At 48.4% G+C, this 272,730-nt stretch overlaps 3 protein-coding genes, 2 long non-coding RNA genes and 1 other non-coding gene across 9 annotated transcripts; all 6 read right to left on the bottom strand.

Moving 5' to 3' along the window:
* Positions 1-3,508: 3,508 nt before the first annotated feature.
* On the bottom strand, positions 3,509-118,434 carry ADCY9 (adenylate cyclase 9). The gene is made up of 11 exons (XM_028117545.2): positions 118,265-118,434; positions 116,253-117,988; positions 36,732-36,922; positions 25,594-25,698; positions 24,498-24,715; positions 20,226-20,328; positions 19,084-19,292; positions 15,094-15,253; positions 14,001-14,149; positions 11,066-11,107; positions 3,509-5,522 (listed from the first exon to the last, which is right to left on the bottom strand). Exons 2-11 carry the CDS (start codon positions 117,943-117,945, stop codon positions 4,334-4,336), a joined length of 4,059 nt encoding a protein of 1,352 aa, XP_027973346.2. The 5' UTR covers positions 117,946-117,988; positions 118,265-118,434; the 3' UTR covers positions 3,509-4,333.
* On the bottom strand, positions 113,879-114,042 carry LOC114219965 (U1 spliceosomal RNA). Its single transcript, XR_003611496.1, has one exon. It is a non-coding gene; the product is annotated as a U1 spliceosomal RNA (small nuclear RNA).
* A 20,208-nt stretch (positions 118,435-138,642) lies between the features above and the next one.
* On the bottom strand, positions 138,643-160,020 carry LOC114219928 (uncharacterized). Of its 2 annotated transcripts, none has more exons than XR_003611484.2 (3): positions 159,658-160,020; positions 158,046-158,275; positions 138,643-139,200 (listed from the first exon to the last, which is right to left on the bottom strand). It is a non-coding gene; the product is annotated as an uncharacterized LOC114219928 (long non-coding RNA). The 2 variants fall into 2 exon arrangements; XR_015766543.1 differs by having other exon boundaries at positions 159,581-160,020.
* Positions 160,021-175,140: 15,120 nt separating this feature from the next.
* On the bottom strand, positions 175,141-182,535 carry SRL (sarcalumenin). The gene is made up of 5 exons (XM_028117476.2): positions 182,484-182,535; positions 181,600-181,695; positions 178,287-178,403; positions 177,122-177,355; positions 175,141-175,952 (listed from the first exon to the last, which is right to left on the bottom strand). Exons 1-5 carry the CDS (start codon positions 182,518-182,520, stop codon positions 175,141-175,143), a joined length of 1,296 nt encoding a protein of 431 aa, XP_027973277.2. The 5' UTR covers positions 182,521-182,535.
* A 39,896-nt stretch (positions 182,536-222,431) lies between these two features.
* Positions 222,432-234,254, bottom strand: TFAP4 (transcription factor AP-4). 3 transcript variants are annotated; one of them, XM_028117580.2, is made up of 7 exons: positions 234,000-234,254; positions 227,212-227,377; positions 226,996-227,094; positions 226,415-226,585; positions 225,437-225,577; positions 224,270-224,422; positions 222,432-223,500 (listed from the first exon to the last, which is right to left on the bottom strand). In XM_028117580.2, the coding sequence occupies exons 1-7, from the start codon at positions 234,086-234,088 to the stop codon at positions 223,306-223,308; spliced, it is 1,014 nt and encodes a 337-aa protein (XP_027973381.1). In that variant the 5' UTR covers positions 234,089-234,254; the 3' UTR covers positions 222,432-223,305. The 3 variants fall into 3 exon arrangements, with proteins under 3 accessions (XP_027973381.1, XP_027973383.1, XP_027973382.1); XM_028117582.2 differs by lacking the exon at positions 234,000-234,254 and adding an exon at positions 229,947-232,636; XM_028117581.2 differs by lacking the exon at positions 234,000-234,254 and adding an exon at positions 227,513-227,681.
* An 11,694-nt stretch (positions 234,255-245,948) lies between these two features.
* On the bottom strand, positions 245,949-255,130 carry LOC114219929 (uncharacterized). The gene is made up of 3 exons (XR_003611486.2): positions 255,084-255,130; positions 249,184-249,541; positions 245,949-246,365 (listed from the first exon to the last, which is right to left on the bottom strand). It is a non-coding gene; the product is annotated as an uncharacterized LOC114219929 (long non-coding RNA).
* Between the last annotated feature and the right edge of the window lie 17,600 nt (positions 255,131-272,730).

The raw sequence follows: 272,730 nt of genomic DNA on the forward strand, positions 1-272,730 counted from the left end.
GTACTTTTCTTAATCACTTCCTTTTACTTATCTCTTCCCCAGTTAGTTTCCTTTTCCTGGCACCTGGGATCTATTCCAGGTGGCCACAAGGAGATTCCCCACAGCAGAGAAAAGCAACCACATGCAAGAGAGAAACCACAAAGGCTAAGTTCTGAGGCTTACTGCAAAAAATTAGGGGCCGTCTTTCGTGACTGCCAAGTCCTCAAAAGTCCCCGGGGCACCCCTTCGAGTAGAGAGACCCACGCTCTCACATGACCTCTGGTGTAGCACAGACCACGACTCCCTGACCTCCAGAAAGTTTCTAGGGCTCAGGAGGGAAGGATGCCCACATCAACCCGTAATGCCCTCATAAGCACCAGGTTCCAGCAGAGAACCATCTAGAAGCTTGATCCCTGTGAGGTGATGAACAAGGACTGGGGGACCACATCTTCACCTTCCTCTGCTGAGTCTACAAGAGGATCCTGTGCTCTGAAGTTGCTGATAAATACTGTAGTCACCAGGAAAGACTTCGTAGGGGAAAAGGCTCTACACCCCAACAGATCTATGGTTTTGCTTCGGACCTGGAGGTGTTGTGAACCTCTGAGATACTTACAAATGGCATGTATGTGTTTTTGGGAAGAGTGACTGTGACTTTAAATGGATTCTGAGATGGGTCTGTGACTTCCCCTGATAGACACCCTCAGGAACAGGCTGTGTAGGTGTGTCTTTTCAGAAAACCTACTTCATTTTCTCAGTCAATTCCTTCTCCTAAGATCTTGCAGGAAAAACGATTTAGAAGGCCTAATAAAATAGGGATATCGTTGCAAGCCAAACTTGTCCTATAACCTGCTTTATTTTTTTTTAATTTCCACATAAAAATATTTTTCAGTCGAAGTTAACTGTAGCAAATATGTCCATTAAACAAAAAGAAAGAAACCACATACATAAATAGGGTTGTTTTGTTGTTTTTTTTAGCTGTCTTGTTTTCAAAGTCATGATGTGAAAGAAAAGCAAATCTTATTTTAGCCACAAATCACAGGGAATAAGGAGTGCCTTGATTTCTGAAGTGTTAACTGATCTTTTCAACGAGGAAATACCAGGCATCAAATATTTAGATTTTAGAATATTTTAATATCCATTTCTTGAGTGGATGCATTCTGAAATAATTAGAGTTAACAATTTAAAAAGAGCAGAGTGAAGGAAAGATGGAAAATGCAAACAGTTGGTTCTTGTTAATTTAATTTCAGGTTCTAGGCATGATGTGATTTTCTGAAACAACCAGCGAAAAAACGCTTACCTCAAAAATCTAGAAATGCAAACGCAGACAGATCTTTGGAAACTACACATTATTACAGTCCACGTAGCGGGAAGCACGCGGCCCTCTGGCTCTCAGTGTCATGTGCAAATGTGCAGGTGCTGCCTCCAAGAGTGGAGTCAGGGTTAATGGAGTCGCGTGCAGGTGTTGCATAATCGGTGTGACTCTTCAAGCTACTTAAGGGCTTCATAACTGATGCTCTACATTTGTTTGCACTGGATAAAATTAGGTGTGCTTGTTTATATATATATATATATGCATATATATATATACACACACACACACACTTATACATATTGTGTGTATGTGTGTGTGTGTGTATAATTTGATCTGACTTGGGGCCAAGAAGAAAACGGCAATTGCAACTCAAAGCGACTATTTACACACATTCAATTCTGAAATATTGCTTCCTGACCTAAGTTCGTAAGAGGTATTGCCTCTGTGAAGAGCACATCCGTCATATTGGTAGCACTTGAACCGCTGCTCAGGGGCCTGTCCTCAGTGATTCTCTGTTCAACGCCAATGGAGCTGGATACACGGCGTTTCTGTTGCAGAGATTCTGTGCTCCTGCGTTGAGGTATGCTTCAGGGCAGGGAACTGGGAAGGACCCAAGTCGCCTGGTGGCCCAGAAAGAACATCTGTACTGGTGATTTAGGAAGGCTCGGGGTGTTTTTTTAAAAGACAATTTGAAACTCTGGGTGAGCCAACCATCAAAGGCTTCAATGCACACGCTGCTGGACCAGATCGCCAGATGTTAAGACCCTCTCCCTGCGGTCTGCGGCTTCCCATGATCAGGAATCACAAACACCTTTGCAGGAGGGGAAGGGAAAAGAGAATGTGCTGGGGAGGAAGCATGTGCAGAGACGAACCTTGTAGGACATGTTCTGAGTGGAACAGCAGAGATGCAGGCGACCCGTCGGCAAACACCCAGCCCCTTAGCTGCTGCCAGAGCTACAGAGCCTGAGGACAGAAGGCAAAAGGAGAGGACCACACTCAAATACATGCCTCAACACTGATGGGAGGAGTCCCTAACATGCCCACAGTCCCTATGGACAAGGACAGTGTCGGGTAGTGTTTTAAAATAAAAATAAAAATAAAAATTCTGCAGTATCTTATAAGAATACATTCTTTAGAAGCAAGAGGTATTGTCACACCATCCTTCCTCCAGCATTGGAAGACCAAAAAACTGACAGTAAAACCTGAAGGAAGATCTTAGTTACCGAGAATGCTCTCGACTCCCTGGGACGTCAAGATCCTGGCTATGGCTGCATTGCTGGGAGGCCACCCCACGCGTGTCCCCCCTGGGGAGCTGACCCATCAGAATCAGTATTTCCTGATGCCAGAAATGGCAGATTCTCGATGAATTTTGGGAGGGGGGGACTGATAATGGGACTTGATGTAGATGTGATAGTCTATACAGAGATTTAGCAGCGAAAAGAAAATGCACAGCAAATGCCAATGAAGACCTTAAACAGAGAAGGAGCTAGTCCTCAAACTATCCTGTGAACCGTACGCTAGAGTCACCTTGAAAGTAACTATGCTGATGACAGGGCAACACGAGCCTCAGTTCAACTCTACATATGCTCCAGACTCAACATGGCAAAACGTCATCACAGACAGGATCAGCAACAAAGGGCCCAGAAGTGATTTTCCTTAGGTTTCCTCTCCTTGCCCTAGCTCAACACCTCGTGTGCATGCGGATGATTCTGTCCCTACACACAGCATGAGAACTCCATCAAAAGAGGGCTGGGATTCACCGGGTTCAAACCTGCCACACACAGGCCCTGCACAAGCCAAGAACAGGAAAGGATGAGAAATTTCTCAGCTTTGTGCAAGCCAAGCCCACTGGCACTGCCTGCCCACCGCTGTGCTCGGCTCAGGCCTCCTGCCTCACGCGGGGCAGGGCTCTGCAGCAGGAGGGCCCCAAGGGCATGTATCTGCAGCCCTCTGGACAGAAGTGGCAGTGCCCGTTAGTGGCTGAGAGCATCTCCATCCCAGGGAGCGCTGGCCAGGCCCGGTCAGGTCTTGCTCAGCCCGTGTGGGGAGCCCCTGAGTGGCCCAGAGTGGCCAAAGCACTAATGGACATCTTCTCATCCTTCTGTGTCCCCCCTACAGACCCCCTCCCCCCAACCCAGCCTATGTCCCTTCACCAGAATGACCTGGCCGCCCCTCCACCAAAACACACATTTCCTGATAAATAAATAAATAAATAAATGCAACCCTCAGACGTTTATTTTGAGTTTCCCTCTCAGAGGATTCAGCTTCAAAGACAAACCCCTTCGCTCCCAGCTGGAAGACCCCTTGGTGTCTGGGGCAGAATGAAACACGGCTTTTAAATACCTGAGGCCTGGGTTCACAAGCTCTGCTACTGGTTAGCATCTGCAATCTTGGCCTGCACAGGGAGGAAGCCCTAATGCCCCACAGCCCCTGAGGGCCTGGGTGCTCTGGAAGGTGCAGGTCGGGAGGGCGTGGGCCACCCTGTCTGGGGGCTGCTTGCAGCCCACGCCCCCCCACCTCCCCTCACAGTGAGTTACTGGCACTTGATCTCAGATTCATAAATGAAAGTGTGTGTGCGTGTATGTGTTTACATAGAAAGGTCAGGTCACTGGAAAACACTAGTATGTATACAGAAAAGAAAAAACCCGCAAAAACATTGTACGAGCAAAAACAAAACAAAAACCCAAAGTGTCTTGTGAGAAAAAGCAATAAAAATGATATCTTAACCACAGCTTCGTTTAAAAAGTCCAGCAATACCCAATGCCGCGATCTCCACAGGCGGCCTATGTTCCCAAATGCGAGGCCGGGCCACCCCTGAAGGCACTTGTTCTCCATGCTGCTGACGCTCACACCCAGGGGACAGGGCTCCGGAGGACAAAAAGCAAAGAGACGGATGTGTGTGGCGCACAAAGACGTCAGGGCAATGACCACGCAGCGCCACATCCAGCGATGGAGGCTGTGGTGCTCGGGACGCACAACAGGCAAGTACAAACATGATTGTGTTTCGAGGAGCAGAGCACCGTGGCAGCGACGGGTGCTGCGTCACACGCTCTTGGAAACGTTGAGCCTGGTGAGCTCGCTGGCTTCTTCCACGTCCACTTCTTCACAGTCACTTTTCTCTATGGCTTTGCCAAATCGACACCTTTCTTCAGCCTTGAGGGGCTCTTTCCATGGCCTCTTCAAGGACAGGTGAGTGTCCTTGGCCTGCACGCTGTTTTCGGAACCCAGAGACGCCTTGTCCGCGTTCTGTACAGAAGGCACCAGGTTGGCGATCTCGTCCGTGGGAGACCGCCCGATGCTGCCGTCCACCTGGACTCGGATGTCCGGGGAGATGGACAGCTGGTGCTGTGGTACGGCCCCACTGTCCATGCACTTTGGGTACAGGTAGGTCTTCATCTGGCCCTTGCCCTTCACGTTCACTGTCCCCCGGTAGTCAAAGTCGTAGCCCATCTTGCTCAGGACGCGGTAGCTCTCCTCGCTCACCTGGATGCGGCACTCCACCCCCGTGCTGTCCATCCTGCTGGCGATGTTGACAGTGTCGCCCCAGATGTCATACAGCAGCTTGGTGGTGCCGATGACCCCCGCCGTGAGCGGCCCGTGGTTAAAGCCGACCCTGAGTTTAAAGTTGAACCACAGCATGTTGCTGTTGAAGTCGTCCACTACACGCATCATCTCCTTGGCGAACTCAAACAGGACCTGCAGGTGCTCCTGCGGGTGGCTGCCGTCCTGGCACTGGACGCCGTTCAGCCCCGATGCAGCCATGTACGTGGCCCCGATGGTCTTGATTTTCTCGATGCTACTGTAGCCTGGCCTGCTCAGGAGCTCGTCGAAGTCCCCGATGAGCTCATTGAGGACCCGGTAGCATTCCTTGCCCCCCTCGTAGTTCTCCTCGTAGAACTCACTGAAGTTGACGATGCTGGCGAAAATGACGCCTCCACTGTCGTGGTTCTTGGAGTAGGTCTGGGAGACCTTCAGCTGCTCAGCCACGTGGTAGGGGATGATGTTTCTCAGCAGCCAGTCGGCTTGGTCCCTCATGCTCTGGATCTTGGTGCGGTGAAGGTCCGCCTCCACATCCCCGTGGTAGTGCAGGCGGTAGCTGACCTCAAATTCTCGATTCAGGAACCAGACCAACAAGAGCAGGAGGAAGAAGACAAGAATCACTTCCTGGCCAATCAGGCTGGCTGTTCTGCCATCACGCGGCAAGGAACTATTGCACGGATTCCCCTCGGAACTGGAGAGTAAAGAGAAGAGAAAGGATGTACCTTCTTAAGTGCATCTTTTAAGGGAGAGGTTGCTGCTCACGACTTGCGGGTTCTGAAACAGCCCAGCTAACTAGCACTCTGCACCAACGTCTGTGGAGTTCAACGTGTCAATGACCTGCAGCCGAAAAGCTACCTGACCCTGTTTAGCTGGCTGGCTGAACAGGTGCCAAGATAAAGACTGATTTTTGTAACTGATTTCTGAGTAACTACTTGGCGACTGCTTTGTTCTTCAGGAGTCTTTAGCTCCTTGATTTAAAAATCTTTTCATTTCCGCAAACTTTCTATTTAGAAAATTCTAAACACTATAGGAAAGTTAAGAGACTAATAATACATCTGTACACCCTTCTTCTGGATTCAACAATTGCTGACGTTCTGAGGCTTTGCTCTTTCCCTCTGTCAACACACATGCGCGGTGCACACAGCTTTCCCGCTGAACATTATGAAGGTAAGCTGCAGACATCATGACCCTTCGATCCTGAACATTTTAGTCCCCATCTCCTAAGAATTAGGACATTTCCCTATGTAACCACACTACCATCAACATACCCAAGAAATTTAGCATTCTCTGACATACTCACTTTTTAGATTCCTAATCCAACTTTAGTTCTGATAGATGTGTAATTTTACAATGAGTGTAAGTTCTTTATTGCCTACTTGTATAAAAGTCCGCCAATGTACCATTACCCCCTACTGAGTTAGTTCTGTTTTGTCAAAGTCATTTAAGACCGTTAATATTTTTACAAATAATAGGTATACTTTTTTTTTTTTTAAGTAGACTCCATGCCCAGCGTGAAGCCCCACACAGGGCTTGAACTCATGACCCTGAGCTCAAGACCTGAGCTGAGATCAAGAGTCAGATGCTTAACCAACTGAGCCAGGTGCCCCAATATGTATACTTTTAAGAGTAGCACCTTGTGAAAAACTCAAACAGCATAAACAGTGGTATAAAATAAGTGTCTTTCCTATGAGAAAGTTGTGGTTTTCTTGTGGTTGCAAGAAATTCGAATACATGCATGTACTGTAACAATCAGGGTCCAATCCTGGGCATTTGGCCTGTGCCCATCCCTTTCCCCCAGGGAACGCTGCCACCATGCCATCCCCGTGCACAGAAGGGAGTCTATAGAAGGGATAAACTACTGGAGTTGGAAATGCTGAGTCACTTCAACTACTGCACGTTTATAATTCCATTAAAAATTTCCACATTCTTGGGGGGCGGGGGGCTGTTCTGTAGTTGGACGGTGCTGACGAGCAACAGCTGTGACTGAAGATTAACACAAACACATCTCTTTGAAAGCTTCTTTTTTAGAGGTACTTTTTCCACTTAAAAATACTACATTCTCATCAGAAGAAATTTAGGGGAAAACGCAGAAAGAAGATTCATCCATTATTGATAATCCAGAGGCCATCAACTGTTAATGAGGGTTGCATTTCCTTCTTGTCTTTCTTCTGTTTGTTTACAAAACTGTGACTGCTCTGTTCATAAAAATTCTGGACCCTGATGTGCTTCTAAAGCACACAGAGTGGGCTTCTAGATTTTATGTGTCAATGGGTCGAGTCACCATATAAATATAATTATATATAAAATGGATGGGTCCTCAGTTTCAATAGCTCCATGGCACCGAAAACTCAATTCTGTAATCAGAGCATTTAATAAGTTTTACTGTTACCTGTGACTTCAGAACATTATAAAATATAACGAACTTGATCAATCTGGCCATAATGGTCCCCTACGAAACACAGTGACAAAAGTCCTGGCCTTGGAATAAGAATCCCGGAACTCTGTCCCAGCTGGACCACTGCAGAGTTCTGGAACCCTGGGCAAGATTTCTAGGTCTCGATTTCCTCCCACGTAAACTGAAGATGGGCCAGAGTATCGCTAAGCCCCTACTGGCCTCAGATTCTGTGCAGAAAGCAGTTAACATAGCAGGCCTGAGGCTGCCATCCATAGAAAGGCCTACTGGCAAGAGTGCCCAAGGCTAGCATCAGGATCTTGGATTTGGGGAGGTTCCCACCCCTCCTTTATAAGGGGGGACTCACCGTGCCTAGACTGTGCCTTCCTTCTGAGTGTCTGAAATTTTGGTCCCGGCAGCAGAGATGCCTATGTGGCCAGCCTCTAATACAAACCCAGGGTACGGAGTCTCTGTTGGGCTCCCGTGGTGGACAACATTTCATCTGCACTGTCCAAGCTCACCACTGGAGGAATTCAGAGTGTCCTGGACTATGCCACAGGGACAGGACTCTTGAAAGCTGGCAACTGGTTTCCTCTGGACTCTACCTCATGTACCTTTTCTCGCTGCTAATTTTGCTTTATGTCCTTTCACTGTAATAAATCACAGCCACGAGTACAACTATGTATGGAGTCTTGAATCCTCCTAGCGAATTCCTGTTCTGGGGGTGGTCTTGGGGATCCCTGCCATAAGTTCCATGACTTGGCCCCTGTGAGCTAGGAACCAAAAAATGCCTCTATCATAAGACACAGCACACTTATTCTTCTGTCATTTGATCAAATAGCAATACATATCGTGAATCTCAAGTACTAAACAGTGAATTATTTTAGATGACTGAAACAGATTTGTGTCCAGCCATGCAAGCCTTCTAACTCGCTTAGAGTAGGGAGAGAATCTGCAACAGGAGGCATTAAATCTTCTCTTGGGTGAGTCCATCTTGTTGGGTTAGGAAGTGACCTTTCTTTTTTTTTTTAAGATTTTATTTATTTGCGAGAGAGAGAATGAGAGACAGAGAGCATGAGAAGGAGGAGGGTCAGAAGGAGAAGCAGACTCCCCGCTGAGCAGGGAGCCTGACGTGGGACTCGATCCCGGGACTCCAGGATCATGACCCAAGCCAAAGGCAGTCGCCCAACCAACTGAGCCACCCAGGCGCCCAGGAGGTGACCTTTCTGTTTCTCCAAAGTGGTAACATTGAGGAACAGCCCCCTTTATGAGTAGACATCACCAAAGCTTAACATCATCTTAATGGTCCAATCAGATTTTGTAGCCCTGTGGCAGAAATGGGTGATGTGTCTGGCTTTCCTCAAGCAGGCTGCTACTCTTGCTTTCCTTACTGTAGCACGGCCTGACTCTGGGGAGGGGCCCAGGCCAGACCCTCTGGACAGAGGAGGGGAATTGTGGAACAGAGAGAGAAAGGGAAACAGACTGTGATGTTTGCTTCCATCTGTTTAAAAGGGGCGTCCTAATACACAGATTTACACTTAGTGCCCAAGGGGCTGCCATGCCACAGAGATCTGGAACAAGTAGGAAAGAATCACTTCCTATCAATAACCTGTATTTCTCATTCCACTACACAAGGAACAAAGATTCCCAAATTCAAATAGCAAAGGTCAGTTCCAGAAAGAGGAATTTTATGGGACTAAATGCAAGAGTCAATTTATGACCTAATAGTTGGACATTAAGTCATAATTGGAAGTTAGAGTAAAATGTAGTATAATTCATTATCATGGAGAAGAGGGATTAAAACAGAGAGAAAAACAGAAAACAAAGATCACTCATGGACCTAACCAGCTTAACATGGAATTTGTTAACATTTTGGTGTATTTCAGTGCCATTTAAAATCTATGCCTACAGATGCGAGGCTGGGGGTCACCAAGCTGGGACACAGAGGGTGCTTCTGGGGTACTGGTAATGTCCTATTTCTTGGTCCAAGTGGCAGTGAATGGGGTGTGCTCACTTGTGAAAATTCACTGAGCTGTGTTCTTATGATCTGGATACTTTTCTGTGCAATGTTATATATTCGTCAATAAAAAGTTTGCTTTAAAAAAGCTAAGTGTTTTATTTTAAATGCTATAGTTGTGATCATCATAGAAACACATCTGCATCCTACCTTTGTTCCATACTTTAAATTTCCTTCCCACTACCTATGTGTCCACAGAGATTTTTTTAATTGTAGAAACAAAAAAAATCACTCATTACCAGATCATAACTATGACATATTTTACATTTTTTTCATTTATACAATGAAATACCTGGCTGTAGCTACATGACATATGCAGTTTCACGTAAGTGTTTTTCTTATTGCTACATCTTAACAGCAGCAATATTTGAGCACATGGTCATAATTTAATTCATTTCTTTTTATTGGCAACTGAAGTTGCTGACGGATTTTCAGTGTTATCAGCCATTGTGATCGATATTTTTGGGCAGGTGGCGTTTATCATATGCTGAATTATCCCCTTGGTAGATAAGCAAAAACAGAATTATTAGGTCAAAGGCTATGAACACTTTCGTAGATCATCAAAGTACTTTCTAAAACTATGTACCATTGTGAGGAGTAATGAGGCCTGGCAGAAAGAGCATGGCCTGGTAGTGAGGGAGGCCAGGGTTTAAACATTGCCGACGACTAGCTGTATGACCACAGACAGGTTCCTTAACTTCTCTGAACTTCAGCTTCCTCATCTGGAAAATGGGGACAAAGTCACCTACTGTGTCAAGTTATTGTGAGAAATAAACCATATGTTATAAGTGCCTGGCAGCTTAACAAAATAAACACCCACCCGGGTATGAATGTACCAGCCCTTGGGCTGGGTATGCACAATTTAACATCTTGAAGGTACAATGTAAAAGACCAAAAGGATTTCGTAGTTATTTAAATATGCAATGACTTCAGCAGTAACATAGTTAGCTTCTCCCTACATTTCCTCTTGTAAATTTTTTTGGTTTTTGTCTTTTAAGCAGGTCTTAGCTCTTCATATAATGGCCCAGAGATGCTTTTCTCCGCCTGCTCTGATTCCCCCGATCCCATCAATGTGCCAATCAGTCTTTTATTTTTGTGCCTGTGTGGTTCTATCTATTATTTGTAAGACTGGAAAATTACCTCTTAGAGGCTTGCAAACTAATTCTATTTTTTCTAGATTTTTATATAGTTTTATATAATTTAATGTTCTTTTTAAAGATTTTATTTATTCATGAGAGACAGAGGAGAGAGAGAAAGGGGGAGAGAGAGAGAGAGAGAGAGAGAAGCAGAGGGAGAAGTAGGCTCCCAAGGAGCAGGGAGCCCAATGCAGGACTCGATCCCAGGACCCTGGGATCATGACCTGAGCCGAAGGTAGATGCTTAACCATCTGAGCCACCCAGGCGCCTTATATAATTTAATGTTTATTTCTGACTCTAAGTTGATACAGATTTTAGTTTGATGTTTATAGTAAAGCAAGGGTCTAGCATTTATTATTTCAAATTTCTAGTTAGTAACTTCAAAATATTTTAGGGAATTAAAATAAGTACTTTCTTAGACTTGAGAGATTTCCTGTGTAACATGCTGACATCTTATGTAAAATTAAGCCAAATCTAGTATGTTCTTAACAATCATTCGTTTTCTCAATAAGATATTACAACTATGATCTGATATTTCAACAAGCAGGTATTTTCCACTTATTCCTTTAAGAATTACATATAATTCTTTTTCTTCAAGATACGACTGCTTTTTAGGAAGCTGAGAAAGACACAGTACTCATAGAGTTACCCTCGTTTGTTCTGACACAAGAACGATGTTAAAAGCTCACCTGAAATTCCGTCCTGCATCAAGGTGTGAAATTACTATGGAACTGAAATTAAAATGCAGAAAAATATTATTATAAAAAGCAAAGAAGGCGTTATAAAAGTGAAACAGAGAAGAGTTTTAAAAACAATTTCCCTTTTTTTAATGTGAAGATGAAGTCAGACAATAAGGATAGTTGATTCTTTATTATAATTTGATATCATGTGTGAACTAAAAATCACAGCAGGCAGAGACAGTGACGCAGCTGACAGGCCTTCACATCAGGTAGGGAGGTACCATCACCAAAGAGCAAAACCAAACAAGAAGTCTCTAAGGCACTCGTGTGACGTAAGGACTTTTCCACGCGGTCCCACAGGCTAGAAACCAGTCATGATCAAAAGCAATGCCCAGTGACAAAGGACTGATTTAGAAAGGAACTGCTGGAGACGCTGGCTGACCTGAGAGGCCAGACTTTGCTCCCGGTGTGCCCAAAGCAATCAAATCCCCATCCTGGGGCTTGGAAACCACATACAATAAAGAACTCTCTCTTGGTGTCAGGGCAGGACCTGCAACATGTGATACCCTTTCCACACCCCTCACAGCTTCTTCTGCAGTCCTGTTGCACCAAGCATCCCCCCAGGCCAGTAAATCAGTCTCGTACCCCCACACTTCCTGGTCCGCTAGATCTGCCTGCCCACTCACTGCAAAGGGGGACCTTACAAAGCTTCTGCAAGCAGCTCCCCAAGGGCAGCAGAGGCCAGGGGATGGCTTAGAGTGGCTTTTATCATCACAGGGGGTGTTAGATGACTTCACGGGGAAGGAAAGAAAGCAAGAGTTACAGCACAGACACGTTCTGAGGCCGTATGTCATCTTCTCTCCCTGCCTAGGCACGACTATGACACTGTCCCTCTTCACGTGTGCACAGTCCTTTTTACGTCCATGCCCCCTGCGATGCTGGCATGGTTCTCAGAAATCCCCTCCCCTACACAGGGGGCCTGTCTGTATTTGTGTTCACCACTCCCCATGCTTCCTACCCTGTGAGGCTCAGTGCTGATGGCCGGGTGGATGGGCTCAAAGGATTCTGCAAGTAGGGAGAAGTACTAGGTGAAGGGGAGATTCAGCTGCAGCCCAAGATCTGCTCTTTGAATTCTGGACAAAGGTGATGGAGTTGGTCCATCACTCTGGTCCCTCCAGATCCAAGTGGAAAAGCCCCACACCAGTGAATGAATGACAATGCAAGTGGCTGGCGGGTATTTATCATGGTTCTTTTAAAAGGTTAAAAGGCAGACTAATGAATCCCATGCTCTTGGGAAAGAGCTTCATAATGACCCTAATTCCAGATGGCCATACCTTCAGAAAGGGAAATGTACTCTTTGTTCTGCTTAAAGTAATTTAACTATTCATTAAAGTTTCCTTTCAAATGCTGAAAGACAGTTCTGCTTAAAATTCCCTTTTGATCTTAATTTGCAGAATACTTGAGTGCCTTTCATGTCGTCGTATTTTATTAAATCTAACTGAGGAGAAGGATGCTTACTTTGTCCATTACCCACCACTGCTTTGGTAATACGCAAAGATACACTACGGTGGTTTCATGTGTGATATTGCAACAAATTGGATCATCTTCTACTTCTGAACTTATTAAAGCAATGGTTCTCAGCAACAGTAATGCCATTCCTAGAGGGCATTTTGGAAATGTTGGGGCTCCTTCCGGTTGTCATAATAATTTGAGGAGCCAGGAATGTTAGATGTCCTGCAAGGCACAATGAAGGAATGCCCTGTGTAACTCTGAAATATCTTGCTAGCCTAAACCCACTGTAATTATAAAAAAGCAGGTTTTAAATATATGTTAATAGTACAATGTTTTTATAAGCAGTTAGTCCAATATTTAGGAGAAGTTTGTTACAGAAACAGAAGCTTAATGATTTTAAGACATTATCCTAAACTTTCGGAACCACTCACTGTGAGCATTCTGCTCTCTTATGTATCACTGTATTTCCAACTACATATTTAGTTGAAAAAGGCTGATTGCTGCAAAACCAGTTGCAAATGTGCAACAATCAATTTGAGACCTGTTTTTAACAACTAAGAATCAAACATTATGCAATTAGTAGGGCACATGAAAGACAGGGCTCTTACTGGATTTCATGAATACAGGATGTTTTATATATAGCCCATATCATCGCCATCCTATATATTTTCATTTTTTGTGGCACGACGGTAAGAACCGCTCCTGTCCCTCCAGGTCTCTCCCACAGATCCTTTCTTTTCCCACGCCATCCTATCTATTCCTTGGCATCTACCAGTGATAAGGTTGTGAAGGCCATTTGAATACCAGAGACTAAAAGTGTTCTTCATTATGTGGAAAGATTTCAAGATAAAAGATATATTTCCAGTGACTGGGCATTATTCCGTTTCACGTCATGACACACATGTCACAACAGTGAGTCAGTATTTATAAATAAGGCCCAGGCCATTTGCAAGAGCACCTTACCTCTTCACTTCCTTTCCTTCAGCAACCTGCAAACTGGGTATATTACCCTTACTCAAGTGAGGTTAGAACCAACCTCCTCTTTGCATTCTTGTGTCTCCCTATACCTCTACTCCTTCACTTTCTTGATCATCTCGTATGAAATGGCTTCTGGTCCTACTTCTCCATCATAAGTAAGTTCAAGCACGTGTCTACTGCACTACGTCTTCCAGGCGGGGATCACTCGAGGATGTCTATATGCAAATACAGAGTATGTCATGAAGAATTATTTTCTTTTTCTTTCTTTTGCGTATTAGTGTTTGGACATTTCATTAGGATGTTGACATTGTGTATGTTGGAAGCTGCGTCACGTTTTGACAATATCTGGTAGAACAGAGGGAGAGGGCATCAGCGTGGATGTGAGAGAAGCGAGGTCAGGAAAAGTGCCCCAGCTGGCGAGGGCACCAGACGCAGAGCACAGAGACAGGCCTACCTGTCAGGGCACAGGGAGACATAGAGCAGCAGCAGGGGCCCAGCCCCAGCGATGGTGGCTAAGGAGGACCTCATCCAGGAGCTGAGCTGGCAGAAGTTACAGTAGTGCACGACGGTGATCAGGACGGCTGAGCCCATGAACACGGTGAACTGCAACGAGGGGCCGGCACAGTTAGTGACCCATCCTGCCCTCGCTGTGTGGGCCCCTTGCCTCACTTCCAGCTGAGCACACTGACATCAAAGGATTCACTCACTTATCTTTCGATATAAAAACAACACAAATATCGCAAAGTATCTGGCAGGTTCAGGGACAGATCATAAAATAGTTGGGTTAATCACCCCGAGCTTTAGGCTGCAAGCTCGCACTGGCACTAAAACTCTCCTCCAGATGTGTGGAAACTGCACACATCATTCTGGAGGAAAGGGAAGGTAGGCCACCCGTCTCGACACCGCCACCGTGTAGGTGGTTACCTCTACAAAGCCTTCCTTCAGGCATGCTGCTACATGCCAACGGAAATGTAATTTGGTGTTAAAGTATCAAATGCAGTCAGCCCGCCTGGCAGCTCATGTTACACTTTCACCAAAAATAGAACTTTCCACAAGGACATTAATTCAGTCTTCATGGGGTTTAACTCGGAAGCTCCTTCCCTGATTGACAGCAGCCGGCCCAGAGGCCAGTCACCTAACTGTGCCAGTTTGACAGGTGAGCACTGTATTGTATCTGGGAACGTGGGACAGATGCTGCTTTGTAAAATGCATAGGAAAATAACGGATTTGGAGCTCAGTGAGCAGCAGGTGAGGTTGGAGAGGTCACGTGTGAGCTGGGCAGGGCAGGGCAGCATTGTACCCACCTCTCCCTGTCCGTGGCCAGTGACAGGCTCGAGCATCTAGACAGGCCGCGTGCTGCCTTCCCTGCCTGTTCTGTCCCAGGCAAGTCTTTTAAGACAAGCTCAAGGTGGTGACAAAAGACTTTGTACCTCTTTAGAGGCTTGTATTTAAACTGCTGTCCCAAGTCATCAGGCTTATTAAAACAAACAAAAAAGATAAGGGAGTCCCCAAGAGTCCAGAAACAAAGCCACTGGGCCTTTACTTACGTGTATGTTTGTCTCAAATTCAGAGGTGATGTGTGAATAGACTGCAAGAGCAGGGAGTGACACCAGGATGGCCCCAATGAAATGGCGCGGGAGCCAGCCGGCTATCCACTCCAGCAGGCGCTTCGTACAAGCCATCACATCCTCCAGGAAAAACACCATCCTGGGATGAGGAGGGGAGAAAGGAGAAATGGTGTGTCTGTGGGCGGGTCAGCCTGCTGGGGAAGATGAAGATGAGAGACCCACTGACTCTTACCTATACGGCTGCCGTGCACATGGGAGCAGGCGGAGCCCCCGCCCCCCCTCACTTGTGGTCGGCAGCAAGTAAATTGGACTTGCTCAGCTCATCATACCTTATTTTGAGATCATCTGTTGCATACTGATAACACGTGCTTGTACAAAGCCAAGCATGAGCTTCTGTGGGTCTCAAAGTAGATGTAAGAATAGGGCACACAAATGTTAACTGGCCCCCTCAGAGGTCACCACTTGCTGTCACAGGCTGCTAGGGCACTTTGGAGGTGTCTGGGAATTTGGCAGGGCCCAAATTCTCACTGAGGGATGTGGCCGGCATCTGGTGGGCAGGAGCCAAGGATGGGGGGGCGCACTGAGACACACAGTGTGGCTCTGCCCTGCATCCCACACAACTGCCTCATGCCCCCCAGACACCCACTGAGAGAGCCCTGCTGACAATGACCTCAGCCCAGAGCCTCATTGTGTCTCTGTGCTGCTAACACATGCGGATCTTCCAGGAATGAACCACTGTGCGAAGTGCCCTTTGCTTTGGGGCCTCAGCAAGGCTCACTCAGCATTTCAGAAATCATGTCACAGGCGGCAACTCAGTGTTTGTGCCACCAAGCCCGCACGCTGCTAGTGGTCCGCATCTGGAGCCATCACATCTGTGTGACCGTGCGCATGAGGACACAGCTGAGGACTCTGTTATGACTTCTCAGGTGGTGGTGTCCTGGCAAGAACGAGGTGAAGCACTACATATTTTCTTTTAAATGGCTCCCTTGCTCTTTCTTTCATATTGGAGTGACAGCATTTCATCGACTCCTTCTGAAACTGGGTGTATAGGTAGGCTGTGTTTCAGATAAGTGATGTGGACATCACAAAATAATTTTTATAAAGAAGGGGGAGCAAGTGCATGGGGCTGAGAACTGCTGTTCAGACGGAAGAACAGTCTGGCTAAGTAAGGGGCCCTGGGGCCAGCAGGGGCCAGCACCTGCATGCCAGCAGCAGGAGATGAAAGAAGGGGCACTGGGATTCAGCTTGGCAGGGAGACCCACGCACACAGACGTGCTCTGAAGCCAGGCTGCCAGGGAGGGGAGAAGGGACAGGCACGCTCTCCTCACCTCTGGAAGTGCCAGGAAACCCCACTGAGCTTTAACGGCACAAGATCCCCTCAAGGGTCTTTGCCACACACCCAGGTGCCTGCACCTTCTGTCCTGGACACCCACCATGCAGCAACCACTGGCTACAAACGCATTATCTCCACAAGAAAACCACGAATCTCGGCCATTTTCCACATGGAGCCAGGCCGTCTGACCCTTTTAGGGCCTGGATGGTTCTGGCCTCCTGACACTTATCAGATAATGGAGTCCTGGGAATATTTCCAAGAATAACCACAAATATGCTCAAAGGCAGAATACATAAGCCCCATGAGGAGACAGAGGAAGCCAAGTTCCAACAGGGAGAAGGCAGGACTGGGAGGCCCCACGAAGGTCCCCAGGACAGCAGAGCTCTGAGGATGAGACCCACTGTTCTCACGCCTGCCTGGGTTCAGCACAAAATGAGGGGAGTGAAGGGACGGGCTGCAAGTCAAGATGCATAAAGGCCTCTGGAGGAGGTGCCAGGCCTGGGGCTGTACCCCGAAGCAGCTGCAGAACCAGCCTCCCTGGGGCTCCCACATACTCTGAGGCACAGATTCCTGTAGACCTGGGATCCTAAATACGCCCTCTGTGTGGTGAGAGGGAACTCCATCACATTCCCAGCCCTGCCTCCCAGGCTTTGATGATTTGGGTAAAGTGAACTTTTAAAGTCACACCAGCGGTCATTCAGGAGCATCGGCCACCTCATTTGGAAGGCGCTGGCCAAGCATGTGGGTGTGACAGGCCCAGCACACACCTGGGTGCAGCCAGCCTGGCATCTCTGTGGCCTACAGCCCTCTGCAGTCTCCACACCAGGGACAGCCCAAATTCTGTAGAAGTGGGTCCAAAGGAACAGGAAAAAGTGGTGTAAAGGGCTTTTGAAAAAGGAATGGAGACAATGCTAGCCTCTAAGAGAGCTGGAGCCTTATCTGGCTGGAGGCCCTGTGTCAGACAGTAACCTGGACCCAGGGCAGGGAGTGTGGGTGTGAGGGGACTCACTGCACATGGGTGCCAGGTTTTCTTTGAAATGTTCTAAAATTATATGGTGATGTTTGCACAACTCTGTAGGTTTACTAAGAATCGCCGAATTGTACGCTTACATGAGTGAATTTCTTATATTTGGATTATATCACAATAAAGCTGTTTTTAAAAAGGAAAAGACAAACTAGGGGTCCGAGGATACCTTGGTTTGGATTCCCCAGAAGCAGAGCTGATTTGAGAGTGGATCCCAGGCAGCTCAGCAAGGGGTGCAAAGCCAAGACTCAAGGGGCAGGCCCATAGGGAGGGCTGTGTTACAAGGAGTCCCTTGCTATGCACCACGCAGCTCAATCCTGGTGGGGAATTTGGGTAGACAGTGAGGACGCACTCTGCAGTTATCTCAACCTGGAGGAGGCACAGGGGTCAAGTCTGAAGCCCCTAGCAGCCAGAAAAGACCCTCTGCCCAGAGCCACAGGGGTAGAGGCAGGGGTGGGGGGATGAGGAGAGGGAGAGTATGGGGGGGAGGGCAATCCAGCCCATATACTTCAAAGTGGGGTAGGGAGAGGGGGGGACTAGCGTTCAGAAGCCACAGGGCAGACCCAGGGCTATTGCTTCCTGTCCCGGGGTGTTGGGGAAGGGGGCAGAAACTCAAGGTCAGGGCCCTTCTTCCCGTTTCTGTTTCACCTCTAGCTTCTGGAGGCAATCACCAGCAGGACTCCTGTTGAGACGGACAGGGCTGGACAGAGGAGGTGGGCACGGTGCCCACGAGGCAGATGGGGGGGTGTGCATGTGAATGGAGTACCCTATGCATTCACACTTTATCAGAAGTACTCAGAGCGGCTGTGAGTTTCCCCAGGTGATGGGCTGAACGCTGACATTAGGCTGAGTGGATCTTGAGGGCCTACCTTCCCTCAGGGGTCCCTGCTGTCTATTCAGACCTTCTGTCCATTTCTAAATGGGTTGCTTGTCTTTTCATTCGTGAGCTTACATTCTAGGTATCAGATCTCACCACAGATGCAGTCTGCAGACTCCCCTGTCCTGCAGGCTCCCTCTCACTCTGGCATGAGAAGGGATGGGTGCTCTTCAGAAGAGAGAAGCTTTACATTTTGATGAGGTCCAACTGATCTCTTCTTTCTCTGGCTGCTCGTGCTTTTCATGTCATATCTAAGAAACCACTGCCTGACCCAAGCTCGTGGAAACAGATACCCACAATCCTTCTAAGGGTTTCGAGTCTCGCTTGCACATCTACAAGAGTCACCTGCTGACCCGCAGGCGGCCGCCCATCGTATGCTTCTGTATGCTTCTGTTCTGTTTCTCTTCCCTTTCCCATTCCCTCTCTCCCCACTTGTTCTTTTTAAGTCTCTGAGTGGGGAGCTGGCAGCTGAGGGGCTGCAGAGGACACTGACCTCTGGTAAAGAAAGTGCCCACCTGTGCCAAGGACTGGGGTCTATGAGGGAGGATGCTGAGCAGCAGAGCTGGGGGAGGGAAGGAAAGAGGACTGGTCACCTGAAATGAGCTTGCAGAGGCCTCTGGGGTCAGGAGGCGAACCAGCGGGGCTGCCGCCAGACTGTGCAGCCATTAACTGGTGAGCCAGCAGAGGGAGCTAAAGGCTAAAAGCTAGAGCAGGGTCAGGCAGGTGGGCCTTTACCTGATGGAGACCACAAGGGACAGCACCTCCAGCAGCAGGGCGGCGCTGAAGACCGCCAGGGCGGCAGGCGGGGGAGGCGTGGTGGCAGCCCCGTACTTCAGGAAGCAGGTGATGGAGAGAATCAGAAACACTGTTGTTGACAGAAACACATCCAGGAGGGAGCTGAAGGTGGCACTGGCGAAAGTCTTCACAGGAGAATTCTTTATAACCTGTTTGGGGTAGGAGAGGAGGTGGGAGGCATGAGTGGAAGCTGCAACAGGCGGCCATGGAGTAGGATTTCCATGGAAAACATGCCACCATTTGTTGAGCACTTGCCCACCCTGGACCAAGTACAGATGGTAAGTGCTTCAGGTGGGCCATCTCTCCCATCCCATTTAACAGTGAGGAAACTAAGGCACAGAGCAGTTAGGAAACTTGCACAAGGTCACACAGCAAGCTATTACAAACCAGTGAGTTCTCACAAACACATTACATACTGAGCCTGAAATCTGGGTTATGGGCTCTGCGTCTGTAAAGGCCGTTGCACAAAAGCCATTCTGTGGAAGCTTCCGCTGAATGGCTGGGTCCCAGGTTCAGGCTGTGTGACAGCTGGCTTCATGACAGAAGTATCAGGCAGGGATTGAAGCAACAGCAGATGAAAGCATGAGCGGGTCAACAATAATAAGAGATGCTCATGCCTTCACTCAAGAGCATGCTCTGAGCCTGGCTCTGTGCGGGGTGCTGGGGGCAGACATGAAACATCGCCCTCTGGGAGCTCACAGCCTAATGGGGGGGACGGACAGGATCTGAAATGTCAGGGTGGTGTGGTAAACGTAACAAAGAGCCATGCACGTAGTGTTAGGGAGTCACCAGGAAGGAGGGAGAAAATGAGGACAAGGCCAGCATGGAGCAAAGGGGTCTGGAAATGACATACCAGTGACACTAGACAAAGGAGCACAGAAAGATTGGGGGTTTTCTCCCAGTGTGGGTAAATTCACATGCAGATACAGTTTGGGGCTTACAGATTGTGGGGAATCAGTACTAGCCTTCATTTTCCTATCACTCAAGGGGGGAAAGAAAAAGCTGCCAAAGCACAAAGCTGGTAGTGAACTATCTGGTGCAAACAACAAATTTCTTCAGTAGAAGTAGAAGGGGAAACACACCTCTTCTTGATAGCTGGTCCTGTAGGATCGCTCTAGCTCCTGATCCAGGAAGTTCAAGCTGAACTGATTGATAGGTGGCTTGAAAAAATAATCTTTCATCAGGCTAGGAGAAATGAAATGCAGTTGATCAACACGGTGCAGAGGCATTGCACTTACTCTATAGGCAGACTGATTATCTATCTATCTATCTATCTATCTATCTATCTATCTATCTATCTATCATCTATCTATCTATCTATCTATCTATCTATCTATCTATCTATATCAGCAGCTACCCAAACACCATTCCCAAAGCGTGTCACAAAAACCATATCCGAGAGTCACTACATGACAGATAATGCTTGACCCCTCCTTTAGAACATACGTCTAGAAAGTGCTTTGTGTTTTCAAAATACATGTTATGCTTCCGCTCCACTAAACCATGACCATTTGCCATCATTATAGCACACATCATGAGCACCCTGCTTCTGGAAACATCTTCCAGTGTCCGGGGAAGAAGGCAGCTCTGCCATGCTAGGAAACCACCACTTCTGGAGGACCAGACATGCCTGTACCGAGAGGACTTAGGCTGATTCCAAGGCTTCCAATGAAAACCTAACTCAGAGCTGGCTGTCCTGTCGTTCAGAGCACTAACAGTAATTACCACCGTCAGAGCTGACAGGTTGTTATCAGAAAACTGTTTAGAGTTAGCATAATTGGAGTGCTATTGTCACATATGCAGACTGCGTGTGAAACCTGAAAAATAACACTCAACAATTTTAATAGCAGAGACATGAAACCTGCTTTCTGTGATTCTTTCATTTTTTTATGGTTGCTAGCAAATAGTAATATCCTTTGTATACTGCAGGAAATTTAAGAGAGTGTTAACATGATTTCAGAAGGCAAATACAGCCATGGAGCGTAGTCTCTCTCCCTCACATGGTAACATCCGTAATTACATCAGATAAATAAACTTGTTCCCATGTGCCTGAAATACAGGGTCCCTGCACCCCAGTGGACTCTCTCTCTGTATCAAGTGTGCCATACCTCACTATGCTCTCAGACTCAGAAGAGAGAAAACTCCATCCCCGGATGCAGACCCCCATCTTCCCTTCCACCCAGCAAGTGTGGACAGAGGGAAAACTGGCACAGCAGCCGTACAGAGGATGTACAGTTGGCCACATGTAGCTAGATGCCATGCTGCTCCTCTGAAATTAATATTAGCAAGTTCCTTTTCTGGGAACAGAGATTAGCTCCTTTTGGGCCAATCCTCTCTCAGATGACAATAAACTCTGGACAAGATACAAAAATGACTCCTGGAAGGTAGTGGAGACTGACCAAAGCAGGTGGGAAATGGAGGAGAGTCACACCTGGAGGAATGGAATAGCACCAGCTTAATTTCCCATGTTTTACTGTTTTTCTTTTTTGCCTGAAGACAGCCATTCATCAGCGCCATGTGTGGGACAGTTAAAACTCAGATGGAAAAGCCATAATCTTGCTGGCTTGGAAATTCAGAAAATAATGTTTGGGGTGCCCACAGTTGGAAAATGAGGTTGAAAATCCCAGAGAAAGAAAAAAAAAAACAGAGAAGGGGCATCCCCAAATTCGTCATACAAGCTCTGCTCAGATCTCTGGCTGACCTTTAAAATCTGCATGTGCACAGCAGACTTGAAACAGCCTAATTATGGCTTAAAAAAGAGCAGCAGCCTCCTACCCCAGGGGAGACAAAGTTTGCTGAGTGTAGGTAAGTTAACAGCATGCTAAAACAAAGAAACAAAGAAACAAAATATTGACACTCTTCAGAGCAATATAACAGAATCCAGTTTCTAAGCACAATTTACACAACATACAAAGGAACAGGAAAATATGATTCAACTCAACAGAAGAGCAATCAATGGAGACCAATCTGAAATTACCAAGAGGGTGGTATTAGAGGTCAAGGTCACAATGTATGCAGACGTAACACATATGAAAACTATAGCATAAGGGGTGGGAAGAAAGTAATGGATCTACACAGCTACAAGATGTCTATATTTCAAGTGAAATAATACAGGTTCGCTTGGTCGGTTCAGTCAGAAGAGCGTGTGAATCTTGACCTCGGGGTCATGAGTTCAGGCCCCACGCTGGGTGTAGAGATTACTTACATAAATAAATAAGTTAACTTAAAAAAAATAAAGTGAAATGATACAATGTTAACCATAAGAAGACTATAAAAAAATTCAAGGATGCCTATCTGTAAGTCCTGGAGCAAGTACCAATAAATAAATAAATAAATAAAATAATAATAATGCAAAGAGGTATGGCTAAAAAGCCAGTAAATATATTAAAATGGAATTAAATGGCAGGGACTTTTAGAATGATTAAAAAAGCAAGACTCATAAGAGACACACTTCAAATATAAAGATACAGGTTGAAATTTTTTTTAATGGAAATTGATATACCAGGCAAAGAGTAAGAATAAGAAGACTAGAGTTACTATATTAGTATCAGATAAAGTGGCTTTCATGACAGAGTATTACCAGGAATAAAGAGGGATACTTCAAAATGACAAAAGGACCAATTCACCAGGAATTTATAACACTCATAAACGTGTATGTACCTCAAAAAAAGAGCATGAAAATACTTGAAACAAAAACCGTCAGGACTAAAAAGAGACGCAGACAAACCCACAATTACAGTGAAAGATTTTTAAATCCCTCTCTTAACACTGATAGAGCAACAGACAAAAAGTAAAGAGACAGATGATCTAAAACTGCCAACTGCCTGGACCTATTGTGTTTATGGATCACAACATCCTACAAATGTACAATATATTCTTTCCAAGTGCATGTGGTATGTTCACGAAAACAGACACATGTGAGACCATAAAACAAGTATCAATAAATGTAAAAGGACTGAAATCATTTAGAATATGTCTTTGGCTACATAACATTAAGTCAGACATTAACAACGAACATTTCTAAATACCATTCTTCACTAAAAGGAGCCAAGGCTCTTTGGACAAATGGCTGATGCCTTACTAGCGTTAGGGAGGATATAAGACAAGCCTGGAATATCCTGTTGTGCTAGAACAGGGTGCCAGAAACTATGAAAAACAACTGATGGAGGCGCTGCTGGGTGGCTCAGTCAGTTAAGCGCCCTACTCCTGGTTTTGGCTCATGTTGTGATCTCACGGTCGTGAGATCAAGTCCCGCGTCGGCTCCCTGCCCAGCAGGGAGTCTGCTTGAGATTCTCTCTCTCCCTCAGCCCCTCCCCTGCCCTCTCTCTCTAAAATAAATAAATTAGGGCGCCTGGGTGGCTCAGTTGGTTAAGCGACTGCCTTCAGCTCAGGTCATGATCCTGGAGTCCCTGGATCGAGTCCCACATCGGGCTCCCTGCTCAGCAGGGAGTCTGCTTCTCCCTCTGACCCTCCCCCCTCTCATGTGCTCTCTCTTTCATTCTCTCTCAAATGAATAAATTAAAAAAATCTTTAAAAATAAAAAATAAAAAATAAAAATAAATTAAATAAATTAAATTTTTTAAAAATGTTGGAGCCATGTCAATGTGCTCCAACTGCCAATGTGCAGATGGTGCTCAAGTAGGAGAACTGACATTCTGAACCATCATAGTAAAGGCTGTTTTAAGCAAGAACCACGATGGAGAGGAAATCTAGGGAAGTTTGCTGAGGAATGGAATACATGCATCTTAATACATATTAAAAGTATTGCTTACTAGTCACAAGGAGAAAATAACCACAGATTGGAGAGGTCAACAACACTCGCCTGGTTGCTCAAAATTACTATCACTGATGGAAGACAAATGGGCACCATGTGCCTCTGGATGGGATACCTGATGTCATTTCTGTGGCCAAAATTTCTAGCCAAACTGGAATATGAACCATAGATTAGATCAAATATGCATCCATGTTAGATTTCCTGAATTTGGTAAGCATGATTATGTAAAAGAACATCTTTGTAATTTAGGAAATAAAGTGTTTTAGGGGCAAAGGGCATGATATATCCAACTTACTATTAAGTGGTCCAGAAAAAAAAAAAAACACATAAATTTCATAAAGAAAGAGAGAGAGAGAATAAAACAAAATAGTAAAGTGTTAAAAGTTGGTAAATCAGGCAAAGGGTAAAATGAGAGTTCTTTGTATTATTCATGCAAATTTTCTGTAAGTTTCAAATTACTTCAAAATAAAGTAAAATATTGACAACGGAGGAGCAAACACATGGGGATAAGGTGACTCAGAAAAAGGGAGAGACTCCTACCTACAAATCTTTACTTTCATTGGGAATGGTTGACTCTTACCTGTCTTCTTTGATAACATCAACAAAATGGGCATCTGTTTTCTCCCGGATGTTCTTGAATCTCAGCGGAAGGAGAGCTGACTGGTCCAAGCTCACTCCTGCCCACCTTCCCTTTTCCTGTAAGATCTCACACAGGGAGGTCTGACTGTTGGTGAGCTTCTCCTCTTGGGGAGGGCTCAGAAGTCCATTCTGAGTTTTGGAATTCGGTGCTCCAGGAGCCTGCCTCAAGACAAGGGTAGTGGGAGGCAGACACAGAGGCTGCAGAGCGAGCATGCAACAATGCTATTCCAGCCCGACCTCTGCCATGTTGGGGCCCCACTGCACGCTTGACCAGCACCTTCACATCTCTGTTCTAACCTGACACTCAACCTCTCCACCCATTTGCTTCTCCCTATCCCCCTATTTCATCAGACTGTACCTCCAGGGGCTGAGGAAGCCTGGAAGGTGACATCGTGGGAAGAGCCAGTAAGCAGGTAGAGAGAAGGTCACAGAAGATTGAGGCTCTTGGAGCTTGCTAACCACAGAATCAGCATCGCAGAGGGCCATGGAGGAAGATATGGGGGGCTAGGGCGATGGATGTGGTACCAGAATCCATCCAGGGGAAGGTGGCAGGCGACACAAGGATGGAGGATAACAGACATAGGCCTCCCTGGAGAGTCAGTCTTTATAAGCATTCTTGGAAGGGCTCTCAGATTTGGTCTTTGTTCTGCTTTCCACGTTGCTCTTCACAACGCACCTTTGCTCCGGCAGAGCCCCCTCTTCTCTCTGCACGTCCACACTGTACCATGTGTTCTGGCCCCAGAGATCTCCCCTAGCTACTGCAGTCCACGTGGCTTTAAGCTCTTACTGCCCATGAAAGGAGTCCCATCCAGCTGGGCATGTGATTATTCTACTACACAAGGGTTAGACCTGACTCTCCATCCTGATCTTCACTGGTCTATTATTGATCTATTCAAAACCCTCAGGATGAGAAGGTGTGGCATGGTGTCACCTAAGAGGATATTCTTGGAACTGAGAAGCCCACAAGACAGGAATGTCACCTCAGGTGGAGGCACCAGGGGAGGAACCAACAGGAACAACAGCCAAGAGCTTGTTACCTTAGTGCTGTTTTTATGTTCCTCTTGACAGCCATTTTGGACCGCTCCTCCTTCTATACCAGCTTCCGATTTGGGGGCCAACATGATGCCGCATGAAGGACAGGTCTACAAGAAAAACATACACCATCGGAACACACCCAGAAAGCATGCCACAACCCATAATTCAAGTCTATCATTGCAACCGGCTGTCATGCTGAATGGTGGAAACCAAGTGGAAGGGTTCCTGAGCCCCTCGAACAGGAGTTAAAAACAAACTGGTGAAGTGAAAACAGAAACATGTTGACACGAAGACTGGCACATGGATACTCAGAGCAGCGCTGTCCGTAACAGCCAGAAAGTAGAAACAACTTGAATGTCCATCAATGGATGAATGGATCAACAAAATGTGGTCTGTCTGCAGAATGGAATATGATTCAGCCGTCAAAAGGAACGAAACACTGACACCTGCTCCAACATGGATGAACCCTGAAAACATTGTCAGGTGACAGAAGCCAGACACAAAGGACCACATGTTATATGACTCTGACTGTAGAAAATGTCCAGAAAAGGCAAACTCATAGAGATGGTAAGGCGATTAGTGGGTGCCAGGGTTGAGGGGATGAAGGAATGGGGAGGGATCTAATGGGTGTCTAGAGGGGTGATGAAAATGTTCCAAAACTGACTGTGGTGATGGATGTGCAATCTTGCAAATATACTAAAAATCACCAAAATGTATACTTTAAAAGGGTAAATTTTATGGTAACATGAACTGTATCTCAATAAAGCTGTTATTAAGACAACCAACATCCACTAGCCTACACGAGGTTCTCGAGCTCTGTGTGACGGTGAGCTGTTCAGGTAAAACAGGCTAGAAAGTCAAAGGGACGTGCTTACAGACCTAGGAGTTCTCAGAAGCCTAAGCAATTAGCTGACCTAGAAAAGAGAAGTCTAGGCTAATGCCATCAGGTAGAGCAGAAAGGGCCAGGCTGTGCTTCTCACAACCAGGGTGTGGAGATGCCCCGTTCAAATTACTCACCTCCGTTCTTTCACCTATAAAACGAGAGTGGTGCCACAGCTCTTGCAGATGTGTGGTAAGAGCTAAGTGAAGATGTGTGTAGACAGTCTAGCCTCGCTTCTGGCACTCAGTGCATCCTTAATCAATTCACTCTTACTATCAATGGGATCCAGTAAACTGGCAGCCGCCACCAAGACAGCAACTAAGAACTTCCAGTGGAGAAGATGAACGGCAGCAGGAAAGATTTAGAGGGACTCTGACAATTTCTAGCATAATAAGCACTGTTACACACTGGAACACACATTATAGGAGGCTAGGCTCTATTTTAGAAATTTAACTTAAGTATCACTTAGTACCCACGGGCAAGGATCTGAGCTATATTACATTCTAAGTTAGATTTCAGGTCTCTGCTGTATTAAATAAAAGGAAGATTCTAAAGAGTTGTGTTATCTGGGAATCTAATGCAATGCGCAAGTTTGAGCATTCATATTCATTCGAAAAATGAAAATACACACGCCAAAGCAGCAGGCCAAATCATTAACTAACATGCCTGAGTAAACAGCAATACCAAGGTAAAACATGCCTATAGCTCTTTAAACACTGACTTCATTGACAGGGGCAGAATGTTCTAATTGCCAGTAATATAACATATAAATTTATTTTAATGCACCTTGGTAATGACTGAGCTAAACTTCAAAACATGTTGCTAATGGGGCCACTGATTTTCTCAAAAGAAGAAACAAAATCCAACACCCTCGCAGGGAGCGCCCTCAGGAGTCTTGCTGGGCTTGTCACTGGAGCGCGGTGACTTCACCCCTCCTGCGAGGGCTTCGAGAATGACTCTGGCGGTGGCGGTGGTGGCAGGTTGCTCCTCTGGGGCAACACTGGCCTCTGCAAGGGCCAGCTGGTGGCCCAGGGAGAGTGGTGGGCATGGGGACGGTCTGAGAGACTCTAACCTGAGTCCTAACCTTAGGGTCTGGGGCTTTCCCCAGTCTCAGGCAGACATGCCAAAGTAGTAAGAGTTATTTCTCTGGCCACTCTTGACACCTGAAGACTAGAGCAGTGTGACAACACTATTCTAATTAGCTCCCGGAAGCTACCCCTTACTGGTAGTGTAGCACAGGAATCAGAGGTGCTGGTTTCAAAATCAAACTGTCATGGACCAAATCTTGATTTGAACACTGACTAGGGCAGGGGGATCTCCAAGCCTCAGTTTCCCCTTTCCACAACAGGACTGTGTCCCCCATAATGATGTTGTAGAAGAGCGGGCAAGGACAAGGACGCCGCATCCTGGCCCCGCGGAGGACCGTGGCTGACTGGGGTGTCCGGCAGGGGGAAGGCTGCACGAGCAGATGCACACATGCATTTACCACCCTGGGCTCTGCCTGAGGTGCTCACGGGTACTCGACACATGTGGTCCTTAACAGTGAAACTTCTGGTTATGAAGACCACGCAGCTATAATATGATGTCCTTATCACAGACAGGACAGCCGTCCTTGGTATCTCTTGGTCTCAGTTTGTTCCTAAGTACTTTTCTCTCAAGTACACCATGTGTACTTTAAAAACAGACCATTTGCTTCTTAGGAACTCCCCATGGCATGCTGGCTTTACACATACAAGATGTTTTATGCACTTAGAGCCATAAATACGCAACAGAGACTAACAAACCTACTGGACACCAGAGGGCACACACTGTCTACGAAGGATTCCCTGCACACGCACTGAAGACACACAACTTCGGCATGGTGCCCTCTCTCCAGAGGTTGACTGTGAAGGTGCTGGGAAGCCTGTGGAGACTGGGAGTGTCCATGGGGACTGGGCTGATCTCCAGGAGCCTATGACTATGGTCTTCACAACTGGGCAACCCAAGTCCACATCCCTTTGACACAGAGAGGCTATGTGGCCTAAACCTGCAGTGATAAAATGTTCTAATACAGAGGTAAGGTCTGGCAGACTGTCCACAAAAGAATCTCCGGAAGCAAAGGCACAGACATATTGTTCATAAATGGCCTCAGAGACTCTCCTCAGGGAGGTTCAGGTGCTTGTAAGAGTCACATTGGAAGCAGCAGAGAGCAGGCACTGTGGCTGGGACTCCCCACGGTTTGAACAGTGCTCACTACTCTCTCTGCACCCCTACAGCAGCTTCATCCAGGGAGTGGGGACACCAGGGGTGGGGGTGGGGAGTGGGGGAGAACCAGCTGTGGATTCCAGCCCTGCCTGTAGCAAAGCAGCCCCAGGAACTTACAGCACATGGATCCAGAAGATCATTTCACTGTGCTTTGAAAATGTGGCTTTTTTCCTTCTATTTCTTCCTCATCTACTTTGCTTTTCAGGGGAAATTTCACTGATTAAATCTTTAAAACAAATGAAACAAAAAATCTTAGAGAAGTCCATCTGCCCTGATGGAGACATCCTCACATCTCGATATTCCCTTCCGACATGTGGCGAGTGTCCCTTCTGCACCAGGAAGGTCCCACAGACAACAGAGGGTGGGTCTGTTTCCCCTCTCCACTACCCACAAAAACTTTAACTATTTTCCAGCTTCATTTTAATCAGGGTTAAAACACCTCACAAACTGGTTTTTGCCAAGCACCCAGATACCTCTGGGAGATGTTTCCCTACCCATTAAATAACTGTCTCTCCTCCTGCTGAGAAACCCTCACTAGGAAGAGCACTTTGGACTCGAGAACTATCTGGGGTAGCTTACCATCTTGGGAGACATGCCCGATACGCCAGATAAAATCACTCTTACAATGATGGCAGCTGCTGTGATGGAGAATCACCTGTGCGCTGAACACATTCCCCATGAACAGTAATCAGGTCCTCATGTGTGCAGGGTCTGTGGTCTCGTGCGCCTGGTCTCAGTTAATCCTTGTAACACACCACAAAGCCACTTGGAGGACACAAAGGTTTGTCAGCAGTGGGAGTCAGCCTGCAGGCTCCTGGTCCCTGACCACTGTGCAGCCTCTCTCTGTTCTTTTCCTAACATAGGAAGGACCCAGGAATAATCCTGGCACTATGACCTCCCGGGCCTCGTTCCCCTGAAGTAACCCAAGGAGTTATGACCACCTCCTGGTGCTTCTAAGTGGCACTACTGGCACACTGGCACCAAGGGAAGCTTTAAGACCAGCTAAGGTCCCCAAAACGGAGTACTCTACGGGTCAAGGCCTGTGCTGGCTGTTGCCTGGGAAACCCAAGATCCCTTGGAGAACACCCAAGAGCAAACTCCGCATTTTCCCAGATGATCTCTGCTCCTTCCCCAACGCAGACATGGGCTTTGGAGGGGAGATGGTAACTATTTCTCTAACACACTTGAACACATTTGCATTTGTTTTTAACACATTTCAATACACACATCCTACATTCTGTTCAGAATATATGGCATAGAGCTATAAAATAGGTTTTTCTTCAAGGCTATTTCTCTTCACAACATAAATCATTTCTAAGCCAACAGCTGTCCTTTTTCATAACTGTCAAGGAAGAGAGCAGGGAAACCTCTTTTCTGAGAAACAAGGGGAAACATCAGAAAAGCGCTGGCTTTGCCTGTTTAGTCTGCAGAACGTGACTATTTGGTAAGCTGTCCTAGGACCAAGAGAAGCAACACTTGCTCCCAAGCTCAAAACTCAGGCTGAAAGTGGCAGGCAGAAACGTGCAACAGTAACAACAAACAGACCTACTGAGGCCCATCCGAGGTTCTCAGCTCTCTGCCTGCAGTCCTCATAAGCACCCATGAAGCAGACACTATGATTCATTCCATTCCACACACAGGAAACTGAGGCAGAGAAGAGAAATGACTTGCCCAGAGTCTCACTGTCAGAGAGTGACAGAGGGGAGCTTAAGCCCAGGCAGCTGCAGCCTGGACCCCATCTGTGCATGTGACATCTCCCAGGAAGCAGGAATGACGGGGGGCGGGGGCAGTGCAACATTGTTTAAGCTAGTGGGTTAGCATGAGCATCAACACTTCCAAGTAGATGATTTCTACAACCAAAATACTAGAGAAAAAGAGAAGCAGGAATTGTTACAGAAAAAGAAAGGCATCCCAGAAGCTTTAAGAATAGAAAGTGCACAGTCTGAGAATATGGGAGGCAAAAAATAAATAAAATAAAATAAAACAAAAAACCTGTAAAAATCAGACCCAAAATCTCGGAGTCACGGAGTGTAGAGTCATAAAACCCTGCTCAGACTCCCCAGCCCTAGACAACTACCGAGTGTAATAACTAAGGCTGATGAGGTGAGAAGATCATTCCTGTGCTGTGGGAATATTCCATCAGCAAGTCAAATAAGAAAATATTGGGTATTTTGGGAAACTTCATTTACATGTAATACTTCCCTACCTGATGATACCAGTTAAATGATGCTGGACTTATCTTCTCATGTCAATTCATATGTAATATATAATAGAAATACAACCAATGTTACACACTTAACATTTATATTATATAGAATGATTAAAATAACATAGAGTAAAATAGTTAATACATATATATTAGACATTTAAACCATGCAACAGCTTAGACTCATGGGGAGCAGGAAAGACAGTTCAGGGAGCTGCCACGTGTCCTTCTCCGGCGTTCCTGAAGGTCAGCGTCTCATGGCAACCACAGCACAGCCATCGAGACTACAGCGTGAGCGCTGGCACAGTACTAACTACGCTCAGATTTCCCCGCTTTTCCCTGAACCGCCTTTTTCTGTACCGGGATCCCACGCTGCATTCAGCGTCTCCCCGTCTCCTCCAGCCTATGGCCAGGTCCTCGGTCTTTTCTCGACTTGTCACTGTTGCAGTGCCCTGGTCAGGCGTCAGGTGTTGTGTGATTTGGGAGAAGGACCCCACAGAGGTGACATGCCCTGGTTAGTACATCACATGGCGGGGGCACATAACACGACACTGCAAGTCTTATTCATTGTGATACCGGCCTTCATCGTTCAGTGAGGCAGGGCCTGCCAGGTTTTCAACTGTGGAGTTATTATTCTTCTCTTTGTCATCAGCAAATATCCAGGGGGCGGGGGGCAGTGCTTGGAGGCTGTGGAAATATCCTGTTTCTCCTTAAACTTCTACCCACTAATTTTAGAACTCACTGAGGGACCCTGCCGGCAGCAGATACTACAGTAGTGTTCTAGTGTTGGTTCTCTCTCCCTCACTCCTTCTACCTCCAGCACCTGGAACTCTTCTGTAAGGTGCTGATTTCATGGGACAGGCTTTCTCCTAGCTGAAGGAAACACACGACTGGAAATATAGATAAAACCTGAATGTCTTTTTTAAAAAAAACTTACTTTATGCTCATCTTTCAGAGTGAGCAATAAGACTACTATTTATTTTATAACCGCTTTATCAAGACAGAATTCACATACCATGCAACTGACCCATCTAGAGAATATATAATTCTGTGGCTTTTAGTGTTGTATTCACAGAATTGTGCAACCATCACCACTACCAATTCAACCACCATTTATAAGAAATACTTTAGTATCTAAACTATAGATAGACAGATAGATATTTACTACCTTTTCCATTTCTGAAATGAACTAAAAGGCCCACTGCCTCCTCATACTGAGCCCATGGAGCCTAGTCATAATTATTTTACATACAAATAACAGGGAGATAAAAGAAGTAACCATTTATTTAGAGTCATTAAAAAAGTCAAAGGGACTGCCACAGAAGGATGGTCCCTGGGGCTACTGACCTCAAAGGGAAAGTATTACCCTTTTGAAAACAGAACAGATCCTCCCTAAATTGCCCCCATGTGGGTGAATCTACATCATTCGCCTCATTACTAACTGTAAACATGTAGAATTGCCCTATGAGCACACAGACCCAGGGTTCTGAATAATAGATTAAGGTTAAATTCACAAAGACTAGCTGAGCAAGTGTCTTTCCAATGAGGCCCGTTGGAGATGAACTAAGATGCTTTCACCACTCACAAAGTTCACCGGTTGGGACTGATGTAATTAAAAACAAACAAACAAACAAACAAACAACCACATGTTTGGTTTTCATTTCTTTGTTCTTCACGAAGATGCCTGACCGGTTATGTTCCTTGGCAGAGGTAGTCTCAATCTGTCCATCACCCACAGTGTTCATGGAGAAGGAGTAGCAGACATCCCCTGGAGAGCTGAGGTCACACTAAACGGGCCAAGGTGTTCATGCTCTGATGCCACATGTGTGACATGGTTACATCCCCTACAGCGAAAACTGAAGAACCTCCCTCATATCAGAACGGAGAAGCCAAGACCTTCCTGAGAGAGTCAGTGACTCCTTGTGGGCAAATCAAAGCATTACCTGTCTCCTCCTGCCCTTCTTCACTCCTACCATGGTCAGTGTCCATTTCCACGTGGAGTGAATACACGCGTGTACAGTGTTAACAGAGCTTCTACTCCAAACCTAATATTCATGGACACTACTTCAGCTGATCTTCACAGCAAACCTGGGAGATAGTCATTACCATCTCACTGTGGCCAAGAGAAACTAAATGATTTGCTCACAGTCCCAAGACCAAGGCTTTGAGAAGCCCTTTCCACAGTAGTACTCCTCCCCCGCCCCCACCATTATGCTATCCAGGGCCTTCCTGATGAGAAACTCTTACTACCAGTCACTCAAGAAGCCAAGATGTGGATGTGGGAAGGGGTCCCTCTGACCTATGACCTCAGGGTCAAACTCTTTGGCCTTTGACATCACTACTAGATCATCACAGTAGTTATACTATTTAATGAAATATTAGGTAAAAATCCTCCAGCTATGAACTGAGAGACAACTCACATGGGACATGAGCACAAGGAGTGGAAAACAAATGCTTCGTCGATGTTATCTGCTTCTATTCAGTTCTGCCTGGGCTTCTGAACTCGGGCCTTCGTGGCCCAGCTCTGCAGAGCTACAGTTCTCTGTGTATCATTCAAGAAAAAAAACTTAAACCAAAAGAAAGTTATAATTATCTACCCTATGCCAGGCTATACACTTGGGAAAAATGTAAGTTATTTCACACACGGGTTCTACCCGCATTCAAAGAGCTCACAGGAAGCTGCGTAAGAAACAAGTAAAGGTGTACGTTACAGCTGAATGGGCCGAGGATATGAAGATGGGGAGACAGCACTGTTAGCTGGAGGAGTCACTGGAAACTCCAATGACACTGAACAGGGCAAGGAAGAGCAGCTCAGAGGGAAAGGGACAGTGAGGTGCACTGCAGGTGACAGGAGCGACAGGTCAAGGCACACATGCATTCACCTGAGAAATAGTCACTCAACACCTTTCCCTAATTTCTTGGTTCCTGCATGAAACTCCTTCCACTAGACAATCATTCCCCCAAAAGGTGTGGCTTGAAGAAAGAAGTGTGTGGTCACAGAAGCCCGAGAATGCCGCTGCCACATCCCTCTCTGGAAGCCTAACGGTGGGCAGTAGCACGCTAAAGGCTCCAAGGGGTCCTGGAGCACAGAGACCCTTTCTGCAGTGTGTAGCCCAGAACTGTGCAGGTTTCCTTGACCACAGAATGCTTTTTCCATACTTGCCACCTATTTCCAACCTGAGAAACGACTGCTCAGAGAGTGTACATTCAAGGGAAACACTGCCTGACACAGGCCCCCTCCGCGAGCCAGGGCTCCCCGGGCTGGGCAAGGAGATGAGGGGTTGGTGACAGAAGTCCACACGGGAGCCACCTCTTGCTGGACGAGGGGGCAGCAGCCACAAAGGAAAGAAGCTCGTTCACAGGGAGAGTCAACAGACCCTAGCAAATGATTAGGAGGAGCCAATCAGCGCTTCTAGCTAAACAGAAAAACTAACCGTAGTGCAGACATAGGGCAACAAACCAATGACACGTGGGACAAGTGCACAGGATAAATCTACCCCAAGAACCGGTGAGCGAGCGGCCAGTATTTTTTCTGTTGTGTGAAAACTCTTACCCAAAAGAAAGACTTACACGTCAGATTAGAATGTATGTATTCCTTGAAGCGGACCTCAGTTTTCTTTCAGGCTTGACGATAGCTCCTAACAACTCACTCAGTTACCCAGCGCATACTATCTGCAAGGCACGCACAGAGGCCTGCTCTTACCTGACCCCACGAACTAGAAGCACAGGGGCCAGACTGCACATGACTTCCCCAGAGGGGCAAAGCCCGGAGACCAGGCCGTTTACCTCTGTGCTCCTTCCACTCCAACCACGGAGGCAGTCCTCATCTCAGATGTCCTCACATGAAAATATCCCAGAAATTATACTTCAAGATCCAGCTTGTCCTTCCCCCCTGGAAGGGACACAAAGATCTTTCCCCCCAACTAAAATTCTTTTTGGCAGACACAGTTAACTTAATAGATCACAAGATTTTCAGAAAACTTTCAATAACTATTTAAAAATTCATACACGACAACAGAATACGCTAGTTTTTATCTATCCAGATTTTTAAAATAAAGATAAATACATTTATATCTTTATATATACATATAACTAGAACAAGAAATGTTCTCTGGGATAAGAGAAAAACCTTTTTAGGTCAACTTAGCCTCAAATCACTGTCACTAAAATTGGAAGTTAGGTGCTATGGCTAGAAACACACATACACATAATCTAACATGGCAGGCAAACACAACACATCATTTATTTTTGGATTTGAGCTCTATTTCTCTACTTAAATACAGTTCAGTTTGAAGCCCGGAGGAAATAATTTCTCTCTAAATAATGAAGCTGTATTTGGAAAACCACGTTTTCAACTTCTCCCTCTACAACGGTTCCTGCCCACGCGCAGGGACAGCCCGTGAGCCCAAGAGCAGAGAGCTCCTCTTCCTGACTGCTGCAAAACATCGCCCTGAGCAGAGGCTGTCTTGAAAGGGCGCAGGCAGTAAGGAAATTTCAGAGACATTAGCAGTCACACGTATGCTGAGGACATGGGAAAGGACCGCGTCTAGTACCCTACCTCACAGGTTCTCAACCAGAGGGGATTTTACCCTCCCTCAACCCTCAGGGGTCACTGGGCAGTGTCTGGAAGCATTCTTGGTCACCATAATGGGAAGAGCAGGTGCTCCTGGCATCTGGTGGGTGGGGGCCAGGAATGTTGCTCGATATCCCACAGTGCACAGGCCAGCCCCCACCACAAACAGTTACCTGGCCCAAAACATTCCCAGTCCTGACGTTGAAAAACCCTGCACTAAATTAACAAAGCATATGATAAAAATGATACACGAGTGCTTTTAATAAACCTGAGCATGAGAATTACACAACGTAACTGGCCGACAGGGACTATGGATTCTGGTGGAGGGAAATGGCCTGGATGCCCACGTTATGATCCTGTTGAACTTAAATAGCAGCAGAGCTGGCTTTCAAAGCTGTGAATGAATGTGGATAAACAGGAACATACTGGATTAAAGCTGTAACAACAGGCCATCATTTGGACCAACATATCATTTGATTATTTGAGAGCACAACACAGTGAAGGGGAACTGTTATCTCTCTTTTTCTTTTTTTTTCAAATGGAAACAGCAAATATTTCAACAGTAAAAACAAACAAGAGATACAGTGGGGGAAATGAAATCACATGTGAAAACAGGAGCAGCTCATACACTGGTGTGGTTTCCTATGCCCATGGTCCACCATGTTAATCCTGTGGCAGTTGATGATGACAGAAATGGGTACGTGGAGACAGCCACCAGGAGGTCTCTGCCCCAACAATGAAATGCTGTAATGTTCCCGGCAAGCCCGCACTCTTTCAGTGAGCTACGCCACAAGATTCACCCACACCAACAAAATTTAAAATAATCGTGAGACATTGGATTTCAAGAGACATAGGAGCACTGGAGAAAATGGTCTCTGAAATAAGATACGAACGAGCTCACCAAGCAAGTTGCGAGAAGAATCACCTTTACTATCACTTATCATTAGCTTTCAGAGATCCCCAAAAGACAGCAAAGTTCTCAGGAAAAGAAAACAGCTCGAGTGAGAAGCAAATTGATGCAGTGTGGAAAGAAAATGGAGGTGCATAATATGTCAAAAAAGCAAAGATGTTAAAAAATGCAAAATGCTGGTGACTTCATACTAAATTTAAAAATCGCAAAAAACCAAAGTGAAGGGCATTCCAAGTCGTCTGCCACAGACCCAAAGGCTGCTTATTATTTCACATGTTCTACTGCAGAATTAATATAAAATTTTAGAAGTAGAAAAAAAAAACTAACCTTAAGGTTATCAAAGGTTTTGACAGTCTGCGCCAAGTCACTGACACTCCCTGGCGATGCTGTCCCCTGTCCCCTAGGACCCGAGGACACCTGTGAGCCGTCAATGACCTCAAAGCCAGAAAGCAAGGCCTCTGAACAGCTGCAATGAGACTCCTTCGCTCTCTGACCCGCTATCAGGTATGTCTTCAAACCTATGGATAAAAATTACAATCAGCACAGATGGAAACCACCGTTGGTTGAAATGCAGCTTGATCTTGCTTTCTATGCAGGACATGCTCCTGAAAAGTGGAGAGTAAAGTGAAAATATGAATGTCATATTTTACTACTGATTTCTATGATCTTTTCAGAGACGCGCATATTTCAGGGAGAATGTTTGCTTCCAAGACACACCATTTACTTATATCATGTTGTCTTTGAATTTTGGCTGCACATTTTACCTTGGGGGGCTGAAATGAGCATTAAAAAGCTCCTCTATGCAAGGGTCACATGACTGCTTTGTGCCGGTAGCTCAGCAGACAATGATGGTTGACCCTAGACATTCTTGGGTTTATTTTGTTCAGTCAGTCTATATACGAGGGTGATCTAGAATATGGACCATGTTACCTATGTCAGGATTGCAAAACTGCCATGAAAAGTGAGACCGTAATGTGCACCACAGGAGTAATTAAAACCTCCCTTGATACAGATGATCAAGTACCAGTTTTCTGTTGGATCTAAACATTCATAGCAAGAACATGCAGCTTTTGTCAAGCTGTAGTCTACGATAATTTTATTTTCTCACAAAATCCTCATTAAAAAAAGTGGAGGGGGGAGCACCTGGGTGGCCCAGTCGGTTAAGCATCTGATTCTTGGTTTCAGCTCAGGTCATGATCTCAGGGTCCTGAGATCGAGCCCCAAGTTGGGCTCTGCATTCAGATGGGAGTCTACTCCTCCCTCTTACTCTGCTCCTCCCCCCACTCTCTCTCTCATAAATAAAAACAAGATCTTTTGGGGGAACCTGGGTGGCTCGGTTGGTTAAGCGACCGCCTTCAGCTCAGGTCATGATCCTGGAGTCCCGGGATCAAGTCCTGCATCGGGCTCCCTGCTCAGCGGGAAGTCTGCTTCTTCCTCTGCCTGCCGCTCCCACCACTGCTCATACTCTCTCTCTCTCTCTCTCTGTCAATAAATGAAATCTTTTTTAAAAAAAAATAAATAAAAATAAGATCTTTTAAAAAAATAGTTAAATGGACAATTAACCAACATCTTTACAATTCTTATTAAAGGCTGAAATAACACACTAAAGTATGCTACACTGTTAGGCAGCTCTAAAATGCAGGTAGGTCCCTGCTCCAGGTCGTCAGAAGAACTATCTGCTGGGAAAATACTAAAGCATCAGCTTTTCCAGGCAGAACTCAAGCAATTTCTGAAAAGGAAGCAAATCTTATTTAAATGAATCCATTGTTAGTCCTTCCTGAAATTTCACCACGCTGCAAATCTGTTGAGGGGAGTGGCAATGTAATTTGTTCAATAAACATTTGTTTTAGGCCTGGGGTCGGCTATAGCTGGAGAATAGAGTCAAGAACAAAAGAAAGTCCCTCTCTTGGAGAGTTTAAGCTTCAGGAGAAAGTGGCAATGAAAAGGCATCACGGGGGGCGCCTGGGTGGCTCAGTCGTTAAGCGGCTGCCTTTGGCTCAGATCATGATCCCAGAATCCTGGGATCGAGCCCCGCATTGGGCTTTCTGCTCGGCGGGAAGCCTGCTTCTCCCCTCTGCCACTCCCCCTGCTTGTGTTCCCTCTCTCGCTATGTCTCTCTCTGTCAAATAAATAAATAAAATCTTAAAAAAAAAAAAAAGAAAAGAAAAGAAAAGGCATCACGGAAACATCTGAGGTGAGGGGTCTACACTCCTAAACCCACACAGGTGCTTATGTTCAGTACAGTTTAATAAATGCTTTAAAAGTAATTACTTGGGGCACCTGGGTGGCTCAGTCTTTAAGCGTCTGCCTTCGGCTCAGGTCACGATCCCGGGGTCCTGGGATCAAGCCCCACATCGGGCTCCCTGCTCTGCAGGAGGCCTGCTTCTCCTTCTCCCACTCCCCCTGCTTGTGTTCCCTCTCTCACTGTGTCTCTCTCTGTCAAATAAATAAATAAAATCTTTTAAAAAAAAACTAATTACTTAAAAAAGGGAGGGTGCCTGGCTGGCTTAGTCGGTGGAGCATGTGACTCCTAATCTCAGGATCATGAGCTCGAGCCCCACGCTGGGATTAGAGAGTCCTTAAAAAATTAATTAAACAACCTAGGGATTACTTAATTATCCTTCATCATGTTATGGTTACGCCACCATTTCTTCGTTCAATCTCTCCTCATCTCCCTTTCTCCTCATAAAAATACTATATGGTGTGTGTTTTTACGTCACCTAGAGAGATCCTAGAGGACAGCCAAATCATAGGTGGGAATCAAAAGACTTAGATAGGTAACTTTGGACATTAACTCACCCTAAAGGAGACCATGAAATACTCACTCTTAACTAAGGTCCAGAACTTCCATATGTCTTTTTTTCCTCCAACAAAAATACACAGTATACAGGGTCAATCACGGTCACAACTAAGTCCATGTATCAACTTGAAATGGAAGCATGAACTGGAATATGACAGAGGAGTAAAAGCACCTTTGTATGAATTCCTCAGACTCCGTCACAGAAGACACTAAACTCACTTGCCATTTTGCCTTGGGAGAGTCAAAGAATGCAACCTCTGTGGGCTAACCAGAGAAAAGTGCTATTTCTGACCTAACTTGGAGTCTCCATGCTGGTAGGCTTATTTTTGGCTTCGTGAAAGAAGTGCATGGAAAGGCCCATTCCCTGGAGCTGCTCGAAAGGGCTCTCCCGAGAGCACAACAGACAGCCTTATGAGTCTCCCTGCAGTGAGCGGGGAAGGCCCTGGCTGGCACTCCATGCTGATGCAGAGGGCCGCCCAGGGGAGTGGAAGGAGGAAGGAGGAAGGCAGTGCGGAGGAGCTGCTGCTGCAGGAAGAGGTTTTCATTATGTCTGCAGCTGGCCCTGACCCCAGAACAGTGTTCCCTGCAAGATGCTGGTGGCTCCCCTGCCTGAGCCTTCTGCTCCCTATGGGTGAGGACTCCCCAGGAAAGGCAAAGCCAGGGCAGCCAGAGAGGCTCTGCTCTTGGAAGTCCTTGCTCAGATAATTGCTTATCCCCCTCTCCCCCGACCATGCAGCTCCACACCTGCCAGAGCAAGTGAAGGCGGCCTTTCCTGGAGGTGTGACAACCAAGCAGAGAACAGGCTGAGCCAGCAGACCAGAAGAGCAGAGACTAAGCCCAACAGATACATGCATGGAGCTGAACTTCAAAGCAGAGGCATGCCCTCCACCAGGGGACGTGAGCGAGCGACAGCGGCCCAGCTCTGTAGTCACAAACTCTGATGCTGCCTCAGGGTGCACATCGCTGAGGCCTGTTCTTGCTACTCTCAACAGTGACGACCCAGTTGCTGCTCATTCATCACTCATCAAGTGCCTCCTGTTTATCACACACTGTGAGAGGTGTGGAGAGGACAGGTGTGAACATGTCAACCATGACCCCCACCTGTATGGGGCGGTCGCTGGAGGAGGGATCTAGACAGCAAGCAGGTATGAGTACAGAATCCTAGGACTAGGAAGTGAGGGTGCCCTGGGAAGCACAGGAGGGTGGCCCCTAACAGATCTGGGGGTTAGGGAAGCCTCCTGGATCAAGTGCCCTCCAAGCTGAGGATTGAAAGATGAAGAGAGGTCAGCCCAGTGAAAGCCAACAGGGCCAGGGGCTAGAGCAGCTGCTATCAAGCCATGGGTGTTGCTATAACAGTTCATGAACAGGCCCCACAAAAAAAGAGACTTTGGCAGGCATAGTCAAGGGACGGAAGTGAATTTAGTGCAGCTGGAACAGGGAATGCATGTGGGGCAATGGTCAGAGATGAGCAGGGGCCTGTGCAGGACACCACATACACCAGCTCTGGGAGTCTTCATGCTGGGAGCAACGGGGGTGCGGGGGGAGATGGTAAGGAGGAGGCATGAGACTTAGGAAAGGCCAGGGAGCTGTGGAAATGCTAGTCATAGTGGGTGATGAGTTAGGGGATCTGGGAGTCCAGACGTCACAGTGGGAACAGGAACCTGCTCTCCCCCAAACATGGTGGCAGAAGCAGTGTTTCTACAATGAGCCATGCAGAGATAGGTAAGGGCATGGGTTCTGCAGAGGAGCCCTCAGATTCAGGCCCCGCCACCTCTCCACCGGGTGACCTGGAGTAAGATATGTTATCGTAGGACGAGGCTAAGAACAGGACGTGCCCCATGGGGCTGACGCAAAGATGAAATGAGGAAGACGCGTGAAGCCTTTATGACAGTGCCCGGCACAGTGGAAACTTCGTAACGTGAGCTATTATTATCAATGTGGGTGTCTGACTTGCTTATCACTGGGAGTCTTCTTCACGTTCCACGTACAAAAACATTTGTGGAACTGTTAAATCAACATTGCTCCAAATGTGCTTCTAATGCAAACTGTTCTTTAGGGAGCCCCAGATGACCAACTGATGATGTACTGAGAACACAACGCTGCTAGTGTTCCAAAAGTCAGATGTATGTAGGTGTCCACAGCAAGCAAAATTGGCCAACAAATTAGGTATCCATGCTTATATGTGGAAAGCTAAACCTAAAGTGGCCCGGTAAAGTAAGGCAGCACAGTGTGAAATTCCCTAGAAATGTATCCTGGCTGGATGACTGAGTTCTGGCCTCGTCAAAGTCTCAAGTCAAAGGAGTTTATAAGAGGTAAGGATTTAATGAGTAACCACAACACACCAAGTTCGTCAGAATGACCCTCTTGGAGCAGAAGGTCATAATAAGGCAACTAAATTATTTATTTTGTTAAGTATAAACAGGAGATTAATAAGATTTCTTACATTCCTTCCTGGTAATTGATTTTAAACCTCACCAGCACTGATGCCTTTTTTCATCAGCTTCATTTTACAGAGGCTACAGGAGGAAGACACAATTCCTACCACGATCCTACCTGATGGGGGGGTGGGGAGGGCTGGTCTATGGCTGTGTGTACCAAGGAGACTGATGTGGTTAACATTCTTAAGCTTTGAGGACGAAAACTGTGGCTTGCACAAGACTGGTGCTTAGTTTTGGTGAACTAAGTGTAATCTGAGTGTATGCCAAAGTTCATTTTGGAAAAGACAGACTATTCCGGCCTTTTTCTTTACCATGGTCTTTTGCTGCATGGCGCTTGCTTTGGAGTGAGACAGCCTCCATTACCCAGCATCAAGGACCTGAATGTCAGCTCAGCAGAAAGAGGAGAATACTCAGGAAGGAAAGGATGTTTTGAGACGCGACCTTGAGAGTTAGCAGCATAACCTAACAAATGCCTAGAAGTCTGCATCGCTAATGATTTGAAACAATAAACATAAGAGAGGCAATCAGTTTGGCCTAGTTCATAAACATTCTAAAAAGTTACTCCACTTGGTATTGTATTTTTCTTCATAACTAGGTCTGTAACGGCCAAGAAACATGAGAATTATTTAAACTACAATGTAGTCAGTCGGGGCACCTGTGTGGTTCAGTCAGTTAAGCATCTAACTCTTGGTTTCAGCTCAGGTTGTGATCTCATGGATCAGGAGATCGAGCCCTGTGTTGAGCCTCGTGCTCAGCATGGAGTTTGCTTGAGAGTCTCTGTCTCTGCCCCTCCCCCTGCTCAAGCTTTCTCTCTCACTCCCTCTCAAATAAATAAATAAAATCTTTAAAAATAAATAAACAAAATAAAATGTAGTCAGTCAATAAGGAAAATAAATACTGAAAGATTCATCTATCAAATAAACAGGTTCTACAAAATTATAGATACGATATTTCATAATTATCTGTTGCTTCTGCTTAAGAAGACCAGAAGTTTTGGTGGGGAAAACAAAATAAAACATTTTGCAGCTTGTTAACATGAAAACACTCTGGATGGGTCTCTGTCCTTTCTGCTCCTACGTAAAACCACTAATCACAAGGACTGATTCATCCTGGTTGTCACTACACTTGACAATAAATCACAAGTTCCGGCGGCAAATGGGTGTTGGTGAAACCGAACCTCTTTTCAAAAAATGAAGTCCCAAATAATAAAATATGAAACAGCTACTCAAGCAGGTAAAAGAAACAAAGGGTGGGCACGGTGCCTGTTTAACTTGGTTCTGACTAACCCTTTAGCTAACAAAACAAACTTTAGAACACACATGTACATGCTCTACATCCTGCTCCTGGAACAGGTGCTTTTCTGCACCTCGTGTCCCTCTCTCTACCAGTAAGAAGTAAATATGCTGCTATCACAGCCAAAGGCCAGTGACCAGGCCCTTAGTGACTGCATTCCCACGTTCTGTCTTCTTCACTTTTGTATTTGGCCTTTACTAAATCCTACCCTGTTATGTGCTATGGTGCCAAGTATTAGCACAAGAAAGCCCGGTGGTGAAAACTTCAGAGACCCACTCCTCCCACCTCTAAAATACTCTTGAATTATGCTTTCATGCCACAGGCCTTCACAAAGGCCACAGAAACAAGTTCTTTGAAGGAAAACATTTGACACACCCATAAGGAGCCCGCCAGGTACTATTTTATTCATTCATCTGCTCATTCACTCATTTACTTACCCAACAAATTGACTATTTATCGAGTACTTACTGAGGGTGAGGAACTAACTGGGCAGAGTGTTGAAGGGAATGAATAGGGAAGAAAGCATACTCCAGTTTTAGAGACTGAGTGTAGTTGAAAAGTGTGACATAAACACTCCACTCCAGTTCCCTCATCAATAAAATGCAAACACTAGGAACTGAGCAATAACAGCATTTCACAGAGATGTTGTGGGGATTACATGAGTTAATGCACATAAAAAGGGAGAGATGATGCTCTTTCTTAGAGCGTCCTTAGGGGCACACTCAGGAGTAACTCAGTAAACCGAGGAAAGGCATGAAGTAATGTTCACAAAACATTAAATCATGGCATGGGGGGATGGCAGTGAGTATGAGGACAGGAGGTAAGTAAGTAATGACACACATCTACAGGAAGAGAGACTTACACAGATTCAGGTCTCTGTGCTGACGGGATGTTCACAAGGGACAAAGGCTTTCTACAGGGAGTTTTAGAAAACAAACCAAAAAAATGAAGGTCTATGGTAACTGCCTTGCAATACAGTAATATAACAGAGTTTAAATCATCGCAGGCTATGAAACGAGAGGGGGAAAAGGAGAGGTGTCAGGAGCCAAAACAGAGCAGCAGCTCATCGATGGTTATTCGCCAGAGGGTAACACAGACTGACATCAGACAGAGGGAGTTAGCAGACATCTGAAGCAGGTACAAGAGGAGTCACACACTGAATTCTTTCCCCCAGAGAACTGACAAATGACCGTTAATTTTAAGATTTTAATAGTTAATATTTAAACTAGTAGTTTAAAAGTTAATAATTTCAAAGTTGCAGATTTAAGTACAGAACAAAGACAATTGAAAAGAGACTCCAGGAAGAAGATAAATGACTCAATTTATCATCTGAGATTGGGGGCAACTAAATAGCTGACAAAGAAAACCAAACAAAGGGAAAACACTACAAACAGACATAAAGCTATGTGATGCTCAGTGAAAGAAGCCGGTCACCAAAGGCCACAGAGCCTATGACCCTGCATCTGTGAAAGGTCCCAACAGGCAAATCCGTAGAGACGGGAAGGAGATGAGTGGTCACCAGGGGTCTGAGGGTGGAGGAATAGGGAGCAGCTGCTGGCAGGCACAAGGCTTCTTTCTGGGGGGTTGAAAATCTTCTACAGTGAGTGGTGATGGTTGCACAACTCTGTGAATATACGATAAGCCGCTGAATTGTGTACGTCAGAGGGGTGCATCGTATAGGGTGTGAATCATACTTCAATGAAGCTGTTTTTAAAAAAAAAAGAAAGCAAGGTATATGTGAGCTTCAAGATGCAACCGTTCTGAGATTTAGAGGAGACACAGAGCCAGTCATGAATACACCATCCTTGGGAATTAAAGATAAAGGAGTGGGTGTTGGCAGGTAGAAGGAAAAAAAGAAAAAAGATAGGCTTGGAAGTAGCTAACTTGCTAGAGTTAGGACAGGAAAATATATAAATAAGAAACAAAGCTGAATAACCTTGAAGAACCAAAAAGTCGATGTGGCAAGAGCTCAGAGGTCTGGGAGAGATTAAACAAAACAAAACACCAGTGTGACCTTCACAAGCTACCTCCCAGGATCATCGGATTTGCACCCCTGACCACAGCAGTGTAATCCCAGAGAGCCGGGCCACACCCAGGCTGTCTTCTGCCAACCAATGACTCTACATGGTGCGACACAGCGTGGCTGCCCAGGCACCTCGTCTGCCGCTAGCTCACTTGCTTGGCAACAACAGAGCCGAAGGCTCGGGCTTCCATGGCCACCTTCAACACTGCTAGACTTCATCCAGGGTAGACTTATTTGCAGAGGCATTTCCTTCTGCCGCAGGGGCAGACTACCCGCAGGACACTTCCTGTGAGCATCTTCAGCTGGGAAGAAGGGCAACAGCCAGCCTCACCCTACCCACCCTGGAAACATCCCACCATCAAAGAAAAACATGCAATGCTTACAATTCCTGACTAGCCTTCCCTGGGAGGGGCCACACTGGTGCCTTCGGCACCTGTTCCTCCGTGGAAATGTTGATGCAGGCTTCTGGCATGATCCCAAGTCCCATTTCCAGTACCTCTGTGAGCTTGCTGTGCTTTTCCTCACTTTTCAAGCCAGTTTGCAGCTCACATCAAGGCTGAAGGTTTTCTCTCCTCTTAGGAGTGTTTTTTCCATGCTGGCTGGATCACTGACCAAAAGTTTCCCAAACTGCATTTCCTTGTTCCCACAGAGCACATGGCAGACTTGCTCAAGCCATAATAGCTGAGAAACCCAAAACCTCTATTTTCTGATCAAGAAGCTGTATCATCTTTGACATCTCCAATTTCTCATTTCATTCCAGTACTGGAGGCAGTCTTTCCTTTTTAGACCTTCTCCAGAAGACCCATAGTTGTGTTTGTGAGGTCTGTTTTTAATAACCTTAAAAGTGTGGCCAGGTGTAGGCTGCGAAGCCAGAGTGGGGCCACTCTGCCACTTGGGAGGCCAGGGGCTGGGTGTTCCGCTCTCCCACACCAGCCTCATGCTGCATGACGTGGGACTGCAATCTATGCCTCCAGAAAATCACAACAGTGTTGTGCACTCTTGAAAAAGCAAAACTGAAAGCGAAACCAAGGCAGTGAGCAATGAGTGCCCATATGAGAGAAGAGCATGTGAAATGGGGCACATGGACATGCACAGCTGGGGTGACAACCAACAGCCCCTCGTTCACAAAAGCAGGTGGAGGAGTCTTCAGAAGTCGCCTGTTTGGGGCTGGAAAGTGGAGGTCTGTACAGAACCTGAAGGAAAGACGGGAAGTGGATTCAGACTCCCCAGGAAGGAAAGTTCCAGACGGCTCAGCAAGCAGCTCGCTGCCCAGCAGAGGTGCTGGCCCCAAACCACACAACTGAGTGCTTGGAGAAGGAAGACAGGAAGAGCAGCAGCTAACATCACAAGGAAGAAAGAAAGAATTATTCTGAACAACACTAGACTAAAAACACAGAAACACAGCCTGAGGACCTAATGTAAAACGTGGCGACTAGAGTCACAACACTGTACAGTCTAACTGAAATGTGCTGAGAGAGTAGGATTTAAATGTTCTTACACCACATACACGACAGGGAGTCATAATACACACTTTAAATATCCTACATTTTTCCATTTGTCAATTATACCTCAACAAAGCTGAAAAAATTAATTAAAAGAAACATGGGGCACCTGGGTGGCTCAGTCGGTTAAGCGTCTGCCTTCAGCTCAGGTCATGATCTTGGGGTCCTGGGATCGAGCCCTGTGTTGGGCTCCCTGCTCAGCGGGGGAGTCTGCTTCTCCTCTGCCTTTGCCCCTCCCCCGCTCATACTCTCTCTCCCTCAAATAAATATTTTAAAAGAAAAGAAACACACCGAAATAGGCCAAAATATTAATAGGAAAACAGGATTATGGAAAACATTTTGTATATTAGATATTTTTGTTATTTATCTTTAAAATAAGCATGAATTTTTTTTAATAATTACACAATATTTTAGACACAGAAACACATAAGGATAAATATGCTGAGCTCTCAGGGTCTCACCAGTCAAAGAAATCAAAGGTCACTTGCCCTGTTCAGGTGCCCTGTGGACTTTCATCCATGGCAAGTCCTTCTCCCCCAACAAAGCACATAACTATTCTGAGTGCCAGGCTGCTAATATTGTGGAATGCTAAACAATATGCAGCATTAACAGGGTTTTTTTTTATTTAAATAAATGACATTTTACAAGTATTCTTCTCAAAGCTGCATTTTCTGGCTCAGCATTATGTTCGAGATTCATCCATATCAATGTGCATGAACTGCACTCATTTATTGTCAATACTATGAAGTTTCCCACTGAATATATATACCACAATTTATAAAAGGAAAACGGGAAAGTATTAAATTAACACCAATTACAAACTATGTTCTGTCAAAAATAAGAAAGAAATATGAAAAATAGGTCAAACTTATTTATAACACAAAAATACCACTGAACCAAGAATACATCATAAATACAAATTTAATGAAGAGATGGAACTTGTGGAGACTAGTTTAAAAAAAAATCAGGGGAGGAGCTCAAGGATGAAAGAAAAGTTGCTGGAAAAAAGTCAACCAAATCAAACTAAGGCAAAGTGGCAGGGCTAGGCTCCACAAAATCACACTGAAGTGGAAAAACACAAAAGAGAGAAATAAAATACAAGGAATACAGAGCTCTTCAAACTGTCGAGTTAACGAGGTTAAGAGGTAAAAACTCCATTATCCCTGGTCAGGAAAGTCCTCATGACTGCTGCAGATCCAGGCCAGTATACCTGCCACTTACACCAACTAAGAAGGGACCTAGGGCCCCAAGGAACAAACCAGGACCAGGGTGACTTGTGACCAGGTTAGGGGCAGAGAGCAGCCTAACCGGCAATACAATTTGGCCTGGTATTTCAGCCGCACACAGCTGGGCTTAGAGAAGTGTGAGAGGTGGAACTGGAGGAGAAAGTTCCAGATGGTTCCAGAAAACTGAAGAGGCTTTCAACAAACCCTTGAGGGCAACTGTAGGTGATGGGATAATACAGGATGTGGGCTAATGGAGTGTATATGGCGTCTAGACCCAGCTGTCCAAAAGAACCATCCACCATGATGGGAATGTGCGACAGCTCTCAGTGCAGTGGCCACCAGCCACATGTGGCTCCTGAGCACATGAAACGTGGCTAGTGTGAGTGAAGAGATGGATTTCTAATGGTTTTTTTTTCACTGTGACTTACATTTTTTTTTAAGATTTATTTATTGGGGCACCTGGGTGGCTCAGTCGGTTAAGCATCTGCCTTTGGCTCAGGTCATGATCCCAGGGTCCTGGGATTGAGCCCCGCATCAGGCTCCCTGCTCGGCAAGAGCCTGCTTCTCCCTCTCTCTCTGCTGCTCCCCCTGCTTGTGCTCTATCCCTCTCTCTCTCAAATAAATAATAAAATCTTAAAAAAAAAAAAGATTTATTTATTTATTTACTTGATAGAGAGAGAGAGAGAGAGAGAGAGCAGGCCCCCCGTGAAGCAGGGAGCCTGATGCGGGGCTCGATCCTAAGACCCTGGGACCATGATCCGAGCCTAAGGTAGCCGCTTAACCGACTGAACCACCCAGGCGCCCCGTGATTTACATTTTCAAGAGCTCCGTGCGGCCAGCTGCTACTGTACTTAACAGTGAAGATCTAGATCCTTCTTTACTGGAGAAAAGGAATGGACTAGCAACAGAAAGCTTTTTCTTAACTTTATTAAAATAGAAAAGAGGTATAAGAACTACGGAAAGAAGAGTAGGTGGGATAAAGAGGACAACTGCATGTGAAACCAGTAAGTATTAACTTTTATTTATTACAGATGACATTTAGTAGCAAATATAAGAGAGAAACTACCCTGTACACTAATAGCAGGGTAGCAATTGGAAATGGAATAGGAAGGGATACTCCATCAAACAAAATTGTAGGATAATTTCTAATATCTCGGCCATAAAAAGAATAAAATCTTGGCATTTGCAATGACATGGACGGAACTAGAGGGTATTATGCTAAGTGACAAATATCATGTGATTTCACTCATTTGTGGAATTTAAGAAACAAAACAGAGGATCATAGGGGAAGGGAAGGAAAAATAAAATAAGATGAAAACAGAGAGGGAGGCAAACTGTAAGAGATGCTGAACTCTAGGAAACAAACTGAGGGTTGCTGGAGGTGGGGGGAGGGATAACTAGGTGATCGGCACTTGATATAATGAGCACTGGGTGTTATAGGCAAATGATGAATCATTGAATTCTAACCCTGAAACTAGTAATACAGAATATGTTAATTAATACAATTTAAATAATGAAAAAAAAAACAGAGCTTGCAAACACTGAATATATTCCAAAGAAGATGAAAATGGGTTGAAAAATTAGTTCAAAAATCTAATTCAGACCCCATCTTTATATATAGCTCATTTGCTTGATATACATTATTCCTTAAAAATGTTTTTAATGTGAATATTTGTAGTTATGACACATTTTCTGTGTTTTACACACTTTACATTTTACTACATGATTCCTAAAAGCATTTTGTAAAACGAATGCGGGAGCTCTTTGATCTTTCATACCCATTAAGAGCAACACATGTAGTAAAACACACCACTGAACAAACTGCTATTTCGTGGGGGTTCTCTCTGACTCCATGGGGCCTGAATGTTTAACTAAGCATATGGCCGCAGTGCTAATAGGATTTGGCACACACCGTTGAGCCAGGCCAGGAGAATGTTGCAGGAGTTACTGACCCTTCTGCTGAGGCTTCAGCCCCAGGCAAATTTGAAAAGCAGATAAACAAACTCTTGTCACCTTGGCCAACCTCCCCTTTCTTTCTGCCTCTCCAGGATCCCACTGCCACCAGGGTCCTCTCCGTCCAGCCAACCAACAGTGTGAACACCTGCCAAGCAGCCAGAGGACCTCTGCTTCCATAAGCTACGGCATCACCTGACTGATCTGCACAGTATGCCCTCCTGAACTGAATGCAGATGACAACATCTAGTGCCTGGCTGTATCCCAGAAATTCTTGTATCACCAACATGCAAAGTTTTGGCAACGCACCGCACGATGGTGCTTCCCACCAAACTGGCAGTTCCCAGCATAAAGCTCTGCTTCACCTGGGATCATCATGAATCATGACATTCCTGTTGGGTTCTTTGAAATACTTTAAATTCCTTGAGGACCCATAATAGCACCTTCTGGAAACTGGACAATGAACCACAGGTTCTCAACCCGATCAGACCCAATGGTCCTTTTTATTATGTTTTTATTACACACTTAATTTGTAATGTCCTCTTTACCATCCTGAATAAAATTAAACTCATGGACAATCTATAACCCTTCATCACTGAGACCATTAAAAAAACACCTCTATCAATTTCCCAAACACCCCATTGTGGAGCCTTTCCTCAAGCTGCCTTAGGGTACAGCAGTAGTGCCTGGCAAAGGCGGGACACCAGCAGAGCCTCCCGTCCTGTGGTTCTCTTCCCAGGACTCTCCCTGCCAAGACAGAGCCAGCATGAAGGACATTTGAAGGCTAAAAATTCCACAATCCTGTATGTGTGCATCTATTACATGATTGGATATATAATGCATGAGTGTGTGTGTGTGTGTGTGTATCTGCCTTATTTAAAAAGGAAAATATTTAACTTATACTACTCATTCTTTTAACAAATAAAGTGCTCCAGAGATCTGCCAAGAATGAGGTTTAGTTCTATTACAAAGGCCAATAATACCTTGCACCTGACTGTGCCTCAGCCCCTCCAGCACCTAGCTGAAGGTCTCACACAGAGGGCATTCAGATATGTGAAGAATCGGGTCACCTCTCTAAAGCAGCAGTCCACTTGCAAACAGTGGGAAAATCAAGGAAGGGCAGAATAAAATGCTGCAAGTACTGTACTTCTCCGGAGGCTGAATTACAGAGTAACTTTCCTTACACAACGAGGAACAGGAAGCTACTTGTCTGCTGATTCTAGCCCCTCGCCCACTCTATGCCAGCCAAACACTCATGATACAACTGCAAGCATGGTATACATCGTGCCTGACGCCACAGAACCAGCAGCAGGGAGCATAAGCAAGGGCCCAAGTCACGAGCTGTGACTAAGGACCCTGAAGAAAGCGAAGGGTTCCTGCCACAGAGAACAGCAAGTGAACAGGAAGGCTGGCTGGGAGATAGGAGGCAGGGAAGGTATCTATGAAGAAATGGCACTGAAGTGGAGACACTGATGATGAGAAGGAGCTGGTCACACTGTGAGCCCGGGACAGATGGCGCTGGATGGGGGACTGGTGTGGAAAGATCATCACCTCTTTTCCTCGTTGAAAGAGGACCACAGTTGCTGAAGCCAAGTGAGGGAGAAAGTGCATCGTTCCATGAAGCTGGAAGGGCAGGCAGGTCCCTGGAGCCATCAAGAGCCTTCAGAGTCATGTGTTAGGCCTGTGGAAGGCTTCAGCAGAGTTTTAAGCTCGTGAATGCACAATGTGATTTTCTTTCCTTCTACTCTTGCATTTTAACTTTTTAAAACTTTTAAATTTGAACTAATTTATACATACAGAAAAGTTGCAAATATAGTACAAGGAGTTCCTTTATATTCCTTGCCCAACTTGTCCTAATGTTAACATCTTATTGTAATATGTCAAGAAAATTAATATCTGTACAATGTTATTAACTAGACTACAGATTTTATTCAAATTTCAACAATTTTTGGTCTGATTTCTATTCTGGGATCCTATCCAGGAGCCCACATGGCTGGCCTGCTTTTTTAAGAAAACCACTCAGCTAATAGGTGATGAATGGCTTGGGAGGTATCAAGAGCAGTAGCAAGAAAAATAAAAATTAAAAAGAGTAGTAGCAGGGACTCATTCCCAGGTTGTTGCTATGGCCCAGGTAAAGGGTAAGTGTGGCCCAGCTTAGGTGACAGCAGAGTAGAAGCAGACAGACTGACAATATGATATCCAAGCAGGATGGCTAAGACGTTCCAATAGACTGGATGTGCGGGGTGAGGAGAGGGAATGAGGAGGACTCCCTGGGTTCTGCCCATAGTAAGTGGATGATGATGAAGTATTTCCTGGGGTAAGACTGAGGCAGGTAAAGGTTTTAGGAACAAGATCAGAGGCTCAGTTTGGACCCCTTAAGTTTAAGATGCCTACAAGGGGTGCCTGGGTGGCTCAGTCATTGAGCATCTGCCTTCGGCTCAGGTCATGATCCCAGGGTCCTGGGATCGAGCCCCGCATTGGGCTCCCTGCTCCACGGGAAGCCTGCTTCTCCCTCTCCCACTCCCCCTGCTTGTGTTCCCTCTCTTGCTGTGTCTCTCTCGGTCAAATAAATAAAATCTTTAAAAAAAAAAGATGCCTATGAAATTGCCAAATGAAGATGTCAAGGGCGTAGCCACATCATCCCAATCAGAGGGAAGATCTAGGCTAGAGGGGGGTGTTTCTACTACCACCCTGGAATGATGACAAGAAAGGAAAGGGCCAGGAAGTAAGTCTGGGGAACTTCAACGTCGATAAATGGTGTGGGGCGGGGGATCCAGCAATAAAGTCTGAAGCGGGACAAGTGGGGTTGGAGGACAGTCAGACAAATAGGATTCTAAGAAAGCTAGGAGGGGACAGTGTCTCAAGGAGGAGGAATGGGCAACTGCATCGAGTACAATGTGACTAGAAAAATGATCCTGGCCTCGGTGGTACGAAGACTATTGATACCGTGACAGGTAGAGACATAGGTGAGTGGTGGAGGGCACAGGCCAGGCCTGAGGTGGGGGGTGACATGTGAGCGTAAGTGGAGAAGTGGAGAAAGCCCACGTGCTCAATCCTTGAGAGAAGTCTGGCCATGAAGTATGGCAGAGAAGTAGGTGACGTGGCATCCTGGGAGGATGTGTGCAGGGTGGAAGTACTAGAGACTGGTGTGGGATGACAGAATGTTCCAGTAGAGGGGACAGATTAAAGATGCAGGAAAAGGAAAGGCAGCTAAAGGAGGAAAGTTGCCAAAAAGGGGAAAGAAGATAGAAACCTTACCTCAAGTGAAGGGACTGGGCATTACCAGACGAAAGCAAACTTCTACTGTAAAGCAAAGAAAAAAAAAAGACACACCCATTGGTAGACATTTGGGGAAGGCGTTGGTGCATTTGGTTTGGTGGGAATGGGGATAGAAAAGTAAGACTCTTGAGGTATAGCTGAGGCTGACAGGATGTCACGTCAAGTGATGTGTGGTTCAGACTGGCACAGATGCTCTCACGGGTAATTATCTAGAATCTTCAAGATGATAGTGCTACCAGCCAGACAAACAATAGTGGCAGCTAGCTCTTTCAGAACAGCACTGAGAAGGCAAAGAAATAGCAAAGACACAACTAAGGCACTTAAATATCTGTTGAATAAACACAAAATGGATGGATAGATGAATGAGTTGATTCACCAAGAAATCAACTCACAAATTAAAGCCTGTTATGAAAGCAGAACAAGAAGAGACAGGAGAATAAAGTGGGGTGATGTGCTCCAGACACCCAGAGAAGGAGGGTATAAAGAACTCTTCCAACAACAAAATGACACCCCATTTTTTAAAAAGGCAAAGAATCTAAATAGACATTTCCCCAAAGAAGATATGCAAATGGCCAACAAGCACCTGAAAAGCTGCTCAGCATCATTAGCCATCAGGGAAACACAAATCAAAACCACAATGAGATGCCAGTTCATACCTACCATGATGGCCACAATGAAAAAGAAGAAAACAGGTGTTGATAGGGATGAACAGAAATTGCCATCTTCATACACTGCTGGTAGGAATGTAAAATGAAAACACTCTGGCAACTCTTCAAAATGCTAAACACAGAGCTTCCACATGTGTTACCAGCAATTCTCCTCCTAGGTATAAAATTAAAACATACATCCACACACAAACCTGTATGTGAGTGTTTACAGCGGCGTTATTCATAACTGCCAGAAAGTGAGAACCACCCAAAGTTCTATCAACTGAATGGTGTATCCATACAATGAAATAGCATTCAGTGATAAAAAGGAGTGAGGTTTTGATTCATGCTACAATGTGGATGAACCTGGAAAACATCACACCCTGCATGATTCCATCTTTATGAAAGGTCCTGAAGAAAACCCAGGAGGAGACCTGGTCTGCAGGACTCCAACAGCTCTTACAAAGCTCTAGTGGTTAAGGCAGCGGATATCGACATAAGGGCAGACAAACAGATGAAACAACAAAAAGTTGAGAAACAGACTCTCACACATATGGACATAATTTATGACAAAAGAGACACTACAGAGCATGGGAAAAGGACGGCCTTTTCAAAAATAGTGCTTGGTTCAGGGTGGACATCTTTTGCTTCCTTTGCAGCCACGCCCCCCCAAGACCCTGGGCTAGTAAATACACACATGAAAAAAAATACTAACATCACTAGCCATTTAGGAAATGCACATTTAAAATAGGAAATAAACATCACCATACGTCTGTTAGTATGACTAAAATGAAAGTCCTGAGAATATCAAGTACTGATGAGGACAACGAACAAGAATGCTCATATACTGCTGGCAGCAATACAAAAAAGTATAGCCACTTTGGAAAAATCTGCAGCAGTTACTTATAAAGCTAAACATACACTGATAATATGCCCCAGCAACTCCAAACCTAGATATTTTACCCTAGAGAAATTAAACATTATGTTCATACATAATGTTGTGCACAAATTCTTAGAGCAACTCTTTTCATAATTGCCAAAATCTGGAAACAGCGTAAACGTCCTTTGGCGGGGGCATCTACAGGATGGAATACCATTCAGCATTCAAGGAATGAACAGATACATGCAACAACCAGGATGAAGCTCAATATTTCAATTACACTAAGTGAAGGAAACGAGTCTTAAAAGTTTATACACTCTAGGGGCATCTGGTGGCTCAGTCGGTTAAGCATCAAGACTTGATTTCGGCTCAGATCATGATCTTAGGGTCATGGGATAGAGCCCTGCATCGGGCTCCGTGCTCAGCAGGGAGTCTGCTTGAGATTCTCTCTCTCTCTGCCTCTGCTCTCCCCCCACTTGCACGTGCACACACTCTCTTTCTCTCTCAAAATAAATAAATAAAATCTTAAAAAAATTTTATATACTCTACGGTTCTATTTTAATGACCTGCTCCTAAAGGCAAAACTATAGGGACAGATAACAGATTATTTGTTGCTGAGGGGAGAGAGAGGGTTGGAGGTGGGTCTCTAAAGGGTCCACACAAGAAAAAGACTGGGGGTGGAACTGTTCTGTATCCTGATTATACTGGATGCTACAAAATCTACACATGTGTTAAAATTCATAGAACTGTACACCAAAAGAAGTCAATGCACAATGATTTAAAAAATAAAATTATACAAAAAGGAATTACCATACAACCTTGCAATTCTAATCCAAGTCTCTACTCATGAGAAATTAAGACATCTATCCACACCAAGACTTGTACACAAATGTCTAGAGCAGCTTTACTTATGACAGGCAAGATGTAGAAATAACCCAAATGTGCATCAGCTGGTGAATGGACAATGGTACATCCATACAATGAAATCTGACTCATCAGTAAAAAGGACTAAATACTGATCCACACTACAATATGGATGAACCTCAAATAATATGCTAAGTGAAAGAAGCCAGATGCAAAAGACCACATAGTGCATAATTTCAATTATGTGAAATGTCTAGAAAAAGCAAGTCTATAAGGACAGAAAGTAGATTCCCAGTTGCTGGGTCTGGAAGCACAGTAGGCCTGTTGGTGATGGAAATGTTCTAAAACCAGATCACGGTGATGCTCATACAATTCTGTAAATTTTTTAAAAGTAAGTGAGCTATACACTTTCAAGAGGTTATTTTATGGCGTGTAAATTATACCTTAATAAAACTTTAAAAATAGTGCTCAATTAGATATGCATATTTTTAATGAAAACTTGACCTGACCTCATAGAATACACAAAAAATTTAATTCTATGTGGATCATACACATAAATCCAAAAAGAAAAACAATAACGGGGCGCCTGGGTGGCTCAGATGGTTAAGCGTCTGCCTTCGGCTCAGGTCATGATCCCAGGGTCCCGGGTTCGAGTTCCGCATCGGGCTCCCTGCTCCTTGGGAGCCTGCTTCTCCCTCTGCCTCTCTCTCTCTCTGTGTCTCTCATGAATAAATAAATAAAATCTTTAAAAAAAAGAAAAAGATAAACAATAACACATTTAGGCAACAATACAGAAGAGTAATTTCATGACCTCAGAGGTAGAGGAAAATTTCCTAAATAGGACACAAAAAGCATTAACCTAACAAAGGGAAAGACTAGTAAACGTCATACACGGTAGGTAGAACCACATGAAATTGCCAATATCTGATCATTCTGATCTACACAAATGGCAATTTCATACTCAAAAGGCAAGACCAGGGTGGGTGAAGTTATTTGCCTCACATCCAACTGGGAGAGGACTGGTAACCTGAAACTAAGGAACACCTGACACTCAACAAGAACACAAAACACAAAAGACCATCCAATGGAAAAAGAATAAACCCAAATGGCCAACGGAAGTAAGAAAAGGCACTGAATCAGGGCAAATGCAAATCAAATGAGGGAATCACAAATTAAAGCTACCAAAAGAAACCACACGCACCAGAGCGGCTGAAACCAGGCAGGCTGACAGGTCAGAATGCCGAGCAGCAAAAGCTGGTCAGAGGAGGAACTGCAAACACAGTCTGTAAAGCAGTTTGCTATTATCTATGAGAGTGGAAGACATTCATACTCCGGGACCCAACAATTCCATCCCTGGACGTTTATTTACCCAACAGAAACGCACACAAGTGTACAACAGGGTACAGGACATCCAGCTGTGTCTGAATTCTGTTGAAGCCAAGATGGACAAGCCACACATCCATCAATGGGAGGATGGATAGACAGACTGAGATACACTAACACAGCAATGAAAATGAACTGACTGCAACTATGGACAACAGGGATTAATCTCCCAAGTTTAACAGTGAGTAACAGGAGCAGCCCCCAAAGAATACATATTGCAGATTCCACTTATGTGAAATCCAAGCACTGGAAAAACTGATTAATGGGGCCACAATGTGGTTACGTGCAGGAGCTGGTGGTGCGTAGTCTTGAGAGGCACACAGAAGGGCTTCTGAGATCCTGTCTCAGAAGGATTTTTTCATCTAGGTGCTGGTTATGTGGCTGTGTTCATTTTGTGATAATTCTTCAAACGTACACTTATAATTAATACATTTTTATTTATGCATATTATACTTCAATGCAAAAATTTATTTTAAAAAGCTTCCAAACTCTTCAAAAATGTCAGTATCATTAAAGACAAAAAAGGCTGGGAGTAGTTCTAGATCAAAGGAGATGACACAGATGTGTGATAACTAAATGCAATAAGTGATCTCTGATTGGATCCTGGATGCAAAAAAAGAAAAGCTCTAAAGGATACTACTGGACAACTGGGGACGTGTGAATATGAACTGAATATTTGATAAGAGTATTTTGTTAACGTTAAATTTCTTGAGTGTGACCATTTGTTTTGTCTACATAGGAGAACATCTTTGTTCTGAAGAGATACATGTTGAAGAATTTAAGGATGCAGGGCTTGATGCTTGCAACTTACTAATAGCTCAGGAAAGAGAAAGGAAGCACACACGCACACACACAAAGGACATATATATATATGCATATAACTGTAAAAGATTTACATGTATATATATATATTTATACACACATACATTGAGAGAGAGAGAGAAAGCAAATTTGGCAAAATGCTAACAATTAGTGAATCTAGGTGAAGGGCATATTAGTGTTCATTATACCACGTAACTTTTCTGCAAGTCTGAAATTCTTCAAAACAAAAAGTCGGGAAAGCAGCAAAAGCAAAAGCAAACCCCAAATCTGGCAAAAGCAAACAACCGAAGTCAAGTGTTTAAGGATGCACACTTGGGTAAGAAAACCATAAAGAGAGGGAAGTGACCCCAAGTAAGGGCAAGACCATGGTTGCCTTTGGCAGGGAGGGGACAGGAAGGGACATCTGGGTGGCTGACAGTGTTTTCTTTTTCAGTCTGGCTAGTTAAGACACAAGGGTGTTCACTTTAGAATAATCAGGCTGTACATTAGCTTTATGCAGTCTCCTGTATCTTCTCACATTTTACTACTTTTATGAAACTGTGGTTTTACTAAGGACGACACTGAGCAAGGCAGAGCTGCGTGTGCCATGTGTGAGGGGCAGTCACAGTCAGATGCGGAGGACAAGGGCGGCTCAGCCGCTCAGCTCCGGGCTGCCATGGGTCTTGCCAGCCGCGCGGTGTAGCTTCCGGCACCGTTACACAATCATAACAGCTCAGCTGCCTCTTACCTGCCAAATGTTCTCACAATTTGGTTGCTAGGAAAACACACCTAACTTATACTGCAGATTGATTTATGAAAGGTGTGGCAAGATGGTCATTTTTTTGTGAAACAAAGTTGTTTTCCAGGAAGTTGTTTTCCCATAAATCACATATAAACACCAAACAAAAAATATTTAAAACTCCCATAGTTTTGGTCGTTAATTCTTTTCTCGTGCTATTGCTACAAAGATAACGGAAACAAAATATTTACTGTTTACAGCTGCTTGGAATTTGGTTCCAAATGCGTTGGTGTGTAGACTCACTTATTGCAGAACTAAATACGCAAGACTCCACATTGAGGACAAATTTTTCCGTTTACAGGATGGAGAAACCCTTGACAGTCTCTTGCTGAGGTCATTCTTGACAAGCTGACAGCAGCGTCTGTGCTGTATGTCAGCTCAAGAACTCCAGAACCACACTGCCTGCGCTCAGACCCCAGTTCTGCTACATGGAGCCCGTGTGACTCATGCAAATCCCTTCCCCTCTTCGTGGCTCTGGTTCTTAATCTGAAAGGACAGGAAAACGTCACCTACAGTACAGGGTTGTCACAAGGACTTCCTGCTGAGTGTTCAGCAGGTGCTTAGAACAGCGACTGGCACAAAGTGTGGTATCAATGCTTCTTCAAAGCCAGGATTGAAGTAAATGAAGGAAACATGCAGGCTCAACACCATGAGAACCCCCAGAGAATGTGGTTGAAGGGATCACAGGCAGCTTGCAAAGAAGGGACTTCAGAGAACAGCGCTGCCCTAGAATTTAAGAGCACGGACCCTGGTCTCAAGCGGTCTGGCTTTTGGCAGCAATTTTACTACCTCGAAACCAGCTACTGTTTAACCCTCTCTGTGCCCGTTTGCTCATTTGTAAAGCTGGAGCAGTGGAAGGTCCCAGTTCACAGGGTTGTTGGGAGAATTAAATAATGATATGAAAAACGCTTGGAACAGTCCCTGGCACACAGTAGGCACTCAATAAGTGTTTGCTGCTGCTATTACACCAGTGTGTTTGTGTTGTACTGCCCTATAAAATAAAAGTGCCATGTATCTGATTCTGGCCAAAAAACTGTACTGTCGACCGGTCAACAGCTTGGATGAAGACACAGGAAAGCTGTTCATCACACATGCAGATGGGAGGAACAAACAAAGGCTCGTGGGTGCTGGAGGAGCTGTAGGCCTCACAGCAGCCCCAAGCCCAGCAGGTAAGCCCGTGGGCTCCAGCTGCCTCTGTGCTGAGTTTCTGAGTGTGAACAGATATGGCTGTTGCCTCACTTCTGCTTTCTAGAGCCTGTGAACACTGCCTCCTGTGGCCCAAGCTACACGCAGATTTCCAGCCACGCTGACTCAGTATGAATCCACTGCAGTCCACCCCTTGCCAGCCTGGGATCCAGACACACACCTCTTTAACCATACTTCACTTCCAAATAAAGTCAGTGGTAAAATCAGACTTCCACCTAACATAATGCCCTTATCCCTCTCACAGCCAAAAACATGCTAGCTCTCTCTCCAAAAGAGGATCCCAAGTACCTTTATAGTTCATTTCTCTTCTAGAGGAGTTACTGCTGCTCTGATCAATATCCCCTGGGATGAAGAGTGCGATCGTGTTCTGACCCAGGCGAGAGTGCTGGTGGGACCCCGAGGGATAAGAGTGAAGGAACACAGCCAGCCCTGTCAGGCACAGAAGAAAGACGCTTTCACCAGCATACCACCCGCCAGCAAACAGTGGATCTGTTACAGCAAGAAACCACATCTGGCTCAGCAGCTGCAACCGGAGCCACCACCGGGCTGAGCTTACAGTAGCCCACCTCCATCCCCCAAGACCCACCTGCCTTCTGCACAGGCCAAGCAGGTGGGCTGGAGATGTGGCAGGAATCACCACCCTTACATCTTTCAAGTCCTGATGGTGGCACTAATCTCTGCCAACCCTGCCAGGAATGTGATACTGCTTCCGGTGCACTATTTTGATGAGTAGAGTAGTTCTAGTGGCTTCCACTTGGCCTTTCACACCATAATAGCTCTCACTCCAGGGAACTGATGTCAGAATTCTGCCAATGTACGTGTGTATATTTCAGTTAAACATTACAGAACTGGAGGGGGGAAAAAAACCACAGAATTATACCTTAATAATTACTTAACATACAATATGCAGTAATGTGTGGTGTTAAGGGTGCCCGGGTGGCTCAGTCGGTTAAGCGTCTGCTTTCAGCTCAGGTCATGATCCCAGGGTCCCAGGATGGAGCCCCATGTTGGGCTCCCTGTTCAGTCGGGAGCCTGCTTCTCCCTCTCCCTCTGCTGCTGTCAAATAAATAAAATCTTTTAAAAAATGTGTGGTATTAAATATTATGTATTAATTATTCTGAAATTGATGAGTACATTGATAGAGGTGTAATGGACATGTTGAGTGATTACACACACTCACTCAAAAGTTAGCCACACTCATGCATTACAGACAAACCCATGAAACACATGTACATACGTTTTCAGGTTACCCTGCAAGCCTGTGTACGTGCTAAGTCAGTCACATACACACAGGGAAAGAAAAGAATTCTGAGCAGCTTCCCTGTCACACGGAACCCTCATTTCCCCCTTCCTCCCCCAGAGGACATTCCCATCTCCTGGCTCTCTTTTGATTTCATTTCATGACTGTAATTGCCAGGTCTCCTAATTCCCCAGTTTGGGCCTTAAAAATTCCAAGGGACCCCAGGCCACCTTGTCCATATCAAACACAAAGTCTGGTCCTCTCCAGCTTCTTTAAGATCTCACAGACATGGGGGCGCCTGGGTGGCTCAGTCAGTTAAGCGTCTGCCTTCGGCTCAGGTCATGACCCCAGGGTCCTGGGTTCGAGCCCCACATCGGGCTCCCTGCTCAGTCTCCCTTTGCTTGCCGCTCTCTCTCTCTGTCAAATAAATAGATAAAATCTTTAAAAAAAAATATCTCGCAGACATGCCACACTCCCTCACAAGTCCTAGGCATTGTAACTGCACAACCCTGACAGCATGCAGGCTGTACGGCATCATTTGTGTAGGATGAACAGAACCACTGCGTCCTAGCCCCACAAACCCGCTTTTCCCCTCTTTCCCTAGGGGTCGCCATTCTCCAGTCATCCCAACCAGAGGGCTCCATGTAACTGTTCTCTTTCTAAGCCCTGTCCAGTCCTCCTGCTGAGCCCACCTTCTCTCCACTCCCTCTGTCTCAACCTCGGGCACCAGCCAACAGCTTCCTAACTAGTACACCATCTCCCAGTTTCTCCTCTTCCAGTTCATGGCCTACACTGTCACCCGACAGACCATGCTCTAAAACCTCTGAGAGCGGTCCTCTTATAAAAACAGTAAGAGCAACAACTACTATAACACTTAGAGAACAACTTACTGTGTGTCAAACACCGTGCTGAGTGCTTGACATGCATGATTATCACACTGAGCCCACACAGTCCTATAAAGTAGGTGCTGTTACAAATAATGGATAACAGAATAAAGTATAAACTCCAGTGTGTCGTGGAAAGCTGTTCACCACCTGGCCCCAGGCTACCATTCCACGCCCAGCTCCCATGCCCACAGTCGCCACCTCTTCCCTGTGCACTTACAGCACTACTTCCCAAGCGCCCCATGCTCTGTCACAGCGCCACAGCCCTAGTGTGGGCTCCCTGCTTGCCTTTTTTAGGGGTTCCACTAATGTTCCAATTATTATCTTTTTAAGTGTTCCAATTACACTTAAAAATTGCTTTGAGGGACGTCTGGCTGGCTCCGTCAGTGGGACAATGCAACTCTCGATCTCGGGGTTGTAAATTCAAGTTCCACATTGGGTATAGAGATTAAAAATAAAATCTCAAAAAATTGCTTTGACTGCAAGATTTCACACTTGAAAGTGGAAATTCTACTTTTACTAAAAGAATAAAACTGAGCTTACCATGTCTTTTCACACAAGTAACTCCAATGATGGCTTTAATCTAGTCTAACATTTTCTCTTCCATGGACATAACATTTTACTAATAATTACACAGTCACCCTGATGCTCCAGGATAGAAATCAGAGCCCCTGAGTCTGAAAGTGTCTGAAGAATCTAGACTTTAGGACACAAAGCTATACAAATCTCAAACTACTGTGGTTTTTGTGTCGCTGTTAAGGTTTTTTTCCCCCTTTCTTTTTGCATTTGTATTTAATCGAGAAAGCTTCTGTAGGAGCAGGGAAGCTGCAAAGTAATACTCTATGGAACTCTTCTTCACTTGGTATCACTACTTTCACAACAATTAGTGAAGGAGTTGAGGACTATCGTATCTCCTGGCTTCTTCTTACTTAAAAAGGGATTGCTCCTTAAAATGACACTCAATTAAACAAACATTTATGGAGTGTCTACTAAGTGTAAGATGCTGATTCCAGGTTACATAAAGTATTACAAGTCTTTTTACCTATTGACTGAATTGCCTTTGATTATTGTGCTTGTGAGGTACTTCGCATTTCCATTACATCATTCAATTTTCCAGTAAGACCAGTGAAATGAGTCTGCCTCCCATGACAATGGTCACACAAAGTGGCAGGAGACGGGCTTTACCACAAGGTTCTGGTTTTATGCTGGAGGTAAGTAACCATCCAAAACTTCAGGATGGAAACGATCCGACAAGGAATGCCTGGGTGGCTCAGTGGGTTAAGTGTCTGCCTTCAGCTCAGGTCATGATCCTGGGGTCCTGGGATGGAGACCCGCGTCAGGCTCCCCGCTCAGTGGGGAACTTGCTCCTCTCTTTCCCTCTGCCCCTCCCGCCTGCTTTCTCTCCTTCTGCCACTCCCCCACTCGCTCTCTTTCTCAAATGAATTAAAAAAAAAAAAAATCACTCAAGATAAAGGCAGAAAAACAAAGCCCAGAGAGGAAAGTCATATATGGAGCGTTAAAGACCAGCAGTGTTGAAAGACTTCCTACAGAACAGTAAGTTCTAGAACAAAGTTAAGTTTGGGTAGGAGCTTACTCTCAGAATGGGAACTGCTCCCCCCTCATAATTCTGTTTCTGCCCTTATTTTTTCCTTCTAAAAGGTTAGACTCTTCTAAGTTTTCAGATTTATTGTCAAACTCAAGGAACATTTGATCGCAACAGTGTGCAACTCTGAAATGACAAAGTAGTAGCAAATTCCATCTTTGCTTACTATCATTTTGCTGGTGGGCTACTACCAAAACAAGAAAATGATGTGTAAAGAAAAAGTGAGTGTTGTTCATGAATCTAAAAGTTTTTGTTTTTATTTATCTGAATTTTTTTTTTATTTTTTTAAGTAGTCTCCACATGCAGAGCAGAGCCCAAAGCCGGGCCTGAACTCACAACCCTGAGATCACAACCTGAGCTGAAACCAAGAGTTGGATGCTTAACCAACTAAGCCACCCAGGCGACCCTGAACTCATTTTTTTAAAAAGGAGAAAAAATATGACTCCCTCCCTCCCTTATTGTTTGATTAGAGTTTATGAACTGAATTCTTAGCATACTTCCCCTATTTCTTTCTTTCTTCAAAACCCATTTTTATACCAGCACCTTAATCTGGCTGATTCTGTTTTGATTTAATTTTAGATAAATTCCCAGAGGACCTGCATTGCATTCAACTGTTGTATGAACTGAATTTTCTAGTTACCAGGATCTGTAAATACTAATTACCTGAAAGAGAGGAGATAAACATACAGTGTTTTTAGAGTATAATAATACCTGACCTCTCCCCTCCCCCAAACTTGGAAAAATGGACCAGACCAGTGGCAAGACGAGAGCCATGTGATCCCATGCTGTAGTTAATGCCTGCTTCTTCTGGGCTTTCTGGACACAATATAATTTGGGCAAATTGTTTTAGACATATCTAGTTTGGGTCTGAGAACTTACAAAGTATCTGACTTCAGCAAGTTACTTAACTTCTCTGGGCTTCATTTCTCCTTTTGTAAAACAGGATGAAGAAACTGCATCCCACAGGGTTGCTTTGAGAATCACAGAATTTCTTACATATAAACATAAAGCATCATTATAAGAAGAGATGTATACCAATAGAACAAACTCAAAAGAAGATTCCTTTATTTTCTAATAATTTTGGAATCTTTTATTCTTTGCTTAGACTCAGTGCATTGCAAGAATGAGCACATTAAGTTCAAATAACAATGTCACTAAATACTTTGTGACCTCGGGCAGGGCACTTCAGTTCCACGGACCTCCGTTTCTCCCTTTTTAAAAAATGAGGTAGTTTAACTACAATCATCTAAACTACAAAAATGCATTTACTAATCCAAAATGTAGGATTTATAAAATAAAATTCTATGATTTGATGGAGTCATTTTTGTCCAAGACGTTAAGAAATGCCTGTCAAAGGGGATCCAAGAAAGAGTCCCTAAGGAGTTAGACTTACACCTTAAGAGACTTGTCTCATCATAAACCTATGGAATCACAGAGTGTAAAAAGTAGCCACTGGTAACAGCACAGGGCAACATCAGCAAACATAACTGCATTTAACCTGCAAACAAAGGGATACAGCTTTGTCTCTGGATATTCATAAATCCCAATTTAGAAGCCTGTTCTATTTTAAGAGAAACACAGCAGGAGAGTATCACTTTTGAACCTTCATACAATTAAATGATGTCTCCAGAGTGAAAGCCTGCATGTAAATCCTACCAATTTTCCAGGACCTAGCTCAGAGGCCACTCTAGCACTCTGGACAGGCGGATGAACTCTCTCCATCCCACTTTTGCTGCCGCCAGAATAATAAATCTTTCCCCAGACAAACATTCCACTTCCCAGCATTACAGTGATGGGCCCCTGGCTCCCCTAGCTGATTATAAATTCTGAGACTGTGCTGGCTCTGCATTTCATGGAGCAAGCATGCAATAAATATTTGTTAAAATAAACTCATATAAATTAATATAATCTTCTTAATTTATGAGTTTAAGTACAAATTACAAATGTGTTGTAAGTGACTCTTTGGATAAAGTCCTGAATTGAATCCCAGTTCTGTTTTTAGATCCTTTGATGATATTTGAGGGGATCTGAGGACGAAAATAAGACCAAAATAAAGTGGTTCCCGAGGGGAAAAAAGTGAAACCTAGGTACGAATAAGTAGTTTGAACTGTTTTATTAAGGAAGAGCCAACAATTTTGCTTCCCAATTTTCTTGGTTCATTCAAGAGCATAAAAAAATCTCAAGGAATAACAAGCTTTGAAAATCTTTATGAATTTACAGTTCATGTTAATGATGAAAGTGAGCCTAACCTTGAAGTCACTGTCCATGGTCACCTAAGTAGTAAGTGGGCGGGCTTAGTTTGAACAACACATGCATTTTCTCATCTTTGCCAAACTTACATTAATCAATGTACTTTGTGCAGATTCATCTGTGAGCACAGCTACAATTCTTACTAGCTTTGTAAATAAGGAAAAAATTGTATTGGCCAGCAAAGTTTGTTGCTTGTGCGTGTGTGCCCTACGTTGGTGTTTTGAGCACTAATGATACTAGTGAAGAAACCAATAATGTTTCCACTCATCCAGAAGGAATCATTAATTCTAAATGAGGCTAGTAGCTACTTCCAAGGCAAGGCAAATGTGCATACTTCATGGAAGGGCACAGAGGCTCTTCTACTGTCCTTTCATTGACATCTATTAGTGTGTCTGTCCAGTAGAGCTCTAAAGAAAATAAGATTCTCCAGAAATTCTAGGCTGGTCATCAATGTATGTCTTCTTAAACCAAGATTTCTGACAGGTCTCCCTTAACAAGGTAACATTTCTCTCCAGGTAAGCACCAGAGGATTTATGTATCCGTTATAAAGTCATTAGGTAAAAAAATTCTGTTCTTGGTTGGGGGGGGAATTGGATTGACAAAGAAGATTCCTTTGCAACCAATCCCTTTGTGTGTGGAGCCTGAGACATGTACTGGTGTTCATTCCAAATGGAAAGCAACATGACGTGGAGGCCTAAAATGAGTCTTTAAAACTTTGCCTGCAAGTAGTCATAAAGCTGCTTTTGGTTGAAGCGTTTCCCTACAACAGTTCTACCCCCTCCAACACACACTTTTAAAAAAAAATAGAATTTTGGACACCTTCCATTCCTTGCTTCCAATTCTGCACACACAGCAGGCTCGAGGCCTGGCACAGGTTTTCCTGAACAGTAAGGTGGGAGTTGGGTCCAAGGTTACCCCACAGATCTTGCTTACAGTGTCTGAAAACTACAGAGTATATTCTAAGAATACAAGAGAAAAAGATCTTTGTTTTGGGGATGGAACATCCCCTCAAATATTTGCTGCTATTGTTTAAAGTGCAGATATCCCCCTAACCTTTCTTACTCAGGAGCAATGAGGCTTCTTGGCGACACTGGCTCTCAAGCTGGTTTCTGTTCTCGCTGGGGCCCCACCCTGACCCACTTGGACTTGTAATGCCATCCTCCCCTCAGCCCCACGAAAGGACCCAGGTCTCCAGTGTGCTCATCCTGGATGGAAACAGGTCTGAGGCTGGGAAGGGCGCCAAACAGAGATCTTTCATGGTTTCTGTTCCCCGTTATTTTGCAGGGAAAAGGAAATACTCAACAATCAGAAATAGGCAGATGTGAAAGAGATCTAATTAATCATAAAGACCATTTTAAAGTTGTATTTGCCATTTAAAAAGGAGATAACACTAATAACATTGAAATGAAGTCTCTGTTAAAAGAAAACGACTACGTGTTGCCCAAATCTCGATTACTTCTTTGTCACTGATAAACCATCCTCAGCTTGTTATACACACAATTACTTCTTTATTTGTCACTGATAAACCATCCTCAGCTCGTTATACACACAGACCATGAAACAGAGCAGGCTAGTCCCTTGTCATGCTTCTCCCTTCTGTGGTTTATGTAACTTCTCTTTGTTCATCAAATGGCGGTACAAGGTCAAGATGGAGTTTAGTATGAAAATGGATCAATTAAAACCTACCCAAGAAGAACATGTTACAACTCTGCTGTTTTCCAAAGGTCATGGGTGAGGTGGAAAGAAACATGGGCACACCCTCAAGAACCACTTAGACTAGCACCTCATTCTCCCCGCAGAGGGAGACCCACACAGGAAACAGAGAACACGGCCACGTCCACCTCCTTACCTTCCTAAGGGTTACCCATTTCTGCCCTTTCTAGATGAAGTGGAAATTCCTCGAAGTTAGGAACATGTGTCATTATTCGCCACTCTGTTTTCCACAGAGCTTGACACAGCGTCTTGCACCAGGTGAGAGTTCAGTAACGTTGGGAAGTGTTTCATTCCCAGTGTTACTGAGTGTTTCCACTGACGACCCTCTAGCAGGGCTGCTCCAGTTCCCAGACCACTCATAACCCTGGGGTTCCCCAGGAGTCACCTGGGCAGGGCCTCACTGGAGAAAACCCAACAACAACCCCATCATATGAAATCGCTGGGCGTGCCTGGGCGGCTCAGTCGGTTAAGCGTCTGCCTTAGCTCAAGTTAGATCCCAGGATCCTGGGATCGAGCCCCACATCAGGCTCCTTGCTCAGCAGGAGGCCTGCTTCTCCCTCTCCCTCTGCTGCTCTCCCTGCTTGTACTCTCTCTCTCTATGTCAAATAAATAAAATCTTAAAAAAAAAAAAAAAAGAAAGAAAGAAAAAGAAATCTCTGGTCTCCAGATCATGACTTGAACTTCACACAAGTGTCCAGAAAGACCCTGGGACCATCAGGACTTAAGGTGACCAAGGGTCCTGTACTAGTCACGACTCGAATAAGGAAGGAGTAACCCCAGATCAGAAAGTTTTTCAATACAGGGAAGCAGGGGGCTTCAGAGACCCTCACATGTGCCACCTGCCATGTGTCTGCTTCAGAGGCCACAAACAACAGAGCAACATCTCCCCTGACTCCCAGCTGAGCAGAACCTAACCTGGGGTCACACAGGGAAGGGGCCAGGGAAATACAGCTCCAGGCTTTCTCTGAGATGAAGGAACACGTCGGGGGGAGGCAGTGGCACCCCAATGATGCTGGACACACTCCCCACAGTGTTCCTGACCCCATCAGACCCACAGATATGGGCTAACAAGACACTGGACACTTTCTGCCAAATTGCCCTCAAACTCAGTCACTGAAATGTCAACTTAAATCTCTGCAGTCAACTCTCTAGGCTGCTTCTAATCCAATCTGGGTGCACATAGATTTGTCTTCAGACCCTCTGGTGAGCTCACCTCACACTTCCAATCCAGCTCTTCCAAAAGCACTTTCGCCTTGATGGGCCCAACACGAACAGAGTTAGCTGATTCTTCCAAGTGTCAACACCTTCTGACTTGGCTTGGAAATCAATATTGAGAAGGAAGGCCTTTTTCTCCGCTTATGTTGGATATGTTGTTCCCCTGCGGATATTGCTATAAAGAACTACCCCTGGACTAACAGAATGCCTTTTTAAGGCAAACACGGAGATTTAAAAGTACATGTAGTGCTTGCTGACACAGGCTCAAGGGAGTCTGCCCACCCCTGGGGGCACAGCTAGGGGGAGGGGATGTTCCTGGGGCCAGAGGTAAGCACCAAGGCCTCGAGGGCCTGTGTAGGAGAAGGCTGGTTACACTCAAGGGGGCTCATCAAATAAAAGAAGATCTCACAGATGACGGAAGCCACCTGTTACTCTCATCGTTGGGAGAAGAGAGGTATGAGCAGGGAAAGGGGAAAAGCTAATGGGAACCAGGGGATCTGAACTGTAATTGGACACGCCACAGCTCTTACAGCTAGGTGGGAGGACAGGGAACGATACATGTATGTGTGCGCCCATGTGTATATGCACATACTTGTGTGTGGAGGGGAGCATGTACATATAGTTTCCTAACAATGCCCACTGAGAAGGCTTAGTAGCTGTAATGCCCCCGGGGCAGCAGACACATCTAGTGTTCCCATCTGGGTTTCTAAAAACCATTCCTCACTAAAACAAACTGGGACTTATTGGAGAAATGGCTGATTCCAGGACTGGGACAAGGAAGGTTCAAGATAAAACTGCACGTGTTGGGCCAAAAAAGTAAGCAAGTGCTCAAAGAATGATGCACATGTGTCAAAAGTGCACAAGAGCCAGACTGAAGGGCTCCCACAGGCCAAATATGGGATAATCTGAGCATCAAAGTGGTTAATGATAGTAATGGATTAAAACCCAATGAATAAGAGAGGAACCTGTGAGTCTGCAGCTAGGAAAGAAGGGAGGGCAGGACAGGAGGAAGGAGGAAAGAAAGCTCTGCCTTGCGGTGGGTTACCAACTAATAAGTGTAAAATAAATGATGCAATCAGTAAACCACCATTTGGCAGCCGTCATGCTAATTGATTCGGGTAGGACTCACCACAGGGTGCTAAAACTAGTGGGTTTAATGAGAGACAGGATGTTTACATAGTCTCAAAATACTTCCCCACAAAATACTTACTTAATAGTTGCAAAATGATTGTTCATTAATTTTGCCGTGAAGAAACCTGGCAGACACCTATTCAACCCATGATAAAAATTAGCATCTCTGGAAATGGGACAAATCAAAACTGTGAGCCTGCCTGTTAGCTGCACCTAGGACGCAGCCTCACGTTCTTGGCCCTCCTGCCAAAAACGTACAAGCAGAATCTAATCATGGGGGAGCACCAGCTCCAGACGAGCCCAGGTGCGGGACATTCTACAAAGTAACTAGCCTCTTCTCCTCAAAAATGTCAAGGTCATGAAACACAAAGGAACTGTTCCAGACTGGAGACAATTCATGCACTGTGCAACCCTGGCTGGGCTTGTGGGCCCATAAAGGACACTACTGGGACAAGTAGCAAAATGTAAAGGGGGCCTATGGATTAGGAGGTTTGGATGGCAGTGTTCATTTCCCGACAGTAGGCGGCAGCTCCCCAGGGAGGCATACACACAAAGTATTTAGGGACATTGTCTGCAATCTGTTCTCAAATGGTTCGAAGAAAAAACAAGTGTGAGCAAGTGTGTGAGGGTGGAGAGAGACAAGTGTGCCAGGACATTAACAATTGAGGGAACCTGGCTGAAGGGTCGGCACAGAGTTGGCAGCCAGATGCCCCAGCTACACAGCTGTGGTTATGCCCACCAGGCACAGCTCTTCAGACAATGTACTTGGGCTAGACCACTAGACAGAAAAGCGTGTTAGGGGTGCCTTCCTCACTTTCAGCACTAAATGGCGTTGGATCATCAATGCCAAGGTGAGGAATAGGGCGCCACAGACTCCTGAGGGAAAGGCTATGTCATCTGTCTCTGAATCCCACCGCCATGTCATATTTAGTGCCTTAAAAATGTTCAAATAATGAGCACGCGACAAATACATGTTGAATGCAAGCTACTTATTGTAGATTGAATAGTGTCTCCCCCAAAATTCCTGTTCACCCAGAACCTCAGAATGTGGCTTTATTAGGAAATAGGTCTTTACAGATGTAATTAGTTAAGGATCAACATGAAATTGTACTGGATTAGGGTGGGCCCTAAATCCTTTACAAGAGACAGAAGGGGACACACAGAGACACTAAGAAGAAGGTGAAGTAAAAAAGGTGGATGCAGAGATTATAGTGATGAGTCTGTAAGCCAAGAAACACCAAGGGTTGCCAGCAGCCACCAGAAGCCAGGGCAGAGGCAGGGGGCGGATCCCCCCTCAGAGCCTCCAGAAGGAACCATCCCTGCCAACACCTTGATTTTCAACTTCTGGCCTCCGGAACTATGAGAGAATTAATTCCTGTTTGTTTACAGCCACCCAGTTTGTGGGACTTTATTACAGCAGCCCTAGGAAATGAATATACTACTCAAAGAACACTTAAAGTGGCTTTCTCAACCTACACTAAAACCTCACTTAACATGTTAACTTCATTAAAGGTAAAATCATGTTAACATATTCATATTTCAGTTAAATGAATCTGACTTACAGCATCTTAAGCCACGCACTGCAGAAGTATAGTTTCTTTATAACATTAAGCTGTTCTTACTCGGCACTGGCCTGGTGGAGAAAGTCAGCAACCAGAAAGAGGGGCACGCTGTATTTTTTTCTTAAGAGACACACTGATCTTTAAATTACTGACAACCTGCTATATGAATGGCAGAGCTTCAGATGTTCTGACATGTTACAAATAAACTACAGTAAAAATTTCTTGGAATAGAAGCTAAAAATATGGGAATGAACATATTTAAGAGGTACGTGTTTCCAGCCATGAATCATACTGCATACACAACATGATTATACATAAGTCTATCATTTAAAATGGGGCCACAGGAAATTTTGAAATGCAGTGAAGTGGGCAAGATAAATCTCTGATTAACAGTAAGGAGAAAAAAAAATACATCTGGATCACAATATTGGCAACAGTTAAATTACACGGCACTCTTCTGCAGAAAACAGTTTTTTTTTTAATTTAGTCAGCAAAACAAAAAATATTGATGTCTGAGAAGGGAACAGCAGTTCACATTCATCAAGAGAGGACTTGCCCTTCGAAGGTTTCAGGTTCAAGCCTCGCATCTGTTTATAATGGTGAGGCACGCATCACCACAATAGTTGACTGCACTGTGCGGCTGTGAGTGTGCATCACGAAGGGCAGCCGTGGACAGCCTGCACTTTGATGTTTCCCTTTTTTTGAGATTTAAAATAACATTTAAAAAACTGCCAACCAGCAAGGTCACAAAATATTTTTGGATGGCACGGGGAATGATTGCAAAGTTGTGGTTCACTTCAGATGCGGCGGTCTGGGACTCCGCCAATAGGCTCGATTGCACAACATCCTGCCAATGCCAGCTTCAGAAAGCTCAGCAACGCCTCCTCCCCTGTAATAAAACCACATTCTAGAAGTTTGCAGAGGGTCTCCCTGATAGGGAATACCCAAGAAAACAAGGATTTCCCTGACTGCCTTATTTACAATTGTAACCACTACCACCATGCCTCTTTGCTGCCCTCACCCCATGCCACCCCAAAGCCCCTGCCCTTCCGTGAATTTTCTCGAAGCACTTACCACTGACACACTACATATTTTTCTAATATATGCGTTGATTGTCAACTCCCTCATTCTATTATATGTGGTCCAGAAAAGCAGGGCTTTGTGTCTGTTTTGTTCACTGATGGATCTACAGACCTGAGACTCGTGCCTGACACATAATATTTACAGAGTGCATACTTGTGGAATTACCTAATTTAAACAGCAGAGACAATGGCTACAGGAAACACATGGGAACACCGATGAGTAATACTAGACTCCAGAATTCGATGCTGCCCTCTCCCCCTATCATACACATTTGGGTTTTGTTCACACATTTAAGGCATGTAAAATCAGAAATGGACTTTTAAAATACTGGATTTTTTCAAACTGTGGTAGAAGGCAAAGACCAGGACCTTACGGGGCACAACTGTGAAATAACAATATTCACTCAAACTGTGTCCCTGGAGCTCTTAGATCACAGTGTGTCCATCTGATAAACCTTCTTACTAGAGATGTTGGACATGCAAAGCCCCTGAGTTAATGAAGTGTGGCCTTAATTAAATAAGTATTTAAAGATCATCAAGTCACACAAAAGAATACAGTATTGTGTACAACTCTTTGAGGTTTTCAGTTTTTTTCAGGGTTTTACATCAGTGTATCATGAAAACCTAACTATCTTAGGTAAATAAAATCCAATGGTACGCCCACCACTCAGAAATTCTGGAAGGTCGGAAAGAGGCACAGAGCAGAGCCCCGAGGGAAGGGGGGACACAGGGCAGCGGGGGACAGGAGACCAAGTGGGGACAGGATCAAGGGCTGCCCTGGGAACTATGCAAAGACTTTCTTCTGCTCCATAAACAGACGGCCACACTCAGAAAGCTGGTTCTATTCAGAATTCACAAGAAGCCTTTAGTAATGCTTTTTGAAGGGGAACAATTCACTAGCAGAATAAAGTTGTCGTTTAAGCGTGAGTCACTCCTTATCAAAGATGCCTAAGGAACGAGAAAGCCCCTACAGCTACAATGGCCAGGACGTTTACCGAGAACCTCTGGCAAATGGTTTTGAAGCCACCTTCCTGACATCAGCAAGAAGTGTTTGAAACGCACAGTCGGGGCTCCCAGTCAGGGCTGGGGAATGTGAGAGTCTGCGGCTAAGAGGGAGCAGGTCAAGTTCCACTAGAGACTTTTTTTTTTTTTCCTTTTGGCCCCTCAGAGGTTGTCTTCAGAAAGAATCTGTGGATTCTTGAAAAATTTCCTCAACAGATCTCAAAACATTTACAGAACAACTGCTTCCTGCACAGCTGTTTTCCTACCTGCACAAAGTTCTGTGGCTACAAAGCAAAATTAAAAGGGAATTATTAGTCCTGCCACGAGTCAAAGCCAGCTCTCCCTGTAAAAAAGCAGAATTCTGACTTCAAAACTGGTCTGGGAGCACTGAGGGGCAGCACGTGACCTGCAGAGGCAGCCGGACAGACCGCTCACCTCTGCGTCAACAGCACTCAGCACCATGCTCCGTCGTGTATTTGAGGGTGACGAAGACCAGACATGGGCAGATTTCTGTGTGTGTGTTTCCAGTAGCAGCTCCCGTGGGCAAGTCAGTCACACTCACCATACCCATTCCCTCCTGCTGCAATGTGTGAAGCTGCCTCACCACAGCACCCACTTCCTGCTTCAGGCCTTGGGACCTGACCAGTGCAAGCCACCGGACTCTCCTCTGAGGGTCCAGCCCGGGGCTGACGTGGCTATTCCTGCAGAGCTCTACCTAAGCACTCCGTTCTCTCAGGTAACCTGCACTGAGGAAACCCACCTTGATCTTATTCTGCTATTTTATGTCTGCAGTGAGTTTGGGCAGATAGAATAACAGTCTTTTTTTTTTAAGATTTTATTTATTTATTTGAGAGCATGCGTGAGAGAGAGAGAGAGAGCACAAGCGGGGGGGGGGGGCAGAGGGAGAAGCAAGCTCCCCGCTGAGCAGGAAGCCAGACAAGGGGCTCAATCCCAGGACCCCGAGATCATGACCTGAGCTGAAGGAAGACACTTAACTGACTGAGCCACCCAGGTGCCCCTATAACATTCTTTTTAAAAAACAAAACAAGACAAAAACTGATGCTTGCTTTCTCATTTCAAAGACAATACATATTTTTTGCTGGAAATATCTGAAAGAGCCAAAAGTGTAGTATAATGAAAAAATAAAGATGATCAGTACCCCAGCGAGAGAGATCAACTCCTCTTTATTTCCTTTCCACAATTTTTAATGCTAGCTCTATTGAGGTGGATTTCACATACCACACAGTGTACCCACTAAAAATGTACAATTCAGTGATTTTTGGTATATTTGAGGAGTTGTGCAACCACTGGCACAATCAATTTACAAAGTTTTTGACATCCTCAAACTACATTCTGCACCCTTTAGTGATTACTCCCAAATCTTGGCTTGTCTCCCAGCTAGCACCACCCCCATGCCCTGTTGGAAAGTCTTGACTCCGCTCAGTGGTTTATTAATACCAAAGTTTCTGTGAGCACAGAAGAGGACCCACTCAAAATTTTCTGTCCTATGTGAAATGTCACTGCTAAGGGTAATAATGTTGATGTCATCAAGACAATGAGGACAATGACAACAGAGGAAAGCATTCACTGTGTGCTCCAGAGTACCAAGCACTGTTCTGTACACATTACACAGGGTATCCCATTATATCCTTATTGCAACCCGATACAGCAAGGACGGCTACCAGCCCCACTGTAGAGATGAGAAAACTGAGGCCCACAGAAACCAAGGTCACAAAGGCTTAGAAGGAGAGCTGAAATTTGAACCCCAAGCAATGTGACACCAAGCTCAGCCCTCTTAACCCTATACTACACTGCCCCTCCCTTGAGAGAACTCTCTAAATGGAGTCGAGTCAGAGTGACATCGTGTGGGAAAATGACTGGTCAGGGACTTGTCTGGAGAGCCTGGGAAAGGATGAACTATTAGTAGGATAAAGGGCAGGGGAATGAGAACACTGTACATAGGACACTAGATGAGGATGGCCAGAACCAGGTCTACTTCAAGGGTAAGAGTCATACCAGCCTTAGTGTTCTATCCCCACCAGGAAAGGGGCCCTGGACTCCTTGCAGTCAAACTAATTATTGCTAATTAAGTTTATCTCCTTGCATCGGGGAGCTAAAAGAAACCTCGGAATTAGAAACTGTTGTGGTAAGGGGTAAGGAAATTGTGTGGGGAGAGGATACAACCAAAAATGAAATGATTAAAGTTAAGGCTTTAGTCTAGAAAGCAATTCACTAACCTATTAGCAGCAGCTATCTTTAAGGGATGGGAGTAGTAAGTACTTCTCATTTCCATTTTATACATTTCATACTGGTGAATTTCTACACAAGCTTATATTACTTAGAAAGTTGAAAAAATATCTATACAAAAGAAGGTCTGGAGGGGAGGGGCAGAACTTCTGGAACAGTGTGAAGCTTGGCAAAAACTTCCCCCAAAAAAGCGATGGTAAAACTGGACAAATTTGTCAAAAACAACCATTTCAGGACTAGAAGTGAACCAGAGTCATACAACAGACTGAGGAGTATTTATTTAAGAAGAACTAGAGAGCCTCAAGCTGGAACAGTGACAGTGTGTGGCATTTTAGCCTGGGATGCTCCCACCCCTCAGCCCAGCTTATTATGGTGATAGAGCCACCAGCGCATGACAAGCTGTGAAAACTGGTGGATCCTCTGTTGGAGGGGTTGACTTGACATAAAATAAACAAGCCCAAGGGCATTGTCATAAACAACAGTGGTCGTGGACAATTACAGACCAACATCTCAGCTACCTTCAGGTTGTCATACTGATTGAGGCAAGCAAAAAACCAGCAGACAAGTAAAAAAATTGACAGGCAGATGCAAAGAATAACAGAACCATAGTGATAAGCTGCCACATGTCCCCGGTGTTCTGGAAGGGTACACATATATGGGAGAGACTGAAGACGGCCCTGGTTATCAACTCACCCTAGGTAAAATGAGGCCTAGTGCATGCACAGAGGAAGCATAAGAAGGTCTGGCAGAAAGTAAGCCAAGACAGAACTGTAAATAACCTGAGCTTCTGAATGTGTCTCTCAACCTATACAGAGATCCACTGCAGAACAATGAAGCTTTACTGGCTTAAGGTGTTTAAGCAGACCTCTAAACAATCACTAGCTAATCACTAAGCTATACTGGTCCAGGGATGATCCTTAGGATGCTGGGCTTAAATATAAAACAAGGGGGGAAAATGAGCAGGATCATCAGCACCTGCCTACTGCTGGGAAGACAGACTCTCCAGAATTAATACAGACAAGTCATAAACAAAAAGCAACAACAAACCTGGATTTTGCCAAGGGTGGTCAGAATCCACAGTTGCTACAATATATGAACTAAAATATCCAGTTTAAAAAATAAAATGTGAAAAAAAAGTGAAACATGCAAAGAAAAAAAAGTATTGGGAACTATACTCAGGAAAAAGAGCCACCAATACAAACTCTAAGGAGGCCCAGATACTGGACTTAACAAAGATTCAAAGTAGCTATTATAAATACGGTCAAGAACTGAAAGAATCCATGTTTAAAGAGTAAAAGGAAAGTATGATGACAATGACACATCAAATAGAGAATATCGAAAAAGAGATAAAAATTATAAAAAGGAATGGAAATTCTGGAGTTCAAAAGTACAATAACTAAAGAAAAATTCACTATAGGGGCTCAACAGCAGATCTGAGATGGCAGAAGAATCAGCAAACTTGAAATTATCCAACCTGATAAAAAATAAAAAATAAAGAAAAATGCACAGATCTCAGAGACATGAGGGGTACCATCAAGAATATCAATATGACTGTAAAGGAAGTCAAAAGAAGAGAAAAAGCAGAAAAGTATTTGAAAAAAACAATGGCCAAAACTTTCCAAATGTGATTTTAAAAAGTTAATCTTCACATCCAACAAGCCAGAAGTAAGTTCAACAAACTCTAAGGAAGATGAACACAGAGATCAGCTGGACTCAGTGTAGTCAAACTGTTCAAAGCCAAACACAAAGAGACAATTTTAAAAGCATCAGGAGAAAAAGGACACAACTTATAAAGGGGAACCACAAAATTAACAGCTGACTTTACATTTGAAATGACAGGAACCAGAAGGCAGTGACATGACACGTTCAAAGTGCTAAAAGAAAAAAAAAACTGTTAACCAAGAAGTCTATATCCAACAAAACTACATTTCAAAAAGTAAGTAGAAATAAAGATATCCTTAGATAAACAGAGACTGAGATAATCTGTGGCTAGCTGAACTGCCTTACTAGGAATACAAAAGGAAGCCCGTCAGGCTAAAGGAGAGGACACTGGGTGGTAATCTGAATCCACCAAAGAAATAAAGAGCACTAGTAACAGTAATTACATAGGAAAATATTTAAAAAAGAGAATTATAAATATTTTTCTTCTCTTTTCTACAGGTAACTGATTTAAAAGCATATAAAACAGTAACTAAAGACCTTTATTTTGGGACTCATAACATATTAAGATGTAATTATATGATAATAACACCAAAAAGAAGGGAGGTCAAAAAAAGAGACCTTTTTTTTAATCTTTTGATGCAGTGTTCTTTTTTGGCTCTTCAAAATTCTCTGATCCTGGGAATGCCAGGATGGAGTTCACTTATCTATGGTATGTGTAGAGTGGGAAGATTTCTTACATTTGATTCTCTCTGTATAAGCTACTAATCTAAAAGAAAGAAAGAAATTTTCCAGGCAGGTAAGGAAGATATACAAAATAAATAATGTCTTTTTTTTTTTTTGAAGTCCTAAAGCTGCTAACCTTGACTTCAAAAGAGCATCAGTTATAACTCTTCAGAAGAGATCTGATAGTTGGGAGTTGCCAGAATCAAAACAGTGTATACCCAATTTTTGGAAAAGTACACTTTATCGGTTAAAATGTGGTTATAACACAAAATGTTCAAAATGGCATCTTTGTATTTAATATTACTGTGCACTGAATGAACTGAGAGATTTAGTGGAGAAAAATTTCTTTGTTTTTTAATGGAGAAAAATTTCTATATTTTATTGGAAATGGGTCAGTATTAATCTAAAATAGACCACGATGAGATATTATCATACTGCAATCTCTAACCACTAAAAATATAACTCAAGAAAAAATGTAACAACTCAACAAATGAATTAAATCCAGTAGAACACTAGAAATTATCTAGTTAAGACAAAAGAAGACAGTGAGGAGCAATGAACCAAAAAAGACATGAATCAGAGAAAACAAATAGCAAAATAGTTGATGTAGTACAACCATATCAATAATTAAATCTCAGTGGATTCAACACTCCAAAAAAAAGGCAAAGACTGTCAAAGTGGATAAAAAATAAAAACAATATCCAACGATATGCTGTCTATAAGAAACACAAATAAGAAAAAGATGTACCGGGGCGCCTCTGGTGGCTCAGTCAGTTAAGCACTAGCCTTCGGCTCAGGTCATGATCCCAGGGTCCTGGGATCAAGCCCTGCATTGGGCTCCTTGCTCAGTGGGGAGCCTGCTTCTCCCTCTCCCTTTGCCTGCCGCTCCCCCTGCTTGTGTACTCCCTCTCTATCAAATAAATAAATAAAATCTTAAAAAAAAAAGAAAAAGATGTACTATGTAAACATTAACCATAAGAAAACTATAGTTAGCTATACTGATATCAGACAAAATAAACTTTAAGATAAAAAAAGTTACCAGAGAAAAAGAGAAAAGTTTTATAATTATAAAAGTGTCAATTCATCAGGAAGATATGACAATTATATACACATAAGCAGTTAGCAACAGAACACCAAAATACATGAAGCAAAACCTGACAGAACTGAAGGGAGAAATAGGCAACTCAAAACAGTATTTGGAGACTTGAATATCCCCCTCTCAGTAATGATGTAATAACCGAGGGGAAAATCAGCAAGGATACACAGGCTTGAACAACACTGTCAACCAACTTGACCTGACTGACATCTTGAGAACACTTCCAGCAGCAACAGCAGGATACACATTCTTTTCAAGCACACATGTGACATTCTCCAGGACAGACCACAGGCTAGGCCAAAAAACAAGTGTCAATATATTTAAAATGATTAAACTAATATAAAGCATATTCTCTACCACAATGGAATTAAATTAGAAATCAAGAACACAAAGAAATTTGGGGATCCTCAAATATCTGGAAATTAGAAAACACGTCTAAATAATTTGAGAGTCAAAGAGGAAATCAAAGGGAACTTAGAAACTTCTTCAAACTTAATGGAAATAAAAAGAGATCAAAATTACAGAATACAGCTCTGGAAAGTGCTGAGAAGGAAATTTTTAACTTTAAAAGCCTGCTGAAGACAAAGAAAAGACTCAAGTCAATAATATGAACTTCCACCTTAAGAAACTAGAAAAAGAAGAGTAAATTAAACCCAAGAAAAGCAGACAGAAGGCAATAATAAATACTAGACTAGAAACTAATGAATTAGAAAAAAATAAAATCAATGAAACCAAAAGTTCATGCTCTGATCAGGAACAAGGCAAGGACTCTCTGACTCATGTCTTATCACTTCTAGTCAACACTGTAGTGAAGGTCCTAGCCAGTATAATATGGCAAGAAAAGAAAATTTTAAATGTACAGATTGGAAAGGAAGAAGCAAAACTTCCTTACTCACAGAAGACATGACCCTGTAGGGGTGCCTGGGTGGCTCAGTCATTAAGCATCTGCCTTCAGCTCAGGTCATGAACCCAGGGTCCTGGGATCAAGCCCTGCACTGGGCTCCCTGCTTGGCAGGAAGCCTGCTTCTCCCTCTCCCACTCCCTCTGCTTGTGTTCCCTCTCCCGCGCTCTCTCTCTGTCAATAATAAATAAATAAAATCTTAAAAAAAAGAAGACATGACCCTGTATATAGAAAACCCTAGGGCGCCTGGGTGGCTCAGTTGGTTAAGCGACTGCCTTCGGCTCAGGTCATGATCCTGGAGTCCTGGGATCGAGTCCCACATTGGGCTCCCTGCTCAGCAGGGAGTCTGCTTCTCCCTCTGACCCTCTTCCCTCTCGTGCTCTCTATCTCTCATTCTCTCTCTCTCAAATAAATAAATAAAATCTTAAAAAAAAAACCCTAAGGAGTCTACTCCCCCAAAAATCTAGCATAAGTGAGTTACTCAAGTTCACAAGACACAAGATCAATATCCAAAAATCAACTGTATTTCTATATACCAGCAATGAACAATCCAAAATAAAATTAAGAAACAATTCCATTTACAACAGCATCAAAATTAATAGTTAGGAATAAATACAACAGAAGAAGTATCAAATGATCATACATTGAAAAATATTGTTGAGATATTACATAATATCTACATAAGTGGAAGATAGATACTGTGTTCTTGGATTGGAGGACTCAGTATTGTTAAAATGGAATTTCTCCCCAAACAGAGCTACAGATTCAACACAATCCAGGAAGTTTTTTATAGAAATTAACAAGAATGGGCACCTGGGTGGCTCAGTTGGTTAAGCGACTGCCTTCGGCTCAGGTCATGATCCTGGAGTCCCGGGATCGAGTCCCACATCAGGCTTCCTGCTCAGCAGGGAGTCAGCTTCTCCCTCTGTCCCTCTGACCCTCTTCCCTCTTGTGCTTTCTATCTCTCATTCTCTCTCTCTCTCAAATAAATAAAATCTTTAAAAAAGATCTTAAAAAAAAAAAAAAGAAATTAACAAGAATGGCCATAGTAGATAACTGTTTGAAGCTGGGTTATGGGTACTTCACAGTTCATTACGATATTCTCTTCATTTTTGTATGTTTGAAATTATCCACAATAAAGTGGGGTTTTTTTGTTAAGAAAAAAGTACTGGAGGAAAGAAAAAATTAACAACTAATGAGGAACAATCAGAATTCCAAGCACTGCCTTAATATTCCTTGTTCTTCATCCTCTGCCTTCATCACTTAGCTACAGGTTCCTCCTTGCTCAGAGTCCACGCTCTGTGCACATGGCTAATGCATGGGTACATACAAAGGGAAAACTAAGAGAGCAAACACACAGGCTGACAAAGGGAGCCTAAGTGAAAGATCATACGCATTTGCTACAGCCATTCCTGTGGCTTAATCCATCGCCAGGCTTAAATTTTTGGCAGCTAACAGCAACTCCACAACTGCACATGTCAATCTCTAATGATCCACGTGCCAGACTGGAAGCTACCAGAGAACTGTTACAAAATGCTCCTCTATTGTTATGACAATTGCACAGTAATTTATTTGGATCTGAGCTAAGTACAAATTAGTGGTACCCTAAGATCAAAGCATCCAGATCTTCAAAGTTGCCATCTTCACTGCCCAACCCCATCCTGTCTGGAACACCTGCACATTCCTTTCACTTTCTATTCCCAAGTGCACAGTATAAAGCCCTGGCCAAGAGGGAAAGCAAAGCCGATTTTAGTTTCCGTCCAAATATTTGGTGCTTTCCAATTTTACACCTTCCTTCCCTAATGGAATAATACGTTACACTTATAAAGCATCATTCATCTCCTCTTAAGATCCTTACCAAACCACCATGACATACGTAGGGCAGGTGTTAAAGCTGAAATAATGGCAGAAGTCCAATGTCACATAGCAGTATCCAGCCTCCCTCCAGTCCATGACTTTAACAAATGGGATGTGCATTCCACTTCCTGTGCTGCCTCTCAAAGCATGGGGGTCACTTGCCAGCAACAGATGAAGAGGCCCTATTCTAGGAATGAGTTAGAATTTGCCTGAATGGTCTGTGATGGGCAAGTGGAGAGTTCCACCTACACCTCATCATGGAACCAAAAAAATAACTTACAAAAACATACAATCCTCAAGTTTTAAGAAGTATTAAATAGTTCTAACATAGAATACTCCATAGCACACTTGGTTTTCTCATTTTGACCTACAACTATAAACGTCCTTCTACTCGTTGACTATGTTTAATTTTCTCTCTCTTCTCCCTAGTCTAGAGCAATAATTTTACTTTTTAATGAGACAGATCATATGTCCAATAACACTTCCATGAGATCCATGAAAAAGGCAAATATCACTCTTTAGAATAATAAATAATTCATATCAAAACACTTAGCTATAAAAGATTCCCACTTGTAAGAGGAATCAGAATTTCAAAAATGCCCAGTGAAACATAATCTTGTCCATCCCAGCTTTCTCATTTACATATAATTAAAAGAAAGGACTTACTTTTCCATAAATTTCAATTTTCTTTAGATGCAGCAAAGATTCTTTATTACATCAAAGCAAATGCAACTTTACTATTCAATTTCCTTATCTTCTATACAATTAAACTGCAAATCATCATCTGAGACAGAATTAGACAACTTGCTGACGCTCAGCTCTTATGAAAAAGAGTTTTAAGAACTGAAATGATGGCTTTAAAACCATTAGAATAATGGATGTCGGGGGGGGCGCCTGGGTGGCTCAGTCGTTAAGCGTCTGCCTTCGGCTCAGGTCATGAGCCCAGGGTCCTGGGATCGAGCCCCGCATCAGGCTCCATGCTCCACAGGAAGCCTGCTTCTCCCTCTCTCACTCCCCCTGCTTGTGTTCCCTCTCTCACTGTGTCTCTCTCTGTCAAATAAATAAATAATATCTTTAAAAAAAAAGAATAATGGATGTCGGGGAGGGGATGAGAAAAAAACATTCATTCCAAGTTAGAAACATGAGCTCCTGCTCAAAGTGCAGGGTTGTTGTTGTTTTTAATGAATTTAAGAAACAGACTGAAATAATATTTATAACCAACATTATTTTACAAGTATAGTAAAATACTAATTTTTAAAATCCTTCTTCTTGTACTCTGGCTATTTTTGTGTTGGCCAAGCAAGTCACTTCCCCTCTCCAGGCTTCTAACAATGAACATATTCTGACAGCATTATACACACCACAACTCCACTACAGACCAAAATGGTTCTGGGTCAAATCCAAGACTTCTGGTTCAAATTAGGATAGTTATCAAATTAAGATAGTCTGGCTCAACTGAGTCATCCTACACAGGCAGCTGAGTCCATTTCAAGGTTAATTGCCTGCTGTGGGGTAACCCTGAACATCCCGGATGGCTGCATTTTATGGTCTGCCCTAAACAGAACTGGACCCCCAGAGGACTTCCAAAATCAACACAGCTTCCAGGTGGCCTTCAAGAGCAGGTTAAGTTATAGCCGGAACTGATCAAGAGGACAGGGTCTCTATCACCAGCAAGTGAGATGTCATCCCCCTAGACACACTCCCCCACTGTGAGCTAAGTATGCAAACATTTACTTTGTCAATTTGTATATCATCACTGAGTCAGCAGAATCAAATCTCTGAACCTGCTTTTTCTCGTGGCTGAACTAACTCTACAGTTGCACTTTTGGTGAAAAATCGATTCTTCAGTTAAATAGGCTAGAAGGGGGAAAGGTAACAGAAATATTTTTTTCTTCTTTCACTTTTGGGATTTGAGTGGCTTTAAGGGTTTTTCTATTTGTGGGGAAAACAAAGTCTTTCAATATTATGATTTATAATTTAAGCAGCTTAAGGAATTAAAAAAATGCAGGGGCGCCTGGGTGGCTCAATCAGTTAAGCATCCGACTCTTGATATCACCTCAGGTCTTGATCTTAAGGTTTTGAGTTTAAGTCCCACATTGGGCTCCATGCTGGGCGTGGAGCCTACTTTGAAAAAAAAAGAAAAAATGTATAGAATGTGATACTCTCACACCAAGACAAGTTCACAGCCAATCTGCACCCAGTACACTGTCAGAGTTAACTTACATTCACTTTTCCTCACTTTCGTGCTTTTAACACACATTCCCACCAATTAGGATAACTGAGATAATGCTTCTTTTTAATTAATAGTTTCTTTTTGTTAATAAAAGTAACACCTATATGTTAAAAAAAGTATAAAAGAAAAAACTAGAAGTTCCTCTAATCCCACCTTAATGACAACCACTATTTATAGATTTATGTACACCCTTTAATGCACATGCCATCAGCTCTATGTACACAGACTCTTAAAACATATCTTTTGATGGAAAGTGAAATCATGTTTCACCTATAGTACAGTCACTTGCTTTTTTCAATTAACAATTAGTGATGGCTACTTTGCACACATTGATACACAAAGATCTACCCCCTCCTTACAAATATTGAGAAGTATTCCACTATGTGGACAGACTAACTGTAATCTACACTTGATAGATATTCAAGTAATTTCCAGTTTCCTGATATTACAAGTAAGAAGGTAACCAAGATCCTCCTAAATACATCTTTGCACACATTTACAAGTATTTCCATAGGGTAAATTCCTAATAGTGGAATGGCTTGGTCAAATGGTGTGACATGTAAAATTCTGAAAGATATGGTCAAATGCCCTCCAAATAGGTTTTTTAATTTATACTCCCAAACACCAGTAGTATCTCAGACCACCTGGTTTCCCTGTCCCCCACCACCACCAATCTTTGTCACCTTTGCAAATGAAAGAGATTAAAAGTCATCATGCTCATTTCAATTTGTCCTTTTAATTATTAGGGACGTTGTGCATTTAGCTTTCCATGTTACCAGATCTGTGATCCTGGGAAGGTGTTTAATCTGTCCATGCCTCAGTTTCCTTGTTTTTCAAATGGGGATAAGAGTAATGTCTTCCTCCTGGGGGGACTGTGAAGATCGAATGAGATAAGGCAGCTAGGACACTTAGCACAGAGCCTGGCACACAGTAGGAATTGAACAACAAAGATTTGTTGAACAATGGGGCAAATATAATATTCTATCAGGCAGACTTCCCAGAGTGACCTCAGCGATTACCACTGCTGGTAATTCGAGCACTGTTCAATGTTTGCTATTATCAACTGCACTACATTCTTTGAGTAAATCGCTCTTTTGTCTCTTTAGGACTATTTTCTAAGGCTATTCTCCAAGGATTTGAAAAGTGTTACAGTTCTTCCTTCTATTCTTGAGAAAAAATTAACTAGCAACAATATGCCACCTATCAAGTTTTATGAACTGAAAAAAAAAAACAACTTCTTTTACAAGCAGTAACTAAAAAATTGAGTATTATATATTTATAAATAAACACACATATTTCTTATATGTGACTTTTCTTCTACCAGTAAAAAATAAGATATGAATAAAAGTTTAAAATAATATTATCTTATAAATCTCATACACTGTCTGAGCTTAACCAAATTTCTCAAAACTAACCAAGAAGTTATTTTAAGAAAGCTAGAAAGAGCATCATCCCATATTAATAAAAATTAAAGCCAAAAAAAGCTACAAAATCACAACTCTTCCTGAACCCAACAAAGAACTAAGGCCACAAAGGCAACCAAGTAGCCTGAAGTCCCAGATAACTCCCACATTAGGAGAGAAGAGACACATGCACTGTCCCAATAGTGGTATAGCCCACAAGAAAAACATGCCTACTAATCTAGTGGAACAGGTGGGCAACATGGATGAAAAGATTTAAAGTTAGAGCAGAGAGACAGAAAAGCTAAGACAGAATCTTAAATGGAAATGATAGACATATAAAACACAGTATCACAGATAGTAAGTACCAGAGACAGATTCACCAAGCTGATGTAAGAATCAACAAAGGTGCAAATAGTTAACAGAATCCCAGAAGAAAGGAAGAATGGGAAGGTAGAAATATCTGAATACATAACGGCCAAGGATTTTTCAAAGCATAACGAAAGACATCAAGCTACAGACCCAAGGGGTGGTAGAGGACCCCAAACAAGATAAATACCAAAATCACATCACATTCAAATTGCTGAAAACTAAAAATAAGGAGAAAACCTTAAAAACTGCTGGGGTAGAGGCAGGAATCGGGGAGACACATTACCTTCAGCGCAACAAAGAGGGGAATTATGGCAGACACTGCATCAGAAACAACGCACGTTAGAAGACAATGGTGCAACATCTTTAAAATACTGAAGGAAAAAGATTCAATGCAAAAGTCCATGCCCTGAAAAATGTCTTTTAAAAACAAGTATGAAATTAAGACTTTTTCAAACAAAAGCTGAGAAGATTCATTCCCAGAAGATCCACACCGTAAGAAATATTAAAGGAAGTTGTTCAGTCAAAAGATAATGTGAGAGGGGTGCCTCGGTGGCTCAGTCATTAAGTGTCTGCCTTCAGCTCAGGTCATGATCTCAAGGTCCTGGAATCGAGCCCCACATCGGGCTCCCTGCTCAGCAGGGAGTCTGCTTCTCCCTCTCCCTCTGCTTGTGTTCCCTCTCTCGCTGTCTCTCTCTCTCTGTCAAATAAACAAATAAAAATCTTAAAAAAAAAAAAAGATAATGTGGGAGAGCAGGGGAAGCACACTGGACAGTCGCAAGTGGGGTTGGGGTGGGGCAGCATATGCCAGGTGCTTCAGACCCCCTGGGGGTCAAGGTTCAGAGTTTGCAGGTTTGAGGCCTGGCCTCAGATGTGGAATTAGAAGCTCAGAGAGGTGAAGTGACCTCCCCAAGGCCACAAAGCTAAATGGCTGCAACTGAATTGGAAACCTGGAGTGTCCAGTTCCAGATCAGTGCCAGGTAAAGTTCTGAGAAACAACAGAAGAGGGAAAAGTTAACAGGCCACTGGAGCTACCAAGTGTTCAGAAGTAGAACACTACAGAAAGGGAAGAGGAAAGTAAGGGCCAGGCCCCATGGGGCCAACAGACAGCTGAATCCACACTGTTGCTGAGTTTGTTCTGTGTGCTGCTGATGGTGGAGACAGCATCTCCACGGCCAGGGTCCCATGTACAGGGGCCCACATAAGCCCCCAGTCTTCAGCCTCGGGTGTGACCCAGACCCCCATGGTAGATGTGAGCATCCAGTGTATAGCTCAGGGGCATTAGTCAGTGCAGCTGTCACCACCATGCACCTCAGAATTGTCTTCCTTTTGAAGGCTAAATAATATTTCACTGTATGGGGCGCCCGGGTGGCCCCCAAGTAGCACAGTCAGTTAAGCATCCGACTCTTAATTTCAACTCAGGTCATGAGCTCAGGGTCATGAGATCAAGCCTCACGTCAGGTTCCATACTGGGCATGGAGCCTGCTTAAGATTCTCTCCCTCTGCCCCTCCCCCCAGCTTGCGTGCACATGCAAGCTCTAAAAAAAATCCACTCTATGGATATGCCACAACTTGTTTATCCATTTATCCATCAGGGACACTTGGGTTGCTTCCAAACCTTTTGGCTATTGTGAACAGTGCTGCTAAGACTGTGGGTGTGCAAATATACCTGACACCTGGCTTTCCATTCTTTGTGGCATATACCTAGACGTGGATTTACTGGATCATATGGTAATTCTATTTTTTTCGAGTTTTACTGAAATAGAATTGACATCCAGCACTGGAAAAGTTTAAGGTGTAGAGCACAGTGACTAAACTTACATACCCTGTGAAATGACAACCAAAATAAGCTTAGTTAATACCCATCATCACATATAGATCAAAAAGAAAGAAAGAAAAGATAATGTGAGGAAGAAACCTAGATCTACACAAGAAACTAAGAGGTCCTGAAATGATTTAAAAAGAAGAAAGTACAAAACAAATTAAAATAAACTTTAAAACTCTGTTCATCAGTTACAACCAGCTACCTTTCAGGTACTCAGTAGTCCCATGAGGCTGGCGGCTACCATGTTGTACCTCACAGATACAAGTATTTCTGGAGCTGCATAAAGTTCAATTGGACAACACCCTCTAAAAGGTAATTTAGTGTCTAAAGCAAAAATAACAATGTATTATGGGATTTATAACATGTAAAATACAATATTATGACAACAATAGCATTAAGCATTCTTACAAGATTCTTCTACAATAGATTAAGTAGTAGAATATTTGGAAGCAGACTATGATAAACGAAAGATGTATATTGTAAGCTTTGGACAATCCCTGAAATGGGTTAGAAAAGTAGATACAACTAATAAATTACTAGAGGATACAAAAATGAAATCATAAAAAAAATATACTTGGGGTTCCTGGGTGGTACAGTTGGTTAAGCGTCTTAACTCTTGGTTCCGGCTCAGGTCATGATCTCATGGGTTGTGGATCAAGCCCTATATTGGGCTCCTCACTTAGCAGGGAGACTGCTTCTCTCTCTCCCTCTGTCCCTCCCCTTCATGTTCACTCTCTTTCTTTAAAATAAATAAATCTTTAAAAAAGAAAATTAAAAAAATAAAAAATAAAACATTCAATCCAGAAAGAAAAAGAAACAACACATAGGGCCAGGCATAACATCTGTTCCCAAGAGCCAGACTATATAGCTAAAAAAAGGCTGAATTTTAGCGTATGTATGTAAATTATGCCTCAGTAAACCAGTTTTGTTTTTAATCAGAGAAAAAAAATAACGAAGGAGTCTCTGTTCCGATAAAAGGACACCATTTGGCACGACAACAGAGGTATAAGACTTAATACTTACTTCACTATTACATATAGAATTATTTTGTATTTGAAAAGTATGGGCTGCCTCATGGACAGCAAAATTTCCATGAAGTGTGCAAATACAGGTAGCCCTTGCTGGTGATCACAGTTTATAAGCAGTAAACCTAGGATTCAATTTAAGCCCAGATTCATCTAACCCCAAAGTCCACCCTAAATCCACTCTACTAAATCCAAAGGATTCTGTATTTGATGTTTATGAACTGAGTCACAATTGCACTTCAAGAGTCGGCTCTTGATAAAACAGGGTAGGGGTCTTACATGATTATTTGCCCTGATACTAGCATTGGGAATGCCTATGTGATTAGCACTTTGCCAAACACAATGCATCTGGTGCACTGGTCATCCTAATGGGGCACCTAGCTGTCAGTTGAACAAACAAGACATGAGATTGGGAACAGACCAGTCCATGTAGGCACACGTGGGTGATTGTCGTCAGACCTTCCCTGGTTGCTGGACAACTGATGTCCCAGACACAGAGGGAGGCACCTTCCGCACCAGAAGTGGGCACTGATCCCCAGCCTCCTGCCCCCTCCCTCTTGTCCAACAACATGAGAAGAAAATGTACCATCAGACTGACTACAAAGAGGCAGGATTAAAAATGACAGAGGGGAGGCACCTGGGTGGTTCAGTCAGTTAAGCATCTGCCTTCGGCTCAGGTCATGATCCCGGAGTCCCAGGATTGAGCCCCACATCAGGCTCCCTGCTCAGTGAAGAGTCTGCTTCTCTCTCTGCCCTTCACCCCACTTGTGCTCTCTCTTGCTCTCGCTCTCTCTCAAATAAAATCTTTAAAAAAAATGACAGAGGAAACAGAAACTAAATATTTCTTTGTATGAAAAATCTAAAAGGTTATTTTGAAACTAACAAAAACTTAAGTAAAACCATTACTTTTAAAAGTCACTTTATGCAGAATATTGACAAACTGAATCAAAAGATCTCACCTCCAATACTGAGAAGCATGCAACACAGGCACATATTTTTATTATTATTTATGTAGTTTAAAAAAAAACAGAAGTTGATAATATTTTGAGTATTGTTAATGCTTGACTTTTACCCTGTTCTTTTAATCCCTAAATTAATATTTTAAGGCCCAGAAGATTATGAACTTATGATAGAAGTGACGAAGAAAAGGAAACTGGATGTATTTACAGAGCACTTTATTGAAAGCATGAACCCCATGAACCTAAGTACTGAATACCTACGAAGCACTATTCACTGGGGATACAGCCACGTTGTCAACTGTGTCTCAGGAGCTTACAGTCCAGTTAAGGGAAGAGACAACTTCAACAACCTGCCAAAGCAACAGGAACTAAATACAGGTTTAGACTTCGTCCTGAGTGAACACAGAGGTAGGGATAATGCACTCTGTCTGGGGCTTAGGAAACCTTCACCAAGGAAAAGATATTAGAGCTGGTTCTTAGAAGGTGAGCAGGGGCTCAATGCACATAAATACTTGGCTAATGAGAGAGCCTGCCCTATTGAGAAGGAATACAGATGGGTTTTTAGAGAAAGTGACCAATTCTAGAGTCTGGAAAAGTTGGCTCAGTCCCATCATCCTGAAATGCATCAGTGTTAATTCATTTCAGTGACAGATACCCAGTTAGTGAGGAGAAAAGTACGGCACAAAAGCACTAATTGACGACAAATCAAATGCAGAACAGAATTAGAGCCCAGTCCCTCGGGTTCACACATGGTTATTCGTCTATGACAGCTCTGCTAGAAAAGCTAATCAGAGCTAAGAAGAGAAATTCAAAAGTCAACCCACAATTTATGGTGGCAAATCTATAAACCTATCAACTTAAAAATTCAACAGGAGATGGAGACTTTGCACCTTTTCTGGTAAAGGACAAGAGTTCCATTGTTACCTCCCATTCTGTTGGCTGACATCGCCTGTCAGGTCACATAGAGGATGAGTGACATCCCCTGCAGATGAGCAATGCTCCAGCTTTCACCTCCGGGGTCTAATTGGACATGGTGCTAATCAGCAAGAGGTGAGGCACACTGGGGATTTAAGAAGAAAGTACCTCACATGGTTACAAAAAATGAGAAGTGCCCTTGATCAGCAGCTATGGCCGCCACAGGCCCTCAGTCCATTTGATGGCTATGCAACGCATTGACCAATCAAGGAGACATCTATTCATAACACCCCAAAGAGATCCAAATGACAGCAATAAATTCAGAATGAGTCTGCTTTCTATATATGCTTTCCATGGCCTGCAAGCAGACAACTGGATTTCAACTGGATTACTGGGTATAAAATGGGACCAAAATTTAGGACTTATGCAGGGGAGTCATAGTTTTGTTCAAACTTACTTACATGGGAAATAGCCCAAAATCATGAATGTACAGTGTAGCACAGACTCATTCTATTCTAGAAAAACAGCACCGAGGACAATTCCTGGTGCTACCTGAGTACAGGGGGGAAAACATTCTCAAGGGTAGTTTTTGTTTCTGGTCTGCATATGAAGTCTTTTGGCTATGGAGACATCAAATGCCCTTCCCCAAACTCCTTTAGGAATTAAATGGCTGGTTTAGCAGCAATGAGCACTTAAGAAATAAGACATCAGGGGTGCCTGAGTAGCTCAGTCGTTAAGCATCTGCCTTCGGCTCAGGTCATGATCCCAAGGTCCTGGGATTGAGCCCCACATCGGGCTCACTGCTCCAAGGGAAGCCTGCTTCTCCCTCTCCCTCTCCCACTCCCCCTGCTTGTGTTCCCTCTCTTGTTGTGTCTCTCTGTGTCAAATAAATAAATCTTAAAAAAAAAAAAGAAGACATCATTTCCTTCTTTATGATTATTTCCTGCACTTTACATCACCCTTTCTTTTCTTAGGGAGAGAAAATGCACACATACACACAAACACACACACACAGGCCACAGTCGTAGGTTACTGTAACTCTAAGCAGAGAAAAGGCCTATTTTTGCCCTTCACACTTCAGTTCAGTGAGAAGAAGTGAGATATAAAGACTGAAAAGGAAAGGATTTAAAATTTATATGATTTTCTACCAAAAAAATCTACGACTATCTGACTTTTAAAAATCAGAACCAAGGGGCGCCTGGGTGGCTCAGCTGTTAAGCGTCTGCCTTCGGCTCAGGTCATGATCCCAGGGTCCTGGGATTGAGCCCCACATCGGGCTCCCTGCTCAGTGGGAAGCCTGCTTCTCCCTCTCCTACTCCCCCTGCTTGTGTTCCCTCTCTTTCTGTGTCTTTCTCTGTCAAATAAATAAATAAAATCTTTAAAAAAAAAATCAGAACCAAAAAGCATTCAATAAAGTAGCCAGTCACACAGAAAAATATTTTCAGCTGTATAGTTTCATATAAAGTTAAACACATACTCACCATACAACCCAGTAATTCAACTCCTATGCATTTAACCAGCAGAAATGAAAATATATGTCCATAAAAGACCTTGTGAATGTTCATAGCAGCTTTATTCATCATAGCCAAGAACTGGAAACAACCCAAACATCCATTCCCTGATGAGAGGATTTTTTACCCACGGTGAGATATCCATATAAAGGAATACTATTGGGCACATGGGTGGCTCAGTTGGTTAGGCGACTGCCTTCAGCTCAGGTCATGATCCTGGAGTCCCTGGATCGAGTACCGAGTCAGGCTCCCTGCTCGGCAGGGTATCTGCTTCGCCCTCTGGCCCTCCCCCCTCTCATGTGCTCTCTCTCTCTCTTATTCTCTCTCTCAAATAAATAAAATCTTTAAGAAATAAATAAAAATAAAGGAATACTATTTAGCAATAAAAAGGAATAAGCTACTGATACATGCAACAACATGAATGAATCTCAAAAGCATTATTTTATTTGGAAGAAACAAATCACCAAAGGCCACAAGCTGTGTGAGTCTATTGCTATGGCATTCTGAAAAAGGCAGAACTACAGTGACAGAAAGTGAATCCATGGTCACCATGAGCTGGGAACGGGGGCAGGACTGCCTGCAATGGGGCACAAGGGAACTTCTGGGGTGAAAATAATGCGCTGTCTATCAAGTATAGTAGTGATTATGCAACTGTAAATATTTGTTAAATTCACTGAACTGTGCACTTAAAATGGGTGGGGTTTCACTGTTATACAAATTATAAAAAATGGGCAACTTTCCTATACACCAACAGTAACTGCCTACAGAATACAATGAAAAAAAGATCCCATTCATAATAGCAATGAAAAACAGTAAAATTTAAGAATATATTTAAGAGGGATGCCTGGGTGGCTCAATCAGTTAAGCATCTGCCTTTGGCTCAGGTCATGATCCCGGGGTCCTGGGATTGAGCCCTGTGTCAGGCTCCCAGCTCAGCAGGGGGCCTGCTTCTCCCTCTCCCTCTGCCTCTGCCAGCCGCTCCCCCTGCTTGTGCGCTCGTGCACTTGCTCTCTCTCTGATAAACAAATAAATAAAATCTTTAAAAAAATTTTAATAAATATGTAAGACCTCATGAAAAACTACAAAACTTTACTGAGCAACATACGAGGGCCTTGTATAAACGGAGATATATATACCAGCTTGCTGGACGACCCAAAATTGTATAGATGTCAAAATCATCTGTAACCTAAAAGAAACTGAATCAAAATACCAAAGGGAGTTTGTGAGAAAACAGCAAGTCAAGCTTTGATCTGGAAAAATAAACGTATAAAAACAAAGACAAAATTAGCCTAATTTTTCAAATTAATAAGGAAAAGACAACAGCCATCCATCGATACACAGCCAACTCATAAAAGAAGAAACAATGACAGCAACATACATGAAAAAAGGGTCTGGCCTGTCTAGTAATTCCTGTGAGCAAAGACAATTCCCAAGAAGAACGTCTGTCACATTGCCATAATCAAACTGTATGATGCCGCCCAATTTGAGGGATGTCTAGGAAATGTACATCCTAGTATCATGATATACAGTAGTACAAAACTGGAAACAGTCTAAATTTCCAACATACACCCCTATAACAAAACATTACAATCATTTAAAATGATGATGATATAGAGGTATATACAAATGAACAGTGGAAAGATGTTCATGATCTATTAGGTGAAGAAGGAGCTTATAAAATACTACGTTTAAAAGGACAACACTGTGATTAGAGATCATTATTGATATGTATGTCTGCATTGAAAAAGTCTAACAGCCTCGTATCAAAACATCCCAGGGGCTTATCTCTGGGTGGAAAGAGGGTTTTTTTGTTTTTGTTTTTGTTTTGTTTTGTATTCCTTTTGCTCATCTGTCTTTTCTGAAAGTGAGATCACGTATTTCACTTCTGTAATAAAAAATAAAAATAAAGTGCCCACTCACCTTGTCATCTGTTTAAATGTAAGTCTTCAAGGGCGCCTGGGTGGCTCAGTCGGTTAACCGACTGCCTTCGGCTCAGGTCATGATCCTGGAGTCCTGGGATCGAGTCCTGCATCGGGCTCCCGCTCAGTGGGGAGTCTGCTTCTCCCTCCAACCCTCCCCCCTCTCATGTGCTCTCTCTCTCTCTCATTCTCGCTCTCTCAAATAAATAAATAAAAATCTTTTTTTAAAAAAATAAATAAATGTAAGTCTTCAAAAGGCACACATTCCCAGGGCACCTGAGTGGCCTCAGTCTATTAAGTGTCCAACTCTTGATTTCAGCTCAATCATGATCTCAGGGTTGTGAGATCAAGCCCAGAGTCGGGCTCTGGGCCAGGCATGACGTCTGCTTGGGACTCTCTCTCTTCCTCTCCCTCTGTCCCTTCCCCCTGTCTCAAAGAAGTAAATAAATCTTTTTTTTTTTTTAAAGGCACACATTCCTTAAAGGGGCAATATTTACAAGGGGGAAAAAATCCTGGAACAATCTAAAAGGTCAGACAGGAAATGCTTAAACAAATGATGGTCATTCATTCCAAGGAATATTACATTCTCCTTATAAATAAAAATATGTGAAATATGGAAATGCACAGAAAATCAACAGAAAATGAAAACACAACTTGATTGACATCAATTTTAACCAAGAAAAAATAACTGTCTATCCCTAAGAATATGAAGTTATAATCCTAAAAAGAGAGGTCAATTAAGGCATCAGGTTTCATATAATTATTTGCTTTTACCTTTTCATTACTTATTCATATAAAATTACTTTAACAGAGGCAATAAAAAATACACACTTTCCAGAACCACTCAGCATTCTATAGATCTCTAACATTACTGCCCAAAAACATTCCACGTACAAATGGCCCATAGTTAGCAATCTGTTCCCCTCCTGTCTTCTCTAAACTCCTGCTTACAAGTTTGTTTTTTCAATAACCTGTTCTAAAAAGAAGAAAATTTCAGGTAAAAATGTCTATACTGCACGGAAATGAAGCAAAAAGTTTCCTTCATCTCTTCCTGTGTGTGCTTTTCTCTATTTTCTGGTTAAGGAAAACATTTTTCAAGTGCATAAAAACAAGGAACTAAAATTAGACATGAACTGAACCTTGACTCACGGTAGGGAAAACATTATTTTTAAGCTGAGAAATATTTATAGGCCTGTGCTTTATGGAAAAGGAAGACAGGCGTGCTAATGTATGTCGATGGAACAGCCTAGGGTAGGGATAGGAGACTTGAGAAGAGAAAATACTTTCACTGCATGTTTATATTCCAGGAACCGCGGGCACTTCACATATTTTCTCTCATGGAATATGAATTAGGACCAATAATTACAGAGTATTTGAGGACTCTATTCACTTAACATTAAAGAAAGTGTTGTAAACAGCTCACACCAGACCATGAAACTGTCCCTCCTCCTCCCACTGCCGTCCAGAGAACCGGGGATGCTCCCCAACCCCGCAAGAGTGGCTCTGCTCTAGACACTCCATCATCCCTGCAGGACAGCCAGCACTATTCAGAGCTCCACACGAAAGTTATAAGGTTTTTTAAAAAGACACAGAAGTGAAATCTAAGACACTTAACAGGTGATATTCAGAAATAAATCCTTAAAACTTGTTAAAACCACATTCATTTTGACATTCATAAAGCACCACTCAAAAACCTTCAAGAGTGCTTTACCACCCACCACATCAAGTCTAAATGTCTTCTTTTCATTCACTCACACCCACGAGGTCAACATGGGAGCACCTGCAGTGAGTCCCCAGTCCAGTGGGGGAGGAGGGTGGTTGTGTCTGCAGGGGTGGGTAGGTAAGAGCTAATGGGAAGGAGGAAGGGGTGCAACTCATTCCACTCAGGAAGCTGAGTAGCGCTGCTCTTTGAGCAAACTCAAGGGGTAGATATGTGGATTCTAGGGGGGAAGAACCACTATGCAAGGGTGAGGGACGGGGACCATCTCAGAGAACTGGGAAGAGAAATGCAAAGGTTGAATGGATTGCATGATCCAATTTCACAAGTTTCTCCTAAGAACAAGCACCTAATTCTTCATTTTAAAAACACTGCATGTTTTAACTAAAGTTACAGCTTTAATGCTTTGCCTCCCTAAGGACCATTGCCTTCTTCATGCCCATGCCCCCATCCTTCCTATATCAGAAGCCTGATTCTCTTCGGGGGATCTTCCTTCCACTTGTTCACGAAGGAGACCCCCCTGCCCTCCGCCTGGTCCCAGTGGATGGAGCTGGGTAAGTCCAGGCTGCTGGGGCCTCACTCCCCTTGCCAGTGACGGGTGAGGACATGGCCCATGATACATAAAATAAGACACGCATGAGAGGAAAAGGCACTCTTCTTCGCTAGATGTCATTGTGTCCCCTGGAATGGCTGCAGCACCTTGTGCCATGAGGGAAGGCATCTCCCACACAGCAAGAATGGCAGAGAGTAAGGGCAGAAAGCACCTGGATCCTTGAAAATGTCATCAAAACTCTGACGTAATCAACCCTGGAACTAACGCACTTCTTGCTATACGAGATAATAAATTTCTTTTTTTTTTTTTTTAGCTACTCTTAGTTAAATCTTCATTAACTCTCACACTTAATTTGAAGCCATCTTGGCTTTATTCTTAAGCATTTTTACATATGTTTGCATTCCTTATAAAACAGGGAGTTTTCTGTCTTATGGTGAGGTTTCGTTTGGTATCCTTGTTTGTTCTGTAACAACTCACCTTCTTTAAGGAAGGCACAAGGTAAGAGCTTTGACAGAGCTTCCACAGTTCAGGGAAGGTACTCAATCTGGCGGACATAAGTACTCTCATCCCTGGTAAGATATACTTGCTATGATTTCCCCATGGCTAAATACAATACCACATTCTTTAAGATCCTTTGCTCGGATACTACACTCCTTAGGCAATCTTGTTACTATGAATTAGGCCCTCCCAGATATCTTGGAGGAAGTGCCCCATGTAGTAGATATGAACATTCTAGCCCCTGGAAAAGCACAGTGTCTCCCCAAAAGTAAACTAACGCACGGACACCTAGTTTATAGTCAGTCCCACGATCAGCATGAATCAGTCCTCCGAAATGTGTACAACTCTGAACACTGAGCTGTAACTCACATACCATACAATCCATCCATGTATAGTATACAGTTCAGGGATTCCTTAGGACACTCAGAGTTGAACTGTACAACCATCACCCTGGTCCATTTCAGAGCATTTTTATCACCTCAAAAGAAACCCCAGACCCATTAGCATTCGCTCTCCAGGCCCCTCAATGCCCCCAGCCCTAGGCAACCACTAATTTACTTTCTGTTGCTATCAATTTATCTGCTCTGGACACTTGAAACAGAATCATTACATATGTGGCCTTTTGTGACTGGCTTCTTTCACTTCAGTTTGCAAGGTTCACCCGTGTTGTAGCATGAATCAGTACTTCCTTCCTTTTTAAGGCTGAACAATATTCCACTGTACAGACAGACCACATTTTGTTTATCTGTTCATCACTGGATGGACATTTGGGTTGTTCCACTATTTGGCTATTACAAGAGATGCTGCTGTGAACATTCATACACAAGTTTTTGTGCGAACCTATGTTTTCCATTCTTTTGGATGTACGCCTGGAAGTGAAACTGCTGGGTCACTCGAAAACTTTAATGTTTCAAGGAGCTGCCAGGCTTCTTCCCACAGCCTGCAGGCACTCCACTCTGTATTTCCACCAGCATTTTAGGGAGAGTCTCGGAGATTTCTGAGACAAGAACTACAGTTTGCTTGCCCTCATATCCTCCATCTCCAGTAGGTACTCAAAAACCTTGTTCAACAAATGTATGCTAGCAAACGTGGCTAAAAGAGAAAGCCAGGGGCACCTGGGTGGCTCAGTCGGTTAAGCGCCTGCCTTCAGCTCAAGGATGGTCCTGAAATAGAGTCTGCTTCTCCCTCTGCCTCTTCCCTCCCCATGCTCATATGCACACTTGCTCTCACTCGCTCTCTCAAATAAATAAAATCTTAAAAAAGAGAGAGAGAGGGAAAGCCAACAGCAGAGTCACAGGGCACTTTTCAAGGGCTGGTTTCCTCCCTAATGGGCTCCTGACATACACACTGTGCTCCTTCTGTCCCCTGGAGAAGCTACACTGACTTACCCAGAATAGTTTTACGTGCCTACCTACAGACTTAAATAAATAACATCCTAATGAAAGGCAAAGGGCACTTGGTGGGACTCCACTGGCCTGAGAGCTGCCTAATAGTTTTGGGGATCATCTACTTGTGGCAATCATAATACAGCTGTCCTATGGGACATCCCAAGCCGCCCCATGAGGGAAACTTTTCAGATGAACCAATAAACACGATTGGGGAGCATACCAGCCCCCAGAGGGGAGGGCTGAGGTTGGCTCTAAAACAGGCTCCTTGGCACCCATGAACATTTCTCACCCACTCCACCTCCTCAGCAAATGGCAGGATAGAGTCTGGCTGACCTCCAAACTCACCCATCTAGCCACAGAGGGACCCTGCCTTCCCTTTGCCCTAAAGGAGGAATACTGTTTTTCTGATTAGAAACTCAGTTTTCTCCTCTTCTACCCTAAAAAGCACTGACACTTGGTAACACTGACAAGTTTACATACTCTTCCTTCTTTTAACTACATAAAAACAAATAAAAATGAACTATGAACCGATGACCATGTTTGGGAGTTGAGCTCTTTCAGTAGCCAATGTTTTTTTAGAAAAATGTTCTATATTAAGGCCGAATTGTGGGAACACTACTGGCTGTGGATCCCACATCCCCATGTTCTAAGGATAGCTAACAAGCAGAGTGTGTCCCAGACAGGCACAAGAGACCAATGGGCTCACTCGACCCCACAGAAACCGGAGGAGAAGACTAATTTTACCACACTGTATTTAGTTTCAAATTCATTTGAACAAGAAAGTTCCTAGAGCTGTTTTGGGTGGGGTGGTTTTTTGTTTTTTTTTTGGTCAATATTTAAATAGTACTATTTTTTTTTAAAGCTTGCCCTAGATACCAACTATTTATCTAACACACAATTCCAAAGTTGCCAAATCCAATGCCAGCCTGAAGGGGAAAGCCAAAATCCATATGTTTATCAGTAAGAAAAGGTCTTTAAACATGTTGTACCTACATTATAATTTTACCTTAACCACAATACCATTGCAAGTTACAGTGAACAAAGTCATTATTTCAATCAAGATACATAATTCATAGTATTACCTATTATCAGCTTGACTCAACTTGGAAGATGGTTTTGGAAATATCTGACTGCTAGATGTGGCTTCTTACAGGGTTCTTCTTATAAGTTTTGAGTTTCTCGTTTTAAAAAGTGGTAGAGGTTTGTCAAAAACATACAGTTACCATAAGGCCCAGCAATTCTACTCCTAGGCATATACCCAAGAGAATTAAAAACACGTACTCAAAAAAAAAAAGTACATGAATATTCAGAGTAGCACTATTCACAACAGTTGAAAGGTGGTAACAGCCCAAATGTCTATCACCAGAAGAATGGATAAACAAAATGTGGTCTATCCATATAATTGAATATTTTTCAGCCATAAAAAGGAACGAAGTCCCAATATATGCTGCAATGTGAATGAACCATGAAAACATGATGCTAAGTGAAAGAAGCCAGACACACTGTATGATTCATTCATATGAAGTATCTAGCAGAGGCAAATGCATAGAGGCAGAGAGATTGGTGGTTGTCAGGTGCTGGGAGGAGCGAGGGATGGGGAGTAACTGCTAATGGACACAGGGTTTTCTTTTTGGGGTGATGAAAATGTTTTAGAATCAGAGGTGATGGTTGTGCAACACTGTGAATGTACTAAATGCCACTGGATTAATTTTGTTATATAAATTTTATGTCAATTAAAAAAAAGTGAACAGAGCATCAGGAAACTGTAGGATAACAGCAAGGGTGGGAGTGGGAGAGAAGTAGCAGAATATGAGGCTTTAGAAAGTTCTAGATATGGCACAAGAAGCCCATCTGTGGACCAGTGTCAGAGAAAGTTTATGAAAGCAATCAAGACAGCACCACCAGGCCTGCAGTTTATTTATTTATTTTTAAAGATTTTATTTATTTATTTGACAAAGACAGAGTGAGAGAGGGAGCACAAGCAGGGGGAGGGGGAGAGGGAGAGGGAGAAGCAGGCCCCCCGCCGAGCAGAGAGCCCGATGCGGGGCTCAATCCCAGGACCGTGGGATCATGACCTGAGCCGAAGGCAGACGCTTAACGACTGAGCCACCCAGGCACCCCTGGGCCTGCAGTTTAGACTGGGAGGCAAGGTAGGTTTCCATAAATCCTAAGTCCCCCATCCAAGGATTTTTCAGACAATCTTATAAAGACTGACATAAGAAATGTTGCCCCCCACCCCCCAGAGTCCAGGCACTGGACAAGCAGCTCATGCTTCCCCACGGAGAAGCCTGAACTAAAGATCTGATATGTGAATATACATTTTTCTTTATCCAGAGAAGGCGGGAAGAGGAAATTCAAGTGTTGTATTCATGGTCATTCTGAATCAGCCATAATATTAACTCACAACTATTCAGAGAGATGAACGCACCTTTCACCCACCAGATATAAAGTCACTTGCATCTGTGACGCTGTTCTCACCTGGCTTTATTTTCCTGTGAAGCCCCACCACTCACAGGACACGGTCTCCGGGTTCTGGTCTACCTATTTTTTTACTCTCCCGTACTGGGATCACACTGTACTTCATATTCACAGCCTGGAGGAGGTGAAGCTCAGGAATCCACGAGGCACACAGGAAGGGCAGGTGAGTACCAGAGATGAGTTCTCTCTGGCTATGAGGGAAGCCGGCGGCTGATATCCCCTGTGAATCACATTGGTGGGGGGGCAGAGCTTCCTGCCGCTAGCACCTGCTGGGCATGAGGTTTTGGCATTACAGGGCTCATGCTCCCACTGTGTCCCCTGAATCTTGTAGCTGCTTATGGGGTAACATCTATTACATGGGTTTCAATGCTGATGAAAACAAGTTTGGGGGAGGCGGGGAGTAGGGCAAAAACCAACAACTGCTAAACACCTACCATGTGCCAGGTGCTCTTATGTGCATTATCTCACTTAATCCCAATCAAAACCCTTCAGGTTAGGCAATTTGCTCCCCCAGAGAGAAAACCAATACGCAGACTGCCATTTATTAAGTAATTACATATTAATTACTTTAAAAATCAAGAGCTGACAATCCATACTCCTAAGAATTGAATCTACTTTAATTTTTTTTTTTTTTAAACATGGGGCTTGAACTCACAACCCTGAGACCAAGACCTGAGCTGAGATCAAGAGCCAGATGCTTAACCGACTAAGCCACCCAGGCAACCTGAATCTACTTTAATTTTTAATCTAAAAGAACAGCCTTACCAAATTGGTGGGCCAATGCTTCAGCAAACTTGGCAGGCACGTCTGAGTAACCTGTGGAGTGCGGGGCAGAGCTCAGACCTGGTTGGGCACCCGCTGGGCAGTCCAGCACCCAACCAGCCCCTTCAGGAAGAACAAACCTCCCCAAAACAAGCAACAACACTTAACTAGCATTGCTGAATGCCAGACTACTAAATTTCTGGGATAACAGTCCAATGCACACCTTCAGTTTAAGCCAAAGAAGAAGAAATATGGCCTATTCTTCCTTGGCAGGTGTATCAGAGAACACACAAAATCTCTATACAGTCATTCTTACCAGAGGCTTCTTGGGAAAGTCTGCAAAGTACTTTTCCAAAAGTCTGGTAAATTTCAACATCAATACTTCCCTACTTTAACATTCACACTTTAGCTTTGTGATGTAACTATAGAGTTAATTGTTAATTAATTCTAATTAATTCATCATCCAACCTGTTATTCCCATTTTCTATTTCCACATAGTCAAAAGAAATCTACTTTGGTCTTGTGGAAAACATGCTCTGTTTATGAAGATACAAATTTGATTCAAATTTCCCTTTCTCCTCCCCTTTAATATGCTAAAAATAACTGTCATAACATCTTACTCATCCTGAACTCAAGTACCTGGCAACTTATTCAGAATATTTGATTGTTTGAAACCAAAAAATTGCTGGAGACCTAATTTTTAGTCCTTTTAATCAAACTATATCTGCGGAGTTAATAAGCTTGGTTTATTTGGATTTCTTTATGGAATAAAGTAAAAACCAGAAGCAAAGCTATTACAGAAAAGCAATACCAATAGCTTTATAAACTGATAGCAAGAGAGCAAGTAGGAAAACTATTTTAAAATGTAAGAAATGGAAAAACAGAGCAACTCAGTTTATCTAAAGTAAAGCAAAAAATCCTATTCTCATGTGGAAATTGCTATATCAGTAAAAGCTGAGTAACAGGTAACAAAAATAACTGAGTCATTGAAAAAATTAATTCATTTGACATATTTCATTTTTATGAAGGTAAAAAAGTGTTATATACATTTCAGAAATATAAAACCAAATGTTTAATCAGGTTAAAAGAGGAAAATGTCTGCTTGACTAAAGGCGAAAATCCTCAGCTCTTGGGAAATCCAGAAAGGCTTACGTTAATTGATATTTATATTTAACAGCATACTAAATGAGGCTGATTTCATATTCAACCATATGCTTCCTCTCAAGCTGTCTTTTAGGGATCCGGATAGGAGAAAAGGATCAGAGAATTTAACACTTAATCAACCTGGATCAAGCTTAGAAAAGAGGATAGCTGTTTAAAAAAAACAAAACAAAACTGATTATGTGAAACATTTATATTAAAGTATAATTCGGTTTCAAATTTCATTAAATCAGGCTTTCTGGGAAAACTTATAAACAGTGAAAACAAAGTAAATTTTAATCAAGGTGTATTATTAAATAATAGATTTTTTTAATCCTTTCAACTTATTTTCAAACCATCAGCCTATCGATTTCAAACAAGAGCTTTTCCATCAACTGATGAATGGACAAGTAAAATATGGTCTATCCACACAATAGAATATTATAGGGCCATAAAAAGGAATGAAGCACTGACTCATACTACAATGTGGGCGAACCCAGAAAACAGTATGCTGAGTGAAAGAAGCCAGACCCAAAAGGCTGCATATTGTAGGACTCCAACCTTATGAAATGGACAGAACAGGCCAATCTATAGAGACAGAAAGTAGACTAGTGGTTGCCAGGGACTAGAGGTTTTAGGGGAAATGGAGAATAACTGCTAATGAGTACAGGGTTTCTGTTTAGGGTGATAAAAATGTTTTAAAATTGCTTGTATTAATGGTTGCACAGATCTGTGAATATACTAAGAATGAACAAATTACATGCTTTAAATGAATGAATTGTATGATATGTGAATTATATCTCCAAAAAAAAAACTGTTATAAAAAAAAAAGCAAAGAAAAACTGAAAATCATCCACTGTGAGAAACTTGGTCACATTCCTCATTCGGGAAAGTTCCACACACCATAGCAATGCTGCCGAAAGAAACAGAAACCTTAGTGCAAACTGGAATACCTCCAGGGGAGTATATGGAATTGGAAATTTAATAGCAACTAAATAAAGTAACATCATGACTGAAGCCATGAAACCAAACATTTCCCTGTGAACGGTCAGATGGCAGAGGGACAAAGTTGGTATCTGAGAATCATCAGCTCTGAAAGTGTTCAGAATCACGGTTTTCTTTCAGGAGCCAGAAAGAACACAGAGTTAGTGAAGTTATTCCAGCTGAGAAATTCACTGTGAAATGTGTGTCAAAGACAAAAGAAAAAAGAAAAATTTTTGTTTGCACGGTAGTTGTAAGAGTTTTGACCTTCTGCAGTTACTTACACACTGAGTCAGTCACTTCAGTACTGGAAACATGTGACTCCAACAGGCTGCGAATAACACTTTCTCTAAGGGAAGCTACAGTTTCACAAGGTGGGTCTTTGTTGGGGTGAAATTCTCTCTCAGGTCAGATGACACATGTAGCCAATGACAACACTGTCTTTGAGGACAAAGTAGAGTGTTTTTCCTTTCCCACTTTGTTTCACCAGTCATGGACATTACAGCAAATACTATATTACTTTCCCTGAGCTGCTTTGCTGTTCTTAAGACAGGATAAGAAGACCATTCAAAATCTTTTATAAATCCTTTATAATTAAATCCAAGGGTTTCTTTTTATCACTGGTGACTTCTAATTTCTAATTGCAAGGTCTAAGGTAGACATTTTCCAGGTACATTAATTTTTGAACTACAAGAGTCACACTAAATATACAGTAAATATATGGGACCCTGGTACACTAAGTATCCAGTCATCAGGTCCAGGAACTCACCATCCAGAGCAAGCAAGTCTTTTATTAATGGAATAATCAGTAAGAACATTATTAAATCCAGTATTTGCTCTGTTTTTCTAGTGGAAAAATTTGCCAAAACAGTGAAATTAATTGTATTGGCAACTAACCTTCCAATCTCTCTCCAAAATAATGTTCAAACAGGAATTAAAGCATATGTTTAAAAAAATTAATCACTTCACATTTTCTCCAAGCCATTTCAAGACTGTTCCTCAAACTTTCAAAATCAAGCAGGGTTCCTCTAATGATACTCTGCTTTATGTAACAAATGTGATCCAAAAAAATCACATGTAAATTATACTCCTGTAACTTAATCTTATTCATTTATACGTAAAGCAAGTAAAGAATCCTCTATAGAAAGTGAAGAATCCCACACCTGCCCTGCAATGTAACAGTTCTGTAAATCCGAGTTTCCATATGTTAGATCTGCCTAAATGAGGGCTCACGGTTTAAAGAGATGGATGAAGAAGAAACTACTTCGTATTAAGAACGTGTACTATTTCCAGTCACGTGTGAAGCTGGGCTGCTCTTAGAGAAGAGTGGGGGGGTCTAGTTCAAACTTTACGTTTTACGAATAGGAGGAAACTGAGAACCAGAAAGTATTTCACTAGTTAGTGGAGAAAACATCTTAAGATAAAAAGCTAATTCTCCCAAAATTTAGACAGCTCACTGACAAAACAAAAATTAACATTAATGACCATAAGAAGCATTTTCTCATGGGGAAAAGAACTCATGTATGAAGTTACAGAATACAATGCGATCCACACTTTGAATATTAACACTTAGCAGAGTAAAACTCACTGAACCAATGTGCAATAGACTCTTTTACTTAAAATGTCAAAGCCTTAATGGTTTATTGTATTTTAATATCCCATATACAAAAAAATAAATCACATACATATGGGTTTTCTTCCTCTCTACAAACTAAATGGCAAAAAGCTGAAGTTAATATTTCCCAAACAATTCAAACATGAATATAAATGATTCAAAAGCTGCTTTCAGTAGCACATTTTTCTGTGGAAGGAAAAAAAATGAATTTAATAGCATTACATAAAAATCCTGGAAATTATGCACAAAGACTATCCTGGAGCTTTGCCAAAAAAAGGATATGCTGGTTTCTCATGTGCATAAATGATAATCAAATAAGAATTATAAGGAGCTACAGTATTATTAAAGATAAATACACTTCTTGAAATCTCCATTTTAAAAAGCTTAAAAATGATTGCCTAAACTAAGCCATTCAAGCCCACATTTCCTGGGCCCTAAATAAACACTTGGGTTTCAGTGACCTGAGTTCCTGCCCTACAGCCCAGCCCCCCCACCTGGTAGCCTTCACTGGCAGTGCCCTGGAGCCCTCAGTCCTGAGGCTGCCCGCTCTCCCGCACCCATGCCCTAGGTCACATTCCCAGGCACTATGCATTGGCAGCTCTCTCTCTGCCTCCTTCCCCAGATCCTTGCAAGATCCTACCTACAGCCTCTATTTAACAAACCACTCAACCATTCCTTAAAAACCAGTCAATGCCTTCCGTGCGCCTCCTGGTTTGTTCTGTGTGGATGTCCGGGGTGTGGTTTCTCGAACAACAGAGTGCCCACATGCAGAGTGTAAGTAGTTAGAATATTCATTCATTCATTCATTCACTAAGACAAATATTATTGAGCATCTACTATATGCCAGACTATGTTCCCAGCGCTAGGAATACAGAAAATCCCTGCTCTCAAGACACATTCTAGTGGGATGAAGAAAGATCATAAACAAAAATAAGTAAGTCAAATACATGTTATGCAAGATGGAAAGGGGAGTGGTAGGACAGTCATTCCAGGAAGCACTATTCAGAACAAAGTTCCCATGAAGGGAATTCCTGGAGTTGGGCCTTCTGGAGCCTTCCACAGCTGTGCTGGGGGATGGAGCTTGCTGGGCTGGGGGCACTCTTCAATTTTCAAACAGTCTACATTTTGGTTTAGGATTCCTTTCATTTTATATCTTTGTCTCTACTTATCTACATTCACAGGCACCTGTCCCTGGACAGGCATTAGTGGGAAGACAGAGTTCAAAGAAATGCTGCATTGCTCTATAATTCTCAATTTTAAGAACGCAAATTAAAGCTTCCAAAGAACTTGAAGCAGCATGAACCGTTTCTTCTGCAGCGCTGTTTCTTCATATAAACAGGGATACACTATTAATTTTCTTTTCAAAAAAGGAGAGGGAGGGGCGCCTGGTGGCTCAGTCGTTAAACGTCTGTCTTCGGCTCAGGTCATGATCCCAGGGTCCTGGGATCAAGCCCCACATCAGGCTCCCTGCTCCGCGGGAAGCCTGCTTCTCCCTCTCCCACTCCCCCTGCTTGTGTTCTCACTCTCTCGCTGTGTCTCTCTCTGTCAAATAAATAATAAAATCTTAAAAAAAAAAAAAAAAGGAGAGGGAAAACTTTAGCTCAGTCTCTCGGAATAAACCTATGAGACAAAAAGAAGTAACAAGATTTTAATAACTATTATTTCTCTACTCCTTAAAAATGTTACTAAATGCATAAGAAAGCTATTAAAAACTTCGGGATTGTATGAAAAGGACTTGGGGGCAACCTGAGGGGGCGTCCATGGGCCCAAGATGGGACAATTTGAGCATCAAAAATTGTGATCTCTGTAATGGAGTAAAATACATCAAATAAGCTAAAATCTAAGACTTTATAAAGATACTTGAAAAAAAAAGTCATCGGTCACCTTTGGAAGATGTTAAGAAACCAACTCAGCCTGGAAACCCTATAATGGGGTGGGGGTGCACCTGAGTGGCTGAGTTGGTTAAGCAACCGACTCTTGAGGCCATGATCTCAGGGGTATAGTATCGAGCCCCGCATCTCCCCATCTCCTTCTGCCCCCCCCAAAAAGCAAAAAACTAAATAAAACAAAAAAATCCTATAATGGGAAATAAGCAAACAAATAAAACATAAACTCCTAAACATACACAGTTCCCGTGATCCTAAGACTTCACAATGGTTGAGATAACAATGTGCATGCAAACACTCTGAGAACTGGAAAGAGCCACACAAAGGTATGGTTGTTTTCCTACCGTTGGTGCTAAGAAAATTGTCCCCACTTTCACTAGCTAATGCATCTAATCTCTGTTGAGTGTCACTGGGTGCCAAGTACTTTTCTACGTACTTAACATCATTTTCTCCTTTAATCCTCACCGCAATTCTACCAAGTGGGCACTAGTATTTCCTAATACAGCCCCTTTGGGTCTAAACACTGGCTCTACCACCTAGCAGCTCTTTCTAGCTGTGTGGCCACCCCGAGTTACTTAATCTCTCTGTGCTTCAGTACCCTCACCTATAAAATGGAAATGATAAGTGTCCCTACCTCCCAGCCCCATTTGTAATATGATAAGCAAGTCTAGTGTGTATTTGTTCAGGTGATAATTTGGTTAATGTCTACTTCCCCTTCTAGGCTGTATGCTCCAAGAGAGCAGAGGGCTCTCTCTCCAGAACCTAGTCCCGGCCTCACAAATAGCAGGAAATCATTTGATATTTATTGAGTAAATAGAGGAGTTTATAGTAGAAAGCGGTAAAGCTGAATAACTGTTCTAGTTCAATCTTCAGCCAGGATCTCCAGAGTCATGAAGCTGAAGATTTCCCCATAATTCCTCAATTATCAAGGGCCACATCATCTTAAGTACCCTAAGCTCCAGGGACTAGACGCAGCCCAAGAACAATACTGCCTGAACTCCCGGGGGTTTTCAGTTAAGAAGTTGCCAAACTTGGCAGCTACAGTTTAACCAGGGTGAGCTATCAGTCTTTTGTATTTTGGACACTTGCCCTTTTTAATTGGAGAAACTGACACAATCACAGTCCCTGGTGTGTTTTGGGTTTCTGTACCAAATTATACACGACTGCGCCAAACAGAGTGTAGGGAAAAAGAAACACCCTTGAGTACAGGACAAACTGTGACTCACCCAGGCAGAAGAGTTGGTTGTTAGCAAGCAAATAAATTGATCATGGGAGAGTCACTACGCTAACAAGTGCTTTCCTTCAATCCTCTCACTCAATTCTCCCAATAACCCTCTGACAGAGCTACTGTCACTCCTGTAAATTGGAGAGTCCCTACATACTTGCCCAAGGCTCCCCAGTTCAGAAATTGCACAACTGAGAACTGAATGCAAATGTATCAGAAACCAAAATCCATGCCATCATCCACTAAACTATACTGACAAAGGGCAAGTACGCCCTGCAAAAAAAGTTAAAAAAACAAAGTTGATAGTCTTCACTGTGAACCCTAAACACCACCAACAAAAATTTGGCAGAGGCACAAAGGATTTCTTTGATTTAAAAAAAAAAAAAAAAAGGTATGAACTAAAGTCACTCGGTGCTTCCACAATAAATGCGCCACGTCCATCGCACTTCCAGACTGAACAGTTTCAGATACATGAGAATGTGTGTTTGGGTAGTATGTACAAAACCCTCAGGCTTCCTATCTTACAGCTTAGGGAAGCAATTCCCCACATATTACCGCAGACCCTCAGGGATCCCTGAGACCTCTGCAGAACATCCATCTGTGGGGTCAAAACTATTCTCATCATAACACTAGGAGATTATTTGCCTTTTTCGGTGTCAGCATCAGAACTGATGGTGCAAAAGTAATCATGGGTAAAACCACTAGTCAAGGTGGTGGCACCATTCTAATTGTCAGTGTGTTCTTGACTACCACACACTTGCAGAAGGAAAAAAAAATAGTTTCACCTAAGGAGATCCTTTGATGACGCAGTAAAAATGAATAATTGTGTTAAATCAAACCCTGAGTGACTGTGTTAAAATAGGAAGCGTGGCCACAGCATGGCCACCACACACACAAGGACAAGGGTGCTGAGAAAAGCACCCTCACAGTTGTCTGGGTCGCAAGCTGAACTAGCTGCTTTTCGGATGGAACATCATTTATGCTCAACCTACAAACTGTGGTCACTCAGACTAGCGTATTTGGCAGACTGTTCCTGAAATATGAACAAAATGAGTCTATCACTTAAAGGGAAACAATGGACAGTATTTGTCGCCAGTGATAAAATTCAAACTTTCAAGTGAAAACGAGAATGAGAAAACTTCTGCCCCTGTGAATTCGGCATCTTCCTGGTATTTAAGGACGGCTATGTCAACATTTGGAAGATCTACATTAACTCAAGAAGCCAATATTTTCCAAATGACCAATGCATTACGTTACAAAAGCATGCCTCGGTAAAGATTCATTCAAAAATAAATGGGGTTTGGGGCGCCTGGGTGGCTCAGTGGGTTAAGTGGCTGCCTTCAGCTCAGGTCATGATCCCAGGGCTCCCTGCTCAGGCTCCCTCTCCCTCTGCCTGCTGCTCTGTCTGCTTGTGCTCTCTCTCTCTCTCTCTGTCAAATAAATAAATAAAATCTTTTAAAAAAAAAAATAAAATAAATGGGGTTTTGGGGTACCTGGCTGGCTCAGTCAATAGAGCATGCAACTCTCCGTCTCAGAGTCGTGAGTTCAAACCCCACATTGGGTGTGGAGCCTACTTAAAAAAGGGGGTGTGATCTTAATAGCATACCAAAAAATTGACTAATAGGATTTCAGATTCCATTTAACTAATCTTAAGAAACTACTGGGTATTGATAGAGCATCAAAGAAAAATATCCACCATTACCTTAAAAAAGCTATTAAAATGTTCCTCCATTACCGAACTAGGTAACTCTGTAAAGCCAGACTTTCTACACATTCTTCAACATACTGCAACAGACTGAATGCTAAAGCAGTTAAGAAAATCCAGCTAACACACTTAAAAATGGTTAAATTAATAAATTTTCAATGTGTATTTAAAAAATTTTTTTAAAAATCCAGCAGTTTTTATTTATCTGGACATGAAGGAGAAAATGTAAAGGCAAAAATGTAAAATGGTACCACTCTTCTCACCAAATTTCTTTGACTTTGAAAATACAAATTGTTGAATCGCTATACTATACACCTGAAAGTATTATAACACGGTAGGTTAACTATACTGAAATTTAAAATAATTAAAAATTAGTTACATTTTTAACATATAATTATCTTTATAAAAATGTTCTTTATATTATTAACATGCAGTGGGTACAATGGATTTATTATTATTTTGAAATAAATTATAAGGAAACATTCTCCTAAACATCTCAGTTTGTTTCAATTTCTAATATGATAAATATCAATAGGTAAGGCACCTAAACAAGAGCTCTTTAGTTTCTCCAATAATTTTTAGGGCTGTAGAGGAGTCCTGAAACCAAAAAGTTTAAAAGAACGGAACCACGGGCTGATGGAAAGCCTCTTGGTTGGTCACAGCTGTTCTTGATCATCTCAGTCCCAGAGTCCCACCCCATCCCAAAGCTGTTCCGGTCCCTCACTCCCGTTCTGGTTCTGCCACCTGCCACTCCCTCCACCAGTCTCTGGGGGGGCTTGACCTTCCAGCCTATTCTAAGGAAATGAGCCTCTCTCCTAACCTCAGCAGAGCATTCATGCCGCATGCCAGGCATTTTCCTACAAGTGCAATGCAGCAAATGCTGGGGGAAAACAACAAAAACCTGATTTACAAGAGCAAGCAAGTTTTACAAAGTACAGTTTCACCAAACCTGACCCAAGGTTGGCAACGGGGTGGCTTGGCCAATACAGTCTACCAGGGCATGAGCAAGACCGATGAATGTCACGGCCTTATCCAGCCTTTCTAGAGGAAGACTACCCCAGCCCTTTGCCCATTGCTCGTGCCTGGTAGCCCCGGTCAGCCTGTGAGGCACTCAGTTCCCTCACTGCGATCCTGCATTAACGTCTTAGCGTGGACGGTCTAGACCTCACATGGCAGTGCCCTTCCTGTTTCAAAAACTCTCATCTCCTTATAAAATTCCCTCCAAGGATGCTAGTTCCTTCTGGGAAAAAGGTCTTCAGGTGTCTCATGTGCAAAGTACAAATGATGCCAAGAGTCACATGAATGAGGAGCCACTCAGCCACTCCTCTGGTGGTCAGCAGCCTCCTATCACCACCAGGAGAGGGGACATGCATTCTAATGATTAATTATCACTGTCTTATAAGAATCCTAACAGAAATACCAATACTGAAATCACCAACCAAAAAGAGGAAAATTTAGGCACATGTACACACGAGAGAAAATTCAATGTTTTCTTTCAAGATTATTACTCCACAGCAAAGTCCACAGGTGACATTGACCAGGAGGCAGAAACACAATCATTATTTGAACCAGGCTAGCTAGTCCCTGAAATTTCGTTACTTATGCTATTTACTTCTTTTTAATTTTTCCCTTTCTTAGTTAATTCTACCTAGAAGATTACCTTCCTTCCTTCTTTATTCCACCTGCCATTCTGCAAACTATATCCTTGATTCTTTGCCAAAGGCTAATTCTGCTCAAAAGTTGGTCCTCAGAATTAACACCTGTGTGTTTCTTGCTGGAAGGCATGTAATTTGGCCTGAAGAAGCCTGAATACATTGTCACCAAGGGCTGCCTGAGCATCAACTTCACAGTTGTTTGTTGTCTCCAATCTTGATTGTCAAGCTAAATTCTGCTTCATCTTGTCTCTGCCACTTGCCATCCAAGAGGCTATGTTTCAAAGTGCACGAGACAGCCCATTCTAGGGTGCAGGTGAGCACAGAATTTCTTGACTGGACTTTAGAGGAAGCACTGAGCTGTCAGCTGTAGGCTAGCACTCCAGTGGGTGGCAAAGGTACATGCTTAGGTAGGGCTGTTAGCTGCCAGCTGGCAAGGAACTAGGGGGCCCAGACTGCCAGTTTGGGACAGCCGTTAGTAAAGGCGAAAGCTCAGAGTGCCTCAGGCCACTGTCAATTTGAGGAATGGCCCCAGCAGGGGGCTAGATAGGAACTCTTCTAAGTGCCACCTATTAGCACTTGGGGAAGGTCTTGGTCGCTGTGGCCAGCAGGTGATGATCTGCTCCAATGCACATCAGCAGATCTTTCCCCCAGTTGCTCATGAGCCTAAAAGGTTGGTGATAGCTACCAGATATTCCCTTTGTAAAGACATGGTTGTTGCGGTCAGTTTGGAGTGACTGTGCACCCTGTTTCAGCTTCCTAATGTTTCAGAGGGGAATATAAGACACTTATAGATATCTTCTGACAGTTTAACCTTCTGTCTTTGTGACTCTACCTACTACAGGAAAAAAAACAACAGTTCCAGACAATCCTCCTCACCTTTTTGGCTTGTGGCCCAAGGCAGAAAAGAATAGCCAGTACTCTTTTGGGCCCAGTGGTCTGTCCCAAATGGTGTGAAAGGATGCTTCTTCCCATCAACTCATATCACACTATTTCTCCCTATTTTTAATAATAATTGCCTCTTACTTTTTTGATCATTTCCAAAATCCTAGTCCTGTGCTGAAAATTCCTTCAACCTTCTCTCTCAGTGACTGGCCACCCTATCTAAAATTTTACACACATACACACAGACTCCAAATCCTCCTTTTTGCTTTATGTTTTCTCCTTAAAGCTTAATGCAAAATAAATTTTATATTTATTTGTCTACTGTCTGACTGCCCTATTAGAACAGAATACCACTGCTGCTCTCCCTTGCAGAGGCAGCCCTGCATGGCTGCTCAGACTGGTGTCTGAGAACTTTCAGTGCATGACGACATACCATGAGGGCAGGAATTTTTGTCTCGTTTGTTCACTGCTGTATCCCCAGCACCTAGAACTGTGCCCAGCACAAAATAAATTACTTGTTGAATGAATGAATGAATGAATGAATGAACAAGCCAGGGGTTCCTGGACTGTTTCATATTCTGCAACTCAATCCTGCATTCTCTATTCATACCACAGAAACTTCAAAGGTCTCACTCGTTCCTGACAGCAAACTGTCCCCAACGTCAACTCCAGAAACCTTGAAAGGCCATCTCCCATTCAGACAATCTATCCTCTCACCCCCAAGTTGTCTTTTTAAATCTGGCTCTACTTATCAAGTCTGTCCTGCTACGGCTCATATCTGTCCCACCACTTCCATTGCCATGTCGTCACCCTGGTTAAGTCCGGCCATTTACCCTGCCTAATCTCCCATCTCATACCCTTCCAACCGACACTCCCTAGAACTGAAAAAGTAAGCCCTCTAAACTTGCAAATTAGATCACCTAAGCCTCGTGCCTAAAGCCTACCAGTGGCTCCCCATTACTACAGGATCGAATACAAACTCCTTCCCTTGTGACCCACAGCCTTCCTTGTCCTCATGAATTACTGTACTTAAGGCCCACCAAGAAAAACAACCCCAAGCCTTTGCTCGTGTTCCTCCCACTGCACTGAATGTTCTTTTATCTACCTGGAGAGCCACCGCCCGGTCTCAAGATCCACCTCAGTATGTGCACCTCCAAAGAGCGTTCCTGACTCTCTGCACACGCTATCACCTTTAGAACTGTAAGCTCACTGACGTCAGGAACTGTCGGGACTCCATCTGCTCATCCACAGCATGGGGCGCATCATAGGAGCACGATGATTTTTGAAGAGTGAGTGAATGTGCAGAAATAATGAAAGTCCACCCTTCCACAAACCTTTTCTGATAAATTACAGAGCAGTAGCTACTTTTCACACTGCCAGGCTAGTTCTGGAGTGACCAGTCTACTGATACTCATTTCTACAGAGTCCTCTACTGGGTATTTTTAACCCCGTTGTCAGAAAAGGGGAAGAGAGGTAAAGGCTAATGCCCAACATTGTAGAGAGAAAATATCTCCACAAACCCTAAGACAGGCTAAAAGAAATTTATTTTTTATTTACTTATCTTTTTAAAAAAGGAGAGAGCACAAACGCAGTCCCCCACTACCACAAATTATGCAGTTGAGTTTCCCACATTTGGGGAAATCACAGGGGTCAGCACACCTGGGGTGCAATGGATAAGCATCACCCTGGGAAAACCGCCTTCATGATCATGGTATCCCCAGTGCCAGATAAGTATGGAAATTTTAAATATATAACCTTAACCTCATGTATAAAAAGGGTTTTCTACAAACTGTGCTACCTTCCCAATTTAGCAGATTTGTACAATGACAGGAGAACAGAACTGGGCAGCTTCAAAAAGAGGCAGGAAGTTGTGCAGACATCCTATATTACTGGAGTCCTGTCCACAAAGGTTTTCAAAATCAGCTGAATAAAGCAAAAATCATGGTCTCAGGGAAACAGTTAAATGAGGGAATACCATATAAAAATATAACCGTTTTAGCTAACCCTTCCATCTTTCTCTACCTCCCATCCAGTAATAAAACTTTTCCCTTAAATATACAACTACACCAATTTAAAGAAAAAGCTAACTTACCAAATTTACACTACTTGAAGTTTAAAAACTCAATAAACCCATTCTAGCATACTTTGTCAGTGTCTCTGAGACCCTTGGCTTGAACTGAAATTGAAAATAAAATTACGCATAAATTTTAAAAAATGGGTATTGCCAAAGAGTCAAAGACTTGGCGACTTCCAGACCTACTTTATGATTACATCTGTTTTTATTTTTGATATTCAAGAAATACACTGTTCAAACTACCACTTACAAAACTGCTATTCTTGTCATAATGTCATACAGCACAGCTCCATTCTCTGGAATCTGTCCCACAACCCCTGAGGACAGAGCCTACAACACTCAGATCTTAAAGATGCCAAAGTGTCAAGCAGGGATTACATCCGCCCCACACTCCACCGGCATCTTTAGACTCTGAGGACTCTGAGAGCAAGAGTCACCCTCCTAAAGGGAAAGACAATCGCCACGGCAGAATCTCTCAAGTGAACTGCAAAGTGTAGTTTCTGACCTCCTCAATGTAACATTTACAGCTCTCTAGACAGAGGGAAGTATCAGGTGAAAATAGTTTTCTACTACACCTATAAATTCTTTAACTCCTAGCAAAATTAATAAAGAAAAGTCAGGAGAAGGATAAAGTGCTCTCACCGAATAACAAGCAAATGACATGGGGAACTCCAATCACAAGGAGAGAAATGAAGTATCAGCTGAGCATACAGGATGACGTCAAGCCTGACAACCTATTCAGGCCCCCACACTCAACCACTCACTGTCTCTGATTTACAGTATTCTCTCATCTCTGACTTAAGCTGTTCCTTCCCCCGACAAACTGTTTTTCCTGGAGCTTTTTACTGTGTAATCATGCAACGTGTGGGCACCACAAAACACAATAAGCTTTACAAATTTGGTTTTAAGAATCAATATTATTTTCTCTACATACTTCCAAAATAGATGTCCCCCCTCCAACCCAGAAGATTTTAGTAAAACATAAGGACTGTTTTTAAAAAGGGGGTAGGATGGGTGTTAGGTATTTAGAATCCTTACTTTGGGTCCCACTTGCTTATACATCACTTTCCAGGCCTCAAAAATTTTTGTCCTACGTGAAAATAAGAAAAACCAAAGAAGCCCAGTGAAAATATCAAGAACAGCAGTAAGAGCTTAAGACCAAGATAAGAGACAAGATACAAATCCAAGGGGTTGGGAATAGGGGGTCTAAACACTGCTCTGGGTGTATTTCAGGTGTATTTCTAAAACGCTGCGGTCTATATGATAAGACAAATATCACGATCAAAATGAAAGTTGAAAGCTGAAAATACATTTTAAAAAAAGAGACCTAGGCAAAGGCAGTGTGTACTTGGGAGTATACAATTCCATCTAATTCTCAAGAGTCCTGCAGGGCTAAGCCAACTCCCTTATTCCAGTAAAGTGAGGCCTCAAGGCGAGAAAGGTTTTATTCTCCACAGTTCTGGAAAAAGGCATAGAGAAATGTTTTGATGGGATTTAGGGGCAACCAAGAACAATCTGTTAAAGTACTTCAAAGTTCTGCCGCTAAGAGGCTCTGACCCCCCCATACATTCATCGGACCTGCCCCCAGAATTTCAGAAACAATAACAGCTGACTGGCAGGATACGCATTTCCAAGGTTCTCCTTCCTCCTAAAGGTCTCATCTAGGTCAGCATTGTCACAGTGTGAACAGATCTGTAATACCTGACTCACCAGAGGAAAAGTCTCACCAGCCCTGAGATGCCCCCATGGTGAGGTGTCCTGAGACAAATGATCTGCCTCCAGATACACTAGAAAAAGATTGTTTGGTTTTTATTTTCCTCAACACAAACAGGACTGGGGAGGGAGATGACAAGGCAAAGAAACGCACATACCTTTCAACTGATCAGCAACAACACTCTGGCCAAGGCGTTCAGTAACTTTCCCATCTTCCATTTCGTACCGATCATCTAAGTATTTTGCTGTGGCCTCAGAAATGTGAACCTTGCCCGCCACTCCCAGCTGCTCCATGAGATTGGCCAAGTTCACATCATTGGACCACACATCGAATTTGAACCTCCTCATGCCCAAGATGCCACAGAGGACGGTCCCCGTGTGAACCCCGACACGCATATTCACCATCTCTTTCTTCTCCTGGCAGAACTGCTCGATAGCTCTGATCATGCCCAAGCCCATCTCAATGCAGCAGTAAGCATGGTCAGCCCGGGGCTCTGGACACCCCGCCACACAATAGTAGCAGTCTCCCAGGGTACTGATTTTCTCACACTTGGTCTCTTCACACAGCCGGTCGAAGCGACCAAACAGATCATTGAGAAGACCCACCAACGCGTGAGCAGACTTATTGGCACTCATCTTGGTGAAGCCCACGATATCTGCAAATAAAATACTGACTTCTTCAATCTGCTGCATTTTGAAAGGGCGGAATGCTATAGGGGCTTTCTGTATGGAAGACTTTTTCTTCCTGTTCTTGGGGCTCGAGGTGGCATGTCTTTTGACCGAATTCTCACTCTCCTCATCCCCCTGTTTCATCAGGTCATCAGCTATGATTCTTGGCATCACAGAATGAATCATCCTCTCTTTCAGGGCTTTTTCCACTTCCAGATCCTTTCCGTGCATAATTGACTGTCCCACCTTGAGAAAGGTGCTCCTAGATCTCACCTGGGACATGATAAATAGGTGGATCCCAATGGCGTGGATGCAGATGTGGAGCAGGGCTCGGTTCAGCAGCTCCCAGTGTGGCGCCCCTGCTCCAGGTGGGGGAAAGCAGTCTTTGTCTCGGAAATGATAGCCAAAGGTCTCAAAGAGAACAGAATAGACCACTCCCAGAAACAAGCTCAAGTACAAAGGTAAGTGCATGACGGTGTAAAGCAAAAAGAGCACTTCGATGCACATGGAAAAGCTCCCCACTTGAGATAAGCAAGTGTCTGTGGGCTTGGCTGTGAGGGTATGATTGGAGCTGTCAAGACGTCCTGAGAGAGGCGTCAAAACCTGAAACTGGGCGGCCAGGGTCAGGGCGAACACCAGGAGGGTGAGAACCAAAGAGGTCCACACGTAATGACGGGCATACAGCTTAGTGAAGGTAAACAGAAAAAAGCCCACACACACTACGAGGATGCACAGAGCTGGGGCTACCATGACAATCAGTCTGGACCGCATGTGGACCCCAAAATAGATGCTCCACAGAAGGCAGGCGAAGCCGATGTAGAAGAGCGCATACCGGAAGCGGCGCTGGGTCTGCGGGAAGCAGCGCTCCATGCAAGCCTCCTCCAGGTTCACCGAGTCGAACTTGGGGTCCCACCACCGACTGGAGGCCCTCTCGAACAGCTGGGGCAGCTTCTTCTGCCTGCGCAGGCGGCCTCCAACGCCCACTCTCCGGGGGACGCCCCCTGAGTCCCCAGAGCTGCTGCAGCTGGAGGAGATGCTGTACTTGCAGTGCTTGGGGTGGCTGTTGGAGGACAGCTGCTTGGGGTTGATTTTGACCCTCACGCTGTTGCTGTCTCCGCTGGAGTCACAACTCACCTCGGTGCTGTGGTGCTGCAGCAGCTGCTGGTGGGGCGGGGAAGCCATGTTGCCAAGCGCTCAGAACCTTCCCGGCCGGGGTCACTGGTACCTATCGGCGAAGACAACCAGAGTTACACTGGCACTGATTCCTACACAGGTACACACACCCGAAGGCCACGAGCTCCACCGGTTTGCTCGGCGGTGGCCCTGGCGGTCTACTTGGAGAGGCACCATATGCTCCCGAAAGCTGCGGCTAACGTCTAACCGGGACTTCCACCGTCCCGCCCCGAGGCCACCCGCAGCAATCGGGACGGACCCGGCAGCCCCGGGCCGGCGAGGCGGCGGCGCCCCTCGGCCCCCCGCGCCGCCCGCCCCGCGCACTCGCCTGCTCCGGCCGCCACGGCCGTGGAGGCAAGTCCAGCCGAGCCCTCTCACGCCGCCAGCCGCTCTCGCCGGCACAGCTCTCCCGCCGGCGGCGGCTGGCCCCTCATACCGCGCCGAGCGGCGCCTCCCCTGCGTCAAAGGCCGGCGGCCCCGCGGGAGGCTGCGGACCGGCTGTGAGGGGCGGCAGCGAGGCCCCGGCGCCGGCGCGAGTCTGAGGAGCCCGCGGCGCTGCGGCCACCCCCGTCGGCGCGGCCCGTCTAGCGGGGCCTGCTCCCGGCCTCCGGGGCCGACCCAGCGGGGCGGGGATGTCCAGCGCCCCGGGAGTCGCCGGGCGCCGAGCTCAGGGCGCGGCGGGCGCGAGCCCCTCAGCCGGCCGCCCTGCGCGGCGCTGCCGCAGAGCCCGCTCCCGCGACGCCGACCCGGGACGCCCGCCCGCCCACGCCCGGGGCGGCCTCCCGAGCTAGCGACGCCGCCGCGGCCGCGGCCGCCGCCGTGCCTCCCGCTGCCGCTGCCTCATGTCGGAAGAGCAGCCGCCGCCGCCGCCACCATCTCCGGCCCCCTCCCCCTCCCGCTGTCACTGACAGACTCGCCCGCGCCGCCCCTCGCCCCACCGCAGCGCGCACGCGCGGCCCGCGCACGCCGCCGCCGGACCCCGGGCGCGCGCACGGTGCGCGCGCCGGGCTGGAGCGGCTGCAGGGTGGGGGCGGGGCGGGCTAGTTGTGGCTCCGCCTTCAGTCCTCAGCCCGCCGCCCCCGGCGGCGCGGTGCCCCGACCGCCACCGCAGGCACTGCGGGGCTGCGGGGACTGCGGAGGTGATGGGGTTCTGCGAGACCCGTTTTCCTCCCGCCTCGGGCCCCCAAACCCGCTCGAGGAAAACCAGTGGCTACTACTAGTTAAGGAGCAGCGCGGGTGCGACGTTTAGGAGACGAAAATGTTTGCCTGTCAGCACACCTTTTTTTTAATACATGCAAGTTTGCAACTATTGCATTTGCCGAAAGGGAGGCACCGATTCCTCTCTAAGCAATGAGCACGGGCCCCGGGGGCACAAGCCCTTCACTGAGCGTGCTCTTCGCAACCACCGCAGTCGGAGCCCCAGGCTCTGGTGCCTCGGCCCCCACAGGCCTGCTCTTCCAGCCCCAGAGACTTGCCTTTCCCGTGCCTGGGCCATCTGCTACAACTGCTTTTACCTTCCCACAAATGAAACTTTCACAGGAGTCTGCTATCCATAGGGCAGTGCCACGGGGGCCTCCCTGAGTGTTGTCTGCAATGTGTCATACAGTCCCCATATATACTCCCTCACTCCCCCGTGCACCAATCCTGGCCCTTCCCCGCATACTCAGTACCTCCTGCCAGTCACAAGGATCTCCTTCCTCCTCCCCTCACTTTCCAGGCCCAACCCTGGGGCCCACACCAGGTTTCACAGTTGATTTAGAAAATAAAAATGTTGCTTGTCCACATAATGGAATATTATTCAGCCATAAAAAGGAATGAAGTACTAATCCATGAAGGAACGGGGATGAAACTTGAAAACATGATACTAAGTGAAAAAGAGCCAGCCAGGAAAGATCACATATTGTATGATTTCATTTCCATGAAATGTCCAGAATAGGCAAATCCATAGACAGAAAGCAGACAGGTGATTGTCAGGGGCTGGGGGCACTGGGAATGGGGACTGCAGCTGTTGGGAAGGCGTTGCTTTTGGGGGTGATGGAACTAGATGGACATGGTGGGTGCACAACACTGTGAATGTACTAAATGCCACTGAATTGTACAGTTTAAAATAGTTTAAAGTGGTAAGTTGTACGTTATGTGTATTTTACCGTGATGAAGATAAAAGAAAAACAAAAGTAACACAACATCATGACTGGTATTCCTGCCAAAAGTACATAACCTTGATCTAATCACCAGAAAACATCAGGCGAACCCAAATTGAGAAATATCTCTTCCAAGTAATTGGCCAGTCCTCGTCAAAAGTGTCAAGGTCGTGAAAGACAAAAAGCTGTCAAAAATTGGACTAAAGGGAACATGGGATCCTGGTATGGAAACTGGGACAGGAAAGAGCATTTGGGGGAATTCAAAGAGGTCTGCACTTTAATGAATGGCATTGCCTCTTGCCGGTGTAAATTTCCTGGATTCATCAATGCACTATGATTACAATGTTAACATTAGGGGAAGCCTGCTGTAGAGTGAAGGAGAACGCTCTACTATTTTTGCAACTTTAAGTCTAAAATTGTTTCCAAACAAAAAGTCAGAAAAAGTTATAAATAAAACCTATACTGATCATCAACTATGTGCCCAACAACTGATGTATTCTGTTTTTCACAGACGAAGAAACAGAGATGTGATGGAGTACATTGCACAAGCCAGTAAGAGAGATAATAATAGTAAACTTACACTGACTGAACGTGTCGTAACTGCCAGAAACTACTGGACGCTTTCACTTGTGACCTATTTGGTCCTTACTGCAACCCTCTGAGGTACATGTGATTGTCCCTATTTTAGAGATGTGAAACTGGGGACTGACAAGCGACGTGTCCCAACTCACAGAAAGTCTAGGAACTGAGCTCAGATTCAAAACCAGGTCTGACCCCAGAGGCCATGGTGCCCTGATAAGCCTTGGCACCACCCTCTCTAAGACTCATGGTGCCCCTCACGTACCCCAGCGTCTCACATGCCAACCCACCGCCCGGGACCTGAAGCCCTTGGAGAAAGTGCCGACAATTTACATTCCCCCCAAAATTTAATGCAACCCTTCACTCCCCACTTGCTGGTTTCCTTCAGTAATCGGAAAGATCTGTCTGTGCTTTTCTTCTCCTCCTGTAATCATTTCAGTCCACTCACCACTTGTGGTGACTTTGGCGTTTGTAAATTAATTAGTTATGTCAGATTTTTAGACACGAGCATGATTTTAGATCATGCCGACCTCCCTCCTTGTCTCCCGTATGTCTCCTGGAAGCAATTGGACAACATTCCCTGTTGATGAAGCCTGTAACCTGCCAAAGCCTCCTCAATTTCCAGGTTAGGGTGTAAGTCATTCCATAAACCCTTGGGACTGGGGATAATGTGCCCGGTGCTGTGCATTAAGCCCTGGGTGTCCAATGATGCACCATCTGTGTCTTCAAGGGGCTTCTAGCTGGGAAATATACTGGGGAAGGCAATGGGTTAAGAAAATGGAATCATCGTACGTGAGGAAGAATGCTACAAAAAAAGGTTAACTGCATTCTCCTAATGCCAAGACCTGGAGGGGAGTCGCTGGTAAGCCCTGGGTCCCTTCTCCTTGATTCCCAGAAAGCATACTGCTGCCTAATACTCAGCAGATACGGGACAGATGCAACTGCCTTCTCCAACCATCCAACCACATTGCCTCCAGGTCTGTAAGGTTTTCTCTCCATCTGTGATGTGCACAGAACCTCCACCCCAACACAGCGTGCATCAGATAGTGTCCACACAGACTTTACCGAAGTTTTCTGCAGGTGTTGCCAGCTTCATCAAATCACCCTCACCCTCCCTCACATGCGCGTTCACCTGACCTGTGAGGGCCTTGGCTCCAAACTATTAGAAGTCGCACAGGGTAATAACATGACTGGCTTCAAGATAAAAAACACATGGATGGAGCTTTGGCCATTCTCATCATGTTGGTCCTTGAGGTCTCAGCAGTGCCCACGTTATTTCTGGTGGTCGGGTGGGCAATCATTTTGGAGAACCACCCACTGGAAGGGGGATTCCCCGCTCTCATCCAATCAAGCTGCAGTTAACAAGCTTTGAGTCCTTCTTCTCTTGCCTGGTAAGGGTGAGTTTGTAGGAATAGACCCACATGTTTTCCCCTCCATCAGTGGGTGGTCACAGGTCTCAGGCAGCTGCCTCCACACTGGCAGAGGATCAGGTACTGAGGCAAAGTAAAAGAAGGCTGATTAGGGAAGATCATCAAAATCCCTGGCAGGCTCCACAACAACCCAGGAGTCTTTGATCTAGCCAACTATATAAATTCCTGATCCTGCTGTGCCTGGTGCATAGCTCAATAATGCCTATTGAATGAATGCATATGGGAATTATAAGAGACAAGATGCGTGTTAAATAGTTAAGCTCTTGGTTGCTTTTAATAAGCAGAATAAGTAATATTCAATGTAATGCTTATGAGTTTATAGCTCTTTCCACCTACATATATAGTAGAGGTTCTGGCTTGAACCTAAAGCTAAAATATGTGATGGGCATATTTATGACCCCAGGGGGGCCAGGGAGGACCAGTCCAGGGGCATATCACATTTTGAAGTAAGGAGGAGCTGGTTGGTTGACCCAGCAAGTTTGACTGAGACAGAGGGTGAAGATTCTGAGTAAAGCATGGTGACTGTCCCTCAGATTTGCAACCTGGCCCAGCTCCTGTTGGACTGTTACTCCCGTCCCATTCCCTAATTGGGAATCCATAATAGGGTCTTAGCAGATGTAATTACTGAAGATGAGGTCATTCTGGATTCAGATGGGCCCTAAATCCAGTGACTGATGTCTTTCAAGACAACGGGGGACATGGAGACACACAGGGAGAAGGCGATGGGGGCAGAGATTGGAGTGATGTGTCCACAAGCCAGAGAACGCCAAGTGTTGCCAGGAGAAGCTGAAAGAGTCAGGGAAGACCCTCCCCCCAGTGCCTTCAGAGGGAGCACGGCCTCGCTGACACCTTCATTTCTGACTTCTGGCCTCTGGAAATGTGAGCAAATACATTTCTGTTGTTTGAAACCACCAAGTCTGGGGTCATTGTTATGGCAGCCCCAGGAAACGCCCACAAACTGTTTCATCACAAACCGCAAGCGAAGGTACAATTAGCACTCCACGTGACCCCTCCAACCGCGTAGACATGAAAGACGAAGGGCAGGAGGGGCTCTTTCTGCTTCACAGCAGACTAGACCAAACCTTCAGCATCTTGAGAGCTGCAGAGCTGCAGGAGACCCCAAGGACACACAGGGGGGTGGATGTCAGCCCTGACCAGTGCAGGTGAGAAAGAGGAGGAATCCAGTCAGTTCTGTTTAGAGACGCCTGCAGAAACTTGGCTTACACAACACCGTGCCCATTTTACAGACCAGGAGCGTGAGCCGAGAGAGCATGTTGCCCACGGCTGTGGCATCGTCAAGCATCATGTGGCTTCCAGTGTTGTGTTGAGAGCTCAGATACCTTCTGACTCTTTATCCTAAGTATGAAACCTGGTTTCTCTCTGGAAGTTTCCCCATAGCTCTGAAACTTCACCATGCTGGTGAAGCGTGGGTCTGTGTTCATCCATTGTGTTAGGCCTTGGCTGGCCCCTCGCAATCAGAAGACTCATGTTCGTCATTTCTGGGAACTTCTACGAAATTGTGTCTTTGATGATTTCTCTCTTCTGTTTTCCCTGTTCTCTTTCTGCAATGCCTATTGTTGGAATGCGGACCTCCTGTCTGTTCCTCTTATTTTCTTATCTTTTCCATCTCTGTGACTTTCCTTTTTCTCCCTTTGACTTTTTTGCTCAATGTTCTGGGAGATTTCCTTAACTTTACCTTTTAATCTTTTATAGAGATTTTTCTATCTTTTTTTCCTTTTCTCTTCAAAAACTTTGCACAATAATAATTCTACTGTCATGTTTTAATATCCAAGGGCTTTTCTGTCTTCTGATTTTTTTTTTAAGACTATTTATTTGAGAGAGAGAGAACAGGAGCGGGGGTCGAGGGGAGAGTGTGAAAGGGGCAGAGGGAGGAGCAGACTCCCTGCTGAGCAGTGAGCCTGCACTTGGTGCTCGATCCCAGGACCCTAGGATCATGACTTGGGCTGAAGGTGCAAACGCTTAACCAACTGAGCCACCCAGGCACCCTGTCTTCTGAATTTTTAAAATCTCATCCTTTTCTCATCTCACCAGTGGAATAACTTCTCATCTCTCTGAAGATACTGAAGATAGATTTTTAAAAAAAATTTTTTTTCCATAGTCTTCACCTTTTCTCATTGTTTTGGCCTTTTTCAAGTTAGAGGCTTTTCTTACATGTCTGGTCAGCTTTGGCTGTCCATTCGCAGTTCAGAGGAGTCACTAAAAAGCTGATTAGAAACTCAGAGCAGTTGGTGGGATGTGCCAACCATAGGCTTCCCTTTACACAGTGCTTCTCAGCCTGGCCACGTGCCACAACTATTTGGGATGCTTGTGGACACTAATGACCTGACCCCATCCTCAGAAATTCTGATAGGGAGGAGCCCAGGTGGCTCAAATGGTTAAGCATCCGACTCTTGATTTCAGCTCAGGTCATGATCTCAGGGTCCTGGGATTGAACCCCGCATCCACCAGGCTCCTCACTAAGGGGGCAGTCTGCTCAAGGAGCCTCCCTCTCCCTCTGCCCCTCTCCCTGCTTGTTTTATTTCTCTCTTTCTTTCTCTCTCAAATAAATAAATTAATCTTAAAAAAAAAAGAAATTCTGATGTGATCATTGGGTATAGGAAGGGGTACAGGAGGGCATTTCAAATCTCCCCAGGTGATTCTTATGATCATTTACTGCTTTAGAATATTCTGGTCAGGTCATTTTGCAGGAAACCCTCTCCCATGTCAGTACTTCCAAGTGTTTTTCCCTGCATTCATCAGGTTTTCCAAAGAAGGCTCTTCCAGGCTGGCTGCCACTCATCTGAGAAGTAAAAATGGCTGGAAAGCTGAGCATTCAGGATCTAAACCTTCGCTCAAGCAAAACACTATCCGGGACGGTTCTGATCCTGGTGGACTGCTGCTGGCTTTTACCCAGGAGCCCTCCTAGGACAGTCCCTTGCACAATGAACCTGCAAATTGTTAGCCGCATCCATCGGTATCCACCATGGTAGGACCCCATATACTTGTTAGGATGATGTGGGTATATTTAGGCACACAATCATATCAAATTACCACTAACGCTACTCAGAAAGAAAGTCGGTGAACTAGACAAGTATTATCACAATGCCAATAAATACATTTTTTTTCAAATATAGAAACATTCCAGGAGGAAGTATCCAGTATCATCTACAATACTCAATATCTGAGAAGCTCCACACTGTTGAGTCCAGGCTGTATGCAACCAGCACAGTTTTTTCTGGATTTCTCTGCTGTTCTCATTTATGCTTCATGTCTCAATGCTTCATGATGAGATCCTCACACAAGTCATGATAAAACCCACCATGCCATAGTGTGCTGGGACTGTTTGCAAGAGACAAGCCTTTCTCGTGTGCAGTGCCTATAGAACATTCTACAATAGGGGCGCCCAGGTGGCTCAGTCAGCTGAGTGTCCGACTCTTGATTTTGGCTCAGGTCATGATCTCGGGGCCATGAGATCAAGCCCTAAGTCATGCTCGGTGGTCAGCCTGGAGTCCGCTTCTCTCCCTCTTCATCGCCCTCTGCCCATCCCCCCCCACCACATGCCTGCTCTCTCTAAATAAGTATATAAATATGAAGACTCTATAATATTTCCAAAGAGTGCTCTTAACTGCAACTCTTGTTACCTACATAAGATGTCTTTGGTTCTAAGAGTCCCATTTGCCCACAGTTTCCAGGAATATCGTTATAATTTGGGGCAACATCCATATCCTCTCTTAGAACTGTGAGGTGGGGAGCTTGGAAGAAGGAGCCAGTGGGCCTGCAGGCCGGTTCCTCTCTGGCCCTCCTACTGTGTGGCGGTTAGGTGTGATAGGCAGTTTATAGTGAGTTACAGGCTAAATCATGCCAACCCCCTCCCCGCCAAATTTGTATGTTGAAGTCCAAACCCCCAGTACCTTAGAATGTGACTGCGTTGGAAATAAGTTCTTGGAAGAGGTGATTAAGTTAAAATGAGGTCATGAGGGTGGGCCCTAAACCAGGATGACTGGCATCCTCAAAAGAAGAGGAAATTAGGACACTTACATGTAGAGAAAGATGATGTGAAGAAGCACAAGAAGACAGCTATCCACAAGCCCAGGAGGGGGGCTTCAGAAGAAACCAATCCTGCCAACACCTTGATCTCAGGCTCCCAGCCTCCAGAACCGGGAGAAAACAAATTTCTGTTGTTCAAGCTGCCTGGTCTTCAGTACTGTGTTATGGCAGCTCTAGCCAACTAATACAGATGGTACATTTTTTAGAAGTATTCCACCACAATTAATAATAATAATAATAATAATAATAATAGTTCATAAGCCTATGAATATGCAAGTAGAATAAAAAAACAATGAATCCATTTTAAATTTTCTACTTCCTCTGCCCAGTCGTTTCTGTGACTTTATCCCCTCCACATATACCCTGTGCAATGACCCCTTTTGTACCTCTCCAGCCAAGGATATTTAGGGACAGGAATACTGAGTTCTTGAAATGGGACCTACCCCAGGAATGGCCCCAAGGAAAGTGTTGGCCTTTTGCCCCTTTCCCCAAAACTAAGAAGTTGATCCTCTCTGTGCTTCCCTAGCAATTTGGATCTGCTTGGGTTTTTTTTTTTGTTTTTGTTTTTGTTTTTAAGATTTTATTTATTTATTTGACAGAGAGAGACACAGCAAAAGAGGGAACACAAGCGGGGGTGGGGGGGAGAGGGAGAGGCAGGCTTCCCGCCGAGCAGAGAGCCTGACGCGGGGCTCGATCCCAGTACCCTGGGCTCATGACCTGAGCCGAAGGCAGACGCTTAACGACTGACCACCCAGGCGCCCCTGAACCTGCTTGTATTATCAACCATACCACAACTTAAAATCAGATGTGTGGATCGCTCTTCGAAGGCTCTCCACTCCTGGGAGGAGGAAATGGGGTGCAGGAAGGGCTGGTACCCAGGCTGCAGGGTCTGGAGTCCCCCTTGTCTAAACTGTCTCCCTCTCTCTGCACCTGCCTCCAGAAGCCAGTCGGTAATCACAGGAGGACAGACAGGAAGCCATGCAAAGCAACAACCCAGCTGCAAAATCGCAGGCCACTGAACAGGGAACGTGTGTTCACAGTTTAATTTCAGCCTGTGTGGGAGCCAAGTGTAAGCACGTTTCAAAGCCTGGCAACATTAACAGCTAGAAAACCATCTTTTCCCCCATCTTGAGTTACTCAAAGGCACATTCAAAGACACGAGGGTATACGCACACTGGGACACTGTGTACATCGTAATACAAACATCTTGGGTTTATGAAATACTTTACAGTTTGCAGGAGGCTTGCCTCTGTACTCCTTCCTTTGATCCTCAGAACAGTGCTGGGAGGTCAGGGGACAAGACAAACAGCCCCGGGACAGAGGCAGGCACTGAGGCTGGGGTTGGTCCTGGAGGTCACAGAGCCATTCCTTGACAAAGTGGGTCTAGCTCACTCTTCTCTCTGCCCCAGCCTGATAGCAATAATTACCACTATGCTTGCTTGCTCTGTGTCTGGCATGTCCACTTACTGTCTCATTCCATCCTCAACCACCCTTTGACGAAACCAAGGTTTAGCCAACAAATACCGGGGAGGGGGTAGGATTTGAACTCAGGAGTGTCCCCGAATGCCACCTTCTAACTCAGCTGCATTCAATGTCCTCCCATTCCATCCGGTTCCTTTGTACTGGGTTCCTGGTTCATACAAGGCTGGTTTAGGTCTGCAGTATCACCCCATTCTTCAGCGGGGATGGGGACATGGTGGTGGCTGCCCCTGCCACAACCCTAGGACAGGCAGACCTGAGACAAGCAGGCAGTGGGGCCCATCACCTGAGAACTGGGGGCAGGTTCAGTGTGCTGGTTCCCGGAGCAGCATAGAGCAAGCACAGCCCAGGGCCAGGCAGGGCGGAATCAGCGCTTCTGAGATTCAGGGAGATTGGGGCAAGAAAATCCTCAAGAGCCAGGGCAGTATTGCCAGGACAGCCTAAAACTGCCCTCCTGGGCTGATTCAGTACCCCCAAGAAGATGGAGGTTGTGTTAATCATCTCTGCTACAGCTAGGCCACAGTGCCCTACGAGGGTGGCAGGTAGCAGGCTAACTTCATATGACAACTCAGCCCAGGGCTGGGCTTCCTTCTGACTCCTTATCAGCTGAGGCTGTGGTCACAGTACCATCTGCAGGAGGTGTGGCCCCACCCATGCCCAGCCAGGGACAGTGGCGATGCAGGAGTGCCCAGCTGCGAAGACAGGGACATGCAGGCAGCCGGCACGTCTCCTTCCTCACTGGCTCAAAGTGGAAGTCCAAGATGCAACCGGTCACATGCAGTTCTGGACTTTAGTTATGTTCAACACACCCACTGTCTGCTCCCGGCAAGCAGGGAAAGGGAATCAGACATGGGTGGGGAGAGAAAATGCCTTGAAGACCTGCAGGTCCCAGGAGGGCTCAGGGAGGGCTGGAGTGTCTAGGGGATTCTGGAGGAGGGGGCTGTGCTGGGGGAGATGAGCAGGCCAGCTGGGCTGCAGGGCACAGGGGATATGAGCCACGTAAGCATAATGGGCAGAGTGGGACCATGTGGAGAAGAGGCTCAGTAGCCTTTGGGAGATCCGTGAGGCAGCATGTGGGTGCCTGGGCTGCCCTTGCAGGAGAGGCCCTGCACAGAGCTCATCAGCAGACCCTCCCAGTTGTATCTGCTTACGAAGGTGGAACCGGGACAGTTGTAGAAACGTGCTTGGGGTGAGGAAGAAACCTACCTCCCATCCAGGATCAATGATGTCACACACAAATGCAGACACATCCCTGCCTGGCGGCACCACAGCTCCAAATCCCGAGGCAGAAACACCTGAGGGGCTGGGGGAGGCGTGCGGTGGAAGGCGGGTCTGCTGAGGCTCTCTCGAAGAATCTGGGAGCGGCCGCCCTACACAGGGACTCAGAATGTGCCAGGCTGCAAGGTGAATTCCTGGTGCATTTGTGAGGCTCAGGTGATTCTGAAGGTAGAGGCTGTCCTGGAAAAACAGCATCCTGCAGACACGGGCTCTGAAAGACAGGCACTGGGAGCCGGTTTCACCCGGGAGCCCGGCCCACAGCCCAGTGCCAAACAGATGTCATCCCCACCAGCAGCTCTAAAAGTGGACCTTGGTTTGTAAGCCTGGAGCACGTGAGGTAGCTGAGCAGACTTCACCTGCCAGTTCACGTGAGGAAAAGGTCTGGGGACAAGGGTCAGCCATGCTGTTCCAGGGGCTCCTCTTCTTTATCAACAGGCTTCCTGCTGGGAGGAGAAGTTATGTCTGCTCCTTCTAATGACTGGTTCCTGGGGCGCCTGGCCGGCTCAGTCCGTAGTGCATGCAATGCTTGATTTCGGGGTTGTGAGTTCAAGCCCCATGTTGGGTGTAGAGATTACTTAAAAAATTTTTTTTAAAAATCTCTAATAGCGGGGTGCCTGGGTAGCTCAGTCGTTAAGCGTCTGCCTTCGACTCAGGTCATGATCCCAGGGTCCTGGGATCAAGCCCCGCATCAGGCTCCCTGCTCAGCAGGGAGCCTGCTTCTCCCTCTGCTACTCCCCCTGCTTGTGTTCCCTCTCTGGCTGTGTCTCTCTGCCAAATAAATAAGTAAAATCTTAAAAAAAAAATCTCTAATAGCTAGTTACTATAATATTATATATTTGCACCCATTCTTCCAGTTATGGAAATGCCAAGAAAGGAGAAGTACGAGCAGAAGTCATTAAGCTAGAAGCTTTAGGATGTCAGGGCCAATGTTGGATTTCTAGCAACGGGGAGGCCTGAGTGTACAGACACATCCTCCTGCTCCACAATACCCAAGAAGAAAAAAAAATTATTCTGACAAAATACATACGACATACACTTTACCATTTTAACCATTTTTAAGCGTATAGTTCAGTGGCAGTAAGTACATTTGGACTGCTGTGCAACCATCACCACCATCCATTACATCCAAAACATTACCTCTTCCCAAATTGAGCCTCTGTCCCCGTTAAACACTCACTCCTCGTTTCCTCTCTGCCGCCTGGCCCCCGTGACCTCTATTCTACTGTCTCTACGAATCTGACCATTCTAGTGTCTCGTAGGAGAGGAATCATGCAATATTTGTCCTTCTGTGTCTGGCTTATTTCACTCAGCATAACGTTCTCAAGGTCCATCAGTGTTGTAGTAGGTGTCAGAATTTCATTCCTTTTTCAGGCTGAAGAAGATTCCATTGTATGTCTATACCACATTCATTCATCAATGGACATCTGGATTGGTTCCACCTTTTTACTTTTGTGAATAATGCTGCTGTGAACATCAGAGAACAAGGGTCTGTTTCAAGTCTCTGCTTTTTCTTGATTTAGTTTTAGTGATTTTTTTTCTAGAAATGTATTCTTTTTTTTCCTGAACGTGAAAATTATTGGTACGTTTTTCATAATCTTTTATTATTCTTGTCTTCTCTGCTGCATTTATGGTTATGTCCCCTTCTAAAATCTTCATATTATTTATTTGTGTCTTCTTTGTTCTAGATCTCATCAGAGACTTACCAACTGCTATTCTTTCAAATAGCTAATCACATTAGACTTGGGTTCAGGGTTAGAGAAAACCTCCAAATAACAGCTTAACCCTTTCTCACTGTGATACCTCCTGAAGGCTGTCTGGGGCTGGTCTGGCAATCCACGGTGTTGGAGAACCAGACTCCTTAGATCCTGTTGCCCTTTCATTGTCCAGCAAAGGAAAAGTCACTGTCCTATATTTAAAGGTCCCCCTTCTGTGTAAGATAGTTTCTGGAGCTCCAGACAGGAAGGAGGAGGAGGGAGAAGAAAGGCATGCACACAGCACTTTTGTTCGTATCTCCCTGGCCAGAACAGTCATACAGCCAACCAACTAGCTAAAGAGTTTTTTGAAAAATAATTTCACTAGATACAAAATTCTAGATTGATTGCTTTTTCTTCCACTGCTTTGAAGATGTTTTGATGTCTTCTGGCTTACATCGTTTATGACAAGAAATCTGGAGTAATTCTAACCTTTGTTCTATATTTAATGTATCTTTGTCTCTGAAATTCAAGATTTTTTTCATTATCACTGCTTTTCAGCAATTTGGTTATCATGTGTCTTGGTTTGGTTTTATGTTTATTCTGTTTGGGATTCGAGTGTCTTAGATCTGTCTATAACTATCTTTACAGCTTTCATTAAATGTGGAAAAAACTTTGGCCATTAGCTCTTCAAATCTATTTCTTTTTTTTAAAGATTTTATTTATTTATTTATTTGAGAGAGAAAGCACTGAGAGGGGGGAGAGTCAGAGGGAGAAGCAGACTCCCTGCTGAGCAGGGAGCCCGATGCGGGACTCAATCCTGGGATTCTGGAATCATGACCTGAGCTGAAGGCAAATGCTTAACCGAATGAGTCACCAGGTGCCCTCTTCAAATCTATTTCTTTCTTGACCCTCTTCTTCCTGGGACTTCCATTACACACAATCACACATACACAGGCTGCTCAACATTGTCCCACAGGTCAGAAAGGCTCTGGTGGGGTTTTCTTTTTTTTCTCTGTGCATTAGTGTGAGTAGTATCCATTACTATGTTTATGAGTTCACTGATCTGTTCTTCTGCAGAGTCTAATCTTCTATTAATCCCATCTGGTGAAATTTTCATTTCATACATTGAAATTTTCAGTGCCACAAGGACCATTTGGGGTTTTTTAAATATCTTACACTTTTCTCCACATTACATGATTTCCTTTAAGTCTTTGAGGATACTTAAAATAGATGATTTAAAGTCCTTGTCTGTGAGTCATTTCGTCTCTGTCATTTCCGACTGTTTCTATTGACCGATTTTGCTCCAGATTATGAATCACATTTGATCACCTCTTCTCATGTCAAGTAATTTTTTGTTGGGTGCTGGACATTGTAAATTGTGCATTGTTGAGTGCTAGAGTTTGTTGCCTTCTTTTCAAGAGTATCAGACTTTGTTCTAACAGGAAGTTAGGTTATTTGCAGATTAGGTTAATTCTCTCAAAGCATGTTTTTAAGCTTTTTTTGGACAGATCTTTAATAGCCTTTCCTGTAGAAATACTTCAGCTCAACTAGTGACACTGACCCTTCTGGGGTGTCTATGAATGCCCATGTGTCCAGTGACGACTCTCCACGCTAGCTGTTTAGAACTCGAGTATCACCCAGGTATTGTTCAGTTTACAGTTCTCCAGTTGTCCTTTGACCAGCTTCATGGAGTTTCCCCCTGTGTATTTGTGGCTTAGTATTCAGTAACAATCTCCAGATTTTTAGAGCTCTTTCTTTGCCTAGGATCCTCCTCTCTGGGACTCTGCTCTGCAAATTCCAGCTGCTTCAGCCTCTCCAAATGCCTATATCTGTCTCCTCAACTCAGCAAGATTGCCATGCTCTGCTTGCATTCCCCCTATTGGGCCACTTGGGTATTCCAGAAATACAGGTCTCGTTTAATATTAGAAAATATATTAATGCAATTAACCACATTGCCACATTAAAGGAGGCATGATGATCTCAGTAGGCAGAGGAAAAAAATCAATGAAATCAATGAAATTCAGTAACTGCCCATTTTTTAAATTTTCAGCAAACTAGGAATAGAAACTTCCTTAACCTAATAAAAAAATACCTACCCCCCCAAAAAAAAACTACAGCAAACCTAATAGTTTTAAATACATAGCTGCAGTTTTAAACAGGGTGATGAGGTCTCACTGAGAAGGACACATTTGGGCAGAGATTTGGAGAATGTGAGAGAAGGGACCATGTGGATATCCGGGGAACAATGTCACAGGCAGAGGGATCAAGGTAGCAAGAACTGCGTGGAGACAGGAGCCCACCTGATGTGCTCCAGGAACAGGAAGGAGGCCCATGTGGCCTAAGCGCAGAAAGCAGGGAGAATGGCAGATCAATTCAGAGAAACCATGGGGGTGACAAGCCACTGGAAGGACTTGAGGTTTTACTCCAAGCAGGATGAGAATCCGGAGAATTCAGAGAAGAATGGAGAAGAGTTACATGATGGGTCTTAAGCCTGTAGAAAGGATCCCTCTGCCCACTGTGTTGAACATCACGCGTAAGAAGGCAGGGCAGAAGCAGGAAAACCAGCGAGGTGGCTGCTTCGGGAGCCCAGGTGTGAAATGACCATAGCTTGGTCTAGCACAGTGTCAGTGAAGGCAGTTGACAGTGGTGACACATCACATATGTTCTCAAAGCAGGGCCAGCGGGTTTGCTCACAGATCTGACGAGGAATGTGAGAGAAACAGGAGTCAGGACGACTCCAAGGTCATCAGCCCGAGCAGCTGGAAGGACAGGAGGATGGAGAAGACACACCCAAAGAAGGGCTCTATCCTGGCTGCTGCTTCTGTGCTCGTAAGAGAGAGCAGCTAGGAACCCTTAAAAACGCTCCATCTGCATCCAGCAGTGGACCACCAGCCACAGCACATCGTTGTCTGTGTGGTTAGCTCCTGGGCAGCCCCTTGATTTGCACTGATCCCAAGCCGACTGGGACCCAACAGGCAGCCTGCTTGCTGGTGTCACCCGCTAATGCTGCTCACATTTCAGACCACTAGCAAGAGCGGGGGAGAAATGATTACCCCGTGAGGTTTCCTCCGTGAAAGTGGATTTAAGTTTGGGCTTTTGTCCTCTAATTCACAACACCAATTTGATAATGGCTTATTTTAGAGATCATTTGGAGTCATGGAATAACCACAGAATACACAGACTACTTTAAAATTGTTTATCTGATTGTGGTGTCAAAAGTCCAGTGATCAATTCATTAAGTTGGCTTGACTCCCAGAGGTATTCAGTGAATATTTTATTGAGTACCTACTATGTGCCTCCATATCGAGAACCAAGTTAAGGCTTCATCATAATACCAATCTGCTCCCTGTGATTACCATTTTCTTACTTAACACAACATCAAAATATCATACTTCTATTTTAAAATGGGTATCTTTTTATCCAAATGCTGCAACCCATCATGTTCATCTATTCACTGCAGGTGGAGCCTTCGTGTCTGCTCTTTAAATCATTTACAGATTTTTCTCAAAGACCCATGACCCAAGCACTGAGGTCAGAGCTCAGAGCCAAATTCGTCATGTTACGCAGAGGCTTTTTAAAAAAAAATGGATTACTGGGGGTTTTATTTAATTAATTTATTTAATTCTATCGAGGCCAACAGAAAATTCACTTGGAATCGGTTTTCTTCTTTCCTTTTACCATGTAATCCGACTGGATTTTCAAGAAATATCCCCTCCTTTGTGACCTGTGCTCAAGAAGAGGAAAAGAATACTTAAGATAGAGTCTGACTTTTTGGTCTAGGAAACTCCCCTTCCAGCAGCAGGTACCTGTTTGCAGTAAAACTGGAAAGCACACACACTAAGAGAGTGGAACCCATGGGTGGAGAAAGGCAACGCAGACCCCTCTGTGCACAGGGTCTGTTCTGAAACAAAGTGGTGTGCATCACCGCGTAGTCCCAGACTCACCCTCCCATCCCTGCAAGCGGCAGGGCAGGGCCAAGAAACACATGAAGAGATGCTCCACATCACTCATCAGGGAAACGCCAATCAAAACCACAGTGATATGTCATCCCACACCAGTCAGAACGGCTATCATCAAAAAGATAAGAGAGAACAAGTGTTGCGAGCATGTGGGGGAAAGAGAACCCTTGCGCACGGTTGGTGGGAATGTGAATTGGCACAGCCGCTGTGGAAAATAGCATGGAAGTTCCTCAAAAAAATTAAAAATAGAGCTACCCTACAACCCAGTAATTCACTTCCGGGTATTTACCCAAAGAAGACGAAGCACTCATTCAAAAAGATGTATGTACCCCTATGTTTACTGCAGCATTATTTACAATAGTCAAGATATGGAAACAACCTAAGTATCCATCAGTAGATGAACAGATAAGAATATATGATATACATACACACACACACACACATACATACACACGATGAAATATAACTCAGCCATAAAAAAATGAGATCTTGCCATTCACAACAATGTGGATGGACCTCGAGGGTATTCTGCTAAGTGAAATAAGTCAGACAGAAAACGACAAATACCATATGATTTTGCTTATATGTGGAATCCAAAAACAAAACAAAACAAAGCAGATGAACAAACAAAACAGAAGTGGACTCCTACGTACTGAGAAGAAACTAGTGGTTGCCAGAGGGGATGGGGGCGGGGGGTTGGGTGACAGGCAAAGGGGATGAAGAGGTACAAACTTCCAGTTAGAAAATAAAATATGTCAGAGGGATGAAAACTATAGGGAAAAAAAGGAGGGGGAGAATCAGCAGAAAACCCCTAGAAGCTGAGCCTGTGCAAACTTAAATGTTTGCACCTTTTCCTTCTGTGTGTCCATGCCCCTCAGCGAATCGAGAGCTCCTCAACCACACACAGACCGCAGGGTCCAGAAGACAGGACACGAGACCGGAGATTAAACCCAGTTCAATGAAAGTTGCTGGCTGGGTGCCTTGGGCAAGTCATCATTCACTTCCTCTTCCGCGACATGAGGCTATCCTAATACCTGCCTTGCCCATCTCCACGAGGTTCAGGAGACCCAAATGAAAAAAAACGAACAGGGAATTGCTTTGTGTGCAATGATGAAACACAGGCTGGAAAAACGCAGTGTGTTATCATGGTTAGTCTTAGTTCTGCCGCTGATGGTGTGACCTTGGGAAAGTTACTAAGTTCTCTAAGCTTCCACATCTGTAAAGCAGGGGAAATATGACCTACCTCAGATGTTTAAAATAGGGATTAAATAAGATAGTTAATATAAACCACTTGGCTTTCCCAAGCCCAGGGGAGGCCTTCTCCTCCTAAATAAGAAGATAAGGACTTGCTAAGGGAAAGCTCTGCATCCTTTCACCCTCCCTCCTTCTTCCTGATTGGAACATAAGTGTGAGGCCTGGAGGTGCAGCAGCCATCTTCCAACCATGAGGCAAGAGGCTTGAGAATAAAGGCCTCTGCTAAGGATAGAGGAACAGAAAAGTAGAAAGAAGCTGAGTTCCTGGTGATCACTGATACTAGCCCCAGGACATTTCCCCTGAACTTTTTGCTACATAGGAAAAAAATAGTTTTTTATTGGTATCAGTCTGGAAAGTAGGGTTTTCTGTTGTTTATATCCATATGCATTCCAAATAGATACACTGTCTTAATTTTTTTTAAGATTTTACTATTTATTTCAGAGAGAGAGAGAGAGCACGCAAGCAGGGTGGGGGGGCAGGGAGAGATGGCGGGAGAGAGAGAGAAGTAGACTCCCCACTGAGCACAGAGCCCGACGCAGGGCACAACCCTGAGATCATGACTCAAGCTGAAATCAAGAGTCGGACGCTCAACCAGGGGAGCCATCCAGGCACCCCCACACTGTCTTAGTGTACATTAAGTCTGGTCCCTACAGAGCACAGCTATGGGATAGGGCTTTGGCATATGGTTTTTATTGTGTTAAAGTTAAAGAAAATAAAGTTTGAAATTAAAGTTTGGGGATTGGATGAAAAGTGTTAATCATGAGAACTCGGAGAAATTCAAGAATCTGCATACATTTCACAGGCAATGAAAACTGCAGTGTTATTGTTAAAACAAAGAAGCTCATCAGTCAAAAAGTTCCTCTGGCAAATACTTTTCTTTAAAAGTAAATGAATATAGGGGCACCTGGGTGGCTCAGTCATTAAGCGTCTGCCTTCAGCTCAGGTCATGATCCTGGCATCCTGGGATCGAGCCCCGCATCGAGCCCCGCATTGAGCCCAACACTGGGCTCCCTGCTCAGCGGGGAGTCTGCTTCTCCCTCTCCAGCCTGCTTCTCCCTCTCCAGCTCCCCTCTCTCACTCTCTGTCAAATAAATAAATAAAATCTTAAAAAAAAAAAGTAAATGAATATAACAAAAGAAGTACAAGACTCTCACCATGAAAATTACAAAACATTGTAAACTAGAAAGTAGATTGGTGGTTCCCAGGCTAGGGCTTGAGGTGGGTGAGGAGTTAATGCTAAGGGGTGGGCACTTCTTTTGGGGGTGATGAAAATGTTCTGGGAAGATGGTGGTGATGCCCATACAACTTTGTCAATATAACCACCACCACCACCGAACTGTGCACTTTAAAAGGGTGAGTTTTGTGGAATGTGAGTTATATCTCAGTTAACAAAGAGTGAATGAAGAAGAAAAACATAAAATGAACAAGAGTAAAGGAGACTAACTACTTACTAAGAGCCCCTTCAGACTTCCATCTCAGTCTAATCATTGACCCCTTAGCCCAAAGACACATCCATGGAAATTTCCACTGGGGATAAACTGAAATTTTTGCTCATACTGCCTCCTCTTTGGCAATGTTCCAGGCATCTTCCCTCTGGGGTTATGTTGACATGGCTCATAAAGCAATGGAAAAAAAAAAGAAAGAAGAAAAGAAACCCCTCCATTTGCACCCACCTAGCTTGCAATACCACCATAGAGAAAACAATCCAGGTCCTTTCACCGATTTGCAGTGTTGGTCCTCTTCGACTCAGCATCTGTGATTTTCAGGGTGGCAAATACTAAGATTGTGGTCTGATAATAGTATGTGGTCTGTTGCTTATACTTATAATTGAAGGAAGTACAAAATATCCATTAGGAGCTGATAAAGATAAAGATGTAATTTTTCCCACCCAATCTATAAAGATGGATACCTATAGGGGCACGTGGGTGGCTCGGTCAGTTAAGTGTCCAACTCTTGATCTCAGCTCAGGTCTTGATCTCAGGGTCATGAGTTTAAGCCCCATGTTGGACTCCACACTGGGTGTGGAGCTTACTTAAAAAAAGAAAAGAAAAAAAAAAGATGAATAGATATAAATACTTTGTGCAGTTCCTGGCATACAGCAAGTGCTAACTTTCTCCAGGAAGGAGGAATGTGTCCATGTAGAGACAGTGTGGTCTCCACGGCAACAAAGCAAACTGGCCCACCCAAGGGACTGGACTTCTGACCTGTACCCCAACACGGTAGCTAACGACAGAGCCAGCCTCGGGCTCCCACAGCCTCAACATCCCCCCCCGAAGACACCTGCAGTCCCTACCCGCACTCTCCACCCTGGGCCCCAGACTCTCAGCTATCCCTGTGACATAGAGGCTGGGCTTGGGGGACCTCGGGCGCCCGACACACCCAGAATGTCTGCACCACTCCCCAGAGCCAAAACACCCTGCTCAAAAAACAGAGAAGTGAAACCTGTAAATAATCAAAACTTGTTTCCAGACCTTCGGAGTTCTCCCACCCTGACCCATCTATCGTGTGTGCGTATGCTCTGCCTCCCCACGGATCCTGCCTCAAACACCAGGGGCATTAACCTGTTCTTCCTCAGTCCTCCCGGCTGGAGCAAATGCTTCACTCATGGAATCAGAAGCTTTCTGCCTTCACACTCAGAATCCAGCTCTGGAAGAGTAAAAGTGGGATCGAATCTTTGAATCTTCAGGCTTGGCTCAGGAGCTTGGATGGAGCCAGCAGGCGAGGGGCACTGGGTGAATAACTGAGCAAGTCAGGTGATATTTTTACATCTTGCAATGGTAATTCACAGAATTTTCCTTTGAGTAATCATTGATTATGCCACAGTTTTAAAAATTAGGATATTGGATTACAAGCATATATTTTTTTTATTGTGGTAAAATACACATAACATAAAATTTACCATTTTAGCCATTTTTAAGTATAAGTTCTATGACATGAAGCATATGCACAATGTCGTGCAACCATCACCGCCATTCACCTCCGGAACTCTGCCCCCATTAAACAGGAACTCCCCGTGTCCCCTCCCCAGCCCCTGGTAGACACCATTCTACAGTCTGTCTCCATGACGCTGACTGCTCCAGGGACCTCATATAAGTGAAATCACACAATATTTGTCTTTCTATGTGTGACTCACTTCACTTCGCATAACGTCTTCAAGGTTCATCCATGTTGCAGCATGTGTCAGAATCACACAGTTTTTAAAATTTTTTAAGCTTATTTTTTTAGTAATCTCTACACCCAGCATGGGGTCAAACTCACGATCCCGAGATCAGGAGTCGCGTGGTCTTCTGACTGAACCAGCTTGGTGCCCCAGAATCACACAATTTTTAGCAGACATTCACTGGGTCATCAGAAAATGTTGATGACCTTCTGTTGCAAGCAGGGCTGGTACTCAGTGTTCTAGCTAAAACAAAACAGAACAGAACAAAAAAGTAAACGATAGAGTCTCTGCTCCAAGGTGTCAGACAACTCATCTCATTTTTAAAGGGTCCAACGTGCTACTAAATGAGAGACAGCCAACACAGCTGGCCTTCCTCTCTGCCCTCGAGAACAGCTTTCTGCACTCCAGCCTACAGACTATAGCCTATTTCCCAGGTGAACCATATATTCCAGAAGACAATTTAAAAACGGAATTGGCTAATGGGAGGAATTTCAGGCCACACTGGGGTAGCAAGCAAACAAATAACTGATAGATTCGGTTATCCACTCCTCGGGTCATGCTCTGGAAGAACATCAAGTGGACAGTCTATGGCTCTTTCCAGAAATCCTAAGAGGTGCCAAGACTTTCCACACAATAAGACTGCTCCCTCGGCACCCACCACCCCTGGTGCACCTGCTGGGAGGCCGCCAAGAAGGCCTTGAATGGACTGAAGATCCACTGAGCTCCTACTCAAAGCCAAGTAGCACACTAGGTGCTTCCACACATAGTATCCCATTGAATAATCTGAACAACCAAATTCAAGAGACACCATCACCTCAAGTGTACAGATGCAGAAACGGAGGCTCAGGTGAGCTAACAGACAACCCAAGGTCACACAGCTAATTCGTGTCAGAACTGGGCAAACAAATTCAGGCTTGTCAACCTCAACACTCTTTTCTTTCACTCATGATGCCTCTCATTCCGTGACAGGGAGTAATACGTTCCTCATCTCCAGCCCCAACGCTGCTCCTCCATCAAAGACCCCAGACATACATCTCGGGAAAATGTCTCAGTGGTAGGACCAGCCGAAAGCACAAGGAAAGCTGTTATCCTCCACCCCGCAGGGATCATAAATGGGGCTGGGCGGGGGGGGGGTGTCCCTCCAAAGAAGTCTATCTGGAAAGGACAAGATTTCTAAGAGCCCTTAAGTAAGAAAGGAGAAAATTCCTACAGCACCAACAGTTTAAGCATGGGCAGGGCTTCTGACTGAAACGAAGAACACTCAGGCAGCTTTTCTAATAAACGATGGCTGAGTCATACAAAGAAGGAAAAGTTGGCTCCAAGCTGATTCTGAGAGAAGGGTGCCCTCTGTAAAGTGCCTGAGTAGGCGTCTCTTGCAGCCATATCCCCCACTCTCTCCTCCAATACTGATGCCACACCTTCTGGCACTTTCTCGTGGATAGAAGCTGCAAAAAACAGGAGGCCTAGCCCAACAGCTTTGGGAGAGCTCGCTCTGGCCAACCAAATAACTGCTGGGGATGTTGGTGGGGAAGACATCTCCACATGGCGAAATGGATCGTGGCTAGTCTTGTACACCAGCCACAGGATAATCTGAGGGTCAATGGCAAGTCCCAGCCAGAAATACTTCTCCACGTCACTGCCTCTGAGATTTCACCTTTAAAAATGTCTTTCTCAGAAGGCTATCAGCCTCGGGGCGCCTGGGTGGCTCAGTCGTTAAGCGTCTGCCTTCGGCTCAGGTCATGATCCCAGGGTCTTGGGATCGAGCCCCACATCGGGCTCCCTGCTCTGCGGGAAGCCTGCTTCGCTTCTCCCTCTCCCACTCCTCCTGCTTGTGTTCCCTCTCTCACTGTGTCTCTCTCTGTCAAATAAATAAATAAAATCTTAAAAAAAAAAAAAAAAAAAAAGGCGGCTATCAGCCTCATAACAATCACAAAGTCACTGTCCCAACATGGGATATGACATAATTCACCCTAGATTCATATGGAAGAGCACGGACTAAAGAATATCTAAGAAAATTTGAAGCAGAACCAAGTGGGGAGAATTTACACTCCTTTTTTTAAAAAGATTTTATTTATTTGAGAGAGACAGTGCAAGCCAGAGAGAGAGCACAAGCAGGGGTAGGGGCAGAGGGAGAGGGAGAAGCAGACTCCCCACCGAGCCAGGAGCCCAATGCGGGGCTAAATCGCAGGACCCCGGGATCATGACCTGAGCCAAAGGCAGATGCTTCACTGACTGAGCCACCCAGGTGCCCGGACTTCACATCCTGATATGAGAAATAATGATTAAGACGGCATGGTTCTAATAGCAGAGGGATAGACAACATACCAGAGAACAGACTAGGGAACTCAAAAACCCATTCAAATATAGAAACTTGATACTTACCTGGCAGGGGAGATACCATGATCACAAATATATAAACTTAATATCAGAAGTGGCTATGAATATTGGGAAAAATGTGGACTATTCAGTAAGTAGTGTTAGAGTTAAACAAAAAAGTCTTTCTTTAGCTTCCTTTCCCCAGAAGTCCTCTTGGGAGGCGAACATTAATCAACTCCTGATAAAGTGTTAGGCAGAGAATCAAATGGATCTTGGAGGTCACATGATCCTGCCCAGTGCAGGAATCTCTGACAGTATCTGCTTGTATATCCCAGGGATATGAAAATCATAATCAGGCAAGGAAGGCTATTCCACGGCTGTACAGCTCCTGTAAAGTTCTTCATATTAAGCCAAAATATTTTCCCACAGCTTCTTCCCCTCCCTATATGGCACGGGATAAATGTGCTTCCTCAAGGCTGCCTACCAAGGCCCCAAGCACCTCCTGAGGACTGCTGTTCTGTCATGCTTGTGGCAGGACATTCAATACACATCCCCCCTTCCAGGATGCCTCTGATGGACTCACTCCAAATTATCAGTAAGACCTCTCCCTGTGTATGATATTTGTATACACACACACACACACACATCCTAGTAACAGGGGGAAAAGCAAGAGGCTCCAAACTGAGGTAACACAATAGACCCAAACGGAGTCCCAGATGTGTTAGTGGGTGTTCCTGGCCATCTGGCAGACCCCCAGGCAGCAGGCATTCACAGCCCCTGATCCAGGAGCACTCTGCCATCAAAGTCATTCATTCAGTTCCCCTCTCATACTCTGCTTCTTCCCATCCATCTCTTCTTTTCTCCTCCTCTTCCAAGTGTGTGGTTGATTTTGCCACATTTCCCAGTCACTACAGCATGGCTCTCGAAGCCGGGCCCTCGTGGAGGTCGCTGGCCACTGTTGCTCAAGGAACAGCCTAAGGAGGCTCATCAGGAGCTGGAGGCACTGCAGTTTCTCTCAGGAGGCGACAGTGAGCAGGACCAGCCTGTGCCTGACCTTCACAGTACAGCTGGTGTCCAAAAGGGAGAACAAAAAGGTGTTCATCTCAGTTCAAGGAGGGAATAAGAGAACACAGACTTCTTGGCTGTCATGCTTGATTCTGAAATCCAGATGGAGGGGACTCAGTGAGAATCACTGTGTGACCAGCTGCTTCTTGTTGGTTATCATCTGGGGCTGTGAACAGGTCCTCAACCCCAAACATCAGCCCCAGTATCTGTCCACCTATCACCCTTTCATCACTCTGTGGTTTCCAGTTTCCTCTATTAAAATAAAAATGCCACTTAGGAATAAATTTAACCAAAGACATACAAGACTTCTATGCTAAAGGCTACTAAACGTTATCAAGGGAAATAAAAGAAGACCTAAATAAATGAGGAGATGTACCATGTTCATGGATTACAGGACTCAATATTGTTAAGATGTCAGTTCCCTCCAGATTGATCAACAGATTCAATGTAATCCCAATCAAAATTCCAGAAGGCTTTCTTTTCAGAAATTAACAACCAGTCAATTAAATAGAAATTTAAACAATTTAAGTAGAAATGAAAAGGACTAGAACAGCCAAAATAATCTTAATAAAGAACAAAGTTGAAGGGCTTACCGTAGCTGATTTTAAGATTTACTATAAATAATAATAAAGAGAGTTTGGCGTTAGCATTAGGGTACACAAATAGATCAATGGAACAGCAAACAGAGTCCAGAAATAGACCTACACATATGATCAACTGATTTTCAACAAAGGAACCAAGATATTCAATGGGGAAAGACAAATATCTTCAACATTTTTGGACAGACATAGAGATAATTTTCTATCTAAGAGGGAAAAAAAAGTGAACCACAACTCCATACATCACACCAAAACCTAAGCTGAAATGGATCCTAGACCTAAATGAAATATGGCATCTTAAAAAAAAAAATGAAAAAATATCTCCTTGACCTTGAAGTAGGCAAATATCACTTACGCAAAACACAAAAAGCACTAACCATTAAAAAAATTTACAACTAGGGGCACCTGGGTGGCTTGGTCAGTTAAGTATATGCCTTCAGCTTGGGTCATGATCTCGGAGTCCTGGGATCAAACCCCATGTCGGGTTCCCTGCTCAGTGGGAAGTCTGCTTCTTCCTCTCCCTCTGACCCTTCCCCCACTCATGCTCTCATGCACTCTGTCTCAAATAAAGAAATAAATAATCTTTTTAAAGAAAATTTACAACTGAAATTCATAAAAATTTAAAATTTTCAACACACCAACCTTAATGGCTATAATTAAACAAACAGACAACACCAAATGTTAGTGAGGATATGGAGAAACCAAAACTCTCATACACTGTTGATGGGAGTGTAAAATGGTAAAACCACTCTGGAAAAAAGTCTATCAGTTTCTTATAAAACTAAAAATAAAACCATAGACTGAGCAATTCCATTTCTAGGTATTTAAGAAAAAGGTAAATGAGGGCACCTGGGTGGCTCAGTAGGTTGGGCGTCTGCCTTCGGCTCAGGTCATGATCCCAGGGTCCTGGGATCGAGTCCCACATCAGCTCCCTGCTCAGCGGGGAGCCTGCTTCTCCCTCTCCCTCTGTCTGCCGCTCCCCCTGCTTGTGTGCTCTCTCTGTGTCAAATAAATAAAATCTTAAAAAAAAAAAAGTAAACATATGTCCAGGAGAAGACTTTTACAAGAATATCCATACCAGCTTTATGTATAATAGCTCTAACTTGGAAACAGCCCAGATGTCCATCTGAAAGAAACTGTGGTAAAGTCATTCATTCTACTCAGGGGGGAAAAAAAGACACAAACTACTGTCATAACAACATGAGCAAATCTCAAAAACATTACACCTGCTGGAAGAAGCCTTACACAAATGAGCACCTGATACATGATTCGAATTATAGGAAGTTCCTGAACAGACACAATTCATCTCTGCTGGGAAGATGCCACTGTGGCCTCTTCTGAGGGTACAGCAGGACTGACTGGGAAGAGGCAGCAAGGGCTTTCTGGTGTGACAGGAATGTTCCATATCTTTTTTTTTTTTAAATAACAGCTTTATTGAAATATATTTCATATGCCATAAAGTTCACCTTTTTAATCGGGGCAGCGCAGTGGGTTTTAGTATATATTCATAGTTATGCAACTATCACTACTGTCTAGTTGCAGAAGAAACCAGATACCCACTAGCTCAGCCCCAACCCCCAGCCCAGCCCTAGAGAGACCATTTCACACCATTCTGTCCACCACCCATCTGCTTTCTGCCTCCATAGATCAGCCAGTTCTGGACATTGTGCAGAAATGGATTCATCTATTCTGAAGCCTCTGTGTCTGGTTCCTTTCACTCAGCATCATGCTTTCAAAGTTCATCCAGGGGCGCCTGGGTGGTACAGTCGGTTAAGCATCCAACTCTTGGTTTTGGCTCAGGTTATCATCTCAGGGTCATGAGATCAAGCCCCACATCAAGCCCCTCATCAGGCTCCACACTCAGTGAGGAGTCTGCTTCTCTCCCTCTCCCCTTCCCCCTGCCCCAGCTCATGTGCTCTCTCTCTACCATAAATAGATACATCTTTAAAAAAAAAAGTTAATTGTGTTGTAGCAGGTGTCCATACTTCTTTCCTACTGCTGAGTAATATGCTGTTGTACAAATACACCACATTCTGTTTATCCATTATCATTGCAGCTGATGGACATTTGGGGAGATGCTTAACTGGAAAAGGCACAAGGAAATGAACTCTCATGGGTAATTAACATAGCAGCTACATGAGTGTATATATTGGTCAAAACTTACTGAACTGTGTACTTAATTGTGCATTTTATTTTAATGAATAAACTATAATTAAGGAGCACCCGGGTGGTGCAGTCACCACCAGTCAGTTAAGCATCTGACTCTTGGTTTTGGCTCAGGTCGTGATCTCAGGGTTCTGAGATCGAGCCCCGCGTGGAGTCTGCTTGGGACTGTCTCTCCCTCTGTCCCTGCCCCCTGAGCTCTCTAAGTAAATAAATAAATCTTTAAAAAAAAATAATTTAAAATAAAAGAGGCCCCAGGAAAAAAAGAATAAAGAAAGAGAGAATACAGGAAGAAAGGAAGAAATGAAGGAGGGAGGGAGGGATGAGCAATCACCCAAGCCAGCAGCACTGGTTTCCCTGTGGGCTATAGCAATTGCTCTCAGTGGGGATCAGGCTGTGCCAGGATTGCCTGTGACCCTGCGATAATCAGAGCATACACCTCGCAGGGCACATCCTGTCCTGCAGAGAAAACCCACTGTGTGAGGCCAGCGTGCCCAAGAGGGCACCCAGCTGGGCAGCAGGGCGTCTGCTTTGGGCTGGCCCATCCCCGCACAGGCCCCTGAGTCTGAGCACACTCTTTTTTGAGATCATCTGAGTTTGCTGCTTACAAAGCAACTCTGTAATGCCAAGATGCCTTTATGGGGAGATGTTTCTGCTGCAAAAGGGAGATGTAGCTGGTTAGTCTGGCAGTTCTGTCTCTTGATGTAAATCAATAAATTGATGTCAAGTTTGCCATTTAAAAATATATATATATATTTTAGGTCCAAAGGGCAGCCGTGTCAGAAGGGAGGGAGGAAGAGGCAGGGAAGGAGGCCTGAAGACTTGGCCACCACTTGCACCTGGACACTCTGGACAAAAATGGTCAAACAGTGGCATTTTCATTTGGCTCAACCTTGAGACCATCTGGTGGTTGCAAGACTCTGTGCAGGGTTGGAGACCTCTGTTCTAATTGTGTTTGGGGGTGGGGGTGGGAAGCAGGGCACATGCAGAAAAAAATAACTCATGATATAGGCGGCAGACGCCAAGCGCTGCCCCAGTGCAGGCCACAGATTGTGCTCGCCGTGAAGGATCAACGGCAGAGAGGCCGCTTCCCACCATTCTGTCCACACGTGCTCCGTGCCAGGGCTCCGGATGCCGGGATTCATCACGTGTGGCCCCATGCTCCAAGATGCTCCCTCATGGTCTAGGGGCACAGACTCACTTGCAAACAAAGAACTGGAAAGCACTGGGGTAGTCATTAAACGGAGGGGCATCTGCCAATCTAGGGCTTCTGCCTGGGAGTGGGGGGAGCATGGGGGAAGGGGGGAGACAGGCTGGGTCAAATTGGGGACATTCCAGAGAGAAGAAAGAAAAGGTTCTCGGAGTATCAGCACAGAAGTGGAAAGATGCACAGACCAAGGAAGGTCTCATTTTAACCAGAGAAGTGCTCGTAGTCACGCTCATCAACAGGAACCAAGGTTGAAGTGCATCTGGCTGGAGGGAGAGGGGGTTGGGGGAGACCACCTGAAAGAGCCAGCACAAGCTCCTGAATGATAGGGAAGAAGCAAGACGTGCAAACAGGAACACACAGGGCGCCTGGGTGGCTCAGTTGGTTAAGCAACTGCCTTCGGCTCAGGTCATGATCCTGGAGTCCCGGGATCAAGTCCCGCATCAGGCTCCCCTGCTCAGCAGGGAGTCTGCTTCTCCCCCTGACCCTCTTCCCCCTTATGCTCTCTCTCATACTCGCTCTCTCAGATAAATAAATAAAATCTTTAAAAAAAAAAAAAAGGATTACACAGCAGAAGCTGGGTCTCTGGGTGTCCTGCATGGGGCAGGCTGAACAATGTCCCCCAAAAGATGTCTACATTCTTATCCCCAGATCCAGTGGCTATGTCACCTTACATGGAAAAAGGGACTTTGCTAAGGTGATTAAGGATCTTGAGACGAGAGATTACCCTGCATGACTTGGTGGGCCCAATATAACCACAAGGGTCCTCATTAGAGGGATGCAAGAGATCAGAGTGCATAGTAGATGAAACCATGGGAGTGAGATGTTGGGGTAATATGAGGAAGGGTCTGCAAGCCAAGGAAGGCAGCTGACTCCAGACTCTGTACGACAAGGAGATGGAAGCCTCTGGAAGGAACACAGACCTACAGACCCTGTGGTTTTCATCCAGGGGGACTCATCTCAGACTTCTGACCCCAGAACTGCAGGCTAATATCTTTGTGTTGTTTAGGGCCACCGAGTGTGGTAATTTGTTACAGCAGCAACGGGAACCTCATACATTGCAGAATCAGTGGAAAAGCAACTTACACAGAGCCCCCTGCCTATCCCCTCTCCCTACCCTCAGCAGATACGTTTCCCTCCCAAAACATCATGCCACCAAAAAGAATCGGGATGCAGAAGTATGGTTAGCAAATGTGGTCCCACTAGCTGCTGCTTCCTTCATCCACTCACTTAGCAAGTGACAGGAACAGAGCAAGGTCCGTGATCCATACCCATATCCCTGCCCTCAGCGAGCTCAGAGTCTAGTCAGGGGTACAGACGTGTCAACAGCTGGTCACCACCCAAGAAGGTAGGCAGGGGGGAACACAGCAGCACAAAGGAGAGCCAACTGGCCTGGCTTCCCAAGGATGAATGGCCCACCCAGCACAGTGGGTCTCAGCTGGGCAGAGGGAGGATGAGGGGGAAGACAGGCAGATGGGACTGCCTTTAGCGGAATGGAGGCAGCAGGAGATACGGCTTGCCTGGAGGAACAGAGGCCAGAGGCCGGGATAGGTGGCTCCTGGTTACAAGGTGGAAACAACTGCTTCATGGCTGCTTTCTTGGCCCTGTGTTGGTCAGGCCCTGTGTTGGTCAGGCCCTGTGTCAGGGCCAGGAGCTGCAGGAAGATTCATGGCAGAGATGGGCAAGGGTTCTAGGGAAAGTCTTCCTGTGCAAACACAACCTGAACCTTCAAATTCCAAGCTCCAGTACCCAAAAGAGATGGTCCAGGTGGGGAAGACCCCAGGGCTAAGCCCTCTGACCCTGTTCCTCCCACGCAACACCTCATCCTGGGATTCATCCCCCTGCAGGGCCACGGCCACAACACGCAGACCTCAGGGGCCACAGGCTCCCTGCCGCCCCTTGCACCAAGAGGCAATGCAATCTTACCACTGCTTACCTTCAGGAACACAAGGAGGAGGAGATTCCTGCCCTGGGAGTAGCCTAGCTTCTCCAGCGGGTTTCTGACCTGAGCCATTCCCAGATGATTGACATCACTGACGACAATGAATGAGCCAACTGCGTTGTCATAGTTGGATGCAAAAAACAGCCCTGCTGTTGAAACAGCACTGCGCTTGGGGAGTGACCAGACGACGTTTGGTCCCAAGGGTGAGGAAATCTGGGGATGGAAAGAAGGAAGAGAAGGGCAGAAGGGGAGGAGAGGGGGGAAACCGGGACAGAGGTGGAGAGAAGCAGGAACCGCATCTCCCCTTGCACAAGGGACGCAGTTCAGACTTTCCAAGACAGAGAAAGCCTTTTAGGATCCCTGACCTCAGGGAACAAATCTGGGCCACGGCAGCATTGCAGGCTGAGGCCACAGGGACAGAGTTCAGGCATCTAACCCACTGAGGCCACAGACCTTGTCTATCATGCAGATCAGAGCAGGAGAGCATGAGAAACTGTATTAAATACCAAGGGGAAGATTTTGCAAATAATTTTTTTTTAATTGTCACTACTTAAGTGCAAAGACTCTGAAGTCTGAGAAGCAACATTTTATTCTAAGCAATCAGAGATAAATAAAAAGGAGAACTCTCTGTACTGAGTGAGTCTGCGTTGGTGTGGGCCCACACTCGGCAGAACATGGCGGAGGGAGTGGGCAAAGTTGCGGAGCTCCTCAGCACAATTTCCATTCCAGATGGTGCAGGCGTGGGAGCTGGGGCGGGGGGGGGGGGGGGGGCGCTACAGCTGAGAAGGGAGACAGCAAACCAGGAGAGAAGCCCGCTCCACAGAAAGCCACAGGAGTCACGTGGGGAAGGGCGAATGTTTGCAGCTCAGGTGCATAGAGGTGCCCTGAGGTCCATGCTCCCGGCTCCGCCTTTGCCATGAAGGCTCTGGAACCAGAAGCTGTTGGTGGGGCTACAGGAGCTGTGTGGAGCTTGAGAGGAACAGGCAGGAGAGCGAGGAGCTAGGATCTCTATTACTAATTGGCCATGCAGCCCTGTGCTGGCCACTTCCTCTCTTGGATCTGGTACCTCGTTTTGAAAAGGATGGTGGGTGGAGGGCTGACACTCTTTTTGGTAATGCCTAGGACCTCCGGAAGCATCATCGTTGGACGAGAGGGGCTTGACAACCCTCTCCCCCCAATTCTACCCAAATATGCTGCTGGCACTTCTCACCTTCAGATATTGGCCATCTTTTCTCTAGCTTTCTTAGCCCCTTATCTTTCTTCCTGGGCCAGTAAGCGTGCAAGGAGGCCTCCAGATCTACCCAGGGGAGATGTGCGAAGTTGGAGTCATGCAGAGTGAAGCCTCAGGAAAGCTCTCCGTACTCATGCAATTCTGTGATTGAAGCCCAAAGGCTCTCAGCCTGAGAAAGCACAAGGTCTTGGTGAGGCTTCCAGGCCGGCTTGGGTCTGGCCTCAGGCCACAGTGACATGTGCAAGGCTGCCTTCCATTTCAGTTTTCCTCTTCCCCAACTCATGACACCCGTGACTCTTATGCCCTCAAAACCCAGCTTCACTTAGACTGACAGGACAAAGAAGATGGACAAACAGTGTGACTTCATGCACCACAGACGATGAAGGGGTTATGACAGGTGTGGGTATGGGGGGGGCACTTTTAGGGCCCTTATGTAATACAGCTCAGGCAACTGCTCCCCCGCATTCCTGATGGGCTCCGCCAATCGTGACATTCTCCCTCCCGTGAGCCTCTGCAAGTCCGGCATGAGGGCATGAGGCCCAGAGATACCCCAGTCTGGCTGATTCTGCCCATCTCTGCCAAATAGATGACAAAAGACCTCTCCTGGATTAGAAGAACCTAAGACAGAATCAGACTTGAAGGAACAAAATTTGATTTGGGAAACCAGAGGGAGACAGGGTGACTGAAACTCTGGGGAGGAATGTGGATTCTGCTCAAGGGTGTCATATTCACTCCTGCTCAACAGAGCTGGTTAATGCAACAGCAACAATCGCTGTTACCACCTTTACTGTTTTACTTCTACTTCCAAAAGGCAGCATTTTAGAACACCTTTAATGGAGAGATACTTCACATAGCATAAATTTTACCCATTTAAATCACACAACTGAATGGTTTTTAGTATGTGTGCAGAGTTGTGAAACCATCACGACTAAGGTGAGCACATTTCATTACCCCGGAAAAGGAAGCCCATGCCCATTACACTCAGTGCCCATGCTGCTCCTCCCCACCTCCCAGCCCTGGGCAAACATTATTCCACATAGCATTCTGCCCCTTTACATACTTTTCCTACAACGAGGGTGGTAAGATCTTAGTAAGATCTCATGACCCATAAACAAATCACCAACAAGCACAAGATGCTCAACATCACTCATCATTAGAGAAATGCAAATAAAAACAATGAGATACCACCTCAAAACCCATTCAGGACGGTTGTTGTCCAAAAAACAGAAACTAGCAAGTGTTGGCGAGGATGTGGAGAAATCAGAACCCTCGTGCACTGTTGGTGGGGATGTAACCTGGTGCAGCCACCATGGAAAATAGTACGGTGGTCCTCCCCCAAAATTAAAAACAGAATTATCATATAATCCAGAAATGTCACTTCTGGGTATATACCCAAAATAATGGAAAGTAGGGTCTTGGAGAGAGATTTGCACACCCATGTTCATATCATTATTATATACGCAGAATTATTCTGCATAGCCACAAGATGAAAGCAGCTCAAGGACCCAACAACTGATGAGTAGAGAAATAAAATGGGGTCTATGTGTACAATGGATGCTATTCTGCCTGAAAAAGGAAAATCCTGGCTCATGTCACATCACGGAGAAAACTTGAAGACATTGTGCTAAGTGAAAGAAGACAGTGGGAGACAGAAAGACAAATATAGTGTATGATTCCACTTACGTGAGGTACTAGGGTACTAAAATTCATAAAGACAGAAAGTAAAATGGTGGTTGCCAGGGGCTGGGGTTGGGGGATGGGGAGTCAGTGTTTAATAGACACAGAGTTTCAGTGTTCCAAGAAGAGGAGAGTTCTAGAGATGGATGGTGGTGATGGTTGTACAGCTTCTCCCTCTGCCTCTCCCTCTGTGATCTCTCTCGCCCTCACTCTCACTCTCTCTCAAATAAATACATAAAGTAAAATAAAATAAAAAACCAAAGGGTTTTCCAGGGATCCTGGGTGGCTCAGTGAGTTAAGCATCCAACTCGTGATTTTGGCTCAGGTCATGATCTTAGGGTCGTAAGATCAAGTCCCACGTCAGGCTCTGTGCTCAGTGGGGAGTGGACTTGAGATTCTCTTTCTCCCTCTCCCTCCCCCTACTCGCATGCTCTCTGTTCTCTCTCTCTCAAATAAATAATCTTAAAAAAAAGGGGGGGGTGCCTGGGTGGCTCAGTCGTTAAATATCTGCCTTCGGCTCAGGTCATGATCCCAGGGTCCTGGGATCGAGCCCCACATCGGGCTCCCTGCTCTGCGGGTAGCCTGCTTCTCCCTCTCCCGCTCCCCCTGCTTGTGTTCTCTCTCTCGCTGTCTCTCTCTCTGTCAAATAAATAAATAAAATCTTAAAAAAAAAAAAAGCAAAGGGTTTTCTCCCACTGATAACAAAAGAGGAAGTCAGAGACTCAAAGCACGGGGGGATGTGAGGTCCCACGGCTGGACTGAAGATGGAGGGACACGTGGAAAAGACTGAGTGGCCTCCGGGAGCCAAGCCGAGAGCAACCCCCAGTCAGCAGCCAGCGTGGCCTGCCTGGACCCATGACCGGCAGCAGTGGGACATAACGAGCAGGTGCCATGTTGAGCTGCTACGCTGGGGCACTTGTTAGGCAGCAATAGAAGACGGATTCAGTCTCCTAATTAGGGCCAGAAAGGGAGCAGAGATGAGTCTCAGTGATTGACTCTGTCTTCTTCACATATCTTCACCACCTCCAGAAAGCTTACCCGCCCCTGAGAGCCGTTGAGGATCTTTGCCTCTGCCTTCCTCTGTCAGTAATTATCTACCACTCCCTTGGCCCTGCGCAAGTAGGCCTGCCAGCCTGAACCCCCTGCTCCTCCACACTCGCCTTGTCTCCTCAAATCTGGTCTAAGTGCATCCAACACAGAAGCCAAAACTTGACGTTTTTCATATTCCCCAAAGCTCCCAGTACAGGGCCAAGCACAAATAGATACTCACAAATATCTGGTGACTAAACCATTTCCTTTCAGCTCCAGTGACCAGCAGGGCCAACAAAGGGATTCAAAACCAAGGTGGACACAGACACTCGGGGGGAGAGCCTTTCCCATTAGACGGGCTTCACCACCCCCTGGGATTAATAAAGCACCGAGATGGTGACACCCCACCTCAGAAGCTTGACCTTCCATTAACACTAGCCACTCAGTTTCCTGGCATGCATCAGGCTACCATTTCTCTGAAGCTTTTTTTTTTTTTCTGTAATGTTTTTCTACAACTGGAATTTGCAAACAAAGGAAGTGAGAAGACAATGACTCCAGCTCCCACAAAACATACTACCTGTGTTTTGTTCAGCAACAGCCCTACCCTGAAGGCCTGCCATGTCCCAGGCACCAAGCTGAGACCCCAGAGACAGGGAACTAAATCACAATAGCCCCTACTCTTGAGCTGTGGTCCAAGTGTCCCCTAAGTACAGAGGTCATGGCAGAGCCTCTAACACTTTGGAAACCAGGAGATGGCATTTCTTTAGATGGGACCAGGGTATCAGGTTGACTACAGGCAGGCAGGGGGTGGGGCTCCTTTCTGCATTCTACCCTGCTCCTGAGACTCTGGGGCAGCCTTCTGTGCCCCATCCTGGGCGCCAATAACATGCATATGATGTCACTGTCTAGATGTGCAACAGTCTTGGCAAGTTCCATCCAGAGACCTCAAGCACGGATTAAAAAGTAAATCCAGGGGTGCCTGGGTGGCTCAGTTGTTAAGCGTCTGCCTTCAGCTCAGGTCACAATCCCAGGGTCCTGGGATCGAGTCCTGCATCCCTGCTCGGCCAGGAGCCTGCTTGTGTTCCCTCTCTAGCTGTCTCTCTCTGTCAAATAAATAAATAAAATCTTTTCAAATAAATAAATAAATAAATAAATAAATAAAAAGTAAATCTATAGCATTTGGATAGACCTTTACAGTTTACAAGGCGCTGTCACATTCACGGTCTCGGCTGATCCTCCCAGGAGCCCTAGGAGGTGGGAGGAGCACATTATTACCTCCCATTTACACATGAGGATACGGAGGCATAGAGAGCTGAAGTGACTTACCCAGAGTTACCTGGTCTGGAAGCCAAAAAACCACATCCTTCGGCATTGGAGCTAGTCTTTGGGCCTACATGAGAAGTCGGCAGAGACGGGCCAGGCCCCTCCCAGCTGGCCCGAGCCGCTGGTGACTTAAGAGTTTCTTCACAGAAAGAATGAAGGAGAGGTAGGGAATCACGAATAAGAGGAAAACACAATGATGCCTCCTATTCTAGTAACACTTGATACTTTCCAAAGAACTCACATATTTCTTATCTCATTTGGTTCACAGAACAATCCCAGACGGTCCATAAGGCAAGTATATCGTCGCCAAAACTGGAATCAGGACTAGTCCCCAACTCTCCTGATTCCAAGACCCTTTCCATAAGCTAAGGGAGGGCATTCTTGCCACTTACACCCTCCTATTGTCCCTTTGGTCCTGAAAGGTCAAGACCGAGAGACTACTGGATGCCCTTCTCTTGTGTGGCCACACAAGTCCAGCTTACAGTGACCCTGCATTTCACCGTGTGTCCCCTGCCAGTAACTGGCCCCAGAAAGCAGCCACTTCCCCCTTCCGGTTTTAGGATTGCTTTTAAAGAACTGATTTTATCAAACCCGTACACTGGGGAGAATGGAATCTGCTAAACTCTTGCTCACCACAAATATACAACAAGATGGAAGTTATCAGGAAAGGGCTGTGGAAGATCAGCACCATGCTGGCTGGTGGAAGGGAAGAGTCTTCATGAAAAAAGAGGCATTGAAGCTGGGCCTTGAAGGATGAATGGAGAATCTTGACAAATAGGAAGATGCAGACTGAGGAAACAGCGTGAACAGCTCCATGCGAGGGCAGCAGCAAGTCCACCTTGGCCCCCCACCTCAGACTGAGCCTGGCTGGGATCAGCTTAGACCGCCAGCTAGCTCTGGGCTGGTTCCTGCCCTGGCACCATCTGCTCTGTCCTTCCTCAGGCTGTGTGGACTTGCAGCACGTCACTCAAACCTTAACCACCCTCTTAACTACTCACCTTTTCTGCTCTCTGGCTGTTTCTCCCATGCATCTTGCCTTCCCAACTAGACTAAAATACCGGTCTCCTGATTCCTTGAGCACAGAGCAGGGGTTGTCTGTATCCTAGCCAAGCCAGCATGAGGTGGGAACAGAGTAGGTGCAACAACCTGTTTGCTGGCTGGCTGCCAAAATCTATCGGCCCAAGAATCATGGGATGACAGTTGAACGAACAAGTCGAGCGAGAAGGGGCAGTGCTTGTATCCCTAGCCTGGGACGGGATTAGGAGAAGACACACACTTCTGGTTTTAAGATCACAGAACTGATCTAAATTTAAATCAAGGGGCTCAGATGTGTTGGGTCACTCTGTGGGACTGCCCTGTAGTTCACCTTCGGTTCTCTCCGAGACCACCATCCCAGGGTCCCTTTAATCCATTTTTCTAGTCCCCGCTTGTCAACATCTTCCCATGAGACATAGTGTCTCATTCCTCCTCTTGGAAAGAGTGATGGAAATGGTGCAGTGGACATTTCCAATCTGGGGACTTGAGGACGATGCCAGAGGAGAGAGGGGAGTCGAGGCCTGGGTGGGAGTGGGGAGGACTCTGGGACACAGTACAGCTTCCTACCAGCTGGCCTCCAAGGTGCTGCAGTCTCCCCTAAAGTGCTGGGTGGACACAACTGACAACCAGGGAGACTGAATAGGGCCAAAACCCAAACGGGTAACAGCACCCCTAGAATGGAGCACAAGTAAGCAATCAAGGTAATCAACTAGGAGCCGGGGGCAGGAGGCAGGGGAAGACCCAAATGCCCAAGTGAGTTCGGAGGCACAGAACTTCCATTTTAGGGACTTTCTAATCCAACCCTCTTCTCTAACCCCACAGGTGAGGTCCTCAAACATTCTTTCCTGTGATAGTCTAACCCTGTTCTACCCAGTGTCTCTCTGCAACTTTGACCTTCCAATCCATCCTCCATATTGCTGCCACAGTGATCTTTCTACAACACAGAACAGTTCAGTGTCTCCCCTCCACCTTTAGAAGGTCCGATGTCCGCGTGACCCACGAAGGCCCTTCGCTGCGAGACCCAGACAGGCCTTCGAGTCTAATCTCCTCTCGGCGTCCCCCTGACTTCATCCCCACCTGGCCCTGCTGCCGGTGATTTACTGCACAACACTCCCCAAAGATGCAAGTCTCCCCCTGGTCGGCAGGGAGGATCCCAATTTCAAGGCCCAGCTCAAATGCCTCCAGCACTGGCTCATCCCCCCAGCAAAGACGAGTCAATTTCTCTTCCATGCTCCCCAAACACCTCCCTACAGCCTTTATCACCCTGAGTCGAGCTGATTTTATAGAGACTGAGAAACCACCAAGGGTAGGGATAGGTTTTGCCTTTTCGTGGTCCCCCTTGTCCTTACTTCACTCAGCAGGAGTAGGTGGTCAAAAACATGTTTCCTGAAAGAACAAACCCCTTTCCTTCAGAGCTGCACAGTGAGCTCCTGGCGGGGCCCGGTTACTACCGAGGTTGTCTGATGCCCAGATCAAGGCACTGTTTTCTCAGCTGCTGCTTCTACCTGTTCCTGTGCCTCTGCAACTGGATGACTCCCCACTCATCTGGACCTTGAGATGCCGGGACAGCGACAGGCATTTGCATGAGCAGAACCCCAAGCTGCTAACTGCAAAGAGAGCCTTGCATGCCTCTCCTAGGGAAGAGATCTGATCCCCAAGTGCTTCAAACCCAGCTGTAGGCGGCGACAGAGCAGGTGAGTCATGCCGGCCCACACCCGTTCTCTGCTGTAGGGCCCCAGCATCTGTCTATCTTGGGTCACGTGGGATATGGGTGCTCTGAGCCAACTCAAGTCCCAGGGAGGGGGTGCTGCTGTTCTGGCCAAGGACTCCCCCACCCTTGGTGGTGAAAGCAGGCATGACGGCCTTTATCTATGACAGCAAACATAAAGGGACTCAGGGAGCACAGGGGATGGCCTTAGAGAAGCTGCAGCCCATGATAAAGGTCAAGGGACACAGCTAACCACTCTTGAGATCCCATCTGGACAGACAGATGTGTAGGGCCATCCACCTGCCCAGCCTGTTATCCACTGCCTGCCCTCATCATCTCTTCATTTCCCCAAATTCAAAGTTCCTCAAGAAAAACACAAGCTGTCCTCCACCGCCCATCCTCCAGACTCAACCCAGACATTTATCCTGCAGTTGACTCTTGTTTTAAGCAAAGTCAGCATGTAAAGTCAAGGGATAAATCTTCATTTTACAAACCCCTTTCACTACAAAGAGCTCCCTTGACACCTTCACCCCCTGGTGGCTTACTAAGCTGTAAGGTCCTCTGTGAGAAGTTGGAGAAATGAACACTGTTGCAGGATAGTCCCTGCACTCAACAAAGTAAAGAAGTTGCATATCTGAAGTACTGTAAATACAGGAAATAATGCGTTCAGTCCTTTAGGGGAGGCTCACAAGGTGAGTCTGGGAATCTAGAGGTGAATGAATTTGGAGGGACATCATCAGGGAGGTGGCACATGTGTGGGCTTTAGAGAATGGGTTGCATGTTGCCATTCAGAAACAGGTCAACTGGCCTACCATGTGGAGGAGGCGTCATCAGCAAAGGACTGAAGGAGGACACACAGACTGTGGATGGAATCAAACGTTAGTCAGATCCATACGGAAACCCACCAGGGTGGGCTGAAACAGCACATTCGACATGCCCAAGTCCAGGGACGCAGGCCACAGCACAGGGAAAAGTCTCCAAAGAGCAAGGGTCAACACGAACCCAAATAGTGCAGCAGCAGGCTTTATTCTGGGTGAGAAGTATACCAGGATGGCCTTGGAATCAGACCAGAAGTCAAATGCCAGCTCTACCCTGAACAGCTGGGTTTGGTTACCCACCCAAAGTCTTGGTTTTCCATCTGCAAGGCCCCTCCCTAGCACTCCCTACCTAGTGTCTCACTAAGAAATGAAATGGGATGATGGAGAGCACCCATGGGGCATAGTGGCAGGCACACAGAAGGTGATCAATCTATGTTAGCTTCCTCCTCCGTGCTTGAGGAGCTGGGACAATGAGCGAGCGACAAGTGCAAGACTGGGTGGGGCTCTCTAGGAAGAAAGAGACCAAGGAAAGGGGACTGTAAAGACAGGAGATGGTGCAGGAAGAGGGACAACAGAGAAAGGAAACAATATCTTTACGCTGAGCTTTCTGTTCCACAGCAGGCCATTTTAGGGATGCTGGTAAAAGTCCCCACCCCACTGGTAGCTAGTTTATCCCTGAAGAACGCCGTGTTCCAAGAGCAGCACCAGCGATGCAGTTAGCAGAACTGAGCTTGTGGGTGGAGCAATGGGTAGGAGCTGAGGCAGCACCCTGGACCCCTGCCCAGATGGGGGCACCAGAAATCAGGACTGGATCAGGATGGCTTCAGAGAGAGAAAATTGCTTACTTACAAGGGCTTTCACTAGGAAAGCCCAGAAGTCCAAGGTTTTTTTCAGATCTAGATACCTGCTCTTTTAACCTGAATACCTGGCTCATTACAAGCTGGCAACAGAGATACCAACAGACACGGGACCCACCTTTGCAGAGAGCCTCCGGGCCCATGGAGAACAGACACACTAAGGATCTTCAGGGAGATGCACCATCTAATCCTATGTGTGTTTGCTCCTCATTCATTCATTCATCCATCCATTGCACAAACGTCCACAGAGGAAGCACCATACACAAGATACGATCCCGGAGAGGCAGGTGGCAGCTTAGCTGTTCACATCTCCATTCCTCAAGTTGTTTCACTAGTCAGTTTCCTTACCTGTCAAATGGAGAAAACGGAGTTTAGAGAAAATGCACGGGATAATGGACATACGTCACACAGATTAAGTACTCAAGACTTGTAAACCCTTAATAAACCAGTAGAAGTAAGGTTGCAGTTTACGCTGGATGTCTTTTATTTGCTCCTCCAGGTCCTTTTTGCATCCTTTCCACCTGTATTGTGCCCTAGAATTAATCTGCATGGGCTAATCAACACTCCCTTGACCTCTGACTTCCCACTGGGTTTGGTCCATGGAGAACCTTGACAAATCAGTGGGGGTTTTATTCCCCCAATTGCCATCCTGAGCCCCTTGACCTGAAGTCCCAACTCTAGCAAGATGACTCTCTACACGACCTCTCTGCCTCCAGGTGTTTAAGACCCCACTGTTACTAGCTCCAGAACATTTCACTGTCCAGAGTTGTTTCCCACACCCTGCCTCAAATTACCCATTCGAAATGTGCCATCTGTTTTGTGCTGGCCCCTAACATACATGGTGCAGGAGAGTGAGAACAGGCCTGGGAATCAGGAGACCAGTGTCCCATCTCTGCCACAGCTGATTCTGTGACCCTGAATGCTCTTTGCTTTACTAGGTGTCCAGCTTCTTCATCTGTAAAAAGAACAGATGGGGCCACATGGCTCTCTGGAGCTACAATTCCCTACCACTACTGGCTGCTCTGTGAAGTTAAACCCAGAAAAGGGATGCACATAAGGGAATAAGGCTTCCTAGTGCGGAGGGCAGGTTAGCCAGCTAAGCCCCATCCCAACTCATTCTTGCCCAGGGGGCACCTCACGTCTTTCCAAGGACTTCCCTTTTCCTCCCAGATTGCCTGGGGACCAGGTGCCCAAATGGTCTCCACTCCAAAGCAACAGCCAAGAAAACCCAGGAAATTACAAGTAACCAACTGGCCAACCCTGATGTAGCCACAGGGGCCCCCTCCCAGGTTCTGGTATGCCCAGGGGGCCAAGCAGAGAAGCAGGTACACACTGCCCGTGAGCATTCTCCACAGGGCTGCGGAGGGACATGGCCTCTCACAAATGGTATCTAGGGCAGAGGGAGCCACCCAAACCAGCATCCGGTCAGAAAACCCTGAACTGAGATCCCAATCACGGGACACGTTTCAAATAGAAGCTAAAGACCAGTTGAAGGGATAGTAGAGAATCTCTGGAGTCCGTTTTAGCTTCTAAAAGTGACTCAGGGAACCCCAAGATCCATGAGAAAGACATTCCAATGAGAATATCACCCTCCCGGGCGTCGCCCCCCCCCCCACCAACTCTGGAGTTTCACCTGCCCCAATCCACCCTCACCCAGAGATAGTGCAAAGTGCCAAGGGAGGACTGGGTTTCTAATCCTCAAGGACAGGAGGAAAGGGCAGTTTGGATACCAAATGCTCTGAGTTTCTGGCGGGGTAAGGGAGGTGAGACAATCTCTTCAAATCTCAGTCCCTGGGCTGGCCGCAGGTGCAAACCGCAACCTGAAAACTGCCAACACCAATCTCTCTGACGTTCTTCACTTCCCCCAAAGGCCTCCGGAAACCGGTGGTCTCTCCCCATAACTCTGAGCAACTTCAAAGCCTTTCCCGGTTCCAAATCAAAACTTCCGAGATACTCAAGGCTTCCAGCGGCCGAAGAGCGCACAGGACGGCTCGGGCCCAAGGAGAGCAAAGCCCGAAGACCGGGAGCGGAGGAGGACCTCTGCGCTGAGTCACCGCGCACGCCGCCTCGCGGAGCCCCTCTTCCCAGGAAGCGCCGCCGTGCGCCTGCGCATGCTCGACCCTCAGCGCGTGACTCGGGAGCGCGCAGCTCTGGAGGGGGGGGGGGCGGGCCCCTAGTGGAGGCGCATGCGTGGGGCGGGCTCGCGCGGGCGGGGCTTGGCGGGGACTGGGTTCCTCTCCTCCCTCGGCGGTGTGTCCGCAGGTTTGCCGTAACTAACCTCCCTCTGGCATAGCCGTATGTGCTGAGGACCCGGCTTGCGGGACGAGGCCAAGATCGGCCAGGGGCCAGGTTCCCCCACCCTCTCGTCCCCCGTCCAGACCGCCCTGTTCGGGGCCTCAGTTTCCTCTCGAACGCGAGGGGGTGCAGCGGGGAAGGCGGACCCCGCCGCCGTGAGGACGCGGGCCCGGAAGCCCGTCCCGCTGGATGATCTGCACCCCCAGGCCGGGGCCAGGAGCAGTGGGGGCCAGGGCCCAAGAGGGGCTCCTAAGGAGGACCGGACTGCTGAGGTGGGCTTCCTCCACCGCCTCCTTACGGGACTCCAGCACTGGTCCCCCCTCCTAGCGGTGAGGCAGCATCTGGGGAGGACAGGGACCCGATGCCCCCCAAGCAGCAGCCCGTGGACCACATAGGCTGGGTTGCCAAAAGAGACTCCTTGGTGCCAAGGCTCTGGTCTCTCTGTGAGTCCCGGTGCTGCTGCCCGCCGGACCTTCCCTGCTTCTTCATGGCCCCCCTCTGTCCAGAAACTTGTAGCGGCCTCAAGCCCAGACTCCTTGAGCTTCCATGTAAGGGCCATGTTTCCCTAACCCACTTCATCTCACCTTGACTCCTCACTAGCCATACACAGATGTCTTCCTTTCTGAGTTTGGGTCCTTGGTCTTTCCCCAGGATCCGCCCCCCTGGTCCCTGCCCTTCCAAACCGCCCGTCCTTTAGAGTGGAGCTAGAATTCCACTCCCTTTCTAAGCTTGGAACCCCCAGGGTGTCCCAGTATTCCCAGGAGAGTCCTGATGTTACTATGTAAAGGGATTCTCCTCCCCAAAGGTAATCAGTTAAACGTTTAAATAGTCTGTGTGCATGGGTAGAACTTTTCAAATAATTACATTTACAAGTGAGAAAGAAAATCCTTTGCCCGACCATGTGTCTTGTAGTATGATTGGGACATGTGGCCTTGTCATTCCCCAGGATCTGCCTGGTCACTCCAGTTCCATGCCTTGTGTCCCTAACTGGATGGTTAGCCCCCCTAGGACAGATATTATGCCTGAACAAACATGTAAATTCCAAATCTTTTGAAGTTTTGGTGGGAAAAAATTCAGAAGTTTGGAGAATATGTAAAAATAACCAACAAATAATTTTGCACTCATCACAAATACAAAATCACTCTTTTTCATGTGTCAGAAAAATGTAGTGTCCCAATTGCTCTAAGCTCCAGGTTAACACAAATCAGTGTGATTGACTGTAATAGAAGGAATAGTGGGATGGGTAGAAAATTGGCCCTTTAGTTTGGTTTGTCATGTTTTATTTAGCTGGGTGAATTTGGACTTAACTTCTCTGGAGACGCAGCTTCCCCACGCTGGATTTGGATTTAAGGATAATAAATATGCCTGCCCCATCCAATTTATAACATGATCAGAGTGAAGATCAAATGTGAAATGGAGTTAAGGATTTGTTTTTTTTTTCTTTTTTTGTTGTTCAGGAAATAATCCTTAATAAATTTTCTTTTAAGATGGTTTAGGGGCGCCTAGGTGGCTCAGTGGGTTGTGTCTGATTTTGGCTCAGGTCATGATCTCAGGGTTCTGGGATCGAGCCCTGCACCAGGCTCCCTGCTCAGTTGGGAGTCTACTTCTCCCTCTGCCTCTTAATCACTCTCTCAAATAAATAAATAAATTCTTAAAAAAAATAAATATATTTTGGTTTCTTTTTTTTTTTGAGATTTTATTTATTTGACAGAGAGAAAGTGCACAAGCAGGGGGAGTGGCAAAGGGAGAGGGAGAAACAGAATCCCCACTGAGCAAGGAGCCCAACAAGGGACCTGGAGATCATGACCTGAGCAGAAGGCAGATGCTTAACTGACTGAGCCACTCAGACACCCCTAAGATTTTATTTTTTTAAGTAATCTCTACACCCAACATGGGGCTTGAACTTAAAACCCTGAGATCAAGAGTCGTATGCTCTACGGACTGAACCAGCCAGGTGCCCCGCCTTAATAAATTTTCTAATGCAGGCACCTGGGTGGTTCAGTTGCTTAAGCATCCGCCTTTAGGGCAGAGCAAGATGGCGGAGGAGTAGGAGACCTAGATTTTGTCTGGTCTCAGGAATTCAGCTGAATAGGGATCAAACCATTCTGAACACCTACGAACTCAACAGGAGATCAAAGAGGAGAGTAGCAACAACTATCTGAACAGAGAAGCGTCCACTTACTGGAAGGTAGGACGTACGGAGAAGTGAATCCGAGGCGATATTCGGGAGGATAGACGGCGGGGGAGGGGGCCTCCGTCGGCCGCTTCTGGCAAGTGATAGAGCCGCGGAGCACAAAATCGGACCTTTTAGAAGTTGGCTCAGCGGAGGGACGTCGCTGCAGTGGCTAAGCAGAGGGTGGAATCCTCCCCGGACAGTGTGGTCTCAGGACCCTTGGGGTCACAGAAAGACCAGGGGTGCCTGAGTGCGCCAGAGCTCCCAGGTATCGGAGCGGGGAAGCCAGCTGCAGAGACGGAGCTGAGGTGCGGGCTCTCAGCTCGGGGTTGCCATAAACTGTGATCCGCGGCCCAGTCGGGCCACTGCTCCTCCAGCAGGGACCCAACAAGTGGCAGAGCAGGGGAGACTCCCCTTCCTTCCCGGGGAGGAGCGGCGCGGGAACGTACCGCAGGGATCTGCTGGGTTTGGAGACTCCACACGGGGTCGGGTGCCAGAGATAGCAACGCTCGGTCACAGGCCAGGTGAGCGCGGAGAGCGACTGGGGACACGGGAGTGACTGCTTTTCTCTGGGGGCACACTGAGGAGCGGGGCCCCGAATTCTCAGCTCCTCCGGGTGGAGATTGGGAGGCCACCATTTTTGCCCTGGTCCTCCAAGGCTGTACCGAGAGCTTGCAGGGAACAAAAGCTCCTGAGATCAAACCCGAGCAGCTTGCTTAGCCCGGACCGACAAGGGCGGGGCAATTCAGCCTCCGGCAAAGACATTTGGAAACCACAGCAACAGGCCCCTCCCCCAGAAGATCAGCACGAACAGCCAGCAAGCCAAGACCAAGTTTACTGATCAAGGAGAACGGGAGAACTCCAGCGCTAGGGGAATACTGCACATAGAATTCATGGCTTTTTTTTACCATGATTCATTAGTTCATCAAAGTTAATTTTTGTTAAGTTTTTTTTATTTTTCTTTTTCCCTTTTTCAACCAACATCTTATCAATCTCTTTTTTTAAAAAAAAACATTTTTTATTTTTCATTTTTAGAGTCATATTTTATCTCTTCATAGTAGTTACCCTTATTTTTGGCATGTATATATAAGTTGTTCTCTCTTTAAAATTTTGAGATACGGTTTCTTCTAACAGATCAAAATATACCCTAAATCACTAGTGTATGGCTCTGTTCTAGTCTCCTGCCTGATCACATTCTCTCCCTTTTTTCTTTTTTTTTCTTAAATCTTCTTCTTTCTTTTTTCAAACAACTTCTTATCAAGTCCTTTTATAAAATCTTTTATAATTTTCATCTTTACAGTCATCTTCTATCCCTTCATTGTATCAACCCTTATTTTGTACATATATGTCTTTCTTCCTTTAAAATTTTAGGAGGCACTTTTTTCTAACAGACCAAAATACGCCCAAAATCTAGTGTGTGGCACTGATCTATGCACTAGCCTGATCATATTTGATCATATTCTGCTTTTTTTGTATTCTGTTTTTGTTTTTATCTTTTTTCTTTTTTTTTTCTCTTTCTTTTTTCTTTCTTTCCCTTTCTTTTCCCCTGGTTTCAGGTCTTTTCTGATTTGTATACAGTATATTTGCTGGGGATGTTGTAAACCTGTTAGCATTTTGTTCTCTCATTCATCTGTTCTCCTCTGGACAAAATGACAAGACGAAAAAAATCACCTCAGCAAAAAGAACAAGAGGTAGTACCGTCAGCCAGGGACCTACTCAATACGGACATTAGTACAATGTCGGACCTAGAGTTCAGAATCATGACTTTAAAGATACTAGCTGGGCTTGAAAAAAGCGTGGAAGTTATTAGAGAAACCCTTTCTGGAGAAATAAAAGAACTAAAATCTAACCAAGTCGAAATCAAAAAGGCTATTGATGAGGTGCAATCAAAAATGGGGGCACTAACTGATAGGATAAATGAGGCAGAAGAGAGAATCAGTGATATAGAAGACCAAATGATGGAAAATAAAGAGGCTGAGAAAAAGAGAGAGAAAAAACTACAGAATCACGAGGGCAGAATTCGAGAGATAAGTGATACAATAAGACGAAACAACATTAGAATAATTGGGATCCCAGAAGAAGAAAGAGAGAGAGGGGCAGAAGGTATATTGGAGCAAATAATAGCAGAGAACTTCCCTAACGTGAGGAAAGAAACAGACATCAAAATCCAGGAGGCACAGAGAACCCCTCTCAAAATCAATAATAGGTCAACACCCCGACATCTAATAGTAAAACTTACGAGTCTCAGAGACAAAGAGAAAATCCTGAAAGCAGCTCGGGAGAAGAGAGATGTAACCTACAATGGTAAAAATATTAGATTGGCAACAAACCTATCTACAGAGACCTGGCAGGCCAGAAAGGACTGGCAAGATATCTTCAGAGCACTAAACGAGAAAAATATGCAGCCAAGAATACTATATCCAGCTAGGCTGTCATTGAAAATAGGAGAGATAAAAAGCTTCCAGAACAAACAAAAACTAAAGGAATGTGCAAACACGAAACCAGCCCTCCAAGAAATATTGAAAGGGGTCCTCTAAGCAAAGAGAGAGCCTAAAAGCAGCAAAGATCAGAAAGGAACACAGACAACATACAGTAACAGTCACCTTACAAGCAATACAATGGCACTAAATTCATATCTTTCAATAGTTACCCTGAATGTAAATGGGCTAAATGCCCCAATCAAAAGACACAGGCTATCAGATTGGATTAAAAAACAAGACCCATCAATATGCTGTCTGCAAGAGACTCATTTTAGACCCAAAGACACCCCCAGATTGAAAGTGAGGGGGTGGAAAACCATTTACCATGCTAATGGACACCAAAAGAAAGCTGGGGTGGCAATCCTTATATCAGACAAACTAGATTTTAAAACAAAGACTGTAATAAGAGATGAGGAAGGACACTATATCCTACTTAAAGGGTCTATCCAACAAGAAGATCTAACAATTGTAAATATCTATGCCCCTAACATGGGAGCAGCCAATTATATAAGGCAATTAATAACAAAAGCAAAGAAACACATTGACAACAATACAATAATAGTGGGGGACTTTAACACCCCCCTGACTGAAATGGACAGATCATCTAAGCAAAAGATCAACTAGGAAATAAAGACTTTAAATGACACACTGGACCAAATGGACTTCACAGACATATTCAGAACATTCCATCCCAAAGCAACGGAATACACATTCTTCTCTAGTGCCCATGGAACATTCTCCAGAACTGATCACATCCTAGGTCACAAATCAGGTCTCAACCGGTACCAAAAGATTGGGATTATTCCCTGCATATTTTCAGACCACAATGCTTTGAAACTGGAACTCAATCACAAGAGGAAAGTCGGAAAGAACTCAAAGACATGGAGGCTAAAGAGCATCCTACTAAAGAATGAATGGGTCAACCAGGAAATTAAAGAAGAATTAAAAAAATTCATGGAAACCAATGAAAATGAAAACACAACTGTTCAAAAATCTTTGGGATGCAGCAAAGGCAGTCCTAAGAGGAAAGTATACAGCAATTCAAGCCTTTCTCAAGAAACAAGAAAGGTCTCAAATACACAAGCAAACCCTACACCTAAAGGAGCTGGAGAGAGAACAGCAAATCAAGCCTAAATCCAACAGGAGAAGAGAAATAATAAAGATCAGAGCAGAAATCAATGAACTAGAAACCAAAAGAACAGTAGAACACATCAACGAAACTAGGAGCTGGTTCTTTGAAAGAATTAACAAGATTGATAAACCCCTGGCCAGACTGATCAAAAAGAAAAGAGAAATGACCCAAATCAACAAAATCATGAATGAAAGAGGAGAGATCACAACCAACACCAAAGAAATACAAACAATTATAAGAACATATTATGAGCAACTCTATGCCAGCAAATTAGATAACCTGGAAGAAATGGGAGCATTCCTAGAGATGTATCAACTACCAAAATTGAACCAGGAAGAAATAGAAAACCTGAACAGACCTATAACCACTAAGGAAATTGAAGCAGTCATCAAAAATCTCCCAAGAAACAAAAGCCCAGGGCCAGATGGCTTCCCAGGGGAATTCTATCAGACATTTAAAGAAGAATTAATACCTATTCTCCTGAAACTGTTCCAAAAAATAGAAATGGAAGGAAATCTTCCAAATTCATTTTATGAGGCCACCATTACCTTGATCCCAAAACCAAAGACCCCATCAAAAAGGAGAATTACAGACCAATATCCTTGATGAACATGGATGCAAAAATTCTCACCAAAATACTAGCCAATAGGATCCAACAGTACATTAAAAGGATTATTCACCACGACCAAGTGGGATTTATCCCTGGGCTGCAAGGCTGGTTCAACATCCGCAAATCAATCAACGTGATACAATACATTAACAAAAGAAAGAACAAGAATCATAGGATCCTCTCAATAGATGCAGAAAAAGCATTTGACAAAGTACAACATCCTTTCTTGATCAAAACTCTTCAGAGTATAGGGATAGAGGGTACCTACCTCAATATCATAAAAGCCATCTATGAAAAACCTACAGCGAATATCATTCTCAATGGGGAAAAGCTGAGAGCTTTTCCCCTAAAGTCAGGAACGCGGCAGGGATGTCCACTCTCACCACTGCTATTCAACATAGTATTAGAAGTCCTAGCCACAGCAATCAGACAACAAAAAGACATCAAAGGCATCCAAATCGGCAAAGAGGAAGTCAAACTCTCACTCTTTGCAGATGATATGATACTGTATGTGGAAAACCCAAAAGACTCCACCCCAAAACTGCTAGAACTCATACAGGAATTCAGTAAAGTAGCAGGATATAAAATCAATGCACAGAAATCAGTGGCATTCCTATACACCAACAACAAGACAGAAGAGAGACAAATCAAGGAGTTGATCCCATTTACAATTGCACCCAAAACCATAAGATACCTAGGAATAAATTTAACCAAAGAGGCAAAGGATCTGTACTCAGAAAACTATAAAATACTCATGAAAGAAATTGAAGAAGACACAAAGAAATGGAAAAACGTTCCATGCTCATGGATTGGGAGAACCAACATTGTGAAGATGCCAATGCTACCTAGAGCAATCTACACATTCAGTGCAATCCCCATCAAAACACCATCCACTTTTTTCAAAGAAATGGAACAAATAATCCTAAAATTTGTATGGAACCAGAAGACACCCCAAATAGCCAGAGGAATCTTGAAAAAGAAAAGCAAAGCTGGCGGCATCACAATTCCGGACTTCCAGCTCTATTACAAAGCTGTCATCATCAAGACAGTATGGTACTGGCACAAAAACAGACACGTAGATCAATGGAACAGAATCGAGAGCCCAGAAATGGACCCTCAACTCTATGGTCAACTTATCTTTGACAAAGCAGGAAAGAATGTCCAATGGAAAAAAGACAGTCTCTTCAACAAATGGTGTTGGGAAAATTGGACAGCCACATGCAGAAGAATGAAACTGGACCATTTCCTTACACCACACACAAAAATAGACTCCAAATGGTTGAAAGACCTAAACGTGCAACAGGAGTCCATCCAAATCCTAAAGGAGAACACAGGTAGCAACCTCTTCGACCTCAGCCACAGCAACTTCTTCCTAGAAACATCGCCAAAGGCACGGGAAGCCAGGGCAAAAATGAACTATTGGGATTTCATCAAGATAAAAAGCTTTTGCACAGCAAAAGAAACAGTCCACAAAACCAAAAGACAACCGACAGAATGGGAGAAAATATTTGCAAATGACATATCAGATAAAGGGCTAGTATCCAAAAGCTATAAAGAACTTATCAAACTCAACACCCAAAGAACAAATGATCCAATCAAGAAATGGGCAGAAGACATGAACAGACATTTTTCCAAAGAAGACATCCAAATGGCCAACAGGCACATGAAAAAGTGCTCAACATCACTCGGCATCAGGGAAATCCAAATCAAAACCTCAATGAGATACCACCTCACACCCGTCAGAATGGCTAAAATTAACAAGTCAGGGAACGACAGATGTTGGCGGGGATGTGGAGAAAGGGGAACCCTCCTACACTGTTGGTGGGAATGCAAGCTGGTGCAACCACTCTGGAAAACAGTATGGAGGTTCCTCAAACAGTTGAAATTAGAGCTACCATTCGATCCAGCAATTGCACTACTGGGTATTTACCACAAAGATACAAATGTAGGGACCCGAAGGGGTACGTGCACCCCAATGTTTATAGCAGCAATGTCCACAATAGCCAAACTGTGGAAAGAGCCAGGATGTCCATCGACAGATGAATGGATAAAGAAGAGGTGGTATATATACACAATGGAATATTATGCAGCCATCAAAAGGAATGAGATCTTGCCATTTGCAACGACGTGGATGGAACTGGAGGGTGTTATGCTTAGTGAAATAAGTCAATCAGAGAAAGATATGTATCATATGACCTCACTGATATGAGGAATTCTTAATCTCAGGAAACAAACTGAGTGTTACTGGAGTGGTTGGGGGTGGGAGGGATGGGGTGGCTGGGTGATAGACATTGGGGATGGTATGTGCTATGGTGAGCGCTGTGAATTGTGCAAGACTGTTGAATCACAGATATATACTTCTGAAACAAGTAATGCAACATATTTTAAGAAAAAAGAAAAAGAAGAAGATAGCAGGAGAGGAAGAATGAAGGGGAGTAAGTCAGAGGGGGAGACGAACCATGAGAGATGATGGACTCTGAAAAACAAACTGAGGGTTCTAGAGGGGAGGAGGGTAGGGGGATGGGTTAGCCTGGTGATGGGTATTAAAGAGGGCACATTCTGCACGGAGCACTGGGTGTTATGAACAAACAATGAATCATGGAACACTACATCAAAAACTAATGATGTAATATATGGTGATTAACATAACAATAAAAAATTTAAAAAATAAATAAAATAAATAAGCATCTGCCTTTGGCTCGGGTCATGATCCCAGGGTCCTGGGATGGAGCTCCGCTTCACTTTGGGCTCCCTGCTCAGTGGGGAGTCTGCTTCTCCCTCTACCCCTCCCCCCTGCTCATGATCTCTCAAGCTCTCTCTCCCTCAAATAAAATCTTTTAAATAAATAAATAAATTTTCTAATGCGAATTACGTGTGTTTTAAAATTTCGTTACCACCAAGGTTCAAGGTGCTGAGGGACCACTGAAAAAATCAAGCAATTCTTCATTTTTGTCAGTTTCTGAAGAGGAGGGAAATGCCCTGGGATCAGAAAGACCAGTGTCACCAAATGTGACCCTGGGCAAGTAACCTCACCTGCCGTAGCGTGAGTCAGGCTTCAGATGGTATTCTGGCCCTCACACCTCCACATGCCGCCTCCCCACCGTTCTGACCATCAGTCTCATCAGTAAAATATGAATAATAATAACATGCATGGAATGCTTGCTGTGGGCTGCGTACTACTTCTAGCACATTGCTTGTTTTAAGTGATCTCATCCTCACCTCAGCCCCGCAGAGAGAGGGGCTCTTCGGATCTTCATTTCATGGCTGAGGATTCTGAAGCACACAACTGTGTCATTTGCCTGGAGCTGCCCAGCCAGTAAGTGCTGGAGCCCAGGACGAAGCCCAAGCAATCCGACTCCGGAGCCTCTGGTCTTTTCCGTGTGAGACAGCTCCCTACCTGTGGGGCAATGTGAGCATTATATGAAATAATGCACATAAAGCACCTATCATGTGGCCTGGCATGTGGCTGTTAGAATTACCTCATCATGTCAAATACAACTGTGGGAATGTCTATTGGTCTCTATCCCAGTTCCTGGCAAAGGGGGACTCTAGAAGTTGGTTTTCTTCCCCCAGTGAAATGATGCGGAAACAGAGAACATGATCCACGATGCAAACACTCACAGAAAATGCTCATTTATGCATGTTATTTTTTTATCCTTTGGTACAGGGAATAAATACCTCAGAACCTGTGGGATACACCTTTACTACAGGCAAATTTGTGTCACTACTTTCATCTTCTTGTTTTTCTTATGCTTCTTTTTTATTGCCATCAAGGTTTCCCTGGACTGGGAAAAGCTTGAGCCAAATGTCACGGACAGTAGAATAGGCATGAAATGTTGCCAGTGCTTGTGAGTTTTTGAAGGCTCTGACTTCCCCTCAGTTCTCTGAGGGGTTGGGGGGGCGGCCTACAAGTGCAAAGCCAGGGCCTCAGAGGTGTCCTCCTATGGCTGGGTCTTCCTGGATCTCCCCTCTGGGTAGGGCATCTGGCTCTCCTCATGCACACACCTGCCTATGCCCAGTGCTCCCATAATCTGTCATCCACATGTCATTCATACAATTACTTCTTCACAGCCACACCCACACATACCTTCCCCCCTCCCAGGACCCTCCACACACAACATACAGTACACAGACACCTTCTTTACTCCCCCCCAAACCCACTTACTCTTTCATTCTGATGGCACGGAGGTAATAAGTCCTCCGTGCTGGTCACTGTGCTACATACTCAGAGATATTTTGGACACAAACACTCACATATACATTGGTTTCCGCACACATGCCAGCTTTCCATGCAGGCATTTGCACGCCCCTTGTACATATAACCATAGGTAACCCTGACATATTCACATACATACGCATCCCTGTGAAGACATTCGTTCCGTTCAGGCCCCCTATATCACCTGGCTAGGTTTAGAATGGTCTTTGATTTGCTTTCTCCATGGCATCTGGCTGACCTCATGGCAGACAATGTAAAGGTGTCAGTAGGGTACTCGTGAAATAGCACAATTTTGAACATGCTGGCAGGTTCTGGTGTGTGATGTTTATCTTCAAAACAGACCTCACCTACCTTCTGCTTTCCAGGAAAATGCTCCATATTTCTCCCAGTCACAGGAAAACACTGGTTGCTGTCATGGGTGGGAGAGCCGACCTGGGGGAGGGCAGCAGTGGTGTGAGCTGGGTCAGGCTACTACGTTGCTGACTGTGGACTGCGGACCCCCAAATCAGGAGGAGGGCAAGGGAGAGGGAATCAATGAGCCACACTGCCCTATTCATCCCACCCTGAGATCAGCCTCTCCCGACTTAGGAAACCCAGAGCAGGTGGCCACCAATTCCGCATCCTCCCTGTACTGGCCCCCTCATGATGGCATGTTGTTCACTCTCACACCCCCGTCTATTTCCAGCCTCCCACCGACTCCCCAGGGCCCAGGTCCTCCCTTTGCAAACATGCTCTGAATCAGGGTGTGAAGCCCTCCATTTCAAAGTAAAGGAGCTCTGCTCAGGGAGTCAAGGACAGGGTAAGGATTCATTAAAAACAAGTACAAGTAGGAAGCCCGGGGTCCTGCTGTGGGGAGCACCACTTTTAGAAGAAGCCAAGGGGAGGCACCATCCTTACATTCAGGGCAGACCCTCCAGCTCCCTCCCCAGAATCTTCAGCTTCCAAGTGGGCAGTGGCGTGGTTGAGGACATGGATGTAGCAGCGTGTCTGCCTCTCTGAGAGTCTTGGGGACAGAAACTTCCATAGTTCCTATGAATGGGCTAGTGCCATAGACGCCAGGGAGAATGACAGCCAGGGGCTGAGGAGAGAGCATGTCTTTGTTTCCAATCCTACAATGGGAAGCCTGGGTTTCAAGGTCATCTTTGACACTGGTGGGCTGGAAGCAGGAAGGGTCTAGAGAAGAAGGCACGGGGGTGTCTAAAATACAAGTGGGCAGGGGCGCCTGGGTGGCTCAGTTGGTTAAGCGACTGCCTTCAGCTCGGGTCATGGTCCTGGAGTCCCGGGATCAAGTCCCACATCGGGCTCCCTGCTCAGCGGGGAGTCTGCTTCTCCCTCTGGCCCTCCCCCGTCTCATGCTCTCTCTCTCTATCTCATTCTCTCTCTCAAATAAATAAAATCTTTAAAAAACAAAAAATAAAATAAAATACAAGTGGGCAATTCGTGTATTGTCAATCTATCCCTAAGAAACTTAGAAAGTAGCACTCGGGGTTGGGAAGAGATGAGAGGGATGAACAGGTGGAATGCAGAGGATTTTTAGGGCAGTGGAAATAGCCCGTATATTCTATAAGGATGGACACATCATGATATATTTGTCCAAACACGCAGAATGCACACCACCAGGAACAAACCCTAACATATGGACTCTGGGTGACTATGGCGTGCCCACATCGGCTCATCAGTTGGAACACATGTTCCACTCCACTGGGGGTGTTGCTAGTGGGGGAGGCTGTGCATTGCAGCAGCAGGGGGTGTGTGGGAAACCTCCACCTCCCTCTCCGTTTTGCTGTGGACCTGAAACTGCTTGAAAAACAAGTATTAATAAAAATCGGTCTACTACTAGATAAAAGGAAGAGGAAGGGATTAGGCTGGCCAGAGACCATGAGAAAGCAGGCAGTGTCACAGAGAGATTGAACTTTATTGAGATTTCCTCCCTGATGAAATCAGAATGGCAAGAACACTGGAAAGTTTCCACTTTGGAGAGAAACAGCAACTGTTCAGGCACAAATACTTACAGATAACTCCTCTTGGGGGGAATCTCTGGATCCTAAATTTACCCCCAGGTCCCAATCTCCGTCCTCCCCAAAGAGTCAGAATTCTGTTTGAAATCCACATCCACAGAACAGAGGCCCAAACAGCACTGAAAGCCTAGGCAGACCCGCTGACCAGCCTACGGACCATTTAGAGAAAAGGCAGGTTGAGAGAGCAGAGGGACAAATAAGAAAAGGCAAATGGATGGAACGAGAAAGGAAGAAAAGATCACACTGATAATGTCAGCCCCAGCCCCACGAAAACAAAGATCCTGTATGAATGTACTGGCTTCCTTGCACCCGCTTCCCCCAAAGTGATGGGGGCATCAGCTGCTATAACAGTTCTGTACTTTGTATGGCCCTGCTGCATGGAGAAAACCTGATATGCTCGAGGACATTGGGAACATTAAGGAGCAAGGTGAGAGGGGACGTGACGGGGAGGTGAGGCAAGGGCTGGTTTTTAATGAGAAAAAAAGCAGCTCATCAGGCCCTGGTCACCAGGCTCCTTGGGTGCCCCAGCAGGCCCCTGGTGCTCTGCTTGACTCTGTCCTTAGAAACAATATCCCGGAGGCTTTGGGGCCTCTGGCTTTCTTGTGGGAGGTTCCAGGTCCTGCTGCAGTATGCACCCGAGTGCTAATCATTCTGGGAAGCAGGAATTCCAAATTCTCCACGGGGACCTAATCTGATTGATCAGCAATTTGCTTCCATGGCCTTGTCCTCAGAGTGCCTCCCATCTGCCTTCATCTTCGCTTTCCTTCTGGTCCAAGGTGACCCCCTGGTGCTGGTGGGCCCTGACCCAGGCCTCATGGTGAAGCCCCCCAGATGGCTCGCTCCCAAGCGAGGCTGGCTCACGAGGCCACAGGTGCCGCTCCGGACAGCCCTGGGCCAGGTCTCCTGGATTTGCACAGACTGTTCACCCACCTACTTTTCGTCAAAAGGCTCCTTCCCTCCATCCCCCACTGCCCTCCGGGGTTGCCCAGCAGCCAGGCAGGACCCTCACAGAGCATCCTTTCTCCATGCCCCTTGGCCTCTGCTGTCTCCCTCAGCTCTCTTGGACAAGGCAGTACATGCATATTCACACCTGTCCGTATTTGAAGGCCCTGGCTGCCCTGTGGTATGTTTGGTGCAAATCAGTGTCAAGTTCAGGTGGAAAACCGAATGTGAAGCCTTGGTTGCCACCCACACCGAGTGGCTGGCACTGGTTCTGACTCGTGGGAAATCACTCTGAGTTTTGAGTGTTGGCATATCAGGGAATGGAGAAGAAAGGGGAAGCCGTGGCATGAAAACCAGGAGGGGATGACCCTTCCGCAGAGCGTCTCTGCAGAGAAGGTGTGGAAACTGCCGCCTCCTCATCCAGGGTAGATGGGCTGCCCAGAGAAGACCCTCATGAAAAGGAGCAAGGTTTCCATCGTCCCCTCTGAAACCCAATGCCTTTGGGGTCTGTTTTCCAAGACATGCAATAGACAAAGACACACTGCAAACCAATTAACCCTCTGAGCCCTTCTGGTAGTTTCACTGAAGTCACTTCCAAGAAGACAATTACCTGAATGCATGGAACACTAGCCTCCTCTTGGGGCCGAGAAAGGCACCGAGCTTCCCAGCCGGCTTAGAAGACTACATCGGAGAAATGGCAGGGGGGAGGCAGCTCCGTCTCCTAGCCTGGGGGACTCCTGTTCTCTCTTAGCATTCTGGTATCCTAAACCGTTCCCCCGCCCCCAGAGGAAGCAGGGTGGAGGGCCTGGGGGTAGGCTCGAAACCCAGGTGGATTCCAACCCAAAAGACTGTCCCCTGTTGAAGCCAACCCAAGCAAGGAGCAGGAGAGGGCTAGAGGACCAGCAGGAGACTGCGTGGGAGGAAGCCACGAAGGACCTGAGCAGCCCTACAGAAATCAAGTCTTCCCTATTTTCCCAGCTTAGAGGGCGAAAAAGGAATTTCAGCTGCTTTCAGCTGGACGCTCATCACCTCAGTATAAGCTCAGTATACACTAGAATTTAGCTGCTCTTTGTCCCTTTGCGATAGGACCCAGGAAAAGCAGGCGGGGCCTGACCTGCCTTAGTCAGGCCCCCCACTGAAGCAACAAGACGGGCACACTATAATTCACAGTTTCCTCTGGCCTCCCTTGACCCGCACCCTCCCCCAGCACTGGCCTCAATTAACTCCCAAATCTCCGGCGTGTAAAGATTCTTGCCAGTGTGGCTCAAAGGGTTAATAAACCAGGACTTCTCAGACAGGACACAAGCTCATCCACTAACAGGAACCCCAGAACGGCGACACAACGACCTAGTGTTTCTTATAGCGATTCTTTGGGGTTTCGCCACACCCTGTTTTGTCACAGTTGAGAGCACCTGGATTCTTCCCTAGCCCGAGGCTTCCCAGGAGGCCGGGGAGCTCCTGCGTGATGGCCCGCTCAATCTTCTCCAGGAAGCAGCCCCCCATATAGGAGCACTGCTGAGACAGCAGCTTGAAACTGGAGATGGGGTTGATGCCAAAGAAGTCCTTGTAGGCCTCGCGGTTGGGAAGGTCAAACTTGCTGACGTTGGTCTTTGCCAGGATGGTCTTGAAGATGTAGAATTTGTCGGGGTCTTCCACAATGTCCTTAAAGACCAGCTCTCCATCACTGAAGAAGGTCATTTTGTCCTTGTAAGTCTGCAGATAGCGGTCGACCAGGAGGGCGTGAATGCGGACCCGGATGGCATGCTGGCGGATGAAGGCGATCTTGTTCTCCAACCTGTTCTCGATCACCTGGTTCAGGTCTTCCAGGAGAGAGATCTCTTCCTTGAGAAACAGGTCCCGGTGGGTATCAGGCTTGTAGTCTTGTGGCCAGAAGGAGCTGACGTAAACCCTCGGGGGCTCTGTGACGTTGATGAGCGGGGCCAAGCTCCAGAAAAGGGCCCCATAGACCCGCATGAGCATCTGCGTTGCCAGGTTGTCGGCCTTGTTCAGGATGATCCTTATCTGGGACTCTCGTCCCTTCAGCTGGCGGAAGAGCATCTCCAGCTCCAGACCCACGTCCAACTTGGTTGGGTCAAAGACAACAAAGATGAGGTCCGCTCTGTCGATGAACCACTGGCACACATCATTGAAGGGGTAACCTTGGGGGGGGAGCAAGAAGTCAAACTGAGCAGGCTCACCCTAAGCCCCTCGTGCCCCCTTCCAGAACCAAACCATTGCCTGGGTTGAAGGGAATAAAGGCAGTAGGGATTTTCTGGGCTTCCAAAGACTAAAAGAATTAATTGCATATCTCCTGCGCTTTGTCAGCACTCAGCCTAGAACAGCCTGATCCTTGTTTTAATCTATGGAATCCAAGGCTCCAGGAAAGTAAAATACTTTTTCAAAATGGAGATCTTTCTACTGTCTAAAAAGATATGGGACAGTGGCAAAGACATTGAAGGGCTGAAGTCAGGGAATTAGAAGAATATGAAAGAGAGGAATGCTATTTAGGGGGAAGCAATATGGAGCTGGCCCAAGACCCGGACTGGAATTTGGGTTCTGCCACTGGCCAGCCCAGAAGAGTAAATGCTTCCAAGCTGTACCATCTTAGCTACAAAATAACAAGAAGAACAATAATACCTAGGTTGATATAAAGATTATGATGTTGCTATAAGTAAAGCACATAACTAAAACTGCCTCTCACACAGTAGGTGCTCGACATATTTTAATTCCTTCCACTTATTTCCAAAATGAGGAGACTAGGAAGACCTGTCTTGAAATTTTTCTACAACAATCAACCAGTAATGCATACAATTATCCAATGCATAATAGAAGAATAAAGGTTAATTTACTATTATAATTATTAGTGACAATATTATTACTAGTAATAAAACAGTAAGGAAACCAAAATGAGAGTTATAACCATAAAGTGAGATCCACCATCTGGGCCTATAGTCCTACAAATACCCTGTGATGACTCATCTCTGCAGACAGCCCTGTGTCATGGTGATACTCAGTGGCCTCTGTCATAACCACGTGTCTGCTGGGACCAAAGTGGCACTCCTCTCCCACTGGAAGAGAATGCTGGGAAGTGTAATACAGGCTTCTGTTCAAGCAGGCCTGGTCAAGCAGACACTGGACCAGGAAGAGTTCAAGGTCAGGTTCAAACCAGAACCCAAGCTAACCAGAGGTCAAGTACACATGGACAGGGATCCAATTCATCTTGGACAACGCTGGTCACCTTTCCTCTCCCCTGTCTGCCTACCACCCCATTGAATGGTTTTCTAAGACAAAGCTCAAGCTGTTCAGATACAAGCGCTCAACTATCTACCTCTTTCTTGCTGCTTGCGGTTCTCGATGATGCCTGGTGTATCCACGAAAGTGACTCGCTCCAGAAGTTTGTGGGGAACCTCGATGCCAATCAGCTTCTCTAGGAAATTCTGGCCAAATTTCTCGAGGGGTGAGAAGGACCGAGTGCTGTCAGCAGCCATGACGATACCCTCGATGGTTTTCAGCTTGGGCCCGTGCATGAGGACCGTGAACTCAGAGGTGGTGGGCTCAGCACCTGCACGCATGGGCACGAGGTCAGTCGGGACACAGTCACCTCTGCGACAGAGACCCTACTACAAAGTAAGTGGGTGAGCCAGGGGTTTCAGGGCGGACTTGCCTCAAGAACTGGATACCCTGCTTGCTAAGCTAGTGTCTTCTTTCTTTTTTTAATTGTAAAAATATGTGTCATGAAATTGACAGTTTTAACCATTTTTGGGTGTACAATTCAGTGGCATTAAGCACATTCACACTGTTGTGCAGCCCTCACCACCATCTATCTCACAAACTGAAACTGTCCCCACTCATTCCCCCTTCCCAGCCCCCAGTAATCTCTCCTCTACTCTGTCTCCATGGATTGGATGACTCTAGGCACCTTGTAAGTGGAATCGTAAGATATCTGTCCTTTTGTGTCTGACTTATTTCAATGTAGTGTCTTCAAGATTCATGCATGTTGGAACGCCTGGGTGGCTCAGTCGTTAGGCGTCTGCCTTCGGCTCAGGTCATGGTCCCAGGGTCCTGGGATCAAGCCCCGCATCGGGCTCCCTGCTCAGCGGGAAGCCTGCTTCTCCCTCTCCCACTCCCCCTGCTTGTGTTCCCTCTCTCACTGTGTCTCTCTCTGTCAAATAAATAAATAAAATCTTAAAAAAAAAAAGATTCATGCATGTTGTAGCATGTTTCAGAAATGCATTCTTTCTTAAGACTGAATAATACTCCACACTCTATCGTACGGATAGACCCTTTTGTTTATCCATTCATCCATCCATGGATGTTTGGGTGGTTTCCACCTCTCGGCCGCTGTGAGAAATGCTCCTGTGAACACGGATTTTGCTGCTGGTTTCTTGTATGTAATTCTCATCGTTCTATTAAACACACACATGACTGTTTCATCATGCCTTCACACAGGACACTGACACACCGACACACAGGCAAGAGAATCCCGCTTTTACCTGTATAGAGCTGGTAGCGAGTGTCTTCCAACCCGAGGAGGTAGTTTATCATGGTGGATTTGCCAACGCTCCACGGTCCGAGGAACAGCACCATGGGCTTGGAAGTAATCTCCCCATCTGTAGGCAGCAGGAATTAGACATGGAAGTGACTGACAAGGTTTTTACGGGAGTGACCCAGTGCTTCCTGCCGCATCCCGCGCCCATCTGACGGAGTTACAGAATTCTACACCAGACCGGGCAGGGTGTGGCAGTCCATGGCACGTGTCTTGCTACATAAGTGCGATCACCCAGTTAAAAGACACCAGGAGACATGATTTTGGCCTTACACAGATCCTTGGCACACGGGCACCAGAAGGAGGTAAGTGACATCAACAAACACACCAACTCAGAGCTCACTGTGGGTGAGGCCTCCTGGTTTGCATCTGGGGGACAGTTCATAAGGGGAGAAGGGAACTACCACAGGGGGAGAGGTTAAAACTCTGCTACCTGGGGGCGCCTGGCTGGCTCCATCGGTAGAGCATGTAACTCTTGATCTTGGGGTCGTGAGTTCAAGCCCCACATTGGATGTAGAGACTACTTAAAAATAAAGTCTTAAGGGGCGCCTGGGTGGCTCAGTCAGTTGAGCGTCTGCCTTCAGCTCAGGTTGTAATCTCAGGGTCCTGAGATCGAGCCCCACATTGGGCTCCCTGCTCAGCAGGATGCCTGTTTCTCTCTCTCCCTCTGCCTGCCGCTCCCCCTGCTTGTGCCCTCTCTCTTTCTGTCAAATAAATAAATAAAATCTTTAAAAAAAAATCCTAAAAAAAGTTTTAAAAAAAAAACCCTCTGCTATCTGGATTGGTAACAGAAAAAAAAAAAAAGACATGAAAGAGGCTTACATAATCTTAGACATCCTGGACGGGGGCCCCCTGACATTCCTACCTCAGGCTCAGCCTGACCCTGGGCTCCAGGCCAGTCTCAAATTAGCCTCCAGAGACCATGATCTATTTACCAGGTCCCAGGACCAAGCACTGACTAGGTAGTTCTTGGGTTCCTGGGCCCTGTGTCCAATGTCAGGAAGAGCACCCTGCCCGGGCCACACCAGTTGGGGTCCCTAAGAAGGGAAAGCAGAATCCTCCAGTGCTTTCAAAACCAGGGGGCGGGGAGCAGGGAGGGTATGAGACCACTGGCTGCTGACTCGCAGGCATCTGTTCTTGCAACTCGTCTCTGAGCCACGGCACAGGGGCCAACCCAGTGTCACGTACACCTCAAGTTCTCCAACCTCTTTGTCTCCCTGAGCCCGGCACATAGGCCCTGACAGTAGACACTCTTTTTTTCCACTTTTTTCCATTTTGATGTATTTAATTTCTTGGTTCAAAACTCAGAAGTATATCGGGCGCCTGAGTGGCTCAGTTGGTTAAGCGACTGCCTTCGGCTCAGGTCATGATCCTGGAGTCCCGGGATCGAGTCCCGCATCGGGCTCCCTGCTCGGCAGGGAGTCTGCTTCTCCCTCTGACCCTCCCCCCTCTCATGCTCTCTCTATCTCATTCTCTCTCTCAAATAAATAAAATAAAATAAAATCTTAAAAAAAAAAACTCAGAAGTATAAAAAGGTATAGAGTGAAAGTCTCCCACCCCTGTCCCCAATCTGCTTAGACCATAACACCCACTACGTATTCTTTCAGGCATTTTAATGCATGCAATCCAAGCAATAGGAGCAGATATCACATTCCCCATCTTTTTTCTCCAAAGAGGAGTACAGTATTCTTCTTGTTCTGCACCTTGCTTCTTGAGGTGCTGGTTTTCTTTCTCGAGGGTGAAACTTAGTCTCAGAAGACTAAGATGGCGTCTCATAAATGGCAGGCACATATATAATTGCCTGAAATTGATACCACGGCCCCGCCCCATTCCTCCCTGCCTGCAAACACACATGATGAGTCGCTCGCATCTCTGGATGTTGGCCCCTGGCTTGAGGACAGGAAGGGATAGGCAGTCGGAGGGGGTGGCAGGAGTCCCCAGTTACAATCACAGAGATCCTACAGAGAATGTCTTTGACCCAGGCCTGGGAGACACGAGGGGAACTGGACCTTCCAGCTCCCGCAGAGATGAACCAGAAACGAACCAGAAATGGGCTCTCTGGGGACTGCTGTTTCGGCCGTCTGCAGCAGGGGGAGCTACTGCCATGTGCAGGCGGCCACAGGTGAGACACAGGGAGGCTGCGAATCCCTGGCATCTGTGCGTGAGGGCCCTCTTCTGTGAAGCGGGAATAATAGCTAGCCTAAACACCCTACCCACTTTAGAGCCATCGAGAGCATCACATGAGAGAATACAGAAACCCCCAGTTCACACAGAGATAGATGTGTAACGCCACTCACCACTCAACCAGACACCACCGTGAAAGTTTTTGGAGAGGAGCAGCTCGGGAAAAGGGTACGGCTGCGGGGGAACAAGACTCTCACAGACCATTATCGTGGCCACAAACTGGTCCGACCTAAGGCGACTTGGCAACAACTACGAAAATGCTTAACTCCACTGTTGCACTTGGAAACACGTGTCCTACAAATGGATCTGCACGAAAATACCTAGCAATTAGAGTCGCGTTTGGAACGTTTTTGGAACTGAACGTGGCAAACGCCCGATCGTCCGTCAGCTGGACAATGACTACCTAGGGTGGTGCGTTCAGAGGCTCAGAAAGAGCAAAGCGCGGCTGCGCACCCGCAACCATGCACTGGGATACCATTGGGTAAAATGCAAACAGAGAAGGACGCGCTTGTGTTTGTTCATGGGCACAGTGCAAATGTCCGGAAGTACTTGCAGGAAACTATAACAGAGGGAGTCTCTGAAGTGGAAGGGGAGACGCTGAAAATCAAGAGAGGGATTATTTTTCAATCCGTACTGTTTTCCACTATTTGATTTCTTTTTGGCAACAAGTATCCCTTGTTTTTATTATTCTGAAAATGAACTTTTAAAAGAATCCAGACCCAAGGAAAGCTGACCGAAGAAGTGATAAGGAGAAAAAAAAAAAGGATTCCGGACAAATTAGGGGACTTGACACATCTCTTCGCAGTCAGGGGCCCTGGGGGACCATTCAGCACAGGAGGGATGGAAACTGGCATCGCGGTCCTGGGAAACCATGACTGTACTACTGAAGCATGAATGCACGAAAACAACGTGGTCTCCACCAAACCCTGTGCAGATATGGGTACCCTTGCAGGGGAAGGATGATCCCAGGACCGAGGCCTCCCGGGGGATTTAGGAGAGCTCAGCTCCACGTGTCCTCATGCCCACCACTCACACAGCACAAGAGGGCATGGCACAGGCATCAGGCACGAGCGTACCTGTGATCTCGTGCTGCCGAAGCTCATTGTATTTGTAAGACTGCTCCAGGGGCTTGATGGATGAGTGGTAGATCTTTCGAAGCCGCTGCAGCACCACTGGGGGCAGAGAAGGGTGAAGGGAGAGGGTGAAGGAAGGGGGTCCAGGCTCACTCCGCAGCCACCCCCCCCCCCCGTGGCAGCCTCACTCTACAGCCATACATTAGCATTCCTGGAGGGAGATGGTCCACATCCCAACCCTCAGAAATCGTTAACCAAAAGGCATTCCCTCCCACCCTCAAAACCTCCTGCACTATTTTTTTTTTAAACCTGATCCTCTTCTCCCTCCAGGGAGAAGCAACTCCCAGGGTGAGGCAGGGAGCCTGCAGGGTGTGAGGCCCAGGAGGAACTGGGGCCCCAGGCCAGGCTGTCTAGACCCGACCTTCTCACTGCTCTCCTCTAGCTGTGTGCGCCACGAGACCCGTGCAAACCCGAGGCTGCTCTGAGCTCCAGCTAGCTCCTCAATGAAGAGGAGACATGAGCCCCACTGAAAGCCTTGGGTTATTCTGAGGATGAAGTGCCAGAAATAAAAGGGCTTTATAAACTGTAAAAACCAAAGCAGATGGGATGAACTCTCATTAGCAAACCTCCCTGGCCACGGCATGAAGGCTGGCACCGGGCCCCCGGCAGCAGTACTGGGATTTGTCCTCGACCCTGGCCCTGTTCCCTCTGCTTGGATCACCTCTCCTCCTCCCTGCCAATCCAGAGCCCCCACACAGGCCTTGGACACTGCTCTGGGAGCCTCTTCCACAGAGCCCCCCATCTCCAGGACTCTCAGCCCTGGGGACCTGCCAGCCTCAGAGCCCAGCCCTGGACCCACCCCAGTCCCAGGTCCTTCCTCTGGTTACCAGAGTAATCATCCACTGGCTTGTCCTCATTCAGCATCAGAGTTTTCTCGATGTGGGAGCGGTCCCTCATCGGGGCTTCTTCACTCACATCCTCTGCCTCTTCTGGGGAGAGAAGCACAGTGCAGGGTTAGGGCAAAGCTAAGAGCTGGGCTTTGCTCTTTGCAGGAAAGGGCATAAGGAAGTGCTACAGGAAGGCTTGCCAAGTTCAACTGAACCGAGTTCTGTCTCGAGGAGACTCAAAAAATCCAAACTCAACTTCTGCTAAACTCCATGATCCATTTCACGCAATCAACAAATACGGACTGAGTACCTACCATGGGTCAGGACTGAGCTCCATGCTAGGAATGCAGTGGTGCCCAAAACAGACATAGCTCCTGCCCTTGGGGAGTTTTCGGGGGAGAAATCATCTTGAAAGTAAGGTAATAATTACAGTGTTGTGGCTATGGCAGGAAAGATTCCAGAAGCTATGGGGGCCTAAGATGTATGCCTATGAAGTCTCAGCAGGGAGTCAGAAACCCTCCCTGGGAGCTGAGATCTGAGGGGAGGAGTTAAGATGGGGGCAAGAGACAGGAACGGTTTATAGGAGTCTGCGTTACTTCCTAGGAGCACTGGCAGCCAGGGAGGGGCTCTAAGCAAACAGCTGACCTGACAAAAATGAGCATTTTATCAGGATCACACAGGCTACTGTGGGGCTTGGGTGGGAGGAGCTGCAGCTGGATGTCTTGGGCCAGAGAGCGGGAGGGCAACCCTTGCTTCTGACCAAGTAGAAGATGCCCTGGTGACCCCCTACAGGCTCCCAGGGAGGGGTTCCCACATTGTAGGCCTACTGGGTAGGTAGGGGAGACCAGTTCGACAAGGGATGGGAGCAGAGAAGAATCACTGTGTCTCGTGCAACACCTCAGGAATGTGATTCTCCACCAAGATCTGCCACGGCAGCCCAACCCCAGATGCAGCACAGAAGGGACAGGGGAAAAGGGGAGCTGCCGGCTGGCTGCAGGCCCTTCCCCTTGTGGAGGGTGCAAGTGCCCAACAAGCAGTGTGGAAACTAAATCCTGCAAGGAAATCTGTGGGGGAGCCATTCTGGAAAGTGAGGACTGAGCTCAGGCCCTCCATCCTGAAGGCGGCTCTTGGTCCAGGCCAGCATATTCGGATGTGCCTGCGGCAGGGGGGGGGGGGGGCGCCGGCCATCCTTAGGATGCACTACATCTCCAGTGATGGCCCTGCCCTCCCCTGCGCCCCATCTCCCAGTCCTGCAGGACATCAGTCCCAGCCAGCCTGAGATTTCTTATCACCATCCTGACCCCAGTCCTCGTCCACCCCACCGGACCCAGCCTAGTCTTCAAGGGGAGAACCCAGGGGGCTCCGGAACACACCATACCCGCACCTCTCTCCACCAGCCTGCCACCACAGGGCCTCAAAACCTGCCACTGTGTCCCATGTCCCCTTCAGGTTAAGGCACTGGCCCACATTAAAGGAGATTGAAGGACCCTAACAGGGAGGCTCCGGAGGGCCTCACTCAGAAGTAACCAGGTTATTCTGGGCCCTACATGGTGCAGCCTCCCACTGGTCCCTCCCAACAGGGTTTAGTGGCTCATGAGCGGCCCAAAGGCACCCCATGGGCCAGGCATCCTGGCCGGGGCCTCCACCCAGCAAACCCGGAGCTGGCTGGGTGTTCTGCCCCACCCTGCCCCTGCCTATCCCACCACACACACGTCTTCCAGGAAGAGTGCTGAGAGCTCTCCTGGTAATCCCCTACCCTGAGGCCCCTCCTTAGACTCCTCTGCCTCGTCCCACTCGGGCCCTGTATTTAATTTCTCGGAGCTCAGCTGGGTCCCCTCATCATCTCCAGGGCTCTCAGTTCCTGCTGCTTCCTGGGGTTCCCCGGCTTCCTCTGAGGCATCCCCTGCTTCTTCTGAACTCTCCCCATCGCCAATGTCCTCCTCAGATTCTTCTTCTGATGGAGCTCCTCCTTCCTCGCCTCCACTATGGTCACCACTCTCTTCTTCAGAGGAGGCCTCGTCCAGGCCCTCCTCGGTTAGCCCTGGTGCCTGGCCCTCAGCGGGGTGGTCCTCCTGGGCGCCCCCTGCCTCAGAGCTCTGTGCATGGCCGGTCTCCGAGGCTGGGCTGGGGCTGGGCTCCCCCTGGTCCTCGGCCCCCTCCTTGGTTTCTGTGTCCATGTCCAAGACTCCATCTGGCACTTCTGGCTCCCGATCAGGCCCTGGGCTGTCCTCCTGTCGTGTCTCAGGGGCGTGGACCTCCGTGATCTCCATGCCAGGAGAGGCTCCCAAGACTTCCGGCTGTGCAGTCCCTCCTGCTGCCCCCTGCGCAGGGTGGTCCCCTAGGACCTCCTCAGCTTCCTCAGGGACCAAGGCACTCCCAGCCTGCCCTTCGGCCTCCCCCCCAGCCCCCTCCTGTCCTGGGCCCTCTCCCAATCCCAGCTCTTCCCCAGGCCCGCCCTCCCCTTCTGTTGGAAGGGTGCTGGCTCCAAGTGGGCCCACTTCTTCCTCCCCAGACCCCACAGAGTCCCCAAGGACAGCTGACTCTGAGGCTGAGGCATTGGAGAGGCTGACTTCGGGACCAGAGCCCGGGCCGGCACCGGCAGGGGCCCCAGCGGCTGTCTGCTCCGAGCTCTCAGCCTCCCTGCCATCCGGGGAGTGAAGGAGCAGGGTCTTCTCTCGAGGGGCCGCCTCCGCATAAAGCGCCCTTTCCTTCTCCTCTAGACTTGCTTCTCCAGCAGAGAAATGATTCTCCAACAAATTGCCAACATCTTCTGTGCCACCCGAAGCGGAAACTTGCAGTTCTAAATGATTAGAACACCATTGGTCAGTTTCACAGGGTTGGCACTCACTCCGCTTCTCTAAAGAGTCTAACGCAACCTAGCTCCTGTCCTCCAGGAGTGAGATGTGGACCTCCCTCCCTGGTCTTCTGAGGCAAGCAGAGCAGGTGTTACTCGGCCTCCCTCCCACCCACTGTCCATCCCTCGGGGAGTGAGTGGCTGAGCTGCCCCAAGAGCCCCACCCCTCAAGCCTCCACTGGGTCCTGATCACCATAAGGAGGGAAACTCAGGGATCCCTTTCGGCAGGCACGTGCAGCCAGGCTCACCGGGAGATCGTTCCACGATAGGACAGATGCTTGGACATTCCACCGCCTTGTCAGTTCCTAGAGTCATTAACCGGCATGCTTTTTATACTGCTATCAGCAAAGGAGTGAAAACAGGTGTGTGCGGGCCAGATCATCTCAGGTTACAGGGCAAGTACTTAGGGGAATTACTTGTGGCTCTCGGCCTTATTAAGTCACACATCCAACTCTGTCCCCCTAAGGACAGGCATTTGCCGGCCTTGCTGGCTTAAATTAGAGGGAACATGGCCTGAGGAGGAGGAGATACCCAAAACGGGCAGGGCTAGGGCTTCCGGGTGGCCTTAGCCAACCCCTTCCCGAGGGGCTCCCCTTCTAAGGGCCCGTGGCTTTACCAGGAGAGCCGAGGGCACAGAGAGAGCAGAGCAGGAGAGAGTGAGGGGGGTACCTAGTCTGTGCCAGAGACCTCTGTCAGGGGATAAGTGGGATTTACGTGCAAAATGGGGACAGGACAGAGGATGGATTCTATGCCTTCTGTCCCCTCCCACCCAGGCTGGGACTTGTTTAAGGAGGAGGCTCCAGGAGGAGGACCAGGCAGGATTGGCTCCCTGCCTTGGGGTAGCTGAGAGAGCCCCAGGGACTCCCTTAACTCACAAAGATGCTTTCTGAGGAAGTGGCATCCCACCTCCGCTGGGGACAGCCTGGTATTCCCATCTCTGCCTCCCACAAAGAAAAACCACATCTTAGGGTGCCCCTCTTGCCTCAGGGTACCCACCCACCTTGTTCCCTGAAAGCTGGGGCAACCTCCAGAGGCCAATAACAAATATTTTCTCATTAACCCCCACAGCAGCAACCTGTCAAATTCAGAAAGAGGAAATTCAGGTGCCTGTATTTATAAAAGAGCTGCTTACACTGATAGGACTCTTTCCAGTTCACGACCTCGACTGATCTCCTTAATTACCATCAGACACATTTCAGAAGGTCTAGAGAAAGTCTTTGACTTGCTAAGACAACAGATGGCTAATGGGTGAATGGAACGCAGAACTGTCTACTCCTCGTCCAGGCCTCCTGCACCAACCTATGTTCAGGGGTGCACAGGGGAACCCCTTCTCACTGGGACCTCACCCCTCCCCGCACACACCTTCTCTCCACGTCCGGACTCCAGGAGCCAAGGCTTTAATAATCCTCCCTGTGTTCCCCAGTGCCCGGCCCACAGAAAGTGCCATGGAGAGGTCTGTGGTGACATCTGGGTACAATAAGAATCTCTGGTCCCTCTGGGGAAGAGCTGCACGTTACCCATTAAAATTTTCTTTCCTTATTTGCTAACTCTTCTGCTTGCATCTCCATCCCCCCATCCCCACCCCCAACTCCCTGGAGAAAAATCTACGGCAGGAACTTGGTTAAACCCAAAGAGACTGACAGTCTCTGAGCAGCAAGATACATGAAATATATCTCATATAAGACACATTTGTACAATGTTTCAGTATGCCAGGCAATGCCTAAGCATTTTATGTAAATAAGACATTAATTGATCTTACTCGATCTACTTCATCTCACTTGCTTCTGGAAGAGAAGTCTTACTCTCCTCCCCATTTTTACAACTGAGAGGTCTGAAATCTAAGACACTGAATGCCTTAACTACAGAGCAGCAAAGGAGGCTACCTGGCCCTAAAGCGGGATGGTACACCTATGCTACTCAGAGTGTGGTCTGGGCACCCACAGAACCAGCATCACCCGGGGGGCTTGGTAGAGATGCAGACTCTCAGGCCCCAGATCAGACCCACTGAATCAGAATCTGCATTTTCACAAGATGCCCCAGTGATTTGTTTCCACATTAGTTTGAGAAGCACTGGTCTATACCACCTGATAAAAATGCCTCTGACCCAGTGGTTCTGGGCACTGGCTGCACATTGGAATCACCCAGTTCTTGGTGCCACTCCTCCCCCCTCCTCAGAGGTTCTGATTGAATTAGGCTGTATCCCCAGCATCTGGACATTAACAACAACAAAAAAATCTTGGGTAATTCTACTATGTAGCCAAAGCTGCAAACCACTGATAAACAATCTTGAGCCCTGAGGCCGAGCCCAAGGTTTCTGCTCCTGGCCCCTCCCTACTAATATGCCCACTGGGGGCTCCCAAGTTGGATGAGTCACCCAAGCCTTGGCATTCGCCCTTGGAATAGCAATGGTCCAGGCTTCTCTGGTGAATCTAGCCCTTTCCACAGGCCCCTCTTGCCCTCTAGTATTGATGATGATGATGGTAGGGATGATGGTGATGATGATGATGGTGATGGTGGTGATGGTGGTGATGATGGGAATGGTGGTGGTGATGGTAAGGATGGTGGTGATGGTGATGATGATGGTAAGGATGGTGGTGATGGTGGTGATGATGATGGTAAGGATGGTGGTGGTGATGGTGAGGGTGATGATGATGATGATGATGGTGAGGATGGTGGTGGTGATGATGATGGTGAGGATGGTAATGGTGATGATGATGGTAAGGTTGGTGATGGTGGTGATGGTATGGATGGTGTTGGTGGTGGTGGTGATGGTGATGATGATGTCACCATGGTGAGGGTGATGGTGAGGGTGATGATGATGATGATGGTGAGGATGGTGATGATGGTAAGGATGGTGGTGGTGGTGGTGGTGGTGGTGATGGTAAGGATGGCGGTGATGATGATGATGATGGTAAGGATGATGGTGGTGATGATGATGATGATGATGGTAAGGATGGTGGTGATGATGATGATGACAGTAAGGATGGTGGTGATGATGATGGTAAGGATGGTGGTGATGGTGGTGATGATGATGGCAAGGATGGTGGTGATGGTGATGGTAAGGATGGTGGTGAGGGTGATGATGATGGTGATGATGGTGGTGATGATGGTGATGGTAAGGATGGTTGTGATGATGATGGTGATGGTAAGGATGGTGGTGGTGGTGGTAGTGATAGTAGTGATGATGGTGGGGATGGTGGAGATGGTGGTGGTGATGATGACGGTAAGGATGGTGGTGATGATGGTGAGGGTGATGATGATGATGGTGGTGGTGATGATGGTGAGGGTGATGATGATGACGGTAAGGATGGTGGTGATGATGGTGAGGGTGATGATGATGATGGTGAGGATGGTGGTGATGATGATTATGGTGATGGTAAGGATGGCGGTGGTGTGGTGATAGTAGTGATGATGGTGGGGATGGTGAGATGGTGGTGGTGATGATGATGATGACGGTGGGGATGGTGGGTGGAACACACTCTGGGTCTGACCACCTGTGGTGTTTCTAATATTCTCAGAACACCCTCTGTCCCTGGTAAGGCTGAAAGGCCTACATAATCCCAAGGGAGATGAGGACCCCAAACTTTGGGGGCTTCTCATGAATTTCACATTGTTGTGTATTTCCACTCCTAGGCCCCAGACAGGAATCCAAGTATGTGCACATGTGTGTATACATCCATACCCTTCCCTGGTTTTTATGATTTAGTGTCAAGCTGTCACTGACCTGCTAAGCAATTTGGAGCAAAAAGACCAAGGGTGATGCCTTCATGCCCTGTGACCTTCCTTCCCAGACTAAAAATAACTCTAATGGAAAATCTCTCAATGAAACAGCCTGTGCCATTGGGCCCCCAGAGCCCAATCCCCAGGAAGCAGCTGTGCCATTGGACCTGATATCTCCTCTGGGAGGCAGTCAGAGGCTTCAAGAGCCTCTGATTAAATTCAGTTCAATTCCATGAAATCAAATCCAGTGTCTTCCCTCCCTCCCTGATCTCCTCAATATCTAGCTGAAGCCCCCTAGTGGCCCCTGGAGGAGGTGGGGGAGGGCACAGCACACCCCAGACACCACGCAAGGGCTGAGAGCCTGGTAAGATGAGTCTTGGTCTACCCCGGGACTCACAGTGCTGTACTGTATGTGCTGCTGCCAAGGCAGCCGCCCTGGCCTGGACAGGCCTGGGTGCTTACATCAGAGTACACGAATAGCAAGCCCCCAGCTCAACCCCACAGATCACGGGAAGGCCCACATGCCGGGCAGAGCATGGCATAAACCAGTTCTGCTTTCTCTCCCGACACTGCCTCTGCCATCTTTGGAGTCAGCCTTTCAGCAGCTTGCCGCATCCCCCTCACAACAGGGGCTCCAGGCTCAGTTCCTCTCTCTACCACCAACAAAACGCCTGATTTTTCCCCAGCTCCTAACCCATTCCAGAGCACTTCCCACATGGACTCAGAACTGTGGAGTCACCAGGGGCCTTGCCGAGTCCAAGTGCAGTGGGGGAAAGCTCTGGCAGGGAGCTTTAGAGACTTTCCCAAGGTCAGGGTAGGGTTGGGACAGAGCCCAGGTTCATGGCTCTCAGTCCAGAGTTCTTTCTGCCCCCACGTAGTTTGCAAATCACGACCCATGAAGGCTAGGGCTCCACCGATGTGCCTCGGAGGTGTGGGAAGATGAAGGAGCTGGGGTTCAGCCACCCCTTTATCTCTTGCCAGGTGCTTCTCTTGAATCTGTCTGTGCCTCCCAGGGACAGGATGGGGGGGGCCTAAGGATGGGGGATGACAGCCACTGTTCCTGCCTCTCCTGCCTTATCCCTAAAAATTCCACTAGCCTCCTCTTGATCATTTTCCCCAAAAGCCCAAGGAGCCCCCACTATAGCATCTGCTGACTTTACTGACCAACACGTGCCAGGCACTGAGCTGGGTGGTGTCTCGCCTTCACGCAGAACTTCACGCTTCCCAAAGCAGTTTTACATTCCCCTTCCCTCCTCCCAGCAGCCCTCTGAGGCATGGGAAGCAAGGACTATTAACCTCTGAGAAAGCAGATGCAGGGAAGTCAAGTTGTTTGCCCAACAAGCATTCCAGGAATGGGCTAGAGCTCGGGCCAAGAAACCAAGTGGAGCTCCCTGGCCACATGCAGGCGGCACCCGAGACCTGCGGGGCTTTCCAAGCACAGACGCCCAGTCTCCAAGGGCGGGACAGTGTGAAGCTACGTGTTGCAGAAGGTGATGCTAATGAGCACCAACGTTTGAGAACCACTGCTCTGAGCCACCCTCAGTGCCAGGTGTCAGGGAGTCTGTGTTGAAGCTGGAGATCAGGAGAAGAAAGGTCAGAACCCGAGATTTTGTTTGGCTGACCTGTTCTGATCCCACCTCTAGGTGTTGAATTTATTCAGTGCCTCCACGGAATAGAAGGTAAACTCAATCCCACCTGTCCAAGACTCCTTAGCACATGTTTCTAAGGCTCTGCCAAGGTTATCCTCCATATGTCTTCTCATCCATTTGAAACTATGGAGTCCAAGTCACACACAGGCAAAATATCTTTGACGGTCACGCATACACAGTTATGCAGATGAGTCATCCGTAATAAGGTCCCAGGGGGACAATCACTTTCTAGTTCTAGCCCTGGACACATCTATACCCAGGAGTCAGGAACACTAGTCTTGCATCCAGAGGGTCCCAGGTCTTTCACCAGGCTGTCCTTCACCCAAACACACAGACAGCTCATCGGTCATGCCTCAAGTGCAGCTGAGAACCCTTCAGAAAGAGTTTGCAGATCCAGAGTGGCAGACCCCTTCCGCGTCCTAGATCTTGTCTCTGAACGCTCCTGGACTGGGCCAATGGTCAGTAGCTTCTTTGGGGGTCACATTTTTTTCTTGACCTTATTTACAGAGTAAATGTTCACCACTCAGGGCCCCTTGTTCTTTCGCTTCTTGGATGAGCCTTCAGACAGCTTTGCAGATGCCCATGCTGAGGACCCTAGAAGGGAAGTGTGCACATCCTCCCAGAACCCCAGGACCCTCTCTCTCGCCATTTGGTTGGCCTTTACCTCTTTCCCCCCAAACAAGGGACCCAGGGTATAGTGGGAAAGGCAGCCATCCTGGGAAGGTTCTTTGTCCTCCCGGCCAAGCTGCTAAAGTCAAGGTTAATCCCACCAAGACAGCTAGTCCCCAGCTGGACTCCAGCCCCAAAATGATTCACCCAGGGGACAGGATAAATTGACAAGGGCACCAATCAGAGAGAACCATAGGATTAGGCGTCAAAAGGGACCCCCTTACAGACCAGACCAAGTGGTTTGATTTCACTAATCAGGAGCCTAAAACTCTGAGGAGTGGCTGCCCCAAGGCCACGGGGCTGGTTAAACCAATCAGCCGTGGGCTGGTTCTAGAAGCCAGCTCTTCACCAACTGAGTCTCATCGGCTTTCCTGGCACCAGACCACCAACCCCAGAAAGGAGAGGGGGTGAGCCAGCTTCTTAGTCCATCCTCTTCCTCCTCCCTTTAAAAAGGATTAAGACTTCAAGACAATTGCTTTTAACCCATAAAGTCCAGAAAATTGACAGAACGCCACTCCCCTCTTCCCCATCCCTAATTCCTGGGAATTCTTGCTTTGGGGGCTATGGAGAGAAATCACCCACAATCCCACAACAATCACATATACATGTTCTTGTTGCTAATGCCCAGAGGATTCATGAATGCGGATAAGCACTCACTTTCCAAAGGCAAATACCTCTGGAAGAAGTAAAACCTGAAGTCTTCACCCCCCGGTGTGACTCAATTATTAAAGGGATAGCCTGTGAAAAACCCAGTTTTCCCAGAGATCAGTCCTGCCTGAAGTGAACAGAAACCCTTGTAGGAGTCATTGGACGATACTTCCTCCATTCAGAGGGGCTGATCTGGGCGGGAGAGGGAAGGTAGGAGGGAGAGGTACATGCTAGATCCCAAGACAGGTGGCTGGCCCTCCCCACCCAAAGATGTGGAGTCTCCCTGGAGTCTGGAGGAAGACCTCTGGGAGGGCTGATGGTTGAGTTTCAGTCACCCAGGGAGAGACCTACTGGGAGTGTGGCTCCCCAAGGTCCTGGTCAGATGGCTACCCTGAGTTCCGGCCAGAGCCACCTGGGCTTGCAAGTGAGGGGAGCAATGACTTACCAGACCCACCGCATCCCCAAGGCAGGGAAGCAGGGCAGAGTCTGCTTGATTCTCGAGCTTGGGAAATGGATGTGACACCTTGCCCAGCCTGGGCCAGGACCACATCTCGGAGCTGCCCTCTGCCACGAGACCCAGACCCAGACCGGTCTCTGGATGGGGTCAGAAGTTAGGAGAGCTCCTCCATGTCTCACTAACTGGCAGTGTGACCTTGGCCCTCACTCCCCCTGCAGCAACTCCATTCATCCATAAAATGTGGGTAATAATACCTCCTTTGCTATCCCCTTCAAAGTATTTTAAGCCTTGGATAATGTTTAAAAGCACCCTGCAATGTCAGATATAATAATACTAATTTCCTAGAAGAGCAAAGATGCCAGACCAAATCCCAAGTTCACTGAGTGGGCCAAAACAGAACAAGCTTCGGACAGGAGCCAAGCTGGCTCACCTTCACTCCACCCGTTCTAACACTCTGTTTCTGGGGGGGTCGGTCAGTGGGTCAGAAGCCAGAACGGTCTTTCTGCCTGGGGCTCCTTCTCCCTTCTCCCCTTCTCCCAGCCAGAAGCAGCTCAGACAAGGAGTTGTGGACATGCTGGGGGTAACCTGATTTTTTCCACGAGGTTCCAGCTGGCCTGGGACAGGAATGGGCCTCGGCTGTCAACACTCCTGGGGCCCAGATCTGGTCCTGCTGAGCCCCACATTGATTCCTGTGGTGACTGACCCCCACTTCCAATCAGTCCTGACTCACCCAGAAACAAGGCCATGCACAGCTTCCTCTCCCCCCAACCTGCCAGACTCCTTCCATCCACCACGGAAGGGAGGTGACCGTGCATGTCACCCCAAGCACAAATGCACCCCAGGAGGACGCCTAAGCAGACGCACTTGTGGGCTGCGTGCATCTGAGAATGGGTGAGAGGCTGTGCCTGGAGGAAGTGGCAGCTCTCAGAAGTGGCAACGCTGCCAGAGAAGCCACCACAGTGCCAACATGTCCTCATCGTCCTTGGAATAAGTGAGCCGAGGGAGCAAAGCAATAAGCCCTTCAGAAATGACTCGGGCCTTGAGAAAGTAGCTTTGAGCCACAGAGATGGAGCAAGAGTGGCTCTAGCTCCTGCTTGAGTGGCACTTCGCTTGTCCTGCTCGGCTGAAATCAGAACTAATGTTGTTGCAGCTTTGAAGGGTTTCGCACGTGAGTCTGTGCGACCACAGGCAGGCCCTTCACCCCTGTTAGCAGTGCCCAGCCTCCCCACACCTGCTCAGAAGGCATACTTAGCAGATCTCACCTCCAGCCGCAGAGAAGCTGTTTGCCCCCAGGTCTGCTCAGAGAAGGTTATAGAGGAAGATCAAGCCAAGGGCAGAGGCTAGAGCAGCAAAAACATGACTATTCTGCCCCGTGTGTTGCCCTGTGTGCTCCAGCCCAAAGACCCTTCCAGCAAAACTGCTATCCAGATGCCAAGATGCAGATCTTTCCACTGTCTCTCCCAAAGGGCTTCACCAAGTTTGCAACAGATGGGCTCCACTCCTGGGTTCCCACACTCATGGTCCCAAACTTCATCTTGTTTTGGTTATTTTTGCATTAGAGGTTTGTAGCACTGGAAGGAAACTTAGAAATTAACTAGCCCAGGGCTCCTGGGTGGCTCAGTTGGTTAAGCGACTGCCTTCGGCTCAGGTCATGATCCTGGAGTCCCGGGATCGAGTCCCACATGGGGCTCCCTGCTCGGCAGGGAGTCTGCTTCTCCCTCTGACCCTCTTCCCTCTCGTGCTCTCTATCTCTCATTCTCTCTCTCTCAAATAAATAAATAAATCTTTATAAAAAAAAAGAAATTAACTAGCCCAACTCACTCATTTCACAGCGGAGGTGACTGAGCCTGCTAGAAGCTGCCTACTGAGCTAGGGGCAACGCTGAACATAGGGGCGCCTGGGTGGCTCAGTTGTTAACCATCTGCCTTTGGCTCAGGTCATGACCCCGGGGTCCTGGGATCGAGCCCCACATCGGGCTCCCTGCTCCGCAGGAAGCCTGTTTCTCCCTCTCCCACTTCCCCTGCTTGTGTTCCTGCTTTCCCTCTCTATGTGAAATAAATAAATAAAATCTTAAAAAAAAAAAAAAGTTGAACATAAACACAAAGTCCCTGGACCTCTCACCCCCTCCCTGAGACCCAGGACTCCTGGGACCACCCATCCATTCCCCCCGTTGTTCCTATATAAGGCATAGCATCTCAAGGGCCAGCTGAGGGCTCTGACATCAATCAGGCTGGGTCCCCAAGCACAGCTCTCAGTGGAGATTCTGGGAAGGACTGGGGTAAGGTTCAAGCTTGAGAAGGCCACGGACGCCCGGCCCAGCCCCGCATTCCCCATGACTCCGGGTGCTCTGGTGTCACAGGGAGGAGAATGCAGGGAGGGGCTCACTGTCCCGTCACCAGGGGACAAAGGTCAGCTGGTTCCACGAAAGCTACATGAGGTCAGCTCTTAGCTTCTGAGTTCAGGAGGGCAGAGGCCAAACAAGACCAGCCAGAAGAGCCTTCCAAAGTCTGGGTCACAAGGGAAAAGGAAGAAGACCTCTGCCCTCTTGCTGCTCCATGGACGGTACAAATTCCCTAAGCCTCTCAAGCACTTCAGAGCTTGGAACACCACAGGCAAGGAATATCCAGGCAGCTCTGTGGTAGAACGTTCTAGAAATCCCACGCCTCCCCAGGGAGCAGGATTCCCAGTTTGTATCCTCAAGTGGCCTAGCCCACTGAACCTCAGACACGTGGGCCATGCTTTCCCGGTGAGAGGTGGCTCTGTCCCTCCCTCAGAGCTCCCCATCTGAACATCCCCACCCCAGAGGAGAAATCTTGAGCCACATCTTGAGAAGGGCTGACCCAGGGGAGGTGGCTCATTACTGTCTGGTGCTCTCAGGGCATCCAATAGGTGTTTGCTGTGCTGGGGTATCTGCCAGGCCCCAGCCTTATGTTCAGGCAATTAAACCCAAGAGCGGCTTCCTTCTTGGTGGCGTTAGTGTTACCAAGGGCCTGAGCTCTCATCTTGTCTCTTCAAACACTGAAATCAACCGAGGCTCTTGTCACCCAGAGCTCTCTTTTCCTTCAGCAGCCTGGTGACCATGTAGGTCAGGGCGAGTGGAATTCTAGTTCCCACAGGGCTCCCCTGGGGAGAAGCAGGTCAAAGCCAAGGGCAGGCCAGAGGGCGGGGCAAGAGCAAGTGAACATTCCGCACTCACTGTCCCTGGGATGACCCTTCCTGATCAACACTAAGGGCCCCACTCAGTCTCCGCCAGGCCACGTCTGAGGAGCTCCAGCCAGAGGACTGCCTGCCTGCCAGCCGGGCAGGACCAGGGCCCCAAACCCCTGCACCAAAGCCCGTTCCTGTGCCTACTGTAACAAAGCACAACCTGAGCAGCTTAAAGCAGTAGAAATGTTTCAATTCACGGTCAGGGAAGCCTTCTGAATCACTATATTGTACACCTGAATCTAACTGAACACTGGAAGGAGGGAGGGAGGAAGGAAATAAATGTATTGTCCCACAGTTCTGGAGGCCAGAAGTCCAAAATCAGGATCGGCAGGGCCATGCTCCCACCAAAGGCGCTAGGGGAAACTCCTTCCTGCCTCTTCCAGCTTCTGGTGGCTCCTGGCAGTCCCTGGCTCATCCACATGGGTCTCCAATATCTACCTCCATGGCACAGGGCCTTCTCCCTGCGTCACTATTCTGCATCTCTTCTCCTTCACGTCTAAGGGCTCCAGTCAGATTAACTCACTACTTCTGCAAGGAACCTATTTCCAAATAAAGCCACATTTGGAGGTACTATGAGTTAGGACTTCAACCTGCCTTAATCCAACCCATAAGAGGTCCTGACAGCCACACCGCTGCCTGCCTGGAAGGCCCTCCCACCTCTCCTCAGGTCCACCTGCACCTGCTCCCTCTTGCCAGCCTATAGCCTGCTGCCTCCATGATGTCCCCTGCTTCTCACCCCTCAACTGACTCAGGGTCCATGACCATCCACACCAAGCCAAGTGACACAGCCCCAGCCCCGTGTGGCTGTGACCTTCGGGGGGTGTGCACGTGTCCGATCTTCCCTCCTCGGTTGTCACTGACTCTGGCGCAAGAGGTAGACCGAAAGCCTCTTCATGTCCCCCCAGGGCCTGAGAAAGCCCTGAGCACCAGACTCACACAACGAGCGCCTGCAGAGTTCTCTGAGAAACCGCTTTCAGCCTCCATGCATTTCCAACCAGTCTCCCCAAGTGCCAGCCTCACTGTCGTCTACTCCCCCACTGCCTGGACCTGGCTAATTCCAGCTCACCCCTGGGAGGCCTCCCCGGGCCCCTCAGGACTGAGGTGCTTCTGCTCTGTGTTCCTACAGCATTTGTCACCCTATGTGGCAGCCTTTTTAACTTATGTCCCCATGCACGATAAGCCCCCTGGGGCCAGGGCCTACAGAGTGTCCCCACTGGGATTGCAGGTGTCCAGCCTGGGGCCTGGCAGATACCCCAGCACAGCAAACACCTATTGGATGCCCTGAGAGCACCAGACAGTAATGAGCCACCTCCCCTGGGTCAGCCCTTCTCAAGATGTGGCTCAAGGCCGTTTACAAAAGGCTCACAGAGAAGTTTAGTTAAAAGGTCCATTCCTGGGCCATTCCTCAAACCCACTGAATCACACTCCACATGAGGAGGGGCACAAGGCTGATGCCCATCAGCTCTGGGGACATCACGGGTCTGGGGTCTAGCCAGCCTTGCTACCCTGCCGAGAAGAACACAGACATGTCTGGTGGTGGGAGGCCTCGAGGAAGCTGCCTGTGGGAAGGGAGCCTGGTGCTCAGGCAGAGCTGCCCAGTTCCGGGAGCAGCCCTGGGACCCTGGGACCCTGGGACTCTTAGGGAGGAAGAGAAGACAGAAGGACAGAGTTAGGGGCCAAAGTTACTCTCCTAATAGGCAGTGGAGACTTGAGCAAGTATTTCAACTCTTCTGTGCCTGTTCCATCAGTAATAAAGTGGAAAAAAAAAATTTTTTTGAGATTTTATTTATTTATTTGATAGAGAGAGACACAGTGAGAGAGGGAACACAAGCAGGGGGAGAGGGAGAAGCAGGCTTCCTGCTGAGCAGGGAGCCTGATGTGGGCCTCGATCCCAGGACCCTGGGATCATGACCTGAGCCGAAGGCAGATGCTTAACGACTGAAACACCCACCTCCAGATTTGTGGTGCCTTCATTCCACAGCTATTGATGATGGAGCACCTACTATGTGCCAGATAGTGGGAGGCTCAAATGACAGGTGATAGAGTTCTGAAAGCCAAATACTAGAAAAGTGTAAGGTATTTCTAGGGGTGCCTGGCTGGCTCTGTCGGTGGAGCGTGTGACTCTTGGTCTCGGGGTCATGAGTTCTAGTCCCACATTGGGCATAGGGTTTACTTACAAAAAAAAAAAAAGGAAACATGTAAGGTATTTCTAATATTAAGACAAAATCTCCTGGGGCACCTGGATGGCTCAGTCAGTTAAGTGTCTGCCTCCGGCTCGGGTCATGATCTCAGGGTCCTGGAATTGAGCCCCACATCGGGCTCCCTGCTCAGCGGGAAGCCTGCTTCTCCTTCTCCCTGTGCCCTTCCCATGCCCCCGCTTGTGCATGCGCATGCACTCTCTCAAATAAATAAGATCTTTAAAAAAAAGTAGTAAGACAGAGTCTCCCAAAACACATCTCCACACAGGTATGTGTACATTGGGAGTGCCTGGGTGGTTCACTTAGTTAAGCATCTGACTCTTGATTTCAGCTCAGGTTGTGATCTCAGGGTCGTGGGATCAAGCCCCGCGTAGGGCTCCACACTCAGTGGGGAGTCTGCTTGAGATTCTCTCTCTCTCCCTCTCCCTCTGCCCCTCCCACTCGTGCATCTCCTCTCTTTCTCTCTCTTAAGTAAATAAATATTAAAAAAAAAGATTGTGTACATCGATGTTCACAGAAGCATTACTCACAAGAGCCAAAAGGTGGAAACAACTCAAATGTCCATCATCTGATGAATGGATAAACAAAATGTAATCTATCAAGAAGTATTACTCAATGTTATTATTATTATTCAATGTATATTCATTCCTTGTGGAGTACTATTCAATGAATATTCATTCTTTGTTACTCAGTGGCATAAGAAGGAATGAGGTCCAGACACCTGCTACAAGGTGGGTGAACCATGGAGACATGATGCTCAGTGAGAGAAGCCAGACACAAGAGGCCACATACAATGTGGTTCCATTTATATGAAAGCCCAGAAGAGGGAAATGCATAGAGATAGAAAGCAGATTAGTGGTGGCCAGGGGACGCCGGGGCAAGTTTATGAGTGAGTGAGGAGTGACAAGGACACAGCTTCTTTTGGGGGGTGATAAAAAAATGTTCTAAAATTGACCTGCTGATGGTTGAACATATCTGTGAATACACTTAAAAACTACTGGACAATGGTGAGGGTATGTGTTATGGTGAGCGCTGTGAACTGTGTACAACTGATGAATCACAGACCTGTACCTCTAAAACAAATAATACATTATGTTAAATAAATAGTAAAAAAAAAAACCTACTGAACTGCACACTTCAAATAGGCATATTACATATATTTGAATTATATCTCAATAAAGCTATTTTTCTATTTTATTTATTTATTTGACAGAGAGAGAGATAGTGAGAGCAGGAACACAAGCAGGCAGAGTGGGAGAGGGAGAAGCAGGCTTCCCGCGGAGCAGGGAGCCCGATGCGGGGCTCAATCCCAGGACCCTGGGATCATGACCTGAGCCGAAGGCAGATGCTTAATGACTGAGCCACCCAGGCGCCCCACAATAAAGCTATTTAAAAAAAAAAAGATAAAATGTTTTTGGTTCCTTCTTTCTCCAAAACCTGAGCTAAACCTGTTGTCTGCCTTCAAAATCCATGCTCTGTCTAATCATTTCTCCCACCCCCAGCCTGTCACCTCTTACCTGGGATATGAAACAGCCCCTCCCTGAGCTCCATGCCCTCCCCTCCTCTGCACACGCTCCAATGCTCCCTCCTCCACACAGGCTTGCTCTTCGGGGAGCAATCGCTCCAGGCCTCCTGCTCCCCTGTGCTCACTGCTTTCTGCAGGGAACACTCTCCCCACACAGCCGCCTGGCGCTCCCCTCTCCTCCCCTAAGACTTGGCTCCTTGTCACCTTCCTGGCAAGGTCTTCTCCTGCCACACCTGGTGACACTGTCTCCCGACTAGCCTTCCTCCTCCCCAACATAGTCTTCTTCTCCACTGCACCTAAAATAGTCCAATAAACTAAATAACTTACTTATTTGGTTTCCTCATCAGAGATTTTGTATCCCAGCACCTTGGACAGCTATTGGATGGGTGGGTGGGTGGGTGCATGGGTGGATGGATGGATGGATGGAGGTGGCAAAATATAAGGCCTTCCCTCCACTCGGTGGCAGAGACGTCCAGAAGGGAGGAGATTCGAGACTGGGATTCAGAACCAGAGAAGTACCCATGGGTCAAGTGATTTAACCTGCCCAAGCCTATTTTTTTGTGATCAGAGGGTCACAGGAGTCTGCTCAGAAGGTTGCTGTGATAACCATGAACTGGATTCCTGAAGTGAAGACCCTCCCCCTTAAACACAAGGCATCTAATTAGAGGGGGATGTGGGCAGGCATGAAGAGAGAACTCGCCTCATGGCAACAGTCTCAGCGGTGGGCAGGGATGGGGACCGCAGGAGCTCTTTGAGGGGTAGGGCATTTGGGGTCAGTCGTTGCAGGAGCCAAGGCAAGTGATCAGGAAGATGGGACAAGCCAGACAGAGGAGAGCGAGGAATGCCAGGCTAGGAACCCCGACGGCATTCACCAGTAAGCTTTTCTAGAAAGGCCAGCAGACCCTGGAGATATGTCCCCATCCCTGCTCTCCTCCAGAACCACCATGACAAACCACAGAAAGGGAAACAGAGCTATAGCCACCAGCTTCTAGAGCTGCCTCTGGCCTGGGAATCCCTAAGTCTGTTGTGAGGAGACCCAGATACCCGCCCTTTTAGCTGAGTGCTCCTGCGCTGGAGAGAAGGAAGCAGAAAGGCAGACATGCCGGGATGACATGACACCAGCAGTGGACACATCCAGAAGTTCTCTTTCCAAGGGGCTAGGCCCTCAGAGGATGGGGAGGCACCTCCGTGTCCTGCTCACTCTCCCGCTGCAGCTGGGACCGGGGACTCTGAGGGGCTGGGCACAGGTACTCACACAGGAGAGCTGGGCCTAACTCTGCCAGGCCTGAGTCGCTGGCTTCTTGGCCTGCGGCTCTCTCCATCACGTAACCAGCCAAGAACCAGAGCCCCTGGTCCCCAGACCAGGCCTACTCCAACTGGCTCTGTATCTGAGCACACCCAACGGGGAGCTGGAGAACTGCCCCCACCAGCCTCCCCAGCACCAGCGCTAGGCTGGACGGCCTCCTGGAACTTCCTGCCCCCGGCCAGTTGTCCATCCACCCATTCAACACGCTTGGGCTGGGTGTGTCAGCAGAGCTCCAAGCTGCTGGGGCAATTGTGTGGGCCTTGAGGCCACAGAGAGGACCAGGGAAACAGGTGCCATTTGTGCCCAGCAGAGGACCACCAGCCAGGAGACAGACGGGAACTACATGTTCAGAGCCAGCAACCGCTCAACTGTCGAGTCCGAGGCTAAGGAGCCAGAGAGGTTGAAGAGTGCCCCTTCCCCCCAATTCACATCCAGCAGGAACCTTGGAAGGGGACATTATTTGGAAATAGGGTCTGTGCAGATGTAATTAAGATGAGGCCATACTGCATTAGGATGGACCCTAAGTCCAGTGACTGGTGTCCTTACAAGAAGAGGAGAGGACACACGGAGACATAGAGAAGAGACCATGAGGACACAGAGGCAGAGCCTGGAGAGATGCATCTACAAGGCAAAGAACGCCAAGGACTGCCTGAATCTACCAGAAGCTGGAGGAGGCAGGAAGGATCCTCCTATGGAGCCTTCAAAGGGGGCAGGGTCCTGCCAACACCTCCGTGTTTAACTTCCGGCCTCCAGAACTATGAGAGGTTAAATTTCTGTTGTTTGAAGCCACCCAGTTTGTGGTTGTTTGTTACGGCGGCCCCAGGAAAATAACATAGGGACAGCACTGAAGCCTGGCCCCACAAGATCTTCCCGACCCCTCTCCCACTAAGCTGCTGGTGCTCCCACCAGCCCCGTGGCCCCGGGCCATGTCCCACCTGCTCCCCTTCTCTGCACACTCAGGCTACTTATTTTTAGCCCCTGATTACATCTGCCTTATATGGTTCCCTACGCCTGTCAGGAGCGGGGACTCTCTCCCCTCCTGATTCGTAAGCTCTTTGAGGACAGAGAATCTGAAGGATATTAACAGCCCTGAGAAGGGGCAGAGATATGGATGGATTCCCTTGATTGTTCATGTTTCATGATATTTGAGGAAACCCGTGGCAGATGTCAAGCCAATGGAATAGCAGCGACAGCCTATAATTACTGCCATAGTCCTTCCAACCTTAAAAAGTATGTGATATCAAAAACATGTTAAGCATCTCATAGCCATGTTTAAAATTTAGTCACATAACAACCCCATGCTGTAAATAGGGCAAGTATTATTATCCCGCTTTATGGGCAAAAAAACAGGTGCAAAATGGGAAGGGGCTTGGTGGTGAATTTGTGACAAAGCCGGTGCTTGCTCTGCACTCGGTTCCTGTGGGTTTGCGGGGCTCCACCCCCCGCCCCCACAGGCTGTCTATCCTGCAACCCAGGTGGGCGGCCTCGGGTGACAGGGCTCCAGATGAAGAGGCTGCTGGCCTAACTACCAATTCAGGAAGGAAACTGAGGCAGGAAAAGTCAGGAGAAAGGTGGATTTGCCCCTGGGCTTCTATCCTTGTCACGGCCCGTACCCAGACCCATGGCAAGGGCTATGACCCTTCTCCAATCTTTCCAGACCCCTTCCTGGTGTCTTGACCTCCTGGGATAAGCTAGAGAAATAAGTGGCCTTCTACCAGCTGACATAAAGGGTAGGAGGAAATGCAGGGACAAAACAAGAGAAGCCCCTCTGGTGGGCACAGATGCACAGGGCAGGCAGCTATGGGACCAGGTGCCCTCAGAGGCACAGTTTCCAAGGCAATGGCTTTGTCAAGTCTGTACCTATTGCCATCTAGGGAAAATTCTATGGGGACAACTGGGCTGGCCAAGGTCCTAACCGAATGGCCACTTGGAAGAGGACCAGGGGCCCAGTTCTGGCAGTGAGCTGTTTGGGGGAGGGAGCAGGGAGGGGGCTCCCAAACCCAAGGGCTCTCCCCTGGCCTGGTTCTGGGCTGAGCTCCCAATACAACCCACTTCCTACGGGCCCAGAACTCCAGGCCAGACTTTGCCTGCACCTGTTTGAGCTCAGAATGCAGTCGCTGCTCTAGAAGGATCCAAAAATATCTGAGAGGGAGAAGGGGAGGGGCTAGGGTATGCTGAGGGCCCAGAGAGAGCCACCTGGCTTAGCATTCCAGACCCTCTGCCCACCAGGGTATCTGATCCCCCCAACAGGAGCCCCACAGCCACGCCAGAGCTGGGCTCCTCCCACCCTTGCCAGCACAATGCTCCGAGTGTCCCCACTCCTGGTTCTGATCACCTTCCTCCTCTGCCTGCACAAATTGTCTCATTCATCTGACACTGTTTAGTGCTTTCTACGAACCACACGAACCAAGCACCATGCTAGGCGCTGATGCAGAGCCAAGCAAGTTAAATAAATGCACAGCCCCTGTCCTCTTGGAGGTGACGGTCCAGTGACTGTCCCCTTTCTCCCAGTCCAGCTGAAACCCTGCCCCTCTGTGAGGCCGACCTTCCAGCCCTCCTCTGAACTCCAACCAGAGCTGCCGGGGGAGCAGGGGGTAGTTACATTTTCTCTCCCTGGGTGTCATCGCCCCAAATAGAAGTCAGCTCCTGGGGGCAGAGACACGGCCCATTCCTGTCTGAGCAGTGTGGCTAGCCAGGGCCTCGGGGCTGGAAAGTTGACTTTTCAGATGGGGTCCCTATTGGTCCACCTTTCCCACCTCTCTCTAGTGTGTTCCTCCTCTCAGTTGCTGCTGCGTGCCCCACATCTTTTTTGTTTAAGTTTTTGTTTTCAATCACACGTTGTTCACATGGTGTTCTATTAGTTTCCAGCACACAATACAGTGATCCTACACTTCCACACATCACCCGGTGCTCATCGCGACAGGTGCATTCCTTCATCCCCATCACCTGCTTCACCCCACCTCCCCCCACACACACACTTCTCCCCCCCAGTACCACCAGTTTATTCTGTAGAGTTAAGAGTCTGTGTCTTCCTTTGTCTTTCTCTTATTTTTCCCTTTGCTCATTTGTTTTGTTTCTTAAATTCCACATATGAATGAAATCATATGGTATTTGTTTTTCTCTGGCTGACTTATTTCTCCTAGCATAATACCCTCTAGCTCCATCCATGTCGTTGCAAATGGCAAGATTCCATTCCTTTTTATGGATGAAAAATATTCCATTGTGTGTGTATATATATATAATACTTTATGAATTCACCTACCGATGGACACTTGGGCGGCTTCCATACCTTGGCTACTGCAGATAATGCTGCCGTAAACATCAGGGAGCATGTATCCCTCTGACTTCTCATATTTGTATTCTCTGGGTGAATACCCAGTAGTGTGATTGCTGGGTCATAAGCCAGTTGCATTCTTACATCACTTGCTGACCACATACTGCCCCTCACCCTTAATCATGAATTCATTCTGTTCCCAACCCAGGGTGGGCTCCCCAGGGCGGGCCCCGTCTCCCCTTCTTCCAGGACTCTGCACTGGGACCTTCTTCTCCCCAGGGCTCACCACGCAGCCCACACCCACTCTGTGCCCTGTAGCATTCGGAGTTGACAGAGAACCAGAGGGTCAGTGCTGTCAAGGTTGTAAAAGACAAAGACCCCCAGGGGGAGGGTCCACCTAGCATGGAAGGAAAAAAGCCTTTTCTCACTGCATAACACCCTTGCTATGAAGCTGGGGGGCCTGCCTCAGCAAGGCCAACATTCCACCCGAAATCCTTCTGGGCCCCAGGATTTGGAGCAGAAGGAGCAGCACTATGTTTTTGTGTGGCTCTGATGACATGGTTCCAGGGAAGACAGGCTCCTAGGATGGCACCAGGCAGGAGCTGTCCAAAGGCACCATGGTCTCCTGGTCTTCAGAATTGGGCCACTGGGCACGCCTGCCCCCTGGGCAGCATGGGGCAGCCTCTTCTCCACACAGCTGGGGAAGAGCTTGAGGGCCCCAGAGAGGAGGCTCTTGCAAGGCCTGGCTGGGGTATGAACAGCTGACCTCCTGAAAGCTCCGCACTCTCAAACGCAGTAATAGGTTCTGCTGCCCAAACCCCCCACTCTGAGACCAGGCCACTCCGGAAAGGCTGCTTGGGAGCCCTCTGTGAGGAAGGATGAGGAAGTGACAAGCATGGACAGGTCCCTGCCTGGGACCTTGACTCTGAACGAAACCACCTTCAGGGCTGGAGAGGGATGTGGCTGAAACCAAAGGGGACAGGACTTCCCTGATCCCAAAGTGAGCCCTACTGATGGGCGTGGCAAAGTCCTCCCGGCCAGGAAAACACCCCAGAGGGAACCTGAGCCTGGACCTGTCTCTGTTGCACAAGAATGAGAACCCAGGCTGTCATCCGGGGAACTCACTGCGAACCTCTGAGCCAGCTCCCACTAAGTCACTGAACTCGACGGAGTCCAAACACAGAGCTTTTCCCATCGCAGGCCCAGGAACAGTTGCTGAATGGACACCTTAGATGGTGGAGCTTGGGGTCGGACTTAGCCCTGGCTGGAGGGGGCCAGCCTACCAGGGGCCAACATTCACTGAACAAAAAGGCCGGTTCACTGACTTGGTCTCTGGGCTCTGCCTGGTTTTCCTCCAGCACCAGAGACCAGGCTCTGGTCTTGGTCCTGCTGTTCCATACCAGGCAACTTGGGGCAAATGGCCTTCTCTTCCACCTCATAGTCTGGTTGCTTTCCCCCACCCCACCCCGTGGCCCTCCAGGCCCTCCAGAGCAATCCCAGGGAAGCCAGAGAACCCTCTCCACTACTTGAGCTCCCTCACTGGCACTGCGGCTCCTGAGTTTACCTCGAAGGTGCAGTGTCCCTCTGAGGTCTCCACGATGCCATGGCATGTGTCCCCTAAGACCTGCCCCACCCTCCCCACACGTCTGACACCTTGGTCACTTCCTCTCCACCTTGTGTCCGTCAGTCCTTCTCTCTCCTAGGACCCTCACCATCGGCCCATAAACACACTTAGTCTTTCTAGTGTTGAAAAGGAAAATTGCTACCTCTGCAAACCCCCTACCCATGTACTCCTTCATGTCCTCTATCCCTCCTGAGCCCACTGTCCAAATTTGTCACCTCTGCGCCCTCCCTAGATGCACATAAGGCCTTCGTGCTCTGCCAGCGACCTCAGGGATATCAAAGCCGACACCTCATCTTCTTCGGCATCTCTGCGGCATTCCATCCCATCGACCACCCTTCCAGAATGCACCCTTCCCTTGCCCTCCAGGTCACGGCCTCTTCCAGGGTCCCTTTCCCTCTTCCTGAAATCCACTCATCTTCCTCTTCCCATTGCTTGAATCTGGTGCTGCCCACCGACCATCCCTGAATCTCTTCTTTCTCTGCAACAGCTTCCTTCATGACCTCACAGCCTCATCTTCACCCAACTGGATCTCATCTCTGGATCTCCAGACCTTTCAATCCTCCAATATCCACTATCTCCATCCAGATGTCCCCCTAGCACCCCAGATTCATAACAGCCCAAACTGAACTTTTAAAATCTGTTCTTTTATGTTCCTGGTCTTTTTTTTTCTTTCTTGGAGTCAAGATCAGGCCTCCAGCGACCTACACTAGACCCGTGAGGGCTTCCTTTGGCCAGAGACCAGGAGACTCCACCCCAGCTATCTGCTGGGTCTGTCCCTCCTCTCTGCCCCCCTCTCTCTCATGGAGTTCACACCTTCTAAGCTGCATTTCTGACAGGTCCTCCAATCAGCCTCCCTCATCCTCCCCCTCCTCACAAACACCTGCTGGAGGGATGCTTCCCAAGCCCTCAGTGGTTGCCCACCGCCCAACAGCACAAAGCCATCTTGGCAGCCAAGTACGCGAGGCCCTTCACGGTTGGCCCAAACCAGCCTTCCAAGTAGCTTCCCCACAATCCCCACTTCACTCTGCCTGCCCTTCTCCCTGCTCAGTTCTCACCAGAGCCCTAACTTTTCCTGATGGCATGAGTTCGCTCATCCTGTCCCTTGTGTAGAATTCTCCTCCTTCCATCGTTCCGTGTCTGAATGCTACTTTCTTCAAGGCCCATCTCAAATATCCCCTCATCTGTAAAACATTTCCTGATCCACTCAGTTAAAAATAATCTCCCCAGGCGCTTCCACCCCACCTCACTCCACCTGGACCTCCCTCATGACGCTCACGTGTGTCCTGCTTGTGTGCGTGCAGGTACAAGATGGGAGATGCCCTATCTCCCAAACTGGAGGTAAGCATGCCAAGGACACAATGCCTGTCTGGATCCCTCCAGTACCACGCCTAAACAATAGGAGGCACGCCATAAATCTGGAATGATTAATACATGGTGAGATGTGGTAAGGTATTTGAATGAAAGGCTTTGCACTCAAGCAATATATAAATGTGAGGGGTTGTGCAGGGAGTGGGTCTGGATTTGGATTTGGAGCAGGGAAGCTGTCCAGGAGAGAGCTTAACCCAGCATCCCACAGCAGCAGACCCCACATCTGTCCACCGTTCCACCGCACCCTCATTCCAGGCCAGAAGGTACAGCACCCAGACCCTGCCCTTGGCCCTGAGACCCTACCAAAGAGAAAGAGCCATCTTCCTCCTGTGTCCATAGTGATTAGGCTCCTTCTCAGCCCACCACACCTAAATGAGCACCAAATGGCCAGGGGGAATGCAGCTGGCCTCATCTGACCTCCTTCTGCGGGAGCAAGGAGACCTGAATTCCAGCTCTGGCCCTGCCTTGAACTAGCTGTGTGACTTTCACTGTCACACCCAGATGTGGGACAAAACCAGCATTTCCCAAACTCTGGTTCCACAGACCACCAAGCAAGGTGTGCACATCCACTGGCAAATCCCAGTGTGTGCTTTGTAGACTCGTCGTGGGAAATGGCAGACAAGATGCTCCCTACGGTCTCCTCCAGCTGCACTGAGCCAGGAGTCAGGGAAATCACTGGAGATACAGTTTGCAGGGGGGCTGCCAAGGCTTCTGCTTTCTCCCCAAGGCCTCTGAGGTTATGACCTTCTCTCAGTAGCCCTCCCCATGGTTGGTCAGGCAGGAGGGCTGTCCTGTTGAGGGAACATGAATACAGAATCTTTCTGGATATAACCAGCCTGGGGTGGGGGAGGAGGGGCCACAGAGGGGTTCCGGACAGACCCTCATCTCTCATGGAGGGGCAGGTCAGCCCCAGCGTGCACCAACTTCTCCCCATTGGGATGGCAGGGTGGAGGCCAGAGCAGGCTGCAAGTCTGCAAACCAGGGCTGGGCTGGGCTGGAGGAGGAGGAACAGACTCAGAATCCCCATCTGCCCCACTCTCTGCATCAAGCAGGCAACAGGAAGCAAAGATGTCCTGAATCCAGCCTAACAAACACGACTGGCTTGAACCCAATTGCTTCCTCAGCACTGGCCACTCCCCACCCCACCCCACCCTCGGAGGAGTCAAAGGATCAGAGGCATCCGGAGCAAAGCTCCCCACAGGCAGCCTCTCCAAAGGCAGAGGGAGTTAGGTGGCTGTCAGAGAGAGAGAGGCTGAGGGGAGGACAGGAACTCCGGGGTGGGGGGCGACGGCCCTGGGCTACACATGCCTGTCCATAATTCACTGCCTAACCTTGTGTGCATCTCTCATGCCTCTGGCTTTCACTCTTACCTCGAAAATGAGGGGACACAGTAAAGCAACTCAAGGCTGCTTTACCCTGTCCTTGAGCAGGCCTGTCACCAGGCCAAGTCCCCAAGACAAAGAGGAGGACCCCAGTGGTCACAAATGCCTGGGGGCCATGGATGGGGGGTGGAGACTCGAGGGGTGCCTGGTGATTGGGCCCTGGCAGCTCCAGCTGTTCCTAGCATCAGGAGAGGCCCTTGGTCCCTTGCTTGGGAACAAGAAGAGGCTGCCATGGTCCAGGAGACCATAGAAGCAACATGGGGACCAAAGAAGGAAGGGCAGCTTCACCCCCAGGAAGCAGGAAGTAGGTTAGAGAGAAAGCCCGCCTGCAATGCAGTGAGGGGCAAGCGTCCAGGGGTAGGGTGGGAAGTTCAGGAGCAAAGCTGCTGCCCTTGGGCAAGATGGCATTTACTTAGTGGCACAATTCTAGGGGGAAATCAACCAGTAGGAAGGACCGTCATTATAGGGGCAGGGAGAAGCCACCCTCATGGTTGGAACCTCCCAGTGGGTGCAAGAGAGAGCTGTCTTTTAGGGTAACCTACAGCTGGAAGAGTGATAAAATCTACCCCTGGGTGGAGAGAGGGCACCCTGCACGTGGTGAGCAAGGCCTCCCTGGAAGCCAGGCCAGGGGCACACTGCAGAGTCCAGGAAGGAAAGAGCGTGCACAGAGAGGATCTTCACACAAAGTGCCTACCTGCCTGCCTCCTTTCCCCACAGCAAGATCCCCCAGTGAGACCCGTGGAACATTCCAGATGTCCAGTTCCCTCATTGGGAGGAAAGATGAAGGATGTCCCTAAAAGGCTAAAAGTCCCTGGGCCGGCTGTGTGGAAGTGAGGCGAGGTGGCAGCTGGGGCTGGGCAGAGCAGGGCAAGGGCTGTGAAGGGGAGCTCAGGATCCAATTACACTGCTGTTTCCATACTTAGCCACCTGACAGCCGCTTGGCATCCTCACCACTCCAGCCACGGCAGCCCTGCAAGGCCCAAATTAACTCAAGGGCAGACAAGGGCGGGACCCAGCAGTACATGCAAGGCCGGAGCCCCCCACCTTGATCCCTAACCCCCCGAGGGAACACCTTCTGCTTCTGCCCACCACCTGCTCTAGTGGCAGGGGCTGGGACCTCAACAAACAGAACCTCGAAGGTTGGAGAGGCTGGGCCTCTGGACCCCATGGTCCCCTGTGCATCTGAAGACTGCCAACACATGGCAAAACAAAGCAAGAGACCCAGATTCCTGGGGGCACCCCAGATCACCCCTGAAGCATCCCCAAGGGGGACCCAGCCCCAGGAGTCTCAGGAAGAGAGAGGTAGCAAACCCTCTGGTGTCCCCTCCATCCCTATAAATAACTCCCATGCTGTAACCTGAGCCTCCACCTCTGCCACACAAAGTGCCGAGATCCCAGAGGAAAATCCATGCACACAGGCCCTCCGCCCCCTTCCACTGAAGCCCCCAGCCTGGCTCAGGGGTACTTTGGAGTATCCCACTCCTCTCCTGAACTCTGTGCCCAATCCCCAACTACATCTCCAATCCCGTACCAAACTGACCACCTCCTCTATTCCACCGTTCCCCAGACAGCCGCAATTCTGTCCACTGTACCTGGTCCTCAATCATGCAAAGCCAGCCCCCTGCCCAATCTCCACCAAGTAGGAGGGCAACATGACTGAGACTTCCAGGGCCCCTCGAGCACCAGGACTGGGTTCTTTTGTCCATCTAGGAGGGTCCCCTAGTCTTAACTTTCGGGGTCTCCTTCCCCAGCATCTACTGGCCAGACCTGCCCTTTGGCTCCCGGCCCTTGGCTCAGGCCTCACACCTGCCTGCACCTCTCAGTCCACGGCTCCCACTTCCTCTGGCCTCCCCGTGAGCCCCTGACTGCTCTTGGGGTCTCTGAACCCAGTTTTCTCCTGGGCCCCAGGGAGAAGGGGACGGAGACAATGATGAGACCGGCCCAGAGTCAAGGTTTGCCGTCAACTTCAGGAGCCACAGAGGAGGCCTCATCCTCCATCTATCACTTGAGCCTCCCTCCCCCGTCGCCCCCCCACAGTAAACATAAGACCTCGGGGCACATGAGGGTCACTGTCTGGCCTGGCTGACAGGGGTGAGGGTCATAATACCTGTTTGTCCTAGGGGCAGGAGCGACGCCACGAAGCAGCAGAGCAGGACCAGCGTCCTCATGGTGACTGCCAAGAGAGCCCAGCTGCTCCTCGCCTCTATTTATAGGGCGGGTGACGGCGCAGGGTGGGGGAGAAGGGTCACACAGTCACTAGGGCAACTGGGTGGACGTGATGGAGAAGCAGCACAGACCCTGACTGTGCGGAGGCTCACTCTGCCACTGCCCGGCCAGCTGCCTGGCCCCAGAAGGCACGGCTGGGGCCAGATTCTCTCCCCCAAGCAGCCCTGGGGTCATCTGACATGGGTCACAGGGCAGAGGTGGTGGAGAAAACGTGGGGCATCCCTTGGGTTAGGTCTAGGGGCTAGGAACTCAAGCCTTCGTGGTATCTGAGCTAACTTGATCTGAAGTCTGAGACAAAGTCACTGACCTTCACACACCTCGGTTTTGTGAATGAAGGAGCCGAAGAGCAAAGCCAGAGAGATTCTATGTGATAGCCACCTACCTACATCTCGGCCCCTCCCTAAAGGTCAGGAAGGTGAAGCCACAATGGCCAGTTAAAAGAAACCTGCAACATCTGACCTCTGAGGTCAACGGCTAGAAGCTTAACCTTCTCAGGCCTCCAGAAGATACAGAATGCTGACGGGAGCAAAAAAGGGAGAGCTAGGAGTCGTGTCCCATGCTGTGATGTAAGCCAATGGACAGAGATCCATTTCCAGTGACAGGGGGGTTCCAGAACCTTCCATCATGTCTGTAATGTGCTATTTGATGTAATTTTCCCAAGGGCATGTGATGGCCCCTAAGAGCCAGTTCTATGAAGCTGAGGGACAGCAGACACTGGCTGGTCTGGCTGGAGGGGAGGGTGTCACTGTGAGGGTAGTGGTAGGCCATGAGGAAAAGAGCTGAAGTCAGTTGGCCATTCTTCTATGGGCTTTACATTGAGACAGCTTTACTGAGGTATAATCCACATGCAGCACAGAACACTATTCACATCTGATACATTTTGACGTACGCGTAGAAGCACAATTAAAATAACAAACAGATTCCTCTCCTAAATTTTCCTCGTGTCCCTTCCTAGTCCCCTCTGCCCACCCCCTTCCCCAGCAACCAGCATGGAGCTGCTTTCTGTCACTACACGTTATTTTGCATTTCCTAGATTTGGATACAAATGGAACCTCATCGTATGTGTTCTTTTTTTATCTGGCTTCTTTCACTCGGCATAATTATTTTGAGATCTATTCACGTTGCAGTTATGTATTGATAGCTCAATTCCTTTTTATTCTCAAGAGTATTCCACTGTAAGGACTGAGCACAATTTGCCATCCATTCTCCTCTTGAGAGACATCTGGATTGTTTCCAAGTTTGTGAACATTCATACACAATGCAACCTATACACGTTCACTTTCCCCTCTCTTGGGTAAATACCCAGGAGGGGAGGGGCTGGATCGCATGGTGGGAGACTATTTAATTTTTTTCTAAGATGACTGTGCCATTGGGCGCCTGGGTGGCTCAGTTGGTTAAGCGACTGCCTTTGGCTCAGGTCATGATCCTGGAGTCCTGGGATCCAGTCCCCCATCGGGCTCCCTGCTCAGCGGGGAGTCTGCTTCTCCCTCTGACCCTCTCTCCTCTCATGCTCCCTCTCTCACTCGCTCTCTCTCAAATAAATAAAGATTTAAAAAAAAAAAAAAAGATGACTGTGCCATTTTACATTCCCACCACCAGGCCCTCTACATCCTTGCCAATCCTTGGTATGGTCAGTCTTTCAGGTTTTAGTCATTCTTGTAGGTAAATTGTGGTCTCTTATTGTAGTTTCAGTCTGCATTTTCCCGCTGACTAGGGATATTAAGCATGTTTCCATGTGCGTATTTGTCATCTGCTTCTTTCATGTGTCTTTGGTGAAGCACCTGTTCAAATCTTTCACCTATTTTTTATGGGTTGGTTTCTTCTTTTCAGTGTTGATAGTTTTTTTTACATACACTGAATACAAGCCCTTCCTCAGATACGTACTTTGTAAATATTCTCACCATCGGTGGCTTGTATTCATGCACTGAGGTGTCTCTCAAAGAGAAGTTCATAATTTTTATCAAATCCAAAGAACTCTTCGCCTAACCCAAGATGCCCAAGATGTTTTCCTGTTTTCGCCTAGAAGTGTAATAATTTAGGTTTTACCTTTAGATCTATGATCCATTTTGTGTAATTTTTAATATGTTGCAAGGTATAAACCCAAGTTTAGATTTTCGCATGTGGATAGCCAGTTGTGTCAGCATTTGTTGAAGAGACTATCCTTCCTCCACTCCACTGCCTTTGCACCTTTTACTGAAAATCAATTGACCATATGTGTGTAAAGCTACTTCCGAACTGTATTCTTTCTGTTGGTCTATGTGTCCGTCCTTCCACTGTGGTTTCCTAATCAGTCTTAAAATCACATAGTGTGAATCCTCCAACTTTGATCTTCTTTTAAAAGTTTTTTTTGGGGGGGTGCCTGAGTGACTCAGTCGGTTAAGGTCATGATCTCAGGGTCATGCGATCAAGCCCCATGTCAGGCTCTGTGCCGGGCATGGAGCCTGCTTAGGATTCTCTCTCTCCTTCTTTCTCCTCCCCTCCCCCACCAAAAAGAGAAAAAAAGTTGTTTTGAAGTTGTCTGGCTGGCTCAGTCAGAAGGGCATGTGATGCTTGATCTCAGGGTCATGAGTCCGAGACCCATGTTGGGTATAGAGATTATAAATAAACTTAAAAAAATTGTTTGGGCTATTTTAATTCCTTTACACATCCATATGAATTTTGGAATCAGCCTGTAAATTGCTCTTTAAAGGCCTTCTTGGATTTTAATTGGAATTACAATCAATCTATAGACCAGTCTGAAGAAAGCTGGGGAGTTACCAACCACAATGGTTAATTTAATGTGTTAACTTGGCTAGATTATGGTGCCCAGTTGTTTGATAAATATCAGCCTGAACGTTACTGTGCAGTTATTTTTTACATGGGCATCACATTTAATCTGTAGACTCTGAGTCAAGCAGATCACCCTCCATAATGTGGGTGGGCCTCATCCCATCAGTTGAAGGTCTTAAGAATAAAGGCTGTGCTCACTTCCCCAATCCCGGAGGAAGAAGGAACGCTGCCTCTGACTACTTTCTGACTCAAGACTGCAACAATCACTCTTGCCAGAATTTCTGGCCACCAGCTTCCCCTGTGGATTTCTGACTTTCTGGTCCCCACAACCTCTCTCTATAAACAGATATCCTATCGTCTCTGTTTCTCTGGAGAACCTGATTAATACACCAATACTGAGTCTTCCATCCATGTTCATGGCTGGGGGGAAGGGCTCGCCATGAGGGGTTGGAGGCAGCACTTGGTCCTGGGACAGAAAAGGAAGTCAAGGTCAATGACGCGCCCACTCCGGGCCAGATGCTTCACGTGTCAGGAGAGGTGGGCATGCTACCACCATTCACAGTGAGGAGGCCAAGGCTCCGACTGCTGTGGTAACTTGTTCAACACCACCACATAGGAGCAGAGCGATCCAAATTTGAACCCGGATGTGCCTGACTCACAAAACCGTGACTGCTCCCATCAATCCAAGTGAACACCGTCAGGGGAAGAGAGGAATTGGCGTGTCAGGGAAAGGGTGTGGAGGGCTGTGTGGAAGAATAGGGAAAGGCGCAGGCTGAAGGGCCAGAGAAAGACACCAGAAGCCAAAACAGGCAGAAGGGAAAAGTGTGAACCCAGCACCATTTAAAGGGCTAACTGCATGTGATTTAAAGATGCCCCATCTGAGGGCGCCTCGGTGGCTCAGTCAGGCATCCGACCCTTGATTTCAGCTCAGCTCCTGATCTCAGGGTCATGAGATCAAGCCCAGCATGGGGAGTCTGCTTAAGATTCTCCCTCTCTCTTTCCCTCTGCCCCTCCCCCCCTAAATAAATCTTTATTATTTTTTTGAAAGATTTCATTGATTTATTTGAGAGAGAGAGAGAGAGGGAAAGAGAGCACAAGCAGGAGGAGCAGCAGAGGGAAAAGAATCAGGCTCCCCACCAAGCAGGAAGCCTGACACAGTACTCAATCCCAGGACCCTGGTATCGTGACCCAAGCTGAAGGCAGACACTTAACGAACTGAGCCACCCAGGTGCCCCAATAAATAAATCTTTAAAAGAAAAAAAAACAAGATGCCCCATCTGGGTTCAAACAGGTCCTTGCACGGCCATGTTCACAGCAGCACAATAAACAAGAGCTAAAAGGTGGAAACAACCCAGATGCCCATCAGCAGATGAGCAGAGGAACCAAGTGTGGCCTATCCATACAATGGGATATTATTCAGCCATAAAAAATGGAATTTTAATACATGCTGCAACATGGATGAGCCTTCGAAATGTTAATGCTAAACGAAATAAACCAGTCACAGAAGCACACTGCACTCGTTTGCTGGGGCCACCATGACAAACCACAGACACTAATTTCTTGCCGTTCTGGAAGTCTGAGATCAAGGTATGAGCAGGGCTGGTTTCTTCTGAGGTCTGTCTCCGTGGCTTGTAGACGGCTCCCTTTCCTCACTGTTTCCTCACATGGTCATCTCCTGGTCTGTGTTATCTGTGTCCTAATCTCCTCTTCTTGTACAGACACCAATCATATTAGGTTAATGCCCACCCATATGACCTCATTTTACCTCAGTGACCTCAGTAAAGACCCCAAAACCAAGTATAGGCACATTCTGAGATACTAGAAGTTAGGACTTCAACATGAATTTTGAGAGGAGGCAAGTGAGCCCATAAGAGACAGATATCGTGTGACTGCACTTACATGAGGTACCCAGAAAAGTCAGAGACAGAAAGTAGAATGGTGGGTGCCATGGGTGGAGGGAAGGGGGCAGAGGAGTTAAGAGTTTCATGGTTAGAGTTTCTATTTAGAATAATGAAAACAGGGGCGCCTGGGTGGCTCTGTCTGTTAAGCATCTGCCTTCAGCTCAGGTCATGATCCTGGAGTCCTGGGATCGAGCCCCACATCGGGCTCCCTGCTCAGCGGGGAGTCTGCTTCTCCCTCTGACCCTCCCCCCCTCATGTATGTGCTCTCTCTCTCTCTCTCTCTCTCATTCTCAGTCTCTCAAAATAAATAAATAAATCTTTAAAAAAAAAAACCCTGAAAATCCTTTAAAAAAATTAAAAATGATTAAAACAGTAAATTTTAACCATAATTTTTTTTAAAATCAAAGAACAAAAAAGGACATTTTGTTCGGAAAGCAAGAGATTAAAAAGGAAGGTAGATTGGGCGCCTGGGTGGCTCAGTCGGTTAAGCGACTGCCTTCGGCTCAGGTCGTGATCCTGGAGTCCCGGGATCGAGTCCCGCGTCGGGCTCCCCGCTCAGCGGGGAGTCTGCTTCTCCTTCTGACCCTCTTCCCTCTCGTGCTCTCTATCTCTCATTCTCTCTCTCTCTCAAATAAATAAAATCTTAAGAAAAAAAAAAAGGAAGGTAGATTCCACTGAAAATAAACTTTCAGGTCATAATTCTTTTTTTTTTTAAGATTTATTTATTTATTTGAGAGAGAGAGATAGGGAGCATTGGGGGAGGGGCAGACAGAAAGAGAATCTCAAGCAGACTCCCCACTGAGCACAGAGCCCAACAGGGAACTTCATCTCACGACCCTGAGATCAGACCTGAGCCGAAACCAAGAGTCGGATGCTTAACCGACTGAGCCACCCAGGCACCCCTCAGGTCATAATTCTTAGAGAGCCCTCACCTAGCCCTGTTAGAGCTCCAGCCAGGGCAGGAATCCCCTCCACAAAAACTGTGGTATCTGTGCAGCCTTGTCCGAACACCTCCCTTAGCAGGGAACTCACTAGCAGAGAGCGCTAGTTCTGCCCTGTCCAATATACCACATGAGGCCCAGAACAAGCCACAGTGCTCCAGGGTCACCTCCCCACCTGCCACCTCACCTTCCCGCTGGATCTCTCAAGGATCCCCTCCCTGATCTCAAACGAGCAGCCCCACCCCCACCCCCCGTTAAGCCCCAGAGCCTACCCAACCCCACCGACACTTCCTTCTGATAGAGGAACAGGAGATTTTCATCAATTCTCTCTTCCGGTTTTCCGACCTCCTCTTTATCTCCCGCAGGGCGGGAGGCAATGGGAGCCAGACCAGCTGATCTCTGATACCCGTGCAGCACGTGCAGCCTTCTCTAGTCACTTTCCTGCTCCCTCTGTAATTAGATCCAGAGGCTGTCCACCAGAACCAGCCGCACCCCGGGGGTGGGATGGGGAGCCTGTGACTTAGGCCCCCTAATTCAGGAAATTCTGCAGCTGTCACTCCTCGCTCCTTTTCAACACCAGGGGTGAGGTGGGGGGAGAGTGGGTTTGGGGAGGGCATTCCTTTCTACAGCTGCCACATGTAGGCCCTGCAGCCCCCAGTCCTATCCTCTCCTTTCGGTCAGCATGCGCTCCTGTCCATCAACACCAGAAACCTGCAACCCGGCAGGGCCAGAGAAGAGAGGGGACCAGGACAGGGGGTGGTACTGACTCCATGCCTAGCCCAGGACTTGCAGGGCAACGGAGGGCAAGCAGAACTCGAGAGAGAATGAAAAAGGCAAATGGCACAGCACAGGGGCACCCAGAAAAGCAGAGAGGCAACTGGATAAAGAAGGGACAGTCAGAAAGGCTCGGGTGGTACAGGATGGAACCAGAGCCAGCAAGGTCTGAGGCGAAGGATGGCCCGGCCAGCAGGCTCCAAAGGCAGCTGGAGGATTTCCTTGTGCTTTACATACTTGTCTCAAGCCATTCTGAAGCCAGCTCATCACCAGCTAAGGAGGCTGAGGTCACAGGAAGGCTCCCACTTCTGCCAGACAACCCTTCAAACATCGCAGAGCTGGGCAAACACATCCCAAATCGTGGCAGACGCGGCATTTATTTATGATAACCCACCTGTGCCAGAAAAGCATGAAGATGGCTCCCGAGTACTCATAAAGTATAGCAAGAAAGCAAGAACTGAAGGTTAGAGCAGAAGAAAACCACACCAAGGCTGGCACACAAAATGGAGCCATTCGTAAGGCTGACACAAATGCAACCGGCACTTCGCGCGTAAGGACCTCACATGTGTGTAACTCGATCACTCGCCAATTCACAGTGTCCTTAAAATAAGAGCAAACCAACTGCTCAGGAGAAATGAAATTATTTCTGCTACTGAGACTCCACAGGAATTTCTTCCGAGGATCTTCTTTGTAAGGAGGACGCAGTGTAACTTAATGATCCTTGAGAACATCAGCACACATACATTTCCATAAGGTTTATCCCTAAAAGAGACCCTTAAAATAGGACAAGGGAGGCCACCAGGAACCAAGAATGCCCAGTCCCCTCCCAAAGAACACAAAGAGGATCAATGGTACATGTTGGAGATGTATTTTCTCCTCCACTGCCACTTTACCTCCTCACACACACGACAGTAGGAGGGGAAATTGGCACAATCCATTTGGGGGGAAAAGTATCTACTAAAATACATTCATGATATTCATGATAGGGGCACCTCGGTAGCTCAGTTAAGCATCCTACTTTTTTTTTTTTAAGATTTATTCATTTATTTGAGAGAGAGAGGGTGAAAGAGCACAAGCAGGGGGATCAGCAGAGGGAGAAGCAGGCTGTCTGCTGAGCAGACCCTCCCAGGACCCAAGCCAAACGCAGACGCTTAACAGACTGAGCTACCCACGCACCATAAGCATCCTACTCTTGATCTTAAACTCAGGTCATGAATTTAAGCCCCGTGTTGGGCTCCATGCTGGGCGTGGAGCCTACTTAAAAAACAAAAACAAAAACAAAAACAAAAACAAAAAACAGTAATAAGGGGCGCCTGGGTGGCTCAGTCATTAAGCACCAGCCTTCAGCTCAGGTCATGATCCCAGGATCCCGGGATCAAGCCCCGCATCGGGTTCTCTGCTCCACGGGAAGCCTGCTTCTCCCTCTCCCACTCCCCCTGCTTCTGTTTCCTCTCTTGCTATGTCTCTTTCTGTCAAATAAATAAATAAAATCTTAACAAATAATAATAATAAAATAAACTACATCCATGATAGCTATAAGTTGCAAGCAACCTAAATGTCCACGGCTAGGTGAACAGCTAAATCCACTGTGGTATATTCACGCAACGGAATAGACTTGGGCGTAAAAATAAATAAACTGCTGATACACACAAAACCATACACATTGTGTTGGGCAAAAGAAGGCAGACAGTAAGAGTATAAATACTATACAATTTGGACATTTATTTATTTATTTAAAGATTTTATTTATTTATTTGGAGAGAGAGAATGAGAGACAGAGAGCACGAGAGGGAAGAGGGTCGGAGGGAGAGTCGACTCCCTGCTGAGCAGGGAGCCCAATGTGGGACTCAATCCTGGGACTCCAGGACCATGACCTGAGCCGAAGGCAGTCGCTCAACCAACTGAGCCACCCAGGCGCCCCAATACTATACAATTTGTATGATGATCTAAAATAGGCAAAACTAGTCCATGGTGATAGAAATTAAAACAGTGGTGAGATTCCACTCTACACCTACCAGAAAGGTTGAAGAGATGCAATTATATTCTGACGATGATTGCCGGTGAAGATGCAGAGCAACTCATACATCGCTGGTACAAAACGGTCCATCAACACACACACATAACGAAAGCACATAAAACTGGTAAAATGTGACTGAATAGGGCTGGTGCGCCAGTCACGATGATCTGGTTCTGCTGCTGTACTTGAGGTATGCAAGACGTTAACACTAGGGAGGCTGGGTGAAGGGGTGCACAGTACCTCCCTGGACACCTAATTGTTCCCACAAAAAATACAGTCCAAGCTTCTTAGCAGCCTTGGATGTCCTATGCCATACCATTCCCACATCTTCTCCACTTATTCCTCCTCCCAAGCCAGGCTATGCAAAGCCTGCAGGACACCATGCCCTTCCAGACCACCAGGCCTGGCCCCCAGGTGGTATGGCCATCTGGACCAGAGCCACCATACATGTAGCTACTGACCCTGGACCCTGTCACTACCCCCCATGTGGCTGCTGACCCTGGGCCCTGTCACTACCCCCCATGTGGCTGCTGACCCTGGGCCCTGTCACTACCCCCCATGTGACTCCTGACCTTGGGCCCTGTCACTATCCTATGTGTGGCTCCTGACCCTGGGCCCTGTCACTAGCCCCCATGTGACTCCTAACCCTGGGCCCTGTCACTATCCCCCTGCGTGGCTGTTGACCCTGGACCCTGTCACTATCCTATGTGTGGCTCCTGACCCTGGGCCCTGTCACTACCCCCCTGCGTGGCTGTTGACCCTGGACCCTGTCACTGCCCCCCGCGTGGCTGCTGACCCTGGACTCTGTCGCTGCCCCACGCGTGGCTGCCGACCCTGGACCCTGTCGCTGCCCCACGCGTGGCTGCCGACCCTGCACCCGTGGCTGTCCCCACATAAGTCCGGCTAGGACAGACAAGGTTCCCAAATATGGCAGGAAGAAAAGGTTATTTCGTGCGTAGTTTCTTACATTCATCACCTGTTCTGAAATGACACTGTTGCGGATGCTGTGCCTTAAAAATTAAACAAGTCATTAAAATTAACGTCACCTGTTCCTTTCACTGCGGCCGCTAAACCATCTAAGACTCCCGCCGTACCGCGCCGCCTACTAGCCCTAGACCGCAGGGCTAGTCCCAGGCTCGGCGGGCGCGGAAGGAAGTAAGCGAGCGCCTCCGCGCGGAGAACACACGAAAGCCGCGCGTTTGCGGCGTTTGCGTGCGAGGCGTGCGTGAGAGCGCGCGGGGGCGAGACCGGGGGTGGGGCCAGAGGAGCGGGCTGACGGGAGCGCGCTCAAGGCTGCCTGAGGCGCCAAGGAGCATGCGCGCCCAGGGGGCGGGAGGACGGGGGGCAAGTCCGGGAAGGGGCGGGGCTGCGTCCGCGCTCTTGACTTCCGCCGCCTGCTGTTGCCAGGAGCGCCACTGAGTCGGAGGAGGGGACTTTCCGACCCCGCCCCCAAGTTCCTCCTCTGGCCTATAGGAACTGAGCAGTCCCGCGGGCACCGGAAAGAGGCGGAGCCTCCGCCCTCACTGGGCCTGGCGTTCTGGGCCCACAGCGCCCTCTATTGATGCTCTTAGGAGCTGCATGGAACCCGTCCAGGGCACTTTGCACCTGGCTGAAAAGGGTCGCTTCCGCTGGCTTTGGGAAGGGGCGTCCCCACCCAGATCCTAGTGAAGCCCCTCCCCTCAGACACGCATTTTAATGTAATTAAGCAAATTTAGCTAGATAGACCCAAGAAAGGAAAATTTGTTATAATGCTAAGTTAAGAAGCTAGCTAGAGTCAAGAGGCTAAACATAGTATGATTCCATTTATAAGACATTTTGGAAAGGGCAAAACTATAGGAACAGATCAGTGTGGTTGCCAGCGTCTGGACTACAAAGGGACAGTAGGGGCAATGAGGATGAGGATTGTGGTGATGGTTACACAACTGTATGCATTTGTTAAAACTCACACAACCAAAAACTAAAAAGTGTGAATTTTACCGAATGTAAATTATACTTTCATTTTTAAAAAACCCGAGCAGGGGCACCTGGGTGGCTCCAATCAGTTAAGCGTTTGCTTTCCCCTCAGGTCATGATCCCAGGGTCCTGGGATCGAGCCCCACATCAGGCTGTTTGCTCAGCAGGGAGCCTGCTTCTCCCTCTCCCACTCCCCCTGCTTGTGTTCCCTCTCTTGCTGTCTCTCTTTGTCAAATAAATAAAATCTTTAAAAAACAAACAAATACGCGAGCAGAAAGCAGATTGGTGGTTGCCAAGGGCTGGGAGGAAGGAAGAATGGGGAGATTAGGGGGTAAGGAGTTCATTGGGAGTGATTGAAAGGTTTTGGAAGTGCATAGAGGTGGTGGTTACACAACAATGTGAATATAGTTAAGTGCCTCTTTATCGTTCACTTGAAAATACTTAATTTTAAGTTACGTAAATTTCATCTAAAAAAAAGTAAAAGTTCTAAAAAAACAAAAAACCAAAAACCGTTCAGGCTCCTGCCTGCCTTTCTATTCAACAAGCTCCTGGGGTGAGATGTGAATTGGCCGTTCTGCTCTGGCCTCAGTGTCCATGTACCTGTCACAATGTGTGCATGAGGAAAAGCAGGAAAAAGGGAACACTTTGGGGTTTTTTTTTTTTTTTTTCAGATTTATTTACCTATTTGAGAGAGAGAAGAGAGAGCGCATGTGGGAGGGGAAGAGCAGAGGGAGTGTCCCAAGCGGACTCCACCCTGTGCGTAGAGCCCAATGGAGGGCTCGATCTCACAAACCTGAGATGACGACCTGAGACAATGAAACCCAGAGTCAGCCGCTCAACCGACTGCACCACCCAGGCACCCCAAGGGGAACACTGTAAAGCTGTCTCTGGGCATGAAGGATTAAGAGTTAAAGGTCCACCTCCCTACCCAGTAATTCGAAATGCCCCTGTGCCACTGACTTCCAACTTCAGATGACGAAACGGATGCTCAGAGATCAACGGGCTCACCCAAGGAGGAACTGACTGCTGGCAGACAGACTCCAGGACCTGATCTCTTTACCACACCAGGAGGTAATACTCCCTTCCCTTCTGTAGCCGGGGAGACTGAGGTTCAGGGAGGTTACACAAGATGAGGAAGTGGCAAAGCCTAGGGACAACCAGGACCCCTGAACATCCTGTGTCCTTTCTCTAAGAGATAGGAACCTGTTTCTTGGTCGTTCATTCTCTCCTTGCCTCCCACCAAGTTGGGAGACACTCCTCCCACCCCGAACACTATCTCCCCTTTTTGCACGATTGCGGGAGTAATCCCAGGGAGTCTGGGGACCCTGCCCTGACTGCTCATTGCAACACAGCGCTCAAGCTGGGGGAAGTCATTGTGCTCAGCCACACCCAGGCCCCTCTGGTGGGCCCCAAGAGCACCCCATACTCTAGTCTAGAAACCTTCCCCAGCTCCTAAGGACAGCACACACCCAGGAGACACAGAATCTAAAAAACAAAGTACAAACTTTATTTTGTTTCTTTATAAAGGCACGGTGGCCTCTTGGTTTTTTCCCCCCCACTTTCTTAACAAAATATAATAGCTTCTCCTTGAACACAAAGACCTCAAAATTGTAAAAAAAAAAAACAAAAACAAAAACAGAAAACAAGAAACAAAAAACAGAAAAGATAAACAAAACCAAAACCAAAAAGAACCAACAACAAACAAAACAAAAAGAGAGAGACAAAGACATTTTTGGGGTGGAAGATGGGAAACCTGGAGGGAGAGGTGGGGCTGGGTGGTGGTGGGGAGTGGCGAATCCTCGTGCTGAGCCGAGGCCGGGAGGGGAGAAGGGCAGCAGCAAACCCCAACCGAGAAGCATTGTAGACCCCCGGACCCCCAGAGAGCCCCAACCCAGCCAGACCCCCCAACCCATGTAAGTGCTTAAAGGAGAAAGGAAAAAAACCAAAAAGAGGAGGGAAGGAGTCAAAAACTGACGGTCTAGGGCTGGCTCTGGGGAGGGCAGAATACCTTGGGGTTTTGTTTGATTTTCCCTGTTCTTAAAAACATGTTTAAATGAAAAAATGCTTTTTGGCGGAGAGAGGCCAGGCACCTGTGTCAGCTCCCCCTGGCCTCCGGGGCGAGGCCCAGCCCCAGGTGTCCCGGTGCCCCCACACGCTCCTGCCACCCCAGCCCCCGGGACCTCAGGTCAGGTGGCTTCGCTCCAAGGTGGGTTTACAGTATTGAAAAAGAGGTCATAAAAGAGACCCAAATGACGTCGTAATTTTGTAAAAATTCCTCACTCGTTCACCTGCGTTGCTCCCTGTTGCTGCCCCACCGGCCCCCTCCAGCCCCAAGAAGGGAAAGGAGGGCTGGGGGGTGGTCAGGGAAGCCCCCCGTTCCCTGCTGGCTCCTCCCGGCTCTGGTCCATGGCGTCGCTGTCCGAGGCCTCCGAATCAGAGGCAGTGTCAGAGGCGTGGGCCTCGGGGAGGCTGCGGCCCGGCTTCACGATGACCGCTCGCCGCTGCTCCTCTTCCTGCTCCTGCCTTTCCTGGGTGCCCTCGATGTGCTGGATCGCCTGGGGGGGGCGCCGGGCTGCGATGAGGGCAGCCGGGGACACGCAGACAGCCACCTCCACCCCCCCACACACACACACCCCAGAAAGGCCCACAAGGAAGCCTAGCAAGACAGTGGCCGGCCTGCCCTGCGGTCGGAATGCCTCAGCTAAGCCGAAAAACTCCTAGGGGATCACAGTGCAGGGTCGCCTGGGAGTCACAAGCGTCCCTCATTTATATATTTCAAAGTGCCTGTTCACTTACGCAAGGTCTCTGTTATTAACTTTATTATTCAATTTGCTGGGTTTGTGTGCAACTACAGTTGCAGGGGTTGATGGGGTTTTTTTGTTTAGTTCTTTTTTTTGTGATGCTGTTGGGTCTCCCAAGGGGGGCCATGCAAAGCTGGGCCCAGCAGAGACTTCGGGCCTGACCCACGGAGCTGATCGATCATCCCGTTTCTTCCTCCTGTGCAGGAGGCTTAACTGTCCCCCACCCAGCCACTGCCACCTGCACCCCGCCCAGGGTCCTGGGAGCTGGAGCTGAGAGGAAGCTCTGGACCAACCCAAGAGCTGGATGCAGGAACTTGAGAGCAGGGGGCTCAGGGAGCAAAGAGCCCTCTCAGCAAATCCCATAGAGGGAAGGAACAGGGTCTTCCAGGCCATGCTGTCCCCCGGCCCCTTCTCTGCCCTAAACCTCCAGAGCCACCTCCCACCGCAGACACAGAAAGGGAGACGCGGGAATGGACACAAAGGGCCCATTCCCACGTGATGCCCCGTCCCCAAGCCCAGGTACCTGCACGATGGTGTCCAGGTTTTGCCGGGACGTGGAAACAGAGTTGATGACCGAGGAGGGGCCCATGGTGACAACATTGATGTGGTGGGAGGGAGGGGGTGGTGCCGGCACGATCACTGTGGGGTGGTGGGTGGGAGCCGGAGGGGGCAGGAGCTGCAAGACAGAGGCCCTCAGTCTTTTTCCAAAGGTTCTAGGAGCTGCCCCTTCCCTTCTGTCCTTCTGTCGCTCACAGAGGGACGGCCCCTCGAAACCATCTGCTTCGAGAGAGCCTCTGCCAACCACCCCAGCCCTTGAACTCCTCCACTCACAGAAGGCCAGCCAGGTTGTGCTCCACCCCTCTTATTTTAAAAATGAGGGAAAGGTTGGTCCAGAGAGGGCCTTCTCAGCCATCTGAGATCCTGTGGCCCCTTCACTCTCCAGCACCAAGCAAGCACTTCAATAGCTAATAAATCCAGTGGTTGTGGGGCACCTGGGTGGCTCAGTCGGTTAAGCATCCGACTCTTGATTTCGACTCAGGTCACGATCTTGGGGTTGTGAGATCGAGCCCCCACATCAGGCTCCTCACTCAGCAGGGAGTCTGCTTCAGAGTCTCTCTCCTGCTCCCTCTGCCCCTCCCCCCACTCGTGCTTGCTCTCGCTCTCTAAAATAATAAAAATTTTTTTAAAAGTAGGGACGCCTGGGTGGCTCAGTCGTTAAGCGTCTGCCTTTGGCTCAGGTCATGATCCCAGGGTCCTGGGGTTGAGCCCCGCGTCCGGCTCTCTGCTCGGCGGGAAGCCTGCTTCTCTCTCTCCCACTCCCCCCCGGCCTGTGTTCCTGCTCTTGCTGTGTCTCTCTCTGTCAAATAAATAAATAAAATCTTTTAAAAAGTTTTTTAAGTAAATAAATCTTAAAAAAAAAAATACACTGGTTTTCAGGAGTGTGGACTCTAGATTTCGACAGCCAAGCCACTGAGGATCACTAGTGGGCATGTAATGTAACCTTTCTGTGCCTCAATTTTGCCATCAGTAAAATGGGAAGAATAAGAGCTCAGGCCTCAAAGGGCGGTTACAAGGCTTCAACATATGCAGGACACCTGGGAGCAGTAACCTTAGGCCCTGAGTCTGCCCCGCTGGGGCCCAGAGGCACTGATGCTGCAGGTAAGAACCCCTCCCGGCACCTCCTGCTCACCTGGGTCCGCAGGTGCTGCTGTTCCCGCTCCAGTTTCTCCTGGTGCAGCAGCCGCACCTGCTCCTGCTGCTGCTGCAGCTGCACCTGCTGTGCGATCACCTTGAGCTTTTCCGGATACATGTGGGCCTCCAACGAGCGCACCTGGGGGCAGGACAATAGGTTCGGGGCAGGGCTCGGACCACACCCCGGCGCCTCCCCCCACCGCGAGCAGGGCCCTCAGGACTGCTGAGGTCGGCCTCCCTGAGCTCTGTCCTTCGCCAAGAGACCACTCGCTCCTGCTGCAAACCCTAGCATGGAGCTCGTCCACCCTCGGAGTAGGGACCAAAGTCCTTAGCGCAGCCTGCCAGGCTCGCCATGACTCACCTCCTCTCCTGCCACGGCCTCCCTCCTGCCGTACTCCCTCCCACCTCCAGGCCCCTGCCCATGCTCTTCTATGCAGAGCACCCTTCTCCCCTCTCTGCCCAGTTAACTTCGAGACTTGACCTCCAACCTCAGCTCAAGTCAGTTCCACAGAGAAGCCATGGGGCAGCCTCCCTGGTTCCCCGGTGCCCACCGTTGGCATTTAGCCCTTATTACAGCCGTGTTTTTATTTTACTTTTTTTCTTTTAAGATGTTATTTATTTATTTAAGAAAGAGCGAGAGCACATATGCATGCACAGACAAGGGAGGGGAGGGGGACGGACAGAGGGAGAGGGAGAAGCAGACTCCCCGCTGAGCAGCGAGCAAGACGTGGGGCTGGATCCCAGGACCCTGGGATCGTGACCTGAGCCGAAGGCAGACACTTAACCGCCTGAGCCCCTGAGACGCCCCACAGCTGTGTTTTTACAGTGTGAGATCCTCTAATGTTCCCCCACCCCGTGCAGACAGTGACGCCGAGGAAAGGGAGCCGTCTGCTTTGCTCCCTGCTGGGTCCCTCACTCACAGGCCTGGCACAAAACAGGTGCACCTGTAAATAACTGCTCAAAGCAGCAGCCTCACCTGCTCCTCCAGCATCATGCGCACCGAGCGCTCCTTGTCCAGTTGCTGCCTCAGCTCGATCATCTCCCTGCGCAGGTCCTCCGCCTTCTCGTCCTCCCAGATGTCTGGCGACCCGATGCCCTCGTCCTTGTCCTCCGCCCGCCGCCGCTTGGGGGATGAGCCGCTCAGCTCCTGGTGACCCCAAGGGGCCAGTGAGTGTGCTGACACCCCCATACTACCAACAGCACCACCACCAGGTCAGAGGACTCCCTCTCAGCCCCCCAAGGCTGTCAGGCCCAGGTGCGCCCCATTCTTCAAATCCAACAAACAGCCAAAGGCCAGAAAGGGAGGCAGAATGGACTTGCTTTCCAGAAATCACCCGGTTCCTTCCAGAGCCCACCCCGCTGCACTTGACGGATAGGTAAATGGAGGCCCAGGCAGGAAGGGAAATGCCTGAAGTAGGCAGGTCAGTGGGGAAGATGCAGCCTGCAACCACATCAGAGTCCCAGGCCATGGTTGAGCCGGGACAGGCCAAACAAGGGAAAGGGAGCCAGGAGGAGGGCAAGGCACTGAGGCAGCACGAGGCCTCCACAGGGTGCTACCTGGATAAAGCGCTTAAGCTGTGTGTTCTGCTGCAGAAGCCTGGTCTTCTCCTGCTCCAGGGAGAAGATGTACTCTGCCGTCTGCTGGAGAATGGCTGCCTGAGGGCGGGAGGGACAAGTCAGGAACCCCAGTGGGCAGGGTCTGCCAAGGCTCACTTTCTTCTCCCCACTTGAGCCCACCACTTCCTCCAGGAAGCCTTCCGGGCCCTAGCCCACCTTGCTGAGCTTCTCTCCATCTGTGTGGGGGATGAGGGTCTTGAGGGACTGGAAGCCCGCGTTGATGCTCTGCATGCGCCTCCGCTCGTTGCTGTTGGCGATCTCCCGCCGAATCCGCCGCTCCTGGTCCCGCTGAGTCTCAGGGGTCAGTGGAATGTTGGCAAGGCTGCAGGGGAGGACAAAGACATGCTCAGGCTAGGTGCCCCCCATACCCTGCCCCGGTGGGACCCTGTCTTTACCATTCACCTCCAGAGAGCCCCTAGTATAACTTTCATCCCTCCCGGTGCAGAAGATGCCAGACCTGTCAGATGCCTACACCCGCAGCAGATCCGGAGGGTGATGGAGTAGTATGCTCTGGGATGCCTGGGTGTCAGTAAGTGTGCAGCCCCAGGTCCCAGCCCGTGTGGGTGGGGCCCAGAAGCCTGAATGGCTACCAAGAATCTCTGTGATTCTGATGCCCATGGTCCCAGACAATTAACTGCAGACACCTGTCCCTGGGACACCTCTGAGCTCCTGGCTATACACCTGGACCCCCTCCTTCAGCACTGCAGGCTTGAGGACTGAGCGAAGAGATCCCTCCTCCCTCCCCATTGCCACAACCGTATCTCCAGCCACACACTCATCTGCAAGCCCCCAGCCTGGCCCCAGAGACCCCATTCTAAAACTTCGAAAACGAGACAGATACCACTCCCTCCAAGAAGGGGACGTCGGACCAAACACCCCTGGAGACACTTCTCCCCCAAGCCCACGCACCCCAAGAGACAGGCCCACCCAGTGCCAGACAAGCAAAGCTCTCAGCGTGCCGTCGGAATGGTACTGCAAATTACGTGACCGCATCTTACAGGAGCAGCAGCTAGGGGGGTGAGAGAGAAGGCAGCCAGTGGAAGGGGGGAGGCTGTGGGCCCAGCGGCATCAGCAGGAGGCAAAGGCAGCAGCGGGGCCTGTGGGCCCAATGCCACCGCTCCCGAGGGCTGGGCCTGTGTGTGGCCTGGAGGAGGCATTCCCCCTCTCCCGGACCTCTCCTATAACTCCCCCCGCCCCTGGCCTGATGGCTTCCAGATGCTGGGCTCCCAGAAGAGGCCACCGGCCCCACCCAAAGCCACAGCCCTAGCTTCTTCCTGAGGGGCCCTCCCGGGGGTGACCTGGTCCAGGCCTGGGCCAAGAGAGCCCACACCCCTCGTTCTAGAGAAGTAGGGAAAAGGACTACGGGCAGCCTTATTCCATCGATGGGGACCCTGGGTTCAAAGAGGTGCCCAAGCCCCCGTGCCCGTCCCCAGGCGGAAAGGAGTTTGCTCAGAAACCCAGGAGAACGCATCTACAACAGCTGGAGACAGCCAAGGCCTTTCCTGGCCCCCCAGCCCACCCCATCTGTCCTGCTCCAGGCCTGCAGGACCCTGGACTTGCCCTTGCCCCTTCCTGGGCCTTCGCCTCCTCTCCTGACAGAGAAGTAGTCCACGTCAGCCTCGGCTGGGGGTCCACAGACAAGCCCTCTCCTCCACCAGCACCCCCAAGGCCTCCCCGGGCCCCCTGCCTCAGGATGCAGTTTCAACACGGCACCCCCAGAATGTCGATGTTCGAAAGGGGGCCCACAACCCTTTCTTCACAGATGAGACTCAGGGCTCAGAGTAAGGAGGGACAGGGCTTTAGAGTCAGACTACCAGTCATCTGGCCCCCCACTTCTGGGCCAGGGGCACCTCCCTTCTTCCAGTTTCCCCACCCCTACAGTGGAGGTGATGGGGTGTCTGGGCGGAACAATAGAGAGGATGCAGGCCCAAGACCTGATATGCGGGGGCTTGCCTGCCCTTTGTGGGGGACATTAGAACCTAGTCCAGGGTAGGTCTGGCTGTGCCCTCCAGACCCTCTGTGGTGGGAAGAAGATGAGGTGGGGTAGGCAGCCTGGCTGGCTCAGTTGGAAGAGCATATGACTCTTGATCTTGGGGTCATGAGTTCAAGCCCCATGTCAGGTATAGAGCTTACTTAAAAAAAGAGGTGAGGAGAGATGTCCAAAGGAAGCCAAGCCACCGAGGTCAGACAGCCAGACCAGGGCTCAACAGGCACCTGCAGATGCCAAAGCCCAGCTCCCCACCCCCCCCCGCCCCGCTGATGGTACCCTCCACTGATGGCTCACAAAGTGGCTGCTGCTTACCAGAGCCCCATATATAGCCTCAGTAGGTAGTGTCCCTGCCCCTCCCAACAAAAAGGCACAGAAGTAAAGTGACCTGCCCAAGTCCACCATGAAAGACAGGAGGAGCAGGGTGCAGGCAATGCAGCTTCTGCACGTCCCAGCCCCCACTGCCCCCCCAAGTCCCACCAATGCCCCCGACCCCCAAAGAAACCACAGTTCAGCCCCACCTCCCCCAACCAGCCAGCTCATCTGCCCATGAAAATCTCTGCCCTGGGAGACCCTCAGCTCCTCCCTTCTCCCCAGGACGCCCAGGAACTGGAGACACCAAAGGAAAGTGAAGGACCCAGGCAGGGAGCAGAGCCTGCTCATCCTGGCTCCTCCCAATATTCCATCCGTTCTGTCCCCTTCACCACCAAGTCCATCCACCCAGCCTCCTGGTTCAGGAACCAGCTGCTGGGGCACCTAATGCGCACTCAAGTCCCAGAAAACAGACTTCACCCCAAAGCTGCAGTTCCTCGTGAGGGACTGCCACCAAGACCCTAATGGATAACTCACTGAAATAGCCCTGGAAGTACCAGCTGATAGTTACTTTAATAGAATGTGGACTAACCAGGGTTTCTGATTGGTGGAATGTTGACTCAGCAGGGGTTCTAACTGGCGAAAGCACGGCTAACCAGCTGTTGATTGGTGGAATCATGGCTAACCAGGAGTTCTGATTGGTGGGAGTGCTGGCCAGCCAGGGGTCCTGATCGCTGACCAACCAGAGATTCCTGTAATGGATGGCTAGTCCAGCTACTGTACTAGATAGGGATAAAGGGGATTTTTTCTGCAAATGCCTCAAAGTTTCTCACACTTCTTTCTGAGTTTTGCACACATAAATGTGATTTACAGGAATGGTAAGGCCCTCTGCCCCCTCCACATCAACTTCAGACTCGCAGGTGAGCAGTGAAGGGAGCCTGGTCCACTGACACCCAGCGTCTGTTGCTTCTCTCCCTCCCGGACTGCCCTCTGACAGTCAGTCTCCAGGAGAAGGGCGGCCAACGGCCAAGAACAGTTTGGGTACCAGCCCTGGGTGCCGAGACTGCCACCCCAATACCAGAGTACCCACAGACAGCCCCCTGGGAATAACACCAGCATAGCAATCAGAGCCTCTGGGGTAGGGAGCACACTCTTCAAGGCAGAATCCTGACCTGTACCTGTTCTTCCTGCCCAGCCCAAAGGCAAGTAGCCCCCATCCACCTACACCCCCAGGCTCGGCTCCAGCCTCAGATTAGGCATGGAGAACTCTCATTTTTCACTGCCCAAAGTCACTCACATACATGTCACTCAACATTTCCAGTGAGATGTGGGAAAGCCCACCTGGGATTTCTCCCACACCCCAAGAGGAGGACAGGAGGGAAGAAGCGACCCTCAGCAAGGATGCCAAGGCGCTCATCCTTCTCTGTGCAGCCAAGTACTGAAGCAGCCCAGGGCCTTCACCCAGCCCCACTGCTTCTATCCATACACCTCACTCTGACCAGCCTGCCACCCCTGCCCTCAGCTCTGAACAGACCATGGCCAGGCTGTTCCCATCAGACACACCTCTCCCCTCTCGGGCTTCCTTGGTCCCTCAGAGGGAGCTCCCTGCACTGTGTTCAAGTACAAACCAGGCCGGCCACTTACTAGCCGTGGAACCCCATGCTTAAGCACTTCATCTTCCAAAGCCTGTTTACCCACCTGTAAAATGGGGGGGGCTACTGCCTCACTTCATAGGGTCATGGTGAAATTTAAAAGACATGGAAGAAGAGGGCGCCTGCCTGGCTCAGTCAGTAGAGCATGAGATCTTGATCTCAAAGGTCATGAGTTCAAGTCCCACACTGGGCATAGAGAATACTTTTAAAAATAAGTAAGTAAAAATGATCCTTAGGTTATAAAAGAGAGAAAGAGATGGATGAAGAAAAAAGAGATTGAGGGCAACAGGATGCCTTGTTTTTCTAGAGTTTGTACACAGGACTCCAGGAGATCCCAAGATCTCTCTTTATTACGGGGCTGACAAGGCTCTTCAGCACCAGATTTTGAGCTGTTAGGACAGGGCCAATCCTGGTTCCCAGCACAGAGTAGGTGCCACATATATACTGGATCAGGGACTCAGGACACCCTCCAAAGCCCCTAACTGTCTCTACCTCCTGAGAACTGGTCTCTTTGCCTCCACCAAGGACAGCAGGAAAACACTTAATAAGACCACAATGCTCCCACTTCTAAGAGTTTGAGTGCTATTTTAACAGACACCAGGCGCTTTCCAGACATACAGCCGACCTTCACAGGTGCTCCATTTTATAGAAGTGGAGAGCAGTGAGACCACACAAGTCCAAAACCACACAGCATGGGCATGAGCCGGGCTAGGAGGGTGATGCGGGGTGGGGGACATATCGGTCGGTGCCCACTGTGCAGTACGGCCCCCTCCAGTGGGTCTGGGAGAGGAATGAGAGAGGTAGGGAGCCCTTCTAGTCACTGAGGGATGGAACAAAGCCCCCTAGCCTCAGAAGCTGGCCACACAGCCCGAAGGTCCCACCCAACCTACACACTTGATCCCACCTCAGCCCACAGCTTCTTCTGAAAATGAACAAACTCAGAGGGCCCAACTCCACACCCAGTGCACGGGCTTACACCTGTCTCACAGATAGGCAGGCTGAGCATGTCCCCAGGCCTGAGCCTGGGGCACTTGACCCCTAGAGACTGCTGGACTCCTCTAAAGCAGGGCTTGGGACAGGGACAGTGAAGCCAGAGTCCTAGGAGACCAAGAGAGGATTCAACTAAGTCCCAGGCCTGGTGGCCAGAGGTCTCCGCTGTGCCAAGCCTGCCCAGGATCAGGCCCAAATAGTCCCCCCCAGCCCTTCTCTGAGCAACCAGCCACTAGGGGTAAGAGCAGGGCTCTGGGATCAGGGTTCAAGTCCCAGCCCCACCACTTGACCTTCTCAAGCTTCTGTCCTCATCCCATATGGGAATCATAAGGCCGCTTAACTGAGGAAGAAGACTGTGAAAATTCAATGACAAAAATCTAGCAAAACGAATCCCTAAAACATATTAAGAGCTCCAGAATTTTCTTTCTTTACTTATTACAGCTAGGCCCTCCAGGTAGACCTTCTGGAAGGGCCAGCACCCTGAACTTGAGAACTGTTAAGGTAGGAGCCCTGGGGCGAGGTGGGGCGTGTGTGTATACTTGAGCAGCAACCTTCTCCGAACCCGATTTCTGCAGCCCCTGCTGTCCACCAGCCTGGGCCACACCGCCCCGGGCTCCTCCTCCCTCAATCCCCGCCCAGCCTACCCCGGGCGGCAGAGCACGTGGCCCCAGCCCCAGGGAGCCATTTCGCTCCAGGGGTAGCATGGTTCTAAGGGCGCTGCAGGTTCCAAACCTGGACACACAAGGGAGCCCCAGACGCAGCACTGCCACGTCCCGCGGGCCGCGTTCAGTGCAGATGCCCAGGCCCTTCTGGCCATCGGAGTTTCGGGCATGTGCATTTTAACAAGTGTCCAGGGGAACGGGATGCGAGTGGTGCACGCACCCATCACCCTTGATAAAGGGTGGATCTGGAGCAATCCGGGGCAAACTTGGGAAGTGGCTCCCGGGGAGGGCCGGGGACCTGGGATCACCTACCCACGCACCCACCGGGCTGCAAGATTGAACGCTTTCGGTTTATGGCTAGGGGGAGGGGCGTGGGATGGGAAAGTTTGCAGCCGAGACGTGCGTGCGACAGGCAGCGGCCTCGTGAAGCCAGGGGCGGCGTCCGGTGCCCCCTCCCCAAAAAGCACCCCCACCCAGGGCCTGCCGGGCCCATCCAGCCCTCGGGAGCCGAGCTTTGTGCGAGGAAAGCGTGGCCCGGGCGCGCCTACAACTCCCACAATGCCGCACCGGCAGGGCGCGGGGAACTACAGCTCCCGAGAGGCGGCGCGCCGAGGTCCGCCTACTCCAAGAGGGCTGCAGAGTCACGTCCAGGCCTCGCTAGTAAACAGCGCCCGGGCGCGGGCGGCAAGCGTGCGACCGGCCGCCAACGTGCCGGAGTCCGCGGCGCCACACGGCCGGTAGCGCCGGCCTCTCGGGTCCCACCCATTCCCGCACCCCCATTCGAGCATGCCCCCCCCATTCCCGCCGCAGCCCCGCTCCCTGCAAACACATCACCCGGCTCCCCGATCCTCCCCCCCCCACCCCGCGCCCAGAGCCGCGGCGTGGCTGCATTGTAGCCGCCCGCGCCGTGGCCCCACGCGCGGCCCGGGCCCCCCAAGCCCCCTTGGAGGGGGGCACCCAGAGACAGCGAAGAAGGAGGGAGAGGAAGGAAGCCGCCGCGGGAGGGGGGAGGAGGAAGCGCGGGGGGGAAAGCCACCAGCACCAAGCATGGCCGGGACTGCTGCAGAACCACGTGGGTCTGTTTGCAATTTACAAACGTCGCGACTCGCCCGCCTGCAGCGGACAAAAGTGACCGGGGCCGCTTGGGGCCCCCACGTTCCGGGGGAGGAGGGTCCCCCGGCCGCGCAAGCCCGGCGCGCGGGGCTGTAGCCGCCCCGGCGGCTAAGAAAGGCGAGCGGGGTCGGCAGCGCGGGCCATGCGTGCGCACACGCGCGCCAGCCCCGGCGGGCTGGCCGGGGGCTGCAATCATGGGAAGGGGGTGGGGGGAGGAGGAGTACACACCTACAGAGCCCTCCTATCACTTCTTTCTCTGTTTTCCTGAAATGTTGCAAAGAGGGCACCTTCTGAGTGGGTACCATGAAATACTCCATAGCGATCGGCCCCCCTCCTCTGCACGAGCCGGGTCCCGCGGTCCGCCGGAGAATGCAAGATGGAAATCCGAATCAAAGGGCAGCGCCGGACGGAGGTGCAGAAACGGCCGGTCCCAGATGCTGGCGGCGGCGGCGGCGGCGAGGGGAGGGAGGCGGGCGGGAGGGGCGGGAGGGAGGTCTCTCCGGCCTGCCTCCCCGGGCGTGTGTATGTGTGTGTGTGTTTGCAGCTGATCAGATGTCTGTTTCAAGGCGGGAAACAGCTGGTGAAAACTCAGCACTCCCCCGGCCTCCTTCCGCGGAGTAAGGAATTGCATGTAAACAAAGGACTATTTGCAGCGCCCCCCGGACGGCGCGAGGCCGGGGCGAGAGGGGCGCTGGCCCCCGGGGGCCGGTTGCGGCCAGGGTCTGCTGGCCTACCCCCCGGCACCAGGAGCCGGGGGCCGTGGGCCGGCTGGGGGGGCGCGGCGTGTATGGAGCGAGCTGCGGCCGAGCTACATGCGCCACTATGGGTGATGAGGTCCATCAGCTGACAGGTTGGCAAGCGTTGCAAAAAAAAAAAAAAAAAAAGGCCAGCCACCGCGAGGGAGCCTAGCCCGTGCGTCCGGGGTCCGGCAGGGACTGCCTGATGCAGGGTCTCCGCGCTTAGCGGCCCTCTGGGACAGAGGGCGCGCAGCTGGGCCCGACGAAGACGGCTTAGGCGGCCTGGGGTGCTGCTCGGGGCTTTTTCCTTTTCACGGTTGCAGCTGTACGGAGAGGAGCCGCTCTGGCGCGCTCCCTCCGAGCCCAGGGCCCCCTGGAAACTTGCGTCACAGCCACCTCTTCCCACATGTAACTTGGGGCCGACTTCGGAGGCCAGCCAGCCCCCTCCCTCCCTGCCTGCCCAGTTGGCCGCCCAGCCCGGGATCCGGAGCCTGAGAATCCCGGAGCCGGGGAGGAGGAAGCAAAGGGGGGCGCGCCGGGCGCCTCAGATCCTGGGGCTGCCTTAGGAAACGGGGGCCCCGGTGGGGAGTGAAGGGTGGAGACGGGCCAGGACGGCAGCGGTCCCGGCGGCAGGCTGCCTGCGCGGCTCGGAAGCCTGGTGGCTGCTGCCGGGTACCCGCTTATTACCCTCCCTCCCACTTTCCCCCTCCGCGGGGAAGCTGGACAGCAGCAGGAGGCGGAGGGCCAGAGGGCCGAAGCTTCTCATTCATGGCTAAGCCAGTGCGGGACCTGCTCCTCCGCCAGGGTGCGCTCTCTACTACGGGTGACGGCCCGGGGCGGGGAGGGAGGGACGCTGTGCGGCCAGCTTCCGTCCTCCCTTCCACATCCCCTCCCCTGGCTCCTGGAGGGTTGGCTCCTGGCTCAGGAAGACCACGCCTGCCTTGGAATGTCCTCCCTCCTGCCCACCGCCTTTCCCAAACCCATCCGCCTTCAAGGTTCCGCTCAAATCGCGCCTCCTAATTAAAATATTCCTACTAATAACAAGAGTTACTGTTACTCTAGGAACTATTATTACTAGATATTGCGACAACCTTGTAGATTTTTGCATGCATGTTCTCCGATCCTTAAACAACCTGTTGGGCAGTTTCCCCAAATACAGATCCCAGTCGCTGGAAAGCCTCATTGTGGGGACAGGAAATGTGCTCAGGAAATGACTTCTGGGGGGCAAATAGGACACAGGGCCACATAACTGTATACACGGAGTCAGGTCTATAGTGCCTGAGTGGATGAATGTAGGAATGAATGAATGAGAGCCGGGAGAAGTGTGTCTATCCCTTGCTCTTCTCTTACAGAACTGCCTTAGTGGAGCCTGGTTCCCCCTGAGCACCCTGTCATTCAGACCGGTCTCCCCATTTCTGCCAAAGGTGCCAAAACGAACCCCCGCGGTGGTTCAGCCGCCCCTCCCCCAGGGCCTGAAATACCACGGCAGCCCCCACCACCCCACTCCAACTCCCTCCCAACACTTAGCCCTCTTTCCCAAAGTGACACAAGACCCTCAAACGCCAGGCTGTCCCCGTTCCCAGGATTCCCAAATTCGGTCCACTGTGCCCCCTGCAAAATCCCTTAGAGCCTCCACCCCTGATTCAGTCACCTTCCTGCTCTAAATTAGGGGGTCCGCAAACTTTTTCTGTAAAGGGCAAGTTATTTGTAATAGTTTCCCATTGCTACTGTAACAAATTAACACGAAGTTCCTGGCTTAAATGAATACAAATGTATTCTCTGGAGGTCAGAAGTCCAAAAGGGTTATATTTGACTAAAATTCTGCTATTGGGGACGTCTGGATGGCTCAGTCGGTTAGGCGTCTGCCTTCGGCTCAGGTCATGATCCCGGGGTCCTGGGATCTAGCCCTGCATCAGGCTCCCTGCTTAGCGGGGAGTCTGCTTCTCCCTCTCCCACTCCCCCTGCTTGTGTTCCCTCTATTGCTGTCTCTCTCTGTCAAATAAATAAATAAAATCTTTTTTTTTAATTTTATAAAAAATAAAATCCTGTTGTCGGCAGGGCTGCGTTCCTTCTGAAAGCTCTAGGAGAGATTCCTTTCCTTACCTTTCCAGCTTCTAGAGGCTGCCCATGTTTCTTGGCTGGTGACCCCACTCTGGTGGCTCACTCCAACCTCTGCTTCTATTACCATATCTCCTTCTCAGACTCTGATGCCCCCCCCATTCTGCCTCTTTTATGATGACTTTCGGCCCACCGAGATAATCCAGAATAATTTCCCCATCTCAAGATTCTTGCCTTAGTTGTATCTTCAAAGCCCCTTTTGCCACATAAGCTAACTTACTCACAAGTTCCACAGATTGGGATGTGAACACCTTGGGGGGATCATACCATTCTTAGCTCAGGGGCCATACAAAACCTGGCAGAACTTGTCATATGTCCCAGCAGTTCCACTCCTAGGTATATACCCAAAAGAATGAAAACAGGGACTCCAACAGGTAATTGTACACCAGTGTTCATAGCAGCATTATTCACAGTAGCCAAGAGGTGCAAACCACCCACTTGTCCCTCAGCTGATGAGTGGATGAACAAAACGTGGTCTACCGATATGATGGAATATTATTTAACCTTAAAAAGGAATGAAGTGTTGGGGCGCCTGAGTGGCTCAGTCATTAAGCGTCTGCCTTCGGCTCAGGTCATGATCCCAGGGTCCCGGGATCGAGCTTCACGTCGGGCTCCCTGTTCCACGGGAAGCCTGCTTCTCCCTCTCCCACTCCCCCTGTTTGTGTTCCCTCTCTCTCTCTGTGTGTGTCTCTCTCTGTCAAATAAATAAATAAATAAAAATCTTTTTAAAAAAAGGAATGAAGTGTTAATATATATTACAATGTAGATGAACCTTGAAAACATGGTAAGTAAAATAAGCCAGGATACAAAAGATCACATATTGTATGATTCCACTGGCATGAAATACCTAGAATAGGCAAATTCACTGAGACAAAGTAGATCAGAGGTTACTGGGGGGGGTGCGGGGGGAGGGTAAATGGAGGAGTTATTGCTTAATGAGTATGGTGTTTCTTTTTTTTTTAAGATTTTATTTATTTATTTGAGAGAGAGAATGAGAGCCAGAGAGCACGAGAGGGAAGAGGGTCAGAGGGAGAAGCAGACTCCCTGCTGAGCAGGGAGCCCGATGTGGGACTCGATCCCGGGACTCCAGGATCATGACCTGAGCCGAAGGCAGTTGCTTAACCAACTGAGCCACCCAGGCGCCCGAGTATGGTGTTTCTGTTTGGGGTGACAGAAAATTTTGGAAACAGTGATGGTTGCACAACATTGGGAATGTAAGTAATGCCATTGAATTGTACACTTTAAACATATTTTATTTTTATTTTTTATTTTAAGTAGACTTGACACCCGATGTGGGCCTTGAACTCATGACCCCAAGATCAAAAGTCACATGCTCCAACGAGTCAGCCAGTCACCCCCTGAATTGTACATTTTATTTTTTTAAAGATTTTATTTATTTATTTGAGAGAGAGAGAGAATGAGAGATAGAGAGCACGAGAGGGGGGAGGGTCAGAGGGAGAAGCAGACTCCCCACTGAGCAGGGAGCCGGAAGCGGGACTCGATCCCGGGACTCCAGGATCATGACCTGAGCCGCAGGCAGCCGCCCAACCGAGCCACCCAGGCACCCATGAATTGTACACTTTAAAATAGTGAAAAGAGCAAGCCAATACAAATGTATTCTCTGGAGAAAATGCTATGTACATTTTACCACAATAAAAGAAAAAATGGCCAGGGGGCTGGATTTGACCCGTGGACTCTAATTCGCTTGACCCCATTTGTTGATCTTGCCAATGCCTTGCCCCTTTATCGTCTCACTTCCCTCCTTATCCAGCTTAGAATTCACAGCCCATCAATACAATCCTTCCCTTGCATGTCTAACCCCACCTGCCTTACCCCTACCCTCCCAACTAGCCAAACAGCCCAGAGAAAAGGAAATCCCACAACCTATCTGACTGATCTTATTTTCAAATCCCACAGTGGAGCCTCCTATTGCCCTGGTCTGTTTTTCCTCCCACCTTCTCTCTCCTCAAGACTTTCATCATCTTCCCACCTTCTCACTCAGCTACATGACTTCAGGTCCTGTTTTTCTGAGAAAATGGGATCAGCCTTGAAGAAAAATCCCACACACTCCTCTTGCCACCTCAGCCTCCCTATCTGTACCTGTAATGTGCCATCTGGCCCATTTCCAGATGAACGTCCGTGCTCTGTCCGTGCATGGACAACCCCTCCATGAGTATCATTCAAGGATGTTTCTCCTGGGCGCCTGGGTGGCTCAGTTGGTTAAGTGACTGCCTTCGGCTCAGGTCATAATCCTGGAGTCCCAGGATCAAGTCCCGCATCAGGCTCCCTGCTCAGCAGGAAGTCTGCTTCTCCCTCTGACCCTCCTCCCTCTCATGCTCTCTCTCTCTCAAATAAATAAATAAATCTTAAAAAAAAAAGATGTTTCTCCTGCATCCTCACTTTGTGCCCTCTCTTGAATCATTTCCATCACCAAGAACAAGCTGTGTTCTTTCCATCTAAAAACAACAAAACAAAACAAAACACCCACAACCCTCCACCCTGTCTAGCTACCACTCTCCCCCTGCTATTCTTTACAGCAGAACTCCCTAAGTGGGTGTTTTGTTCAATCTCCTCTTCTCTCCTGTCCCCCCAACTCCATGAAAACTACTCTTGCATCACTGGTGACCTCCAAGGAGCTCTGTTTTCTGTCTTCACTGTATGTGACCTTCTTGTTCTTTTTTTGCTTGGCATCTGGGACACCCCCACAGCCGAAGTCCTTGGACCTTGTCTCTGTCTACACACTCCCAGCTTTTTGGACAATAGAGTTCCAGAAAGGACCAGAAGCTGTATAGTGTGGTTCAGAATCCAGGTTCTACCTGAACCCCAGTTTCAGGTATTAGGGTGACCGCGGGCAAGTTCCTTAACCTGACTCAGCTTCTTCATCTGTAACACAGGCCATACAACACCTGGCTTACAGGCTATTGCAAGCAGTCTGTGATCCACCTGCCACATCAGAGCATTAGTGATAGGTGTTACCACTGATGCCAGGTTGCCATGGGCAGTGGTGGCCAGAGGCATCTGAGCTGGCCCAGGAAGAATGACAGGGTTTGGTGATGACGTGCAGGGGAGGGACAGAGGAGGGGCCAAGCTTTTCTCCCTTCCTGCTAAAACCTGCCACAGGTGAAAAGAACAGGTGTAGTGTAAGGTACTTTGCTGTGCTTTATGGTAGATGCCTGCACATAGGGTCGGGTGGTTTGACAATCAGCCTGCAGACCACTTGCCCTTTAAACCGTATGTATGTATGGGCCCGGGAGCGGGGGCGGTGTCTCTGTAAAAACTGAGAGCAGCTAACTGCCCTGGTGGATGATCTGTGTTAGAAATGCAGACTATCATCTATGGAACTGACACACAGCTGGCCCATCTGCAGCTCAATTCTGACTGCAGACCCTGGGCAGACACTGCTCTGGAAAGCTGGTGTGGGGAGGAGGCCGGCTTGACCTGGGGAAAAGAGCTGTGACTGCAGTGTGGCCTCAGAACATGGGCCCTCCTTCCTCTACATTGTCAAATAGGAGCCCACCCAGCTCCCTTCTTCCCCATTGCTGCCCTTCCCCCAGTCCCATTTTCAAATTCCAGGTAGGAAGAGTGAATGAGAGTCATCAACAGGCTTTACATATAGATGAATACCAAAAAATGTGGTCTATGCATCCAATAGGTATTACTCAGCCATAAAAAGGAACAGAGTACTAGGGTCCCTGGGTGGCTCAATCATTTAAGCCTCTGACTCTTGGTTTCAGTTCACGTCATGCTCTCAAGGTTGTGGGACCAAGCCCCGTGTTGGGCTCTGCAATGGGGGTGGAGCCTGCTTAAGATTCTCTCTCGCCCTCTCCCTCTGCCCTTCCTCCCACCTCTCTCTCCCTCTCTCTCTTTTTTTAAAAGATTTTATTTATTTGGTAGAGAGAGAACACAAGAAGGGAGGAGGGGCAGAGGGTGAGGGAGAAGCAGACCCCCCCACTGAGCAGGGAGCCTGATGTGGGGCTCCATCCCAGAACCCTGGGATCATAACCTGAGCTGAAGGCAGACGCTTACCTGACTGAGCCACCCAGGCGCCCCACCCTCTCCCTCTCTTAAAAAAAAAAAAAATTTTTTTAAAGGAACTAAGTACCAATACATGCCACCACATGGATGAACCTTGATAACCTGATGCTCAGTGAGAGAAAGACAGTCACAGAAGGACACAGAGTATAGGATTCCATTAAGTGAAATATCCAGAATAGGCAAATCCACAGAGACAGGAGGAAAATGAGTCGTTGCTAGGGGCTGGGAGCAGGAGGGAATGGGGAGTGCCTGCTAATGGGTATGGGGTTTCTTTCTGGGAAGATGAAATTTTCTAAAATTGACTGTGATGATAGTTGCACAAATTGTGTGAATATACTAGAAACCATTGAATTGTACACTGATTTTTTTTTACTGAAATGTAGTTAACACACAATGTTACATTAATTTCATGTATACAACTGTAGTGAGCAGAAAACTCTATTTGTTACACTGTGCTCACCGCTGAATTGAACACTTTAAATGGGTGAGTTTATGGTATGTGAATTCTATCTCAATAAAGTTAACAAACAAAAGGAATGAGGTACAGATACATATCACAACATGGATGAATCTTGACAACATCACGCTGAGTGAAAGAAGCCGGAAACAAAAGACCACAGTACAGAAGAGGCAAATTCATAGAGACAGAAAAGGAATAAGAGACTGCCAGGGAATAAGGGGGAGGCGGGGGGAAATGGGAAGGGGGGATTTCTTCTTGGGGTGATGAAAATATTCTAAAATTGATTGTGGTAATGATTGCCTACTCTGTGAATATACTAAAAACCACCCAATTGTACACTTTATTTTTCTTATTTTTTTAAAGATTTTTTTATTTATTTGTCAGAGAGAGAGCACAAGCAGGGGGAGCATCAGGCAGAGGGAGAAGCAGGTTCCCTGCTGATCAGGGAGTCCCATGCAGGGCTCGATCCCAGGACCCCGGGATCATGACCTGAGTGGAAGGCAGACGCTTAACCAACTGAGCCACCCAGGCGCCCCAATAAATAAATCTTTTTTAAAAATCTAAAAAAAAAAAAAAGAGCACCCATTTATCATCACTCAATTCAGGAGGTCAGAAGGCCAGGTAAGGCATGACTGGGTTCTCAGCTTAGGGTGTCACCAGCTGAAATCCAGGTGTGGGCTGGGACTATGATCTCATCTGGGGCTCTGATCCTCTTCCAAGCTCACTGGTTGTGGGCAGAATTCAGTTCCTCTCAGCTGTAGGATTGAGGTCCCTGTTGTGTTGCTGGCCATTGGCTGGAGACAGGGCTCAGCTCCTAGAAGCCATTCTCAGGTCCTTGCCCTGTGGCCCCCTCATCTGAGCAACAGAGGATGGCCCTCACACCAACCCCTTTCTCGCTTTGAGTCTCTAACTTCCTCTTCTACCAGAGCCAGAGAAAACTCCCTACTTTTAAAGGGCTCGTTGATTAATCTGTCTACCTCAGGGTCAACTGAGCCATCTCACATAAGCTAATCACAGGAATTACAGCATATGCACAGGTCCCACCCACCCTCAACAGGAGGGGAGGATTAGAGGACAAAAGTCACTGGGGGTCTAATGAGAATCCAGTTGCCACAGATGGGGGAACATGTAGGAGGTGCCAAGAAAGTTAAGGGATTTTCCTAAGGACATACAGAGAACTGGATAGGGAGCCTAAATAGGAATCTAGGGCCCCAACCGTAATTTAAGGCTTCTTCCTCCACACAAATATGCCAGGACCTGGGGGATCTACCAGATGGTCTTTTGAGCCCCAGCATGCTCTGGTGTGTATGAGGACCCCCACCTGCTGGTTGCAGGGCCAAGAGGGAGTACCAGCTGTTGGAACTGGGATGAGGCCCCATAGAAGCAAAATGCTCCTGCCAAGGAGAGGATCCTGAATGCTCCCAGGAAGGCAGAATAAGAGTCAGACAGCCCTCCTGGGGTTTGGAGCAAAGGCCAATATCCCCAGTGCCCAGGTCCCCTTTACTAGTCTAGACACGGAGATCTCTGGACCAACGAGGCTAGGGTCCCCCAACCACTAGGGGGCGCCTGGCACATACAATGCTTTGTGTGCAAGGCTGGCATGAACACATCTGGGGAACCCAAGGTAGGTACTGGGGGGGAAGGGTCTGACCACCTACCTCCTCACACCCCCAAGGCTCTGCAGATCTGGGGAGTGTCTGGCTTGTTTGGGTGCCCTAAGGCCCTGGCCTCCTGATGCCTGCTTCCTTCTTCCGGCTCAATCTGATTCACTTTGCTAATAAGAAAGCCCTTGAAAGGGGGGCGGAAGTCCACCTCTGGTATGCACCCCTGTCCCCATCTCCGGGTCCTGTTCCCGGTGTCTCCAGGCCTCACACTTCAGCCCACTGGGGCAGGCTCCTGCCCTCACCCCCTGCTCACCCTCCACCATTGTGCCCTGTCCTGGACCTGGTCAGCACCCATCTCCTTCCATCACACTCCATGGGAAACCTTCACATCCTTCTACTAGGGGATTTTCCCCCAGCGAAATATGAGACCTGACACCCAGCCCAGGCCCTTCCCACCAGGGAGTTCAGGGGGAAGTGGGGACAGATTCTCGGGGCATCTGGTCAACATTAAAATGAGAACAAGTCGGGGGATGCCTGGGTGGCTCAGTCAATTGTGTCTGACTCTTGATTTCAGCTTGGGTCATGATCTCGGGTTGTGGGATCAAGCTTGGGTTGTGGGATCGAGCTTCGTATTGAGCCTGCGTCCCGCCCCACGTCAAGCCCTATTGGGCTGGGCTCTGCACTCAGTGGGAGTCTGCTTGGGATTCTCTCTGTCCCTCTCCCTCTGCCACCACCCGCTCTCCCCCTGACCTGTACTCTCTCTCTCAAATAAGTAAATAAATCAAAAAAAAAAAAAAAAAGAGAGAGAGAGAGAGAGCAAGTCAGCCCAGAAACCAAGGGGGTGTGGACAGAGAGGGCAAAGTTTGAGCAGAGGCGCACAAAAATCCAGGAGGGAGTATTTGGGGTTCAGAGGGAAGGTACAAAACATAGGGCCACTGGAAGACGAAACTATGGATGCTGTTGAGCTCCGGGAGGGTGTCCAGTGTTTGTCTGTGACATGGGCTCTACTCTGAAGGAGTGGCCAGAGATGGGGGAGGAAAGGCAGGACCTCAAGTCCCATTTGAGAATAGAGAAGGCTGGGCCAGGAGTGGCCAAGTCGGGGAAGGGACAGAGGCCTGCTCTGATGGGGGAGGCTGCGGGAGTGGGTCTCCCTAGGGAGGAGTGGGCTCGGAGCTCCAGAGTACCCAGATGTCTGTGTGCCTCTGTGGCCTGCGCCCCCACAGACGAGCTGCTGCTCTGGCGGCTTTACCGCCATTCTGTCTGGTACTCATTATGGCACCTCAAGTCCTGGGATGCCCTAGGGACTTGCCCAAGATCATGCCCGCTAGTCAGCGCCTGGCTCCCTTCAGGCCCCTCCCAGCTCCCAGCCACCTGTGCTCCTGCCCCCGGAGTGGCTCCCATGCTGGCCTCAGGACTCCAGAGCTCACCTGCTACCAGACGAGGCCAGGTGCAAGAGAGGAGCCGGCCTGTGTCAGGGCGCGGAGAGGAGAAAACATGGTCTGCGTGAAATGACAAGGTCAAGTAGCGGTGAGATAGAACCCACACATTCTGTGGTCACCGCCCAGACAGCCAAAGGAAGAGACAACTCCTGGGGGTCAGGAAAGGCTGTGGATTCGAGTTTGAGCAGACAGGGAGGAAGGAGAAGAGAGAAGCACCCCAGAGGGGATCCAGGCTGGAGGAAAAGGGCTGCTTTCAGGTGGGCTTTCTCCTCCCTCAGCAGCTCCGGACCTTGAGCCCCTGCTGTTCATTTCCGGCCACGCTGCTGCCAGCACCAGCACATGAGGGGTTAACTTCTGTCTGGTGCAGTGGCCTCAGCAGCCTCAGCGGCCTCAGCAGCAGCACGGGGTGGTGCCTGTAACTCAGAAGCTGCAACGTGAGAAGCAGGAGGAGAGGGGAAGGGCTGAGAAAGGCTGAGTCTCAGCAGCAGTGAGAAGAGAGGGTTTACCTGTCAGGACCCTGAGGCTCCACTCCTGCGGCCAGACCACGTCCCCTCAGGATGGCGGCCCTTCCTGCCTCGTGCCGGGGGCTACGGCACCCACGCAGGATGGCCCACAGACACGGCCAGTATCCAGGCCCGTGGGCCAGGGGGCAGCCAGTCTATGTTGTAGGTCTGGGGAAGGGGCCGAGGGCCGTACCCAGGCAACCAGCAGAGAATGCACTGGGCCCTGCCCAGCTTTGCCAGAGCACCAGGTGGGGAGCCGGGCAGAGGGCAGACCCAGGAGAATGGGAAGGTTCCTTGGGGTCCCGACCTCAGAGGCTTGGCCTTGACATCCCCCTCCTTGAACAGAACTGAGTCACAGAAGCCTCCCACGGCTCCATGGCAAGGAGACACACAAAGCTCCCTGCCCTATCCCTGGGCTGGCTGCCGGCCTGCCTTTGCAGTGAGGCCCAACCAGAGACAGGTCACTTCCCAAGTGTGTGTGAGGTGTTGGGTACTGAGTACCTCATCTCCCTTCCCTTGGTCAGTCCTCATCCACCATATCACCGGGTTCACAGGTAGTAGTGTTTTGACCACCACTACCAATGAGCAGAGGCTCAGAGAAGTTAAGAAACTTCCTTGAAGCCACACAGCCAAAGCCCCAGAGCAGACTTGACCCTGGGCTTGTCTGATGGGCACACTCAGCCACATGCCACGTGGGAAGGTGGAAAAAGCAAAGTTCACCAGAAGGTGAACGTGGGTCTACGTGCCGAATCCAAGAAGGGCAGCCCCGGGACTCCCAGGAAAGCAAGGTGATATAGGCTGAGAGCAGCATCCAGAGGAGGCAGGGGAAATGCCTGGTCCCAGATGTGTGGATGAATCTGTGGCAGGAGGGACATCCCATAACCCCAGAGCAGGTGTACAACTGCTGGACACATCACAGAGCGCCTCTGGGGCTTGAGGTTTGCATGGCCCTTGTCTGGAGAGTCAGCAGCATTTACTGTAGGGCAGTACTCGGCAAGGCTCTGCTAAAACGGAACGGAAACACCTCAGTTGGCATCATGGGAGCCCGCCTGGTGACCAGGAGCCGGAGAATCCCAGGGCTTCCAGCAGCATGATCTTGCCTCCCCTCTCTGAGCCTGTTTCCTGATCAGCCCAAGTTGGAACATATTAGCACCAACATTCAGGGTTTCTGTGAGGATCATATGAGGTGTTTGTCAAAAAGCACTTAGACTGAAAACCTTTTTTTAAGATTTTATTTATTTATTTATTTATTTATTTATTTATTTATTTATTTAGAGGCAGCAAGCATGAGCTAGGGGAGGGACACAGGGAGAGAGAATCCCAAGCAGACACTGTGCTCAGCATGGAGCCCGATGCGTGGGGCTCGATCTCATAACCCTGAGATCACGACCTGAACTGAAACCAAAAGGCAGACACTTAACCGACTGAGCCACCCAGGCACCCCTGAAAACCTTCTTCTTTACAAAAACTTGCACATGCACGTTCATAGCAGCATTATTCACAAAAGGTAGAAACAACCCAAATGTCCATGGATGGATGAACAGATAAACAAATTCTGATCTAGCCAAAGAAACAATGGAATATTATTCAGCCAGAGAAAGGAATAAAACATTGATACCTGCCATAGCACGGAGGAACCTCGAAGACACGATGCTCAGTGAGAGAAGCCAGACACGGAAGGCCACGATGTGTGTGATTCTGTTGATACGAAACATCCAGAACAGGCAATTCCATAGAGACAGAAAGCAGATTGATGGTTGCCAGGGGCTGGGGGAGGGAGGAATGGGTAGGGACTGCTAATGGACTCAGGGTTTCTTTTTGGCTTTGTTTTTTGTTTTTAATCAATTCCATTGTTTTAGAGCAGTTGTAAGTTCATAGCCATATCGAGCAGAAGGTACAGAGATTTGCCACACACTGGCCGCCCCCACACACGCACAGCCTCCCCGACTATCAGCACCCTCCACGTGAGCCGCGCATTTGTTGCAACTGGTGAACCTGCAGGGGGTTCTTTCTTTCTTTTTTTTTAAAGATTTTATTTATTTATTTGAGAGAGAGAGAATGAGAGACAGAGAGCACAAGAGGGAAGAGGGTCAGAGGGAGAAGCAGACTCCCTGCCGAGCAGAGAGCCCGATGTGGGACTCGATCCTGGGACTCCAGGATCATGACCTGAGCCGAAGGCAGTCGCTTAACCAACTGAGCCACCCAAGCGCCCTGCAGGGGGTTCTTTCTGGGATGACGAAAATGTTCTGGAATTAGAAGGTGGCGATGGATGCACCACTCTGTGAAGGTACTAAAACCCATTAGATTGTATGCTTTAAAAGGGTGAATTTTATGGCATATGAATTGCATCTCAATTTTTATTTATTTTATTTAAGTAGGCTCCACACCCAGCATGGAGGCCAATGCAGGGCCTTAACTCACGACCCTCAGATTGAGACCCTCGCTGAGATCAAGAGTGGGACGCTTAACCCACTGAGCCACCCAAGCGCCCTTATATCTCCATTTTTAAAAAGCACTTGGAAAGAGTTCAGAAAATGCAGCTCTCTTTACTATGTCCTTCAGAGAGTCTGTCATATGATGAAAGAGATGAACATATTTTTTTTTTGAGATGAACATATTTTTAAATGCTCGACATCCAGAAGAGAACCGGGCAGAGTGGTCCTGGAAGCCTGGGACAAGTCACACAGAGTCTGGCTAATGGCACATAGGACACGCACGGGTGACATGACTGCCATGTCAGCTCTGCACAGAGCTACTGAACACAAGGCCGTGGGGAGAATAACCCGGGGGGTAGGAGGCTGGCAGGAAAGGCTTCTCTAAGGTGCAGCGAACAGGCCAGAGTTGGAGGACTTGAGTGGTTTAGTGGGGACAAGGGCACACGTGGACCTATGGAGGCTCAGACGTGTGCCACTGAGCAGGGCTGGTAGGGGTGGAGGGTGCTGAGCCCAAGGGGTGGCACTGCCATCCTAGCGCTCTGCGTGCCCCAAGCAGGTTATGGGAGGTGCTTCACTTCAGTTCACAAATCGGTACAAAAAGCTTGCAGTAGGCCTGCACTGTGCCCTCTCAGAGGCTCTAGAATTCCAGGTTCCAGGTGAGAGAGAATATATGAGATAAGCAAGTCTGGTCCAGGGCAGGGCCCCCCCATACCCATTGTCGAATGACGAGACACACTGATAATGTGGCACTGGAGGGACGGAGGCAGCTCCTCCTCAGAGCCTGGGCCCTTCCTCCAGCCCCAGGTGGAGCTGAGGGCCCACGGAGGGACTCCAGAGGCAGGCCTGAGCCTGCAGACCCACCAGTGAGGCCCCCGAGCTCCTCCTTCCACCCATCTCCTGTCCCTCCTGCCTCCCCCCTCTGTCCTGTGTAGTCTGCAACCCTGTCCGAGAGAAGCCAAATAGTACAAATACCTCGGAGAAGGGAATGGGGCCAGGCCTGCTGTGAGCACACACATGATGCACACACACATACACACATGCATGCACGCACGCGAGCACATGCACGATGTGCACACATGCACACGCAAGCACATATACACACACATGCACGCACGCACTCCCACGATGCACACGATGCATGCACGCACACGGTGCACACACACACATGCACGATGTGCACACACACGACGCACACAGGCGTGCATGCACACGCACACGATGCACGCATGCATGCACATGCGCGATGTGCACACACATGCACACACACGCACATGATGCACACACACGCACATGCACACACACGCACACACACATATACACACACATGCACGCACGCACAAATGCACAGCCCTTTCAGACCACACAGATCTAGACAGAATCACCTAGAACCTACATATAGGGAAGAGAAAGAGAACTAGTTAGCATCTTGTCTCCTCTGGGCCAGGAAGGTGCCAAGAGATTTGCATGCACTGTCTCATTCAATCCTTAAAAGAATCCTCTGAGATTTCAAAGATGAAGAAAATGAGCTTCTGAGAGCTTAAGGAACTTAGCCAGTGGGACACCCAGTAGGTAAAAGCCATAAAGCTAAGCACAGTGCCCCAGAAGCCGGTCCTGCAGAGGCAGCTGAGCAGAGTTGGGATGTGTGCTGTTTCTGCCCACAACCGGGCATTGGCTCCTTTGGAGGACCCCTCACTCCCACTTTCTCCATGTGGTTCTAGGAGTGTTGGACCTGTCCTGGGGCAAGCTCCTGAGCCAGGCTTGTCCAATCAGCATCTGAGAGGAGCTGGGATCTCAGAAGCCAAGGGGCTTGCTGGAGCCCCAGGGGGAGGCAAGCTGGGAGTTCTCAGGCTTCCGAAAACACTGATGGGTTAAATAGAGCAACACAGCGGACATTGGGCCAGGAGAAGGAAGCCAGTGTCCCGGTGCCATTGCTGAGCATGGGACCAGCTAGGCCCTTGGCCCATGAGTTACAGGAACTGTTGAGTAAGTGATCTTTGAACCCAGGTCTGACTGCAGAGCTCTGCTTCCCTGCCCTAGGCTGTTCACATAGAGGATCTGCTCCTTTCAGGGCTGCGTCTCACCTCTCCCAGAATCCTGGGGTGGGGCAGTGTTGGATGCTCTGGGCCTCCTGCGAAAGCAGCTCCATCGCTCAGTTTGACCTTCAAAGTTGGCATCTGCTTGCAGGAATCCGTCTCTCTCCTCCTGGAATTCAGCCTCCAGATGTCAGATCCAAGGCGGCAGCAGTGGCTGCAGAGGGCTCCCCGGAGTGAATCAGCTGCATTCCAAAGGTGCAAACACAGACACCACACCCTCGGCAGCCCGGGCTGCAGACTTCCTCCCCAGGCCCGCCCGGCCTCCACTCCTGCTCCCCTCCCCTTTTTTGCCTCTTCCCAGCCAGACCGGGCGTTGGGCTTCCTTTCCAGAGACATTCTCCTGGAACTGCAACAGAGAGAAAAAGAAAGCCACTGGGGCCGGGAGACACCCTGATCTGCTGTGCTGACTCTCTCTACCCCACCGCAGCGAGCACGGACCCCAGCCCAGACCTCCCCCCTCCACTGTTAGCAACATATCCCGGTCCATCTGTTCAGCAGGTATCTGAACACCTACTATGGGACCACAAACAAGATGCGGACGAGCCCCTGGCGTCATGGAACTCAGCCCAGCGAGAGTCGACAAAATTGGGTCCGAGGACAAGAAAACAATCCCGAGGGTGGGAAGAGCCATAAAGGAAAGAAAGAAGGGCTGAGACAGTCGACCAGTGACAGAGCGGGGCGGGTATTGGGGTGGGGGCCTCTCTCGGGGATGACTCCTAAGCTAAGCCTGAAATCTCCTCTACAGAGCATGTCTCTGCCATCATTTCCCTAGAGCCAGGGCAGTGCCCAGAGAACCCCAACCACGCAGCAAGTCACCATTTCAAAGCACACAATTCAGCGGTTTCCAGTATCTTCACCATGTTGTGTCCAATCAATTTAGAACATTTTCAACACCCCAAAAAGACAACCAGCACCCAGTATCATTTACTGTTCATCGCCAGCCCCCCAGCCCCCCACCCCCAGTCCCTGGCAGCTACTCAGGTGCTTTCTGCCTCTATGGATTTACCTACTCTGGGTGCTTCAAAACAGTGGCATCATACAGTATGTGGCCTTTCGTATCTGGCTTCTTGCACTCAACACATTTTCAAGGTTCATCTGTGTGGGAACTGGCAACATGGATGGACCACGTTTTATTTACCTCCTCATCCGCTGATGGATGTTTGGGTTCCTTCCCCCTTTTGGCTGTTGTAATGCTGCTGTGAGCATCCCTGTACGAGTTTTTGCGTGGACCTGTGTTTTCATTTCTCTTGGGTAGATACTTAGGAGTGGAATTGCTGGGTCAAATGGTATCTCTATGTTGAGGTGCTGCCAGACCATTTCAAAGTGGCTGCACCATCTGACATCGCCACCAGCACTGGGCGAGGGCTCCAATTCCTCCCTGTCTTCCCCAATACTTAATTATTGTCCCTTTTTTTTTTTTTTGGTTATAGCCATGCTGGTGGGTGCAAAGTGGTATCTCACTGTGGGTTTGACTTGCAGTTCCTGAATCAAGCCTGCCCTGTGGCTCATGGTGCCCACCCCCAAGGACTTCAGTCCCTTCAAACCCTGTATCAGGTCCTGCTGTGACCTACTTCCTCTTTCACAAGGGTCAAACCTATATCCAGTCCAATTTTGCCAATGTCTACCACTCAGGGCCTTCAGGTACAAGGAAAAGCAGGGAGGTGGGATGGGGGGGTCCTGGTTTGTGCCCCCAGGGTAAACAGGGAAGAAAAGGGGCCTCAGGGAAGTTCCCACAGGAGTTCCTATACATCTCTTTCTAACTGTGCCCCCACTAAAATGTAAGCTCTGTGAAGGCAGAGCTTCATCTGTTCATTCACTGCCAAATCCGTAAGTAGCAGGCATGCCATAAATACATGCTGAGTGAATGAATGAATGGACAGAAGATGAAGAATGAGAACTGAAGTGAGGGGTTAGTGATTAGAAGATCCAGCTCAAAAATGAAACGCACAGAAACCCACTTCTGCTCTTTTATAGCTGTGTGCCCTTGGGTGAATCACTTGGCTTCTCTGGGCCTTCCTTTCCTTACTACAAAATGGGCCTAACAGTGACCATATACCTGACCATATACCTGGTTTTGAGGATTAAATGTGATAATATAGATCAGGCAATTTTATGTGCCAAGGACTCTTACAGATGAGGTCATATAATGTCTATCTTTACAAGAGTCTTATGAGACGGGATGATTATTACCAGCTTCAGGCTCAAGGAATCTGTCAGGTCATAAGGCTGGTTAGGGCAAAACCAGGATCTGAACTAAGAACCCAACTCTGGTCAGGGGCACTGACCCAATGCTGCACAGCCCCTAATAAGAATACCGGGCCGTCCCTGAGCAGGTGACAGATGAACTGACCCAGAGGGGGCTTGCCCATTCAGTGGAGGCTCTCAGCAAAGGAGGCAGGCTACTGGGGAGTCCAGAGACCCTTAATGCAGGACAGGCATGAGAGACGCTGCCAAAGCAGACGTTAAACATGCAGGAGAGGGGCGCCTGGCTGGCTCAGTCAGTAGAGCATGCAACTCTTGATCTCAGGGTGGTGGATTCAAGGACAACACTGGGCGTGGAGCCTCCTTAAAAAAAAAAACAGTTTTTTTTAAAAATAGTTAAACATGCAGGAGAGAGGTACAGAGATCCGGAGGCTGCATGCCCGGGGCACCAGAGCCAACAGCAACTGATAACTCGGGTCAGTGGTCATGAAAACGGGAGGGTACAAACCATTTTATCAAGGAGAGCATAAAGAAATCAGAAGTTCCCAGGGAAGCTTGGTTCCTGACATGAACCCAAGAACCATTTCCCTTAAAAATGGCAGGGGCTCTGTTCCTCTGTCAGGGTGTGCAGCTTTGGGAAGGAGCCATGCAGAACCCACACCAGCTGGACCACCACAGGTGTGAACGGATTCCCCTCAAGTCAAAGGGTCTATTTGGAAGAGCTCCAATGGATTAGCCTAGGGGAGACATCAAGTTGGGCCCTAGGAAAATCAGCCTGGCACAGCCCGGAGGCTGAGTAGAAATACTGGGGATTCTCCCGAATAGAGATGGGTGTCCCCCTCACTTTTGCTTCTTCACCTGAGGAAACAGATGGTCTAAGGATGGAAACTTAAGGAACACCCGTTTTCAGGGGTCACAGGCAGACAGGAAGATGGTATAGACCGTAGAGGACTTAGGAGGTGAGCAGGACCACCAGCTGTTGGAAAAGCAGTTGAGAGGTCTCTGTGCAAAGAGCTGCTTGTGGGGCAGCTCAGGATAGAACAAGGAGCTCAGAAGTAAGTGGGTGATGTAGGGCGGACTGCTCTTCTGGGAAATTTGGCAGGGGAGGGCTGGAGACAGGGCTATCACTGGAGACTCAATCATTTATTTTAAACAGGGGAGAAGCTCAGCTGATGACAGCGCTCTGAAGGAGACTGGAATGCATTTAAATTCAGTCATGGAAAACAATTACATACACCAGGCTCCGGTCTGCTAGAAAGCTCCAGAAGGGGTTTCTCCTGGCTGCCTGGCTGGGAGGTCCAGGACAGTGGTTTTCCAGGTTGAGTTAGAGGACCACTTGTTAAACATGCAGACCCCTGGGCTCTGTCCCAGACTTGCTGGGTCAGCATGTCCAGTGTGAGAGTCTGCTGGGGCTCTAAGACTCAGAATATTGTCAGAGAGGCAAGGAGTTTGCCGGGAGGGAGGGACCAACTCAATATGAAACAATGCACAGAGAGTGACTGTTCACCAGCTCTGGCCCACAGGGTTACTTGAGGGGACCAACTCTCATTTCCTTCTGGCATGCTATCCACATAAGTCCCATGACCTGTCTCCCTCTACCTGGGCAGCCCCACACTCACGGCCCACCTGGCCAGTGGCCACAGCTCCAGCTGTCCCCTTAGTTCAAGGCCAGGGCGTGCAGATGGGCCCCAGGTACTCAGGTGAACTCATTCACCCTATGGGCCCAGCTCCAAGACCAAAGCCCCAGATCCTGCAGGGTCCTAGGCACACCTACACCAGTCCTGCCCTGAGGAAGAACTGACTGATTTGGCCTAGACCCAAAGGCCTCGGGACAAGGCCCAAGGACTGTGTAGCAGAGAAGAAAGAATAGCAGAAATAGCAGAAAGTGTCTCTGTCCCCTTTGGTCATCACCCCCACAGAATATGTGTGTGTGGGAGGTGTCTCCAAGCCAAATAAAAGTATATCCCCTCTGCTGGGGTGAATCAGCTTCCTGAGGCACAGGGCTTGTGAGCCAGAACCATTTGCACCTGGATCCCATCTCCTGCAACTTTACAGCTGGGCACTCTCAAGCAAATCTTTTAACTTCTCTGAGCCTCTTTCTCATCTCTGAAATGCACCTGACAGTAAGTGCCCCTGTGGTCCTGTACCATCAGGATTTCCGACTGACTGCTGACCTGAGGCTCGAACACAGAGGGCTGGGTCCCACTCCTAACCTCAGAGCTCCATTTCCTGCCACAGCCCAAAGGCCAAGACTGGGAGTTGTGTCAGGCAGAAGGGGCAGACTGCATTAAGATTCACCATGCCTGCCCCTCTGAGAAGCCCACAGGCCTTCTTGGGATCAGGGGCAGTCTTCAGAGGAGCACACAAACATCTCCCCGGTTCCCACAGCAGAGAAGCAGTCAGCACAGCCATTAGAACCCCAAGTGGCAAACCGAGGCCCTTTCCAACCCGTCTGGGCAGCGGTCAGAGAACCCGCTTGCCGGGGCAGACCTGGGTGGATTTCATGTGTATGTTTTAATTGCTCCAGGCTCACAGGGATGTTGAGTGATTCTGCTGGTCCTGCAGTTGATGGCGGGTGCACACAGCCTGTCTGGCTGGCATCGCCTTTGTTACTGCTTGGGAGCACTCAGCCATTCTGGGCTCCCCCCTCCCCCCACTCCCAGGAGCAGCAGGCTCTGGGCCTTCCGCCCTCCCTCCCTCCCTGAAGCCACTTGTACCTGCTCTAGAGCCTGGAGGGTGACAAGTGCTTCCCAGACAATAATAGACTCCCGGGAGAACAGACATCGTCAGAGGCTCCTGCTACACCCTTGTTTTGTGCACTGAATTCAGGCTGGGTTTCAGGGCCCCAATTGCTGGGTATGCATTACGCTGGCTTTTGGGCCGATTACTGGCAAAAAGGGCCCTACCTGCCCATCCTTCATTTCAGGAGGTCAGTCACCCCCCAACACACACTTTCCCTTTAGTACTGTGGGAGGAAACTGAGGCCCAGGGTAGAGGACCCGTCTTGGGCAAGGTCACCCCACCCTCGGTCTCCTGGGTGTGTTTCAGGCAATGACATCAATCTCCTTGGGCTCCAATGCTGTGTGACCTTGGGCAAGTTATTTAACCTTTCAGACAATGGTACTATCCAGGTCTGGGTAGTCCAGAGGATGGAGAGAAATTATATGCATAGAGCACCTAGCACTTTGGTACCTGCTCAACACCTGACCCATTATTATCATTATTCCATCCTTTTCACTCTCCTCTCCCTCCAGCCGCCCCACCCCCCACCCCCGTTTCAGGGCCCTGGGGCCTGTCAAATCCCCGGCACAGGCTTGTTCCCTGACTTCTCCTCTCTAGCCGCCTAGTTGACGCTCTTCCCCTGCTTTTGTCCTCATTTTCACACTCTCTGACACCCTGGGCGGTCTACTGATTTACCCCGTTGGCCTCTCTCGCCCTGGAAAGTTAAGCCCTCTGAGGGCAGGGCTCTTGCTGCACCGCCCCCCTCCCCCCGCCGTGTGCGAGCGCTCGAAGGTATGAAGGAGTCCTATCCAGGGAGCCTGGCCAAGGGGCCGACCCTGTCCTGGGGGCAGCCAGCCCAACCCGGGGCTGGAGGAGCAGCGCACGAGGGTGGAAGGGTGCCGGCCGCGGCTGGCGGCAGGACGCGGGCTCCAGGGGGCGGCGCCGGGGACAAAGGGTGGCCCTACCTGTGCGGGGGCCGCGGGCACCTCCGCCAAGGTGCCTCCGGCGCGTGCCCGCGAGGTCACGTCCCGGGCGCGCCGGCCGGAAGGAGACCCCGAGCAGGGCGGGGGAGGCGGGGCGTCAGCGGGCAGACCACGCCCCCAGGGCGCGGGGGCGCGGGGCCGCGGCGGGGGGCGGGGCCACTGGGCCGGGGCCGCCTCGCACTTCCGCCCGCCGGGGCTGGCTCATTCATATTCATAAGACGGGTGAGGGGTGGACCCCGGGTCCCGGCGGCGCCCCGCCCCCGGGCCGCGGATCCCTCCCCGGCGGAGGCTCCGGCCCCAGTGGGGCGCCCCCGGCTTCCGCCTCCGGGAGGGAGTTTCCACTTGGTCACAACTCAAAAATGTGTCGCTCCCGCTCCTCCGCCCCCTCGTCTCTACCCTGGGCGGGGGGTCTCCTCCCTCGGAAGGCAAGGGGGCGGGGCCAGGGGAGGGGTGGCTCCTCCTTCCTGGGGCAGGTCCATTGGGATGTGGCTGACCCTTCCCTTTCTCCCTTCCTCCAATTTAGCGCTTATAATAATACTCATTTTTTAAAACAAAATAATAGTTCTACTTTATTGAGCGCTTATTTTGTGCCAGGCACTGTGCCTTTTATATGAACTACCTCTTTCAATCCTCTCAACAGTCCAGCTGAAGTTAAGTACAACATTTATCACGCCCAGAAGCTCGGAAAAGTTGAATGACTTACCCACTATCACATGGCTGGCCTTGAGCTTTTTCTGCAAGGTTGGTACCGATGGGTTGGGGGAGGGGGCAGGAGTTGGCCCCCCACTGCCTTTTAGGAAATGGGCTTATCTAAGGCCCTCCTGGCTGGCTGGGGGTGGCTGAGGGGTGTATCTGAATGCCCCCATTTGAGGGAGAAGCTACTACTGGGGGAAATCAAAGCATGAAGGCAGGACAGGCTACACAATTTGTCTGACCCAGTGCAAAATGAAAATGTGAGGCCCTGTGTTCCAAAATGACTAAGAATTTCAGGAAAGTGATGGGAGAATATTCAGCCAAGCATAGGCCCTACTTAAGTACCAGGCTTGTGCAACTGCACGGGTGAATGTCCATGAAGCCACCTGATGAAGAGGCTCAGGGGCTCTTCTAAGGCCTGAGAAGCCAGCAGGGACATCCCCACCTCCAATGTCACCTCCCCCCCTCCCCCCCGGCCCCCACCCCCAGCCCAGGAGTCTTAGCTCCATGCTGGCATCCAGGGCTTATCCTCCAGAGCTCCAAAAGCTGAGCATTTCACGTTCTCTAGAACTGGACTTCTGGGGGTCGGGTGAGTCCTGTGGGAGACTGTGTCCCGAACCTGAATGACCCAGCTGGCCCTTGGGTCTGTGCCTCCTGGATATTCTCAGCCCCAGCCACGTGGACAGGTAGGCTGGCTCATACTTGCCAGGCCCAGCACAGGACTCAGTTCTGACTCGAAGCTCTCCTTTCTCGCTGGAGCAGGGTGTGAGGAGCAGCCAGGGCTGCCTCCCAGAATAAACACCCCACCCATAGACAGCCCCAGCCCAGCAGGCCCAGCAAGCCAGCGCCAATGGGAGAGAGCTCACCAGGCCCCAGCTAAGGTTAATAAGTCACCCTGATCTCACTCTCTCCATCACTCCATCCTTGTTCCTGGGCCCCCACTCACAGTGGGTTGCAGGCTTCATTAATAACAATAGCTACTATTTGTTGCACTCTTTCTCCCCACCAGGCATTGGAAGCCCTCCTATGCCCTCTGCACTGAGGCTCCCATAAACCCATAATAGGCATGAGGATCACCATTTCACAGACAGGGATACTAAGGCATAGAGAGATCCCATGGCTTGGCTAAGGTCAAGAGCTGGAGCTTGGGGTTTGCTGCCATTCATGCATCCTGGTTCCTGTTGTCTCTCCTACATCTACAATGTAGGTCACAAGGCTCACTTCTTTATGCTGTCTTGTATTATTTACTTTCAGCTCCTTGAATAGATTAAGGCTCTGGAAAGACAGGAACTGTGCTTACACTGCTGAGTTTCTCTGGACCCAGCATTGTGCGTTAATTGACGAGTCATTTACTAAGCATCTATATTGTGCAGGCTGTCCTCCTTGCAGTGTGCCTGTGTTTGAATGAGGGAGGTGCGTCTAGTCTGGGTAATGATAGGTGAGGGGTCCCCATCAGACTGAGAGATCTCCTTGAAGACATGGATGGGGTTGCCTAGCCCAGTGCACACAGTAGGCCCTCAATAAATGTTGATGAATAAACACACAATAAGAGCTTAATAAGCATCTGTTGAACGAATGGGAACCTAGGAGATGTTTAATAAATGTTTATTGTTGGGGCATCTGGGTGGCTCAGTTGTTAAGCATCTGCCTTCAGTTCAGGTCATGATCCCAGGGTCCTGGGATCGAGCTCCGCAGGAAGCCTGCTTCTCCCTCTCCCACTCCCGCTGCTTGTGTTCCCTCTCTCTCTGTCAAAAAAAAAAAAAAAAAGTCTAGGAGACCAGATTCAGCCCCCCAAATATATCTATCAGCAATTATCTTAGCTCAGGCTGCTATTACTAAATACCACAGACTGGGTAGCTTAAACAACACACATTAATTCTCACAGTTCTGGAGGCTGAAGTCCAAGTTCAAAGTGCTGGCAGATTCAGTTCCTGGTGAGGACTCTCTTCCTTGCTTGCGGATGGCTACCTTCTTGCTGTGTTCTCACATGGCCAGGGGAAGCTCTGATCTCTCTTCCTCTTCTTATAAGGGCACCGAGCCCATCATGGAGACCCCACACTCATGACCTCATTTAAACCTAATTACCTGCCAAAGGCCCAATATACAAATAGTATCACATTGAGGAGGTGGTTAGGGCTTCAACATATGAAGCTGGGGGGACATAAACATTCATAAAAGAAATATTTATGCAGCAATATTTATGAAGCATTTGCTATGTGACAGGCCCTGGGCAGGACCCTGCAGGGGGTGTGACAAAGCAGATAATGCTCTTGTGTCCTACTCTTTGGGGAACTTGGAAACTTACAGTCTAGTAGGGGAGACAGTCCATAATACAAGGGAGGGGAACAAGTATCAAAGTTTGGGTGCTCAGAGTAGGGATTCTTAGAGGGAGGAAACCCAGGGTAATGGTAGGGAGAAGGACATCCCTCCTTACCCACCTTTCACTAAGAAAGAGGAAGCCAAGCCTGACCTGACTGCTATAGCAGGTGCTGCCTCCCAGAAAAGCACAAACCAAAAAAACCCCTTCAGAACCTGGCACTCTCAGATGTCCTGCACCCCCATGCCATAACTTATCTGATGCTCCAAGGAGATAGTAGGTTATAACACAAGATTTAGAATCAGATCAACTGAGACTGCAATCTGGATTATGCCTCCCACTAGCTTGGCCAAGTTACTTCTCTGTGCCTCAGTTTCCTTCTCTGTAAAATGGGAATAATAATAGGACTCACCCTCAGGGTTATTGTGAATATAATAAAAGTAAAGCATTTGGGGTGCCTGGCTGGCTCAGTCAGTGGAGTATGTGACTCTTGATCTTTAGGTGGTGAGTTCAAGCCCTAGGTTGGGCATGGAGCTTACTTTAAAAAAAAAAAAAGTATCTGGTATAGAGAAAGAACTGCTCTGCCTGAGAATTGGGGGTTTCCGGTTGGGTCAACTCCACCAAGATTATATAGTTCTTCAATCTTGCTGGATTTGCAAAAGCCAAATTTAGGGGTTTATCTGCAGCTAAGGGGACTCCATCTGGGTCCTAGAATGTGGACACCAGGTAGTGATGGCTAGTATGTGTTGAGAATGTACCTCATTTGGGCACCTGGGTAGCTCAGTTGGTTGAGCGACTGCCTTCGGCTCAGGTCATGATCCTGGAGTCCAGGGATCGAGTCCTGCATCGGGCTCCCTGCTCAGCGGGGAGTGTGCTTCTCCCTCTGACCCTCCCCCCTCTCATGTGCTCTCTCTCTCTCTCATTCTCACTCTCTCAAATAAATAAATAAAATCTTAAAAAAAAAAAAAGAATGTACCTCATTTCGGGCACCTGGGTAGCTCAGTGGGTTAAGCGTCTAACTTCCGCTCAGGTCATGATCTCCAGGTCCTGGGATCAAGCACCTCCCCGCCCCTGTGCCTGGAGCCCCACCCCCAGGTAGGGTTCCCTGCTCAGCGGGGAGTCTGCTTATCCCTCTCTCTCTGCCCCTCCCCCTGCTTGTGCTCCCTGTCTCTCGAATAAATAACTTCTTTAAAAAAAAAGGAGATACTAGTCATCATCCCAAGGTGGGAATCCCAACTCAGAGTTCTCACTGGGAGCAAGCTGCTTGTCCGTGAAAACAAGTGTATGTAGAAAAACGATGAGAAAGGACCTCCAGGTGTAAAGGTTTCTTTTTTCTTTTTAAGATTTTATTTATTTATTTGAGAGAGCGAGAATGAGAGAGAGAGAGAGAGAGCACATGAGAGGGGGGAGGGTCAGAGGGAGAAGCAGACTCCCTGCTGAGCAGGGAGCCCGATGTGGGACTCGATCCCGGGACTCCAGGATCATGACCTGAGCCGAAGGCAGTCGCTTAACCAACTGAGCCACCCAGGCGCCCCGAGGTGTAAAGGTTTCTTATGGTCAAGTGCCCGCATGGCGCGGAGGTCGTTGGATTTCCCTGGTCACTGGATTCAGGTCTGAACAGACTGTGAGACCCACGAAGGCAAGGACAGCTGAGGTTGTTCGCTCTTGTCTCCACTGCCGCACACTGCCTGGCATCCTGCCGGCACGCCATAAGCATTATTAACAGATAAAAAAGTAGCCCCTTGTGCACCGTTTTTCAATATACCTAGATTCCCCCACGGCTGGAGCCGGACCTGGCGAGGTTGAACGACGCTATGCCTCTGACTACAGGGCCGCGCTGTGGCCTGCATCGCCAAGATCCCAGGCGCCGGGAGGGGGCGCTCTGCGGCCCTCAGCCTCTGCCCCTCCCCACGCACCCAGCGGACCGGGAGAGTCGGCCCTTAACAGCCCCCTCCTGGAAGGTGCTAGGTCCCAAAGCTGGCCTGCCCCCAGGCCCATCTGCTGGCTAATGTTTAACCCGGTCTGGTCTCACTCCACATTATCCACAGGAGGGAAATCGGGGTGGGGTAGGGGCAGGGGAGGTCACCTCCAAATCGCTACTTTTCAGGCCTACAGGCCTTTCATGTATCACCCAACAATTCATGAGCACCTACTCTGTGTCTGTTCGTGTAAGTCATGAGTACCTATTATGTGTCCATTCATGCAACCATTATAAGCATCAACTATGTATCCATTTGCTCAAAATACAATAAGCATCTACTGTGTGTTCATGTGACAATTTAAGAGCAGGAACTCTGTCCATTTATGCAAAAGTCACGAGCACCAACTATATGTACATTAGCTTAAAATGTAATGAGCACCTATCATGTGTCCATCGTGCAACATGTCTGGAGCACCTACTATGTGCCAAGAGCTGTGCCAGGAGCTGAGGATGCTGTGTGATCAAGACCTACCGGTCCTCGGGCTCTGGCGGCGGACAGCGGCATCAAATACACACATGAAGGCGAAATTACACCGGGAGTCAGGTGCCTCATCTACAAGAGGAGGCTTTTCCTCTCCTGGACTCAAGGCTAGCTGTGAGGCGGCGGGGCTGGCGGCGGGACTGGCCAATAGCAGGAGGGCTGTTTTTGAACCAAGATTTGCCACCCGACAGCACAGCAGCGAGAAGATAACCGGGCAGGGGCTCCAGACTGACCCAAACATAGACACACTCAAGAACGCGAGTCTGGGTTCAACATTAGGAGGAAAAAGACAGCTTAGGCGGGTGCGGGGCTTAAGCACTCGCCGACATCCACTCCTTCCACCTCCTAACCGCGGGGTTCCGGCGAGACCAAAGACCCCCGCGGCGCTCAGGTTGGGGACGCAGGTTGTCCCAACTGCTGGGACCAAGACTGAGGCCGAGCGCAAGCCCGGACCGCTCCCGGCCGGACCTAGTCCTAATTCCACTGTGTGGGAAACTGAGGCCGAGGGCAAGGCGGGGACCAACCCGGCGTGGGACGGGAGGGAGGGTCTGATCCCGGCCTCGAACCCTGGCTTGCGCCTCCCCGAATCCGGAGCCGGGGCCTCTGCCTGCCGGGCGCTGCCCGCGCGTTCCTGGAACTGGGCTGGGCGGAGAAACCAGGGCCTGCGGAGAGGCATTCCTGCCGCCCTCCCCGCCGCCCGGGGCCGCGGGGGGCCTGGCCAAGGTGACCCCGCGGGAGGGAGGCGAGGGGCCCCCGCCCCCTCGGCCGCAGCGACCTCCTCCATCTTCCCGGTCCTCGGGGCTTTTCCTCTGGGCCCGCACGCCCTCCCTCCGGGCATCCGCGCGCCTGCCCCCTCCGCGGGCTTCCCCAAGGGCGGGACATCCCTATCCCCCCCCGCCCCCGCCATCCCCAGGCCACCTCCGGGCCGTGTCCCAGCGCTGCCCTCGGGCCGGGGGCGGGGCGCGGCGGGGGGGGGTACGCGAGGATGGGGCCGAGGAGGACGCGAGCCGCTCGGCCGCGGCCCGCGCCCCCTCCCTCCCGGTGCCCGCTCCCCGCGGCCCCGCTGCCCCACCGCCCTCTCTCTCTCCCCTCCCCCGGCCCAGCGCCGGCTCCCGGCCGCCCCCTCCCCCCGACGCGCACGCCCCGCCTGGCAGCTGGCGCCCCGGGCCTGGGGCCGCCGCGGCGAGAGGGGTTTGCTGGGAGGGCGGGCGCGAGGGAACCAGCGGGGGAGGGAGGAGGGAGCAAGGCCGCCCCCCGCGCCCCTCCTCCTCCCCCTCCTCCGAGGCTTGCCCGGCCCTCCTCCCGCCACCTCCCTCCTCCCTCCTCCCTCCCTCTCTAAGACATCCCCGCACGGCCCGGCCGCCGCGGCCACCTTCCCTGCCGGAGCTGCAGATGTGGCGGAGCGGCCGGGCGCCGGGCGGCCGTGCCAGGGGAGCCCGCGCCGCGTGAGCCTCGCGCCCCGGCCCCCGCCCGCCCCGGCCCCTCCCCCGCTCGCTCCCCCGCTGCCCCCCGACCGCCGGAGCCCGCAGCCGGGAGCCCGACCGCCCCCGCCGCCGAGGTAGGAAGCCCCGGGGCGTCGCGCCGTGGGGACGGGCATGGGCGGGCGGCGGGGGGGTGTTGGGCTGTCGCGCGGGGGCTGCGGGGGGCTGCGGGACCCGAGGGTCGCCTCCTCCTCCCGCGTCCGCGCCTCGCCCCGGGCCATTGTGAGCCCTCGCCGGGGCCCCTGCGCTCTCTCCCTCGCTCGCTTGGCTCGCGCGCTCCCTCCCTCGCCGGCTCCCCGGCCCCGTCCCTCCGTCTCTCCGTCTTTCTCCTCCCTCGTTCCCTCCCTCCGTCCGGAGGCCGGGCCGAGCCACGGCCGGGCCCAGGGCGGGAGCAAACTTCGGCGGGGAAGTTGGGCGGCCGCGGTTGGGGGCGCGCTGCGGGGTGAGAGGGGGGGCCCCCCGGATCCTGGGCACGAAGTTGTCTGGGGCAGCGGGGCAGCCACCCCTTCCCACGGCTGCGCGGGGGATGTTTCTAGGACGCGGTTTGAAATGTGTCTCCTCCCTTGTCCCGGAAAGTCTCCCCACTGCTGCCCCTGGGTAGCCTGGGCCCTTCCTGGGCCGGGGGAAGGAGGCGTCCCTGGGGGTCAGGACAGGGGGTGCAGCCGCGTCAGGACTGGGAGCCGAGTCCTGTCTGGCACTTGTTCATCCTCCTCTGCTGTCTGGGTGGAAGCAGAAGAACCTGGCAAAGTGAAGAGAGCAGGGGTATCCAACAGCTTGAAGGAGGGTCTGGAGGGAGTGGGGGAGGGGGTGAGGCAGGTGCATCCCCAGGGAAGGAGAGGCCAAGGGAGGGGGATGCCAGCACCCTGCTTCCCTGCAGGCCCCTTGGAATGGGGCTGGAATCCAGGCTGGCACCTGGAGGCCTTGGCACACTGCCCTGGCCAGTGGGGTACTCAGGCCACAGCAGGGCAGCATGCTGCCTCTCCCTCTGTCCGGGAGGGCCCGCCTGGCCTGGCCACCCTGGGCCAGTGATGGTTGCAGGGATCCTGGCCCTGCCCTGGGGCCTGGGAAGCGGGAAGGGATCCTGGGAGGAGCCCTGGGCCCCCAGCCATCACAGCCCGGGATCTTGGCTCTGAAGGGAACGCTTGACACTGAGGGGGCAGCCAGGCCAGCCGGGGACCTGGCCAAGGCCTGGGCTCTTGTGGCTCTTGGTCTAGGCCAGGGCCAGGGCCTGAGCTTGGTCTTTAGAGGCAGCCTTCCTGAGGGGCTTACATCCTGGAGGGAAGGTGGGGCTTAGCTGAAGCTAGAGAACAGCAGGAGCCACCCTGCTCCCCCAGGGCCTTCCTCAGCTCCCAAGCTCAGGGAAGGGGAAGCTGGCCCCTTAGGTCTGCCCACCCACCCAATCCTCTCCAAGCCCCACTCCTGGTGCCACAGTACTACAGCTGTTCCAGCCCGGCCCACACATCTCTCCCCGTGACCTCGGAGCCTTCCCCCTCTGCTCCTCCTTCTCCCCTCTGGGCCTGGGCTGGGCCTCCCAGCTGGCCCTGGCCCACTCTGGGGGAGGGGCTGCACCTGGGGAGCCCTTCCCAGGACACCCCTTTCCAGGCTCCAGCCCAGCCCATTTTACAACCCACCCCCAGCTCTGCTGGGCCCTCTCTGCAACCATCCAGGCAGGAGGCAGTGCCAGGGGGTTGGGGCACAGTTTATGGGGGTTGAGGACCCCTTGGAAGCGGCCCTGTTTTCCTTAGCTCCTCACCCTCCCCCTCCTTTCCGGAGCTGCCATTAGCGCTGACCCTGTGACCCCCAGAGCCTGCCCGCCCTTCCCTGTCTGTGACCTTTGACCTTTGGTGTTAAATCCCTCCAGCTGGGGCTCTTCGGCCCCTGAGTGACCCTGGCCCGGGTCCCCTGGGGGGCCTCTCCCTGCTCCTGGCTCTCTACACAGGGACACCTGCCAGTCCCTCCCTCACTGATGGGGAGGGGGCGCCCCAGGAAGCCAGACAGTGAGTCACCCCACTTCCAGGCACCACTGCTTTTAGAGTCAGTGGCTTTGGGGGATTCACGAGAGCCAGGCCACAGCCTTGAGGGTGAGTGGGAAAAGCCCCTGGCCTGGGAATCTGATATCCTGGATTTGAGTTTGGGCCAGGCGACCAACTTCCAGGGGCCCTTGAGCTAGCAACCCCCCCACCCCCACCACTTTCTGGGTCTAAGTTTCCTCATCCCTAAAACCACGAGGTCAGACAAGGTGAGCTTCCCGAGCTGGAGTCCATGAGAAGACTTGGTGGGGGGGACTGAGAAGTGGGGTCAGGCCAACAAAAGCCAACTCTCAATTATCCGTGGGTGGAGCCAGTATGAATAACTGGATGCCACAGACATCCAAAAACCTCATTTCAAACAATCGTGTGAACCGCGTCCCCCCAAAGCTTTTGTTGTTTCTAGAAAGCCAGCTGCAGAGGGATATAGCCACAGCAATGTCTTCTGCCCGGGCTCCTCTCGCTGGGAGTGCCCGCCGAGGGCCAGCTGCCCTGCAGGAAGACAAAGCTCTGTCAGGACCCCTCCTTGGGGCCTGTGAGGGGCCCCTGTACCCCTCCCGGCCCCACCTTGCAGCCCCCACACTCCCCTCTCCCCTCCTTCCCTGGCCTGGCCTTGGCCCCAGGCGGTGGGAGTGTCCTCTGCCACCTAATCCTCCCGGGGTCTGAACTGTGGTATAGAAGGAAGAATGTGTTTTCCTGACGACATTTTCCCATGTGCGTTTTCATCTACCCTGACTTGCCTGGAATCCGAATTTCCCACTTGGGCGAGGGGGTGGGGACGGGTGCTGGGCAGAGTTTGGGGCAATCCCAGGATGAGGGAGGGTGGCGACAGCTGTGGCTGGGGGACCAGATGTTGGGGCTGGCGTTTGGGGTGGGGCCCTGGTGCTGGGAGGCACACTAGGGTTTGGTGGGGGAGATGGCCGCCCTGGCTGTCCCCTCCGACACCGGATGTCTCCCCAGGTTGTGTACCAGGGGAGGCTGTGGAGGCCCCTCACCCAAGCGGGGAGTTCAGCTTGCAGTGGAGAGGCCCTGAGCTGGGCAGAATAGGGGGAAGAGCCTTTTACGAGGCTGCAGAGAAGCCTCCCTCTATTCCGGGTTCTTACTGTAAATTTCACACAGATGATGGAGGCCAGAGGGTGACTGGTGGAAGGTGCCAGGTGGTCCCCCCTTCACTCAGAGGTGGGGAGCGCCCCTGGCTGGTGAGGGGAAGCTTAGGGCCAGCCAGAAAGAGGCAGCTCTCACTTGCCTGAGTTGGTTCCCTTGTAAAAGGGCCATAGAGGTAGGCGGCCCAGCCATGTGTCAGGGCATTACCTCTCTGAGATGGGATACCCGGTCTTTCTGGGTCTTTCCCCAGCCTGCCACCCAACCCGGGTGTGGAGGTCCACAGCTTGTGCAAAGCCCGTGGTACACATCTGCCCCAGCGGCTGGGGAGGTGGCTGCCTCAGCGACCCCTGGTGAATCCCGATTCAGATTCAGGTGTGGCTAGGGGTGGGGATTCAGCATTTTCCACCTCTACATGCTTTGCTGAACAGCCAGGGTTGAAGCTTTGATGCTGGGACAGGAAAGGATGTGCTGCTGGGGGTTCCTGTGTAGGGGCGGCCCCAAGTAGGTAGACCCTGGTTTCTCTCCGGGGGGGCCCCAACTCAGCCCTGCAAACCCCTGCTGCACTCCAACTAATAACAATACCAGCTGAGGTCCCTAGGGAGGCAGGGATGGAGTTGCTGATGGGGTCAGGGGATGGAGCAGCATGGGAGGAAGAACTCCCTGAAAAAATCAGCGCCTTTCAGTGGCCCCAGGAAGTTGGCAGGTGTGGACATCTGTCACCTGAATTGCCCCATCAACCCTATGAGGAAGATCCATTGATCACTGACAAATGAAGAAACTAAAGCTTGGGATGAAACAGGGCCAGTGGGCATCTGGGCCCAAGCTCCTGGGTCTGCTCTGGCTGGTCTGGGAGGTGGTATCTGGTGGTCAGTTTCCCAGCCTGGGATAGGAAGGGATCCTGTTCTTGAGGGGAACCCAAGCAGGCCCCAAACCCCCACCCTTTTCCTGACACTGATCCTACTGGCCTGACCTCCAGACTGCTCCATGGAGGTGAGGCCTGGCCCAGGTCTGCAGGGATCCCTGGCCCTTCTTCCCATTCTAGCTCTGGTGCTATGGGACCCTCCCAGGGGAGCCCTGGGGGCCTCTACACAGCTGGTCCCCAGGGAGCCCTGGAGCCTGACCTGCTATCCTGGCTAGGATGCTTCTCTCCAAGCTCCCTCAGGCTGGGCAGGGTAGAGGCCTTGGCTCTGGGCATCTTGAGGGGCGGGCACTCTGGCCTTCCTCTCCTCCTCCCCCTCCCAGATGGGATGGAGGTTTCTGGTTAACTGGTGGTCAGGCTGGGAGGAGCCTGGGGGGCACGGAGATGTGAAGTGATTCCAGCATTGGGATGTGTGTGTGGGGGGGTACTTTCCATCAGCTCCAGCTGCCCCCAGTGGGGGATGGGCAGAGGGACTGAGAATCTTCCAGTGCCATGACTGGGGGTCTGGGGAGAGGCTGGGGCTTCCTCAGGCCCTTTGTCTTCAATGCCTGAGAAGCCAGGTAGCACCCGCCACAGGGGGAGCCCCGTTATGCAGCGTGCGACATGTGTGTGCACACGTACTCCTGCCTTGGCAGATGGCTGCCTGGGGAGGGGACTGACCCAGCTCCCGGCCCCCTCCTCCAGTCATGGCCAAGGGCGGGTGGGAGGCTCCAGAGGCCCCAGGAGACTGCTGAGCTGCCTGAGTCAGCCCTGGGAAAACAATCCTGCCCAGCTGACAGAGGGTCTTGTCTCCTTTGCACAAATGCACTCACAGGTTGGTGCCCCACTGGGACCCTGGGAGTCAGAAGGCTGCTGGTGGGGGCTGCTGGTGGGGGGGTACTGAAGCTCAGAGATTTGAGGCCTTGGCCTGGGGTCACTTGGGGTCAGGGAGGGACAGAGGGGGACCGGAGCCTAAGGCTGCCTGGCCCTGGCCCCTGAAATGTCAGTTCAACCTGGGATTCCCCTCAGCTCTACTCCTGTCCGCCCCCCTCCCTGCTCTGCCCCCCCATCCACTGCAGGGGCATGAGGGCATGACGTGGGGGCAGCTGTGTCCGGAGGAAGCCTCTCTCCCTCCCTTCTCCCCATCGTCCATCTGGGTCTGGCTGGCAAGTCCTAGCCTGCCTGAGCCATTTCTCCCCTGGGCTACTCCCTCCTGCATCCAGAGCCCCCCAACCCCCATCCCCACACTTTCAGGCTGACTGCCCCTGAGCTTCGATGTCCCCCTCCCTGCTAGGCTGTGGGGCCCTCCATTGTCCTGACTGTTCTAAAGCTCCCCCCACCCCAGTACTGCTGGCTGTCTGCCTGCCAGCCCCACCCTCTTTCAGGCCAGGCCCGCAGCACCACCTCAGGACACCTAGTGCTCACCCTGCTGGGTCCTAGGGACCTCGGGCCCCAAGGACCTGGAGCAGGCCAGGCCTGGCAAGGTGCTACCCAGTGGGTGTTTCCTTTTGGGTTTGGAGACTGCCCCCAGGTTCTAGACTTGCTTTGCTGCCAGATGGGACAAGCAGGGGACAGGCAGGGGTGGCAGGGAAGAGGGGCTGTGGGCAGGGGGTAGGGAGGGTAGGGGTGTGGGGCTGGAGTCCAGAGTTCATTGCAGAGCCCCTGCTGGGCCTGGTCCCAGGCTGTTCTGGGGTGGGCTCTGTGCCAGTGCTGAGTGGGAGTGGCAGGAGAGAAGCTGGGGGAACTGGGCCCTACCAGTCATCCCAACTGAACCAGGGCAATGCTGGCCACCTCATCCTGGTCCAGGTCTGCTCCCGGGTCCTTTGCCCTGGACAGGGAGGAAGAGGCCTCTGTGTCAAGGCCCAGTCCCTGCCTCTCACCTTGACCTTGGGCAAGCCACTTCCTTCTTTGGGCCTCAGCCCCTCCGTCCCTACCCCCTCACCCTGCTGGTGGGCACCACAGATAGATCCATTCATTCAACAGACATTCACTGAGTGCCAGGTGTTTGGGAAAAGCAAAGGGCGGGTGTGATGGTGCTGTTCAAGGACTGGTTAGGGTGCTCAAGCTCCAGGTTACTTTAGGCCAGCCTTCTCCTTTCCTGGATGGGGAAACTGAGGCCCAGAGCTTTGCCCACATCAGATTGGGGCAGGCTGGTTTTCTGGCTCTGAGCCCCCAGCTCTTTGCATCACTGCCCAGTTCACGATGGCGGAAGGAGTTAGCTCAGCGTGGGGGCCGTGGGAAATAGTGCAGTGGTCCGCTGCAGGAGGCCTTCTCCAGCTCTAGGACTCCCGAGGCTCTGAATGCCAGGTGCCAGAGTAAGTGCTGGGGCCAAAGGTCAGGGGGCAGTGCATATGACACTCTGTGTGCAGGGCCAGGAATCCAGGGTATGTTCAAGAGCTGGTGACATGATGGCATTAGTGAGGACTTGGACCCTGGGTGATCGTGGCAGGCAGACAGGCTGCCGCAGGGCTAGGAACACTTCCCTCAGCAGCATGGGGACAGAAGCAGCTCCTCTGCTCAGCTGTCAGGCACCTGCTGCAAGAGTCTGAGGCTGGAGAGGGTGAATCAGGGAAGACTTGGTGCAGGAAGGGGTAGGAGGGGAGTGGCAGCTGGAGGAGAATAGGGGAATGTGGAAGGTTGTGCAGCAGGGCGGGGCACCCAAGAGGTGAGCATCAGGCTTGTGGGAGAAAGGGAATCCTGAGAAAGGAGGTGCTGCAGGGGAGAGCTTGAGGACAGGAGCCTCTGTGCAGGACCGGAAGAGGGTGCTTTCTGTGTAGAGCGCCCCACGACTCCCCGGTGCCCTCCAGGTCCTGGTCCAGCCTCCCTCTCGGGCCTCCTCCTCTCCTGAGTGACAGGCGGGTTTGCTGAAGGTCAGCCAGAGCCACCCCAGGCCTCTACAGCATTGGGCCAGAAAGAGTGTGGGCTTTGGAACGTGGCAGTGAACCCCAGATGTGCTACTTACAAGCTCTGTGACCTTGGCAGGTGACTGAACCTCTCTAAGCCTCGATCTCCCCTTCTGGAAAATGGAGAGACTAGCACCTAATTTGCTGGGGGTCGGGGGGGGACATGAGAATGAATGGAGATGGTGAGCGGGAGGCAGACTGGCCTGTCTGGCCTGCAGAACAAGTTAGGACCTGATGCCCCAACACTTCACCCCATGTCCCAACTGCTTGGGAGCAGCCCTCTGCTCCCCGCCCCCCCCTGCTGCTCTTGTTCCCCCACCGAGGTCCAGGTGCCTTTCATCCTCATTCATCTGTGGGCCCCCAGGACGGAGTGGGGTGGAGGGCCTGGTGTTGGAATGCATAACTGAGTGATGGGGTAAACGAGGCAGAGGGAGGGAAGGGCCAAAGTCCAGAGCCCGCCTTGGCCGCCTCTGCTTGGAGTTGGCAGGTGCTGTTCTGTGGCCTGGTGCTCGTCCTGGGCTGGTGGGAGGGGAGGGCCATGGGCAAGAGCCCCCGGGACTCAGGACATATTCATCAGGTTGTCTTACAGCCTGACTTGGCTGGGAAAGGGCAGCGTTTCCTTCCCTCTGGGGCCTGGGCCTCATCCCTGCTGCTCCTCATAACTCCTGGGTCCCAGGCCTGCTGCCGGTCACGTGCTGTGCCCTGTGTGTATGGTGTTTGACCACAAGTGGGACACATATGCATTGCCTCTACGTCGGGGTGCCGTGGGTGCCCGCCCATGTCCTGCGGGACACTGACCATGGCCTTTGCTGGCCCCAGGTCGTTCTGGCGGAGTGCCCAGCCCTGCCTGTCTGCCCTGAGGGGCAGTGCTGCCTGGCAGGGCTTGGACTGCTCCCGCCGAGGGCTCAGTGGGTGTGTGGCCCTGTCTGGCTCCCCCGAACCCCATGCCAGATCCTCCCAGGGATTTGGGCGGCCTGGGCCCGGCCCTTCCCTTCCCAGTCCGAGGGCGGGTGTGGGGGCTGCTTGGCAGGCTCGCCTCTGGCTGAGGCCCAGGTGCAGGCAGTGCTTAAAGCCCCACGCACCACCTCCCCCCCCACCCCCGCCAGCAAGCTGGGCAGACAGGAAAATACCAGACATAGTTGTGCAAAGGTGGCTGCAGGCAGGCAGGCAGTAGGGGGTGGAGGCCGTTGAGATGGGGGCCTAGAAGCCACTGGGCCTAAGGGAGTCCTCTGTGCCAGGCCAGCCCCTGCAGCTGGACAGGCATGCACGTCTGTGTGAGTGTGCATGTTCATGTGTGGGCTGGGCCCATGTGTGAGTTGCTCCTCCCTACCTGGTATCATTGGGGAAGCCAGGACTGGTGAGGGGTGTGGGCGTGGGGGTGGGGGAGCCAGCTGTGGGCCTTCCAGCTTCAGCACTGCTGAAGTATCTGGGTGACCTTGGCAAGCTAAGTTATTGCATGGGGCACCCCCAGCCCAGGGCCAGGAACAAGAATTCTCGGAGCTACGTCTCCTGCGTGCCAGGCACTGGGCCAGGCTCTCCCTATGGGATGTCCCCAATCCCCACCTTGCCCTGTGAGCTGGCACCTTACTGTGGTACCTATGTTTCTGACCAAGGCTCCTAGGGGCAGCAGGGCCCCATCTGAGGCCCCACAGCCAGAGGCGAGAGCACAGGGGACTGGGGCCAACTAGCCTGGCTCTGGGTAGTGCCATCTAAACATGCCCAAGTGGAGGTTCCTGGCACACACCCTTCTTCAAGTGCTGCCCAGCTGAGGGCTTTCCATTGGACCCCATGGCTGAGGGCTTTCCATTGGACCCCATGGCTGATGGCAGAGAGCTCAGCCCTGGTTGGGTCACCTGGGGCACTTGCCCTCCACCTGGGTGGGGTCTGCCTCCCCGCCCCCAGGGGGACCTGGGGAGGCCTGGGAGGCTGGCTGAGGGCCCATCTTGGGATGGGGGCAGGGCCTGCCTGCAGAGTGAGAGGTTCCCAGGGAAGAACCCCTTGGTCTTACAGGAAGTATGCTGGCCCTGGCCCCTCTCCTGGGACCTGCTGGGCGAGGCCTCAGGATAAACCCCTCCCCTGAGTCCCGGGAGGAGCCCTGCTCCTTCCAGGGTTGCTCAGAGCCTCCAGGGCCTCCCTCCTTTTCTTTGAGCAGTTGGGCTCTAGAAGGTGGCTATGGTCAGCTGTGGCCACTTCCCAGGACAGCTGATGCCTGAGGCTCTCTGAGGGGCACCAGCTTAGTTGTTTAGTTGCAGCTTACAATGAAGGCCAGGTGCGCTCAGGTGAGGGTGAGACAGTGGTGTCTGTGGATGCCATGGGGAGGCTCAGTCCTCCCATCCAGCTGTCCTCACAGCTCCAGACTAGCCAAAGCTGGACGTATTGGTGATGGTGACAGTTAATTCAACAAGTTTGACCAAGTACCTACTATGGGCCCAGCATTGTTTTAGTTGCTGAACATTACATAATAATGGGAAGCATTAAGCAATCACTGGATGTGTGCATCACCACCCAAAGCCCAGTGAGGAGTTCTTATTACTATTAGGATCATCCCATTTTAGAGGTGAGGACAATGAGACAGGGAGGTGATCTGCCCTAAGTCACATGGGCAGGAAGTGACAGAACCAAGCTGGAGACCCAGGTGGTCTGACCTGTACTTGGACCCCTGCTCTGCTGCCTGCTCAGGAAGGAGGGCGCTGAGAGGATGGGGTCTGCCCCTGCCTGCAGCCCCTGCCGCTGGCTGCCAGGAGGGTGGAGCTCTTGGCCAGAGCAGGGAGGGAGCCGGAGCAGTTCCCAGGAATGTGGGGCCGTTTGCTTTGGCAGCATATCTGCCCTCGGCTCTCCAAGCCTCCCTGTGCCCCCCCCACAAGCTGGCCCCTCCAGCGCCCACCCACTGCCTGCTGCCCCTCCTAGGCTCTGTACCTAGCTCCCACAAACCCCTGGGCAGGGAGGGGGTGCCAAGCGGGAGCCCTTTTTCCTGCCCCTCCCCACATCCTTGGGCAAAGGAGGGGCTGATAGCGAACTTGGCTTCTGGACTCACCTGGGCTTGAAATCCAGTTCTGCCACAGACAAGCTGTGTGACCTTGGACAGGTCACTTAATCTCCCTGAGCTTCAGTTGTGACATCTGTAAAATGGGGGTGGCCAGCACCTGCCTTAATAGGTGGCTGTTGGTCCTGTTGTCATGGAATATTCACCTGAGGCTTCCAGCCAGCTGGCTCCCTGCCCCAGCGCTCAGTTTCCCCATCCATGAGATCTGCATGTTGATAGCCATGATCCCAGTCACCAAACACCCTGGCACCCACAGAGCACAGGGGAGGCTGGGGGCTTCCTCTTTCCATGCGATACCAAGAAAGCCACTGGACTTTTGAGAGGTGCATCTTGGACCCTTGTCCCCAGGTTCTAGGCTAGATGGGCCATGGCTGACCAAAGGGCAGTTTCAGGACCACAGGGGCAATAAGTGGTGTCCCTTACATGGCCCAATGCTGCTGTGGGGTGGGCAAGGAGAAGCCCCCATCTTACAGAGAACCCTGTCCTCTCTGCTTCTGGCCAGGAGTCCCTTAGTGCTTCTCAGGGTGCGTATGCCTAGCTGTCCCCCTCCACCTACGCAGGCTGCCCCTCAAGCTCCGGGCCAGCCGGCTGACCTCCCCCAAGCAGGGAAGGAGCGGCTTTATCCAGAGCGGAGTCCAGCCCACTCCCGTGAGTCTGGTGAGCTCGAGCCTCAGTTTCCCCATGTTTACGACAGGGGCAAC

This window comes from Eumetopias jubatus, unplaced genomic scaffold (assembly GCF_037043125.1).
Source record: "Eumetopias jubatus isolate StellerSeaLion01/CBP00866 unplaced genomic scaffold, mEumJub1_p1.0 scaffold_12, whole genome shotgun sequence".
In the NCBI taxonomy this organism is placed as follows: domain Eukaryota; kingdom Metazoa; phylum Chordata; class Mammalia; order Carnivora; family Otariidae; genus Eumetopias; species Eumetopias jubatus.

Excerpts from the sequence above, each read along its gene's own strand:
- ADCY9 (XM_028117545.2), bottom strand. The coding sequence starts at position 117,945 with ATGGCTTCCCCGCCCCACCAGCAGCTGCTGCAGCACCACAGCACCGAG. Across the intron at positions 36,923-116,252 it reads TGTTGCTGATCAGTTGAAAG|GTTTGAAGACATACCTGATA; the intron begins GTATGTGCGTTT and ends TTTTATCCATAG. Across the intron at positions 15,254-19,083 it reads TCCCTTGTGGTCTCCATCAG|GATGGTGTTTTTCCTGGAGG; the intron begins GTAAAGGCCCAC and ends TCCTCATCCCAG.
- SRL (XM_028117476.2), bottom strand. The coding sequence starts at position 182,520 with ATGCTGAATGAGGACAAGCCAGTGGATGATTACTCTG. Across the intron at positions 177,356-178,286 it reads TCGCTACCAGCTCTATACAG|GTGCTGAGCCCACCACCTCT; the intron begins GTAAAAGCGGGA and ends CCATGCGTGCAG. Across the intron at positions 175,953-177,121 it reads CCGCAAGCAGCAAGAAAGAG|GTTACCCCTTCAATGATGTG; the intron begins GTAGATAGTTGA and ends TCCCCCCCCAAG.
- TFAP4 (XM_028117580.2), bottom strand. The coding sequence starts at position 234,088 with ATGGAGTATTTCATGGTACCCACTCAGAAGGTGCCCTCTTTGCAACAT. Across the intron at positions 226,586-226,995 it reads AGCTTAAGCGCTTTATCCAG|GAGCTGAGCGGCTCATCCCC; the intron begins GTAGCACCCTGT and ends TGGGGTCACCAG. Across the intron at positions 224,423-225,436 it reads AGCAGCACCTGCGGACCCAG|CTCCTGCCCCCTCCGGCTCC; the intron begins GTGAGCAGGAGG and ends TCTGTCTTGCAG.